This window comes from Strix aluco, chromosome 8 (assembly GCF_031877795.1).
Source record: "Strix aluco isolate bStrAlu1 chromosome 8, bStrAlu1.hap1, whole genome shotgun sequence".
Lineage (NCBI taxonomy): Eukaryota > Metazoa > Chordata > Aves > Strigiformes > Strigidae > Strix > Strix aluco.
Window position 1 is genome coordinate 17,868,312 of NC_133938.1, and position 255,366 is coordinate 18,123,677.

General features: G+C 39.9%; 5 protein-coding genes and 2 long non-coding RNA genes across 17 annotated transcripts; 4 read left to right on the forward strand and 3 right to left on the reverse strand.

Annotated features, from left to right (window-relative positions):
• Positions 1-7,366: 7,366 nt before the first annotated feature.
• On the reverse strand, positions 7,367-46,167 carry LOC141926837 (uncharacterized). The gene is made up of 3 exons (XR_012624219.1): positions 46,000-46,167; positions 8,870-8,946; positions 7,367-7,398 (listed from the first exon to the last, which is right to left on the reverse strand). It is a non-coding gene; the product is annotated as an uncharacterized LOC141926837 (long non-coding RNA).
• A 408-nt stretch (positions 46,168-46,575) lies between these two features.
• Positions 46,576-104,635, forward strand: PKN2 (protein kinase N2). 4 transcript variants are annotated; one of them, XR_012624141.1, is made up of 23 exons: positions 46,576-46,933; positions 71,003-71,303; positions 79,399-79,550; positions 84,131-84,248; positions 85,845-85,990; positions 86,079-86,292; positions 89,525-89,710; positions 89,996-90,105; positions 91,931-92,074; positions 92,215-92,290; positions 92,618-92,792; positions 93,066-93,195; positions 93,649-93,785; positions 93,875-93,950; positions 94,038-94,129; positions 95,170-95,346; positions 95,919-95,981; positions 96,084-96,160; positions 97,606-97,748; positions 99,055-99,162; positions 100,602-100,682; positions 100,763-101,324; positions 103,249-104,635. XR_012624141.1 is itself a non-coding variant. In XM_074832431.1 (22 exons), the coding sequence occupies exons 1-22, from the start codon at positions 46,886-46,888 to the stop codon at positions 100,964-100,966; spliced, it is 2,958 nt and encodes a 985-aa protein (XP_074688532.1). In that variant the 5' UTR covers positions 46,576-46,885; the 3' UTR covers positions 100,967-103,189. The 4 variants fall into 4 exon arrangements, 3 of the variants coding, with proteins under 3 accessions (XP_074688532.1, XP_074688533.1, XP_074688534.1); XM_074832431.1 differs by lacking the exon at positions 103,249-104,635 and having other exon boundaries at positions 100,763-103,189; XM_074832432.1 differs by lacking the exons at positions 100,763-101,324; positions 103,249-104,635 and having other exon boundaries at positions 100,563-100,661.
• Positions 104,636-105,809: 1,174 nt separating this feature from the next.
• GTF2B (general transcription factor IIB) lies at positions 105,810-129,544 on the reverse strand. The gene is made up of 7 exons (XM_074832434.1): positions 129,485-129,544; positions 126,834-126,940; positions 116,590-116,723; positions 109,070-109,216; positions 108,804-108,933; positions 107,907-108,188; positions 105,810-106,325 (listed from the first exon to the last, which is right to left on the reverse strand). The coding sequence occupies exons 1-7, from the start codon at positions 129,499-129,501 to the stop codon at positions 106,192-106,194; spliced, it is 951 nt and encodes a 316-aa protein (XP_074688535.1). The 5' UTR covers positions 129,502-129,544; the 3' UTR covers positions 105,810-106,191.
• Positions 129,545-133,455: 3,911 nt separating this feature from the next.
• KYAT3 (kynurenine aminotransferase 3) lies at positions 133,456-159,431 on the reverse strand. 6 transcript variants are annotated; one of them, XM_074832439.1, is made up of 15 exons: positions 159,074-159,431; positions 156,571-156,615; positions 154,511-154,629; positions 151,274-151,332; positions 149,887-150,031; positions 146,715-146,864; positions 145,882-145,968; positions 144,367-144,489; positions 144,160-144,280; positions 140,145-140,221; positions 139,166-139,255; positions 138,347-138,533; positions 137,266-137,339; positions 136,732-136,815; positions 133,456-135,331 (listed from the first exon to the last, which is right to left on the reverse strand). In XM_074832439.1, the coding sequence occupies exons 3-15, from the start codon at positions 154,607-154,609 to the stop codon at positions 135,269-135,271; spliced, it is 1,359 nt and encodes a 452-aa protein (XP_074688540.1). In that variant the 5' UTR covers positions 154,610-154,629; positions 156,571-156,615; positions 159,074-159,431; the 3' UTR covers positions 133,456-135,268. The 6 variants fall into 6 exon arrangements, with proteins under 6 accessions (XP_074688540.1, XP_074688536.1, XP_074688537.1 ...); XM_074832435.1 differs by having other exon boundaries at positions 136,732-136,818; positions 159,074-159,428; XM_074832436.1 differs by lacking the exon at positions 156,571-156,615 and having other exon boundaries at positions 136,732-136,818; positions 159,074-159,428.
• A 2,722-nt stretch (positions 159,432-162,153) lies between these two features.
• LOC141926839 (uncharacterized) lies at positions 162,154-171,152 on the forward strand. The gene is made up of 2 exons (XR_012624221.1): positions 162,154-162,188; positions 170,777-171,152. It is a non-coding gene; the product is annotated as an uncharacterized LOC141926839 (long non-coding RNA).
• Positions 171,153-171,589: 437 nt separating this feature from the next.
• LRRC8B (leucine rich repeat containing 8 VRAC subunit B) lies at positions 171,590-195,793 on the forward strand. 2 transcript variants are annotated; one of them, XM_074832442.1, is made up of 6 exons: positions 171,591-171,735; positions 181,051-181,170; positions 187,328-187,379; positions 188,732-188,831; positions 189,517-191,678; positions 192,694-195,793. In XM_074832442.1, exons 5-6 carry the CDS (start codon positions 189,543-189,545, stop codon positions 192,964-192,966), a joined length of 2,409 nt encoding a protein of 802 aa, XP_074688543.1. In that variant the 5' UTR covers positions 171,591-171,735; positions 181,051-181,170; positions 187,328-187,379; positions 188,732-188,831; positions 189,517-189,542; the 3' UTR covers positions 192,967-195,793. The 2 variants fall into 2 exon arrangements, with proteins under 2 accessions (XP_074688544.1, XP_074688543.1); XM_074832443.1 differs by lacking the exon at positions 181,051-181,170 and having other exon boundaries at positions 171,590-171,735.
• A 17,628-nt stretch (positions 195,794-213,421) lies between these two features.
• Positions 213,422-236,872, forward strand: LRRC8C (leucine rich repeat containing 8 VRAC subunit C). Of its 2 annotated transcripts, XM_074832445.1 has the most exons (4): positions 213,424-213,519; positions 216,842-217,052; positions 228,422-228,563; positions 230,725-236,872. In XM_074832445.1, exons 3-4 carry the CDS (start codon positions 228,426-228,428, stop codon positions 232,993-232,995), a joined length of 2,409 nt encoding a protein of 802 aa, XP_074688546.1. In that variant the 5' UTR covers positions 213,424-213,519; positions 216,842-217,052; positions 228,422-228,425; the 3' UTR covers positions 232,996-236,872. The 2 variants fall into 2 exon arrangements, with proteins under 2 accessions (XP_074688545.1, XP_074688546.1); XM_074832444.1 differs by lacking the exon at positions 216,842-217,052 and having other exon boundaries at positions 213,422-213,519.
• Positions 236,873-255,366: the final 18,494 nt, after the last annotated feature.

Genomic DNA, 255,366 nt, shown 5'->3' on the forward strand with positions numbered 1-255,366 from the left:
CTTTTTTTTTTTTAAAGAATCCATGATTTACTGGGTGGAAAAAACCACAGTCCTTCCAAATCTCTTTTTATAGTGGGATTTTTCCAGTTCCTCTTCTGCACCAGGATTTTTTTTGCCTAATCTGGAGAAAGTAGAAGCCACAAGTAATGAAAAATTATAGTTTACCTCCAGGTGACTGTGAGGTCTTCTTCCAAATTAAGAAGGGAGTTTGCCTATTATTTTTCCATAGTATGCAGAAATTTAGGTGGTTATCTGAAAAGTGGGTGTTACAGCATGGCTTTGACTCAGCTAAAACTGAGTAAGGGTTATTTCCTACAAGAGGAAAGAGGACCTGAGTTTGCCACTACACTTCTCTTGCCTGAGCGCTGTTGTTCAGTTCAACAGCATGTGATGAAGAAGCTGTGAGTGTTCCTGAAGCAGTCTGCCACTCTCCACTGGCAGCCAGTAGGTCCCAGCTAGTCCAGCTGTGGCTAATTTAAGAAGTCACAGGTGCAGCAATAATCTAGCAGCAGGAACTGAGTCATTGTGGATATTCTTTTGGATATAGAACTGCAGCTACAGGCTGAGATCTGTCTCTGGTATGAACTTCCATCAGATCCTGGAAGATAGTTAAAGTAAATCTTCAGCAGGGACATCAGAAGTTAGAGAGGGAGAGAAAATTTAGCTGTACTTTAATTTTTGGACATGTGTGGTATAGTGTATTATTCTGGAGTTCCCCTAGCCTAAAATGAGGTAAAAAATAAGAGTATTTGTAATGAAAAGCAGTGACAAATATTTCTGCTACTGGCATGTCTTTCCTATTGGGAAAAGCAGTATGTGAAATATTATTAGATAGTTTGCTGTAGCTGCATGATATCTGTTTATTAGAACCCATTGATGTAACTAGGAAGCATAAACATTACATTTGCCAATAAAACTATTGCTACAGAAAAGCACACATCATCACAGTTATTGTCTTCACAAGGGTATGTTCCAGAGAGACTTACATTGGGCCAATCAATAATTTGTGGGTTTTCTGTTTAAAAAAATCAGTGTCTCATGATATTCAAGCATAACTTTAATCTTCCTTTGGACAAGCATCTAAAAACAAAAGAAGAAATGATGCATTCGAATGTAAGAACCTTGCAGAAAAAAAGATTTTCTATTAATCCAAGTCAAGAGCAATAACTACGCACAGAAGAAATGCATCCAAAATGCAGTACGCTTAGTGGTAGGATCTCACTTATTCCAAAGCTATCAAAATCAGAAATCTCTTAATGAAGTATAACTGAGTAACTCAGATGCAAAAATGAAGAAAGTGTTCACTTTGTGAGAAAAGCAGCACAGAGACCCCATTAAAGGAGAGATTAGAGCTGGAGGATGCAAGTTAGGAAACCCATACAGATAAAATAGGAACAAAAAAGAACCAGCCCACATTTGATTTCTGAAAACTTTTGAAAAAGCCCTAGTCGAGAAAAACAAAGGAGAAGAAATCAAAACAAAGCTTGTTTTCTGACATTCCCCTGCCAACACCCGAAAAATGCAGATAGAAAAAAGAAAAGCAATATCTGAGGGTGATGTAAGCATGCTAACTGGCAGGCTGCAAAGTGAGTAACTGAAGGGACTTACAAGGTGAACAACATTCTGAGTGCCAGGAGAATTTACTTGTATGTTAATCATTCACAAGCTGGGAAAGAATTAAAACGCCTACCCACTTCTCAATTATCATAATTTTTGGGTTTATGGTGGTGGGAATATTATTTAAATGGAAAAACATGAAAAAGAGCTTAAAAAATTAATTTTCTGATTTGCAATACATTTCAGTGCAATCATTATTCAACTAACATTAAGTCCTAACTAGAAAAAGTCCTTTTATACCTGAATCTCCTGTTCCATTTCAAAATTCAGCTAGTCAATATATTTATTTCTAACTGTACATTTCAAAAAACATGTTTTGAATGAAAAATATCCTTAACGACAAATTTAATGCCATGTTTTCTAAGGCCTCTTTCCTCCCATCTCCAATCTTGTTAATTCTAGTTGCTTGTTACTGCGTAGCTGTAGTGCACATTCCGGGGTGGGGAGGGGGGGTGAAGGGGTTTGGAAAGGGCATCTAGTTCAAGGTTAAGCTGAGATAAAGCCATAACTTGCTTTAGACTTATCTATGTCTATCTCAGCTGTGCGATATGACCCTCTCTTCTTGCTGAGCTGCATTATCTGATTTTGATACTGTGTATCAGCTGACAGACTTCTTGTTGAGCTTTATTCTTGCCACTGTGGTTTCAAAAGATGGCTGCAATGAAGTATGGACAAATATTTAGCAAACCTAAGGAAATTTGGAAATAATTTTACTAGACAGTTTTATAGTAAACTATTTGACAACAATTAGTAGTTTTCAAATACAAGAGTCAGCTAAACTTGCTTTTTTGTAATAAGTGCAATTATTCTCAGTGAAATTAAGGTGTCATTAATTTCCAGTTCATTCTTAACAGTGTCTTGCTATTTTTATGTTATTCCAGACTATTTTAAATCGACTGTGCTGTTTGAAGTGCCCTGTGAAACATCTTCAAAAGTAACCAACCGGAGAAACAACAGGAGTGCAAGTTAAGGTAGGAAAAATCAGCAGCAGAAGAAGAAGCTTTAGGGCCTTTATTTAAGACAGCCAAACACTGTCTTAAGAGCAGGAGATAGCTAGAAAGTGTGGAGCATGTTTTGAGAAGATTTCAGCTGAATTCTGGAACTAACAGGTAATGATATTATCCAAGCCACCAAACTTCAAGAGGCTTTCAAAGGTTTCGGCTTTGGCCCGCTTCAGTGCAAAAGCAATTATGTTGATTCTAGAATACTTTCGACTTCCTGCATTACAGAAACAGCTAACAGTGCTCTACCACTAAAGACTGATTAGAGCTTCAAGCTTCAGCTGGAATGGGTCCAGAGATGCTTACATCTGGTTTTATGCTTCAGTGACCACTGAGTCTCAGTAAAGAAAGGTAACAGTTTGGATTTTGATCCTGTTCTACTCTTGTACCATAACTGTTGAAAGAAATCCTTGTCTTCTGTCTCCCACCAACCATTCTAAAATGTCATCTCCTAAGCACGTGTTTATTTATGAGAACAGCTTCAAAGGGTTTAAATTTTGTGTTCAGAACAAAGGACACTGAGTTTACCAGTAGATTCGACTTATGTTGCTTCTGCAGCACCCATACCTGACATGCTTTGTCAGAGCTTCTGATCTATAAAATGTAAAAGTTATACCAGAGAACAACCATGGGCCCAGAATACCTTAACTGTAAAATATTTGCTTCTGTCTGATTTGCTTTATTCAATTTCTTTGATTAAGCCTTATTAAAGGATAGTTAGGTCATCATTACAAATGTTATGCAATATGCAAAATCTGTAGGTTTTGTTATTCCACTACCTTTCTGATGGCAAAAATAAATTTTCCTAAAACAAGACTAAAAATTATAGACTACCCCTGCTCTGTTTTTCATTCAGCATCTAAATATTCAAGGTAATCCAAAGCTTAACTCCACACACTATGAAAACTACCATTTAAAATTAATTTATGTTTAAAATGACCTATAAAACCTTTCGTCTAAACCTCGGTTGAGATATCAGTTGCTTAAATATATTCAACACATTTAGCAGAGTCCTATCACCTCTCCTGTTCTTATTTAATTAAGAATTACTTTTGCCAGCCACAGGAGAATCACAAGAGCTTTCTTTTGAGTTATTCACAAAGTGGTAAAATAACACATGCAGATACAGCAGCTGACAACATAAGCAGGGTCAGTATTAGGACAAACTGGCCAAAAAGAGCAGCTTTTGGCATAATTTTAATCAGTCCTTGGGTGCATGAAATGTCATGGAGTTTCATATGAAATGAAATTATCCCTTTCTCTTAGCTTATTTCTGTTCCAACTAATCCTCTAACTCTTTATTAAACATTATCTTTACCATCTGCTCTGGGTGAATGTTCAACACCTTGCAGAAGAACTCTGGGCTGATTGGTTTTTATGGGCAACATGATCTGAGTTTTATGCACATATTTAGGATTATGTCAAGGACAAAGAGGATGAATAATCCATTAACTGTAATAAGCAAGAACCCGTATCAGTGCAGCTAGAACATGTGTTATGTCTCAAAAGCAAAAGATGAATTAGAGATATGTGGATCATAAAATACCCATAACCCAGGACCCTCTCTATACTAGGACATCATTTCCATACATACACACTCCACTAAGCAGCATTTCTGGAAGTGACGTTTCAGTCTTGATGAATCAGACTTTTAGTGCTGAAATGGCATTTCCAACCCTACAACATGCAAAGAAATAGCTCCGCTGAACTGGACATTGCCTCTAACACGGAACAGATGGCAGCAAAATATCTGCCCCATGCATATGTCTGTCAGCCACATCTATATGGTCAATAACAGAATGTTACTCTATTTTCATATTTTTTTGTAAGCCTCTAAAATAAATTATCAAGCAACTGCTACCATTTAAAATCACAGTCTAAAAATTTACATTTAAAAAAGTAATTGTCAAAGGTTAGTCAAATGTTGCTATCACTTAGATCCAGTTATTGCTTCCAATCTTTGATAACAACAAACATTAAAATAACATTATCACTATTAATCATAATATTTAGTGTAATGTGTATCATCCTACCAAGACCTCATTTGCCTCAAAACACATAATTCTAAGAGTTTGGTTCCTTGCTCACAACATTTCATGTAATTACTCACCTCTTTCACCTTTACGCATCTGTTGCAATAATTTGTCTTCCTTTGGCTAACCTTTCAGACCAAAGTATTTACCCTCTCTTCCACTATAAAGGTTTATGATCCCATAATGAACAACAATTATGATGGTATCTGATCACAGTGTGTATATTAATGGCAGAAAATATCTGACAATATGTCTTTACTCATCTCCTTGCAAAAGGTTTGCGCCAGGTATCCCTGCAGTATGCTCTAAGATATAATGACAGACTACTCTTCTAAACATTTTCAGCAATTTGCAGAGAATTATTTGACCCACAGTGAGCAGTATACTTCACTGCTATATCATTCTATACATAAAGGGAAGGATCGAGGTTTTTTACTGATGTAAGGATTCTGTTGATTTCAGCAGACCTAGCTTAATTTAAGTCAACAGTGTGGTCTATAGAATTGGTGCCACGGTAAGGACTCTGAGAGAGGTACACTTTACTGACTACTGGATATGCTGGTACAGACTATGAGGGTTGTCCACCTGAGAGCTTTGACTAGTAACAGAAGGTTGTATTAAATCCTGGTATTCAAACCTCAGTACTCTACATTCTTAGGCTGACCAGGGGCCTTGACTTCTTTACCTGCTCCTCTAGTACCCACTATGGGCAAAACAAGTAAGAAGAGAACCACTGAAACTTTCTGCCAGGTACTGTGCTTCAGACCACTGCCCTCATAGCTCATTGGATTAGAGGGAGATCAGATTGGACCCTAGCTCAATTATTTTATGGAAACCTGCTCAAGTTGCATACCCTAATCTAAATCTCAAGTGTGCTAGGCAGGAGATGAAAATCTACACAATAGTTGCATAGCTCAGGTTCTTGGTAAACTTATTTTTCTAAACTTCAAGACTGGTGACCCGCTTAGAAGTACAACCTGTTAATTAAAAAAGAATAATAGAGCTAAAAGAGCCCAAAACATCATTATATTAAATGGCAAACAATAAGCTAGTATCTTCCTCTCCAAGTCCTCCAGCTATAGGCAGCATTCAGTGGTAGTAATAGGTAGGCAAGGAAGGATCCAGATACCAGGTGCAACAACGCATATTTCTTTCCTCTCTCCCTTTTCCTCTGCAGGAGTCCTCCACCCAGGAATAAAACAAAAATTAACATTCCTACTTCATCTCAAACACAAGCACAGAAGCCCTGGGGCGTGAAGAAGGAAGTGAAGGGGAGTGGTATAGAGTCCTTCTACAAGCATTTCTAGCTGAGATCCCAGACTCTAACTGTCATCATATTTTTGCCCCTGTCAGAACCACACTTCAGTACTTTGGTTAGTTTAAACTTGCAGTCTCCCATATCAGATTTAAACAGCCAGTGCATTCTTCAGTTAAGTCTATTATAACTTGGAATCCTTCTGTTTAATGGGAATATGTATGTACCAGTGGAATAAATATAACATAATACGGCACATATTCTGAGTGTTGTCTACATTTCTGTAGTTAAGCATGTTTATGTCACAGAATTTCTCATGTAAATAATTGGTTGCTTAATACACACATAGAGTTCTTCATAGACTAACTAGTCTTTGTGAATCCCCCAATTCAGCACACAAACACTATTACTAAACGAAAATCTTCTGAATAAAGGTATACATAATATTCAGAGTAAATCCCATTTATGATAGGATACTTCTAGAGAGAGAAAAATGGGTTCCAAACACTGAAGTCTGGTCAGGGGTCTAGGCCACTCACCAGAAGGCCACTCCTATCAGCTCTCATCCTAACCACTCAACTTCAAAGACTCTTTGAAAGTACAACATGGAGTTACTTTTTTCCTGCTGTTACTTCCATTAAACCTATTCATATGAAAGAAATTAAAGTTACTTTTCAGGTATGCCTGTTGAAGAGTGCCAATTTTCAACCCAACGGGAATTTTAAAACAGAAGATAAACTTAGTATTTATTCTTATGTAGAAAGTGTCTCTCCCTTCCCCAAATCTTGTTTACATACATACATACATGCAGGATTTACCTGAGGTAGAAGGACAGTGGGAGAGGTAGAAGAACCATCTCCAAAATAAAAACCTTGAAAGTATAAAAAGAGGAAAGCAAGAGAGTTATGTAAAGTGTTAAAGGGAAATAAAGATTTTATACATACCTTAACTGTTAGCATGAGTAATACACAAAATGGATTTGGTTTAGGTTATCAGCTTTTATCCAGATTATCCAGACAATCAGCATCTGGTTTAAGTCCCCTATGTAACCATCTGTAGTAATGTCACATGAAGGATTAGCCTTATCTGACATTTGTAATGAATATATGGATAGAAGGAGAGGAAGGAGTGTGAAATGGAGTGCACTTGTTAAAACTTAAAATCAGGTGAAACCACATCTATTTGCTGATTCTGATAAAAACTGTGGGGTTTTTTAACTTTTCAAGCATTAGTGTATGTATTAAAAAAGCAACATATCCTCACTGTTTTTTTAAAGAAAAGCAGGCAAATTGAAAAAAAATAATATATTTTTATGTTTGACCTTTTAAACATAACTAGAACATTAAATAAAAATAAAGTCTAATTCTTCATGTTCAGTTATGACAGATGGGTGTGATCACAAAAACATCAAAGGCAGGCTTACCCTAATCCTGTATAGTGGTAAGTGCCTCCTGAAAGGTCCTGAGTGCCTTCTAATCCTACTGAGGATAGGCTGCAAGTGCATCAAGAGGTAATGGGAGTAAGTAACAACGGTAATAGTGGGCTTTCCTATCCATAGGAGGAACAATACATATCAAAAAGATCTGATGTTAGGAAATAACCAGATTTATCTAAACATAGAGATCAGAAAGTGAGAAGATGTGTGTTTATTTTCCACTCTTCATAAGCTATATATTGTATGTATAGTATGGCCTTAGGCACAGAGCATGTGGCTCTAATTCAGAAAATCTGGCTTCTCTTCCAGGCTCTGTTAGCTGCACAATATTGCACAGTGCCCCAGGCCAGTATCTTGGCATCAGTGTCTTCTTTCCACAAATGAGAATAAAGAGATCCTATGAATAAAATGAGAATAAAGGATCCTATAAACTTGAGGCAGGTAGCACTACCTTTGGAAGAACAACTGAGTTGGAATGACCGTCGATCAGGTCAAGTCCACCAAGAAAAATCTTTTCATCCTAAAATGGCCAGGTGAAAGGTCTAAATGAAGACTGGGCTGAGCGTTTTGAGGCTAGGTGATATGAGAACATAGTAAATAGTACTGCAGTGGAGTGTGGCAGCTAAACAAACAAGGTATATTGTGACAATGCCAACCACTCCTGCCCAGTTTAAAACAAGCCTGCTAAGTCAGGCAGCACAAGTACCTTACACAAAGTGACAGATGATATCTAGGGTAGCTTAAGAACTAAGCCTCAGCCAGTTTTATCTCATCTCAGTGAAAATCTAGGATGACTCCTATTGGTCATGTAAGACATGAATATCTCATTTCCTTTGGTGAAATGGCCACAATTAATAGCTGATATTAAAAAAATGCTTCTTTATATGTGTATTATTAGATGTCACATGTCCATGAGGTAGCTCAACGCTTTTTTTTTTTCAGATATCCAGATACTGCTGTTACCAGATAGAATGTCACTAATGACTACATTTTATAAATTTGTGTGAGACATTTTTATAGCACATGCTGTATTGGCACCATTGCCCAGTACTGCATGCAATTACTTTGTTGTTGCTGTTGTTGCTGAGGGCCAAGCTCTAACAAATTAAATTTAGAGAAGGGAAATAGGCTTATATGCAAATGGAATTAAATGCTGACACAAGGATAAAACAGCACTGGATTTAGACAGGGCTCTCCCCCCGACTTTCTAACCAATCATTAGATTTAAATTGAGCAGACAGATTCATCTTTGATTTAACTCCACTATAATCAATGGAACTGCAGCAGGGATGAACCTGGAGCAATATGTTTTTGACAGTTTTTATGCAATGGCTATCCAGAATGAAGTAGATGAAACAGATTTTGCTTATAATTTATGAAATTATTTCCCCATCCCCAAATCCCTACATCAAGGAAATTAGTTAGTGCATAAAAATGGATAAAGTAGGCAGCTGCATGCCAAATACCAACTGCTGACCACAGGCTCTGTACCCATAAACCAAAAGCCAAAATATTTATCTTGACTTACCTGTGATCCAGAAAGAACTCCCTAATGGTGTAAGTAGAGCTGGATAATTGCATGGCTTCTTCTCTATATCACTTGCACTGTATAAAAACAATGAAGTACCTTTAGTGTTTCTATAATATTTGAATCACAATAATTGCTGAATTTAGAAAATTATGTTCTTTGGTGATCTATAGAAGACCTAAGAAGAATAATGACTGTTGGTCTGATCACTGAATTAGATGAGATCCATATTTCAGTAAACTTTTAGAACCCCTGTTTGCATTTTGTGCCTTTATTACATGACTGCTCCTATACATGGGTTCCTTTCTTACCTGTCTCCACTGGCACTTCTTGTGGAAAGAATAAATTGTTTATCAAAATACTTTGTAAGTTAATGTAGGACCAAAGGACTCTGGCAACATGCACTGTATATGGAACTAATGAGGAACCAGGGATCATTGCTTGTACCAATCTGACAGACCCTGATTTTTTTGGCACCTTGTTTTTGGCACCTAATCCTCTTTCATTTTTCTCTCTCTCTCTAGTTTTTCATTGCTTCTTTTCAGCTGACAGCTCATTGCTTATTCATTTATTCATGGGTCTTATTTTTTTGGTTTTGAGGAATCTTTATTCAATGGTAAATTCAGAGGAATTATAGTTTGTTATTCTGCACAGCCACTTCTCTGTATTAAAGCCATCAAATGATACAGAGAACTTCTGTACAGGCATGAATTTTCACCCTTATTGTGTCACAGTTTTCACTCTTACCTTACTTTCTCCCACATAAACAAAGTTCTAGCTTCTTTTTCACTGTAGAAATAGATATAATGCTATCTTAGGTAACTGCTAATGGTTAACCACCCACATTTGAGGGAAGCGTAACAGACTTCCTATTGGCTCCTATGACATAGTCACCATCAGCCAGAGTTTGCAGATGATCTGGCTGAAATGTTAGAGTAGTACGTGCTTTTTACTTTGAGGCCCATGGAGCCCCTGGGTCCACAGTAGGTAATTAAGAGAATATTGTCAAGAAATAAGTCCGTGCATTGAAAACATTTGTTAACTGCTACAGTAGAGTTATCCTCAGCTGGCAGAGTGGCCTTGGGACTACAGTTTCTCTAGGCAAAAACAGCAGAGCAGACAAATTTCAAAACACAAAACTTATTTCACAGCAAGACTCACTTCAGATCAAATAGCCTTAGCAAAGTATCAATTTCCTTTGTACACCTTGGCTTCCATATATAAAAACAAGAGGTAAGAATCAAACAAGACAAGTATCTAGCATTGCACTTAAATTGATGGGATTACTGATCTTTGTTTACATTTGCTGTTCTGTAGTAAATCACTAGGGACATAGCAAAACAGTGCTTCTCAGTAATATTATACTAAACAAAGGTGCTAGAATCAGGTCTGAAGCACACACAAACTTTTTTCCTTTCCTCAAACATATGTATTTCCTTCTTCCCAACCCATGAAGAAAGAAAAAACAAAAAAAGAGATATTTGCTACCAACGCATTTTGCTTACTGGAGATTTTTGAAAGCATAATCAGAATTACTTTGGCAACATGCAGTCCTATCAAAATATAAACAACTAAGAGAATTACTGTGGTATCATGTATTTTAATGAAAAGCTAGTTCCAAAAAAAAATTTAACTAAATTATGAGATAAGCCAACAAAAAGTGAGGAAACCAACTGATTTCATAATACACATCCAGCTTTAAAGAGAAAGATAAAATACTGCCTTTGCAAGTACATAACTGTATAACTTACAGGAAAATTAAGATTTTACAGTTCAGCTACTAGTATTTTCCAGAACATGAAGCATGAAAGCCTGAGTATTCCCCTTTTTTCAAGTTTTTACCCTGTTCATATTTGTTACCACCTTCCCATCATTTATGTTTCACTGATTTCAAAACACAGAAAATGGTCCATCAAAATAAAACATTTTCTAGATGTTACAAGCTGTATTACAATCCTTCTAAATTTTCACCATGGAAACTAGTCATTTTCAAGTAGTACAACTTTATGCTTACTTTCTGGAGTTCTAAACATTTTGTTCTAAACATTTAGTGATTCGGTATGGTCTGGTAGTAGCATACCCTAGAGTAGTCATTCTTATGTGAAGAAAGCAGAGTTAGAGATGGTAACTAATATTACCATGAATTCAGGGGTCCAAGCAAAACTAAGGTACAGTCTCTTACTTAAGAAGTCAAATCTGCATTAAACTGCCCCTTTGAATACTACTAATATTAGTATAAAAGTTTTCAACTCAAGCATTATAAGCATTTTTTTTTCTAATCTTTCAACAGATGAAAAACAAAGAGCATTTTAAGGAGTGAAACTTGCATCAGGTCTTACATCCAGGAAAAAAACTTGCTGGATTACTATCAGCCTCATAGAGTAACATTAACAGCTTGCCTTGAAACTTGAAAAGGTAAGTGGTCCATTAGTTTTTAGATCTTTCTTCTACTCTAGCTTTGAATTTCTCCTTTTTGCCTACCAAAATAAGCACACTGATTTCTCGTTGCAAGAATGTTATTCTCCATGTGTTTCTTATGTCTGTAAAGAATCAGTTTCAAAACCAGTTAGGGCGTTCAAACTGAAAAGAGGCTGTGCATATAATGAGTTAATCATTTCCCTGACATATTATAGGGGTTTACATTGAAATAATAAATAAAATTAATCTATTTAGTACTCTTTAAAATGCCTTTCAGTTCTGCGGAGTGACTGGCTGCTGTTCAGTGCAATCTCCCTGCGGCTCTGGAGCCCCCTGCCGTGATGTGAATATGTACCTGCCGATGCCAAGGCGACAGGGGCGGCTGCCTTTGCCTGGGCCCTTCATCGGGAAGAGCTGGCTAAACAAACCCACAGTTGCGAATGGTGCTCAGCGCTCAGATGGACATACCATCTTGTGCCCTGAATATTCCCTCTTCATTTTTCCCCAATGCTAGAATCTTCTCTCAGTCTCTCTCCCAAACTAAATGATGTTCCTAAAAAAAGTTTTATATGCCTTTGGTTAGAAAGTAGTAAAACAGAGAGTCAGAAAAGAGTCTTTTATACAAAACAAAAGAAAACAAAAAGGATCCAAAATATTCAAGTATGTAATCATCATAGTAATCAAATGAATATCCAAAATAAAAGTCGATAATGGGTGCATTGTGAGAAACTGCCCCATTAACTGGTGAGCAGCCACAACACAAACAGAAAAAACAAATACAAGGAATCATCCAAACACAGAATCTGAGAACTATTCAGTGAAAGCATTCTACCACCTCTAATATGATGAAACATCCAGCTTGCAAATACAGAGTCCAAACAGTGCAGGGAAAAAAGTTAGTTACATTTTTAACTCAAGTTAAAATGAACCATTGGATGGCACTGAACTGTGAAACAGGAGAATCTGGATTCTGTTTGCCGTGCTGTGTCTGACTTGTTATGAAATCTGAAGGGGTCGCTACATGACTCTCTGCCTCAGTATCCTTCATTCCTATTCTCAACTCCGGTCAGATACAGAAGGTATGGATCAGTTCTCACAGTGGGTATATCTATGCCAAAATCAGAAGAGTGACAGAGGAATGTGAGTGAAAACATTCCCAGGCTAGCTTTACTCTCACTGGCCCACTCAACTATCCTAGTGAGATTTTAGTTGCCTCAATAAGCACTCAGGATGTTTGGCAGATTTCTGCATCCTGTCCATGTTTCCTGTCAAAGTACCTTGATGAAGCTTCTTTCAGCTGTGCCTGCCAGTCCTTCCCTCTCTCCACTTAATTACAGTGTGCAATAGTCACTTCCTATAGGTGGCACCTGGATCTCAACTGGATCTTTAGGTACCACTTTACAACACATAAAATTAGGTGCTGCTGAAATACAAGCAACTTTCTTGCAGTGATGGTTTGTTGATGAACTAGCCCTGCCTTTCTTCAAATTTGGTGTTTAGAAGCATCTCCTGCAATTCTGAGTAATTCATGCCCCACCTGCCTAAAGTGCAGATCCCTGCACTCAGTGTCCTGAGCCTCAAAGAGCCAGTCCGTGCCCTCTACAGCCAGCTCTGCCCTGCAGCACAGACACATACCTGTAACATGCCAGGTGGCAGATGTACTGCCTCATTGACTCCTTGTGCAAGCACTCCAGCAGCCACTGCACAGGTGGTTGGTTAATGCCAACAATATGATGCATATTTCCTGTGCTGAGGGGAACTGCATCTTTCAGGAATTGTATCAGGCTCTGGCAAAAAATAATACAGCTAGGGAGAACATATTTCAATATGAGTGAGCTAATTATAATTTTGGCTCCTAAAGCTTTTTAACAGCCAAAATATAAAGTCCAGCTGGCATGTCCTTCCGCCTGCCTGAAGGAAATAATCCCAATTTATAGCATAATCAAAAAACATGTTTCCATATTTTTGGGGTTTTATAAGTTACTGCCAATACATCATCCTATGGAAAAGCCTCAGATTGCTTTCCAAGTGATGGAGTGCCAGGAAGAAAAAGTTTCAATGTATACACATTTTACTGCCTCTACACTGGTTTAAAAAGCACACAGGATTGCCTGGCTGGAAGTGAGGGGGAAAGACAGATCAGTCAAGTAAGGACTTTGTGAATCACATAGCCCTGTGCAATTAAGGGGCCATTGTTAATTTTCAGATTGTCATAAATCCATTGGAGAATTTGAGACAATTCAAAAACCAATTACAATAGAATGAAGAGGGGATTGGGCAATCAGCTGAAATGAAATCCAGCCCACAGAAACAAAATGTTGCAAGAAATCAACCCTGAAATATGCTGGGAGAATAAAAAGCATATGGAATTGAGCAACTGCGCACGTATAGTCTTTTAAAGATCAAGGTTATTTGGTATGAAGGCAGAGGGTGTTGCATACTCTGAACACTGTTTTGCTAAATACATTGGGTCTTACTTGTTTCAGTCAATTATATACTAAAAAATGTTGAAACTACCACAGATGTACAGGAAAGCAGCTGTATGGTTTTCACTCACTATACCTGTAGTAATAAATAAATAAATATGTTTCAGAAAAATACTATAGCACTACTTGCCCTGAAATAGTATTTTGAGCATGCACCTGCAAGGGCAGATAAATTTTTCTACATCTCATAACCAAAACACTGCACCACAAATAGCAGTTTGCAATGATCAAAACAGCATTCATATGTCTATTTTTAAGTGATGTTTCTTTAGAGATATAATTACGGTTTTGATTACTTGTGCACTGATGTAAACTAAATGAAACATTCTAGGTTTTATTGAAAAAATGTAAGGGACCAATCCTACAAACTTTATTAAAATGAGTAAGTCTTAAATAATCAACAACATAGACTTCAGCATGGTTCTTTATGTGTGTAAGAAGTTTATGTAGTACCCTACATGACTTAAAGCCTAGACATGTGATCTTGATTAGTAATCTGGCAAACCAAGGATAGGAAACCACATTTACTCTTCAGCTGACAGTCATCTTGTGGGATCCATAGTACTTGAAGTGTTGTAAAGCTTAATGTTGGTTCAAGTTCTGCAACTGGAAGTTGAATAGGGTATGCCTCCTGCCTTCTATGGTACATTATGACTTGAATGCAATTTTTTTTGCCAAACTCATCCACTCTATATTTGTATGCTTGGGTATTCAAATTCCTTCAGTTTAAGTCAACGCTTGCCCAAGCCATCCTGTCTAACACCAGAATCTACATGGAGAGGGCTTTGCTAGCTAAGTGTCTGAAGAAACTGCTAGTTTCAGCATTTCTGCAGTTGCAGAAATTCTGTAATATTTTTTTCAGTAGTTCAAAAATGTGCAAACTTAAAGCATGCTTTGGATGGCAATGAAGACCAAATGGAAGCCTGCCTCTACACACTGCCTGCTACTTCAGCCTTTGACCTTTATAACACCAAACCCTTCAACTGTTCCCTGTGCCTCTCCTCAGCATGCATTACACAATTACACTATAAAGGGTGTAGTTTGAAGTACAAGTGGTTTTTGACCTCCTAGTTCAATCTATTGCTACATTATCATGACATATATAGATCTGTTATAACAGTGAAGCACCTATCAGTCTCCCAGTACTAATACCTAGTTATTTACTAGCAACTACAGCCAGAACCCTGATTTTCTCTCAGGATCCCTGAGGGTTTTCTCTCTTATCAGTTAAATACAAAATTCCATACATCTTTAAACCTTTACTTTCCGGGTATCTTAACTACATGTCCTTTTGAGATAACATTTCCTTGGTAGGGATCAAGTTTGTGGCCAGCCAAAGCTGAAGAATAGCAAGCATTCAGGGACAGGAATCATATAGCAAATTTGCTGAAAAGATTATACAAGTGAGGGCTACTAGCACCATGTGGCAGTGAAAATAGCTTCCTGCATCCAGAAAAAGAAAATACCAGGCCACTGAGTCACATGTTATGGGGTAGTGGAGAGGACGGGGGAAGACAGAATACTCAAAAGCCATCACCGTGACATGGTAGGAAGGAATGGACTGGTTTCCATATGGACAACAGCACCAGCTGGAGCAACCACCCCTAGCACATCAGAGGTCTTAACTGAGGTGAGCTCCTGAGGGAGGATGCAGTTCTCAAGGTCTGGGGCTGCAGGGATTGCCAGGGTCCTCTCCCTGGAGCCGGGGCAGGTGGAGCTAAGTAGTGTGTCTGGCAGTGAAGACAGCCCACATCATCCTGGACTGTATTATCAGCATAATCAGCAGATTGAGGGAAGGGAATAGAGACTCATCACTTGTTACACCACATCTATAATTCTGTATTTGGGTTTGGGATCTCTGCAACTAGAAGGACACCAGTAAACTGGTGAACCACCAACATGGTCAGGGTCAGAATATATATAGGTTTTATATATATACACACATATATATATAAAAGAATTTCATGGATGGTAACTAACTGCAATAGAAACGGCCACAAGCATTTCTTGACTCACAAGAGGCTATAGGCTAGAAAAAAAAAAAATCTAGGTGATATATTTGATGTATATTTTCCTATTTTTCTCTAGTTGAGGTTTTTTTGGGGGGGGGGGTGGTGCTACTGTTAGAAATAGTATACTGGGCTATACAGACCTTTAATGTGATTCAATATGAAGCTTTTATAAAGATTATTTTAAACTGTTTCACTAACATGCCAAGTTTACTATCTCAAATAACCACATAGCATAACTGAAAAGAATCCCAATAATTTAGAGGGGTTTGGATTAGCTCCTGTTTTCCATAAGGAAAGTATGAGGTTCAGGAGACTGGAAGACAAGATGAGCCATAGGAGAATCAATCTGTCGACATGGTCCACAAAAGTCTGAGAACTACCAAATCACTAAGTACTCAAAATTGTGTGCAAAATATGAATAAAATATTGATTTCATTAAAAATGTTAAGGACTACTTAATTCAACAACATTTTATATGTTTGCATATTTATTTCCAAATTTGCATATCTGTTTGCATATATCTTGTAAAGCTGAATGTTAATTATACTTTAAAATCATGTATAAATTGTAACCAAGAATGTTGTATGAATTTTGGAAATAAGAGACACACTCAAGTACCATTAATTATAAACTGCCATTTAAAGCATACTGAAGCAGACCTCATATTGAAAAAATATTGAGCCCTTGACAAATAAAAAAGGCAGCAAGAGTTATTAACTGGTCTAGCTGATTAAATGGCATCTCCTAGTAGCATAGCACAGATTTCTTTTTTTTCTCTTTCTCCCTCCAGATCACGACTTACTTTTACTCAGAAGAGACACATGATAATTTGCTGGTCAAGACAAATATTGCTATATACTGCAAATATGATACACTGGTTTATAATTTCTGTTTAGGGCAATTCTCTTCTTGAAGTTTTCTTCATATATAAATGACAGTCAGTAAATATGTAACAACAGACAAATAAATCTACATGGGTTACTTTAATGGACTATTGTCAATTGAGGTGAGTTGAAGTGATTTTATCACATGCTAATTAGGTTTGTGAAATGATTCTGCGTAATTTAAAGAGCATTTACACAAGGTCAAATCTCAAGAAGCCTCCGAAAACCTAGACTCTCTAAATACACAAGACATGATGATCTGAGTATCACTTAAAGTGGCAATTAGAGACGGTCAGCTTTCTAATGTTTTAGATATAAATCCAAGGTCAGGTATCCCAGTAATCATTAAGAGCCAGGAGCTTCCTAAAAAACTGTTGCTTAAGAATACTGCAAAAGTATTATTTGCTCTTGTGGTTTTGAGATGTGTAGAAGATCCATTAATATTGAAAGAGCAAAATTCAAACTTAGAGCTCAGATAGAGAAGGTCTGGCAAGTTAGTGCAGATCAGTGTTGCCGTCCTTAACAGTTACCTATCTCCGCAAAAGGTTATCCCCTTAAGCAGGGACAGCAAAAAGGTAAAAATCCACACCTCTCTCTAGTCACTCCAAACCTGACATCTTAATTTACATGAACAATGAAGCTGAGTTTGCATTAATCCATCAGGTTGAAATGTATATAAGCAAAGATACAAACTCACATATCTTGTGCTAGCTTTGCCTCAGGGGTGGTAACCAGTGCAAGGAGCAGAATGACAGCCAAGAGCAGTGAAGTCTCAAACTTCTGCATGCTCTATGCAAATAGGACCACCTCCATCAGCTTTAGTGATGTTGCACATACAGATTAAATTTGGCCTGCATAGGTCTGGCCTAACATTGGCATGTTATCAACCATTCACACTCCTTGGTCAAGCAAGGGAACTTTCTTCAAATCTATGGAAACTTCTTTGTGTGATCTGTATTTCCCATTAGAACACTACAGCAAGAGGGAGAGCCAAGACATGCACCACAGAAATACAATTCTGTGGTTACCACTGTGTTAAAGTTTGATTACAGGAAAATAGCCAAAGAGCAGCCACCTTTTACACACAAAACTCCCATGTAATTCTGTGTTCTGTGACACCTATTCTCCCCACACATCCTTTCTTCTTCAGCCCACACTTGAGACTAAGCAAGTGGTTCCATTAGAGGACAGACATACTGTAGCACAGAGGACTATGGTTAACATTTAACCTTGCTTCTACTGCCAGGCAACCACTGTTGACATATGCAGAGTTGAGTTCACTAAATTTTAATAGCCGTGGATTCATGGCATAATATGTCAGTGGTAAAAAGTCAGGATGAATTTTCTTGCTCTCTGAAGGAAAATAATATGAAATCCTATGAGTTTTGACTTTCAGTTTTTCAAGATGTTCTAATTTTTCTTTCCCTTTTCACTAAATAGTCTGGGGAAGGAAAGAAATGCCCTAATTCCCATGACCTTTCATAAAATCACATGCCAACACTTCTAACAGTAACTGATTCTTGGCCTTGGTTCTTTCGCCTGTATCAATCATGTAAGTATTTAAAAACAAAAACAAAAAAACCCACCCGAAAGCACAAATGAACAAAGAGTACTTTTATCAACATGGCTCTGAGTTGTTAGTGAATATTAATTAAACTGTTTAGATCCTTCCTGAGGTCAGGTATATTTTTATATATGCATGTGTGCACAGTAAAGCAAGATAGTAAAGTGTAGAGCTTAGAGAACTTATTTCTTAAAATTAGCAAGCAGCACAGCATTAAGCATGGCTGTATAGAGCAAAAAACTTCCACCATGGTTAAAAATGTAACGACTAAGTTACCAGCCATGTGATGCTTTTCTTCCAATGCTCACGTCCTTCACCTACAACCATAGAACATTTATTTTGAAATAAGGGAAAGCTGTGCTTCTGCTTCTTGAAACTAAGACATCCCTACAGATAGGATAGAAGAGAGGAACCTGGAAGGATGCTGTAACTTTCACAGCTGTAATTTTCCATTCTAATGAGGATCTATAATGAATTACTACAGCACTGGACAGGCAACAAATAGTTCTTCCTCCTGATAGATTACACTCTACTAACAGCAACAGAATGTCATGGTTGAGGCACTAATGAGTATTAGATAACCCATCTGTTTGTAATAGGAGCATTCTGTAGTTCCTGTAATAGAAGGACATCATACTGATATTTTCTTACAGAAGGGTCTAGAACTAGATTTTTTGAAGAATCGGGATCCAAAGGCAGGTCTTTGTTGTAAAAGTGCCAATTGCAAGGACAAGCCAAAATCCTGACTCAATGCTATGCATTCCTCAAACTCTGGTATGACTTTAGATATCTCTGTATAGGATCCACTTCTTTCTCCGAGCTTTCACAATTATAGTTATCTATTTAGGAAAACATGGAAGTAATATGGCAGAATGATCTAAAAAGATTGCAACATATGCTGAACTAACATAGCTCAAACTTTAATTTCTTCTGCTCTTTTATTATGGTTTGCTACTTTGACAGAAAACAGCAACTGTATCAAATTTGGGACTCAGTAACTAATGAGTAGGTGGTAGTGGTATTGGTTAATAATGGTTCAGAAATATTAATAAAGCAATTCACAGTTTGTGTCATCTTTGTTTAATTTTAGTGTAGGTAGGTAATTCTTTAAGGTCTGATAATAATCATTGTAGTTTGGCATAACCAAGACTTGCAAGACAAACAGAGGTAAGCTAATGTCTAACTAAAATATTTTTCTTGATTTTTCAAGACTAATTATCCTCTAAAGTGTTTTAGCAGCAAATAAGCTTCTTAGCTGAATATATCACATCTGCAGCCAACACTTCTTCATTTATGCAAAAAGTACAAATACCAGTGTAGTCGGTGATTTTCGTATGCAGCATGCCTTAGGTGACTGCTTTACAGTATGAAGCAAAAAGTAGAAGACCTCATAAAGGTACTTACTCCTTACTATTTAGCAGTCTTAACTTTCAGTGTGATTCCCAATCAGTGAAAGAAATGGAGACAGAGGAGAAAGAAATGCAATTTTCTCCCTTTTCAAATTACAATAAAGAATAAATACAGAAAAAAAAATGCTGTGAGAAAGTGGAGGGAATTTTTTAGGATGATTGCCATACCTTGTCATTGTAGTCTTATCAATAGACCATATTCTGATGACATTTCGTGAAGAACTGTGCAAAAGTTTCAAATTTTACAGGACATTTTGGTCTCATTGATATTTGTAAAAAAAGGTCTTTACTTATTGCAAATACACCTTTAAATCATTAAAATGTTAGGTAGCTGTGGTTGGAAATGAGCTACTATCTTGTTTTTTCAGGTACTCTACAATGTGTGTCTCCTAGCCTTGGATCCTCTAAAGGTACAAAAAAGGCCACGGGCCTTAAAAGATAGTCCATCAACTTCTGGTCCAGTCTGCCGGCTGTGGTTGTAGCCATGATAAAGTGATCTCAGGCAGAGTCTTCTCTGAACATAACAGTGATCCACAAAGGAAAACATAAGGGTTGTGCTGGTTTTCTGGTTTTATATATTTTACAGGATGCCAAAATTATGTTGTTTTACAAAATGCTTAAAAGTTTATGTTTTGCTTTTTGAAATACAAGGGAGACAAGGTTTTGCTCAGCGCTAACTGGAGGGGGTGGAAGTGCTGAACCTTTGTCATTTTTTTTTTCTCTCACAACTGTTGTTGCTCAGCATTTGAGGCATACTGAATATACTTGTTATGCTTCTTATGAACTTGAAGACAGCATTTTATATAGTGTATTATCAATTACTCCTGCTGGCGGGGTAAGGTCAAGGGACCTGCATGGGAGATTCATTTTTTAGGAAAAAAATGGCAAGATGGACGTCATCAGATTTCAATGGATGTGATTAATAAAATAACAGCTATGTACCAACTGACCAATAAAAGGGAAATGCAAGCTTTCTTAGGCATTGTGGGTTTATGAGGAATGTATATTCCAAATTACAGTCAGATTCTCTATCAAGCGACCTGGAAAAAGAATGATTTTATATGGGGTCCTGAGCAACAACAAGCCTTTGAATAAATTAAAGAGGAAATAGTTCATACAGTAGCTCTTGGGCCGGTTCGGACAGGACAAGATGTTAAAAATGCGCTCTACATCACAGCCAGGGAGAATGGCCCTACCTGGAGTCGGCAGAGAGCACCAGGGGAGACTCAGGGTTGACCCCCAGGGTTTTGGAGTCGGGGATATAGAGGATCTGAAGCCCGTTATACTCCAACAGAAAAAGAGATCTTGGCAGCATATGAAGGGGTTCGAGCTGCTTTGGAAGTGGTTGGCACAGCTCCTCCTGGCACCCCGACTGCCGGTGCTGGGCTGGATGTTCAAAGGGAGGGTCCCCTCTACACACCATTCAACTGATGCCACATGGAGTAAATGGATTGCATTACTCACACAATGGGCTTGAACAGGGATCCCCAGCTGCCCAGGAATACTGGAAGTGATCAAAAATTGGCCTGAAGGCAAACATTGTGGAATGGTGCCAGAGGAAGAGGTTACACGTGCTGAAGAGTCCCCACCATATAATAAACTACCAGATAACGAGAAGCAATATGCCTTGTTTACCGAGGGGTCCTGTCGCATTGTAGAGAAACATCAAAGGTGGAAGGTGACTGTGTGGAGCCTCACACAACAGGTTGCAGAAGCTGCTGAAGGAGAAGGTGAATCAAGTCATTTTGCAGAGGTGAAAGCCATCCAGCTGGCCTTAGATATCACTGAGTGAGAAAAGTGGCCAGTGCTCTACCTTTATAGTGACTCATGGATGGTGGCAAATGCGCTGTGCAGGTGGTTACAGCAGTGGAAATAGAGCATTTGGCAGTGTAGAGGCAAACCCATCTGAATTATGGCAAGATATTGCTGCCCGGGTAGAGAACCTGGTTGTGAATGGTCAAGTAGATGTATGTCATGTAGATGCTCATGTACCCAAGAGCCGAGCCACTGAAGAACATCAAAACAATCAACAGGTGGATCAAGCTGCTAAGATTAAGGTGCCTCGAGTGGATTTGGACTGGCAACATAAGGCTTGCTGGGCCCATGACTCCTCAGGCCATCAGGGAATGGATGCAACATATAGATAGGCTCGTGACCGAGGGGTGGACAACCATGGACACTATTGCACAAGTTATCCATGAATGTGAGACATGTTGCAATCAAGCAAGCCAAATGGTTAAAATCCCTTTGGTATGGAGGACAATGGTTAAAATATAAATACAGAGAGGCCTGGCAGATTGATTATATTATGCTCCTACAAACTCGGCACAGCAAATGTTATGTGCTCACAATGGTGAAAGCAGCCACCGAATGGTTGGAACCATGCCGTGCCCCATGCCACAGCCCAGAACACTATTCTAGGCCTTGAGAAGCAAGTCTTGTGGCAGCATAGCACCCCAAAAAGAACTGAATCAGATAATGAGACTAATATCAGAAATAATCTCATAGACACTTGGTGCAAAGAACACAGCATTGAGTGGGTATATCACATCCCCTGTCATGCATCAGCCTTTGAGAAAATTGAGCAGTACAATGGCTAAAAACTACACTGAGAGCAATAGGTGCTGGAACTTTCAAACATCAGGACATGCATTTAGCAAAAGCCACCTGGTTAGTCAATACTAGAGGATCTGCCAATCACTTTGGCCCTGCTCAGTCAAACCTTCTATGTACTGTAGATGGGGATAAAGTCCCTGTAGTGTGCATTAAAATATGATGGGGAAGACAGTCTGGGTTATTCCTGCACTGGGTAAAGGTAAACCCATGCATGGAATTACTTTTGCCCAAGGATCTGGGTGCACTTGGTGGGTAATACAGAAGGGCAGGGAAGTCCAATGCGTGCCTCAAGGGGATTTGATTTTAGGTGAAAATAGCTGATGAATTGAACTGTATGATGTTAACTGTCAAATACCCCTGTTATTGCATAACGTCATCGCTACGGTTGATACATATTATATGAATGGCATCACATTAATAAAAAAAGATGAACTTTGGTAGAGTCAGGACTGATTTCAGCAATTGGTGCCCAGCAACATCCTCGAGATTGACATCTTTGGCCCACAGACTATGAGCATAGATCGCGCCAGACACATCACTATAAACTCCAATTGTAGCAGAGACTACACGCCATCCTCCTGCCGCAACCAGAGTCACCTGCTCCACTGACTGAGCCAACTCTGCCTCATCCCTCCTGCCTTAAAAGATTGTCATGACAAATGGAACCAGAAGTTATGGACTAAATGAACTCATTACACATTCTGGAGGGATGGCCCATAGACTAAGAGAATGATATCTGTGTATATACTTCTGAGACTAAGGAAAGGGATGGTGATTACTTAGAATGTATTGGGAACCCAAGCATAACATAAATGGTATGGAATAAGGGGTGGAGACTGTCCTGGTTTCATCTGGGATAGAGTTAATATTTCTTAAGCTGGGAGGGGGCACAGCCAGAGCATATAGCCAATGGAATATTCCATATCGTGTGATGTCATGCTCAGTATATAAAGGAGGGGCGGCCAGGAAGAAGGCAGGTTCCCTCTCGCTTCCGGGATTGCGATGGTGGGATCTTGGTTCTTTCAGGATCACTAGCCAGGAACAGGCTGGGTATCAGTCAGCAGGTGGTGAGCAGCCACATTGTGCATTACCCATTTGTACTTTCTATTATTGTTATTATTTTATTACAATTACTAAACTGTTTTTTACCTCAATCTGCAAGTCTCCCTTTATTCCTCCAATTTTCTTCCCTGTTCTCCCATGCAGAGGGAGGGTGAGAAAGTGGCTGCATGGTGTTTGAGCTCAGCCAGCAGTCAAACCACAATGAATATACAGACAGTTTGTGGTGGCAGTCCACCTCTTCATGCACTCTGACATGCACAGAAAGCACTAAAACAACAAAAACTCATTTGATAATGTCAGGATAGATAGTCTCTAATCTTCAGTAGCCTGATTTTTGCAACTACCAGGCTAATCTAAGTGTAATAATACTACTTCATCCTTGAACACCCTGTTCTATAACATGTAAGCAGTGATGTCAGCATTGCAAAGGAAGGGCTGTGTGGCCATTTGAACAATCCTATCACCCGCTTTCTAGCTAAGTGTCAATTTTTCAATGGGCATAGAAATTCTCACAGCAGAGCCTGTCCAAAACTCAGTAGCAATCACCTGACATGCTTAACTTTGTATAGCTCTGGCTTTTTTAGACTGACCATGTATTTCTTTCTAACATGAAATTAAAATGAGGCTTATGGAGAGAGAGAGAGAGAGAGCATGGACAATACAAACCATTCACTAGTCAGATACAACAAAACTTTTGCTGAATGCATACAGGGTTAGCAAACTCTGAGAAATTCCTGTGGACAGGTCTACTTGAAGCAGTCTGATCAAGGAACGGGCAGAATCAATGCCATTGTGTGTATATAATAGAACAAAGTCTTAAGTACATAGAAAGAGGTTTTCCTTCTTTTCTTTCCCAATATCAAAATGTCCAATTTGATGAAGATAAAACCAATGCTAGTGGCTTATTCAAGGATCAGTAAGTTGTACTAATAGAAAAGGCAGAGTTCTCTTGCTTTGAGAAGTGCCTGTGCAATATTTGACATCAGAGAAAGCACAGAGCTCAATTACACTTGCACTTGTAGGATTGCTTAATTTGGCTCTGAAATATGAATGCATTTATGGCTTTGTAATCTAGTTTTCAGATGAGTTTTGCAAGCTAACTGTACACACAGTCTCATATTTCCAAATGTTGTACCAACCTAATTAAAAGGAACAGAAAATGAAGATTGCTTCCTTAATGCAAGATACTTTTCTAAAAGGACCAGTATATGAACATAAATCTATCCATAGGTATACAGATATGCAAATGGATCCATCCTTAGAGTAACGGCTTGGCTGAGTTGAAACCAACAAAGGAGGAACTCTGAACGTGGGACTCCCCCCAGCTGTATACTGGAATCCCCTGGAAACCTTTGTCTTAGCCATGTTCTGAAAATCGTTTCGGCTAGGGGGCGTTCAACTAACATTTTTTACATGGCTGCACTTTTGACGTTAACCTGTTAACAGCAGACATGAAAGAAGCCTCCTGATGAGAACTATAAAGAGAAAAACCCTAATATTCTGTGCTGACTTTAAATTTCTCCGTTACTCTGTATTCAAGGGTCTCCAACTTCCCTGTGAAGTTATAGCAACACAAGTAAATAAGTATTAGTATCTCATACAGAAATACGCCTGCCGTTTGTTCATGCTATAGCCATAACTATAAGCACTCGAATACAGGGATACCCACAAAGTTCCCTTATGCTGAATGTGACAGTGATGTGCATTATACCAATACAACGAAGCCATAATCCACAGAACTGGTTACAGCAGCAACAATTTTGCCAGTATAACTTCATGTACACAAAACTTCTACTGGCATAAAACCGACAGCAATCATATACCTCATGTTACCTCAGCCTTCCTAACTGTTACAAGAGACAGCAGAAGCATGACTATAACCTTAAATATTTACCAATGCAACTATTTTAATTTGAGATATTACATTTGGGGTACTTATGGGGGCAAAAACTTCACATCAGTTAAACCTTGGCTTCCCTGACCACGTGTTACATGTGGCTCCAGGGCACCAGCACCTCCACCTTGCTGCTTAAGTTTCCTGGGTGGAAGGAAGTCAGAGGCAATTGCATCACATGTCCACCCACCAGGCTCTCTAAGAACAGAACATTTATTCCTGCCTCTCCAATGTAGGCAAGATGAGTGCATCAGCACCTTTTAACTGGCTGAAATAAGGGACCCAGAGTTCAAAGTGCTAGACCCTTTCTAAGCGTGTATAACCTGGGCAATCAACAAACAAGACAAATACAGGTCTATAAGCATGGGTTAGATAAGGGTAGCTAGGCACTGAGGTAAGGGTAGTTAAACACTGAAATTTGCCTACGGAAACTGTAAACTCTTCAATACTGATAATTCTCTGTCTGGCACATCATAGGCTTAGCTGACTCTGTGTTAGGGCCAGGGGTCTGGTTAAGAGAACGCTACGATACCCCTTCAGTCCATATTGTAAGAGATTTCTTTTGCTGCCACCTCCCCCTCTGCAGATGAAGAACATGGGAAAATACACATTGCAGCAGGTGACTCATTATAGTAGTAGATGCCCTGTATTAAATTTTATATATGAGAATTTCCATAATTTCATGGGTGCCACTTTAAGAAACAAAATACACTGAACTTTCATTGTGCTGTGGGAAGCAAAGCTGAACAGCACATCAGCAGTTATGGTATTACATATGGACTTTTGCTTCCTCCTGGGAGCTGTTTTCCTTAGAAACAGAGCTGATTCCTATTTTCCACTTTGCTGATAGCTCTGTTCCTGCATAGTTTGTACTATGGTAGGAACTATTGTGCACCCTTCCCTCTCCCTCCCACCCCTGCATACCCACACACTTCCTCTTTTCCAGAACAAAAGACTTTTCCAATTATTTAAGGAATTCCACAAAATTATATTCCCTATCCTTATATAGTGATAAAAATTATGAAGAATTAGTTCTAAAATATGCTTTCAATAGGGTAAGTGTAATTGTTACCCAGGAGCTATATCCCTAACAACTTTCTATTTAATCTTAAAACAGTCATGAGAGAAAAGCTTTTGAGAAGGATGGGCTTCCATACCCAGTTCTGGTTGCACTACCTGGGGTGAAAACAATTTGATTTCAGAGGAATACTTATACAAGGATTCCAGAATCAAAACTTGCTATAAATTCTGGTTACCTTCAGATATTTCCAGTTACTGTCTTATGGAACTATCATTTGGGATTTAGTTCACAGTCTACAAGCAGTAATGATAGAAAATCAAGACAGGACAGGTTACTACAGCTTAGCTATCAGACTTCTTGAAAACACACTATAACCTTTAGAAAAACAAGCTTCCAATAAACACAAGAAGCAGGCTCCAGTCTATGATCAAGAATTCTCTTATCTCTTAACCCTGGTTCACAGGCTAATGAGACTACTTTGAGAAAACTGTTTTTAAGTGTCTCCCCTTTATCCTTTCCAGAATTCTGCAGGCTGTATGGCTCATTACATGTTTCTCATAATACTGACTAGCCCCTGCCATAATCTGTCTCCTTGCTGCCCGAGTGCAGGAATTCTTCACATCAAATTAAAGGGCCAGAAGCACAGGACATTTCAAGAAGGACAAGGAGGTGGCAAAGGTCGCTGACTCTACAGGCAGCAATTGTTATACTTTCTGAAGGGAAGTATTTCATCTACTCAGGAAGTCTGGAAGATGTACTTCCTGGGAGAAGGTTGTTCAGTGCCAATAGAGGTGCTAATATAAACTGTATATAAGTCTACTGTTATCATTTTCAAATTAAGAAATATATGGCAAATCTTTCAGCCTTTCCCCTCTCCCAAAGTCAGTATTTTATCATTTTTAAAGCTTTGCATTGACACAGTGCCAACCAAAGGCAAACACTAAAAAATACAAGCACAGACCCAGCATGTCACTTTGCACAACAAAAATAGAATGGGGAAGAAGTGCTAAAATGCCATGCAAAACATTTCCAGGCCTAATTAAAAAAGAAAAAAAGACAGACTGAGTGAATTCTCCCCATCCTAGAAAAAGGAACTGAAAAAAAAAAACAGTGCCACACAGCATTACATGAAAAAAAATGCCTTAGCCAAACTCTGTAGCATTCTGTAAATGAAGACTGAATGAAGAATTGCAGGCACCGGAACACTGAAAATTACTGTCTTTTGTTGCAATCCCTAAGAAAATAGCACCTGAAACTGGAGGCGGAATTTTTTTGGAACACTTTATGAACTGTTAACTTGGGTTAAAACATCTAGCCACACACAGAGAACAGGAGTGCAGTACTTGAAAGGAGGAACTTGTGGGGCACTGTACTACAAAACACAGAGCCGCAAACTGGCCTGTGATTAGCACAAGGCAGTGGAACAGCCCTTGATAATCGAGCCTCAGAATAGGATCAGACTAAGAACAGAGCTCTTCTTGCCAGTAGCAACCTTATTAGGCAATCACCACCATTCCCCCCATATCTAAATTAAAAAAAAAAAAAACCCCAACCAAAACAAAACACATTTATTTTTATTGATTTTGCCTTTCTTTTTGAAGAATATGTTTCCAAACAGCATGCTGGAGCTTCATCAGTGCTCACTGTAAGCCTAGTTCAACTTTAAGTGAATTAAATGAACGGTTTTTCCTTTTACATCAATGGAGCTGTAGCAGGCCTCACTGGGCCAAGTTTACAGAGAGTACATCCCTGTAAATGTAGTCAAGTTGAAAACAATTGCACTGCTCGTACAAGTAATGATAACTTTGTGCAAGTAATGCTCATGGGAAGGAAGGTGTTCAGGACACAGACCTACTGATAGCTTTTGTGGCACAAAATCACCTCAGCAAAAAAGAATAAGGCTGCATACACTGAAGTTTAAAATAGAGGAAAATATACTTTGCCACATAACAGACAAACCTAGAGTGTCTCTGGACACTTCCTTATCACACAAACCCCAAAATATCATGGAAAAATTCACTCAGCAGTTTCAATCATCCATCCAGCATGAAAATAAGTGTTATTCATTTCATAACAATTTGTGATGGTTCTCAAACAATAAAGAAAACATGCAAATTACACCGATACAATAAAGACTTGATTATGCAACTGCTTTGCCTATTTCACTGCAGCAATAAGCAAGCAAATAGAGACTGAATGGAGCACAATTTAGCAATCTCATACTGCAAAAGAATATTCACTTGTGTTACTGCTTCAGCTACTTAAAATAAATAATTTTGGTAAATCATTATCATTAGGGGACCTTATGTAATGAATTTTCACAATGATCCTGAGACTAGTTTCATCGTGTTTGTGCTCCACTTCCAGATTTTCAAGACAGAATTGTTTTGCTCTCAAAAGACAGCAGAATACTTTTTATAAAACATGTTCAATTAATTTTTAAGGGGTCAGCATTCCATTTTTCAGAATATTTTGAAATAATCTTTCCTACTTTCTAATTAGAATTTACAAGTATATTTTAACCTCATTAGAGCCAATGGAAATTAAGTACAGGCTTAAATGTGTTCTTTTTTCCTGAACCAGGATATTCCATTGTGGTTTAGATTAAAAATAAGACAGAAAAGCGCTGATAATTATATTTCAGGCAGCTTTCAGAGTTTACATACAAGATATTCTATACAAAACATGGCAATATAATATGCTAATAAATTCAGTTATTTCTTTTTTTCTGCTGTAGCAAGAAAAGACACTAACAATGCTGTTTATGGGGGCAATAGGAGGAAAAAGGTACCTTCTATTCACCTACATGAAATCTAAATTTAAGAGAAGGTTTCTCTTCCCTGGTTTCTTCTCCAACACCACTGTGGGTGAGAATCCATGTTTAAAATTTGATTCATTAATGCTGCCTGAATCATCATTAACTCATCCTTCATGCCCTATGAGCTGCGTCAGAAGAGGTCACAGAGTACTGGTGCTGGCCAGCAGCCAGTGACGGCATGGAGAGCAGCCAGCCATTCTGCTATGGACTGGAGGGGGTTCCTGCAAGAATTTGAGAGTTCTGCCATATTTCCACCTCTATTACAGCCCAAGATCTCCTGCAGAGTTTGCATGTACAGCCTACGGATACAAAAGGCTATGCTCCTCTTGCTGTATTTTTATGTTGTTGACTAACAGTTATTTGTTCACTGAATTCTAAGTAACCAAATCAGCAGTAAGATTTTTATATAGTTTCATGCAGCTTAAGTGCATGAACTTCTCTTGGCCAAATCATATCTACACATGATGTTGCAGAATTGATAATTTCAGGTAATTCCTGCTTTTTTTTGCAAGCTGAGAAAAACAAATATAGGAATTAACAATACTATCTTGTCCAAGTTCCCTTTTTAGGAGGAAAATAATCTTCTTTGTTCCAGTTTCCTGTACTTTAACATTCTTACTAATGAATTACCGGATTTGATCCTGAACCATTCTGTAGCAAGATTTGGAAAATTTGTACATACATTATGAAATGAAACCAAGTTACACATGGCTTCCAAGAAAATAAATTAATCGGCGCTTGTATATAAGAGAAATAGGCAGTATGGGTTATGGAAGAAAAAAAAAAAAAAAAAAAGCACTTTGGCATGGTACAACAGAAGTAGGCAATATCACCAATACATCATTTTCTCATGCATATTTATAAAGATCCATATGTAAAAGCTCCCACCCACAAATGCACAACACACAAAAATGCATAGTTCTTTGGGAAATGGCTTTTGTATAATCTGATAGAAAAACTTTACTGCAGCATACTTGAAAATAGATTGAAAATTATTGCCCCACTTTGAACATTTCCTGAAATGCACTGTAATATCAGTACAAAGCTGACAGCATCAATCAGGAATCTTCAGAGATGCTTCATTTGATTTTTCAGAGAGATGAGAAAGCAACAAAGTGACTGGACCAAGCAATTCCAGATACTTACAGCACATTAATCAATTTGAAATGAACTCCTTTTGTCTGCAGCTGTAATGGTTTAGAAGACATTTCCTAAACAAATAGATAATATTTTCTTTTCTATTACAACTGATCAAACTCTGAGACTTATATAATTTTTTTTAAAAAAACACCAAACAATTGTAGTATTTTTTTTATTAAAGAGCATGCTTACAAATGTGAAATCATGGTTACAGAAGTTCAAATAAAGCTTATTTTTTAAATTCTATCTGACCTTGGATTTGACAAAATTGTATACGGGTCAAGATTATGAAAGGGCTTCCATTACGTGAAGTTATCTAAGTATTGTTCAGACTGGTTTTCAGGATGAAATACTAGCTGAAGTTTGTATTTACTTGATGCGCAATCACTTTAACCTTGCTATGTGCACAGCAGATGTCTTCTTCACAAGACTACAGAAGCTATTGACTATAAATCTTGATAAGATAAGCTGTTCATTCCTTGCTTGTCAGAGCGCTCTAAAAAGTCGCATAAAAGAAAACAATTACTGAACTGAGGCAAATACTAAATGCTGATCCTAGAGTTCTTATGGGGACTTCAATAGGACTTCTGCGCAAGTAAAACCAGCAGAATTAGAACCATTGTAAGAAAGTCATTATATAGAATTCAATTCACTTGTGAAATTTAATTCATATGAATGCCAAAACTGCAGTTGCAATTTATTCTAATCGGCACCATTTCTGAAATCTCAATAGTTAAAAAGAAGATGAAATGAGCATAGTAATTCAGCTATCTCCTTTATCCTTGCATCTACCCATTCAGTCTTCAGTGACACAATGTGTGGCTAAAGCAGGAGCCAAAAAGCTTGTATTCCCCATCCTATGGGGGAAGAGAGTGGCCAAGACTGTCAACTCAATAGTTTAAATTAACAAAAGCCTCCACTGAGTGCTTTCCACTATATCTGGAAATAGGTTTGGAAAGCAGGTTCCATCCATCTTTCTGCTTTGCTGAGTTGATTAAGGAAGTTTGTTCTACTTACAAAAATGACACCCAATCAACACAAGAAGAAGGACTGAGGGGTCAGAACTCTTGTTAAGAACAAAAAGGCATGAAAAATACACAGCAGATGGTATTTTAGGCACGTGTGTCTTCACAGTAATGGTTAAAAAAAACCCTAGATGAGGTGGACTACCCTGCAGAAATGGGAAGATTATTCCTTCATTTGGAGAGTTATTAACATGCTCAGGGCAAAGTTGCTAATTGATCCAAAAAAAGTTTGGCATTTTTGAATTTAAATTAGTTGTCTTCAGAGAACTCACTATAAGGAGAAAAGTCTTATCTTCTGAATCGCTGTCCACAAGGTGAAACAGAAAGCCACCACTCCTGTTATTTCAGTCATCTTCTACAAATGAACTTTCTAGAAACGCAAACCTTTTACTTATGAGATGCTAATGAGCTGCTGCTAAACTTTCTGAAGTTGATAAGCAGTCAGGCTATTTTCTAGGGCAAAACTGACTTTCTGTGGGATAGTAATTCACTAATGCTAAGCATCAAAAGATGCATTGTGATTGAAGTTCTTTTTTACAGGATCCTATGCTTTGGCTTACAACATTCTACAGCCTTTAGACATCTGGGAATCTCAGAACAAGCAGAAAAGTTATCTGCAACCCTACCTTAAAAGAAGACTTAATGGATAAAATAACCAAATAATTGGCCAATCACACAAGAATGCCATATGATAGTATCCCCTTTAAAGCATATATACATAGAGACAGGCCTCAAAAAACGTTAGAATTACTATACATATGCTGTTCAGATAATCTGCACATACTCAGTCCAATAAACTGGATTTATTCAATTCATACAGAGGATTCTGCACTGGCAAAACCACAGTCACCATCTGTGTGCTGCAGTTCAGTCTCCTTTGCCTTCATGTTCTTGGCAAAGCCTCTGAAAACCAGAGATTCCCTACTGAACTTTCTGAATTAAAAGAAACAGAAATTACACAAGTATGCAATCTCTGCTACATCCCCTTTAATATTTAATTAGCTATCCAATCAAAGAGTGAAACCAAGAAAAATGATATGACTGATTGAACTGATCCACTTGGAGAAGAACAATGTGATGATAAATAACAATCCAAGTGACCACAGAGGCTTAACACAAGTCAGGAAGAGAGCCATTTTTTGGTTTCTTAGAATCAAAATTTAACAGATCTGCTGGTGCTTTAATCAGAGGTTAAATACCATCTCTTGAATGTTGCAGGCACCATATATAGACTTTTTCCAGAAAGGTGTTATTAAATAGGATCTGTGTGCTTCAGAAACACATCCATTTGTTCTGTTGGAGGTTCAACTGACAAGGTTGATGACAAACCTTTATTTTTTTAAGCACGATCTTCTCCCCCCCTCTAGCACACACGCATACTTGTTCAAACATAAACAGCAAATTCTTTTCATGCAAGTTGGCCGGTACTTTTTTTCCAGAAATTTGGATAGTTTCTACAGCATATTCACTTGACTTAATTCAGATGTTAATGCTTCCAGATAATACTTCTCCAAACCAGACACACTTCCATGACCTTCATGCTTAGTGCATGCTTAGCTCACAAATTTCCTCTTTGAAAGAGCTTCCACAGAAAAAAATTCAGACTTCAACAAGCAGCAGAAGTTTCAGAGGAAAAAAATTTAAAACCCCAAATATTGCTACATTTCCTATGAAGCTTAATTCCCTCATGCATACTAGTACTCAAACACACCGCTACAGTCCACAAGGAGCCATCCAAAATGTCCAGTTCTACACTAACCCACAAATCTAATGTTAAACCTGGAAAATAGACTGAAATATGCTACTTCTAGTAGATGTTTGCCTACATTGCAATCCCTTGTTCTTTTTTATTCCAGATCAGCTTGCATATTGTAACCCACCTCCTACTCATGGGAGAGGAGAGAAAACTTAAAGCCCACATTTCTAGTTTGGGAGAATAATGGAACAAAATTCAGTTTAGAGAACAAAACAAAAAAAAAAAAAAAGGAGAAGCAATTGAAAAAGATAAGAGTCCTTAAACACCTAAATTTTTTCCTACTATGCCTGGTTCATATCTCCAGCTGCCAGTCTGTCAAGTCTGACAATAACTGCTGTGATAGAAATCTGCTAAAGAAAATCGGATGCTGCAACAGCCTGTTTAATGAAACAGTGGGAAGCTCACATTAGCAATAAACACAGGAAGTGTGAGAAGTCTTGGCAAAAGCCAAGTAAACTGCCACTTTTCTGCTCTGTACTTGAGCAGTCTTTTTTATTGCTTTTCTTTACAATAGAGCAGAGAAATTCAGGACTTCTACATGTGGATTCACAAGTATGTTAATGTAATACCATGTGATTCCACCTGTTTCAGAATAAGAATGCTTTCTTCTGATCCAGATATTCTGCTTCTAAAGCTTTGATTCATAATTTCATGGAAACATGAATGTGGACATGGAAAGCTTGCTGGACTGGAAATATGTCTTTCAGTGTGGACTTCTGCTTTGGTAGCTGTAAATCTGGAAAGGAGGACCAAAATAGTCCATGATCTGTTCTGCAGTCACAGAAGAGATGTAATGAAAATCATTTCAGATTAGCTACAATATTGGGACTGAAATTATTCCTGAAGACCATATGGTATCAGAGGTTAAAAAACAAAACAAAAAAACCCTGAGTAGAACAACTGAGTAGAATGTTTTTTATCTGTCAGTATGGAAATATGTATAAGACAAGAAGTCACATACTAGTTTTCTTTGTTCACAGTACACACCAGTGAAAAGGACATTGTTTATTTCTGATTAGAGGTGGATCTGAAAATCAGTCATTTTCAGTTAGCTTAGAGGAGGCCAACTATGGAAACACCACAGGAGTTGGAATATCATACTCAATAAGAAATACATGAAGTAAGGTTTGGGAGGGAGTTAAACCTGACTGAACTAGAAAAATGTATCTGTGGTAAGAATACACTGAAAACAAAAGAATCCCCAAAATGTTTGCATTTGTTTCTTTTGGGGAGATAGCATCTATGTGATGAAGAAAGCTCGAATGCTCAGTAAGATTAGATTTTACTCCAGTCCAAAATGAATACCTTTAGAGGTTAGCCATGCTTGGAGATCTGGAATCACTTTCTGATGAAGTAGTTAGAATCATAGTTATTTGCCCAATTAAGTCACACAATCCAGCATTAAGTTTATGAACTAAGCAACCTGATAGGGTAAAGAATTTAACATCCAAAATGCCACAGGACAGATTGACAGCATCAAAACTTAATGGCCTTGGTCTCATTAAGAAGGTGCATGAAACCAAAACCTTTAGAAATCTGGGAGAAAAGCAAGCTCTTCAAGTGCAGAATAAAGCTAAAAAGCCCCAACCACTCTGCAAGTCATGAACTGTCCTATGGCAGCCATTCAGAGAAAAGGCTCAGATGTCTGTGGATCAGCAGATAGGTACTCTCGGTAACTTGCAAAACAATAAAAATCCCACCACTTCTGTATACACTCATAACATTTTTAAAAAGGCATTTTCTGCCAGAAACCGAGGATGCATTACAAGATTGAGGATGAAGAATAAAGAGAAAGTGGTCCATACCAAATATTTATTTACACTGCCTGTAGGTAACAGCAAGGTTCTGATGAGTACATTTTGAAAAAAATAGAAGAGTATACATTAAATATCCATTCCCTCAATGCACACTTTGAGAGACTGTTTCCTGAGACTACTGTTGTTTGGCTTACACTCGAAACAAATATGTTTCATTGGAAAAATAAGGCATTCTGGATGGGATGAGGAGTACAACAGTTCAGACATTTTTCAAGATCAAAATCAGTACAAAAGCACAACAAAGCAACTATAGAGAAGAGCAAAATCACACCAGTACAAATCATCATAATGCATACTCTGACAATGTATCTGTCTCAGGAAACAAGAAAGAGCACAAAGATTCCATATATATGTATTTTTAATTCATCCAAAGGAAGTTTCTACTGTTTTAGGATAAAGCAATCTCAAAACTCTGGAGTGTTCAGTACCATAGTATACACTTAAAAAGTTGGCAGTCTAAATAATTAAAAAACTATTATAATTAATAATAATTTAAAAATATTATCTGCAGAAACCACACTCTTCAGAAAGAATAGCCCAAAATCCATCAGGCATTAGAAAAAGACAGAGATGGGGTACACTGGCTTTATTGCTTGAGAAGGCCTTAGCTATGTAAGAACCACAGAAGATGAAAAGCACCATTCCAATTCAGAGCAATGTTAATTATTTGTTCATGCACTATTATCAGGATGTGTTACCTCGTATTTCAAACACTGCAAGTTAAGCCAAAAGTGTAACAGCTGAGGTTAAAATGCATACTGCAAGGAAACTTTAGTTAGCATGTCGGGAAGTTATGCAATTGTGATATTTAATGGGTTCATTTGCCTGGGAAAGGAAGATAGGAACAGTGATCTGCAATTTTAAGTGACCAACCTAACTGGGGAGAGGAAGTCTGGAAAAGTGCACTACAAGGTTTATGTTCCATTATTCAATTGAATAATAATAACAACAGTCTTGGAATAAAATGCAACTCTTCTGGTGTCATAGAGCAGTTTCTTAATATAAAAGGAGTATTCAGATATGGACTGAGAAGAAGTGACAATTAATCTACCAGGAAATTAAAGGTGTATAAATTATTTATAACAGATTAGCCAAAACTGAAAAATGAATGACAAAAGTCAAGGACAGGGAGTCAGCAAGTCCAGTGCATCTGTTACATTCTCAGGAACAGCCGTCTTGTTTTTTTAACCTAATACTTAAAATTTGTTTTAAAACTATTTTAGTTCTTTTATTTTTTCTTGCTTTTAGTTTTTAAATATTTTTGGGTTTCTGCAGGACTTCAGCTGCTGCCTGCACAGTTTTGGACTCCACTCAGAAAAACAACAGCATGCAACCACCCTGAAATTGATTCATTGTTCTATGATCTTGCATTCTTAAGCGCCTGAGTTCCCCTTAAAGCCAGCTGCACAAGGCATCGTAGCAGCGGGCAGAGAGAAATATGCAAGCCTCCTCAAGATCTCCCTTCTTTTTTGTCAGTGTGTCTTTTTCAAGGTGTGCAAAGGAAGCAGGCGGATTAAACCTTTTCTTGAACTTTTTCCTTTTGAATTTTCTCCCTGTTTTCATGACTGGGAAACACAGGGGTTTTCACCTTGATTGGCATAAGAATTCTAATTGCTTACAAAGTATATGGACATTAACAAATCATTCAATTAGTTCATTATTATTACAAAAAATACAGTATTAGTGCCAGTTAAGGTGTGAATGAAACAATCTGCAATAGAAATTTATCTCATGCTAGAATGCAAGATGCATCTCATCATGCTGTACTCAATACATGATTCACTGTGTATTTTAACTCTTGCCAAAGAATCAGAGACTTCATCTTTATTGTATTAATTATTTACGCAATCCAGCTTCTCCATTTTCCCTCTCAGCCCCAAGGAGAACTCGAACCAAAGGTATTAAGACACTAAGACCAAGTTCTCAAAAGCAGTTCTGCCACTTGGGCACGCAAGGCTTGCTTCCAGTTAAGTAAACAGCAAAAATGCTCTGAAATAACTGGAAGGAAATCAAGGTTTGTACTTTGTCACATGTCGAGTTCCCTTGGCAGAGGACTTCCCATGGAAAAGAATAATTCAGTCTTAAATTCTTGAAAGGAATAATCATTACTAAAGAATAATAATCACAAAAGAAAAAATAGCAGTTTTAGCAGTTTGCCACTAGATGGAGCAATTTAATATTAAAACTTCTTTATATAGAAAACCCTCTTGACGTTTCAGATCTTTAACTAATGCACCTTCTCCATTACCAAATTTACATTTTTTTTTCCTTTTTATGCTAAGGACACTTATAAATACTGTGTCCTTGCAGATTATGCAAGTAAGAAGGAAGTTGCATATGAATAAACACAAATGTTTCTATACTTTACCTGTATTACAGCAAAGACTGGAAACTGTGGGGTAAACTGAAATTCTAAAGCACCTCAGTTAAAATACTGATTTCATTTATCCACCAATCTACACCACAAAATCTTCAGAAACATTAAGCATTAAGAAATACTAAGCAGTTTATCAGAGTATTATGTTCTCTATTCACCAGACACCAGAACTTTTTGTCAGCAAAGATGATTCCAAACTAGAAGGTTTAAGCCTATGCTCAACCTTAGCCTAACTATTATATATTTAGAATTTTTCTATATTAAAATATATATATTTTATATATATATATATATATTTTTCTATATTAAAATATCAAACCTGAGAATTAAGAAGATTTTGTACTGGCACATGAGAAAAGACTTAACCTCATTAGCCTGAGTCCCAATTTACACCAGTTGTACCTAAGCCTTTTGTCAGTGTAAGAGCAAAAGTTGCACCTATGACTACCTAAATTTGAAATATTAATTTCAAGCAAGAATTTACAGTTGTTGCTATCCAAAATACTTCCTGGTAACATCCATCTATACCTTGTACAGGTGAAGCATATGTTTAAAAAACAAAACAACAGTGTTGTTGCTAGACGCAGCTCTGAGGCACCAAAGGAAGTAAATCCTCAGTGATTACATGGGTCTTAAAATCCTTCTTAAATACTGGATTTGCTGGGAAAAGAGGAAGCAATAGAGTTAAGGACAGCCCACGAATGGCAACCCCCAACTGACCTCAGCTTCACCTTTTTCTTTTAAAATTACTTCTGTTGTATTATACTTATGAAATATTCCTATTTTTGAAGTATGATTTGATAATCTGAACATTATGAAAACAAGTTACTGTCTACTGTATCTAAAGGCTGCATGCCTCATAATACAGTATACAACTTTATTACCCTGCCTATTATTGCACTTTTCTAATGTTAAATCAACTTCTACCTGCATAGCAGGTGTAAATAACAACTGGATTTACTGTTGTGTTTAGGTCCATGGTGAAAAGACATGCTTTTAATGTCTAAATGTGGTGCTTTCTTCTAATATTTGATACTATTAGCTATCATGATTAATAAAAAAACCCAAACACTGGGCTGCTTATGCAACTCTTAAGGTAATTATGCACTTCTGTCCTACAGAATTCAGCCACGGTTCCAAAGATACTGAGGACATATCAGTGATAAGTCCCCATCATCATTATGACCACATTCAGCTCAGGTCCAATTAAGCTAAACTCTCCTACCGCAATCAAATAGTCTTTAAGGACACTGCAGTTCAAGACTGCCCTACTAGATAGATCTCAGGATGGAGAGAAAGAATATAGGACAGGAGGAGGGTAAACCTTATTATTTTATTTTTAGATTATTACACTTCATTTTCACGCTTTGCTCCATCACTGCACCTCTTCCAGTAAGGGGTGTGGGGGTGGAGTGTGTGTAGGGAACAGACAGAAGAAAGCAAAGAACTAGAGGAAAAGAATGAGAGCACACTGAATAAGGCATTCCACTACTTAAGAGTCATTGCTAACACTTGTGTAAAAGCTGACTTCATTAAACCTAACATGTCAACATTGTAGCAACCAAAGAGGTAAAGGAATTTAAAGAAAACCCAGGTGATCACGTTTCAAATATCAACCCAGTACACTTCAGCCTTCTCTTCCATTAACTCCACCTCAGTGTTTGCCTCTGGCTGAACGCTCCTTGACAGCATAGATACAGAAAACAGATCAAGTCTCCAAAACATTTTTCCACAAGTTCTTCAGTAACTTCTAGCCTCATTTTTCTTACAAAGAAGAAACAAGTTCACTAACTGCAAACTACCTGCCAGGCAGCAAACCATCTTGAAAGTGTTTTATATTTCTACTAGAATATTTCATTACATGATGATAATAAATGGTTCAAATCTGAGGCCATACTGACAATGTGGGATTTCAGTGAATGCATTTCAAGATACTTTGAAGCTACTTAATTGGTTCAGCTTAGTCCTTTAGACATCCAGTGTTTGCTCTATAACATAAAAACAGGCTAACTAGAAAATGCATTACACTTTGAAAAAAATCACTGGCATCTATGGATTTAAACAAATTAAGAGAAGCACAAGAATTTAATTGTTGTTGCCTTTCAGATACTCAATCATTTCACTTTTCAGTCAGAAGAGGCACTACACAATTAACTTAGCAACTAGTCTCCAGTATAGAAATCTCATTTAAGCCTTTCTACATTGTGTCTTTCCAGGCAACATGAGAACATCAACAGATTTATTCACACAAAAGAAAATGCCTTTGAAGATCCTAAAGATACGTGAAAGTTTCAGTTAGAGCTAATTAAAAAGGTATCCCAAACAGAATGTGTGTGATTAACTTCCCTGCTCACCCCTATCATGACCATCCCACTCCAAAGGGGGGGTGGGGGGAATAGAAAATAAAAAGAAAGGAAAAAAGAAGAAAAAAAAAAAAAGAAGGGGGGGGGAAGAGAGATACTATTCTTCCCTCCTCACTTGTAGTTTAACAATAGTTTACTAAGTGGAATACACTGTAACAAGCCATCTCTGAACCACAAGGTTCAAAAGCAGCAGAACACGAATCAAAGCAATGTGAAGCTGCACTGAATTACCCGAGAGCAAGTTTGTTTGCCATACCATGAGAACAGAAGAATTGGGGCTGGGGGAAGACAGGGAGCGAAGAGAAGAAAGAGCGAAGGGGAAGCAGCAACAACTTGGTATCAGCACTAACATTTTTTGGAGGTGTCTGTCTCTTGATATTGTTTGATGCAACTGTCATTTTCTCTGAAAGTTAAGCTCTCTTCTCTCCTGAGGATGTCAGTCCCAGCAGAGCAAGAGGAATGCAATTAGAGCTAGCTATAAACCTGCCTGGTAACTCTCTTGTTTTAAGTGTTCATTAGATGAAGATAGATCTGCCCTTTTAATTCAGTGACATTGCATACTAAGTACAAGTTAATAACTACTTAGGACTTCAATCCCTGACAGAGTTACATATGCAGGCTACTGTCTCTGAGAGGAGATAAAGACATGGAGAGAAAAAACAGCCATCAAGTTAATCATGACCAAAAATCATTACCATCTAAGACTGAGTGTCTGATGAAGTCTGTTTCAGAATCATTTGGTGTAGTTTATAATGTCCACAAACATTAGAGCTAAAGAAAACTTTGATGTATGGACACTGCATCACCAGATATGGCACTGCAGCTGTACATATTTTCAGGCAAAGGACTCAGTTACTGTTTCTGTCAGTCTTTACTGTAGATTTCAAAACAGCAAATTAAAATTGGTTGAGGACAACAAAAAGTTCATGAGTCACACACATCTACTTCCACAACATAGGGTGAGACCCGTCTGTCAGTACCATGATGCAGAGAGGAGAATGGACACTACCTTCTGCCTTTTGCACACCCTGCTCAGGGAGCTGCTAGCAAATCTGCAGTCTAGTATTGCTGGCAGCAACAGACTTTCCAAAGGCAGGTCAAATCCCACCTTAGAAGCATGCAAGAGACATCCCTGCAGCAGCCTTTCAGGCACCAATCTCCTACTTAGCAGGGATTTCTCTGGGGATGCCCATGTCTGACTCATCCTTTGCAATACATTTCCCTTTCCTCCAAATGCAGACGGGACTTCGGCTATGTTATGACTCTCAAATTCTTTGTTTGTTTTATATTGCAAAGCCTTTTTTAGGAATTTGATTTTTCTAGAATCATGGAAAATTACACACCTTAAAGCTGCATGTGAAAATCCTTCAATTATCTCCAGAGCCCCAATTTTCTAATGTCTATTCATAGCAACTTTAGGTCACAGCCATGTACATTTCTTCAGAAAGTCAGTGCTCTTCATAACAGGATAACAGATTTTGAATCACTCTTGAATGCATCTTGCCTTGTTTTTGTAATGAACTAAGGTACTTTAGATCAGCCACCATTTGAATCAGTGTGCTTGCAATTGACAGAAATAAAGCAATGAGACCAGGAAATATCTAAAGGTATAGTTACCTTGCTTTTACTGATCTCTTAACTACATTCTTAGAAAATAAGGCCTCGATATTACCAATGCTGCACCAGGCCCTATTCACTTCAGTGGATTCAATGGAAGCACAAGAGTCCATCTGTGCAGAGTTCATTGCAGAAACAACACCAAGTATGTTAAGCTTGATCCTATAATCAAGTTTAATTAGAATCACTGGGACTTAGCATAGGTGTAAAGATCTATCATGTATATCCACTTGTAGGATCATAGCCTTAATGTAAAGACATAAAGCATTTTGTTATTACTTCAAATAATCCAAGTTGATCTCCTTTAAAGACATGAGGTCTGATCTTACAGCTGGTTCTGCACAGGTAGGGCCCTTCCTCTCCACGGGGTTCCACTGACATTAACTGGCATAAGGCAGATTTTCCCTTGCAAGAGAAGGAGGGAAAAGAATAGGAGGCAGTAACAGGAATGAACCTCCTCCCCCTGGAGCACTCTTTTCTCACTAACTGCAAGTCTTCCCAGGGTCCAGAATTAATAAAACAGATAGTAAGATAAGGTTTGATGCACTCCACTCCTCATAGCATCTGCCTACTTGGCTGGGTGATATGCCTACATCTTGCCCTGGGTAATAGTATGTAAACACAGAAGACAAATTTTATCTAGAAAGTGTGCAGCAACTGCTAGCAGGGTTATGATTACATCACAGTAACCCACTCAAAAGTTGTAAGATTAGCTGTGTAATTAAAAGACTAATAAAGGGATAGTTTAAAAATATGCAAAATTTGCAAGTACCACAAGAGCTAAATAAACTTATATAGTCATTTTAGTTTTCTGTTTATGACACGTCATCATCTCATCCTCCTCACTATCAGTGGTACATCAGCAAGACTCTCAGAGAGCTCTCATGTTCTCTCTCAAGAGCCTTTTCTTACATGGAATTCTCTTCAAGAAATCTAAGTGAAAGGTGGGTAATTAACTTCCAAGAAATACTATGGAAGTGAATTTTCAAGAAAGGAAACAACATTCTCAAGCTAAACACATTAAAATTATCCACACCTTTGATTTTTTTCTTCTCCTGTTCGGCATTTGCTTAACACCAGCAAGTTGCTGGTCTAAGAAAGATTATTATATTAATTTCTTTATCTCAAAATTTAACCTGATCTAGACACATTGCTTTCTAAATCTATTGCAAGACTTAGTATTGGAAGCTCTTTAAAGCAAAGCTTTCTCCTATTCCCACAATGATTTGAGAAGCAAAACGGGAAGATGAAAAGTACTTCTTCATTAATATACAATTTTTTTCAACATCTCCAAGCTGAAATAAACAAAGAAGGCAAAAACGTATACATTCTCCCATCTCATTTTTCCCATGCCTCATAGCTCCAGAATTTCATAAGGTTTTCAGAGGATCCAACCTAGAAAGAGAACTATGGGAATGCAAGAGTAACACTGCTAGGTCTGGAAGTCAGGGAGAACAAATGGTTACATTATTAAAAATCTGTTGTGTTGTTTGGAGTTTTTTAAACTCATGTTGGGACTACATTTCTTTTACCTGATTTTCTTCATTCCCAAGGAAAATAAAGAAAATGCTACCCTAAAGTAGACTTGAACTGTGAATTTTAGCATTCCTACTTTGAGAGAGAGCAAGAGAAGGATTTCCCTTAACAGGTATCAATATTACTTGCAAAATTAAATAATCTTTACCCCGAAAAGGTCACTAATTCCTAGAGCTTGTTCTGTGCCTAAAAAGGTGGTGGACTGGCCTAGTATTGCTCTGCCCCCACTACTCACATACTAACACAGTGCATGTAGAATGGTATCTAATTTCTTCCCTCCCAAGAGTTTCATTTAGCCCATACCCAAGCACGTCTCTACATTGTTGTCCCTCTAGAATACATTACTAATTTAAACAAGCAAGATTAACCAGAAGCTTAAATAAAAGCTTACTTTTTCCTAGTAGAGTCTTGCCGGTAGTAAGTATAATAATATAATAATTAACACCTATCTGGTGTTCTTCACATGTCTTCAATTCTCTTTCTATATGCACCACCAAGTGAAGACAAGCTCTTCCTTAGGTAATACATAGGACTAGTTAGACCTATTCTAAAAAAACACCCTAGATTTTGTTTACAGTATCCTGGATATTTTTCTGAAGAGTTCTGTACTATGCTCAGGGGTTCACAAGGTGTGCTTTGCACCAACTGAAACACTGCAAGTCTCAGCTATTTACTTTTCCAGGTCTTTGGGACAAGACTTGTGTTATTATAACACAAGATGAAGAAAAGAAATAATTAAAGGCATTAGCCAATGGTACTGACATGTCTTTCTTCCAGTTTGCTTTTCTAGCATGTTATTTGAGTGTAGGGAATGAGCTAACAGAATAATGGCTGAAGAAATAGCATTCAGATATTTTAAGGCATGGGCTGAACTCAGGATTCCATATAATGCTAAGTTCTTGGACTTATGTACTTAACTGCCTTCTATTTTGGGACTCACTCGGAATGTTCTCTCTTGCTCAACAATTCACTGTCACAGTACTTAAATGTAGAGCTACAGTTGTCCAGCACTGCCTTGTGTTTTCCAGACTCTGGAGAAGAATAATTAAGTATCAGAGATCTAGGTTAAGCTAATGTTGTTTTTTCAAACCAGCTCCTCTTTTGATTCCTGTACCACTACACTTCTATCAAAGAATCTATGACTTTGTCCTTCCAAGTTGTGTAAATAACACTGGGAACACAAAATATTATAGGTTCTGTCTTGACAGGGTTAACAATATGTTTTAGGCTACACTCAACAGGCAGGCTAGGCTAAGCATGAACTTAAGTCAGCCGCCTGTTTCAGACAGAATCTCAAAGCTTCACTAACTTTGTTGACACCCACTCATATATCTATGAATATTCTTTGGGGCACAATCCGTGTTTCCCTCTGACCACATACTGCAAATCTTGTAAAATATACATGCTAGTACACTGACTCCTTTGCAATGGGAGCAGGCTAGTAGGTGAGCTGCAGTAATGGACCACACACACGATGACAAGTATATGAAGTCACTAAGTCACAGTCATCAAGTCAGTTCTGATTACTTCTATATATCCTTAAATATCTGTTCTCAAAAACAGTTCAAATGAATTTTAAATATAGTTTGGCATCATTCTATCATGCTCAGAATGAGAAATTATTGTCTTTCTTTGCCCCCCCCCACCTTCTTCTGCAATGTGCCCAAAGCTGCACCATGCTCCACAAGTAAAGCCAACTCATGACTTTGGACATGTGACTGCTAAACTAAAACTACTTCATACAACTGACAGCAAAGCTGTGCTAGCACAAATTTTACTGGACAACATGAAACTTTAGCTATGGGAAAAATTGAGCCATGAAGTCTCGTGAAGAATAACCCCCACAGAGCCTTTTTTACAATTGAATCATATGAATGATTTCTGAAATTCTCCTTCTTTATACCTAAGGTATGAGTTATGTATCTTGCGGCTCTTGAAGACATAAAGATGTTTACCTGATGCTCAGACAAGTGACCTACGTGCTCTGCCAAATTAGCATTCTTTGGGTACTTTAAAATGGCACAGTAGGGGGAAAAAAAAAAAAAAAAAATCACTCAAGAACCCAAACTGAATTTGAGGAATTTACATTCATCACTGAAGGTGTATGCTTCAAAAATTTTATCCAAGTGCTAAGCCAGTTCCTGATACAATTTAACACAATTTACAGTTTAGCCTCTGATGTTTTATATTCCTTTGTGATATGTAAGATGTTTTCCTTGCTGGTTGTTGTCATGTACCAATGCAGCAGCAGACAGTAATTAAAATCTTGCATTAAAACTCTGTTAACCCCAGATTTATGAACTTTTGATATTCTTTGTAAAATATGGACTGTTATACAACTGGCAGGTAAAATTTTCCTCCTCTTTACTTTCCCCTTTTCCTCCCAGCCTGTAATTGTCTGGCCACACAGAACAGAAATTAAGCCATTGGCTTCAAGTGGACTAAGTCTATATGTGAATTTGTGTATGTGAAAGATTATGAATCATATCAACAGTTACTTTGCTACAAATCAGTCAGAAAGTCTAATTTCTGTAAAGATGTGCATTGTTACTGTAGAACTATCTTAAAACTTATTTTATGTGAGATTAACTGTCTGCATATGTTAATAAATTTCTTCCGTACTGCATGACAGACAGTACTTGACTTGCCTGGTTTGTTTGGTGCTCAACAGTGGAAGTGTAAGAACACTTAAAATGTTACAAATTTGTTAGGAATAGTGGTGGTAACTTAATGTTTACTTCTTCCATTCCCTTTTTCCTCAAAAAAATCCCCAACCCAACCCTCCAAAATTTAACTTGCAGTTCTAGAGCAAACAGACTATTATTGGCCTGTAGCCATACAGAGATGCACTAGCATAAACAGAAGAAATGCTGATGCTTGGATGAAGATGAATCTATTAGAAATGCCTCAGTTTATACGAGTTTGACATGAACTGCACAGATTAAAAAAGTTTTAATTGCTTCCACACAGTGTTTTGCATGAGTTCCAATTAACCCAATGTAACATCCAATATTGAGGTGGAATGAGAATGCATGTGCGTATAGACTAGCCAACTGAAAGTACGTTTATGGACAGGTGAAAAAAAAACAACCGACACAGGCAGGAAACAGAATAAATGCTAGTGTCACATGCTGCCCAGAGGGAAGAGAAACCGTTTCCTCCCAGACCCTCAAACTGCCTTTGAAGCTCTCAGAAGCTTATTACTCTGCAGACTAACTGAACAGTGCCAACCCCCCCAGAACTCACCAAGCACCCCACGTACAGATGTTTAAGCCCTTTAAACTAATAAGAATGGTATTAACAGCCCCCACTCACCACAACCTCCTGGGCCACTGCTCCAGGTCCCCAGGGCGGCAGGTGGCTGCCCTCTCTCCGGGCGCTTGAGACAAGCATGACCTCTCCTTCCTGAGCTAGTTGCTTTTGCTAAAAAACGGCCAGAAGGTTCTACCTGTTTCCTAGGTCCGGCGGAGCCGAGCCCCAGCAACCCCCAACACCAGGGATGTGCCACACAGCCCACTCCCCCCGCCACCACAGGAGAAAAGGACAGGGCTCCAGCGCTGGAGCTTTACAGAAGGGGAAGCGCCGCCAAGGGGAGCGAGGCGAGGCGGGAGAGAGGCGGCGAGGGGTCTGAGGGGGCGCGAAGGGTCTGAGGGGGCGCGAGGGGGCTGAGGGGCGAGGCGCGCGCGCACCCTCCCTCCCGCCCAGCCCGCGCTCCGCGCCTCGCGCCGCTGTGCCCGCGGGGGGGCGGGGGCGGGCTGCCGGGCGCCTCAGGGGAGCCCGCGCTTCCTCCCCCACCAGCACACACGCTGTCACGTGCCCCGGGAGCCGCAAAGCAGCGACGCTTTTGCGACAGGGTGACAGCCAAATGGTGCGACATCCCCGGCGGCCGCAGGAGCAGCAGCCGCGGCGGCCGAGCGCTGCCAGGGCCGAGCGCCGCGCCTGGGCGGGGGAGCGCACCGCGGCCCGGCGGGGACAGCACCGCACCGCGCCCCAGCGCCCGGCGCGACCCCCATGAGAGAAGGGGGGGCGGTGGTGGCGGCCCCTCCCGCGTCCCCCTGCCTGCCCGAGCACGGAGCGCTCCCCCCGCCCCCGATGCGCCCTTAGTCCCGGCCCCGGACCCGCCTCCCTCGCTCCCCTCCCCGCCGGCGGCGGCGGCAGCAGCAGCAGCAGCGTCCAGGTGCGGACTTCAAACCCCAGCGCAATGGCGTCCAATGCGGCCGAGAGGGAGATCCTCTTCACCGAGCTCCAGGTAAGCGGCGACGGCGGCCCTCCGGGCGCCGCCGAGCCCCGCTCCGCTCCTTCGCGGGGAGGATGGAGAAGCCGCCGCCGCGCCCCGCCGCCCCCTGCCCGCCGCTCGGCGCGGGGCGCCCACCCCACCCTGCGGCCGGGCCGGGGAGGCGGCGGAAGCCCGTGCTCACCCCAGGCCTCTTCCCGCTGCTCTCCCCCGGGAGCGGAGGCGCCGCCGCCCGGTCACGGCCCCACCCCACTGCCGGCCACGACCCGCTTTTGTCTGCTGTCGGCTCCCTCTTTCCCCGCGCCGAGCGGCCGCGTCCCTCCGGCAGGGCCTGCCCCGGGCCGCGCCCCCCGCCCCGGCCGCGGCCCCGCTGGCTGGGGAGCGCCCTCCGCCAGCGCGGAAGCTGCGCGCTCCCGCCGGAGCGGCGGCCGGTAGCTCTCGTCCCCCGCCCCGGGCACGGCGCTCGTCAGGGCCCGGCCGGAGGGGCTCCCAGTAGCCCCCGCCTCCCCCCCTCCCCGCGTCAGGGTCAAGCAAAGAGCTTTTGCCCTCTCCATTGCACCGCGCAGGAGTTGGAGCGGCTTCCTTTACGTAGGCCTTGGACTCAGAGCTTGTGAAGAGGAGAAAATGGTGCGACCAAACGTTATGTGTCATACGGCAAGGGTTCTTGTCACTGAAAAAAAAAAAAAAAAAAATACTACCCCCAACAGTGTAAAAGGGCCTGAAGACTCAAGGGTTGGTTGTTTCTATCCCTGTAGTTTGACCACTTTCCGTTGCCTGTGCAACTGTTACTCTTCTGTGTGTCAGCTGCAGGGTTGGATGCAAGTTCGGGAGCTTCACTTTTGTGCTCTTATCTTTAAACGTCAGCTCAACTTGCTAGCTCTTCCGCTTCCTTGTCCAGAAGAAAGCTTGCTTTTTAAATTATTTTCTTTTAATATACACCACTAAATCTATGCAAGTTGCTATGGTTAACCAGGCAAAGAATGTGTCTCTGAATTTATTAGTTGGACAATTAGCCAAAGCAAGAAGTCCATAAATGGAAAGCATTGAATTTGATGCTCGAATAGAAATTAGAATGGCATGCTTGAAAAAGGAGAAATTTTGTTTCCTAAACACTGTTAAATTCTCCTGTAATTTTAAATGTTAGCAATGTGCTCACTCAAGTAACGAAGGAAAAGAGATGTAGCAGTCTACTTAATATTGCAGCGCATGAGATGGCTGAAGGCTAAGAATCCATGTAAAATTCTGAACTTTAATCAGTGGCTCATAAGTGTCTAGGAAGAATCGCTATGTTAATACAAACTTGATACAATGATATATAAGCTGGTAAACCTGTTTGAAGTGGTGAGCTGTGTGAATAAGTAACTATGGTAGTATTACAGGTAAGCTAAATGGAAGCAAAATTTCTGTAGAAGTACTGAGAGTGGGGTTCAGATTAATTTAAAAAGAAATGAGTGGTGTTTTTGTTTGGGGGGACTCTTTGTTGGGGGTGAGAAGGATTGGTTGCTTTTGGGTTTTTTTCTTGGAAGATGAGACTGACAGTGATGCTAATTTTAAAAAGTTACTAAAAAAACCCAAAAAACAAACCAGGATGGATTAGATCCTTTAGTTATGCTATCTCTTCCATTAACTTTTGGATCAGTAAATACAGTTCTTCGGGCAAGACAGAAAGGTTACAAACTTAATGTGGAAATCCCAGTAGGGTTTAAGCTTCATAAACAGCTAACTTTTAGGTATTTTTAAGAGGAACTTCCATATTAGGAAAAACTACTGTAATGGTGGTGTTTTGTTTGCAGTGGCGTATATTAACTGTGGAATGTGTAATTTTTCTTTGGAGTTCTTCAAAACAAATTACTCTTCATATACCTGTGCGTAAAAGCTGGTTTAGTGGCATGTTCCCAAAGTAAAGGGAACTACAGTGAAGTGTGAGATACGCCATTTCACTCATGTTTCTTCAGGAGGAAACTTCCTCAATCTAAAGAGCTCTAACTTAAAAAGTGCTTATATGTAAAATGGGCTTTTACTTGCATATTGCAATCTTGCGCAGAAAGATGAGGAAGTTGTAGAATGCATGGCTACAGTAAAGGTTGAAAGCATTGCGTAGTTGGGTGGATCTAGATCTGAACGATGTGTGGTTTAGATGTTTTGCTGATACTCGTGAAAACCTTCTGAAAACAATCTAAACCCAGTGTTAATCCCAAGCTTGATCCTGATATGGAATCTGAAGTGAGTATCGGTCGGTGATCAATATAACACCTTGTTTATTGATATTGTATGTTCTGCACTTGGTTATGATAGCCCTTTGTGCTCTGTTGTGCTGTAAGTAGTTAGCTGTTAGGTTTGGATGAAGTTAATAAAAGTGGATCAGTAGTCATGAATCAATTGAAGTCTCCTGATATAAAGATTGGCAAACTTTCACAGCTACTAACAGGATGTGAAGTGGGTTCTGAGAAAATATGAAAAACATAAGGGCAAAATAACTAACTGCTAAGAAGAAAGTGGTAAAACATAGATGCGGTATATGTACTTGTTTCAAAGTGTACTGGGTTTAATTAAACAGGCCTCGAATAGGCCTTAGATCACACTTTTCACAGTGACGGTTTCATGTGTTAAAAAAATGACTCCATATTTGATAGAGCAGTTTCTTAAAAACCTCTGCTAGCAAATATCCACTAGACCATCCATCCTGCTTTTTCTGCAAAATGTTTTCTCCATTCTTCTATATCTTACTTTAAACATTTCACAAACAGTTAATAGGATGTGGAAAGTATATATTGCTTCTAAGCAAGTTTTCACATAAATTTGTTTAAAGTGAAAAATGCAACACTTATTCCCCAGTGGTTAGCAAATGCATAGTACAAAATAAACTTGGCAGTAAACAAATCCTCTTTTTAGTTTGTTCTGTTTAGTAGCCTCACCAGCAAAATTACCTGATTACCAGACTTTGAAAGATTACATAAAGCTAGCTTACCTTTTTACCTGATTTTATCTCCAGTATAGGTTCTTTTGTAGATGGGGGAAGGAGCTTGGATAAGAACCAGTATTGCTGATGTTGCCTTCCCTTCCAAAATTCTGCTGTCCTTTTCTGGGTTTGCATCCTTTTAGAACTTTGTCCAGTAGGTAAACTAGCTTCTCTAGTGCTTGCTTCAGTTTAATTGCACAGCCTTTAACTATTTGCTTCCTGGTGGAAGTGGCAACTCTGTTTCCTCATAAAATTAAACTTTAATTTATGATGCTGTAGGCTGTTAAATAAGGCATCCATGAAATAAAAACTTCATAGTTTTATAAGAAAAAAGGTCTTTTTTGTTTTAATCATTATTAAAAAAAATAATTTTTTGTGAGGTACTGTGTATTTCCAAAGATGTGTGCTTTCTTGACAGTGATGATAGATCACAGCATAGTAAGTTGGTATGGCTGGAGTAACAAATTATTACTTAGAGTATTTAAATGAACCTATTGTATATGCAAAGTGATTGCACTTTTGTACTTCTAGGTGTTCCCTATCACTTCTTTTCTAGACAGTAATGTAAATGTTTTAAACTGTAGATTTTTTTCCTTGTTAATGTTACAGATTTTTATTTTAAGAAAACTTTTGGTTCACTCACAAATGTGCTTCCAAAACAATACCTTTTTAATGCCAGAAAAAAATAGTATATTACATGGGTTTATTTGCTAAAATGAAATTGCTTGGTCAAGATAGAGAACTTGGGCTACGCCCTAAAGTAAATAAGCATGTAACAAACCCTCATTTGCTTCAAATGGAAGTGTTAAAGGCTCTGCTTGGAATTAATTTTTTTTTTAAACTCAGCCATAATAAGTATTTCTAAAATTACAAAACATTGGCAAAAATGTCTTTATTTCTGTATTGGTCAGAATAAAGGGATTTTTTTAAAGGATATTTGTTTTAATGGAAGCCCTAGTCGTCTAACTTCCTAAGATGCTATACTCAGGGATCTCGAAACATAAATTTCATGACAGAATTGTGTTTAAAGGCCATTGGCAACTTTTTTTTTTTAAGTAGTGATGAACAGTACCACAACTGAAATATGTGTAAATTATGCTTACACGATGGCAGATCCGGTATAGTTTTTAATTTGTTTTAGTTTTCCAATTCGTATCTGGGACAACAATATTCATAAAATTAATATAATTCAAAATGTTCACTGTTAGTCTGAGTGATATAAATTGGACAGTCGAGACTTAGATTACACAACTATGTTTTGTGTATAAATGTATATCAAATTAGGCACTTGTACCTCTCCATGTTGAGTTAAACTACTAGATGGGACCCTGAAGACCTGCATTTCATTCCTGGCTGCTCTGATCTCATCTAGGTGACATTAGGCAGATGACTTTGCTTACTCATGTCTCAATTTCCTCATCTTTAGAATAGAGGTAATGATGCTTGCTTTTTTTTAGAGATAAAAAGTACTGAGTATTTATTATTAGCTGTGGTCAGGTGCCTAAGGACACCTTAAAAAGGTACAAGTAACCTAATTAATCTGTTTTGAACAGACATTGTAATTAGGCTCAACACTCAGCAGTAAGACTGCCTTCAAATACTGTTCAGCTAGGACAGATCAGCCTCAAATAATTTTGAATTACTCAAGTGAAAATATCCTGAACTAGTCTACTGCAGACATGAAAATGTGTGTACAGCTGCTTGGGACTTCTCAGGTCCCTACAAACACTTCCAGAACTGGTGAATTTAGGGAAGCACTTCAGTTTTTTTCCATTTGTGGATATATATTACTCTTTAAACAGTACTCTGTTCAAAACTTGTATTAGTAAAATATACATCCTGTTCTCAGTGGAACATAAACAGTCCTTAAAATACCTTTAGGTAGGTGCATGGGTGGGGGTTTTGGTTTTGTTTTGGTTTGGGGTTTTTTCCATCTTCTGAATTCTGTCAGTCTGCCTGTTAAATAGGAACTTGTAGATGATGTAGACTTGTATACATTTGACTGAATTTTCTTTATCAGAGCAGATGTCTTTCTAAGACCCAGATCTGTTATTCTAACTCAAGATAAATTATTAGTGATGGCTAGTCGAAAAGTATATTTAGTTACCTTATGTGTAATAGGTCTGCTGGAACAGTTTTATACATTGTGAATGCTCATTCATTACAATGTAGCCTAGAATCTGTAGTAGTATAACTAGATAAACACGTCCTTTACATTGGGAAACAGTGGTTTAAGGGCTTAATGATGGGATTAAGAATCTCTTCGTCAATGTCTCAGTGCTTTGCTGAATTAGAGACTAAGACATTACATGGCCCCTACTTAGATTCAGGGTAACAAAGCCTCATGGTGTGTTATATGCAGTGTGAGGCTCTCAGTCTGCTTTTTGGTTTTGCTTTTTCTAGAAATCACTTGTACGACTGGTACAAATTGGTTGATGATAGGCTTTTTGTTTGTTTTGTTTTCTCTACGTGGATCCAGTAAGTGAATGGGTTCAGGAATAGACTGAGATGAAACATCTCATGAGCTATTGCTCTGTAGCATGGGCAAGGCCTTTGTATGGTACTTTGAAGCTTTAATTATTAATGCTCGATCTGCAATTCCTGGCACAAGCAAAATAGCTTCTTTGCTGGTGTTGGGGGGGTGGGGTGGGTGTTTTGTTTTTAAAGAAGTGATATTTATGTTGTAGGATCTGATCCATGACTTCTGTTACTTTGAGATACAATTCAGAAGTACTACATTGAAACAGAAACTAGTAGTGCCGTTAACAAAATGCTTTGGGCCTGTCCTTACAGAAACATTATATCTGATTAGTTTGTTTATTTGAACTGCAGCAATATAATTATGTCACATTGACACAAGTCCATGCCATTTTTGTTACTGTCATTTTACAGTTAGTGATTATTTACTGTTTGACAGCTCACCAGTGAATTGGACTACTTGCATGGTAGTCTGGGCATGCATCCTGTGGAGCAAAGTTCTGCTCTGTGGGTTTTCTCATGAAGCTTTGTGAGGTGCTTTCCTGAACCTTCAGGAATTCTGTGACTGTGTGTCAAACTAATGCAGTTTTGTGGCATCCATTAACATTGCTGGTGCAACTTCTGGCAGCTGTTGAGGAGGATATGGCTGAGTTCTGCCATGAGCAGACACTAATATGAACAGGATAGTGGTGTGCAGTTGCAGGTTTATGTTCAGCTAAATGGACCAGCTTTGCTGGGAATTCTGCTGTTGTACTGTGGGTAATAGAAGAGGCTGAAATCAAGCTATTCAGGCTAACACATTTAACTTTACAAACAGGGTGAGTTGAGAGAGTTCTCGTAATCAGTTTCTATGGCTGTTGTGGGACCACCAACTGTGGGTAGTGGTGATCTGATTGTTTTTTAAGAGTAGGCCACACCTATTTTTCTTGATATTAGGTATAGATGCAGTTTCTTATACAGGGTATCAACATTATGCCCACTTTGTTGTAGTTCCTGTTTGCTGTGACAGCGTTGTACAGAGCACTTCTGGAGTGGATGCACCTTGATGGCAAAACTATGCTCTCATCAGTGTAATTTGTCACTTCTGCTGGGCAACCAGGGAAAAAACAGGAATGTTAGCAGAAGTGTATTTTGCTAGGACAGCTGCATCTATACTGAAGGTCTCTGTTACTTTATTATAGATGTATATACATAGCTATCAGGTACCAAATAAGAAATGATCGATGGGGAAGGACCGGCTAGGAGCGGTTAATATATGCAGATTTTTCCTGTTTTCTTTTTGTGCCATAAAGGTTGATATATTGCAGGACCCAGGGAGGGTTTGCTCTGTCCCATTATGCAAATCAAGGAAACTGGCTTATGTTGGTAAAAACCTTAATGTGGACATGACTAAATTAGTTAGCTGCTTCTGTCTACAATTCCTGTGGATTTTTTTTTTTTTTTTAAGCCTTATTTTCTTCACTGGAGATGTATTGGTTTTTAAATGACAGAGAATTTTTGACTTGTTCTCTAAATAAATACAGATCAGAGAGCTTGAATCAAAAGCCTGTCATATTTGTTTTGTATCTGTAGTGTTATGTATGGTAGTCCAGTGCAGAAGCAAACTGTTTTTTCTGCTGAGGTTTTTCAAACATCCGCTATCCTGCAACATGGTAGCAGGGCTCATATATTTTAACTTTCCATTAAACACAAGATGATGTTAACCTGAAAATGAAAGTAGCAGAACGAGTGCTATTTCTATTGAGAAGAACCAGGGGGACAGCTTTCCACTAACTTTCCACAGTTGTTATTAGAGGGTCACAAAGTACAATAGGCAGCAGATCTATAGCCAGGAGAAGGCATAATTAAGTCTGCAATACCAAGGTGCTAATAGATTGTATCAAAGTTCTGAGATAAATCACATGAATAATGTGAGGCTCTGTCTGTTAGTGTAATAGAAACACTTGCAAGCAGATCAGGTCGGAAAGGAGAACTTCTCATGTGGATTACTATAGCAGTAGTAGTTTTCTGAATTAGTGCTGGGTCTTAAACCCAGAGAATATTGCTCAACTCTTGGAATATAAGGGCTGATAGATCTTTTTTGTTACCTTGTAAAAGTTAATACTCAAAGCAGTTAATGAAATTGTACATGATAGTGATCTTTATGAAATTTAAAAATACATGTACGTGAACTTCATAAGTACATATGTAACATCCTTCTGTGTACTCATGTTTATTAGATTATTGAAATAAATAGGTTATTAAAAGGAATAAGAGCTAATAGTAAGTGTAATTGTTATTTACCTGATTTAGAAATAGTATTTGCAAGTAATTGTGCATAGCTGTTCTGAAATTATTTTTCTATCTATCTGTATGCATATATATAAATTTTTTCATATATAAACTTCATGTAACTGTTGAGGATAAATTGAGAGTTGATGATTAAAAGAAGCAGAAAAAAAGTCCTTTTTTTTTTTTTAAAGTTCCAAACACAAACTGGCTAATTAAACAGGAAATAATATTAATGATATGGTTTAGTCTATCACTGATGCTATAGTTTGCTTATGAACTTAGGAACTTTAACATATGTATTTTTGAAAACTGTCAAAAGGTATATTCACTTCATTTTTTTGTTACAGATCACTATGACACAAGACAGGTCTGTGATGTAAATGTAGGATGGAAAAGTTCAAGTTGGTTAATAGACCACACCGTGTGCTGGAACTGGAAGCTTTGCCCGTACAGACTTGAGGCTGTTCAAAGAAAGTGTCAGACTTTGTCAGCTGGTACTGCTGCTGAAAAGGAGCGTGTGCCATGTTGTGTTGCTTTAGGTTTGCACAGACAGCTATATGGTGAACAGATTTTGTTGTTAGTTTTGTTTTGGTGGTTGGTTTTTTTTTTTCTGCCCTAAATCAGTTTTCAGCCAGATCAGATTCACAGTCCAGTTCACTGTGTGGCCACGTAAAGGTTTGTACTGGCGTATAACAGCAAATGGTCTGGGGCAGGAACAAACTGTTAAGGGAGGATAGGACTGCTGGTTCTTTAGGGCGTGGGGTTTTTTTGCTTGCAATGCTGGTTTATGCAGTAAAATATTTATAAGATTACAGGCTGAGATTTACTCTCATGTATGTGGCTTGAGCTAGGGATTGTGAAGAGTCCAGTTCTGCTGCAGATGAATGTATAGATAACTAACAGTCCATGCACTGTCTATGGCAATGCTTTTCTAGCTTTGCATTCTTCAGGTGGAAGGTCTTACAATATGCTGCATGTGACAGTAAAAACGTGTTTGTCTGAAAATGCATGGATGGAAGATTTAGTTTCATTTAGTTTGATGTCGAAGGTTGAGAATAGTGTTAAGGTTTTGTAGCAGTACACTAGGAGAATGTGGGGATATGACCACAATTTTATTTGCTAAATTTCAGAAGTTGCTGTTAAACCTTTTACACACTCAAGGCAAGGAGTAGTTTTGAAAAATCTTGAGTCTTTTTGTTATTTCTCTAACTTAAGTAAAAGAAAAGTTTACAATTGAAACAGATGGGATCAAATTTTGGAGTAAAGACTTACTGTGCAAATAATACTGTAAATTACTGTCCATAAAGATAATGAAGAGTGTGAGGTATTACAGTTTGGTATGAATACGTTTGTCAGTTATTGAACAGTTCAGTAGCTGCAAGCCATTTGAACATTTAGTAGGAAAAACTCCAAATGGCGAGTTGAACGTTTGCAATAACCAAATGCAGCTTAATGGTCCCATGAGCATCAATTAAAGTACCACTTAGAGGACTTTGAACTACTGTGTACAAGTAGTGTGTGCTTCAGAGATCTAGCCAAATTTGGGGGGAATAAAGGCCTGAAAGTATGGTGCAGAAATAAAGAATATGAAGTTACAAAGTGATTACATGTTTTCAAAGTTCTCATGGTGTTGAATTCCTTTTCAGAATTATCAATTCTTTCTCCTCCTTGTACAGATTGGCAAATTCTGAGTGTGTTACCTTCATAACAGCTATGCCACTAGAATCTGGGACTTTTTTTTTAAAAAAAAAAAAAAAAAAGTGCTGTTGGGGGGAAGGATTATCTTTAGAATAAACAAGGAGAGTGGTTTTGGTGATTCCAGATGTTCCAAAGCTCTCTGCTAACAACTGGCTTATTTATGTAATGTGGGCATGAAACTTTATGCCAGTCCTTAGATAAATGGGAAAAACTTGCTTAGTTCTGTTCTGCATACCATTCTTATTTCTCTTCCCCAGGAAGAGGAACATAACCCCTTTTATGATAGATTTTTTTAAGACTTAAACTGTTTACATCACTTAGGTTATTAGATATAAGATTGAATTTGCTCTTTTATCATTGTGATGCATATTATCTTATCACTTCAATTTTTAAGTAACATAAGTCCAGAAGCCTCTAAAACTATTGTTGAGAATTTAGGAGGAATGCAAATTTACTGTGTGGCCTGTTGGTTTTTACAAGCATAATATGTAAAACCATCCACTGCTTTTCTACTTCATGTGTTTATTTATTCGGGAAGACTTTGCAAAACAATTAAGTGGAGTGTGTTTTAAGAGGATGTTCTCTCTATAGACAGATCTGCATATGACATGACTAGATTATTTCTTCCCTAATTCTCAAGTTGCGTAGGCTAAAATTATAAGACAAATGATGACAAGGAAGTGTCAGCTTTTCTTAAAACTAAAAGACAAAAGTACATTATTAACCTCTGAAGTTGTAAGCATGTATGCTGCTGACAACCTATCCGGAGCACATGGGGAACTACATTTGCATAATGGGGTGGGGAGCCAGAATACAGTAAATTAGATTCTAGCAAAAGATTATAGAAGACAGTCAGACTGAAGGCAGGGTTTCAAAGACTTGTGTTGAAAAGTACCAAAATAAGCATACTACAGAGCTACACAACATTTTAAAATCAGCAAGGCCTTTTTGTAGGACATGTTCTAAACTTAGAGGCAGCAGTAGAAAAGTAAAAGTACTGTAAATCGTACATGCCTGACTACTAGTGTAGCATTCTTGAACTGCTGCCCATTTAGGACTCTGCAATCTCCTTTAATGGAAGCATGTTTTCTTCAATATTTGAATTTGTTTGTTGTTTATTTATAAGCTCATATGAAGCTGGTGTTTTAGGCTGAGAATGACTAGATGTTAAAAGTTATCATTTGCAAATTATAATATCTGTATAATTAGAGATCCTTGGGAAGATTATTTAAATTTTGATCTTGAAACTTAACCCATTATTTAATGATTTTTCTTCAAGTTGCTAGGATTTGAGTCTTTGGTCTCTCATCTCCTGAAGAGATGGAAACATGACGCTTTGAAATCTAAAACAGATAGTGCTTTAACATTAGATCAAAATAATTTATTTCAGAGGTTTTTTAATTGTTGTTCTCTACTTCTTTATTCATATCATTTAGTCGTGAGTCAAACTAAATATTTGTCTGTTGGAGAAAAATTTAATCAGTTTTAACTATTCATCTTTATCAAGTTGATTCAAATTTGAACCTCATCACACAGGCCACTTCACAAAGTAATATCTAAATCTGACTTTTTTCCTTTTCATTTTGTATGTGCATTTTCAAATAAAATTAGTATCTATGGCAAGGTGCATGGCATTCAGCAGCAGCTAATTTTTGTTTTGGGGGTCAAGCTCCTTTCTTGAATTCTGTCTTTTGTTGTAACATAGTGCAAAATGCAGAAACTTTTTACAACTGTTAATTTAAATGCTTTAGAAACTGGGGTTCACCTGTATCAGGAATCTGTATAAGAGAATTAGTGAATACATTCTCAAGCTTTAATGGAACTAATTCTAACAGACTTTTAAAAAAAACCAACAAAGCCATTAGAAGTTTACCTGCAGGAGGAAAAGGAACATCAGTCTGCTGTAGAGTAGTATTCAGTATCATTGTCTGTTTTCCATGTTAGCATCCAGCATAATATTAAAGTGTTATTTTTTGAAGTGTTTCTTTTTGATGGGAATAACTCAGTGACACAGTCAGGGCAGCAGCTGCCATGCACGTGGGAATTGGTTTCTTTAACTCCAATTTGAATCTTGAACCAGATGACCTTGGGTATGGAAGAAAGGCAAGGGAGATGCAAGTGGTCTCCCATTTTTGTAACTCGTTCATTTCTATAATATACAATACTGTTTTATGGACTCAAAAGTAACATTTCATTTCTGTAGCATTTATCTGACTTCCCATCTGTTGCATTTACTTGAATTAATTTAAGGTTTATATAGTACTTCAAGAAAACAGATTTTTAAAACTTACCTACAGGCATCCATATTCTGAATTTATTCACATGCATTTTCTAAACTATGCAGTTGAGCTATTTTCTTCTTGATTTCCATCTAGCATATAATATTTTCTGCAGATTTCCTTCACTAATTTTTGTCTTGGACTTTACTAACCATATATATTGAAAATGTCTGAGGTTTCTAATTACTTGTATTAATTTTTCCACTGTTACAAAATGAGCTGTCTACTGTTCTGAACTATTTAAGTGTTTCTTTATTGCAATGAATATACTTGAAGCTTAGTACATAGTCAAGTATGTCTACTGGGAATTCCTGCAAATCTGAATTACAGCAGCAATGACTGGGAATGATCAGAGATGCCACTTCCTCCCTCAGAGTTAGCAAACAGAGAAGGGAAGGGCTGGCTGTTGTTCTGACATCTTCAGAAAATGGGGAGAACCTGTGTCTAGGCAGAAGCATTGACTGTACCCCAGAATGTTTATAATAATGCCAGTTCATTGCATTCTGGCTAGGTAAAACAGTAGGAAGGGTGTGAAAAAGAAACCAGTAGTGCTTAGAGAAGTCAGTGTACAGTTGAGAGGATTCTAGCCTGAGTTAACTATAGTATCTTATTTTGGAAGACGGTGTAGACAGATTGAGACTGTAATTTTGTGTAGTTTAATTTCTTTTTCTATTATAGAGACTGACTTTTATTTTTCTCCTGTGACTCTTGACATCTTTAATAGAATACTTGAGAGAACCTTAAAAAACACACCCACACCATCCCCCTTTTCAAATACATCTAGGAAATAGCCATGACCTCCTAAAATTTAAGTTTCTGTCAGAATATGCTAGTCTCTTTGATCAAGTAGAAGAAGTTTGCCTGCTGGTATTTTTCAGTCAAAAGTTAAGTTTGTATATTTTTGCCTCCTAAAGATGACATGCTTTAGATTAGATAGCTCATTATAGAGGAACACATAGTAGATACTCTTGGGAATGCAACAGGTTAAACTTCAACCATAAATAGCTTCTGACTGCAGTAATTTCTTTCTTTAGCTTAAAGGACTTCTTCATGAAGGTTTTGCTGAATGTCATATCTAGAGTATTTTTTCTAGCTCTTGGTTATTAATAAAGCAGAATATTCTACTTCTGTTTAACATAATTTTCATGCTACAGTTTTGATTACTAACAAAAGGTTCTTCTCAGCCTGCTAACTAAAATGCTTCTGAACTGGAATGATGTGGAAAACTTTTAGCCTTGAAGAAGAATGTCTTGAAAGTTCTGAGAATATCAAAATCAGTTACACTGGAATATTGGCAACAAATAATTTCTAGAATGTTTTTTAAAATTGTAAGTGTGTGTATGTGAAAACTGCTGTGTATATATGCCCTGTAAAATAGGGTGAGGCTTTTAACATTTAAAAAATGGATTGATTTGGGATAAACAGAGGTTAATACCACGTTCAAGATTCCATTCACATGATTGGTGCTGGAAAACTCATAGAATGCATGTGTAATCTTACCCACTCTGAGAAAGGAAGGGCATTGAAATCCCTAACAAGTATGCCTCATTGTGGGCTTTCTGAGTACTCAGCAGTATAAAAAGCAAAATACCATTCCCTTAGTTTAACATAGTTGTAAGGTGAGAACTTTTTGCCATTCTTATGTAAACTTGGGTTTATAGCATATCCTTTAAGATTTACTTTTATAGGCACACCTATACATGATGCATTGAAAAGCTGTTTTATGCTGCTTTATTTCTGTTACGTTACAGGTCTCATTGGTGCATTGGTTATTTGGAAACTGATGCTTCCCATTTTCAATTTAGCTGATAATGAAACTGTGCCAGTAACCAGAGCTAGATGGAAGAGAGTCCTACACAAGTATATATGCAAAACAGAAAACAGCTTACTTGGGAGGTGGTACTGAGACTGAACATAAAGAGTAAAACTTAAATGAGCATTAAGAAATCCTTCAGCTAAAATCCTAGACTTCATTCAACACTTCTCACTGTCAACTTCATCTAAATGTCAGAGGTTCGTTTTGGGTCATAAGAAGGTAGATTTGGATTACTGTACTGTGAGTCAGTGGGGGATCAGAGCTCCTAAAAACTTAAGAAAATGTAGAAAGTTTTTATAAACAAAACTTTAAGCAGATTTGTATTTTGAAATGTAAATGCATTAAGAATTTTTTGTAGTCCGCATAATCAGTAAGTGAAATCACCTGCCTCTTTTTCATTGCTGTTGCATATAAAGAGTTAAGTCAGGAAGTTTTATTTTTGCTTGTGTTGTAGGTTAGGACAGGCTTCTGTTTCTTCATGACTTCTCTAATACCTAGGGAATTCTTAAATAGAAAATGGACATTAAAAGCCAGTGAGAAATTTCCTACCATGTTCTAAGGGTCAGAGAAAGAAGGGTTGCCAAAAGCACTATTCAGATGTATCGTAGCATATATTAGTGATGCTCCCTAAAAGCCTCAGACAAATGGGGATGTGAAGTAATGCTTCTATAAATAACTCTGTGTTCATCCATAAACTTTTACTGGAAAGGCATGGAATGAGATGCCTGTATCTCTGCAAGTGGAATTTTAGGTGTGGCAACACTTATCCCCGATAGTGAAAAGTGATCTTTTCTACTGACCACCTGTAAAGATGAGGAAAGGATTTAAGGAACTTTTCTATCTTTCTTTTACTGCTGGAGATGAAAACAGGAACAGCATTCCCAGCTGGTTGGATTGTAGGGTGTGAACTTAAGTAACTTCAGATATAATAGCCCACAACTACTGTGAAAGAGTTCTCAATCCTAGAGCATAAAGACATAGTTCCCTGGTATATAATACAAACATACATCCATTTTCTGTATTAACAGATTCAGCCACCAAGCTGTGGTGAAGGCACTGTTGCACAGTCCTAGAAAGCAAAAAAAATTTGGTTCCTTCACCAAGATCTAGTACGTAGCCACTTGGCCTGTTGCCTCATAAAACAGATGTTAGTATTATCTCTGATATGTATTGCTGCATTTATAATGTACAAAATAGTTGGCTGCTAAAGATGATGTCTTAATTAGAGTGGAATGTAGACTCTCAACTCTTCCATTAGTTTTGCAATGGCTAAAAATAGCTCCTGTAAAATATAGTAAAGTTAAATGGACTAACATATCAGTTGTCTGTGCTGAAAGCCGGAATTGCCAGAACCAAAGAGATTGATTTTTTTTTTTTTTTTTTTTTTTTTTCAAATCATAATTATCCATCCCAGAAATGGAGATTCTCATATATGGAGCACTTTGATGTGCTTTTCAGGGTAAAGAATTAGTGTATTGTTCTTTAACAGTGTCCTGACACTTATAGAAATCCCTGTTTACTAGCTGAGGATTTCTTTTACATCATTTCAATGATTTAAGATTTTTAACCTGCACTGAAAGAACAGAGAAGTCCCAAATTGTACTGACTTGTTTTTGTATTAAGGCATTTTAGCATTCTTCTTCTGTAGTTTAGTTAGAATGTGTAACGCTTTAAGTACCACCACCTACAGATCTGGCAATAGCTGATACTGTAATTTGTGGATGAGCAGAATGGTCAATCCATTGCATTATCTGAGATAGATATTAATACCTCTTAATTAAGTAATAATAGCTATTATCTAATTCATTTTTATAATAGAAGTAAACCACCTTACAAATGGGAGTGGACCTTTTTGTCGTTAAGTATTAATAACTGCAGTTTGGGTTCCTTGGGGTTTTATTTTTATATTTCTGCATAGTGATTAAAACTTCTTCACAAGCAGAAATTTAACCACACATTTTTATCTTCATTTTAACATTATGGCTGTTGAAAATGTATAGTTGCAATGTTAACTTTACATTAAGGTAAGTATATTTTTTGGATACATGCCCAACAAACTTATCACCTTTGTACAGTGTGCATTGTGTTTGAGGAGGAGTTATCAAAGTCCTAAGGTATGATTGTGACTCATGTCTGTTGACTTGACCTTTCTACCTTTTGAAAATCTCTTCTACCAAATTAAACATCGTATCCTGTAGCTTGGATAATATAGCAGTATTATTTTTTCCAACATCTTAAGATATATGTGTAATATTATTCCACTCTGAATGTTAGACAAAATTACATAAATATTTTATATGAAAAAAAAAATAGAAGTATTTATATTGGGGTGACATAAAACAAAATTGTACTAACTTTCTGTAGCAGAACAACTGCTTTATTTTAGATGTTTGCTTTAACACACACTTCAACAGATACCTTACTAGTTATGTTTTATTTGGGGAAGGGGGAGAGTGTTTATCATGTTTATCTCTTGTGGACAGATTACTAGTTTCTATACTACTAGTACTTAGAGGCAAATTCTCCACACAACATTTGCGTGACCTTAGCTTTGTCTTAAATAATTCTGTTTCTTCAGTAAGTTATGTTGGACTTCAAGCATTTCAGAGCAGTAAAACAACTGCTTGCACCAAACATGAGCCTAATGTAACTACAGAGAAATCAGTCAAGTCAAACTGGGACAAGTCTAGTGATAAGAATTTCTCTCAAAAAGCCCTTGGTTTAGTCTCTAGCAGTAATTCAAATTAGTATTAATTTCTAAAAGAAACAGATACCATGCATACCCATGCGTAGTATTTGGCAAGAATATTAAAATATACACTTTATTTTAAAAGTACATACTGAAGTATATATTCAAGAAATAATTCTAGGCCATTAGGATGAAACTGTTTATATATTTACATGGTACAGAAAGTTACAGATGTTCCCATGAAGAAAACTAACTCCATGTTTATTTGAAAGTGTTTAAAATAACAAAGAAACAAAACCACCCCAAAACGTAAATCTTTCAGTGCCTATTTTTGCTATCGATTTTAAAATTTAAGGTTTTTTCAAAGCAGTCTCAAACTGTCAAACACACAAAAATAGTAATTTCTCTGCTATTTACAATTCTTCATAGTTTTATTTGTGTAATGGGACTTTAAGAATTTTTCCCCAAAGTATGTCTCAAAAGAAGACTAAATTTTCCAGATCAGATCTGGAAAATACAAAACAAGATTGTGCATGGAATTCCTGTGTTGGCAGTAGGAGATATGACACACATGCATGTCCATTATTGCTGCCTAGTCCAGTACGTTAAATGTACAGTTCCAGTTCAGAGGCTGTGAGTAAGGGACCTCTTTTCTTAAAATATGTTGTGCTGCTTTGAACTTGCTTCTCTTTCATTTATTGAACTGTCATTTAATCCACCATTTCCTCATCTTTTAGACAGGAGTGTATATATTTATCACATTATGAATACATGCTATGATAATATTGCATGAATTAGATGAGAATTTATCATTTCACTGCTTCTACTGCATGTATTTGGGTGAGGCTGCATTTTAGGGGGAATTACTTCAGTTGTCTTGGCACACTTCTATGATGCATCGTTACCAGAGATGCTTCCAGCATGCAGTATGGTATTAACAGTTCATAAAATCTTTTGCCCTTTTTCCCTGTACCTTGAAAGAACTCATTTATATTTTGGCATTTAATAGAGCTTCTGCTACTGTGTGTGGACTGCTTGAGACCATATTCATTAAGTAAAATGCAGTTTTCTTCTGTGTATGTATTCTGTTTCTTTATCATGTTATACTAACTCAGTTACTGTAGCACCACTGGTAATCATTGGTACTTCACATGCACTTAAAAATGACAAGCTAAATTAAGACACCAAGCTCTCAGGGAGTGGAGGACTGGCCTTGTTATAGGCATAATTTCATGTGCTGATCTTGTTCCTGGACACATGTAAATAAAATTGTGACAGCAGGCCCCATTCATCATAATGGAGATTTGTGCTGTTTCTTTCGCACATCTGAAAGAGGGTAAGGTTTGTTTCCACTGTGCTGGGCTCCATTGGAATTTTTTGGCTGGGAGTAAGAACTTGAAGTTACAGATAAAAGTTTGGAAACTGCTGAAGTGTCTGTACCATGCCTGTTGCCAGAATATCTAGTTGTGCTTTTTGGATACTGTAGCCATCTGGTGATCTTGGAGTCAGGTGCTCATTGCTTGTGCTCTGCCACAGTCTCTGTCAAGTTCTCATGACCATGAGAAAGGCGATTGTGAGGTTTTTCTTTTAACGTCATATTTCTTTGCAAGCTTCCTTACAGGTCCTTCTCCTAGCATAAAACCATCAGGAGCTGCTACAATGAGAAGCAGCTGAAAGCAGCATTTCTTAAAATGTTTGCCTTTCCTTCCATGGTGAGGAAATCTCTCTCTTTCTTATGCCCCTTTCTATAATCGATGTCGACAGAGCTGCATGGACACAACTTCCAGTTCTGTGAGCGAGTGCTGTTGGAGCACCTTTTCAGGAGTGTGCTCTTTACGTTAGTAAATGCTGGCAATCAGGGATTATTTGCGGCTAGAAGCCTACATGTTAGCAAGAAATCCCCAGGGAATTTTATTACCTGTTTAGGTGCAATGTTCTGGCTGAGGCAGGCCACACAGCTTTTCATACAGGTGCTGTAGGACTGAGTGATGTGGCCCAGCAGCTTTTGCATGATTAAAAGCAAATATTCCTCCTGAAGTGTTCATCAGGGCCACAGCTGAAACTGGGAGAGAGGGGCAAAGGGAACCACGTGATTGAGAAATGTAGGTTGGACATCCCTATTTTAAGGAATACTTTCTTTTGTATCTGTTCCATCTCTTATAGATGCAGCCAGGCACTCACTGTTTGCACACAGGAATTGAACCCCATTTAATTAGTATCCTACTTGAAATCATCCATGTATAATGCCATGCACTATGGACATTTGTGCCTTAAACAGCCTCTTGTTACAAAGCAGAGAGCTGTGACTTAGATTAAATTTAAATCCTGATTTGCGACATGTTAGCACAGCAAACTAATGCCAAAATCTATTAAGCCTGCAAGGGTTTTTTTTGTTCTTGACATTGGGTGAGTGCTGAGATCTTGACCACAATCACATTTGCTTCTGGGCAGGAGGAAATAGTCCATGTAGTTCCAGTAATCCAGACAAGCCGTCACATCTGGTTTTATGAATGACTTCAGGGGGGAAGGGAAGTTTGCAATTGATTAACATTGTTCTTAAAATCAAAGGCTACTGTAGTTTCAGGAATTACTATAGAGAGCTTCAGGGACCTTGGCAGTTAGCTCAGAAAAACAACTTTTTTTTTTAACCTTTTTTTGTTTCTAAAAGACTATTCAGAAAATTATACTAAGAGACCTAATAGTTCCAAATCTGTACTTCCAGCTCTTCAAAATGAAATGAAAAATTAATAAACATTTAGTCTTTCTGGATTAGGGTAACTTTTTAATCATACATAAGATGAAAATCCTATTTTTATATTTGAAATGAATATGCTTATATTAAATGGCCAAACAGGTTTTCTTACTGTTTAATTGTCTATTATCACCTATTGAAATGGCTGCTAAAATTCAGGAGCATTTAAAAATGAATGGTAATAGTTTTAGGAAAAAATATACATAGTTTTACTGTGAGTTTTGACATGGTCTTTTTTTTTTTTTCTCTCTCCAAAAGGCAGGTTGAGTGTGTGCTAGTAGCAAGTTAATGTGAAGTGTAAATAATATTGTGCATGAGTACTCATCAGCTGTTAAGCGTGCTGTAGTTTAAGGCTCCACTTCCCTTCTATAACAATTCCTACCAGGAGCTGAGTTCTTGCCCTATTTAGTATTCTCGATGGTGAATACATGGTATAAGGCAGTGCAGCTGTACTGTGCTTTTAGGAGCAAGTCTTTGGGAGTTATCAATGCCCAGGATTTTAGCATTATCTTTTTATTCTAAGAGATGGCAATTTGAGAATCTCATTTTGAATTGAAAATCATTCAGTTTACACAACTTAAGCAGCTTCTCTGATATGTTCAGATTCATGGTACTCTCTTCTATTCAGCAGTAGCATTTCCATCGTTCAGCAATTTAGACATTTTATTCTTAAATGGGAGTTTGGGTGGTAAGTGCAGTTTGGCAAGGTACCTGCTTCACCAATTATTTGGTTCAGAATTGACCTGAGGAAAAAGTGCAGGGCCCCCATGGGCTTTCATAAACATCACTACTGTCTTTCACCACATCAGCCAGAATAAATTCTGTGCATTATTAAAAGACATGCTCAGACCACTACCCATTATTTTCAGCAGCTATACTTAAAACATTTCCCAGGAGTACAGAAATTGAAGGGTGGCATCTTGAATTCATCTATGTAAATAGATAGTCTTTGAGCCAGCAATCAAAGTGAGGTTGAGTCATTAGGCCATTGCAGTAGGAAAGCTATATATGTGGATTCCTTTTCCTTTTTCTTTTTTTTTTTTTAAGCAGTAGTATCTAATTTGTGGTCTTTGATAGTTTATTGTTGTAAACATAGCTTCAGTTTCATTACATGCTGAAATGTTTCAGAAATCTCCAGTCTGGCTCATAAACATGTATTTTCCCATTGCAAAGAAGTATGCACCACTGCCTCTAATTGCTTTCCGTACAGCCCAGAGCAGGTTGTTAGCAGCAGCACCGGGTGCCTGCTGCCCTTTGCTGCTGCTGGGGCAAAGAACTAGGTCAGCAGCAGACTGCTGTGGCGCAGGGGCAAGAAGGGTGCTATGCGGAGTGGTCCAGTCCTGGGACCACCCAACAAAGATTGGCTCCTCTCTTTTAACCAGCAGTCAAAGCACTACCAGAATTAAAAAAGAAACTGAGAATCAATAACTGGCTGCCCATTCTTTTGTCTTGGGTTTTAAAGCAGTGAGGCCTGTTCTCCATTTTGCCAGCCGGAGTGGTTTAGTCATTATCTGCTTCAGAGCATTTCCACTCTTAAGATACTTTATGTTAAATGATTCTAGGAGGGAGACCAAAGGAAGTGGCTGTGCAAAATCCATTGATGGTTTCTTGGCATAGAGAACGTGAATGATTTCTTCTGTCTTTGCCTGCTTGAGCAGTGCAAAGGAAAGGACCTGGCCCCTGCCTCTAACTGTTGTTTCTTTTAAAACACTTAATTTTCAGGTTGAGGGGACAGAACACCTACATCCTAATGGATGTGAGGCTCAACCAGGGAGGGAGTTTATCCAAATGGGAAAAATAATTTTTTGAAAGAATATTCATCTCTAAGTAGAGACTTGTAATAGGTTGTCATCAAATAAAGCTGGAATATCCTGTGTTTTAACTCACTTCTCAGTTTAAAAGTAGTGTTTGAGTTTGGCATTTTGGGAGGTGCTTTTCTTGAAGAAAAAAATCTTACTTCACTTCTCTTACTCAACTATTAGACATTCTGCCCAGTTGTGGCCATCTTGACATTATCTCCATTTTAAAATGGAACTTTGCTGAGGCTGCTCATATCTACAGCATGAGGATCTGTCTCAAACCTTTGTTGCATCCCAGCAGCAAAACATGTCAGCACAGGAGCAGAGCATCTTTGATTGCAGAACACGCTCTTGCTCTGCCTTCACAGCGACCTTCGGGGTCACTGAGTGCACAGTTGCCTCCTTGGAAGACTGGTTATTTCACAGTGGCCTTTGTACCAGGTGACACGTCTAGGTGACAGGATACTTTTAGTTCAAAAGTATAATTAACTCAGATGACAAGAGAGACGGGAACATCATCTGTGGCTTTTGGGGGCTTTTAAAGATGAATGCTTAAATGCACAGGCAATGCAACCAGCTTTCAGTATTAGCATCCACACTGTTGAACTCTTAGCTGTGTCAGAAGCAGGTTGAAGAAGACTGTATCCTGAAACCCTTAAGTCCAGGGACAAAGATGCTGCTGAGACTGCTCAAGCTGAGCAGAACTTTAACTTAATTACTGGAAATTTGGAATGCAAATTACTAATGATCATGGAGATTTAATTTAATTGAAGACTTGTTAGAGACTCTATATCTGGAACAAGGGCTCCAAAAACCTGTTTATGGAAGAGCATAACATCCCTTTACCAGGTGGGATGTAGGGCCTGTAGAGGGATAAAAACCTCCCCTGTAACAAAATACGTTATTGTTCAATAGATAAACAATTAACTGAAGTCTCTTTGGGAAACCCTAGTCAAGAATATTTCTGAATTATTTATATGTTAATTACATTGTTCTGTTTGAGAAGTGTACATTCTTGGCATAATTTTAGCATACTTCAGGTGCTATTGGAATACAGAATAAAGGTTTTCTTTTGGTTTGGGGTTGTTTTTTTACATTTACTCTTTGTCTTCTGTAAACTGAAAAGTGTAATATGCTTTGAAGGAGGTAGATGATGAGATTATTGCTAAGAAGCTTGCAGAACAGATGCAAAGGCTTATGGTTTAAAAATACACACTTTTTTATTTACAAGCACTGTTTTGATCTCTGTTTTTAAAGGCTAAATAGTATACTAATCTTGAAGCTTTTTTTTACATCATAAATTTTTGTGTTAGAGGGAAATCAAAGATCTGAATCTAATCTGGAGGTACTTAAATCGTTTGCTATATAGTTGCTGTATGAATTTATTTTCAGTTTCAGTTGTTCCTCAAAATGAAACACTCAACACTTGGTGGTTGGTTTCCTTCATTATGGGTATGAACCTTTGTACTAGCTGCTCATCACTATTGATTATTTTTTTTTAAAAAGCTGATTCTTTTTATACGCCTATATATGGAAACAATATCATGTATTTCCCAGTACTACTATTAATAGCCTCTCTACATATTATTTTAATCTGCACTAACAGAAGTGTACTTACAGGAATCACAAGTGCCCTTTAAGTATAAATTTGCAAAAATTTTTTCCCCCTTTCATTCCTTACTCTGCAATTTTTAAATTGCTTATTTGTTGGTTTTTTTGCTGATAGACAAATTCTGTGGCAAGATGGTGATTCTGACTGCTTTTAATATTTAAGAATATTGTTAACTGCGTAGAAATGTTTTAATATGAGGAGTTTAAAGATGATTTAGTAAACTTGTAAAATTATAGTTGAGGACTAGTAGATTGGATCTTGCTTATGGAAGGCAGTATCATTGTAATGTGTACAGATTTAAATACTGTGACCAGCATTATCTATTGACTTGTATGGCCCAGGTGTAACCTTCATGATTCTAATTTCCCCAAATTGTTTCAAAAACATACAAGTCATTGTGAACTATATCTAGAGATCATATGTTCTGGGATATTCTTACAGTTTATTAGCCCAGTGCTGTACTACTTGAACTTCTTCCTGAATGTTTTCTTCTACTGTTTCCTCTGCTGTATTGTTGGTGTTTCCAACAGCAAATAGTGATGACAACTAATTTTACACCCAAAACTTTCAAATTCTGGATCATCCCTTCAAATACCTTACTGTCCACCCAAATATTTCAGAAGTCTAGGCAATTTCTTCATTGTGTTTAAGAAAATTTACTGAAATTTTGGTCTTTTGGGTAGTTATGTACAGATCAAGCCACACATTTACTAAATACACCCTGAATTATGACTGGATCAGATTCTAAGTACAGGAAGGCCCTTCTTTGATCTTCACTCGCTCTAGCTAAGACTTCTTGGGTAGGACCTAGTGTCTACTCATTGTACAGGGTCCCTGTATAAGACACACAGGAAGTGTTATTACATATGTAGTTAACAGTATTTGTACTTTATTGATGTAGGTTCCATAACATGTCCTTTGTACTCTTACTTCTTGATATGTAAACATATGCTAGGCACAAGTATTATGTCATAGGTACTGGTGGTCTGAAGGCTTTACATCTCCTGCTCCCTTACTACATCAACTCTTATTCATCACTGCAACATTTCAACATTTTTCTTTCTCTTTTTTTTTTTATTTCAGCCTAGCTTGCCTGCACAAGAAAGTAAGATTATTTTTTCATGTGAAAGGCTTTACTTAAGGGATTTTTTTTAAAAAAATCTACCAAATCTATTTTCCAGTAACATCTTGACAAATCTTTATAAAGATGCCAGTATTCCTTTAAACATTTGCAAACACCACCAAGGTTTTTTTAACTATTTTTTACAGTCTTTAAAAGGAATCTATTCTAACGAATGTACAAAAATTCATCATAGATAATAATTGTTAGAAGTTAGTCTTATTTCCTGTATCCATTTGGTCTATTAAAACACACAATTAAATCTAGAAAATTACAAATGTGAGTCATTAGCTCTGAGGCATATAACTGCCAGGCAGGCAGCCATGACAAATCCAGAAGTATTTAAATCTTTTGGTGTTAAAAATAGGCATAGTAAAGATGTCACTAAATTTAAAATAAATCTGTTGTAAAATGTAACTCTGGTTAACGTGTAATGTCTTGTGAGACTTGTTGCTTTAGGGCAACATGCCTGTAGACCCATGGTTAGTAAATGGTCTTACAAAGTGAGTGCTTAATATACAGAGGCCTAAAGCCTAGTCATTTTAAGTGTGCAGCATGCGTTGTCAAGAAACAGTGTTTTCTGGTAGTTATATTACTGTTTTTCTTTCTAGGGGGATGCCAAAAGTCTTGTAGCCTCTGAGAATGTGAGCACGGGCCAAAAATTGGACTTTTCAGATACAATGGTACAGCAGAAGCTGGATGAAATAAAGGACCAAATCAAGCGGGAAATAAGGAAGGAACTTAAAATCAAGGAGGGAGCAGAGAACCTCAGGAAGGTCACAACGGATAAAAAGAACTTGGCATATGTGGACAACATTTTGAAAAAATCGAATAAGAAGTTAGAAGACTTGCATCATAAGTTACAGGAGTTAAATGCACACATTGTTGTAACGGATCCAGAAGATGTTGCAGGTACCATACGTTATTGTGAGATCTGGTTTTCTTCTTAGTTTAGATAAGGTGTATCCCATTTCACTTGAAAAAATTGCTCTGGGAATGAGCAAATCCATAGGTGGTGAGTTTGTTACTTATGTATGCCTATTTGTTTTGATTCACAAATAAGTGTCCAGTCCCTTTGAGTTTTAAATAGTTTTCTGGGGAGCACAGACTGTTTGAAGATGCTCTAAAGATTAACCTAACATGTACCAGTTCTTCACTTTCAGTTATTACTGTATTAAAATATTTTCTCAATCACTATAGGATTTCCTAATAGTTTTTCCACTGTATAGAAGCAAATTTCAGTAGCCCACCCAGTGACTTTCTCCAAGTTACACTGTAGGCATAATTTTTATTCTATGGGGAAAAAAATTACATTTATACTTAAAAGTTTAGGGGGTTGTTTGGTTTTTTTAAACTTTAACTTTTATAAACTGTTTTTCTGTTATGCTATTTATCTGACTAACTTATCAAACATTTCTTACTGTGGCAACGATTTGTTAAGTCTTCAGGCTTTTCCACAATGAAGCTACCATTTTAAAGACAATTTGAAATTGTTTTCACAGAATCACAGAATGGTCGTAATTTATGGTTTTAATTAGTATTTTCTGTGGCATGGCAGTGAGTCAGTACTAATTTTGAATGTATTTTTTAAAAATACCAGGCCTGTATTTTAAGACGGAATTTTGTGAAATAAACAGATTTCACATTGCACAGACTCTTGGCAAAACAACTTATTAACAAGTTTATTAACTTGGCAAAAAGCTAATAAACGTGCACAAGCCATCGAAGGTGTTTGCGAAGTGAATGCCAAGCCTTAAGAAGCTTGGGCAGTAGAATAAAAGACTGCATCATCCTTGTGAAGAAAGCTTGGTTACAGTGAGAATTTAGGAAAATACTGGCAGGTGATGTCAGCAATTCATACTATCTGACCCTGTGACGTGCTGCAAAAGTGTTGCTGTGTCCGTGGTGGCCTGCACAGTATTCTCTGTATTCTCTGCATTTTTTGCCTTTGACCTTCATGAGATACAAGGGACAGAGGGATAGACAGCTGGAACTAGTGAGGCAAAGTAGTTGCTGCAGCATGGAATGGGAATGAATACAATAATGCATGCTTCATAGATACCCATTGGGGTTTTAGTAGGCATGAAGCATTCTGTTTCATATTGGCTAACATTTATGAAAATCCACTTGTGTTGACATAGTGTGGCTTTTAAAGGAATGGGAAGAGTGGAAGAGAAAGAAAAGTGTATACAAACTTTGTATAGACCGAATATGAAAATCTGTATGGACATAAATTTTTGTGAAGTTCATTTAGTAGTAGAACTTGAAAAGTAGATGAGCACAGAATGCTCTTGTTGGAATGCCCCCTTCCAGTGTAACATTTTAAAACTATCACAATGAGTTAATGAGCAATATTGTCCTTGTGCATGATTCAGGAAATGCAGTAGACCCTAAGAAAGCATTTACTAGTTCTAAAGAGATGGTTTGGGTACAAAGATCTAAATAATGTTGTTTAGATCCTTAGTACACTTCTGAAAAGGCCAGCAGTGCCCATTGCTTTAAGAATAACTGTTAGCAGCCAGGCTTATTTTGCCTTGTGTTCAAATATCAGAGACTACATAAAAGGCTCAAGGGATAAAAGATCAAGGTTGATAAACTTAAGTGCTTCTACCTGCTTTTGATGCATGCTAACCTTAATACTATGTTTTTAACTTTAATTCCATTCAAAGTGTTATGGGTAGATAGCTTTGAGTCTTACTTAATTATTGAAATATGCAAGAAAAAACTTACTAATTCTGTTAAGATCTTTATATTCTCTGTGTAGTGTAAGATCCATTTTAATAGACTATATTGCATAACCTTCTAAAAAAAAAAGTAGTCTTTTAAATTCTTTTAATACTGCTTTTTAGATCAAAGATCTACAAGCACTCATCCTCAGATTGAAATGCTTGAATTTTTCATACTGTTTGCCTTGTAATTTATTTGCCTGTCTCCTTCCTCATTCATGGTCACTAATTCATGGAGGGGGAGCGCTATCAGTAAGCATTCTGTCTGTCTTGAGACTAATGGGTGCAAGTCATCTAGGAGATACTCTGATTTTTAATACTGAAGTCTTAGGTTTAATTTAAGGTATTAGTGAGCTTGACCTTTGCAAAATAAGGTTAGTAATATAAAACACACCAACTGTGTGTGTGTGTATATATATATATATATATATATATATATATGTTCAGCAAATACATAGACACATAGCCCTAAAGATGACTGCCATCTGACGAAGATACCTCCATGGAGAGGTCACAGGTATCTCAGTTTGGCAATTCTTGATTTTACTTGTTAGCAACAGCGAGTTTAATAACTGTTTACTGATGAATATGGAAGCTTCCCAAAGAAGTGCATTGTTTCCAGAGATTAGCTTTATTTTAAATTACAACTTTTCACTTTAGCTCATGTTTGACCTTTTTCTGGTCAGTAGTGACAAATGATTTAAAAGGGAGAAGGAAATATATTGGAAATTTTTAGACTGTACAGAGCATGAATGCTGAAAATAAGGTAAAGAGTGTTCAAGAGCTGTGGGAGTCAAGGTCAATGTTCTCTTTATGTACTTTAATATTTTTCAGGGGTGGCCCTATGTTTTCCTTGTCTTCTAGAGTATATTGTGTAGGTATTTGCAGGTTCTAAGTAGTGAAGTCAGGACTGAGATACATTGAGAAGTAACACTGAGAGAATCATTGCCCACAAGCTGATGATCCCTTTGACCTGTCAGGCCTGATCCCTGAAAATTTTTTGGACTGTTTCTGTTGACTGATTGACAGGTCATTGTGGTAACTTGGAAAAGTCATTTAATCTTTCCTTGTTCCTGTATCTGAAAAGTGGGTGTGAACATGTATTTGTAAAGTGCTCCGGATTCAGAGCTGAAAAATGACATGCAAGCTGTTGTGACTCTTACTGTTGCTTATGGTATCAAGCAGTAACTTACATTACTTTTTTGACAAACCACTAACTTGTAGTGTAACTTCTTTGTAATCAGCACAGTATAATCAATACATATTAAAACCATTAAGTGTAGTGTTAATGAATCTACTGCAGAAAAATGTGGTTTAATAACATCCAATTTCAAGCAAGTTAAGATGTTTTGATGGTAGTTTACCTAGAGGTGAAAGTTATCTGTGTCCTAATGCCACAGGAAATTATTTTCTCAACTATTTGAAGAATTGGTATTAAACCTTAACCAAAAAGTGTAGTTTGCCAAAAAGCTATATTACTGACTGAGGGTAGATTTGGCAGTGGATGTATGATTCAGAAACAACTTTTAGTAAACATAGGTTTACTTTACATTATGGGGTTGCTGGTGAATCTAGATTTGTTTTAGAAGTGGGACTTTGTACCCAGGTCTGCCCTTATCGTGCCATGTATTAGTCATACTAGGATGCAGAGTTTTAAAATTTGTAGGTCAGCACTTAAAAGTGAAGCAGAATGCAGCAATACAAAATGAGTAGGACAAACCTAGTGACCATTACTGCTGAAAATCTGAGAATTTTACTTTAATGTGTAACATGGGGATGATTACTTCAGTCTTAGAGATGAAGAAATTTTGTATCTTGAAAACATACTTCTATACAGATTGATATTCTTTGTGTGTGTCTAAAAAGTAGCAGTAGAGCTTGTGGGGTTTTTTTATATGACTCAGCGAGGTATAAGATGGAAGTAGCTTACCTATAGCAAGTCACTGATTTAATTAGGCGTATAGTTGATACATGGGATATATATAAATTGATAAATTAATCTGTTCCATAGAGCTGCATTAAAAGTGGATAGGGAGGCGAGACAATAGGAAAACCTTTGAGGGAATCCTCAAGACTGGATAAAACATGGAGAACATGAAATCAGAAAGTCAAGTTCATGCCTCTTCTTCCATTCTCCTCAGTAACTTCTAAGCTCTCCACTTTATATCAAATTTGGCTGTAGGAGTCACAAAGAAAATAAATTATTTTGTTTAAGAATATGACTAGCTAACAGGGGAATAAGAGAGACTGTTTGGGGGATTTCTTTGTCCCTAAAAATGACTAGGTTAATCTGTTAGACACCAAAGTGTCCATAGAAGACCAATTACTGGAAACTGGTAGAGGTAGCAACCAAACTGGTAGAGGTAGTGACTTTTTAGACAGCAGACTCCACCTACCAGGCTCATATCCATAGGAATTTCATGGTAACTTTGGGGAACTTTAACATAGAATAACATTATTGAAGCAATTTGAAACAATCTGCTGTCACTAGTTTAGTAGTTAAAATTAGCCAATACTGAATTGAAATTCAATGGATCTTGAAAAGTTTCCAGAAAGTCAGTGCTAGATGCTCTCTGAGTGCAGAATGTACACTGCTGCCTTGGACTTACTGATGGCTTAGTTCAAGTGCTGATACAACCATCTAACTCCCTGAAAAAAGCCTGATGATGCATCTTTCTTCCCTCCTCTAGCAATGCCTAAACACGCATCACAGGTATTTCTGTTGGGTATGACACTGATGAGGCTAACTGCAATTAAATATCCTCAAATAAGATTAAAATTAACTATTTACCAAAGGGCACTTGCTGCTAATTGAGTAGCTTAGCAGCATGCTGCAGTACCATCTGGGAACCCAAATTCAGAAAGTTACATGGGATCCTGGATTTCACACTGAGCTTATTGAAGAAATAGCCTGCCTAGCATCTGGGGAGGAGTCCCCAGAGGAATGAGCATCAATCTCAGAATAGTAGAGTTGTCACTACTCTAATAAATATAATTTAAATGGGAGTGCTGGTAAAAGGCAATTTAAAAGCAAGAAGTTTTTGCTGGTGAGCACTGTGTAAAGACTCAAACTGAAAAGGTTTTCAGAAGAGCAAAGATCATGGTTAAGATAAATGTTTTGGACTGAAAACTGCCACTGTCCTGATGCAATCCAGACATTTAAAAAGAATAAATCAGTTAAACTATCACTGTTAACTTATTCTTTTTCATGAAAATATAAGACTTAAAATATCGCAGGTGCTGGAGAAGCAGTACTTCAGCTTTTCCAGCAGCTTGGGTGTTCGGTAACAAGCCGCACAAAACTGCTTAGTGCTAAGCAACAACATTCATAGTTGTTCAGCAAAAATAACATGCTAGTTACTTGAAATGAAGTCAAGTTCACTTGAAATAACATCTGTTACTTCACTTGATATTCATTGTCAAGAAGAAAATGCCTAGGGGCATTAATCCATACCCCAGCAAAACTCTTGTTGTCCTGTGCGAAGTTGGACTTGAATGCATCCAAAATGGCAAGTCTTGGACTGTCCTTATTGACCAACAAACATGGCAAACTGAAGAATCTCTTTATTTTACCCAGTACCTATCAATTTGATATAAGTATATTTAACTCTTATTTAACTTTAAGCATATACATAAATCCCATTGATTGTAATTATCTGGATGAATTTATTACTTATTTGTATTATGAAGATGACCAATGTCTCCAGATGAGATTTGAGCCCCTCTGTATAGTGCTTTACACAAACAGATCAGAGATAACTAGCCATACCAAAGTGATTACAACCTTAGTGGACATTACAAAGAGGGAGGGAAACAGCTAATACAGATGTAGCTTGTAGTGCTACTGCTAAGATTGTCAGCACTTTCCATAATAGGACCAGTTTGTCTGCCTGATGTAAAACTTTAATCTGAATTCTTCTATAAGAAGCTGCCTCAGGCTGCTTACTGAATTGTAATGGAGTCAGAGGGGAGGAGGAGTCACTTGGAAGCCATTTCTGAAAAGCTGTTGGTAAATTTTTTTTTTCCTTAAAAAAAAAATAAATCTTTGTTAAGAAACCATATTGTTCCATGTTTGAGAGTTTAGTGAGGAGCTATTATGCCTGAAGGCAAAACATGATTTCTTCCTAGTAATTAGTCCATACTGCAGAAAAGTTTCCTGTGTTGCTGGTTACTAACAAAGCATATAGTAGAACCATTTAAACTAAACTAGTTTAGGTCCACAAGTGCAGACCAACTCTTGAGATGACCCAGGTAAGTGATGTGGTTACACCTTCACAGTGCAGACACGCAAAGGGAGATAATAACAGCTGCCTGGGCAACCTGAACTGTGGTATCTCTAATTAGTCCTTGTCTTGCAACTTGAGTGTTGTTCTAATGCAAAGGAAGACTGCTTGTGTGCATCTTTAAAAGTTGTGAAAACAGACTTCAGGAGCCCCACAGTCTTCCCAGGGATTATCAGAGGGATCTTTAAAGTGGTAGAGGCCTACACCATAAATCTAAAGTTGGTAAATATTCATTTATACAATTAATCTACTTTACAAGGAGACTTGACACTGTGACTTTCAAGCTTCACATTTGTTCTAATTTTGAATGGATTATTAGGTGAGGGTTAGTTGAATGTGAAGACGTAAGTGAGAGGAAAGCATGTTGTTAATCTTTGTTTTATTAATAACAGATTTAAGGTAAAGCTAGTTCGAGTGCAGTTTCACGGAGAAACCAAGCCAAAACATTGAAGAGGTGAACAACAAAACAGATGAGGAATAATGCAGATTTTAAACTTTTTTTAAGAAGAAAAAACCTGGTATTTTCTGTACTGCCTTTAAGTAGTGAGGATGCAGTAAAAGTCTTGAAATGGCTTGAAGTGAAGAGTGAATTAGCAGCAGAGGAACTTAAAACTTCTCCTTACGTGAAATCTGTATGTAGCCTCAGCAAAGATTGCAATTTAGGAGGAAATTACACAGCAAACTTCAAAGTAAAATGTATTAAATCTCTAAAACTAGTTATCAGAAGCTTCTACAGAAGAAATATGTAATGGCAGATAAGACATCTGCTCCTCATAACACTTCATAATTAATAATTTGTAAGTTACTGGTGCAATGCCTGTGTTTTCTAATAATTGAGGACTTCAGGAACTTGATCCATCATCCTGGTTTTAATTCAAATAAAATTAATTAAAATTGGAAAAAAAGACTGTACTGTTGGTATCGGGTAAATATTATCTTCCAGGAGACCAACTGATGTCATTTGCCCATAGAGAAGGCATTATCTCATTGTTAGGGTAGAAGAAATCAACAACAAAAAAAAACATTACAGTGGACATAATTTATCCTCTTTTACAAAAAGTTTGAAAGAGAAGCCTTTGGGCTGTTAGAGAAGATAATTAGCTAAAAGGACAGTCATGTTGGAAATAGTTAAGTACTAGGAAATAGTCCAGTGGCCACTTATTTTCAGTTCACTAACAGTTCATGTTGCAGAAGCTGAAATGTGAACCAGTGATTAATAGACTTTTCTGGAGGAGGGTAGAAAAGTTAGAGTTTGACTATATAATTTGATTGATAAAACTAACTTGCATTCCATTAAATTAATCCAGCAAGATAGAGATCTAAACACAGTAATATTGTCAAACAAAAAAGCTTTATCCTTCCCACAGATCACAGTTTTTCAATAACCTGTCTGCCTATATATCCAGTTATCCCAGGATTCTGTTATAATCTCAGAGCAAAAATCGTTCAGCTTTACAACTATGGAAAACACTCATTTTATCTAGTCTTAATTTTGACATAAACTGTCTCTGCAGTGTTCACTGTAGAATTGATGAGGATCTACTTAATATCTGTATTTAGACTATGTTCATTAGTATTGAATATTCTTGCCCAAGTTTGCTTTTAAAACACTTAGATTTAAAATCAGCAGTGTAAGAAAGCTTAATGGAAAACTGCATTTTTAATTGACTCAAGACAGTCCAGAATAAATAAATTTCCTTTGAAACAAAAACAGACCTAGCTGCAAACCTGCCTGTTCTACCACTCCTGGAAGTGATTCATGTGAATTAGGACATGTGTAGGAGTCACTAGGCTTTCGTGAGGCTTTTCATGTTAAGGCGCATTTGCAGTTACAAAGTAGCTCTGGATAGGAGAGTCAGTCTTAGTACTTAAGTATGATGTTCCAGCTTTGTTTAATCTATAACTTAATAGAATAGACTTTAGGGTGGGTTGGGGGGAGGGGTTTGGTTTTTTCTTCTTTTTTTTCTGCACACGTTACATCTTACTTTTAATTCACAGATTGTCCTAGGACTCCTGATACTCCAAATAGCGATCCTCGTTTTTCTACTAACAACAGATTGATGGCCTTAAAGAAGCAATTGGATATAGAACTGAAGGTAAAACAGGGAGCAGAAAATATGATTCAGATGTACTCAAATGGCTCTTCAAAGGTAAGGCTTTGGAATGCTTAAAAGAACACGAAATGACTGTGGATTTTCATATTGCTGTGGTGGGAACCTATAATGTATGAACAGTATCCAATTTCAGTATTTTTAGTTCGGAGTATATTTTGATTAAACAGTTATGTCAAATCTGCTACAAATTACCATTTTTTGTTGTGGTTTGATACCAACTCAAGTGATTGTTTTATCAATTTGTCCACCTGCAATTCAACCTAACTAAGAAACCCTGCTTACTAAATTTAGTACATCTAGTAATCTTTGATCACCTGTGATTCTTTAGCAGCAAAGCTTAGTATGACACTGGTATCTGATGCTTTTCTGACCTTCGCTAAAAAAAAAAAATCCCTTAGTTTAAAGTGGTAAAATGCGTGATAATTACACAGAAGGTGGCATTTCCAAATATGCTTCTGAACTGGCCATCTAGTTGTAGTTGGAAGTAAAAAAATTTGTACCAAATATTTGTTTTAATAAGATGTGTGTAGTATTCTGATAGAGTTGTTAGAATCTGCATTAGTACACATACACATAAAATACTTTTTTTTACAGAAGTGTGGTATTCTAGGGGTAACATCTGATAGCATCAACCTGAAATTAAAAATAAAGGCACACTTACTTCTAGATCTGAATTTTAAACATATGCTTGCTTGCACTCACTCTCTTTTGATAGCAACAGAAATTCTCCAAGGAGGCGGGAGGGGAAGTGTTTGCTAACTGCTTAAATCAGTTTGACTTATTACATAGTCCGAACTATGAAATAAAATTCATCATACTCTAAGAATCCCTTAACTCAACTGAAAGACAAGCCAAACCTTTTAAATGAAACAAACAAACAAACAAACAAAAGGCAAAAACAAAACCCAACAAACTTCCCTCCCCACCCCCCTGCTCATATTTTATAAGGGAGTAATAGTTCTCAAATGAGAAAAAAGGGAGGGGGAGGGATCCTCTACTTACCTGCCCCTTCACGCATTAGTTACTCATTACCTGTTCTTTCCATTTACTTTTACTAAATCATTAAGGAGATGAATTTCCAAACTAAGGGGAAACATAAATGTAGATCTAACAAGCAGTATATAGTACCTTGGTTAGATGTTTCTGTGTCCAGACAATAGTAAATAAAATTGAAATGTTTTAAGTTCTTAACTGACTGAGCCAACACCTCGTTAGGTCAGTGAACTTACTAAAAAGAAGTGTTTGACTTGAAGAGTAGACATCTGTGACTTGTGTTGCTACCCCTTATAATTGATACTAACCAGAAAGTGTTGGAAGGGAGCTTCATGCTTCTGAGTGAATTACTGCTAGGGACTGGTGGAGAGGCAGATTACTTTGTATCTGCCTACTGTATGACTTTCTTGTACCTCGAAGAAATTACAGAGAATGTTGTGCACTCCCAGAAAAATTAGTTTAGACTAGATGGACTCTAGATGCCATCAAGCTTATTCTGTCCCAGCAGCACTTCTGTTGAACCAGCTGGTACTTTGGTAGCCTTATTTGAAAGTGGCCTGTAACCTGCTAGCCTGGGGCAGGTGGAGTGCACCTTATGACTAAGAGCCTGGGAATGCTGTCCATGCACCACAGTCCCTCAGCTCCTGGAAACCCTGGAGTCTACATCCTCTGGGGCCATGTACTTAACATCAGGTACACTTAAAAATAATAATCAGCTGACCCAAATGGATCAAAAGACATACATGAATTATGTTCCTAGTAATCCCTCAGTAAGTAACCTTATAACAGCCTGAAAAGCTTAACTAAACACTCAGGCTATAATATTAGACACTGTTAGCAGGCTTTGATCAGACTAGGTAGAAAGGATAAATTCTGGCTTGCTTTATGACTGAGGCATGTAATTAAAATTGATGATTGAATCTTGTATTTGCAATTGGTAAATGCTTTAATCAGCCTGCCAGATTGTATATATAGTAACTGGGCTGGGGAGAGCAAGCTGGAAAACACAAAAAGCGTTGCCAGCTTCTTCACTAAACAGGATGGAAATGGTGCGTATTCATTCTCTCATGTTCTTAATACTCACTACTGAGTTAATTTGGCGGGTTTAAACTGTAGGCTTGATCATGGTGATTACGTTATAAAAAGCAGAGCTTAAAACAACTCAAGTGTCTGGATGAGGTGGGCAAAAGGGGCAGAAAATGCCCAGTTTGAATCCAACCCCAGTAATCCAGTAGTTCTTTAAAAAGCAGTTGCAGGACCCTCTTTAAAAACATATTAAACTCTTTTGTGACCTTTATTCAGGTGTGCTATGTGATATAATTTCAAATTTGTTGTATTATTTTCAGACCTAAATTTAATGGAGGGAGGTCATAATTTGTTTCTTAAAAATGAAAAAGCAGTCTGTTAATAAACCCATCATCTCATGGGAAGGTCTTCCTTTTGTCCTTACTCTACTTGCTTCAGTAACATTCAGCTTAACCTATTCAGACTTAAGTGTTTCTGAGATACTGATCATCTTTACTTGGACTTGTGTGGATTCTCTAAGATCCCACAACAGCTTTGCAGATCAGTTTTACAGGCGCTGTCAGTTCTTCTATACTCAGGAGATGCCTTGAAATACTTTGTATTCAGCCTCCAACACTAAAAGAGCTGCTGAGTATAACACATCCATTTTGATTCTGAAGATGGGATTTTCTGTCTCTTGAAAGCATAAGGATATCTCTATAATCCTGAATTACCTCCATTCTACACACTGAAGGGCTGATGTTGCCCCTGAGCAAGCAAATCCGTTGCGGTAAGAGAATATGAGGAACAATCAAGAGCAGCAAGATCAAAAATAAGATAAAAGTGAAGATACAGACAAAGAAACACTTGCAGCGTATTTATACATCAGAATGATGCATGGATAAGGTTTAATACAGAATTCTATGGCTGTTTCTAATCTGTTTCTTAGATCATAGTCTGCTGTAGACAGTGGTTATTTCAAAAGTTGACATTTGTATTTGAGAAGGCATTTATTTAGGAAGTTCAGTGCACTCATTAAATAATTGGATAGCTAACATGGAATCTTAAAATACGAAAACTAGTGACATCTCTCTGACGTGTTGATTAATACTAAAACTTAAAACCAAGAGTTCTGAGACTATGGTGTGCAGAGGGGGCACAATTTCTCCACATGCAGCCAAAGCCTTTTTATGTGTACTTCTTGGTGTATCTACTCTGCAGAACATAGGGCAGCATTAAAATATCTGAGTAATACATTAGGCACAAGGTCATAGAGAAGCTCTATGAATGTAAATTTTTCTTAGAATACTGATATTTCTCTCAGTATACTTCATGGTGCCAGTATTTCTAGCTCAGGGTATCTGCGCTACACTGCAGTTCTTTGTCTTGGTTGTGATAAGGGGAAGAATTGAATTTCTTTAACTTCTTAAATAATTTATAACTTCATTATAAAATTAAAAATATAAGTATAAACCATGTCTATGGGAAAGTAACTTATTAATGAGGTTATAGAGTGGCTACAAAATGAGTTAACCAAAATACCTTTTGGGCTATAACAAGTGAGATATTCATCTACACTGACTTCTATTAATTACTGTGATTGATTGGTACTGCACAGACAGGACAAATAGACTGCCTTAAACTTTCTTATATGCCTTTTTTGTTCTTACTGCAAGTCGGATCACCTTTAAGTTGTCTGGTAATTCCCAGAACATGTAAAGAGCGCCGTGCAGCAGCCATAGAAGCACATGCACAGTTCCACATCCAAGAACCATTTGATAATCCATTCTAAGTCAGTACATTGTAAGTCAGTTCTCTAGTAACTGGAGGACAAAAAATGATGTACCTGAGAAATGTGTGGATGGCTGGCTGTGCTCCTGACAAGGAAATGGTATCATCAGTTAGTCTGAAAATTCATCTTCAGAAATGTCCTCTCCTAAACTGCTTCTTGTGTTACTGCTTTTGAAAACAAAAATTGGTTAGCTTAGTTTATTTAGATTAAAAGTACTGTACTTTAAGTTGCTGATGAAATAGCTAATGAAGTAACCCTTGTATATTATGTATCTATCTACGCAAGAAAATATTTAGCTTTGATTTGCTCAGAAGAACAGTGTGGACTTATAATGTGCTATGTAAGCTAACTTCATATTTCTAATTTCAAGGTATAAAATGAACTCAAATGTATAATGTACAATAATTTTTATATGGATTTAGTCTAGAAAATTTGTCTATTAGAAGAGTTCTCATCATACAATAAACGCGAGTCATTCTACATAGGGTGGAGGTATTTTGCACTTAATATCTTGTCCTTTCTTTAGCATCAGCTTACAAAACATTAATCTACACATGTAATATTGCTAGATCATGCCTCCTTTATTCAGCTTTAAACAGATACAGTTTCCATGCCTTACAGCCTTTAATCAACCAGAATATGCCCCTGTCCTAACTTATTTCCACTAGTATCCTTTTGTGGTTAGTTGAATTGGTCTGCTATACCAAATGAACTACAGAAATTTAGTTCTTGTTCTGAAAGCATGTGGGTTTTGAAGATTTCAATGTGTTTTGTTTCATGAAATGTTTACAACTTTAACTTTTTGTTTGTTTGTTTGTTTTAATAGGATCGAAAACTACTTGCCACAGCTCAGCAGATGCTCCAGGACAGCAAGACAAAAATAGAAGTTATAAGGATGCAGATTCTTCAGGCAGTCCAGACGAATGAATTGGCTTTTGATAATGGTGATGGAGTAGAAAGGAAATATGAATCATTAATGTCGGAATGCCATGTAGATATGTACCCATATGCACACAGAGTTATCATAAATTTCCAATAAAAATGTTAGACAAAGCTTGCATGAACCAAAAGTAATCAGAGACTAGGCATACCATTGTGTGTGATAGGATGCCAGATACATCTAACTTCAAGCAAAATACCTTAAGCTTAATGAAGAGAAATATAATCTCTCTTCATCATCCTTTTTATATCTTACGCAGTTCATTTTTGCTTTGTGGCCTTCATTCTCCCTTCATGCATGCTTTCTTTTGTCTTAACAATAACTAGTTAAACTAGTTATTTTCTTTAAAGCGTGTAATCTTTTCACTATCCTAAAAACAAAAAATTCAAAGCAGGTACAAAGCCTGCTGTCATACTTAAATAGATTGACCTTATTATGACTAATGGGAGCACAGATGGAGGTGAAGTTTTGCTGTCTTTATGGGTATCTAGGCTAGATTGGGTAGTAAACGACTATTTTTAAAATGACAAAAGAATCAGTGTTTTAAAAATGACCTGACTTGAAATACTTGTGCTGCATTTCAGAAGTAGTTTTAAACTTGCATTTCTTTGGAAATCTTTAAATAAATTTAAAAATTACTCCTGAGCTACAATAGCATGAGTGTACTATAAAATTGTGGGCATATCGGTACATCTCTAAGTCTTGAACTTTATTCATATTCATTTCTGAATATTGAAGTTGTATGACAATGCTCATAATCAGGGCCTGGATATATCCTAGATAATGAAAAACCTCTGTGCGTGTGTGTGTTGTTTTGTGTGGGGAGGGGGTTGGTTTTCTTTGTTTTTACACTTACGGCACTTCTGGCACTTTATTAACACATGGATTATGTATATCATTTGTTTAAAAGAAAAAGAAAGGTATTCAAGCTAGAAAGGGCTTTCAAATGCTTTTTGTGTTCCTACTACTCTTAGAGCTTTAAACAGGAAGGAATATATCCAGGAAACTTCCTAATTCTGCTTAGGAAATCTAAACACTGCAAGAAGCGGACATCAGAACGGTTAACCCAACCCTTTTGGGGAAGGCAGTGTATGGGACCTCTTACATTCTCTGTGCTGGCAAAAGCCAGAGTCCCTGGGATTTCATGTGAAGCAGGAGAATTATCAGAAACCGATCAGGGATCTACTTAGCTACAGAGTAGTTTGAAAGATAAATCAGAGCATGGTTCAGAAATGTGGAAGTCTCAAAACCTCCTTCTTGCCAGCTAAATGATGTTTGGGACATTTGGCTTTTGTCCCTGAAGCCCTCTGAAGACATGTTCTTTTTCCTACAACAATTATAGCTCATCAAGGAGTAGGACCTGTTTATTGGATTGAGGCCCTGATCAGCTATATTTTCCTTCAAATGCAGATGCCTAAAATTTCACTGTTTCTTTTATGACATACTTCAAGCTTTTCTTTGGACTACCAAATCTGCATCTCTCACTTTTCTTTTTTTCTTTTTTTCTCCCCTCTGTTTATATGGGGGAAGGGTTAATATTAAAGAAATTAAACATCAGCATCGTCTTCAATGAAGGTTGTTTGTTTATATCTCTTTGCAGCAAAACCTGTGATAAGCCCTCTTGAACTCCGAATGGAAGAATTACGGCATCATTTTAGGATAGAGTATGCTGTAGCAGAAGGTGCAAAAAATGTGATGAAATTACTTGGATCTGGGAAAGTTACCGACAGAAAGGCACTTTCAGAAGTAATTTATGTCATTACAATTTCTGATACTTTATTTTAAATGCTCTTTCAAGAAAAAAAAATTATTTATTTTTTTTAATTTTAAAAAGGCGCAAGCAAGATTTAATGAATCAAGCCAGAAGTTGGACCTCTTGAAGTATTCACTGGAACAGAGATTGAATGAACTTCCTAAAAACCATCCCAAAAGCAGTATTATTATAGAGGAGCTTTCATTGGTCTCTTCACCCACATTAAGTCCTCGTCAAAGTGTAATATCTACTCAGAACCAGTATAGTACACTGTCCAAACCAGCAGCTTTAACAGGTATGATTTATAGAGCTTTTTTTTTAATTTTATTAAACGGTTTAAAATAAGTCTTTAGTGCCAAGTTTATTTCTTTCTGGACATATTTCACTGTCGTTCTTTTCCTAAACAAAGGCATTTAGAATTTCCAAGTGTCTGTGCACCAAAAAAATGCAGATCAAGTTTCTTTTATTGACTTTTTGTAATCCTATTGAAAAGGTGAAGCTCTGGCCTTCAGTTAAGTCACTGTGGAACAATATTACTAACGTTTACCTAACACCTTTCATCTTTAGATTATCAAGCACTTTAAAAGGTGGGTATCATTATCCCCATTTTACAGATGGGGAAACTGAGGTGCAGAAGGGTTAAGTGACTTGCCTGTGTCATACAACAAGTCTGTGGCAGACCTGGAGATAGGCACTCAGCTTTTCTCCCAGTCCCTATTTTACCCACTGGACCACACTGGCTTCCTAGAAGGTGAGATTTATGCTACCAGAACATGCATTATATTTCTAAACCAAAGAGGGAGATCCTAACAAACAAGCATGGAACTGTTGAAGCCTCTATTTATTGGTGTGAATTATTTTCCTTGCAATTAAACCTGGAGATTTTAATTTTTTTTTTTTGAGACTTAGCCAACAGTGAGGGAACAGTGCATTTATATATAAATGCAAGACTTAGGAACTACTACTATGTTGGGTTCAGCTGGAATTACTGTCCTTCATTTGGAACTAAACTGTTTCAAGAGATGAGCCATACTTTAACAAAGCTCTTGAACATTTGCCTCCCAGTGTTCTTAAAGAAAAGCAAATACTTTTGACTACTTGGGGGTATGCCACGAAGATGATCAGGGGGCTGGAGCACCTCCCTTATGAGGACAGGCTGAGAGAGTTGGGGAAGCCTGGAGAAGAGAAGGCTCCAGGGAGACCTTAGAGTGGCCTCCCAGTGCTTAAAAGGGGGCCTGCAGGAAAGGTGGGGAGGGGCTCTTTATTAGGCACTGTAGTGATAGGACAAGGGATAACAGTTTTAAACTAAAGGAGGGTAGATCTAGATTAGATCTAAGGAAGAAATTCTTTACTGTGAGGGTGGTGAGACACTGGCACAGGTTGCCCAGAGAAGCTGTGGCTGCCCCCTCCCTGGGAGTGTTCAAGACCAGGCTGGACGGGGCTTTGAGCAACCTGGTCTAGTGGAAGGTGTCCCTGACCATGGCAGGGAGAATGGAACTAGATGGGCTTTAAGGTCCCTTCCAACCCAAACCATTCTGTGATTCTATGTTGCTTTACTAAATTTATGTAATAAGTGGTCGTATAAGAATTACTAATACAGATAGGTTTGGGGTTGGTGTTGTTTCCTAAAACATTTTACATGTAACTATTAAACCAACTATTAACAGAGTGAGTTTATTACAAAAACAACCTGTAATTCAAATGTTGCTGTAATTATATATGTGTAACTGCAATCAGAATTTAGTTTTGAAGTACTGTGTAGTTATATTTTAAAACAAAAAGAGGAACTGTTCTGCTGAGCTGTGATGATAATAAAATGGAGCGAGTCTACTTGTCTTCCATTTTGCTTCAGTGAGACAAGTAGCAAAGGGTAAAAAGCATTAGGACCTCAGCCGAGGGTCCTTGTAAAGTTGCAGAGTGGTGAGGGCAACTTTATTTAGTCATATGAAATCTCAAATGATCGGTGACCATGGGCAGGAAGTATCATGCCTTGGTTTTAATACAGCTTGGTTTTTTATTCTTTTCCTGTAATACATAATCATGGGTCAGATACATTATAGTGACAAATAATTCCTCTTAAACATGATTTACTGATACATATGAACAGTTTCTAATAGGAATTATCAAAACAGAGCTACATGCTTGTGAAGTTCTTAATAGTTTCACTTTCATATTGGCTACATAAAGAGCTTCTGTATTGAACTAGATTTAAATGAATGCTGTCTTTGTGTTTTGCCTCTAACACTTTGTGAAAAATAGATCAGAGCTACTGTCATACTTTGAGTGCATCAACAGAACTTTGATACACATCCAGTTCTTATACAAGATTAGCGTCATTCTGCTGATTAATTTCTTCCTCACACCACACACACACACACACACACACACACACACCGAGTTTGGGAATGAAGTATTCTTTTACCTTTTAACCTTTTTTGGGAGCCAATAGCATCTCTTTGTCTTCATAGCCTAATGCTTAGCTGTCACCTATGGCTGTTAGTTCCCTACAGGACAGGATTTCTTCTCAGACTGGTTTCTTGGTGTCTGTTCTGTGGGCTATAATGCTGCCAGACCATTTTTAGGTCAAGTCTGACTTAAGTTTCTGTTACAAAAGAGTACTTTTAAGTTTCATAGTTAAGTACTGCTGTCAAAAGAACACTGCATTTAGGAGCTGCATTTCTATATGACAGTATGATTATGAACTGGCTAATTTTACCACTTCTGTGAACTTCTAATAGTTAATTTTGTTAGTGTCAGTGATGTCACAGTTTTACAGATGCTATCTTGTACAGGATGAGGTAAGCCTACTGTTGTAACCATCTGTGGTATTCAGATGTTTCTGTGCTGCTGGAGGAAACTCTCTTAAATTAGAACAGCAGCCTCTATGCTTCATTTGGTTAAAGATATAGAAGATTTTGAGGAGTAGCTTCTTGTCTCAGCTCTTATAAATCCAAATTCAGTCAAGATGGAGCAATTCAATGATTTTAAATTAAGTACTAACTCGGATTTGAATTTAGCATGCAGCAGGCAAATATGATTTCTGAATGTATCAAATTTGTAGTCTCCGTAGTCAGTGTGTTCAATTACCAAAGTGATGTATCCAATATTAATTGGTTATATAAAACTTGTGAAAAAAGGTTATTGTCCCATCTGCAACTTCCATCATTTTAATAAAAAACTTAAAATTTGTTATCTTAAAAAATGAAATTGCTTACAACTTGAAACCAAGTCAGTTTGGTTCTCAAGTGAAGAAAACAAAGATACTTCTGAAACACGGAACAAAAACTTATTTTCTGTTAATTTGGTGAACTGTTGCTCCTAGAAGGTTGAGTCCCCATATTTGACTTTTAATACTTATTTTCAGTGTATTTGTCTGTCTTAGATCTGTCTTTTGATTTCAGCTTGTATTTCTGTTATACCCTGCGGGGGTCAGAATGTGAGCTATTGCCATAAATCAATCATTAGTCATTCACTTTGTTTTCTTAATAACAGAAATCTTTCATAAATCGTTGTCTATCTTGTTCTAGGTACTCTGGAAGTTAGGCTAATGGGCTGCCAAGATATTTTGGAAAATGTCCCCGGTCGATCAAAAGCCACATCGATTACGCTACCTGGTTGGAGTCCAAATGAAGCCAGATCATCTTTCATGAGCAGAACCAGTAAAAGTAAAAGTGGCAGTAGTAGAAACCTTCTGAAAACTGATGACTTGTCCAGTTCAGTATACTCTTATTTTTATGCATATCTTTTGTTTACATTTTAATGTGCATGCCATGTTCTGTAATTTAAAATACTAAATTGATTTGAAGCTTTAAACTTACCTGTTTCTTCATCTGTCAAGTTTTTTTAAAATAAAAAAAAAAAAAACCACAACCACACTATTATGCCCCATAAGAACCAATTAAATTTGAGATTACATTTTTAAGGGAAACTAACTGGAGTTTTTGTTTGTGGAAAATCCTCTTAAAGATTTAAGCTGAGTTTGTGTGCTTTACTTACAGATGAAGTCTGTGCTGTACTGAAGCTGGATAACACTGTGGTTGGTCAAACTAGCTGGAAACCTATTTCCAATCAGTCATGGGATCAGAAATTTACACTGGAACTAGACAGGGTAAAAATGTGGTTTTACTTCATTGAGAGCTTTAGATTAATTTCATGTTGCTTTATTTTATTTTTTTTTCTGTTGTTGTGATTATGTTCAACTTTCATATGTGTAAGTATTCCCATCCTTTACAGAATGAGCTCCCTGGGGTTAGGCTGTTATGCTGGGCTGCCATTCTCGAAATTTTACCTTTTCTGGCCTATAAACTGACATAATATTTTTATCCAAGATCTAACAGCATCTTTTTAGCCTGTGATAAATGGTTCTTAAATTTTTATGAGGATCGTCAACTTCTCATTATTTATCAGTAAATTATAATATCAGATACAGTTTGGTATTTTGGTAAAGCTATGTCATAGAATTTTTACAGTGCTTCTGTAAAAGTGTTCTCATGTGAAGCTGATCAATTCTTCAGGGATAATAAATAAATTCACTAATATTTCATTCCTAGACCTTTAAATGTTATTTGCAGAACACAACTATCTAAATTATACTTGATGTTTCTTTCCCACACCTTTTAAAGATAATTTATGTCTTATAGGTTTAATCAAGAATTTGTTTTTTAGATACCTGATAGTCATAGTATTGTAAGGTACAAGGAGTTGTTTTTTTTTTTATCAGTGTTTAAAATAGATTTAAAATTAAACAATATTTGAGGAGCCTAAATGTCATCTCCAGTATATATTTAAAACAAATTGTGGAGGGGAAGCCATCTTCCTGGTTTTGCTCTCTCCTCACTGAGCCCCACCCCTCCAAGCCCCAAACCAGATTCCTTCCATCTAGGAAGGAAGCAGTTTTAGACCTGCCAGTAGAGAAATTCAGGTTCTGGTTAGTAGTGCAGGACAAAACTAGCAGCTGTGGAGTCCTGAAGCCTTGATTATTCTCGGATTAAGGCTAGAACTAGTCAAAGGTGAGTAGCTGCTCCTACCGGCCTAGTATGTGTCATGTTCACTATTTAAGAACAAAGTATTTGATGCTTTTTGGTGCCAGAAAAGGACCTTGCTTCTGCTGGCCATGACCATGCATCCTTCTGTATTTGAAATGCACATTCCAAACCCCATTATTTTTTTTTGTCTGTTGCTTCTTCTTAACTTTTGTTTCTTAAAACCTACAGCTATCATATAAAGACAGTAAACTGATGCATCATGATGGAATTAAACTATGCGAACTGAACTTGGTAACATACATGCTGCTGTTACTTTGTATTGCAGGACTCTTCACATTTTGTGACAAGCTTTTGTAACAAGCATGTAAGATACCCTATAAGAACATATAAATCCTACTGGCAAGATATAGTAGTAGTTCTTGTTAGTTTAAAGTTTTTTGTCCCCCTTCATTACCATGTTACAAAGACTGTCAGTATTTCTAGAGATACTGTATAAAGTCTCGCATCATGATGCGTATGCTGATACTACAATGTCACTATGCAGCCATGAAATGCAACTGATATTTGCAGACAACATGGAAAACTAGTAAAGTTGAGCTTTCTAAACACAGATAAAAATTTTTTGTCAGAGCTTGAGCTAAAATATCTTGAACTAGCACTGTTGTTAGACTGACTCAAGAAGTCTGGTGACTGTGACTTTCTCCTACTCTTAGGGGAATTTGTTACACTTATACTTTTATTTGGACACTGGCAATCACATCTGAACTGACATGCTATGATCATCCTAGTGAGAGCTTGCTTAGTATGGCTAGTTAGCCCTGGCACTCCTTTAAAGCAACAGCTCTGCATCTGGATCCTTGAGTTGCTAGATCTTGTGATTGTACAGAGGTAACTCTTGCAGAACAATTACTAATAAGTAATTTCCTGTGTGTACATTTCCTGTCTTAGTCACGTGAATTAGAAATCTCAGTTTATTGGCGTGACTGGAGATCTTTGTGTGCAGTAAAGTTTCTGAGGTTGGAAGATTTCCTGGATAACCAACGGCATGGCATGTGTCTCTATCTTGAACCCCAGGGCACTCTGTTTGCAGAGGTAAGAGTGTTTCTTTGAAGTACTTGAGCATACTTGCAAGTATTATATTGCAAAATAGTTTAAAAAGTTTTTTCCTGAAACTTTTAAGAATGCATTTTGTTCTGAAACTTGAATTATAACACACATTATTTGAACTGCAGGTTACGTTTTTTAATCCAGTTATTGAAAGAAGACCAAAACTCCAGAGGCAGAAGAAAATTTTTTCAAAACAGCAAGGTGATTGTTTAATATAAACATGTAAAGATTAAAAATTGTACAGATCTGTAATATTTTTTTATACACAGACCTTATATTTGCCTGTGAATAAAGCTGTTGATAATGAAGGATTTGGTATTGCATTTAGAAATGTTTTGTTTTAGAATTCCTTATTATGCATTAGCATTTAATAGTGAATAATTAGAAATAGCTAAGGAATATGACAAATTCAGTTTGTTCTTCATAAATTATAAACTGATTAATATGAAAATTTTTTTTAATTATAGCTTTTGGTAATAAGTAAGGAAATTACTTACACTTTATTGTCTTTTTTCACAATATCCACAGGCAAAACATTTCTCAGAGCTCCTCAAATGAATATTAATATTGCCACTTGGGGAAGGCTGGTAAGAAGAGCTATTCCTACAGTAAATCACTCTGGCACCTTCAGCCCTCAAGCACCAGTGCCTGCTACTGGGCCAGTGATTGATGCACACATTCCTGAACTAACACTGCCAGCCAGGTAGGTGATACCTACAATTCTGAAGTACTTTTAAGAGCAAGAGTAACAGTGAGATGCTTATACCCTCATGTGTGTAGTGTATGTCAAATCTACAGTCTTGCAGAATAAACAGACCTTTCAGTGTTTTAATTTCGGACATCCATTTTATAGACAGATCTACACAGACAAGATTTGCTTTAGGAGAAGTCTACATAATGTGCAGTTTTAAGTTGGTTTTCATACTATTAAAACAGTCTCTGCTATACACTGAGGAGTCATTTATTTTCTTGCCAGTGACTCTCCTGTAGCCAAATTGGACTTTGAACTTGAGCCTGAGCCTCCACCTGCTCCACCCCGTGCATCTTCCCTTGGGGAAATATGTGAATCTTCCTCTGAGATAAAGGCTTCTGATGTGCCATCTCAGGCAAGTAACTTTAAGAATTTTGGGCTATACAGTTTAACAGGGTTGTAATATTGGCATCTTTATGATGGATTTCTTTCCTTCTATTTCAACATATGCTCCCTTAACTTACATATACAGAATTGTCTTGACAGAACACTGCAATTATTCTTGGTGGCAAACTGTTTCCATGGTTGGTGTGTTTAACTCTGTGTCATTGGTTCCACCACAGAAAAAAACAAAAGCCCAAAATCATTACACTATTCAGGAAAAAATGGTTTTATTGACAAAGCAGAATGACTGGAGCAGTAGGTTTCATCAGTCTGTTAAAAACTTGCTTATCTGTATCATCATAAAGTATACCATTTTAGCTTAGATAATTCTTACATGAAGAATTTCATATGCTTATAGTAAAATTTCTGCATTCGTCTATCTTCACAATCAGTTTCAAATTTTCAGACTTCTTTTTCTTCACAGGATGAAGTAACAACTTTTGATTTTGAAAATGGCAGAAATAGTATTGTCCCAAAACTCCAGCCTGAAATAATCTGTCAGCCTGATGTTCCCCATTCAGACATAAAATACACCAACACCCGAGAGCCTGAAGATAGAAGGTAAAAATGCAGTAGTTTTGCTCTTGATCTGAATAATATTTCTTAAAGTTAACAGACTAGAAGATTTTTGACTTTTTTTATTTACACAGATCACAACAAAGATTTCAATTCAGTCTGAAGGATTTCAGATGTTGTGCTGTACTGGGCAGAGGACATTTTGGAAAGGTAAATGTCAAAAGGCTGTATCAAATGTCAAGACTGTATCAAAAACTAGATATAGCTCTTAAATGAATCGCTTATCTTCTGTTTTAGGTGCTGTTGGCAGAGTACAAAAACACAAACGAGATGTTTGCTATTAAAGCCTTAAAGAAAGGAGATATTGTTGCTCGTGATGAAGTAGACAGGTCAGTTTGTAAAATATATTATATCGATTCTATAAATCGTGTTTTCTTCCTGCATGCAACACAACTGTAAGCTCTATCAAACAGTAGTTAAATTCAGTGAAAGAGCAAAACCAGTTGTCATCTCCCTGCTAACTGCAGATGTGTGGTCTTCCTTCCGGGGCAAGGAAGGAGCAGTGTAGCCCAGGAATACAGATTCATTTTAGTGCCTCTCTTACCATGCCTGTACTACAGCTCTGACTTGAAGCTGATCCTGTTTTTCATTTAGGATCTCTTGCAATTATTTATTCTAATTACTTGTTCTGCAGACTTCTATCACATTTCAGGAGGACAGTGATAATGTTTTCTTTACTGGCAGAAACACCTATGGTGGTATATCTCAACCTGTGACATACTGTCATACTTTGTCCATCATGTTTTCCCTTAAGCTCTATGTATACTCCACTGTTGTTTTTTTAATCTGAGCCCCAAAACTCGTATTTTTCTTTGCTTGGAAGTGAAGTGGCAGTTACAAAACTACCTAGTTTTAGTGCAAGAAGGTGCTTTTACAACTGTTTAATAGTGATGATATTGATTTGACTTGCCAGAAGAAAGATAACTGTATTAATAAGCTACAAATTGACCAGTTGTCTGAAGGAGAAATAATCTGGAATTACTACAGATAGATGTCTATAATATTGTTACTGTTTTTCCGCTTTATGTATTGTATACGATTAGCTTCAATCCATTTTAATTTTAATGTCACATGATATCAATGCACATTTAATGTAAGTCTGAGTATTTGGAATGAAAATTGGCAGGGTACAACTTTCATGGACTGCTAGGTTTCCTTTTTCGTTTGTGAAAGCGAAATGTAACTTCGTGGAAATCCTGGCATCGACTTCATGTGTGTGCAAGTATTAAAACATCTCTCTTGACACAAAAAATGATCTTATGTTATCCTGAGGAAAAAACGTTAGGTATAAATTACCAGTAGTTTTTGAAAGTTGAAAAATTGTGGTTCAGGATTCAGCTTTAAATTTTTACTGATTTTCTGTTTTCAGCTTGATGTGTGAAAAGCGAATATTTGAAACTGTGAATAGCGTAAGACATCCCTTCTTGGTGAACCTTTTTGCTTGTTTCCAAACCAAAGACCACGTTTGCTTTGTAATGGAATATGCTGCTGGTGGGGATCTGATGATGCACATTCATACTGATGTCTTTTCTGAACCAAGAGCAGTGTGAGTATCCATCTCTTTTTGTGGCATTAAGCGAAGGGCATTTTTTTCAGTGGATAAGAGCTAAGATCTTTATCACCACATGCCTCTCCATTATGTCACTTCAGTAAATACGGAAGTTTTTAAAAGGGTCAGAGATTCTAACTGGTTTTGTTAGAAAAAGACACGTGCAGGTTTAATGTGCCTGAATCTACACTCAATTTAAAAATTGCATATAAATATTTAATATTTATAATATTTTCTTTAAAAAAAAAAAACTAAATGAAAAATTAAAATAGCAGACAAGGCTAAAGAGTAAGCCAAATTAAAAATCCTTCAATGCCACAGCAGTGGACACTACAGAAAATTTATCCTCCAGGCCAAGCAAACATACTACAGCTCGAAAGCTGCAAGTTTAAGCATTTTTGCCACCTGGCTTTAAAACTCTGACCTTGTATAAAGCTAATCTGTACCTGAAAAAAACAATCAGTAATCTTCAGAGGATGGTTACTAAAAAAGATCAATAATAACGGATTTGACATTCTGAAAAGCAAGACTAAAAACCATTGAAATTTTAACTTAATCTTTTTCAACAGATTCTATGCTGCATGTGTGGTTCTCGGACTTCAGTATTTGCATGAACACAAAATAGTATATAGGTAAGTAGTCATTGACCCATTTCCAACAGATTAATTTCAGCTGTTCTGAATAGTACTGAAGAAACATCAGTGATGCAATCTTGTTCTCAAATGTTCATTTAGAGATTTGAAGCTGGATAACTTATTGCTGGACACAGAAGGCTTTGTGAAAATCGCTGACTTCGGTCTTTGCAAAGAAGGTAATGGCCTTTAAATTTTATTTCTAGGGGAATTCCATAGTCCATCTTACTCTTGATTGTTCCTTGAGACTTTTGGTCTGCCAAATGTGTATAGTGTATACTTACCCTGTATCATTTGAAGGAAAAAGTACATTTCTGATTGTACAAATGGGGAGTTAGGAGGAAGTTCCTTAGTAGGGAAATATCAGGAGCATCTGAGCAGAGCCCTGTTTTTTTAATTTTTTTTTTTTTTCAGTTGTGAACATCACCTATTCTGGTTCTTACTTCATCATAAGTCTGTTTATTAATTTATATTTATTGAATTAATTAAAATAATATTTGTGAAACATCTTTGCTTATTCATAAGGCATACTGCTGCATTTTACAAGGTAGCAGAAAGAGCATTAGGCATTTTTCTTCATTCTAAACATGTTGACACTACAATGAAATCAAATACCATTATAATCCACATCTCGCTTTTTTACAAATTCATTATCTATGATAGAGTCACAACTCTAAGTATATGGAAATGATATGAAAAGTATACTATGGCTAAAATAGAGAAATTTATCCCAAAAGGGAAGCTTAGATGCTAGAAAGTTACTTTCAAACATTCCACTACTGGCAACTACCTTCCAAATAAGCCATGAAATAGAGGTAGCAACAGAAATTGCAGTGTCTTTCTTAAACCTCATTGTGGGGAAAAGATCTGGAAAGGTCCATTTCTTTCTCCAATTTGTATAGCCTGTCCTCCATATCTTTTCCTTTTAGATAGCCAAAGAGGGAATTTAGTAAATTTGGTAGGTGTTCAAACATTACTGTTGTCCTCAATATCCTAGGGCAAGTCCTGTGACTTACAAACAAGTTCCATAAATGACAAAAGGCAATGAGGACAAGGAAAGCTCTTTGGTTCACTGGCTACTACAATAAATGGTTTTCTTTGGTTTCTCTGGAGCACCTCTATCTGTAGTGTCACATCAGTCCTTGTGGGGCTGATGTCCCCAACTGTGCCCCTCTTGAAAATATACAGGGCTTATTTTGCTCGAAGTTGTTTCACTACACTCCATGTTTTACTTTGCTTCTCTAGTGGGAAAATACATACAGTATCCATAGTAGGCATGTTTGACTGGTGTACCACATTTTCTTCTACTAGCTAGTGGAAATATAGCATAACATTGTTTGATGTTTTCAAGCAAAGATAACTGGGTGACAAAGGTGTAACTGGAAGCTTAATTTTGCTCATTGCATATAGTTAGGGATAGAAAAACATAAGACTGAAGCACATATGGAACAAGGGTGTGGGAGGGAGGAATGGGGGAATGTTTCACCTCATTGGCCTGAGCCCTCAGGACAGGCCCTGGAACTACAGTATTGGCTGAAGTTGCTCTAGAGAGGTTTTACTCGCTGGAGTAAAGTGTAAAGTGGCAGAAAATACTGCTTGCTTTTCATTAACTGTAACTTTTCAGGAATGGGATTTGGAGACAGAACAAGCACATTCTGTGGCACACCGGAATTTCTTGCTCCAGAGGTGCTGACAGAAACTTCTTATACAAGAGCTGTAGACTGGTGGGGTCTTGGTGTACTTATCTATGAGATGCTAGTGGGTGAGGTAAGTTCTAGTAAGATACAATGGAGTCATAAAATTAATATATGTTAACAAGGTTACAAAACTCAAGATACCAGCCTGTCAACATTTTAATATGCCCTACCTGTCACAGTGGTATCAATACAGTATGTATAGGCATACCTAGTTTTACAGTGAGCATCTTAATGTGCTTCATTAAGAAAAAGAAGTATTAAGTGCTGAGCAGCTACTTACCTGATACTAGCTGCTAGGAGTTGATGAGTCATGTCATGAGCTTGAATTATCAGCAATTGTGGAAGTGAATGAGTTGTAGCTGGTCCAAGATTTAACCTATACATTTTTGGTTTATTTTTAATTACATCATTATGCCTTAAATCAAATTACAGTAATGGCACATTAATATCAGTGTCTCTAAGCACGAACACAGCACATCTGGTTTTGGGGAGCTCAGTTTCCAGCACACATCTGTTAGCATCAAATTTAGACGTGTACAGCTATAGCAGTCTTCTGCTTTCAAATGCTTCTGGGGAGAAAATAAACTCCTTAACTGCCGTAACTTGAATGGAGGTGAACTTTAATGCATAAAACTGGATAGTAGTGAAAGATTATGCCAACTTTACCATTTGAATTACACAAGCACTGAAATAGAATGCCCCAGTTCCATGTAAATGAGCTGGTATAAAGAAATTACTATTGAATAGTTATTTACTATTGCAAATATTGCTTTACCTTCTGGTCCATTTTGTTAAGGTTTCTCCCAAGTAGCACAGTGATGGCTTACATGCTAAAAATCAGAGAAAAACTACAGATTTACTCATAATTTTGTTCTTTTTCAAAAAAGATGATCATTCAACTTCCTCTCAGGTAAAAAGGGACAAAAAGCTTGTATGGTGTTGCCTACATCTGTCAGGCCACTTCAAAACAGCTTGGAAACTCTTGAGCTGTAACATGCTAAAGATACTACAGAAACACGTGACTCCTGACCATGTTACTTGTGAATGGCAGCTGTCCCAAAGCTAAGCTGAAACATCTTTTCCACATTCCCTGTATATCTTGTGTCAGAGTTCAAAGCAGATCCCAGTTTTAGGAGTTTCTACTTCTAAAAGCACGTTTTTAAAGCATAGCCCTTCACTAAGAAGTAAGGGGATAATACCAACTTGCCTTATTTTTCCATCTTCCTTATGGAAAACTACAGTATCTGTTTCGGGGAGAAGGAAGACTTCATTTCAGGGTGTCTAATTCCAAACTGTCAGCTGAATATATGTTATTTTCAATTATAAGAGATTTTTAAGCCTATTTAATAGTAATTTTTTTATTACTTTCATTATAGTCTCCCTTCCCTGGAGATGATGAAGAAGAGGTGTTTGACAGTATTGTAAATGATGAAGTAAGATATCCACGATTTCTGTCTACAGAAGCCATCTCTATAATGAGACGGGTAAGAACATAAGAATATTACAGTATTCTCCTCTTACCCTGTTTCCTCTCCAACATTAAGGAAAGAAAGTATTTTGTTCTTCACAAGAGTAATTAAAGAACCTATGCTTGGAATTTTTTTTTCTACAATTAAATTTTTACTTGCTTCATTTATGCTGTGCTATGCTGCCTATCACCTTAAATGAAAATTGTCAGTGACATTCCACTTTTTTTCAGGAGAGAGCTTTTCTTTTTAAAAAGTAAAACACTAGAGGCTCTATTTTCTCCCTGAACTATGTTTCCTAGTTGTATCTAACTAGAGAAGTTCAGCTCTCTTCCTAGCAGAACACTGCTGCATTGACCAATTTGGTAGATTAACATTGTCACATGAATATTTTAATTCAAAGACTTCTAAATCTTTTTGGTTTCATTCCAACTGGGGCAGGGAACACCATACACATGGCATCTGCAGTCCCATTCTTGGCAAAGAACAGCTGGTTTTGTTCATGACTTATTAGTGCTATTCCTTAGTGTAATGCATTTACTTATCTAAAGATGCTTGAACCTGTCTAAGTTAGAAGCGTATCCCAGTTGGTAGAAGGGCGTCTACTGGAGGCGATTCACAGCCTTTGGAAGCAGCCTCTCCACTTAAACGCCTGACATAAAGTATCAGTCTAGCACCCGATTCAGCAACGTGCTGCAGCATGTCACAGTAACTACTCTGACATAAATAATAAGTAACAGCATCAATATTCTATAGCTTAAAATGATTGATACTCCCAGGGAGAGAGTAGAGAAAGAAGGAAGAATACAGTATTTGATGGCTGCATGATGAATAGATCAACCCACCCTGATGCTGAGCACTCTGCCTGCACCAGGGGTCTGCTCACAGCAGAGTGATTCACAGGTGGGTGCCATCTAACTTTGGTGTTAACTAGAAAACCTTGTATTTGCTGGGTGTGTGGAGCAGCATTCAACCCTCTCCTGGTAAACCAACTGCTGTGAAATTGCTGGGCACAAGAGACAGCAGTGTAGTCTCTCTTCTGAGCCAAGCTAGAAATACAAGCTTATGTAAATCCTGTATCCTCTCCAGCACAAAGCACCTTTTTCAGATCTCAGTGCTGAACACTCGCCCCACCGATCACCTCAGGTACTGACACTTGGTGCCACAGACCTGCAGTGGGGCAGATGAGTCTGCTTTCCCTCCGTCCAGAGCTTGGCTGCTGGTGGAACTGTGCTAACAAACAGGTTCAGGTACCTCTGGAGCACCACTATCCCGAGTTATGTACATCTAAATTTCTTTCCCTTTCTTTGAGGACCAAGACTTTTCTATAGGTCAGGCAGCCTGAATTCCACTGTCCATCTAATCTTGGTGTTGGTTCTTATACAGCAGCACTCCTCCTCCCTCCTTCCTCCCCCCAGCCCTGAATTTTTGCACTGAAATCTTGCATGTTTTGTCAGCTGCTACGAAGAAATCCAGAGCGACGTCTTGGAGCTGGAGAGAAGGATGCTGAGGATGTGAAAAAGCATCACTTCTTCAGGGTGAGTATAAACTAATACTATTTCTAAGGACACTAAGGAGTAGAGACAGGAAACTAAACAGCAGTTGGTTTATTTTACAGCTAATAGATTGGAATGCTTTACTGGCCAAGAAAGTGAAGCCTCCTTTTGTACCCACCATTAGAGGACGAGAAGATGTTAGTAATTTTGATGATGAATTTACCTCTGAAGCACCTATCCTCACTCCACCTCGGGAACCAAGGATACTTTCTGAAGAAGAGCAGGAAATGTTCAGAGATTTTGATTACATAGCTGACTGGTGTTAACTTCTACACACTGTGAAACCCCAGCTGACTGGCTCACAAGAATGCCTCTCTCAGAAGAATACCAACCCTTCAATTGCTCTCTGTGCCACCTGTAGCTTCTTTTTTTAAATCACATGAAGATCCTTTTAAGTACTGTTTTAACACTCTTGTGAAGAGTGGCCTCTTTGTATATTGTTTTTTTATCTGAGCACTGGAAAGCAGGTCTATGGAGTTCTTAAGCTGAGTTGGTGAACCCAGGCTGTACTCAGCCTCCCACACACGGGCACACGTGGAGCTGTACTGTCTCTCTCACTCTCTTACAGCAGATAACATCACTTTAAGTGTCTGCCTTAAGTGGGAAAAGCAGACTTTGAGCTAGGTAATCACTTATCTCTACTCAGCCACATTGAAATAGAAGTTTGGGATACTGATGACACTCACACAGAACATGGTTCTAGCTGGAGAAGGCAAATTATTTCAGTTAAATATCTTGTGCAGTCTATAAAACTACACATTTCTGTGTACACCTTTATCTTGTGTTCTTAAAATAATGGTATTGAGAACAGATATGCCTTGTTTTGTAAATTTTCTATGGTATTTATTAGGAAAAATGTTAAATGCCTTGCCTTTGAGATAACAACAGCGTAAGTGCTTCCATTACAAAGAAAAATCCAGAAAAATCCAGAAAGTTTACCAAAGCCACTTGCCAAACAGTTTTGCCTTCAAGCTTCTTAAGCATGGCTTAAAACCCTGGTTGATATGAAGAATGTAACAAAGGTGTTGCTCAGTCTAACCACAAAGAGCAAAGCATATGCATTTCCCAAGCCCATCCACTTCTCTACTCAAACTCATGCCTTTCCCACTCACCGAGTGGACAGATAAGTTAACCAGTCTGTATCTAACCACCTAGATCATCCTGTATCTGCTGTACAATATCATATCACTTTTAGAAAACATAAGGATTTTCAATGTATACATGCTGTGAACATGTATATTTGGAAGTTGTAATGTATTATGTCCAGGCAAGTAATTTAATTGTACCACTTCATTAATTTTGCACAGTGGCCAAGTGAACAACATAAAACTCGAGTGAAAAAAAATATTCGTATATATATAGGCCACTGAACTCCCAAACATAGATTGGCAGTTACTGAGGGTAAAAGCAATATGTTATAACAGAATGTATAAATATTTTTTATAAAATCAGTGTATATTTTATAAACCCCTTAACACTAAAAGCTGTACCTCAAAAGTTGAAAAATAATTTAGACCGGACACTGTGCATACTTGTAAACCAAGACCTATTTTTGGCATCTGGTGTTCTGTGGGCAAACATTAATTCTTGGAAAATAAGTTTCCCACATGGTCTTTGGCTCTAGCCCCATTCAGAGCTGATTGCATCGGTGATCTCAACAGGTTCATCCTAGCCAGGAGTTTGCTGTTCATGGGCTAAGACAGGGAGAATCAGCACTCCAATGAATTCAAAACTTGTAATTTTATTCATTCAAAGAAATGCATTACCACTTGAGTGTGCAGCGCTAAGGTGGTTGTTTAAAATCATGATGCTGGACAGACCTGCAGGGTGAGGCAGGGGAGAGGCTTAGGGAGAAAAAAAAAAAAGATGGTCTAAGTCAGGCATCCCCCCAGCCCCCACAGAAACAAGGCAGGCATCTTCACCAGCGCTACAAATCGTGTTTGGCAGAGTGAGTCAACTTCTCAGCATTACTTGTCTCCAGATTCTAATTAATAAGAAACAAATTATGTTCCTCTATCTAGCTGAAACCAATACTTTTGAGGTACAGTCAGCTCACCCTTTTTGGTTCCCAAATATATATATGAGCATCTAACAGGGTGCTTAATACTTATGAAAGTATCCTCAAAAATACCTTTTTGTAACTACATCTTGTACAGAAATCTTTTTTTTTAATCTAAGTAAATCACTAAAAAAAAAAAAATTAGAGGGCAGGGTATGTTCACCCAGTTAAGCTGAAAGAAAGCACTAATTTTATCTCTGTAGTTTTTTAAATATTTTTAGGCAGATTAAGATTTTAAACCCTAGATTGTAAATATATTTTGCTATACTTTATCTGTATGTGGCTGCTCAAGCACTTTGTAAGGAAATTAGGATATTTTAGAATGGTACACTATGCATTAAAATGAAATGTGCCTTTAACAAATGTCATTTTAAGTGTTTTGCAGTCATTAATATCACAAATTAAAGTTTTAAATAGAGTAATTTGTAAATTGTGTCCCAAACATGATTTTGCTGTTTCTTGAAGTGACTTGTCATGTTTTCTCCACAGGTAACATCAGAAAAGAACTTGCAATCAGGAGGGGACTTACAGAACCCCAGTCTCTTAGTGGTAGCTCAGTGTACTTCCATTCATTTTTAAAAAAAAAACAAAGTGATTACCTCTGAGCACACCTTCTTTCTGAAGCTGAAAGTTGCCTCCTCTTGCCTGGGTGAGCAGTCCTTCTGCAGGGAGCTGGAGAAGACCATGTCTCTATTGCAGCCCAGCCACCTTGGATCAGCATTCTCCCTTCACAGCCTTCCGTCCAGGGCAGGGGGAGACAACACTCCCCCCCCCCCCCCGCCTATTTCTTTATTGTAGTCTCTCCCCCCCCACCACCATATAGGAAAGCTCTGGAAGCAAACAAAAACCTATACCCAACCCACAAGGAGCTTGTTATTGAAGCAGAGAATGAAGCTTTCTTTACTGAGTGCATTTAGGAAATAAATCTTTACTCTTAGGAACAAACTGAAATTTCACCTGAGGCCAGTGCCTAGAGCCACTTAACTTCAATTATTCCAGAAAGGGCTGGCTCTAGGAGAGGACACAGACAGGTTCAAAGACCTACTCTAACCTACAGCTGAATTCGCATGGGAAGTGCCTGTAGATACTGCTTGCACTCTAAGCTCTGCTTGTCATACAGCCCTTGCTACCACTTAGCTAAGTAAACACAAGAAGGTAATTAGCTAAAACAGGCTGCAGAGCTGCAGCCTCCTCCTCTCCAGCTCCCCAGCTCGCCCTGCAAGCCCAAGAACTGCTGGTGCCCCACACACCCAGTGCCAAGCAGCGCTCCAGCCAGGAACAGGGACTGCTCATTTCTGAATGACAGGCTTCTGTAAGAGAAGCCAAATTCCTTAGCTTCATCAAAGTAGCTTGCTAAAGGGGTTGTAACTGCCTAAAAATGAATTCAGAGTTATGCTATTTTTTTTCCTGAAATGCTTCACATTAACCATCGTCTACTGGGACCAGTAGTAACTGGTTTTTAGAATATACAGACCCTTCAAGGATAGTCCTGGTTCTGTCTCTTGGGGCTGCGCAGTTACTACCCTCTTGGCACCAGGGGAGGTACCGGAACTGCTTGTGGAATCGCAGGAAGAGGCAGGTTCAAGCCAGGATAGTATGTCCCTGCCTCCTGCTGCTGCCCTCCAGAGCTTTGCACAGAGGTAGTGAAATGTTAGCCCAGCTTTGCTGTATGTAACAATTTCAACCACAACCACCACTCACATGTCAAGTGCTCACACATAATGCCTGAAAGCATTTAAGAGAGCAGCATTATTGTAAACATAAGTTTCAGCCATTTTTAACCCACATGTAGTAGATTTAACATACAGATCAATGCTGGAAAGTACATTCACAGCAAAAGAACTTTTACCTCTGCATTTCCAAACTGTAACTACATTAAGGGTCAGGCCCTGCCTATTCAAAGCATCACACTTTCTCCCACAGAGGAGGTAGAGAGCTCAGAGCAAGACAGGGAAAGCCTAAGTAATAGAAAGTGTTGCAGCAAAGTTTAAGGAAATATATTAGACATTAGAATACAAGCCCTCCAAACTACCAAGAACACCACTTTTAACATCTACAGCCAACAGCTTCAGTGGTGTAAGAGAACTGTACAGCCTTTGTTATTTGTTTACAGAAAAAAAAATATTGAGCTGCCACCTTTCAGTAGTCTCAACTGGCAGAAGAGGATTAAAACTAAACAAGCAAGAGAAGAGTGAGGGCTACTGACAATTAGTGCTATTAGCATTGGACAGACAGCCTGCCCTCAGGATGGCTTCAGACCAGATGTGTAGCAAGCTGACCTCTCAGCTGTTCATTTTGCTAATTAAAATGAATTTGCACCTGTGATACAAAATTAACTCAGGAACCAGAAGACTCTCAGTTAAGCACATTTGTTGCTTTGCACACAAAGGGACACTGTCAGGAGGAAACTAGTTTTCAAAGCTGTTCATTTGGGGAGGGCTGAATAACTTCTGGCCTTTGCTCCTCCACACCTGGTGCATCATTTCAGACAAGCAAGTGCTCATTCAGAACATAACCACGAGCCAGCCAGACTACAGGCTGGACTCAGGTCAGAACATTTAACAGGAACTTTTACCAGAAACATTTTTTACCTTCCTTTGTACAATACCGAGCATCAAGTTGTAGAAATTCGACTAAAGTAGAAGTCCTTATGTTTCTCTTTAGCTGCTTTGTCATTATGTCAAATTCCCAGAAGCAAAGCGGAGACACATCAGTGAAAATCAGGGAGACTGTGCCAAGGATGTGACTAATCCTTTCACAACAAATTTGGAAATCTTCAGCAGCAGTTGTGCAAATGGTCAAACTGCTTTTCAGCAACTGCTTGCATCCTGGGTTAAGTCCTCCACATTCTACTGTACAGTTTACTTACTACAAATACTAAAGCCACACTAGAGATTAAAAATGGTCAAGAAAGTGAGTATTTAAGCAGCCTTGTGACCCAGCCCATAAGTGTAAAGCTAACTCTACCATCCTATGGACTGCATTCCAGTTCTCAGCATGTGGAACAGTATGTGCATGTCAAGTTGCAGTCATAGCCACAAGATGGTAAGTGTTTTTGGAAAACAGTTTATTTGGGAATTACATAATATTTTAAATTTTCCAAAATACATCTTACTAGATCCCTACAAAAGAAATCTAAATAAGTACAACAATATGAAATTAGGTTTGTTGCAAGAGTCATTAAATATTTACTTCCACTAATATATACATACAAAATGCCACACAATGAGCTTGTTTACCCTTGGAATGTGTGCTGTGTTCCAGCAGTTACGCTCCATCTCCATATCCTCCAGTTCCACAACATGAAGACTCAATATTAACACTTTGTACATCCTTTATTATAGGCAAAAATCAAAAGTTTGTTGTTGTTGGGTTTGGTTGGGGTTTTTGTTTTTTTTTTTTAAGAGAAATTAAAAGTAACCCTCTGCAATTTCACAGCTGTGGTAGTTTGTCTACTGGTGTATCAAACTTGAAGTCTGCTGGGAAGAGATCTGGAGCTCGAGGATAGATCAGCCTGTATGATTGTCTAATCGTAACATCAGCCACACCAGCAATATCACCAATTTCTAAGACAAAATGCAGATAAGTGATTAGTTTTTACTTTTGCCATTTGCATTGAAGAAACCAGCAAGCATAATTTATCAGGTAGTGCTATAAACTTCGCTTAATTCATAACTCTCCCAAAAGCATGGTAAAAGTGGTTTTAACCATGGTGACTAATATTTTGCATACATAAGTCTGTCTTCTCACATGCCATCAATCTTGAAATAATATCAGTTTCAAATTGGCAGAGGGCCAAGAGCACAAAAGTCATTAGAAACATCTACTGCAAACTCTACATGTGCCCAGCAATATTCTAATAAATCATCATCAACATCAGGATCTTCATTTTTATGCTTTAATTAAATATAAGCAAAAACAGCAAACTCAGGCATAGACAAAAAGCAATACCTTCAGCTAAACATGAAATACATTCACCTTAAAATGCACAGAGAAAATAGCCAGATGCACAGAGCACTGTTTAACAAGCAAAGGAAACACTTGTTTGAGATGCGCAGAAACTTAAAATTTATGGAATTTAAACCTTGAACTGCATGAAAGCCTTCAGCATTGTCTGAGGGCACTGAAGGAGTATGGAGTCATGTCTGTATCCATGGCAGGCAGCTGTATTTTGTTTTAACAATCACTCTTAAGAGACATAATCCAATAGCTCAAGGCAAGCAAGGATGAAGGCACCGTACTGCTTGGGCTCTAGATCACTCACATGCCCAGGAAACTGCCAACATGATGAAAGCTCCAGGGACAGAATAAGCAGTGATTAATGTAGAACAGAGCACTGCCACCTGACAAATAACGGTTATTCTTTACCTAAGAGCAGCTCACCACTAAGAAATTGTTAGACTTTTAGTATTTCTGATCTGGACTAGACACATCAAGAGAGCTTCCACAGCCAGCTCCCAGCACTCAGATCCTTTTGTCACACCAAGTGCTAACCACCCCAGCCTTAGCTCCCTTCCTTCCCCAGGCACTATCCCCACATAGGCCTGACTCTCTTGAGCCCCAGAGCCTGCTCCATGCTGCTCTGAAGCTCAAGAACAGCCCTGAACTCTTTGCTGGCTTCTTAAGGGCTACCCTGCCAGAAGAGAGTAATGCCAAAGGTGATCTGTGGCCAAGCCTGCTGTCCCACCGCTTTCAATCTTTATCACAGGCTCACAAGCAGTCAAGGAATGTGTTCTAACTTAGGTGAACACTAGAACGATTAAAGACTCTGTGATCTAAAGCTGTAACGCTACCTGCAACTGGCCCAAGTTTGCATTTGGAGTATTTTAGAGTAGCAGAACACACAAATGCAAATACTAGCATGGATAAAGTTAAAATTATGCTCATTTGAATGCACTAGTCTATTGCATTCAAGAATCCAACTCCTAGTGCCAGAAGGAAGTAAACACAGTTTACACTGAGCACAGTCAGTTACTCAGTTTTCATTTTGGAGAGTGGGAGATCCTGGTTTGGTCCTTGCCATATGCAATTAGAATGGCAGCTTACCACTACTCGCACAGACCTCATCCAAGTTTTACAATAACACTGAATTCTCTTTCAAGCAGCAAAAGATGGAGGAAAAAAGAAAAGAAAGAATGAAGTTTTACCTTTTTGTGTCCTTTTCTCAGCAGAAGCTTGTGATGCCATGTAAATAGCTGCAGCTGCTACAGAGATAGGGCTTCTCCCAGGAACCAAATCTAACTCCACAGCTTTACGGGCAATATGTGTTGCTGCCATCTGTACTTGTTTGGGAAGACCCAGATTAGAACAGAATCTTGACATGAAGTCTCCAGTTGTAATCAGATCAACACTGGTTTCAAGTGCTTTCAAAATAAGTTTAAAACACCGGCCTATTTCCTTCTTTGAAATCCTGGACACTGCACATATTTCTAAACAAAGAGTAAAAATTAAAACTTCAGGCTTGACAGCATTTGCTCCCCCAAAATAATCAAATTTGATTCTCAAAATATTAAGACCCATAAAGAAGGCTAATGTCATGAAGGCCACCATCACTGAATAAGCTTTGCACATTTGTGAAACTTCCAAATCGCTTCAGTCAGCGCACATTTTTTGTAAGGAGATAATTAATACAGCTTGCTTAGTAAAGGAAATTTGGTACTCAATGCCAAAAAAAGTTGTACCCGTGTCAGGGAAAAGCTGCACATATTTACTGCAGAACTGTTGGTTCAAATTCAGTTACAACAGTCTTCATCATCCTCTGATCAAAGCACTACCTTCTAAGTTTCACCAACACTCAGAATGAGTTTCAAATGCTAAATTCTTTTCAGTGGATTATGACAAAAAAATCCCATGCCTGAAAGCCTACTCACTTCAGGAATATAACAAATTTCCAGATTCCCTCCTATCCTCCCCCTGAAATGTGAGCTGTAGCTGAGAACAACCGATCCAGCAAAGTCCAGGGATGACAAAGCCAACCTCCTACAGTGACAGTAACTAGACCTTTACTTCATAGCAAAACTGAATCTGTATCACTGAAAACTTACCTTTAAATGTTCTTGGAACACCCTCTTGCCTACAGGCTATGTAGAGACAAGCAGAAGCAATAGCATCATTACTCCTTCCCTTCAGGCTCTTTTGCTCGTACACTTGCTTGAATAAATTATTTGTTCGATCCTTCAAAGCAAGAAGACTAAATTTAATTAACTCTAGGCCATTTAATTAGCAGCAATATCAAAAATTCATGTGCTCATTATATTATGCTAACTAAGTCAATGCCAGAACAATTTAAGGAAGGGAGACATGAACTTACAACTATATTTCTAGGGAGGTTGATTCTGTCTGCCATGTTCGTAATTTCTTTAAAAGCATTCATCATTGCACGATCAGAGCTGCTCATAGTTCTGCGATTTTGGTACTTTGAATTCCCAAATTCATCAAAACTTGCTGCACCTGTGCCCTGAAAAGAAAAATTTTTATTGTCAATAAAACACAAACAAATTTCTCCTCATTTCAAAAGCAAACATCTTTCAGCTTTATACATCTTAATTCAAGGCGTTCAGTTCAAACAGTTGTACAAATAAACATCACTGAAGTAAATCATACAATCGAGTGCTGTTCCAAACATCGGGTTCTATACTTTGCACAAGTCTCAAATCGTGATCTGATTTCTAAGGACCACAGATTACGCAGAGATTTTTCTTTCTAACGTAACAATAGTTTAAAGAATAAAATTAATAACATGTAGCCAATGTGTGCATCTCAGTGCTCCTGTCACCAATGCGGAGGTCCAAGATTAGATTTTATGAAACCCATATGTCATCTGGGCTACATCTGCACTGTGGCAGACTGGCGAGTCAGAAAAACAAAATTTTATGGCCAACTGGAGACCAGTTGTTACACTGATAACTCAAATATGAAAATGAAGGCATCAAAGAGAACATCCAAACCAATGACCTATTCAAAACCAATTTGATACTGTGCCTGCTAGCAGGTGCAAGCCTTAATTGTGGCAAAATGTAAATATCCATATATTCTGTCTTCACAGGAAAACCACAGACCTCCTAAAAGAAAAGCCTGAGGTATTAGAAGAAGAGCCACTAACTCAACCTGGCAACTTCAAAACAAGCTTCTAACGTGCACTTTTTTTGTACCTTACAACTGATAGTGCAAATTGCATACTTCTATTACATATGCAATCAATTTTGCCCAGCTAAGAGGGCCTAAAATGTTTTGGGTCTTCAATTAGCCATCAGTCTGAAACATGTCTTTAACAAATAATGCCACGTCAGATTAGTAATAGCTGATGACAACAACATGGCCTGTAAGTTCAGAAGAGCAATGTCTGTAATTTATATCGTCTACTTATGTGTTTGCTGTCACAGTGTGTGGGGCCATGAGTTCTTTCAAGCAGCAAACGCTTCTTCACAACAATTCCACATCATGAGTAGAAACCTGGATTCCCTGAATCAGCAAGCCCTTAATCCTTGCTGGCACCTTCAAACAATTTAGCAGGGCAGGTGCATCCAACTTCCATTGCAGACAGATTTGGTCATTTAAACAAACTGATACTGTGGCTGCTGCAGACACAGACTACTATTTTGCCAAAAACATTAAGCATAAAGCAGATCTTGATCTATGACTGACTGCTAATCTGGCTATTCACATCCAGCACTTGCACATAGAGTTCTCAAGTTGAGGACTCAGCAATGTATCAGGATGCCCACGTGGTACAAAGTGGGGACAGGACACAGCAAACAAAGGGCAGACCATATCCTGGCACCACCTTATTCCTCTGAGCTGCCCAGGAGGAGTCAGAGCTTGTTTCCTCTTTCCCAATATATGTTCTTGGCAATTCCCCTTCTATTTCTAATTCTATAATCTCTCCCAGGTGCACATCTGCATTTAATACATGTTCTCTGGCTGACACTAATAGCACTCACTCTTGACCATTCACTTACACTGTTTCACTTCCCTACACCCAAGGACTCCAGTTACACCCCATTTCCAACAAGCTCAGTGGATACCTCTAGTGTTGAGACCTGTATCTGTGGAGCACACACACTTTCGATACTGCTGCGGAGAGCGAGGAATCCAGCATAGAACCCTCTCCTGCAAGCTTATCTAGCCCCTTGAATAGGCTCTATGACAGATGCTAGATTGCAAGATCATTCTTGGTTTTTTTTTCTACTCCTTCAAAAATCCTTTCAGATGAAAGAACCACCCAGAAATGATCTTGACAGCAACATAGTGCAGGGCTGCTCCAAAGACAATCCTGCTTCCTTGACTAGATGAATACCTCCAACTGTCCAAAGGTTCCCAATAAGGTTTAAAGGTAAGCAAAGAGCAAGAATCAAGTACATAAAACTTCAGGCCACAAAGAGCACTACAAACATATCTGCAACATTAGTCCTTCCTTTCAGAAATTATGCCAGAACAACTTCCCTTGGCCCAAAATATACACAAGTCTCAGGTCAAAAGGCTCCTTCCCAGCCATCACTCATACCCCTGTTCCTTGCAACACATTACAACATTCATGGGCATCATGGCCTCCTAGACTAACACTATGCACAAACACTTACCGCAACTGCATGTGCTCAGAACCTTGTAGATGCCAGAAGAGTGACCACAGACAAAGGCCTATCAACCGTGACAGCAAGTCCCTGGTCCTTGTCTTCTCAGGCTTCATGCCAGATAGTCCTTCACCAGGAAACTCTGCTCTGTCCTGTGGCCATCAAGCATTCCCCTTCACCACAGGTATTTTCCCTGTTCCACTATACAGCACCTAAAAGATTTTTTTTTTAATGGTTCTCCTTAACCTCTCATTTTTTTACTTTCTTGCCAGTACTTATGGTTACCTTTTCCTTTGAACATTTGCTTATGTATATTGAAACTACCAATGCAGCTATAGGCAAGTACTCCATCAATATGAGCACTCGAACAGCTCATGGGTCATGTGGTCAGTTCATCACACATTGTCTCTGCTGTTCCTTCCTCCTCAGGGGGAGGACTCCTCACACTCTTCCCTTGCTCCATTATGGGGCCCCTCCCATGGGAGACCATCCTCCACCAACTTCTCCAACATGAGTCCTTCCTGTGGGCTGCAGTTCTTCAGGAACTGCTCCAGCATGGGTCCCCCACGAGGTTACAAGTCCTGCCAGCAAACCTGCTCCAGCATGGGCTCCTCTCTCCACAGGGCCACAGGTCCTGCCAGGAGCCTGCCCCAGCACGGGCTTCCCACAGGGTCACAACCTCCTTCGGGTGCATCCACCTGCTCCAGCATGGGCTCCTCCCCGGGCTGCAGGTGGAGAACTGCTCCTCCATGAACCTCCATGGGTGCAGGACACAGCTGCCTCACCGTGGGCTGCAGGGGAATCTCTGCTCTGGCACCTGAAGCACCTCCTCCCCCTCCTTCTGCACTGACCTTGGGGTCTGCAGAGTTGTTCCTCTCACATATTCCCACTCCTCCCTCTGGCTGCAATTACTGTTGCACAGTTGGCTTTTTTTATCTTCTTAAATATGTTATCCCAGAGGCACTACCACTGTCAGTGATGGTCTTGGCCTCGGCCAGCAGCAGATCCATCTTGGAGCCGGCTGGCATTGGCTCTGTCAGACATAGGGGAAGCTTCTAGCAGCTTCTCACAGAAGCCACCCGTCACCCCCCCTGCTACCAAAACCTTGCTACGCAAACCCAATACAAGCTCATAACTATAAAAGGGTTGGAAAATACTCTTCCATTTCAACCGCTTAAACCACAGCAATTCTCCCTGCATTTGCTATTTAAATGCACCATCTACTTTCCTTCTGGAGCCTTCAATTGACAGACAATGCTTTACTGCTTCTGCCCTTGACAACCATGTTAGGAGTTCCTTTCCCCCTTCATGGAAAAAACAGAAGTCATACAGTTTTAACCGAAATCAAATAGATTTTAAGAATTGCGTGTTTTACTGTTGTAGCCTTTATGAGACATCTACTCGTATCTTTACCACCCCAGCAAGAAAGTACCTGTCAAAGTCAGGAGTTCTACCTGTTTAGCTTTCAAACAGAGCAGAAAACTCAATGATACAATCCTGTAAACAGCCTCAAAGATAACTAGAGTGAGAAAACAGTCCAGTAAACACTGGTAATCTCTGAAAGGGCTCAGTGGAGGTTAGGTTTACAGTGCTGGCAGACAACAACTTTGTACCCCAGTATAGCCCCTTTAATAGCAGGAAGTAAAAGTATCACCAACATCATTTGCATCATTGACTTGAGGTTATCCACAGTACCAAGCAATGCCCCCAAATCCAGCAGTCTGCTTGCTCACTATAACCAGCTCACTATAGTCTGATGGATCCTTTCTTCTTTTTCAATCATCAGCCCTTGGTATCTAGACACTGCTTATCAATATAGTACTTCTGGATGCAGGCCAGGCAGTCTGACAAGAGCCAGCTTCCTTTCAGAGGCATCTGATCAAAGGATAGGAATTCTATACTAAAAGACTGCATTATTTTCTTGTTTGACCAACTTAAATTCTCTTGAAGTTGCAGTCACTACAAAAAGGAATAGATTAACTACAAAGGGTGACAGAAGACAACTTTTCCACAAGACAGGTAGCAAAACTTAAGTTTTCTTTTAGATTCACAGACAAGAGTTCATTATATGAAGGCAGATCTAGAAGCTGCTTGTTTAGTTATTTTTCTTGAATTTTACATGAGAATTTTAGAAATAACTATAATATTCTGGTAATGAAGTCACAACTAATGCCAGACTTCTCACATCTCCAATTGATCTGCATTGTCATCAGATCAACTGCAGCACACAGTATTTACTTTCAGAGAGATATAGTTGTGCCAGTATCCTAAAGATCTGCCTGAAGAATGCAAACCACTTCCACCGCAGCCAGCTATGCTATTCATTCTCCTCTGCACAGACAAATTAATCTTTCTTCCAAAGCAGGCTGTTGCTGCCTCAGACAGATGGGTCCCTTAAGTACTAAAACCAATTAGGAACTAATCCCTTTGCATGGGCAAAGCGGCCTCTTTTTTGCTGCTAGCAGATACAGATGACATACTCCCCAGCAGAAAGGAGTCCCAAAGCAGCACCTCCTGGTTTCAAAAAGGAAAGAGTGACAAACAATTCTGTGAAACAGAACTGGCCCCCTTCCTTTACCATTTCAAGGCAACAGCAAGTCACCAGAACTTTATTGTTGTAACTGACAAGTGGGTCAGACTCCATTTCCACCTACATTCCCCAGGAGTTCACAATAAATCTCTAATATGATGTGCCATGACAATTAGCAATGTCCTTCTCTCTTGGATTTTCCATGACACAGGTTGTCATTCGGACTTTTTTTTTGGGGGGGGGGCGGGCAGTGGGGGATGGAGGTGGTGGTGTGGTGTGTTTGTTTTAAAGATTCTATTATCTGCAGCTCTACCTCAAGCAGAAAGGAATACCTCTCTGTTCTCTGTCCCACGCAAAAGGCTAAAGCAACCTCTGGCACACAAATCTGGGGTCCGCTTCAGGCCATTCTAAAAATTGTTGTTAACTGAGATAACACTACCTTACCCTGCTTCATTCTCTGGAATTCATGAAGGCCACTCTGCACTCTGTTGGATACTACTTATCTTCATGACTACACCAATTTCATCCTTGTTCAACCAGTGTGCATATCTAGGTGAATCCTCATCTCAGCCTACTGCTGGCAGGGACTTCAGAAGACTGCTTGAGAAATGTACTAAATCCTTGGTTTAGTTATTCTTGCTGCAAAATTCATGCCTTTTCTGCACCAATAGGTAATTTCTTCAGCATCTTCTGGTATAAGCCATTCTCTTCCTTTCAAATGACTTGAGGAAAAATGCAGCTCCTGATACAGAGTTCACATCAATGAGCTGACATCCCAGAGCCCCTGCTCACGGGCAAGACAAACAGAGGAACTCTTGTACAGAACACATCCTGGTTTGTCAAAGAGATTCCCTACTTCCTGTAGAAAATAATGCATCTCTTTTGTGATTCCTCCCCATGCAAATAAAACATCCACAGTAGCCCCCTCTACACTCTCCAATATGATCCTGGCAGTTCCAGTACTTGGACATTTTTACTCAGAGTTCTCAGGTTAAATCATGCCACACTGACATTCCTGCATCTTGCCTTCACTGAACAGCACTCTTTGGTACAGCAAGTTGGGTCATGCCTATTCTAGGATGTGCTGGTTAACAGCAAAATTGTTTCATTAGATGAATGTCCATCTCTGAAAATTTTTAGTTTTCATTGAAAAACAAACCTTTCACAGATGTTTCTCTAGGTCTTTAATTCTCTCACTGAGGTTGCTACCCCTCTTATTCTAAATGAGGCCCAGAACCTCCAGAAAGAAGAGGGTTAACAGCAAAAGTCCCTGTTCACCTGGACACATATTCTACCTTCAGCTGAAATATCTTTTGTCTTTTCCAACATGCAGATTCTAGAAGAGCTCAGGGTCATCCTACCTACTGAATCAAACTGAGCTCCCAGAAACAAACCTTGTATGTACAGTCCCAAAAGGAGACAACAGTGTGAACCTGGAGCAAACAGTCCATTTCTCCATTTGTCTATAAAGGTTATTTCTGATCTTTATCACAGCCGACTAAATCAGCAACAGAAATCCAAGCCCTGAGAACTACAATCTTTCTGGATGTATACAGGTGAGATTAGAACTCCATTGCCTTCTACAGCACTGTGTCATGGAGCTACTTAGCAATGCCAACATTTTGATGGAGCAGTGTAGAAATTTGTTTGCCTGAACGAATTCCAAAAGCTACCATACAGCATCCGAAAAACTGGTGGGCAGCAGCACTTGGAGTTATCCAAAACACAAGCGTCTACTTGGACAATCCTTTGAACAGAAGGTTTCTTTTTCACCAATAGTGAAAGATTAGCTGTCCACATCAGTATTCACTAGTCAACTTCATCTCTTTGAACAATTCTTGGTATGGTGCACACTCCCCTATACACATCCATACATATTTAGGTATGTCGACTTGTTCATGCTAGCAACATTACTGGAAGAAAAACTTCAGAGAAATCCTGGTGTGCATGTACCACAACACACAAAGCAGCAAAACATGTTTTAATAGTTATTTATCAGCAACTGGACCACCCTTCATGAAGCATCCAAGAAATCCACAAGAATCAGTTTAGATCTTGCAGTAAAAAAAAGGTAACACAAAGTACAACAATTAAAACTTACCTGGGTCACTACTTCATTAAAGGGAGTGCATTTATGCAATTAATCTTGCTTGCTCTCTCATGGGAAAAAGCAGGATATGGCTGTACCACTAAATTTCAACTCAGATATACATTCAATACTTTCTTCTGGAGCATTCACACCATGAAAGAATTCTACATTCAGTGCTTTAACATTAACTGGAAAAACATGTACAACATGCATGTAGATCTCCAAGTCTCCAATACGAATCCGATATAGATTTCCTTACAATAACTGACAGTTCAAGTTGGGCAGTACTAGCTATTGAGACCTCAAAACTAAGTATCTGTTATTGCAGAATCATCTCAGATACGCATGCTAAATAAAAGTGTTTCTTTAAAGACTGCAACATCAGCTTTTCTATTTATAGCAGCATACCAAAGAGTGGCAAGTAACCCCACAGCACTACAAACTCTACTTTTGTTGAAGGTCAGCCCTTTCCTGCTACCCCCAGGAAAAAGCCACATTTTACACATCATTGAAATGTAAGAGTTCAGTTTAGACAAAATCTCTTTGTAAATACTCTCTGCATAGTTTCCCTACAGACATACAAACATGTACTTGACATAAAAACACTCAAACTTAGTAAAATTTAGCATTTTAAGTGTTACCTTGCCAATCATTGTACTCAAGTCGCCATCACTCAACAAAGGATTCTGGGTATCCCCGACTCGAGATGGATCTTTTGTAGCTTTGTCATTGCTGAAAGTTCTCCACTCTGACCCTACGTCTATGACCCGGTCACCTGAGTTCACAGAAAGCAACAGTCTGCATTAATGTAACGTTTTGATATTTTCATGAAACAGCAAGTTACACATCTAAGGATTATAAAGTGGCAGTCTGTTGGCATTCCCAAACAGAACAGTAACTTGCAAGACAATGTATCAAATGTTTAGGATTCACAAGTTAACTTGAAGGCAATTGAAAAAAATGCAACTAGAGAAATACATCCAGAACACAGAGTTACAATTATCCTTAAAGAATATCCTGGGATCTTCAATGTTCAAAAGGAATCAAGACCTTAATTTCAAGTTGGAGGTCACGGTTGTCTACAGCTGTTCTCATCGCTTAGACAAATTAGTAAATTATTGTAACTTAGAAAGTTCTCTCACATTTGCCATGTGTTCAAAGTGCACATGTGAATTATCTATCATACACAATCTCATTAAGGTGTAGTAAATCACTTCTATGCATGAGCTCCAATCCTTGGTACTCTGAAATATGTCACCCACCAACCCACCATAATGACATTTTGCAGCTCAATTCTTGTTCTTGAAGGGACATCTGACCCTCAACTCCATTTATGATGCTTGACAGTATCAACACACAATACATATACACACAACTATTTCTTCTTAAACTCTACCTACCTTGTTATATCTGGAAGAGTTTAAATACAGATTCAGAGAAAGCAGAAAAAGCACTAAACCCACATTCTCTGAATCAAACAACTTTCCTTGTAGTCCTCTATTCATCTCATGTTCATCTAAACCTCTTCTACAGCAACTTTTCAGATTGAGAAATAACTCTAACCAACATTCTGATGCAAGCAAAAGCCCTACAGTAGTCACAACGGTACAATCTTAGGGGGGAAAAAAAACCCACAACAAACAAAAAAATCCCAAATACACCCCCACCCCCCCCCCCCGCTGTCAGCAGTACAGTTCATTCTATTCACAGGTCTGGTAAAAGCTGCATCTGAAAGGTGTCTCCAGAGTAATACTATTTTTAAGAATACACATACAGAAGAGTACAAAAAGAACACTTTTCTTAGTGTGCAGCAAAGCAGATTACAGCTCTGTGTAAGATATCAGAAGAAACTTCAATATAATTGTCACCCTGTTTTGTTGAACCTGAGGAAAAATTCACTACCTTTATCAGTGTTTAAGTGTGTTGTGAAAGAAATGTCTGCAAAACATAAGTAGCATTGGCTGCAAGAAAAATTTCCGGTATGGAAGCCTTAGTATGAAACCACAGAGGCTGGTTTAACCCAGTGAAAACATAAGCAGACAAACAAAAAGCACTCCACAAACAATGGTAATACAAGATACAAAACTGGAGAAAATACAGAAGCAATGGACTGAGTGGTGCAACTGCACAATTACTTGGGGCAGTGTGGGGGGGAAGATGTATTCTGAATGAGGGATTTTTAATATTATCCAAGGAATATACTCGAACTTGAAAGCTGTGAACGAACCATAAGAAATGACCACAACCAACAAGAATAAATTCAGGTTAGAGGTGTTCTCATCAATATTTGCCAGACATGCTCACAGCTGTGCTCCACCTTTATTTACTGCTCTAATGAAAACCAAGAGGGGGAGAAAAAAAAAAAAATCATCAAAACCAAGAAGGCTAAGTATATAGCAGAGTAAAAGAAGGCACAAATCCATTCTTTCTGCTACAAAGGTCTCCCCTTCTTGCAAGCTTAAATTAGCAGACAGAGTGCTCCTCTAGCTCCTGGACTCTCTGTAAATACTTGATTCAGTAATGCTCCTTCTATGGCCTAGCAGTAACTTTAAGACAACCCCCCAATACTGTTTACAGCATCTAAAAAAAGCAAAATGTACTTAAAATTCTGGCATGGTATAAATAGAACACTGAGTACAGGGCAATGATGTAATATTTTTTCCACACAAGTGGGAATGACCTAAATGACTCACTCAGGGATCTGCCTCTTGTGAGTTATGAACCATTCCTGCTCTAACAAAAAAGTGTTATATCACTGCCTGCTTTGGCAAACGTATTACAAACAGAGGATTGAGACTACTATTTCAGAGTGAGAAAAGATTAAGTAGAACAAATCACTGAATATAAAGTATTTGTGCAATTAAGACGCAGTATGCAAGCATTTTTACTTTGCCAAGAGATCTGCTATTGCAGAAAACAAGTTTTTCTGTATACTCTGTCTTAAAATACACACAGGTCCTAGCAAGTACAGTCCACCTTTCAAAAGGCTTCTATAGAAGTGTGACAAGCTAGAAATATTAACAAAAATGGAACAAATAGGCCAAGAGGTTTCCATAGATGGAAAATATATCCCATTCGACACATAAAAGTGGGGCATTTATTATTTTCAACTCTTTAAAACATAAAAACTACTCTGGAACTGTAATGTTAGTACAGATGCAAATAAGCCCCACCCTAAGTGATCAAAACAAAACCTTAAAATACCAAAGTCAGTCTTACAAAAAGCAGTGTATGGAATCAGTCTTGAAGACTGGTCCTGAGTTAACATTTCAAGTCCTAAACTGAATTTGCTGGGTCATACACTACTGATTTGCTTTCCTGAAGCACCTGGAAAATAAGGCTGACAGTCAAACACCAGAGTAAAAAAAAAGCTCCCAATAAGTGCCTTATAAAATTGTCTCTACTTTCTCACATCATTATTATATTGGTTTTGGCAATGGTATCAAGCTGCGATAAATATGGGAGTGGCTGCATATTCCCTTCATTACTTCCTTTTGATGAAATCCTTTTGAACAAAAATAAGCTTCACTAGATATGGTTACATTAGACACTCCTTTATTTAATTTTCATCAAACAGACGAGTTCACCTCCTCAGCTTCCTCCTCTGAAGTACATACGAAAAATGCAGTTTACAGGACCAAATCTTTGTGGAACCCATCTCCAGACCGGTATCCTGAAGCATCTTTCTGACCATACAAGTTTTTCTTCATTGCCCCATTTCATTTACCATTCTTCCAGTATTCAGTTACTCTTTAAAATACAGTCTAATAGACTAATACATAGGCCCTAGTGGAAATACACACTGCAAACTTCACTGACTCAGGTTACCTACCATCTGAAAAGCTCATTTAGTAAAATGCAGAACTGTTATTCAGAACGGAAAACCTCAAACCAAGGTTACTTTTCTTCACAACTGCCAAATGCAAAGAGCATGCACTACGGAAATGCAAGAGTAAACTCGGGTCAGTATCAAAAACTTTGAACAGCTTTTAAAAGGTAGCTTAAAACATCTACACATCATCAATTATGTATGTTTACTCCTCCCCAAGAATAGAAAGTGATTTCTCAAAGGAAAATATTTTCATTCAACAAGACCTGAATTTGCACTTACATATTTATAGAGAAATAATACCAGCTATTTTAATGTTGCACTCCAATTGCAATTAACTCATAATACATGTGTACTTTATACTCTTTTCACATTTTGTATTATCTGTTATATGAAGACAATATAGCTTCAAATTGAAGATGTTTAATCAAAACAAGAAATAGGATGAAATTCAAGCCTCAAGTAATGTTATCCAGTCTTGAAACACTTCTGAGAAGGTACGTTCTTAAGTCTTTTTCAGAGGAGCTCTAACGTTAGCTGTACATTGCACGAAGTTCTCTGTATTGTTAACTAATATTTTAAACCTTAACATAAATATGGTAAAGTTTATTTGAAGTACCAAAATACCTATTGTTTCTACAGAATGTTTTTCTCACAGTTAAGGAATCTGCTGCCATCTAGTGAGCAAATATATTATACTTTTAACTAAAAGCATTTTACAACGCCAAATTCTTTAAAAAAATATATAGAATTACAATTAATTTCAGTCAACTCCTTATTAACCAGAGTAATGAGGTGCTGAGACAAACTACAATGAAAAACCTAGGTAGTAGAACACAAGCTGAGGAGAATCATGGGGACATGTAACTGCACAAAGCCAGGTTGAACAGAGCCTTCTCTCTTCCAGGCTAACAGTCTTAGCTCTCAGCTTCTCCTCGTATGGAAGATGCTCCAGTCCCTAAATCACTTTTGCAGCCTTCTGCTGGGCTTGTTCCACCAAATCTCTATCTTTCTGGTACCGAGGAGCCCAGAGTTAGACACATTACTCCAGGTATCTACTCCTCCACATTCTATTCATTACCTTATGCACTGCCCCATACAGTAGTACTCAACTTTATAGCTTCTAAAATATAAACTCAACTTTTTTTTCAGTTTTCAGCTTTAGAACTTCTATTTAAGACCAGATATATTAAATGTTATCAAAAAATAAACTCTTGGGGGGAAAAAAGAAAAAACAAAACACAATTTTACAGTTACAGCTTTTTCTACAAAATTTCCAGCCTTTGGTAAGATAGCAATATTATTTGCAAGAAGCTATCTTGTTTTCAATAAATTGTCAACACCACAAATGCATCACCAACAGCAACACGAGCCTATTCACAAGGCTCAGCTTAAACAACAGACAGAACCAGAGCAGGCTTTGAGATGTTAACCAAACAAAAACGAACAAACAAAATCCACAGAAGACTTTGACTAGTTTCCAGACATCAACAGTATCATACCAGTACCAGCAGGCAACTATGGATTGAAACAGACAGTATAGCACTGCAGGCAAATGACTGTTACAAGAACAAAGGCTTAGCAGCTCCTGCATATCAAAATGATTACAAATATAAAAGTATTTCCAAGCTTCTTAAACCATCGGCTTGCAATAATTTTGGAGGAAACAAATGAGCAGAAATGTTAAACAATCTGGTGAACAAGTCTGGTTGAAGTTAGACCTCTCCAGGACTTGCGGTCTTTAAAAAACAAACAGCTCAAGTACTTGCGAAGGATGCTTCAAACGACAGAATCTCGGTGAAAAATGTGTCTGATCTACACTACATCACAAAAATAAGAGGCTTTGGACTCTTCTTCCATCAGGAGTTCGGATCATTTCTAGCTCTTATTTGCCCTAAATCACTTTGCCAATCTGATAAGGAAGCAAGTAAAAAAAAAATATTCCCTGAACAGGATGATTCAAAAATGTTAGTTATTCCACTAAATAAATTTAGTACTTCAACTAATGGAAGCATTCTTCATAGTGGCTCTCAAACACCTCTGGCTCCCAGCCTAGAACCCACTAACTAGAAAATCTCCTCCACCCTCCAAGAAATCTCATGTTAAGAGCAGTGCTTATTACAAAGCCTGACAAAAGATGTCACCTTTGACATCTAAAGTCTAAGTTTCCACTGATCTAAAGTCTAAGTTTCCACTGTTACAAGCATTACTGCTGAAACAGCTAGAACCATCACCCTCATCTTTAAAGCTGTGTGGTGGTTTAAACCTGGCCAACAGCCAAACACCACGCAGCTGCTCGCTCACCCTCCCCCACCCCCAGGGAATGGGGGATATTGTTGGAGGGGTAAGGTTAAGGACACAGGCTGAGATAAAAACAATCTAATAATTGAAATTAAATAAAATTAAAATAATTATAATAATCATAGTAATAATAGAAAATATAAATGAGTAATGCACAATGATTGCTCACCACCCACCAACCAATGCCCAGCCCATTCCCAGACAGCGATCCCAGAGAAGAGAGAATCCTGAAACCACAATCCCAGAAGCCAGAGCAAGCTTCCCAATCGACCCTTATCAATATATTGAGCATAATGTTATACGACATGGAATATTCCATTGGCCAATTTGGGTCTGTTGCTCTGGCTCTGCTCCCTCCCAGCTTCTTGTGTACCTGTGCACTAGCAGGACACACGTTTCTTAGCAACAACTGAAAACATCAGTGTATTATCAACATTCTTCTCATATCAAATCCCATACTAAATCCAAAACACAGCACTATTTTAGCTACTAAGAAGGAAGGAAGGAAAAAAAAAAAAGTTTTATCCCAGCCAAAATCAGGACAAGCTGAAATGGGTTAGACTTACAACACAGACTATTTGAAATGCTGACTGAAAAAGGCTAGCAAATCACTTCATATTACAAACTCCCTGTGCAAATCAAGCATCAGTGAATGCTCATGCAAGCATCAACTATTCAGAATTTCTTTAATTATTAGCATCCTTTATAATTAGCTTTCCCGTGGATGCAAAGAGTTTTGTTTGCAAGGACTAACTCATCAGACACTTTCTAGTGCTCTGGACACCAAGCACAGAAGCAGTAATCAGATATAAGGTGCCAATACACATCCGTATCTAAAGATTTTTGCCTATTTAAGCAATACTTTAAATTGAGATTTCACATTTTAGTTTTAAATGTTGATAATACTCACAGAAAGAAGTAACCATAAACATACACCCAAATATGAAAAGATTTTTCAACATTTGAAGGTATGAAGATACTAGAATAGACATAACTGCGTAACTGCCCTCTACTGGATCCAAGTCAGTACTTAAGCACCTTCTCCACTTACAGGATACTACCAACAGCTGGAAAAAAAAAGGTTTCTTTGGTTTTCAGAAAACAAGCATCTATGTACAGATGCAATCAATCTTATCCCTAATGACAGACATCCTGAGTAATGGACTGGCCAGCAGAGAGGCAATCATGAAACCCCTTCCTACATGTTTCTTGCATTGTAGAGAAAAAAATATCTGTGGTGTAGTTAAAACTTACCTGTTCTTCATAGATCAAAGCTGAATTTAAGATGCACTATTTAGATCTTAAACTGTTCAGAAGCATTACCCAACCGAATAGTCTGACAGAATTTTGTAACAGCCTTACTGCTGACCACAAGCTATTGAACATTTTTCAAAAAAATTCTTTAACTGAACACTCAGGTAGATGCAGAACATGGAATAAACATCTGAATATAGGTCACCATCTGATTCAAAGCTTTAACAAGTTGATACACGTCCAAGGATTCTCACTAACTGAAGACAGACCTCTGCTTTTTTATTTAAGGCTACCCAAAAGACTCCATACAAGAACATGTTCTTCTCTAAGCCATATCTGCCTACTGAAACAGACAGAGCTAACCAGTTAGAGAAAATCACTTACTAAATACTGAAAACAAACTTCTCACTGCCCCAACTCCTGCACACTAAGATAACATTTAATGAAACTATACAGGAGTTTAAGGAAAGTCTTTGACTAGAAAGGTATTCCTACCTGAGATGCTACACAGCTGTACATGCCACTAGACTCATTCTTATCCCCCTCTGAAATTCAGCTCACCACCTTGCTACATCAAGAAAATTCAGTGCTGTGTATTCCACTACGATTTTGCTTTCTTCAGCCCCTTCTGGCATATCAGCTGACTTCCAGCCTTTTTTACTGCCTAGAAGGTAGCAAGCAAAATATTTACCTGTCAAAAAAAAGGATTTACTAGCCTTGTGTTCTTGAACAAAATGCTTCTCCCTCCACCAAGTCTGTCTGAAGAATGAGATATAGTCAATGTTTTCAATGAACTCAGAACTAACTACTTCTCCAAACCCTAAAAACTCTGTTCATGAATCCTCAAGCCAGCACACAAACACTTACTGTACCACTTATCTTAGAATGATTTGAGAAAAATATGTATAATAAAACACAAGACTTATGACAGCAGATAAACTTGGACATAGGCTTGTAAAGTTTCAGATGCATGTCAATCCAGATTAGTATCAGAATTCCATGGATAATTTCATTTTAGGTCTCTAACTGCCTTTCATGCAAAAGGCAATTAGCAAGGAGGAAAAGTTAACAAGTTGGAAAGAGTTATCATGAAAAGACGGAGCACAAGCCAACCCAGGAAAGATAACAGTGAAAAGGCAGATCAGAGTGTTTAGTGGACTAAAGCTGTATTTTGAAGCAATAATAGAAGTCACCAGCTTCAGTCATACTGACATCAGAAGATTTAATTGTTTCAATACTGCACAGCAAAACAGCACAGTTTACTTGAAACAAGTGAAAAATACTGTGCAAAGAGAAAGCAGCATACTGGATTTAACTTCAAATTTCAATCTTATTGAGACACTATTGGTTCAGAAGAGACCAGAGAGTAAATCTCTAAAGCAAGAATATATTGTAACTAGGTAACAGAAAGTACATGAAGTGAGATTTCTGATAAACTCCCAGATTAGGGAGTGTATTCTTAAAAATGACACATACCAAACAAAACCTTTCCCTCTTCTTCTAAAGCCATAATTATCTTAAGAAGTTATGAACTGATCAAGGTGGGCTTTTCTAAACTTTGGTTCAACTTCCATGGCAGCCACACAAAGAGCTGAACATAGACAAAACTATTTTTAAGCAATAACTTATAAGCCTGTTGCCATTATTTCAGTAGAAAATATTGCTGTGGACATTTGAATTTTTAATCAGCAAATTTATTACAATTCATTTATCTTTATCAGAATTTATGCAATTTAAACCGGCCCTTCTTTTAACAAAGCAAGTAACAATCCTCCCCCCGGCCTTTTAAATGGTTTAATAGTCTTAAAGGAAACAGGTACTCAAATTTCAGTATTTTAACATTTCTTTTAATAAGCTTTGTGGAAGTTTGCTGTTTGTAGAAACAAAAGACACGTATTTTAGTCACCTGGCTAAATGAGTACTACTTTTGCTGTAACTTATTAAACCATTTGCTTTATTCTAACAGCAGTACAAAAATTTTTAATTCAGCGCAAGACAAGAGCCAAAACAAAATCACCACAGTCTAGAAGAGAGGGATATAAAACCATCTGAAATATTTAACATCACAGAATGAATCACTTGAACATGCACCCTCAAAACAGAGGATTTTCTTTTGGTCATGGCATGTTGTCACAGTTTAACCCCAGCCAGCAACTAAGCACCACGCAGCCGCTTGCTCACTCCTCCCCCTCTCCCAGTGGGATGGGGAAAAGAATCAGCACAAAAAAGGTGAAACTCACAGGTTGAGATAAGAACAGTTTAATAACAGAAATGAAATAAAATGGTAACAATAATAATAGTAATGAAAATGAATATAACAAAAAGATAGAGAGAAATAAAACCCAAGAAAAGACAAGCGATGCACAATGCAATTGCTCGCCACCCGCTGACCGATGCCCGAGCAGCGATCCGCCCCTCCCAGCCAACTCCCCCCAGTTCATATACTGAGCATGGTGCCCTATGGTATGGAATAACCCTTTGGCTAGTTCAGGTCAGCTGTCCTGGCCGTGCTCCCTCCCAGCTTCTTGTGCACCTGCTTGCTGGCAGAGCATGGGAAACTGAAAAATCCTTAACTCGGGATAAGTGCTACTTAGCAACAACTAAAACATCAGTGTGTTATCAACATTATTCTCACACTAAATCCAAAACACAGCATTGTACCAGCTACTAGGAAGAAAACCAGGACATATGTCTACAAAAACTTAACAGAAATGAGAAACAGAAATTAAAGAATGATCATAACACAAGCATAAAAATCTTCCCATGTAAAAGGAATAAAGACAGTAAGATGCACAATAAGATGCTCATCTTAGAGAAGATACACAAAAATGAATAAGGAGCATGTTCTATGACAACATGTTTCTTTCTTCCTCTCTCTCATTTCAACAAAGACAATGCCTAAAAGGCCTTTCATACTAAGTATTCCATTATACTTAAAAATAAAGTTTAGCCTGTGGAAGTTGCTGCCACATGAACAGAGTAAAAGAGCTCAGCAAAATTCCAGAGGAAAAACTGGGTATTTACTTTGGATAGTATTAAAAGCCTTAGGACAAGTAATTAATAAAAACAGGTGCTGGCAAGGATACAAAGAGAAATCCTTCAGGACAGAAGATAACCTCTAATGGGAAACTTGAGATTTTTTTTTTGTTAGCAAGTTACTTGACAAAGAGCTTTTATTACATTTCTTACACTTTCCCAACTGAAACAAGAGTCATGATTAAAGACAGAACACTGGACTAGACAGCACAATATTCTAATTCAATATTACACCATATTTTGAATTTTCAATCTTTAAAGAGCGTTTGATTCTTTTAATAATGTAAGAAGTTACCAGAAGACAGACTATTCAAAACCTTTTAGCCAACAGAAAAGAAAACATTTAGGCATCAAATCAAAACCTTTTAATACTTGAATTATTATACACCAGTTTTGTGGGAAAACAAATCTACATATAGAGTTTAAGTTATATGGTAATTCATAAAAATATGGATAGTTACTTACCTACTACTAGCCCACACTCAGAACAAATCATATCACCAGCTCTGTAATCCTCTACTAAAATGGAATCTGGATGATTTGGGCAAGTCACTCTTGGAAGTACATCCAAACTAAGGAGAAAAGTTACAAGTATTAATTACTTTAAATCAAACAGGCTGCATATCCAAAAGTTCCTTGCTGAAAAGAACACTTTAATAATACAGAATTTACAGTGATTTGAGTGATAGAATATTAACCTCGAGTTCACCTTTTATTTAAATGCTGTGACAATCAAGACTTCAGTTCACCTTAAATGCCAAATTTTTGTGATGTATCTTGTACCAAAACCACTTCAAATTAAAACATTAAAAAAAAAAAATCTAAATAACAGACTTAAGCATAGTCTAACTCGCAGCCTATCAGTAAATGAAGTTCCCCAGGAAGTTAGTGGCAATTACTTCATTCCAAATAAGCATTTTTTTCTCACTCATTCTAATCAGATCAATATTATTTACCAGATCCTTAATTCACAAATGAGTGCATACACACGTTTCTAGAAAACAGCTGATTCTACCACTGTTTTATTATTTTCATGTATTCGAAGAAAAAGTCCCATTTTAAATTAAGCAACTCATTAATTGTGAGATCGTAACAAAAAACAATCAGCTCATGAAGGAGATTATGTGACAACTGCTTCTGATAACAGGGATCTATCTCTTTCACACCCATGCACCTCTTCAAGGGCTACAGCAGATATAAAAAACTTCCTATAAAGCACTAGCACTATTTAATACAACTGCTTTTAGTTACTGACTAGAGTAATAACCAATTGCTTCTAACCAAACGTCTTAAAAGTAAACACCTCATTCAAGCTACTAGTGACCGTTCAGTAACTGATCATTTCAGAAGTGGAGTAATAAAAATTTATAATTGGGGTCCATATATTCAACAAAGCCATTTGTTTTAGCTAAAAAGTAGATGGTACAGAAGTTGATCGCAAAAAAACTGTTACGAGTACTCACCAACCTCAATCTGATTGTGCCAAAAAATAACTTCTAATCCTTTCAATTGTAGAAAACATCCTATTAAAAGTTAAATTAATCCAAGTTTCACCCTTTCACACTAGTCCATTATTTCAGCCTAATCTATACATCCCATCTTAATTTTACTTTTTAGGTATTTCTGATGAGTCAAAAGAACAAAAAAAAAAAAAAAACCAATCCCAAACATTTTAATCCAATGACTGCTCAGAAAAATATCTAAGACTTAAAGCCAAAATTGAAAATCAACATCTCTATTAATATTAAAGCCTCCAGAAAGAACATGTACACACAAGACTGTCAGATGTAAATTATGTTCAAAACACTACATAAAAGCTCTTTAAACTACTTTTCTTTTCACTATTCCCAGCCAGCAGTTTCATATGACAAGACAAAACTGTTGACAAAGCACGTACAGTCATCTGACATTTGGCATTACGCAAAAGGGTAGCGACACACTAAGCAAAAGGAAAAAAAATAAAATCCAGAAACCTGAAAGAATACTAGGTGTTTTGTTTCAGACTTTACCTTCACAAAACACTGTAAAAAATAAGTCTTCCTATCTCAATTTTAACTCATTTATCTAGACATATAGGCGGTACTCCTATGCTAAGCCAACTACACTGAAGGAAAATGCACGGCACGTGTGTAAGGGCCATCCCAGCAAATAGCTCCCGAGTTGCAACGAGACTACTAAGAAGCACTCCCCAGATTCTAGGACAGGTTTAGCAGGAGCACTAGAGTCACTCCACTGTCCGCTCCATGGGCCTGCCTTCATTCCCGACTTGAAAGAAAACCTCCACACGTCTCCAAGGAAAAAAAGACTAATTCAGAGCCCGAGACCCGTTTGGCCACTGCCTAGAGCCAGTTCGGATTTAGGGTGGGAACCTAAAAGCTTGTTTTCAGGCCCCGATAACCTGGAGCCCAGCCAGGGAGCCGCCACCTCGGCTGCGAGGCGGCGCTGAGCGGGAGCGGCGGCCGGCCCCACGCTGCCCGGCGCCGGGCTGAGCGGCACCGGGGGCTGCGCGCCCGGGCGGGACCCGCCCACGGGCCCGGGAAGAAGGCGCCCGGCACCCGCCCGACGGCCCTACGGCACCGCGACACCCCGCACCGAGCGCGGCCCTCCCTCCGCCAGAGCCGCGCTCGGCGGCACCACGGCAAAGCTCTGCCGAGGCGGGAGCTCGGCCCGACAGGAAAACGGAATCAAGTCACAAATCGCCACGAAATCCCCTAAAACGCTCACTTCCTCTCGGAGCGCCACCGATTAACAGCGACACGAAGAAGCGAGGCGGCGAGCTCAACCCCCCGCCGCTCCCGACCTCCAGCGGCCCCTCGGAGGCCGCTCGCCCGGGGGCCGCCCGGCCCGGCGCACACGGAGAAGCCTAGAGAGGCCCGGCCCCCCGCGGCCCTCCCCGGCCTCCTGCCACCCCGGGAGCCGCACACAGGCGGCCCTAAGACACGGGAAACCGGAGAGGGGCCGGCTGCGCCGGGGACACTGGTTCCTCCCCGGCTGGCAGCAGGGGCAACGCGGCCATTTTCCCTCCTGTGCCGCGGACAGGGAGCGATGGCGGAGCCCCTCCCGCATCCACCTCCTCCGCACGGGCCCCTCCGAGCGCCCAGGCCGGCCTCCCGTACCGGCTCGTGGACGCCATCTTGCCGCCCTCCTGCCGCAGCGCTCGTGGGAAGTCAGGCGGCGCCGCGACGCTCCGCTTATATAGCGGCAGCGGTGGGCGGGGCCCGCCGAGCGCTCGCTACGGGTCGCGGCGAGGGGACAAACAGAGGCGCAGCGGCAGGGCCCGCCCTTCCGCCACGGCCGCGCGTGTGTCCCGTTGCTCCCCCCCGTGCCGCGGGAGGCCGAGGGCCCGGCTTGCTTACGGGCAGGCCTCGGCCACCCGAGGGAGGGGTGAGCAGGGGGGGCAGCCTGTGGCCGGGGCCCCCGGCACCGGGGTCTATTTAAGGACCAAAATCCCGCCCTAATAAATCGAAGGGTGCCGGTTACTCCGGGGCTGTGGCCTCGGAAAGCCCCTGGCACTTCAACCGCCAGCACCGTGGGAGGCTGGGCTGGGGCCGCCCCCTCGGGCGAGCGCGGCCCGAGGCGCAGGCAGGAGCGGGAGCAGCACGGCCACTGCTGCCGCCAGACCCCCTGCGGACACCCCGCCGGGCGGCTCTCGCCGTGCTGCCCCGCGCCGCCACAGCAGGGCTCCCCGCCGGCGTGCTCTGGGCCAGCCCTGTCTGGGCTCACCCCAGCAGCTCGGTGGAATACCGCAGGAAACGAGCCGAAGCAAAACTGCCGGAGTTTGCACAGAAGTGTCTGGGGCACAGCGCGTTCTTGGCTCTGGAACTGAGACCAAGCAGAGACCAATTTCCAGAAAAGGGAGGAAAAGACAAGTTTAGTTCCCCCCCCCTCACTGGCATCATCTGCTACAGCTGTTCTGATTTGCCCCTCGGCTGATTCGACCATGAGAAAAACCTGGCGCTCCTGCAGGACCCGCAGGTGTGACTCAGGGAAGCCCCTGGCAAAGGGGCCACGCACAGACGCTCAGCCTGACTCGAGCAGCCACACACACACACGCCCGCTGGTCACCCTGCCCGGCGGGATCCGCTCCCCTTCTGCCTCTCCCCCTCACACCCGCCTTGGCACCAAACATCAGGCCACGGAGAAGGAGAAACCCACAAGAACTGTGCAAAACCAAAGCCCTCCAGCACTGACTCCAGTCCAGACTAATTCCTCAAGAAATTATCCATATGCAAAATTAGTCTGTATATTGAGCAACCACAGGTTTTCAAGCCCACGCTGTCAAACAGTGGGGGAAAAAAACTATTCCTTTGTTTTGAGCCTCTCCTCACTGATAAAGAGAGGGATGAATAGGACAGGAGGGTCTACAGATTTTGGAAAGTACCATTATTTCAGTGCTTTAAAGGGATCAGTATTGACGTCTCTGAACAGTTGTAAATTGGCTATCTATTAATCAGATACAAAGGACTGTTCACACCACTTAAGACCATGTCTCCACTATATAACAAGAATATTTTTCAATTTGCTAGTTCAAAGAAGGAAATTCATGGGGCTTGAAAAGTTCTCTTAATACTTGCTAATATTGAGCCAAATTCATTCATCACACAACTTCTAAACACTCTTCTGCTGACTGAAATGCTGTGCGCTGGTTGAAAACGAGCTAGTTTGAACTTGCCAACACATTCCTCAGATTTAAAATATATATACACCTTTTGGAATAAAAGAAAGCTGAACTATTAGAAGATACAGATGCCAAGATACAAACTTAAAGCTTCTCTTTTTCCTTTTGCAATGCCCTTTTTCACAAATAGCTCAATAAACCACAAATAGCTCAAAAGATGAAACAGTAACCAAAAAAAAAAAAAATCACTGTAACTGTCACTGTGAATACAGCATGCGATATTAAGTGAAATGTGTATGTAGCAGTGTCTGCAACAGATGTGCCCCATCAGCACTATCAGTCCCATCAAGCTTTCCAGGTTTGTCCTGGTTTCTCATATAATCTGTTTTATGAAAGAGATCTTCTGCTGGCAATCACTGTCAATAGTGGGTCCCTCCTGACCCTATTCTCATTAACTAGAATTGAAAGAGTTTAATTTCCACCACAGAAAGACAATCATTTTCAGAAATGTTGCAAAAAATATGATAGATCCTATCTCAGCATTTCTTTATTCCCTGTCTGCCGCAATTTTTCCAAGCGCTTTGTCCACAAGCAGCAGAAAAGTGGTTGATGTGGCAGATGGGAATACCACTATTAGCAGTCTCTGTCAACAACAGATCATTTTAACAACTTACAGAAAGTTCACCTTGCTGTCCCCAGCTGTATCTGTTCTTTCTGTGTAGTTACAACAGTAATCCTATTTTAAAACTTACTTAACTGGTCATTCTGGCGTTTCTTAAAATTTCACCCGAAGTATTTCATGCTAGCTAGTCAGTAATAAAAATCTGTAATTAAATTGCAATTCTTACATTGCTAATGTTACCAGCATCATTTCAACAATAATGCAAGGGGATATTCAGATGCCTTTGCAAACACAATGAATAGTACATTAATGAAAACAAGTCAGTGGTTCTTACTTGTATGTCTAAAGGTCCTTTGTAATGGTTTGTTGATTTAGCCAACAGTCATTTTGTTAAAATAGCAGATGTCAGTCAAATGCCTTAAAGGAGCAAATGAAGGAAACAGTAAATAGCCAGGGCAGCTGAATTATGCTTGGTACGTTTATTCATCTCTGTGCTGCATCTTATGTGTTCAGACATTTGATGAAATAAAAAGATTATCACACTGCAGCACCTGGACAAAATAGGAAAAAAATACATTTAAACTACTCAAGTCTAATACAAAGGGTCCTATAATGTGAGGGTCGTGGTTTAACCCCAGACGGCAACTAAGCACCACACAGCCGCTCACTCACTTCCCCACCACCACCCCAGTGGATGGGGGGTGAATTGGAAGGGTAAAAGTGAGAAAGAAACTTGTGGGTTGAAATAAAAACAGTTTAATAATTAAAGAAGAAATAATAACTTTTAAAGTTGTAAGGAAAAAAGAAAAAAATATCAAAAGAGAGATGAAAATAAAACCCAAGAGAGACAAGTGATGCAAATAAAAACAATTGCTCGCCACCAGCCGCCCACTGCTCAGCCAGTCCCTGAGCAACGGCCCCCCTTTCAACCTCCCCCCGTTTTATTGCTGAGCATGATATCACACAGTATGGAATATTCCTCTGCTCAGTGGGGGTCAGCTGTCCCAGCTGTGTCCCCTCCCAACTTTTTGTTCACCTCCAACCTACTCGCTGTCTGAGCAGTCTGAGGGGCAGAAAAGGCCCTGACACTGTAAGCACTGCTCAGCAGTCACAAAAACATGGGTGTTATCAACACTGTTTCCAGCACAAACCCAAACCATAGCTCCATACTAGCTACTATGAAGAAAATTAACTCTATCCCAGCCAAAACCAGTACACACGAGTAAGGCTCTGCACCTATACAAAATGCAGAGCTACCTTTAAACATTGGCCACCTGTGTGTCCCAGATCAAATTTGGTGCTTTAGTGGGTGAGTTATTAGCATACTAATGAGATATTTGAAAGAGTCAAACATAACGATGGAAAAAATATTTTGCTGTAGTTTTCTTAACTTCCTCTTCAGCCCTGCATATCATTTTTCTTTCATGCACACTCTAGACTGATTTCACACAGGGTGTCCCATTTACCAATGAGAGCAATAGAAGCGTGTTACATCAAGTCTTTTGGAAGCACTGAGGTGCTTTTTTTAAAAAAAAAAAGAGCATGAAAACATTGTAAAGAGAGGTGGATAGAAGAACCCTTAATACCTTATTACTGTTGTGAGATCCCATAACCCAATTATGTATGTGCTCACCTGCTAACAACCCAGCTATCTCTGGGAAATCTTAGACTGTAGAAAGAGGGTTTTAAAAAAAATACTTAGAGAATTGTACTCTGTAGCTGTTATCTCCCAGAGAAGCATGATGCAATGATCTTTAAAAACCTTTTATATATAACACTGATGAAAATAATATTACTTGCGCAAGGTTTAATTGCATTAAGAAGGACCTGTTCCAAGGACAAGAAACGAAAATTCAAATATTTTATTTTGTATCATTTCAGAGGCTTAAGAAATTAGAAAATTTTGATTCATATAAATCACACAAACATTTCATAGAAACCTATGTTTTTACCATGTATTTATGCTAGAAAAATTTGCTTAATTTTATAAAATTCACTTTTCAATTAAAGCAGCAGACTACTTTACATTTTCCTTTCCCTCTTAGCTCCTGCAACAGCACAGCTCCTGAGTGCAACTTACATAAACAGATTTTAAACTCCTTGTAAAATAGAGTGTAGATTTCACAGAAATTTAGTATCTTTAAAAAATAGTTCCTCTTGGAATTTAATGTAGGAATTCCCACATGAAATTCATGCTGAAATTTCAGGTAAGTCATTTTAATTACTAAATTGATTTCTCTACACGAAGACTGCACACCACCTTAAAAATACCAGGCAACCATCTTCTGGCAAGATGCGGGGAATAGCAGTGCAAGACAGCTACAAAGACTATGGAAGTCCCAGCTACTGGACTCCCAAAAGCCCATGACCAAGTACTAATGAAAAAGCCTAGCAGCTGTTCTCACAGTCTAGTTTCTATGCTTTTTTTTAGGCCCTGGCCATGGCCAGTCTGATGGAATTCAGTTAAGATTCCAGCTGTGTGATCACAGAATGAGTAAAACACCTGCAAAACTAGTTACTGAATTTGTTCAGGCTTTCCACTATAAGGCCTGTGAGAAGAATACAGAAACAACATGGAGAACATAACACACAGCCTTAAAAGGTTACCTACCTGGATAGCTTCTGATAGTGGGAAACCCACCCACAGATGAAAAGATCTCAGAGAAAACTGATATAGGAAGCAACTAGAAAGGAATTTTCCATACTGATCTCTTTTGAAACAGCCCTTTATCAACTGAGCTTGAAACAAAGTTAGTTGAGCTCTGTAGCACAGTATTAGGCCCATCTCTGTGGTGCCCCTAAGTCTAACGAGTTTGAAATAAGTTTGGTGTGAAGTTACCAAAGTTGTGAACATGGTAAGAAAAAGGATGACAGGATTAATTATGTCACAGTACATCTGATTGTGAAGGACCCTCTAAAGTAAAGTCTTCTATTTTGCTTTGTAGATTCATCCATGTAATAAATAAATAAATAGGTAGATGTGATCAAATAGAATTCCTATTCTAGATGCCACTGTTATAATTTTATTGAGGACTGAATACTTTCAGAACAGCACACATGACTATTGTGGGAAAATAAAATAGTAATTATGCAACTTAGCACTTTTCAATCTTGCCTATAGTATAAACACTGTACTGATTTCATTCAATCATTTATTTAAACTGATGCAATTTGTGCATGGACATGGTAGGCAGGTATGTATGTAGAAATTCACTGCAATTATCTAATATAAGGCATATCTTAATTTTCCTCCACTGCAGGCTATTGGGTTTCATAAACCACGATGTTTAAGTCTCGCCCCTAGTTCTTATACTATCTCATACCAAAAACTTCCTCCCACGTCTTTCTTGTAAGTTTTAAAATACCTATATCATCTATTTATTTTACAGAGAGTCCTACAAATCTTGTCTTTCAGTAAAACAAGTGAATCCAATAGATCTTTTTTAGGAAAAAAGTAAATTATTTTGAAAAGACTGAAAATAACCTGAGTAGCATTACACATATTTCAGTAAATCACTGTTTTAACCTCAGCAGGTGGCAGCACAAAGTTATTTACCATATCATATTAATTCTGTACTGTATTAAGTAATTTGTTCTCAAATTCGCAATTAAAAAACCTACTATTAGATAATTATACTGGATGGAAAGTTAATAAGAAAATCAGGCTGTCTGTTTATTCCAGTTCTTCAGGATCACTTCAGCTGCATCTAGTGTGCTGTCCTTCTGCAAAACAAGGCATATCACTATTACTGCAAGTATGGAGTTCTTGAAAAGAGAGTAGCAGTCATGATTATATCATCCCAAATCAATATTTTGCAGTTTCACTTGCACCCTGTAAATATCTGCTGGCAGTTTTTCATGAACAGTTATAGCTACAAATCTAGACTACACAAAAAATTCAATGCTGATTCCTTGCAAATATTAGGTATATTTAAAAGATAACATATTTTCTCAGCTTTCATACTATCAAATGTAATGAAAGCAATATTTCTTATACAAATGCCTGGCATTTATGCCATGAAGTACTTGGCAGCTCTATATTGGAGAAGTGCAAGCAGTTTCCTAATCTTTATGTGTACAGTTGGGATTTTTAAATCTCCATGCAACAAAGTTATGCTGTGGACTACTTAAACATAATCCCTCTAAATATGGGTAATCTATCCACTGTCCAGTTGTGTGGCTTGGCTACAACCTGGTGAGTCACACAAGTAGTCTTTAACTTGACATAAGTGCTGTTTATCCTGGGCAAGCCACATGTACAACCAGCAAGTTTCATCCTGGTTGTTACTGGCTCAGTTTATATCACAGTCTTTACATCTCATCAAAAGAGCTAAGGAACACAAGCAGAAACTCCCCTTCATTACCGGTTCAGGCTAAGGCTCCTATCTTTATACTCAACAGTTAAGGAGTTGCACATGTTCTATTATGCTGACTCCATTACAGAACAATCGGGAAACATCTTAGGGCTGCGGGCTTATCAAAGCCCATGTACCTGTCCTCAAAGTCTTTCAGTCTTTTCAAGAACAGATTCAAAAGGAGGAAGAATATACGAAAAGGAGGTGCTCACAAAATGGCAGACAGTCAATTCACAAAAAAACAGGTAAGGTAACTTCCTGTGTCTTTGTTTTCTTTTGTAGTTTGGAACTTGAGTGAAACCCTACATATTTTCAGGTAAGTGGGCTAAACTTGAAGGTGACCTCTTCACTGGTTTTGCTGTTGGAAACTGTATGGGCATGGGGTATACCACCCTGCTATACAATTATTCTCTGCTCTGGATTATAGAAGTCACCTTAATTGATAGCATACCTGTGTCATTCATTTTCACTGTCACCACTGGTCAAGGATGTTTTCAAAAATCAATAGAATAAGCTAAAAAGGCCTACCCACCCAGTTGTTTTCTGCCAGTTGCTCTTCTTAGCCATGCCACCCACATTTATGGTTTAAAGTCCCTCAGCAAAAGGATGGTTAAAGTTACTTCATGCTGAATTTTACATCAAGCTAACTTTCTGTTTCCTAGAACCATCCAACTCAGGAGAACCTGGGCAAAATGTATCATTCTCTTGCAGACTTCCATACTGCATTGGTTTTTAGGAGTCTTAAGTCTACCCAGGACACAAATTTACCTTAATGAAGCAAAAACGTATGTATTTTTCAAACTGCCTTTTTGTCTCAGGACCACAGAATGCTGAAAGAGGAATTGCTGACAGCTTCTGAAACATAAAACAGAAATATTATTTACTTTATATATGTATAAAAAAAAAAAAATCTGTTTTAAGCATGATGATTTTACTATTCCATTTCTAGAACTCTCCCTCCCAACATGTGAGAGAAAGACAAGATTTGGTTTTGTATGCCCTAGCTAGGCTTAACTAAATTCAAATTACTTTCCTTAGGTAAAACATTTCAAAGGTACTTCTGAACAGCTAGCATTTAAGCATCCTGAAAGAAAAGTGCTGGGCCCTAACACAAATCTACAGGATACCTTCTCAGCATATTTAGCAGTATTTTAGCCACATCATTATCAGCAGTTACTATAAACACCAATAATTTTTTTTAACGGAATATCTCTACTACATTATTTAATAAGTATGGTTGCACTGCTCTTGATTTCAACAGAAAAGCATTTCTAAAACTGGAGTATGACTAAGCCACCTTACCTTAGATGTTATCATCCATTTGACAAATTTATAATCATATGGTTGTTTCTCATCTACATCAGAGAGATCCACATCTAAAAAAATAAATTTAAATCAAACATGTTGTAGGATTTCCTAGACTCCATTGGGAAGGCATTCATTAACAGCACTTTATTATAGTTAATATTTAAGAATAAATGTGTACACCTTTATTTTAAAATATAATTAAAACATTATACTATAAGAACTAAAATAGGCCAACAGATTGAAACTTTCCATTCTGACCTAAGCACTTTCTTTCCATTCAAAGCAAATGTAGCTTGAAAGAAAGCCACGCAGTACTCCCGAGTCCTCAAGTCTGGGTTATTAAGGGATCAGGACTGTGGAGGGTACTAAAGAGTGCATTTACTGCATGGACAGCAATTATCACTGCAACTGCAGTTTTCTCATCTCTGAAACTGTGGTATCTAAAACTTTCTGAAACACAGTAGCACTGTGAGGTCCAGCTGTGTTTAAACGTTTCTGTGTGAATGACAAGTGCCATTAGGACCAGTCAGTGAAAAATGTGGAACCACAAAATATTCCCACATGGGAATTCTTCCTCCAAAGTTACCACAACCTGAATTTCCAAAAGGTTTGGTAAATCTTTGTAGCTTTTTACAGTGTTTAGAAATCAGAATGCCTCAAAGAGCCTTCAGGATATGACTTCAGATTAAAAAAAAACCAAACAAACAAAATAGAAAGGGGAAAGTACAAATGTATAAACTCAGGATATTAAGCCAGGTGCTTGGTTCTCAAACTTTTTCATAATCATAGACCTTTTGAAAATAGAAAATTTTATTCACCTCCTTTATCCTCCCTAAAACCTTGCCAAAGCTTTGTAAAACATGGACAGTAGTTAGGATCACAAACAAAGGCTTTGCTGAAGCTTATAAGATCTACCTCCCAGGCTAAGGTCAAACAGAAAATTTCAGCCCCAATTAGTACTTCTGACAACGTTATGCAAACATGAAACGAGAATATCTTTTAAAATGGAAGTTGCATTTTCAGATTAACTGTAATATTTGCTTTCCACACCCTTTTAAATAAACTTTATACTAACTTAATGTAGAAACATCAACAATCATAAAGTATCCTCCATCTGGAATGACAGGCTTCAGTCCAGCTTCTTGAAGTAGCTGAGCCATCCGATTACGCTTGCTTTCCAGCTCTCGAGACAGCGAGTAAAAATAGCAGTCTGGGTCATCCATGCGTTTATAGTCTATCCAAAATGCTTGTGCCAAAGCCTCCTGGAAACATAATCAATGTTCAAAGTACTCACGGACACTCAGCAAACTCACAGACACTCACACACTTCCTACTGAAATCACATGGATTTTTCTTCGATTCTGGCCTTTATTAAGCAAATCAGCATACACAAATTACACAAGGTACGTCCAAGTGTGTAATCTGTTTGTTACTTTGTGCTGTGACAACAACCAAAGCACCCAATCATTTGCTAGGCACTAATCATATACAGAAGTCACAGTCCTTGACACAACTGTTTACAATCTGAATTGAAGCTAAGTTTAAGTTATTGATAATAACGTATCATAAATATTATAAACTAGTAGACAGAGATAATGCTCAGTAAAACAAGACCTTATTGCAGCAACCTTTATTTGTATTTGCTAGAAACCACTAAGATTGCCATATTTTATACAAGAAACAGCAGTTTGTAGATGAAAGAAGAAAGAATCTGCAAGACTGATTTTTGGGGTTTTTTTAAATACCTGGTGAGCTGATCAAACCTGTCTCCTTGCACCCCAGAATATATATTTTGACAACAAAAAATTCATTGTTGTGATTATTGTTTTATTACAGTGAGGCCTACAGTTCTCCTACACCAGAAAATAACTTCCTCTGCTCCATCTATACCTACCTGTAATGGAGTTGGGCAAGTGTACAGTGTATTTTGGTGAACAACTTGCAAATGCTTAATCAGGTTCTGGGGGCCAATAGACCAACCAAGCTAAGGGAAGAAAGCATGCATATGTTATACTTACAGCAGCAGTGTTACTAAAAATTACCAAAGAATTAAAATTAGCCAATGTCTCAAGTTTTCTATTTTAAGAATTGGTAGAGAATTTCTAGTGAATTGATAAAGAATTAAGAAAAGAGCTGGTTTACACAAAGTTTGCTGAATGATGCCATTAAAAAAAGTCTAGATTTGAGACAGTTATAGTTTCACTTATCCCTATCTCTCATAGGGTACTGAGCAAACTTTTAACTCTTCATATAACCAAGTTTAGAAATCAAACTAAGCATTTATTAGGAATGTTATTTCTAACTATTTTAGAATCTATCCATCTCATAAGTTTCTGTGTCAAAGGTGGTTTGAGCATAAAACAAAAGCTCACTACTGAATCATATGTGTCATGGTTCAGTTTGAACACAGGTGATGAAGAAGAAAGAATTTCATTGACAAATGGTTAAATATTTTTGTTTACTTTCTGACAGGTATTTTAAAGCCAAGCAAAATATTGTCATTAAATATTTTACAGAAATATAAGCCATTCCAAAACATACCATTATCACAATCTGAAAATATCACCACAAAACTGGAAAGTTAAAGTACGATAATATCCATATTTTCTCCAAAATCTTGACTGGTTTCAAACAAATCAAACTGTGTTTATTTTTTTAGTATTGTTTTCTCACATGAGCTTATTAATCAAGAGCAAGAAGATAATTAAAACATGGGTGTTCGAGACAGGTAGTTGCTTGAACTGAATGCTATTTTCATGTTTTGGAGACACTGAGATTTGCCAGAAGACAGGTCCTAAAAACAGAGACTTTTTCAGTATAATAAATGCATTGTTATATAAATAACTGCACTCTTTTATATTGATTCTTCTTACCTTCCAGCCAGTTACACTATATGTTTTTCCAGCACTTCCTATAGTTACTGTTCTTTCCCACATACCTGGCAACGTAGCTGTATATAAAATAAAATTAATTGAGTACAGGTGCGCTCACATATTCCATGCAGTTAGAACAATTGTACTGCCCCTAGTTCAAAGCTATATGTTGATATATCATTGCAGCATATTAAGCAAGCAACGAGAATATTCTAAAATCATGACAATTGTAACAAATGAGAAGGGATATATGGGCCAATGCTTTTTGGCATGAAAAGAACGTAAGGATTAATAAAAGGAGAACGAAGAGGCAGAAAATGAGAGGCATAGTTTGTGAAAACTACGTGTTAGCTATCCTCAGCTAAAATGCATAATTATTCATAAGAAAGATACAATCTAAGAAGTGGCTACCCATTCATCTCAAGACAGCATTATTTCTGATGCCTGATAATAGCACCATATACAACATTAACTGAGGCACTGCAAGCCATTTTAATAGAATTGTCTGGTTCAGTGTCACTGGCCATCTGAGACATCAGAAAAAGGAAAGAATTACTAAGACTTCTAACCCAGGCCCAAACACCATAAGAATCAGAAAACTAGCAGAGTGAGTAAATAAATGATGTTTTGTTATATCTTGAACAGGCCTGGGACTGACTGACAATAGCAGCTAGCTAAGGATGTCTCCAGGGATTAAGGGATGCATGGAGGCCTATCTCTGTCTCTGTATCTGGTAGGAAACCAAAATTCTTTGTTTCCTTTCCAAGGAGAGACAGAGCAAAGGTCTCTTCCTATAGTTTGCAAATTTTTTTCTGTACACCGCTTCAGGGGAGCTCTATTTAGACTCTTTAACTTAATTCCTTTTCAACATAAACAGATAAATTAAGACACACTTAAGTCTGAGACACAAAGTAAGACAAGGTGATACCACTACTGCAATTGCAGTGGTCAACAACATCCGGCTCTACCTCATTTGTACACGAGAACCACTACCAATGAATCTGTCAATTGTTAAATCCCCTCTCTAGGGAAATCAAACAAAGATTTTTCCAAATAAAACCACTGAATTTCATAAGGAAGTTTTTGCAGCAGTTATCTGCATTAGATATGGTATAAGTCTCTGCAGTTACTTGAAAACATGTATTATATTTTTTTGAGCACACTTGCCAAGAAAAGAAACTCGTATTCCTATTAGCCCACCCATATTCACTCAACTGCTGTGACCTTGAAAACAAAAAGGCAGCTGAACAGATGCATCTTGTAGCTAGCTAGGTCAAGAGTATAGATCACTTCCTAAAGGCAACCAAACTAGCTCTCACAGACTGCAAAAAGAATTGAATTTCAAAGCTAATGGCCTCTAGAGAGACTGTTTTGCCACATAGTCATAGGAATTCGACCTTGGAGATGGAATGTAACAGCATTTCAAACAATAGCAGCAGCAAAAGGGCACAGGGGAAGAAGCAGCTCCACTGCTTTTACAAGCAGGAAGTTTTAAATAGGGAAAATCCACTGTGCCATATGGCAACATCATTATATGACACCATAACCAAGTCTGACTACAATTTAAAAACTAATGAAGTGCAAACTAACACATATAATAAGCCTCTTACCTGGGATGGCACTCAGCTTGTTGAGAGGCTCATTCAGAATTCTCAGTTATGAGATGCAATCTCTAAATCTGCCAGTGCAACCCTAATCGTTACTTGGAGGAGGTCCACGGTTTTAAGGAAGCCAGATAATGATGAGAAACATGATGAAGTGCTCTACACTACAGAAAACTGCTTCAGTGACAGCACAAAAACTGTACTAGTTTTATGATCTGTGGCTAGAAACCCCTGTTAAATTGTTTCAAGGAACCACCATCAGACCCTGTAAATTGATGCAATATCCATTTTGCATCTCTCAAAAAGTATCATTGCATTTGATGGAATATGTAGAGGTTAATATGGAAACACAAGAAGTTTTAAATAGTAAAATAACATTCTTTTTTTCTTCTTGTATTATCTTTTGTATACTTAAGTAATCTAAGAAACTTAAGTTAAAAAGAGCAGAGCTGGTTTCTTTTACTGAAATAATGTCATTACTTATAGTGTTACCCTGAAGGTTTTATAGTCATTTTAACACTAAAGGTGATATTATGGGATCTGTTAGAGAATATATGCCTAAACCTAGCTAACTGCCCAAGCTTTAACTTGCATTATCATTACACAGTATTTTTACATTTTAGGCTAGACTAGAGAATGCTTTTTGTTCAGCTGGAAATATTTTGGTTTGAGGCATTAAAATGACAATACTGATACTAACAAACAATAGTTACTGTGTCTTAAGAATTCACCACCTGTCCACTAAGACAAAATGTAACTGACAACGTGAGTGTTTGGACCTGCTGCCATTGCAAAGGACAGTGGATTACCTTACACCACCCACAGAGATTTTCATTCTGAGGATGGCTATTTGCATGAACCACCTGCTAAGCCATGAAGAAGGCATTAATTTAACTCATTTTACTTTGCAATTGGGACACGATAAACCACACATGATCAGTTACTGTGGTAACTTGTTAAGATGCACTAACTCAGATTACTATCACATGAATGTATCCAAAATGTTCCCCTTCTTCTATGTCTTCTATGTCTGAAGGTCTCTGAGAAGGTGTCACTATCAAGGCACCACAACAGCCATGAAATTAGGCCACTTTCAAAACAGACTCATAGCCTATGCGTGGCCAATACAACCAATGTACTGCACCTGTATGATCAGCAACTGTGTAGCTGAGCTAGTAAGTATTGCAAGGTCATTTAGATATAGTTTCCTTTTTATTATTTATAAGATTCAGTTTTTACTATGATGTAGCCCCCACTAATGGAAAGTTTCTTTTATTGCCACTCTACATATATGGAATTGAAGCACAGAAGCAAAGTTATTCTTTATTTTCCTGGTAAAACCAGGAAAAAAAAATAGGCTTTTTCATGTCTGTGTATTTATGTCTCTTGATTTCACTGTTTAATCTCAATTGCACACAACTGAAATGTACATTCATTACGACAATAAGTCATAAAGAAGTCATTATGACAACAGATAGTTCATGAGAGATGAACAAGCATCAGAAACAAAACATCTGTACATGTAAGGAGGAAGTTTTGGACTTTATCCAGCTCAAATACATCAGCAGATCCAAATCAAGACCACCATACTAGAAACTTTTACATAAATGCTTAGCTGCAGCATTATAGGATTGGGGAAGGAGTTCAGTAACCTGCATTAGATTCACTTGTTCTAAGACAGTGGGAGTGATTCCAACTTGGATGAAGTAGTAAAACAAGAGGGACAGGGACATAACATCCCATTTGGTTTTCTGGTTTGTTCTTGTAATGGTGCTTTACCCCTGTAGCAATACTGCCTGAAGACTTGAGCATGCTTTCTCACTGCGCATGCAGTGACTTCACTGAATTCAACACCCATTATTTAACACTGTCTCTGCACTTTGGAGGGACAGTGTTCATGCACTATCTCCACACCAACCTTTACACTTTTTTGTTTTCTTTTTATAAGTAGTGGAGCAAAATTAACTGTGTTCCTCGTTATGCATTTCCTTCATTGATTATCTCTACAATGCTTTGAGAAGGAAGTTTTAATCCATGTTTCTTCTATTAGTTCTTCATTAAAGCACAGTCCCATATACATACATGAACAGCAGTTATACTTGTCATGGCCAACAAAGTAACTGAATAAGGACGGGATATTCAGGTGAACATAACTGATCTATGAGCATCAGTCCCACTGTTTTCTATGGATATCTACTCCAAAGTCACTTAAGAGATTTTGGCAACTCTATTTGGAAATTACTCTTTAAAATATTTTTCATAAGAGGGAGGGGCTCTCCTCCTTAGAGTCTAAACATTGTAAAATAGTCAAATCTTGACATCTGAGCTCCTTCCAGCAACCGTTATCTCTGAGAGGCATGTTTACAACATCATTTCACAACTGCTTCTAAGATGCCACAAAAAATCAGTACCTATTTTAATGTGTTTATTTCCTTTATACACCAGCCATTCATACACCTCATCACTGATGCACAGGGTATCATGTTTAATACAGAGATCAGCTATTACTTGGAGCTCTTCTCTGGTAAATACCTGGGATACAAGTAAGGGACAATGCATTAATCATAGTATTTAAGGCATACTCTGAAATTACAGTAGTGTTAAAGCAGGACTCTTACCTTGCCTATAGGGTTGTGCGGGGTATTCAGAATAATTGCTTTTGTTTTGGAATTAAATTTATTTGCAAGTTCAACAGGATCTAAGACCCAATCAGCACTAGATGCAGAGTTTCCATCTTTTTTCTAAAAATCAACACAACAAATTTATGCATTACTTGAATACAACATATTACAGCCTAAACAGAGATGCACAACGTATCACCCTCAGACACTTTCATAACCATACTTGACAACCTATCCAATCCGTCCTGCTCTCCTGGGAGAAGGCACTTCTAGGAACAGGCAGGGAGGCTAAGAGCAAGTTAAATTATTATGACAGTGGCTGTCCTTTCCTGGCCACTGTCTATCTTAAAGCCTCCCCAGGAACTGGTTTCCAGGATCTGGTTACACACATGCTGATTATAACTGTGTAATGCAGGAAGCCCAATCACATGACAGGAGAGTTTATGGCTTCTCAGGCACTACAACAAGTGTGTGCATGCATGGCTGGAAAGATTGATCACCACTGGAGAGATTCAAGTTCTTTTCCTCCTCCTTGTTAATATGAAAATGGTCAAACAGTTAAAAATCTGCACCACTGAGGCTCTGGAATTGCTGTGGTTATTACACACCACCAACAGAAGTTTGGGCCAGTTGCTACAAAGAACAAAGGGCATGGCCACACTAACTTTCTGACACCTGCACATTATGGGGAGAGTGACAGACCAAAAACAAGGGTATGAAATAGAAAATACTTGAAGAAATCCATCACTGAAAACATCCCTAGAAGAAGGGCACCCAGAGGAACAGTCTCACCTACTCCCACTGCAGTCCTGGAGGTTTTGTCACTCTGTTTTTCTGATTTCATGATGTTCGTGCAACAGTCCTGCCTAAAGAGCCCCTCAGCCCTCCCCATGCAAGGCTGCCAGCCACCCAAGACAACGGTAACAGGATCAATTGCATCCAGAACAATCCTTGCAAGCTGCCAGCACAATGCCAGCAGTACCAATCTGAAAATTACCCCATAACAAAATTATTCTTTTTTACCAATAAAGGAAACAGTATTTCTCATATGTATAGCAAATATGTCTACTGCCTGATAGCTCCTTATTTAGTAATCAGTTTTAGGAAAAGAAAATGTATTCTGTCATTGTAGGAGTTGCTGAAGGGATCAGAAACCAAATCTTTTGAAAACCAGCAGATACAGAAATTGCACTGATATGTGATTCTCATTTCCTTACTTGCACTGAAAACATTCTCCGATAACATCCAAAAAAGAAATTTTGATCATCTTTCAGAACGCACAAATGAAAGTAAATGAGAAACACTGTCTGACCTTCTCCAACACTAATAAAATATTCTATCTGCTCTGGATTATCATTATCTTAGACTTATACTATAGCAATCTATCTCATTTTTATATAATTGGATACTATGAAAAACTGTACAGAAGAGCATTGCCTAGAAGGTGTTCAAACTGTATTGAGAATGGATGAGAAATTTTATGAGATAAATAATTTTTTAAAAGCTACTCACATATCTCAGTGGGATAAAAACAGGCTTTGCACCCGCCATCTTTACCATTGGTTCATAACAGTCATAAAATGGCTCTATTATTATTACCTGAAATTACAATCATCAGTATCAGAAGCAGAGAATTTACCGTGCAAGATACCATCATATTTCCAGATTTACTTTGGTGGTATAACTTCATAATATTTCTGGCACTCCATCCTGATCTAACATTGCAGAATATTCTTCTTTTTAGAGCATCATATAACAATGCCCTCAGTATGATAAGCACTACTCATTTTTGACAACACACACTGGCTGTTCTTCTACAGTTACACATTACAACTATTAAGATATAATATTAGAATGTTTGGGTCCTGCACACAGATTTGAAAGTGCAAGGCAAAGATACAAAGATAGGAGATAGCAACAGCAAATTGTTGAACCACAGTACAGCTACCCTAATTCTGTCCATGAAATTTCAGGATTTCCAAGTATCTAGAAATCTCAGAAGAACAACTTAAGTCCTCAAATTTTATCAGAAGAAAATTTTCAGGTAGAAAAAAAGGACAAATTCAAGAAAAATTGCATAGAGGCTAGACAATAGGAAAAAAAAAAAAAAAAATCACAAAAACCAAATCCAAAGGCTAATAGCAGAGAATTGTTACAAAAAGAGAGAAGTGAATATCGGAGCAACAGAAAAGGAAGAAAAGATACAGATGAGAATACATTATACAAGCAAAACCAACAAAACACTGAAAGCAAAATGCATGACAACACAAAAAGTTCTTGTCTACTACAGACACAGATATCCCCCCAAATATTTCAGTATTTGAATATTTCAAATAAAATCTTACTTCATCTCCCTCTTCAATTAATGCCTGTATTGTACTAAAGAGAGACCCATAAGCTCCCACCGTCACCAGGATATCTGTGAAAGGATCAATCTTTCTTCCACAAACTCTCTCATACACTTGAGACAAGGCTTTCACCAGCGACGGATGTCCCTGTTCAAAGCAAACAAATGCAACTGATTGGTGTGTTCCTGACAACCTACAATGCCTATGTTTGGGTTTTTTTTCCACATATATCAATATAATACATTTTGAAATAGAAAAATACAAGATGAGCCCTCAGTGTTTTTGCACGTTAGGGAAGAAAAGCGGTTTCAATTTATTCATATCTACTTGGAAATTATTTTTGTGTATCTGATGCTTTTTTAATTTCTATCTCATTACCACATCTCAGAATAGCTCCAGGTAGCTTATAGGAGAGCAAGCACAAGAGACAGGGAGAAAGGAATACTCTGATAGCAATTCATCCTCACTTCCTTTAGAGTCTCTTTCCCACCTGCCCATATTTCTGTCTGAAGCTCCCTCTGTTTCCTTCCTTATCTTTCAACTAAAAATTATTTGGTGCAAGGGTAATCCTTTTATTCTGTTTATATACTTCTGATAAACAGCACTTGTGACCAGAATGATGATTCATATAGTCATATCTCAAATCTCAGAGCATCATTCACCATTTGTGTCCCCTACAGGGACATGGTGGTTAATGTACTCTTCTCAAAATGTACAAAGAACATGAAAACAAACATGCAACAAAAATCATATACAATATGGAAATAAGAAGGCACAATTCTGTTTACTTGGGTAGACTACATGTTTCCTGCTGTGAAAATCTTTTTTCGCTTTGGATACTTGGTAGAAATAGAGAACAGCTCCTTGAGAAACGCAACTATGTAACAAAAATCCTTCTCTAAAATATCAAACATTGTACCTCTACGCACAAGGCATAAAAATAATGAACCCTTCTGTAAACAAAAACATTAATGTAAATTAAGGCTTACAAGTCATTGTTGATTCAAATGACAGCCATTTCTTGCCATGAGTGCGTCAGCTACCCAGGAATGCTGCACCACCCAAGTCACGTTAGGCCACTCTAGAGGCCATAGCCCTACAGTCAGTGAGAAGCCCAAGCACCGCAGAGAGCCGAGACGACGTCTCAATTATTAGATGGAGGTGCATCACTCAGACTCGTCCCTCCCATATTTACTACCACAAGTACTTGTGCTCAAAAACCTTAGAAGTGCAGAAGTTTGTAGAGGAAGTGCGAAGGCTGAAGATGGGAATATTGGTAAAAATTCCTCTTTAGTTACTACCTATAGTAGAATATATCTGCAAACATTCATAACTATCATGGGAATTATCAAACTATTTGGAAATAAAGAACAAAGTGACAGAAGTAAATACTGAATAATTGCATGCATTGCAAAAATTATATTTATGCTGGATTTGCAAATTGTTTTAGAGAATCAGTCTGTGAGTGTGAGTATCTGCCAGAAGGTAGACTGTAGCCCATTCTCTCCATAACCTTTCCCCCTGTGCCAAGGCTCCTCCAAAACCTCATCTGACTGGTGAGCAAAGACTTTTCAGGTACCTTATCATGGGTGATGAACATGCTAATGCTTAGCTAAGAACTTCACTAAATCCTAGCCATCTTTTGTGTGTGTCTGACAAAATAATTGCTTTATACTTTCAAGTTAATATATATTATTGAGAGAGGTTTTTATGTATTTATACATATATAATCTCATACTTGCAGAGTCTTTGCACACAGCTAAAAGTGATTAAAGAAAATGACCCAAAGAGGGATGGAATGAGACTACAGTCATTGGGGACTTTTTTTTTTTTTCTCTTTCTGTTCTTGTCAGGGCCCTGAGTGCCCTAATAGGCCTTAATGGCCCTGACCAGCCTCACCTGGGGCCTCTACCCGGAGCTCTGCCTCTGGTCCAGGGGCTCCATTTAAGTGCTATGTAGTAGGGTTGCTGGTCTATAATTCAGTTACAGCCATGCCTGAACCTGGCCATAGACCCTATTGAACGTGGCCCCTACCTGTAGATTGATTTTATGGCTTGACCTTAGACCTGCTGTGTCACCCTGGACCTGCCCAGTGATCACTGGGTTATGTCTAACTGTGGTTAGCATTGCCAGGCCTGACCTATGCACTGACTTCCTGGCTTGACTTCAGGCCCAGCTCACGCCCACGAACTTGCCTGGGGATGTGGGCTGCCCTCAGCCACCATGTCTGGGCCTGCCTTGCTCAGGTACTGTGGGACTGGGTCCAGGCTGCTGAGGCCTCCACCCTGCTTGCTGTGATAGCTTGTCCTTTAGGGAGCTGCAGCCCACTGCTGTTCCCCGATAGTTCTAATGCACACAGATTCTCAGAGAATAGGCAAAAAGTTATGTTGGAATGTATACACAATGATGTCACAACTACCAACACAATTGCTGGCCTACCAGTCTGTCTATACAATGCTTTTCTATCACTATTGCCTAATGTGGTCATCTAAAAAAATATTAGATAGACTCCTTGGGGTCTTGTAGCAATCCTGACACATGATTCTTGGTTGGGCAATATGGTTTATCTTTACCACAAAATAAAAGAAAGACAAACCAAACAAGGAAGTGGTCATACTAAAACAGTAATACTCCACTTGAATATCCTGCCTTGGGCAATGGTAAATGCCACACACTCACACCCAACTCAGGACAAACTCTACAAGCCAACTTACAGAATGGGTAGTGACTATCTTCTAGGGGCAAAAAATCATAATCTCCACTGAAATCTGCTAAATGTTATGGGTGAATCTTTTCTTGATCCTAGAAGCACTGTCTCAAGTGGTGTCAAGTATTTCTTTCTCATTTTACCATTATCATGTCTGGTTCACGTTTACACTGACCAAAATCAGAGGTACATGCATAATTTACACTCTTTAAACTATGACTTGAGTCTTCAAAGATAATCTATCCCAGATGTGCTCTACCATTTTGCTCTTGCTAAAGGAGTCTGCCTTGAAGAAGCCTACACAGAGGATGATCACTAGTAACAGATAAGGCTACAGATCAACTTAATTTGGGACATAACAGTATGACCTACAGATAAAACCAATTGAAAGCAAAGTCAATTTTTTTCCCCCTGTGGCATGTTCTCCACTGAACTTGGGTCCTCAAGTTCCACAGTACTTACAAAGCCTCGTGTGTACTGGTTCAGTCTGTCAACTGCTGCTGCCTTTGCCAGCTCTTCTTTAACGTAGTCGGGAGGGGATATATCAGGAAGGCCTTGACCAAGATTAACAATTGAGGGATCTGCTGCCACCTTTGTAAATTCAACCCTAAAGGGAAAAAAACACCATAAAGTTAACATACCAGATAAAATTATCTTTTCCTTCATTAGCATTAAAAGGCAAAAAAGAGTATTTTACTTTGCCAAATTCATAGCAGCGGAAACAGGTTTAAGTAGAGCGCTCACATGGAGAGGTGAGGCTGAGACAATGGTAAGTAACCACAGGAGTCAGAGGGAACCCAGTAACAGGCTGACTTTCTGCACACACAGAATAACTTTTCTGCCAGCAGAACTGTGCTCAGATGTACACACAGTAACTCTGGATATGGGCAGAAATGGAACACTACTCTCTTTGCAAAATGAAGTAGACCTAATTAGAACAGGCACACTGAATGATTTAAAGGCTAGATTCTGTCAAGTGAAGGTGTCATTTAAACTATCCAGTCACCTCAGAGTGCTATATTTTTTTTTGTCATTTTAGGCAACAGACAGCTGTTTCAGGCTGTTCATTAACTGTTCCTAGTAGCCTGCCAGATACAAACGTTAGGATTCTTGAACAACCTTTTTTTCTCCCTTCACAGGTAAGCTTTGCACTTTACCCTTTCCTCCCTATCCAAATGTTAACAAGATTAAAAAACAAACCCCAAAACAAAACATCAAACAAAAAAACCCCACATAGCATCACAGTTCTGTCAAAAATGAATACAAATTGCTAAAAATGAGTTTGAAGCTGGATGACCAAAACACCTTGTGCATATATATACACACACATATATACATAAAACTAATTCAAGCCCAAAATAGTGTTTTTACCAACCAAAAAAATCCCATATTTACCACTGATACTATTGCTTTAAGACCAATTTAATACCTAGAAAGAAGTATATTAAAAATAATGAGCTAAATTATAAAGACAAGTATAATGGCTTTAAAAAGAAATCTGACTGATCTGGTAAACACAAATCAAGTGTAACTGAAATACATTATTCAACAAAAATAACATTTAAATTTGAAAGTCAGCTATACTACCATGCCCAAGAGTTATACTTGTCTTACATGGTTTACTAGACAAAGACAAGCCCCAAACCTAACATTTAAAGCTCAAGAATAAGAATTAATTCACACCTTTAACAGAATTTGATTCACTGCTTCTCAGCAGGTGCCAAATAGATTTCAGCAAAGACAGAAATTGCTATGTACCTTCTTATTGGCAATAACTATCAATCTGGAAAGAAAATACATCAAGCCAAAGACATTTTCTGAAATTTGCAGATATTTTCCTTGTACTTACCACACATTGCTATCAAGGCCTTCAATTCGTCTTGTGTTTTTGTGTCTGAAGGTCATTGTCTGCAAGATCCAAATACACAGACAGAAGGTTTTTGTTAAGAAAGACAAAGTACTATATTGTTGGATTCTGCATGACAAACCCTCCTTCGTGCTTTCTCAAATATACCATTGCCAGCTGAATTCAGTAGTTACACAAAATTATAGACATGTTCTTTCATTAAAGCTTCTATAATAGCTTGAATTCAGACTAACAAGAAAATATACAAAAATGTCCTAAATTCTCATTCACCATTATCTAAAGCCACTGAACTTTCAGCAAGGATGGAGCAGAGGCATAATTTAGCTCAATAGCTTTAAAAGATGACCTAAAAAGAAAAAATAGGGTACATACATTCTTTTTCTTTTCTATGATACACTAACAACTTAAGGACTGTGTTATTTCTAGCTCAGTTCGTGCTCAAACCAGTTTGGAAAGAGTGCATTTTTGATGTAATTTTATTTGTTAAATTGATGGGTAAGAGGAAAATAGAAAAGACATTTCCTATTTCATTCAGACTTTTAAAACTTTAAAGTATTTACTTACAGCACAGCAAAACCACATTAGAACATGTTTTTGCTGTATATTCAGACCTTCAATTAAGGTCTTGGAAAACTGCTTTAGAATAGACTTTCAATGAGTACTCTCTATACAGGCAGAGAAAAACTTATTGATAGTTGTGGTGGTTTTAAGCTAAAAAGAGAAAAGAAAGTTGGGGGAAAAAAAAAAAAAAAACACAAAACCGGATTTATTTCTATGTGCAAACAAAAAAAGTGCAAGCCCATTTCTATCTTTGTAAACCAGCTTGATACTGGAAAAAATTACATTGGAATTACATAGTTCGTCAGTACTTCAGCCACTCTGTTTCCTTAAGTCAGACTATTGATTTTAGTGACTTTTACCACTGCTAACTATTGTTATTGTCTGACAGATTCAAAAACCATTGTCTAGCTACCATACTCTGAAAAGAACATGTCTACATTACCATTAAACTCCAAGTTTCAACTTTGAATCAATAGGAATAACTCATAGGAGAAATATTATACAGGCATGTTTGCACTCAAGCTGTTTACAGTAATGAAGCTACCATATACAGAGTGATTTGAAGAATAGGAAGCTATAAAATTAAACAGCTACTTCTCCGCTCATATGTCTTCTCTACAGATCTGATTCTGACCTCATCTATGAAACACAAACACAAGAGGAATCAAGCACAGGACACCTTTTATTTGTCCTAAGGAAGAAAACCATTAAGATAACTAGACAGGTGAAGTGGTACTTCTTGACACAGAACAAGAGGGAGTTAAGAGGGAGTACCGACTAGGTAATATGTACTATATCTATTTAAAAACCTACATACAGTTTAGATTAATCCAATTTAAGTGTACGTCTTAGTAAATATCATTCATGTTTGCTGTACTATATAAATACAATAACAGAGATACTACTTAGACTGAGCCCCCCACACACATCTTTTTTCACGTACTAGCATACTTCTCGTACTACAAGGAACAAGAAGTCTCACCTTGAATCTTTCCAGTTAATAATGAGAATTCTGTATGCTGCCATAGGTAAATTTGTTCCATTGACCAGCTCTTCCTGAAATTGTTTCAATTTGCTAAAACTGAAACGCTTTATCAGCTACAGGACTTTTATAATTAACTATAATGTAAATCTTAACTGCATTACATAATTTTCCCTAGCTAAAAATTTATTGACAAGTAAAATAAAACTTCACCTTACAGTGCTCGTACTATTTTAAGCTTAAATATTTAATGATTCAAGTCTTCCTATTTATTTTTCCTTGTGCCTTGAAATTAGTTTTAAAAGAGAATAGCTGGACCTGGATTAGTCTTCAGATTCAGCTTACAGTGAGGTTCAGGTCCACCTCATTACTTTGAGACAGCCAACCAATCAGCTGACATTTTAAAATGATACCTTAAGAAGCATTCTTTCTTCAAGAAGGTCATAAGAATTCTTAAGACTCTTTTCTTTTAGCCTAGTTATATCATCACTTGATAATCTTCAAGCCATTTCTAGGTGTAGGGCTAGGATTTCCATGAGTTTAAGATCAGTGTTAAGCAGGAGAGGTATGTCCTCATCTAACTCTGACCTCCTGCATTCCCTAACACTTTCTATCAGGGAAAGCACCTGACAGAAACAGGTGCTGCTCATATTTATCTTTCTTCCTAATACAAAGAAACTTCTGATTAAATTGAATGGCAATATATTTAACAATGATAGAAGCAAATACTTTTACATGATGCACAATTAAATTGTGGAATTCAATGTCAAAAGCTACAACTGAAGCCAAGATCTTAAGAAAATGCAAAAAAAAAACAGGATTAGATTTCAGCACTTTTAGTGAGATCATCTGACTCCATTAAATAGAATACAAATACTTACAGCATATGAAAAACTGACTCAAGCGAAAGCTGACCTTCAAAGTGGCTCACATGCTAAAAGAAACTTCTCATATGGGCAAAATATGCTACAACTGTCCAGTATAATGGTTTGAACATCTGTTTTGAAGGATCTGACATGTGCCTTGGTTGACCCAAGTTGCTGACTAGATGAACTGTTCTGACCTGGGAACACAATTTACATTCCAGTGTTATATATGCAATGCAGAGTGTGACCTCTAACTACCTACCATGTTGCAAAGCTCTGTTTTCTCTCAGCAAAACTGGAAGACTTAAAATGAAGTTACACAATCTTATAAGCAGTTAAACTGGGAAATTGAGAAAATTCTGTATAAAATTCCGTTTCAGGCACTTTATATACTCTTTGGTTTTGCAGCATCAAGAAGCACCACTACTTTCATTTCATTAAAAGAAAACTGAGATACAAAGAAATTATCTTACCAAAAGTCTGTGATAAAGCTGAGACTGAACCTGCATCTCAGGCTCTAGTGCCCTAACAACTGGACAATCCTTCTGGCCTGATACGTGCTAGATGTGACTTTAAAGACTGGAAAGGCTACACAAAGCAATAATTGCCAAATTCTGTTATGCTAGTGTGGTTAAATATTTGACTGATTCAAATATCTTGCTGTATTCTTGATATTAAATGTTTGGATCAATGTAACAAGAAATAAAAAAAACGCAGCTCATGCATATATATTGGCAACATTGCAAAATTAGTGCCTCTCTAAAATATGGCATGAAATAGTTTTATCTATGAAGTTGAAAGAATACTTACTGCAGAGGCTGAAAGTTTGATGGATCTGGAAAGCAAATCTGTTCGTAGTTGGTATGTTCTAATACCAAGGCAACAGAAGCTTCGTGAAGCAAAAAGCATGCCTGCATAATAAATGTGACCTGAAAAAAACTTACAGATTCCAGGAATGAGTTTCTACACATCACTAAGCAATTTTAAAAGATAAGATCCCTTTCTCTTCCCTTCAGTGATTTTGTTTCATTGAAATAAGTTCTAGTAAATTATTACCTTTTCACATCTGTAAGCATAGAGGATGAAACTTTTTAACTAACAGTGCTGTAAAATGTTTCTGAATATCATCGAGAAGGAAGGTTTCCTCTATTTGACAGCACTGATCTTTTTTTCCTTGAATGACAGCTAAGACTAAATGCAATTCAAGGTTCAAAGTCTCTCTTAGAATTGTTGTGAAAATGTGTTTGTGTAATAAAAATTGCTATTACAATTAGACATAATAGAAAAAGAGCCCAATTTTTAAAAAGTCACACAGCTGTAAAACTGGTGCCCTTTTTCAATTGTTTCAAATCAGGTATTCTGAAACTAGGATAATTAAGATTACCAGTCACACTGGAGAAGCAGGCCTACGCACTTTATATAATTATACTAAGTTCTGCCACAGTGACTTGGCAAACATCAAATATCTACCATGGCAGAAAACAGATAGCTAGAAATGACGTTCTGTATGGAGCAACAGATCATTCGCTGACTAGAGAAAATGTGCCCTGTTAATCAATAACTATAAAAAAGAAGAACCGTACTTCAGACAACTACTTCCAGAAAGTATTTTTAAACATATATACTGGATGACATTCTCAAAATGACTGGAATGTGTAAGAGAAAAACCCATAGACCTATGTCAGATACACTAGCCACAGCAGTATAATTATTAACTTTGTTTTCCATAGTTTACTCATTAAAGAACAGATAACCCCTACTTCCCCCCAGACTTTGCAACCTGAAAGGGGAAAGAAAACAAAAACAAAAGAGAACAATTTATTATTTGTATTAGAAACAAAGGAATGCTATTGCCTGTTAAAACAATACCATGCAAGCCTTGCAGGTAGAAGTAGAGAAGGTAATTCAAAATCAAAGTAAAATATGATTTTTTCATTAAGAAAAATGGATTTAGTCCAACAAGAATGTATTCTTGACACTTTCAATGTAAACTAGTAGAAAAGGTTAACCGATGCTCCCTTTTAAGGATGCCTCATTGAATGAGTTAAGTTTTAAAAGTGTGTTGATTTCACCTTTCTCTTATTCCAATGCTACAAAGTCAGTCTCAGTTCTGAAATTAGGGTCTTTCTCACACAGTGCTGAGTTATAGCTAACTCAGTGAGACCCTCAATAATGCCCATGTAATTCCATTGCATTTAGCAATCTGCAAGTATACAACTCATCGATGTTTCCTTTACAAAAAGAAACACTGTCAATTTCCTCAATTCTGCAGGCCTGAGGACTAGCAAAAGTAAGCAGCAATTAAATCTTTGACACTAGTCAGCAGATTAAAAAAGACACAAAAGAAATGTATCTGTTTAAAAAGACCTCTAAATACATTTTAAGTTACTTTTGATAACAGCACTTAGCATATTTGACATAATCTTTGATAAGAGCTACATGAAATCACGTAGACTGTGAAGGCCTCTATTTCTCTCCTTGTTTTTACTTACAAAAACTACTTATGTAACATACTGATACTATCTTAAAATGTGACTATAACAACAGCACTATTCTCTCGGAGTCAGACCAGAGACAGGATTACTCTTGCAGCACACTGCAAACACTTGCAGTAGTTAGCACAGAGGGGCAAACATGCATATCTTTGCCTGTTTCATTTTGTATTGAAGAGTAGCAAAATAAAGTAAAAAACTTGCAAACCTTACATGCAAAACTAACGCGCAACTTTTATAAGAAAAATTATTAACAGTTGTAAATATTTCTAGCATTAGTGCTATGCTGCACTGAAAGACAGTGTGGTATTTGGCAAACCATTATCTGCCACAAGGCAAATCATACAAAACCACAACATAGCATGAGGAGCAGTAGACCTGTATCGCTGTGGCGTGGTCGATCTCTGCGAGTACCTGAAATAGCTGAAGTGAAAAAATGATATCCACTCTTTAACACCACAGAAATGTAGAAATTGTGAAAACTTTATGAGGAACATAATGGAAACAATACTTTATTGAACAGCCTCAGTAAGTAAAGTCAAAGCACTAGCATGTAACATTTGTCCCACTACATTTCAATCTTTGTGACACTCTTCCAGAGAATGCTGAACAGCATTTGTTCAGACTCAAGAGCACTCAGAAACAACACTCCTGGCCACTAAATGGGAAAGCCTCCTATAAAATACTTTTATGACTTTTTTTTCTTTCTAAAAATACCTCCTCTCTCTTCTGCAACACTGAATACTTCCATTTAAGCTACTCTAGGAAGTAAAGGCAAAGGCCTTCTTAATATAGACAGATACCCTACCACACTGATCTCAAAAAAAGCAAGCTTTTTTTTTTCAAACACACAAATTCCCACTATAATTGTATATGACATATTAATACATATCATAGACTCAAGAGAATTATTTTCTGTTACTTTTAGGATAAGTACACAATTATTACCTCTGGTTTTTGGCAATGGCCAAGTATGTATAAGACATCTGTGAAATGTTTTATAATGTCCTAAGGTAAAGTTTTTTTATCAAGATAGAAAGTTTCTTCCAGCTCAGGAAAGTTACACAGTGCTAGGCAGCTACAGAGGTACTGCAAAGCCTGTTTCAAATCTCTTAAAAATTTGTAAGGTTCTTCAAACACAGAAAATGCACTGGTCTTTGTGGGGGAATGAAAAGGTATTATTTTTTTCTTTCTTAGTCTTATTAATGTCTCTTTTTTCAATCTTGGAGCCAGGCACCGGCTTCTTGGCCAAGAGTCATGTCTGTTAAACTCAGAAATTAACAGGAATACTTTTCATCCCATTCTAAATTTTCAGTTCTCTGAAGCACTCATGCTTTAACTCGTAGTCAGTCCTCCTGGAATTCAGGCTTGCATACTCATAGAGAAAACAGGAAAATGAAGATGTTCCGGAAAAAAGGTTAACAAATGACTACTCCTGCAGCTTCCTATTCTTTTTAGGGGAGTAAGAAACAAGGATAGCTACCAGAAAGGTCAACACAGCAAAAGTTTTTTAGTGGGGCTGGGAGGAAGACACATTCTGGTTGCTAATCTGATTTACACTCAGATTTGGTGATTTAAACCAGACTGGAAGATATAGTTAGACTTTGTCATGTGAACTCTATGAACACATCTGTGTGCTAACAATCATTTAGCTCATGCTGTGCTTTAGAACCACTCCAGCACAGATACAACCTCTGAGTTGCAGGCTCTTCTGCTCCCCCCACAGCTGCCCAGCCTCCTGGTCATAGAGTACCCTGACCTCAGATGCTGCTGTACCACTGGGGCATTTTATGAAAAATTATATGTTTGTAATGAATTTTTTTTTTTCTGTTTGAAACTAAAGGCCAGACGCTGCTGTCCCTTCATTTTTGAGCTTCAGTTATACCACCTCTATAAAAACAATGCCTTTGAGTTTGAAAGACTTATGGTCAGATCCCTTAAGATGCTGCATTTTTTCCATGTAACAAGTAGTCTTATTTTACTGTGCATTCTTGGCAACGAACATTACTAGAAACACTGCAAGCCCATCAGCCACCACAATGATGTAAATACAGTCCCTGTTATATTTGTGCTGTGTTTAATGTTTGTTGGATATGCAAACCTGGAAAATGTTACATCTCAGCCAAACTTTGTGAAGCCTTTGAAAGACTGTCTCTTCATATGTCTAGTGGATGAAAGCTTTAGAGAAAGGGTACCATCTTACTGAGGCCTCTCCAAAACCTTTTTTTCTACCATCTAAAAGTAATAAATGACATGTCAAGCCAAACGAACTGTTGCTAAAATTGCTGTACTCGGGGATGTTGGGTATCCTTATTGAGGGCACTGAACTTCAAAACTGCTGTATGTGAAGGATTTGTCATAGTAGTCAACATTCTGTCATTTCTTTTTCCGTAATCTACATGGAACGGAGAAAACCGAGTGTGGAGAAATAAATTTTATGATCTGGAATGAGGAAAAGGATGAGGTTGTGGGGTTTTTTTTCTTTTTACTTGTTTCCCCCCATATAGCAGCTCTGCCATTCAGCCACTTCCTATTGCAGTGTATTTCACGGACGTCCTCTACCCACGCGGATTTTCAACCTGAAGCACTCCGCGGGTGCAGCACCACGTCTGAAAGGCCGGCGCTGCCGGGCACTAGCAAACCCCCCTCCACCACCGACAGGCCCCGCATTCAGCAGCGAGGAGGCGGCCGGCCGCTCCGCGTTCACCGGGCCCACGGCACCGGCTCCCGGCCGCTCTGAGGGCCAACGACCGCGGCCACCCGCCCCCCAGCTCAGGCCGTGGGCCAGCGAGGCCCAGCCCGCCCCGGGGTGCTGCCCCCGCCAGCCCTCGGCAGAGGGCGGCCCTGAAGCGGCGTCTCGACCCGCGCCACCACAACTCACCGCCCCAGCGCCGCCTCCACCGGCCGCCGCGCTCCCGCCCGCGAAAGCAGGCGCGGAGCCACCGGGGCGGAGCTAGGCGTCCGCCGGACCCGCCACCGCCCGGAGGGGGCCGGGGCGCCCGTCTTCCCGCCGCCCGCGGGCGCTCCCTCGGGGCGTCTCAGGGGAAGGGACGGGAGGGCCCTGAGGGAAATGGCGGCCCCGGGGGGCAAAGAGGGCCTTTCCCTCACCGCCCGCCTGGGGCAGGACCCCGTGTGGGCCGTGAGCGGCCGAAGAGAGCGTAAACCTGCATGGCCCGAGATAGGGGAAGTCCCGCCCCGCGTCCGGAGCGGGGTGTGCAGGCAGGTTTCCGGCGGGCGCCTCCTCGCAGGTGGCCCGGAGCCGCCGGGGGAGTGAGGAGCGGGGCGGGGGGACTGGTGGGTGCGGCCGGGAATATGCGGCGGGAAGGCGGCAGGCGCTGCCGCGGGCTGCCGGGCCTCACTCCCGGGGGACAGGTGACCCGCCAGCGCCCAACGGCGGCGGTTGCGCTGAGGCCGGCGGCTGAGTAGGCCGTGGGGGCGAAAGGCTGCTGCTAGGAGGGAGGTCTGCTCACAGAGTGAGGCAGAGCGACTTGGCTGAACGTTTTAGAAGTGTTTCCCATTTCCAAGTTCTGGTGGATTCTTTGCCAGAATTTGAATTACGATTTTTCTGATCGCTTCATACTCAGATACTTCTTGATGTAAGGCTATACACACAGAGATGTAGCGTCTCCTGAGCAACATAAAAATTGCTGCTCAGTTGGAGTGAACTGGGCTAATTAATTACCTTCTTTGGGCTGTCTTTCTGGAAGGAGTAAAGTGTCAAAATCATTAAAAATAATCTCATACTTAACCCCATATCAGGAAAATAATGGGGTTTTCCAGATTTCTTAAAGTATTCCACAAAGTCACAGGATTTGCATTTCTAAGGTTCCCTTTCACAACCAAGACAGACACTTACTTCATTTGTAAATGAAGAAGTTCCCTTTAATCAGCACCTTATCATTAAATTTGACTACTCAGAAATATATATATATTTGAAATGTCTTCGCAATTTGTTGCTTTTTCAAATCTTTACAAAATGGATTTGCCTTAATGTCAGCATCACTGTACAGAACTTTGAGACACCTGCAGAGCTGAAAGAACCTCACAAATCAGTTTTTTACAGGGGCCTGGCATGACATTACGTATCAAATGTATTTCTTGTTCTAAAATGTCTAGTAATACAGATAAATATTTTTAAAAGAATTGTACAAGCCAAGAAGAAAACACTTTATATAGCAAGTCTTCATATAAAATTGTCCTGGTTTCAGCTGGAATGGAGCTAATTTTTCTTCCTAGTAGCTACAATAGAGCTGTGTTTTGGATTCAGTATGGGATTTGGTATGAGAAGAATGTTGATAATACACTGATGCTTTCAGTTGTTGCTATGAAATCGAGGACTTTTCAACTTCACATGTCCTGCTACTGCGTGGGTACACGAGAAGCTGGGAGGGAGCAGAGCCAGAGCAACAGACCCAAACTGGCCAAATGAAATATTCCATATCATATAACATTGTGTTCAGTATATAGATTGGGGTGGGCTGAGAAGCTCATGCTTTTCCAGCACTGCAGTTTCAGGATTTTCTCCCCTCTGGGATCGCTATCTGGGAATGGACTGGGCATCAGTCAGCAGGTGGTGAGCAATCATGTTGTGCATCACTTGTTTGTATATTCTATTAATACCATTATTATTTTAACTTTATTTCAATTATTAAATTGTTTTTATCTCAAGCTACAAGTCTTCTTACCTTTACCCCTCCAATTCTCTTCCCCATCCCCTGGGTGGAGAGGGTGGGTGAGCAGCTGCGTGGTGTTTGGCTGCCAGCCAGAGCTGATTGAAGAGAACCAGTTTCATAGAAGGAACTAGAACAACTCTACTTGGATATAGTAATACTCTGACAAAGCCAGAGCAAAATAGCAAAATTAAGAAATTAGTCCCAACTGTTATTTTTGATCCTAAATAAGGTGCGCAAAGAACTTACTTTATTCCTTTTTTCTGTCATGATTTTTGAGAATTCTCATAGTCTCAAATGCGGTGCTCCTGCTAGCAGTGAAGACCTTTCCAAGCATCCACTGGAGGGCAGCAGACCCCAAACCTTGCCACGTCACGAGGCGGTTCAAAAAGAGAAAAGAAAAGAAAAAAAAAACCTTAGCCTTCCATTGGCCGTTCGTCACATTGGTGCCCCATTTTTTCACAGAAAAGTGTGTACAAAACGGACAGCACGGGCAAACCCGGACAATGCTATATTTTCTGGGCTTCTGCATGACACCAATACTCTAGGTCCACAGATAGCCGAAGGGATGCTGTTAAGGTGCTGCTGATTCACCATTGGGTGATGAAACAAGCACTGAGTCCTTACCCTCTTAAGTGATGCTCAGTGTTTACCAGATCAGCTGAGATAGTGAAAAATAAAGTAATTTTTAAAGTCTCGTCTGCTCCAGCTGGCTCAGATATTTAATCTCTTGCAAGATAACCTGATTATGTGACTCCTGTTGGTAAAGCAGAATCTTACAAGCATATGAGTTAATAGGATCCACTGCAGTTTAACTAACACGGTAAAGGCAATATTGTCTGCTCTTTTAGTTACAGTTCTGTAGCATCCCGTACAACAGTTTTGGTCTAAATTTCAACTGAAGTAATATGAAAAACATATAAGAGGTCCAACTTACACAACAATCAAAGTCTGCTTAGTGATGGACCACTATGAAAATTCTAGTTGCTACCTATGCTCAGTAGTGTGAGAGTGTCAACTCTGTGCAGCTGTGGGAGATTCAGTATGTTAAGAGTCAAATCATGTGTTACTGGTAAATGATTAAGAGGCAAGTTGGCATTGGCCTGTCAGCCCTGCACAGCTGTGGGAGATTCAATACTTAACAGCCAAATCAACATTAACTGGGGAGCTCTGTTTGGGGAGCTTGGTGAAGGTGGAGAGCTCTGCTCAGGTGCTGGCTTGGAGAAGCACCAGCTCTGCTCTGGCCTGGCCTGGCCTGGCCTGGAGAAGCAGCAAGGCTTGGAGGAGAAGCAGGCCTTGGAAGAAAGATAAGTCAGCTCAGGGAAAGTATGGAATTGTTTTTGGGAGAGAGGGTTGATGACTGCCTAGTGGCTGATTTGTTTATTGTGAAGTAAGAGCTTAGGCAAGAGCATAAGTATGTATTAATGTAAGAAGAGAAAAAGAGATATTAAAGAAGATAAACAGCCCCTGCCCTGCAGAAAGAAAAAATATTGTGAAGTGTGACTTACTTTGGCTGCTACAGCTTATTACAACTTACTAAAACTTAATACACAGTAGCATTTTTTGAGTTGTCCCCCAAAGCTGACAATTTAATTTCTTTAATAGCATTTTGTGCTTTAGGCAGGAAAGGCTCACTCTGTATATCAGTCAGAAGGTCTTGAAGGAGGCATGTCTCACCAGTGTTAGAGAAACTGATTGAGCACTCAGTTCAGCCTTGCCACACTTTCAGCAGTGCGAAGGGACAAAACTTCTCTTTCAAAGATTGCTAACTTAAAAGGATTTTCCAAGTTCTGGCACAGCAGGGAAAACAGGAACACTGACATCTGAGCTGAATGATTAAATACATTAAGTCAAGCCTTCTGAGTTTGGGATTCAATGGTTTTCATAAAATTAAATCAGTCCTGAATCCCAGAACTCAGCTAAAGTAATAAATTTAGGTATGGTGATGTATTTGCTTTTTCAAATTTATCTTTTATACTTAGAAGTAATATTTATTTCCTTATTTAAAACAAGCAATTTTCTCAGCACCTGCATTAAACTTTTCTGTCTTTTTTTTAAGCACCCCAAGTATCTCATACTTTCAGTTTAGAAGCATCTCGCTCATTTTGTAAGTGCACAGTAATGCATCCTGAATTTTTGATAAAAGTTTTGCATGGCTGGCCTAACTGCTTAATGCATTCTCATTCAAGAATTAGTGCATTTTTAGGCTAATTTATTTTCATATAACCCAGCTCCATCGTATTTGTGAAGTAGGAATGGTAGGAATTTCTACACTTCAAAACAGATTAGTGAGAGGCAGCTCCGTTGAAGAGGAGAAAATTATTTGGCAGAACTTGGATGCACAAATCATACTATTAACAGTCCATAGAAAATCAGCTGACTTCAGCTCCGTTTTGTCCTTTGGAGTTTTCTACCCTACCTGCAGTTGGTAAGACTCTAATGAACCTGTGTCTTAGTCAAATCAAAGTAGAGATGAAAAATATCAAATTTAGATCAGCTTTCCCTTAGGATAGAGCCAGCACTTTCCAAAGTGGAATTATGCAAGTTATAAAACTAAAGCCTTACACCTGGCAGTTCAAAATGGCATATATGTGTTGTAATTTCCTTTTTATATGAATTTAGGGCCCCAAGGATTTTTTTGTCAAGAGGAAAAAATATTAAATTACTAATGGGACATAGAAGTCTTTGACACAATCTTGTTTACTAACAAGAAATGGATCAAAGCCTGTTTTTCTGGTCACAAAAGCAACTAGCCAGCAGATGGGAGAATATCTTTGCTCACAATTCCTTTTCCTAGTATCTTCTTCTGTTCCTTTTCTTCCTCAGAACTGCACAACTATGCTGTGCTAACAGTCTTTTCAAGCAAAAGTGTGGGAAGACATGCTGATGTCGGCAGCAGTTCAGCATCCAGTCCTCACACCTGTGTGCTAGGCTAGGCAGGACACCCCCACACCTCTTAGCCAATTTGGAGTCTCTTGGGTGGGAGGTACCACCCTTACCCCCAGCTCATCATCATGCTGCCACTTCACAGTCTGCCATGTTGTGGCTGTAAGCCCTGTTCAAGAAAAATAGTATGAATCTTGTCTTTTGCAAATATTTATTAAAGAGATATTCAAAAAAATCAGTGTGCCATCATAAATATAATGTATGATAATACAGATGAAGAAACACAGCCCAAATATCTCGCGGGCCTGACTTTATTCCTAAAGGCTGAGTCCAGCTAGCATCTGAATTGGGGAAGAGGATGTCACTATCTGACTGCTCCCACACTGCGTGACTAACACTGGAATGCATCAGGGTAGTCGAGGAAGCTGGAAATACAACAGTGAGAATTTCCTATATTACTCACAGTATGCAGTATTAAACAAATGCATAAGACTTTTCAGTCATTTGGGGTGAGCTGTATGACTCGTGTCTAACTACATTTTTTTATGATTAAACATCCCAAATATGTGCCAAGGAACACCTCATATCAGGCTCTGCTGTATGCATTATTTACTTTGATTCTCATTCAAAAATAATGACTTTGTCTTTTCTTTGCTTGGTAGGCTGCACTGTAACAATTTACTTACCAGATAGTAGCTACTGTATATGCTTGGACCTATTTTAAAAAAGGCATCATAGCCAGTTAGTTTTTCCTGGAGTTCAGATTATACTGGCTTTATTGCCTCTAAAGATCTAATCTTAGCAGGTGCTGACAGCACTCAAATTTTAAATGACCTCATACATTTTGTATATCTCAAAGAAAATTGAATGCAGCTGTAGAGTGAAGCAGGTGGTGGGTAACTCCAGCATTTCTTAGCAGTATCCATAAACAAATAAATATTCCTTTAAGTGGATATTGTTCCTACTGCTAAGGCTGAGTTTAAACTGTGTCTCTGTATCTTTGACTTCTTTATAAAATTATATATTTTTATGTTGTGAAGGTTTGTGGACAAAATTGGCTTTTTTCCACTGTGGAATCAAGCCGTTAATAATGAAAATAGTATGACAGTGGAAGTATTTTCTGACAGATTCCAGAGGAGCCTTCTTTGTATTTAAATTTGGGTAGAGATACTTTGGTATAACAGACCTTTTTGTCTTATTTTTCCCATGTTCTCTAGAAAACAGAAGGCAAATTTCTGCTTGAGATGTAGCAGCAGCATGTTTTATTATGGATTCCTCAAGCTACCAGGAAGCAATTCTGTAACATTTTTGCTGTCAGGGGCTACAAATAGTACAGAACTGATGTTTTCACCTTCTGGAGGCATATTGGAAATACATTTTTCAGATAAATCACTGGCCAACCTCAAACTACATGTTAGGAAAGAAGACTGAAGAGAGTGAGAAAAAAAGGTCCAGAATGAAAGTGTGCTGAAAGACAAATAAATTGCCTCAGGTCTTTTGATCTAGTAACTTCCCTGAGGATCTGGGTCTGCAAGGTGCAGGGCAGATCCTGCTTTATTGTAAGGGCAAATTAAATGGGAAAGAGCTTATACTGATCCCAAATTGGGTCTTTCAAAATGATGCAGAATAAAGAAACCCTATAACCAGGTTAATTTTGGTAGCACCAAACTGGGGAGCAACATCACACATAAACCAGACTGTGGTTTTGAGGGAGCAGCAACTTCTGGTGAAAAATTAGCTGGGGGCTATAATCAGCAACAGGAGGTTATTTGAAGGGGGTGACCCTCTTGAGCTGTCTCTGTTGAAATCAGGTCTGCATGTCCACGGCCTAACAAGTAAAGCAACAGTGATTACATAAAACAACATGATAAGTAGTTTCCTGCTGGAGGACTTCTGATTTCTACTGTGTTAACCTCCATAGCAAACATAAAGTTGTCTCCTTGTGCTGAATTGACTAGAAATGCAAGACTTTGCAAGAGTGCTGAGCAGACAGAAGCTGGCATTAATGAAATATTTACTAGGTGTAAAATTCTTTCACCTCTGTGCAAGGTGAGTGAAATGCAGAAAATTAAGATAGCATAAATGAAAGAAAGACTTAGGACACTTGTGAGAAACCAGGATCTGTGGAAGGATACACTGAAGTGTATCTCCTGTGTTTTCTGCAGAAAATTATGTGATGTAGAGTTTCAAGTGCTGGATTCTCAATTGCATTTTTATGACCTGCAGTTGCAATACTAGAACTGTACAGTGAAGTCACAGCATTTGTAAACAACAGGAGCGAATGGCACCCAAAGCACTAATATTTCTTTTTTGTTAGTAGCATTCTAGCAGACCCGCATCAATTATTAGTAATGCAGTATTAAGTGTCATGTGTGAGCTCTTAATGCCTGTAGGGCTACAAGAACCAACAAACATTTATTCTGTGTTGAAAGCTCAAATACTCATCTTTAGTTGTTCTGTCTACTTAGAGTCCACCTTAGAAGTTTTCTTGGAAAGTCTCAGACAAAGACTTCACAATTAGTCAATAAAAATAAGATGCAAGGATCACTAGGAGGCAAGAATGCAATACCATCTAAACGAAGCAGAGAGTAATCCTTATTCTTCAGCATTTAAAAAACAGGTGACGACTGGAAAACATCCTGCTTAGAAAAGCATTGCTTATGCCACCTTATGCTGTATATATTTTTTTTATTTCCTTCTCTATTTCTGTTACTCAGGATGCCTCCTTGATCCTGACATTCTGGTTTCTTTATTCAAGCCTTTTATTTCTTCTTCAAACTCTTTGAAAACATTTTTTTTTATGAGAAATATTTCTAGTATCATCTTTTCTAACTAGACCTTCAGTGTGCTTAGCACAGGCTTTGTTCTGAACACAAATCAGGAACCACCTACTGTGTAATCACCTGTTTCCTGTCTTCTAATGAAGGCTTATTCCGGTTAACCTCAGTATGCCTTTCAGAACTGTTACCTGTTCTACCTTTGAACCAATCTTTTGACAGTTTTTCTGTGGAACATCTCTGTCTCCCTTTTCAAAGTAAATTTCTCTGACTGGGAATATTGTTTCAGGACTGTATCTGTATTTCCTACTCCCCTTCCCCCATCTTTAGCTTATTCATCATTTTCCTGTGTTTTGAAGTCCACCAAAAGCCTTCATTCAGCTGAGTATGTGAACGGAATCTTTGTTCAGCAAAATGCTTGATTATGTTTTTCAGTCCTGTTGGTACAAGTGAGTTAGGAGCACATGTAGTACTGCACTGGGACCAGTTCCTGTCCTTGTGGAGCGCAAGAATTAAGCACAGTGATCCTCATTTATCTCTGCAATTCTCTCTCCCCTTCCTCTTAACACTCCCCCTCCCTCAGTTGTGGACAGTATTCCAACTGTATGACTTGAATGCAAGACAGTTCTATCTGAATATGGTAGTTTCCATCAAACCCCCCTGTAAAATGTCATACTCTGGTTATTGATAGCAGTTTGGAACAGATGGCCAGATAGGAAGTGTAGCACACAATTAAAATTCACTGTAGCACTATTCTTGGTTTCCATTAGAGTCACAAAAAACGTAGCCAGTGTTTCCATCTCTTAAAAAAATAATCTTTTTTCTGTGGTGCCCTGTATACATACTCTACAAAGACATGCCTGTTGGTCTGGGTAAAAGGTATTTTTAAATATTGACTTAATTTTATCTGCATGAGGGTCCAGTTGACACTTAAGAGTTGTCAATTAAAATCAGTATAGGCTGTGTAGAGAAGGTCTTTGCAGACAATAGATCTATATATATCCATTGCTGCAAGCTGAGGTTCATGCTAACAACCCTATATCCTGAACATTTCTGGGGTTTTTAGGCTGCCTGCACTCTAATGGGCCAAAAAAAAAAAATGATATTAATGTGCTGCTGTCACTTTGTCTGCACTCACTTCCTCACAGGTAAACACAGAGAATAGGTAGCAGCACAGAACAGAGAAAGACAAAGAACATGCTGTCTTCTCAAATGTCCTGTGTTTTGCAGGATGGCCTATGTATGGTGGTGTTCTTGGGATACTCTGTGATCCTGATGCTTTTTCACAGAAGTACATGCAGCCAAGGATGCCTATCCTACTCTGAACTACTGTAGTACAACCCAAGAGATAAAGTGTCAGGTTTTGGTGTGAATATGAAATGGCAGACCCTAAGACTCCCAATCTGAACAATATCTACAGCTTGGAGAGACTCCTCTCTTGAGCAGAAACTAAATGGATATTCCTGTCCAGTTGACACTGAATTAAACTTGTATGATTATCAGATTAATTTGATAAATTAAGAAGACCTTTGCTAGTTTCTTACTGTTCAAAGCTGTCTGGAAGGAGCAGGGGTATTGCCTGAGGTAGAGGCAGAGGATTTGGGCAGGTCCCTCCAGCGCAGGCAGAGCTGTGGCTGCCCACAGATCCAGCAGAGGGAAGCGTTGTTCTAAAATACCCACCCCTGCAGTGAGAACCTTTTTTGTTAACTGCAAGCCACATTATTGCACCAGGAAATCAATGATCTGGAGTGTAACACATGATTTGTAAATTCTCAGAAGGAGACAACCTTTAGCAAATGCCGGAAAGAGCAAGTGTGATAATAATCAGGATGTGCCAGGGACTGAAATTAAATTATATGGGGAGCTATGAAGCTTACATGGTTTTTATTCTCTTTAGGAGAATAAATGGTAATATAGCATTTTAGAGGTTAAAGAGTTGTGATCTGCTGGTTCAGGCTTCAGCTAACTATAAAGCTCATATCAAAAAATGGGATCTTGAGAAACAGGCGGTCAGCAATGCACTTGGTGATCACAAGGCAAGTTGTCATAGGGTGCTTTATTCAAAGAACTGGCTCAGCTTCAGATAACTGCTGCCAGCACAATTGCCAATCAAGATGATGTTGCTCCTGCAAGTCCAAGCACTACTGGAGGGTAAAAGACAATATCATTTCTCTGATTTTAAAAAGAATGTTCAATAGGAAATATTTTAAAGTAAAATTTTGACTATAAATATTACCCTCTTAAATATACAGGACTCTGCTATATAGCTTTCCATTCCTTACCACATGAGATTTCTCAAAATCATACAAGTGAAGGGATTGAAGTAGATGCTCATGACACTCATTAGTCACACTGAGCATAACATTTGAAACTGTTATATCTTCTGAGATTCAGAGCTGATTTTGTAACATCTAAATATCAAGTTAAAAAAGATCAGAAGATGGCATGATGTGTGAAATGAAACTCAACTTTCCCTGGATTGTCAAGCTGTTGTTTTTCAGTATCTTATAAATGGCTGTGACAAACAATTAGAAGGGGTGTCAGAGCTTGAAGAACATTTTCCAGATAATGTTGCTTGAAAAAGATTGGAAGAAATTAATCCTAAAATAATTGCACTAAGATAACCCCAAAGAGCTTGATCTGCTAGGTATACAGTCAGGAGCTGCACAGCTAAAAACAGCGTTGTTTTTGAGTAGGCGGTTAACAAAATATTCCCTTTGCTCAGATATCATTGCTTGGAGATTTGTGGGGTGTGACTGATGAGTCGAGTGCTACCCTTGTGCCTCCCCAGGAGCTGCTCAGTAGCAGAGTAAAAACCTAGAAAGCTGTGTTGCAATCTTTTGCTCAAGCAATTATGAACCTTATGACAATAAACTTCAGTGTTCTGACTTAATACTTTTCCTTTCATTTTTATCACAAATAGTTCTTGGTTTTACAATTTAGAACAAATAGTCCTTGGTTTTATAATTTAATTAAACATTAATTTGTCATCCTAGCTTATTGCTGACAAAAAGAAAATACGGCAGATCCTGGAGACAGACTTTTCATTTTTGAGTGAGTAGAAAGATTATAGAATAAGATGTACTTTTATTTATTTTGCTCACAGAAAGGGGAAATAGTTCCAATAAGGTAAAATGGATCAAATCATTCCTCAGGGAAACCCTAATAGAGCAGAAGATTTGTCCTGATGATGGAAGTCCAGATACAGCCAGCTAAGGAGGTGACAGGTGATGAGACAAAAGGGAACCCATCTTCTGGGAAGGTTGCTGGCCTGCTCTCTGCTGTTCACCAGACCTTACCAACGACTCCTGGAGCAGTAATTGCAGACAGTGCCACGCTGTTGTCATCTTTGGGATGACAATAGCAGCTTCTCTGAGGTTAGATTACTATCAAAGTACAGCACCTTAAGTAGAATCTATCAGCCTAAAAACAAATACAAACCAAATACATTCTCTGCTAGGCTACCAATATGACTCTGAACTAGTGAAACAAGTGTGCGCTTTTTTTTTTTTTTTTACAACATACATGTTTGTATTAGTATTTCTATGTGTTTGGATTTAAAAGCAAGTTTCACTTTTACTTGTAATTAGTTTCACTTTTGGCTCAACTGCAATGCTTGTGTTTCAAAACAAGCACATACTTTTATGTATATTTTAATGGCTCTTTTAAGTTGAAGTTAATCATAATAGCTAAATGTGTACTAAATACAATTTGTAAATTGTAATCTTTGCAAAACTTAGTGTCTGTGATGTTTAAATGAAGGGGGTTTTGTACACCTGTGAAGAAAAGGATTTTTGTATTTTATGGAGAAAAACAATGTTTTGAAAATAGACCCTTTTCCAATGAAACTGATGACTAGACAAACAATAAACATTACTTCAGCAGAGCAAGTGCAAGGAGTAAAATTATATTGTAAACAGAATTTTGAACAGATTCTTGCAATGGAGTTGCTAATAATGAAAATATGGCAGGGAAATTACTTGAGTAGATTGAGCTCTTTGTATGACTGAGAGGGGGCCAACACAGCTCATTTGTCCCAGTTATTTGCAGAAATCTAGGTAGGAATCAAAATTTTCTTTCAGGCTTTCGTGCATTTCCCCCCCAGAAGCAGCCTCCTCAGACGTTCGGAGGAGGGAGCTGCACCGTCCGCGGGAGAAAGAGGAAGTGAAGTAGGAAAGTCAAATGAATCCACGATTGATTTTTTTATTAAAACATTGTGTATGTTTGTGAACTTTTTTATTCTCTTACCAGGTTTTCACTGGAACTGGAGAGTCACAGAAGGGTCTCGCCGTGCGGACTTTTGCCTGCCCCCTGCAAAAAGGGGGGTGTGCGCTGGGTGTACCTGCCCGCGGTAACGGGAGGACCGCTGCTGCAGCCCAGATCCAGCGGTAGCGCCTCTGTGCTCTGCTACCCCCGCCGGGCTCCCCTCGCCTGGGCGAGCACTCGGGGGGGGTTGGCGGGGGGGGTGGTTGTTCATCCTCCCCCGCTGCCCGCGCCGCCGCCCCCGGGGCCGTCTCCGGGACCGGGACCCGCACCCCTTCCCCCGGCCCAGCGCCCGGACTCAGCCGAGGCCTCCGGTGCGCACAAAACCGCTCGCTCTCTGTCAGATTAAACTGCCTCTTCGCAAGCGTCACCTCCTCTCATTTTTATTTTTCAAGCGCCGGCGATAATTGCTTTCTCACTTCTTCCACCTCCTCCTGCTTCGAGCTGCTCCATTTGTTTAAATGCCGGCACCGAGGGGGCGGCGGCTGCCGGCGGACGCCGGGGGGCTCTCAGCCTGACGGGGCTCCCCGCCGCGGGCCCAGCCGCGGTGCCAGGACCGCCCCCTGCCCCCGGCGGCGGCCCAGGAGGGGCCGTCAGGTGGCTCCGCAGGTGAGCGCCGAGGGGCGGGCAGGGCAGGGCAGAGCAGAGGAGGGGGCCAGGCGCGGCGGGGCGCTTTTGTCCGCCGCAGCCCCCGCCCCCGCCCCGCGGCCTGTCAGCGGTTCCGCCGGCCGCACCCCATTGGCTGGCGCGGCCGGTAACGTGACAACGGCCGCGGGGCGGGGGCGGGGCCGGATCCGAGAAGTGCCGGTTGGAGCCGGTGCCTCGCGCCGCGCTGCCGGCTGCCTCGCGGACGGGGCGCGCGGGCGGTACGCCATACCACGCCGTTGCGCGGCAGCGCGCGCGGGCCGGTCGGTGGCGGCGGGAGGGGAGGCGGCGCGAGCGGCCAGGTAAGCGCGGGGCGGTCACTGCTGACAGGTGCCCTGCTCCCCCGGCACGGGAGGGAGGGGCGGAAGACGGGGGAGCCGGCGGGGGCAGGACGGAGCGGGGCTTTCCCGAGGGCAGCGCGCGGCTGGCCCTCTCCGCCGCCGAGAGGCCGCCCTCGCTTCTCCCGCCTCCCTGAGGGGCCGGTGTGTCCGCTCCGCCCGCAGAAGCGGAGGGGGTTGCCGGCCCGCGGGGCGCCCGGCGCTGCCCGCCTGCCTGCCGGGCGGTCCGGTGAGCCTGTGCGGCGGCAACCCCTTCCCTTGGTGGGGCCGCTCACCTGCCCGCCTCCCCGCAGGCCGGCCGGGGCGGGGGGAGGGACCGGGCGCGGGGTGCCGGAGCGAGTCGGTACCTGCCCCGGGGCCTGGCGGCCGCCCCGCTCCCGTGTGGGTGGGGCTCGGAGGAAAACCGTTTTCTGATTTGCGTAACCGGCACTTACACGTGTCCTCAAGTGACCCGGGGCGCCACAGGTCGCCTGGGGCTCCCTTCCTCTCCCCCGGGCTCGGCGCGGCCGGGCGGCAGCTGCTACCCCTCGGCCCTAGGTGTGGCGGCGGCACCTGCCCTCGGGCAAACGGCCGGCGGGTGCCAAGTCCCCAGTCCCCCAGAAGGGACTTAAACTCAGCGCTGAGGCCTGAAAGTACTGCGTGTGGAACGAGGAGCGTCCTCCTCTTTGTTGTTCTCTTCCTTTCCTCTGTCTTGCCAGTGCATTTCCCATCCCCAGCAAGACTGTGATCTTGCAGCAAGGGGGTTCTTGCACGGTAGCTTCTACTTGCGCCCGAGCTGAGTTGTTTTAGTGACATAAGGGTTACTTTGTGCTGCTGCGTTCTGTGGTGAAATTGAGGCAGCTTCCTGGCTTCAACTAAGAATTTGTCTGCGGTGAATTCTGCAATTAACCAGTTCTGTAGGAGAGATTAAAGTGAACTTCCCTAAAGCTTAATTTTATATGAAGATTGTAATTAATTATGCTGATCAGGTAAACTGTGTTTGAATTGGCACCTAGTGTGGTCTTTTAAAACAATACCTTTAAGGTAATGCTAGAATAAGTTAGGAGTTATGTGGCCACTTGCAGTTTTGAGTATCTAAGTTACATATTCTGCAGACTCCCAGCTTTCCTTGTCTGTTTGCTAAAATGGTAAGGTAAAACATCAATTATTTCCTGGTGTCTCCACATTCTTCCTTATGTATGTCCCTAGCAGAGGGCAACAGATCAGGGCTTATTGATCTACCTTGTTTGAGTTCTTAAACTTTCAAGGGGGGGGGGAGGGGAGCCCACAAGGCTTATGAATTGAAGTTTTATAGTATGTCACTCATAGAATTTGTTATGTATCGTCTAAGTATATTGTCTGTGTTTTACTTACCCTGTGTAACTTGGCTGACTGTGGGGGGAATAGAAGAGTTACCCTAAGTACTTCTTTTCTTCTGTGTCTGCAGTGCTGAGCAGGACAAGGGACCCAAAGTGAGAGCAGAAAGGAGAATGACTGTAGTAGAGAACCAACAGTTAGGATAGGGCACAAGTTTTCTTAAGGGTTTTCCCATGTTTAAAACCCTTTTGTTGTAGCTAGATAACAAAATGTTTATCACAGAGTTTATATTAGCATATATTTCTACATTCTACTGAATTTTGCATTAGTGTAATGTAAATGAGTTTCAACTTCAGTAGGTTTCATGAAACTTTTATAAATTTGCAGTATTAATATGCTTGTTCCCTCGCACTCTTGAGAGAAAAGAGTTGCTGGTCTATTTTTTTTTCCTTTTCCAGGAAAATACGATTCTCATGGGGAGAAAATAAAATTGCCTTTTGTTTCTTGCAAGATACCAGTACAGCTGCTTTTTGAAATTGATGAAAGCATGTTGAGTAAATTTTAGAGAGCGACCAACAATGCTAAAGGAACATCCACCAGTATTCCATTATTGTAAAATGAACTTTGTAGAGCGATATGTCACTGCCAGAGAAGTATTTTTATAATGGATTTGTGGAGAGGAAGATCTTGTGTTCCTTTAGCTTCTACTGTGCCTGACATGCTACAGGTAGCGAAAGAGACTGTGACACTAGTAATACTACTTCAGCTTACAATACCTACTGTTAAAGCCATAAAGCTTTGCTCAGCTAGGATTAGAAATGGGTGTTTTATGTGACTAAGGGGATAAGGTGTGGTTTATGCTGGTGTCTATGTTGCCTATCTAAATGTTTCACACAGCTGTCTGTGTTCTGTGCACTGACCTGTGGGCTGTATTTATCCTTTCTGTAGGCATCCTTGTAACAGCTGCTCAGCTGTTGTCTTACAAATAATGTTATAGTGCCAGCTGCTCTTGCAGTTACTCTTTTTAAAGATAAGGTAGAAGTCTGTGCTGTGGTTATGAAGATATTTGGTTCAGATACCATGGGTAACAATGTAGAAGGGTGAGGAATGTAAGGTGGAATTAATCTAATATTTAAATATGCTGTCATTTTAATGTTTAAGTGGTATAGATTATATGTTAGTTTAGCAACATATATCTATTATTAATTTGCTAATAATTAACTAATAAATAGTATGGTTTATTATTCTTAACTGATGACAAGCTGTGGTATGCCTTGTCTCATACATGTTTGTATCCTGTATGGAGTGAGTTCAGAGCCACACATCAGACTTGTGACTGTGCTTTGTGGTAGCTAGTAAATGTAGCTGAGAGGCTGTGGCCTGCATTTTATTAACCCTATCATGTGGGCAGTCAGCCTCATTAATGTCAGAAAGCTTGTTATGAGTCATGTGGTCTTAAGTTATTAATAACTAAACCGCTGATTTGTATGAACTATCTTGTGTACGCATTCCAATTAGAGTTTTACTGGACTTGGTAAGTGGGCTTCAGTTTATTGTAGTTACACTTAAGTAACTTTTCCCCAAGAATTAGTGTGCTACAAACTAGTTCTGGAATTAATTTCTAGCTAGTTGAAATCAAATTGTAGTTCAATATTGAACTAAAGTTTTATAATACTTAGAAATAGTTTCCCCAGTTACTTGTTTTAAACTTACTGATACGAAAAGGCTGTATTTTCTAGCGGTATAGTACATTGGAAAAAAGGCAGATGATGCAGCTCTCGAAAGCTGTTGCGAATGTGGTTTGGGGTATAGTCCTGGTGCACCCTCCTCTGACGTACACCCGAGAGGATTCTAGGGCCTTCAAAGGGAATTGTGGAGAAAACTCATAATGGAATATCTTCAATTTAATTTTCATTGCTGCCATTCTGTTTCAAAATAGCGTCTTCACACACCTTGAGTTAAATTATGTGAGTGCATTTCCATCAGAAGTGCTCAGCTTCTCAATATGTTCTGATACTGTAAACTGGAATGCAATTTCTTGTACTGAAATTGAAAATTTAGTTGATTGTGAGGAATTGAAGGAATTAAAAATGCCAGTAAGGGATCCAGTGATACCCATAAATATGGTAGTAACACAATCTAGTTTTGTTGCTGCTAATTGTTAGTGGGCTTACGACATTGTCATAAACACTTTATTTCTTTAGGAGATACTATTTTGAATTGTGGTTTTAGTTTAATATAGAAACAAAGTTTCTGTTTTGTGGCGTAGGAGCTACAAAACTATGGTCATGTAGTTTACTTAGGCTTAATTAAAGTGACACTGATTTTGAAGTTCTTACTTAAAACCCCAGGAAATGTAACCCCTGATTTCCCAGACAGTATTGCCTTAGTTGTCAGGGGAAAATATTGGTATTCTATGATTAGTTCAGGTTGTCAAATATTTATTCAAATATTTTCTGGTAGCTAAAGTTTATCTGCATACAAATGTAAAGGTCTGGAATTTAAGAACTGCAAACTTAGACTCTAATGCTAAAGTATTTATCCTTTAAACTAATTTTTCCATTGGAATGAAACCAAAATCTTGATACGCATTTGTTGTGTAATCCAAAATATTTGAAGAGGGAGGGCATTTGGAAATTTTAACTAAAAACTGTCTGTTTCTAAGTTATGTTTTAATTATTAACAAGATACACTATTACTTCCAACCCATGCCAGTGGAAGTGTGAAAATTATTATTACTTTGCCAGTGCCTTTGCAGTGCAGGAAAACTGTGTTTTAAGTAAGTGTTTTTATTAAACATTAACGCTGTTTAAATACTAACTTTGCAATGACACTGACTCAAAGTCAGGAAAGCACCAAAACATTGCTTAATTGAAGTGAGACGGGGTATGTCAATAATCAAGCGCCTTACTGAACTGGAGTTGTTAAAAGTAGTGTCTGCTTTGCTTCAAACTATTATTCAGCTTCTTACAAATATGGGGATAGAGGTTTTTTACTTCAAAGTTCTTAATTGATTCAGGTGATGATAAAACCTTGACTCTTGTTTTTGAAGTTATTAAGCTTGGCTTCATACCAAAAAGTGTTTTTCTTGTAGTACTACTATCTGAAGAAACTTGCCAGTTAGACCTCAGACAGCCTGCTCAAAAAAGAGATTTTATGCCATAGAAGACTCTTGCACAGCATACTTGGGCTTGATGGAAGTATAAAGCATCAACATAACTGCTAAGCTAACTGTGTTTCTTCAGGAAACAAAGTGGGATTACTGTAGGTTTACTGTAGCATTCGAGGCTGATCACTTGTATATGGTTCTGAAACTTAACATTGTTCTAGGAGATGCTTCTGATAAGCATAACACCACTTTCAGCTCTCGTGATCCCATGCATATGTGCAGTTCTCAAACTGTAGAGTTGTGTTTAGGCTTTGGTATGTAATTTGTACATATGCTATTACACAGGGTATGCAAGGTGAAATTTGTACTTCAGTCCCTTCGTTTTATTAAAAGAAAAGATGATGTAGCTCATTGCTTTGTCCAGTTAATAAATACATAATGTAGAGTAATATGAACAGGAAGATACTTAAGAGATTGAGGCCATTGTGCAGACTGCATGGTCCCTGCCAGAGGATTAGTAAAACTTATTCTGTTCCAGGTGAGTTTGTATTTGACTGCAGCGTTTCACAAGTTTTTCTTTTTTTTGCTTTGGGGTGGGGTGATTCTTTAAAAAGACGACAAGATGGGTTTCAGGAGAGTGCATATGAAAAGAGTGCCTGAGTTTGAATCAGATTGGAAACTGATCTATTCTCATTATTTGATTTTTGGATGTTTAGACTGAACATCTAGAATCAAGTGCTTCAACGTGTCAGACTCGCTTTCAAGAGTAACTGTCTTTCATGTTAAACAAGGTGAAAAGCTGCTGCTTCTGAGAAGAGATGAGCCATTGCTGAAAATCTGAATCAGCTTTCCAATGTTAGAACTAATAGAGTAAAATCAGATGTGTTTCTGTATTACTGCCCTGATAATTATATTTTCCTAGATGCAGTTGAATTCTTGTCTGTGGAAGTAGTAATATTCCTTTCTGGAAAGCTCTCCATTAAACTTAGGCAGCATCAGCAAAACTTAAAACCAAAACACTGGTTTTTGACTGTTCTTAGATCTTGTAGCTATATTGGTGCATGGTAATAAATACCTTGCAGAGACAGAATATATTTGGCATATATTTTTGATTTGTGATCTTGCTTGATGTTTTTGTTGGTTCTTAACATCTGTTATCCTGATAGAACAGTTTGGTCTTGGCAGTCTATAAATATTGAAAAAACATCAGTTTCCTTTTTAGGCTGAATGTTGGAATTTTAACCTATTGTACTAGATAGTTCATATTTTAGAAACATCAAAACGATTCAAGCTAGAATAAGGAATATAAATACAAATTCATATTTCTGAGCTTAGGCAAAAGTGATAATAGTCTGACCACTATTAGGAACATAAATAACATGTGTGCTTCTGGCTCTTGGAACCTAACAGAACCTGTAGTACCATTCAGAATAGCCTCTATGATTATCTAGTAAGAAGTTCAGTGTTATTACTGTATAACAGTCCTAATTTAAATGCTTTATGAAGAATAGGAGAAACATTACCATGATTCTACAGTTGAGGAATTTGAGGTAGAGAGAAATAAAATTACTTGCATAGAGCTATTCAGCTGTTAGAGGTAAACATCCCTATTAACTGGGTTGGGTATGGTTATTGTATTGGCAAGCAGTGTTAGAATGAAGGTTCTGAGTATCTAAATCTATTGGATTTCAGTACTCTGCTCTCTGCAAAACTAGCAGGACTTTCTATGGTATGAAGAATGTTGGCCCCTTCCATCTTTGTCTAAATGCAGTGCTATTGAATTCCTTATAGGACCTTTATCTCAAAGAATCAAATCAGAATATGAACATGCTTTAGTTAATACATCAGTACATATGATATTATGTTACCATATAATGAATTATGTTGATAGCCAAGTTATAGCAGCATGATATCCTGTGGACTACAAAACTGACCCAAATGCTACCTGACTTCTTAAGTAGGATTTGTAGTCCGCTTTGTTCTGCTGTGACAGCAGTACTCCTGGTGGTACTAGAGAAATTAATTAATATATGAACATACTCCAAGGCTCCTCCTTCTGAGAATGTTTTCCTATTTCAGACTTGTTTCCAGTGAGGTCACAGGAGTTGTCTTGGCTATTTCAAGGGTCTCTGGCCATTTATGACTTCATTGAAAAGTACACTGAAAATGGAAGAGCATGTATGAGCAATTCTCTTCCTTTTCCCAATGAAAGAGGGTCTTTTGTTAAATAATCATAACTGTTTTACGCTGCTGGCTGTCTTGTACTTTTACTGCTCTTTGAAGACTGAAGATAAACCATACTGTTTAATATACTCTATTAAAGAGCCTGCTAGTGGAGAAACCTTGTAGTATTTAAGTTGTGAATATTCTCCAGTGTTATCTTTCTCTGCTTTGCTTTCTGATGTCCTGAGCATACCAGCACAATGAATGGACATTGTGAGTATCTGTCTGACTTCTGGAAACTAAATGGATAAAAATTAATTTTCTATTGTAGTACTTATCTTGGTATGCAGAATTAAACAGATACCATTGAGGCTTCCTTTAGAATGCTGGAGGGATACTGCTGATACCATTGTCTTATGGTTATGTATTCATATTTCTTAGCATGAGAAAGACCAAGAATGTGGTTATGAGAATAGAGAGGCGTTAAATGAGCTTGAAAATCTAATTTCGTGCAGTTGGAAGGTTAGCTATGTTAGTACTGGGATGAAGGACTTGATGTACTGTTGTGTAAGATGGTTTCTGGGAGAGCTATAAAAGGTACAGCATGCCACAGATATCAATTGCAGCCTAGACCTTTTGAGACTGCTTTTGGTGTAATATTCCTTGCTTACAAGAGAATAGGTGAAGAACCAGGGAGACTTTTCATACTAAATGCTCCAAACTTGCTCTAAGATTTCTTTGGAACTTGGAAGTAAGGACTGTTTGTAGTATTGGTATACTATTTCTGTCCTCAGTGTTGCTGTACTGATTTTAAAACCCAGTTGGGGGATGGGGGAACAGCAAAGGATGCCTGTTCTTTTAGGTATCATTTAAGAGTGTAATATGTGCCACTTTACTGATAACTTCCATGATACCTTTGGGCTGGAATGTTTGTCAGCATGGTATGCCTGCAGTCCTCTCTGGAGAGAGTTGTCTCCTCTTCTCACAGGTGATTAGTGACAGAACAAGGGGGAATGGTTTTAAACTCCAGCAGGGGAGGTTTAGACTGGACATTAGGAAAAAATTTTTCACAGAAAGAGTGGTTAGACAGTGGAATAGGCTGCCCAGGGAGGTGGTGGAGTCACCATCCCTGGATGTGTTTAAGGGTTGTTTAGATGAGATGCTGGGGGATGTGGTGTAGGGGAGAACTTTGTAGAGTAGGGCTGATGGTTGGACTCGATGATCCAAAAGGTCTTTTCCAACCTGAATGATTCTATGATTCCTCCCACACTGGTTTAAATAAGCATTAACTGAGCACAGATGGACTATGTACTTCTGTCCTGAGAAGGCAGATGCATTTCCCATGCTGTTCTATCACCTCCTCTCCACCCCCAGTATATTCTCATTCTTCTTTTTCTTGAAAGCCCACTTCCTTTAGTCTACTTTCTTAAGAGTCACCATTCCTCTGAGCATTATTAATCTCACAGTTTTGATTCTGGTTTTCTTGACTTTTTCTAAATGGGATGATAATGCTCTTTAGGCATCCAGATTAGGTTTGTACAGGGATGGTGCCCCTGTCTTCTACAAGTATTTTCTTGGCTGTTAGTGGAGGACAGTTTTTGCTGCTCTTAGGGCTACATCAGTGGTGGCACAGTCCTCCTACAAAGGATTAGTCCAGGTAGTTTTCCCTCTTTTAGTTGCTTCCAATAAATAACTCAAAAGTTAGAGCAAAAAGCCTGTTGTTTGCACTTTGAACATTTTTTTACATGTTCCTATAGCTGTAGTCCATGTAAGTGTTAAATCTTATTTTTATCTAGTCTACCTTTTCTTTGTTCAGTAGGCCTGTGGCCTGAAATATATCAGTATTTTCTGTGAATTGCTTGTAATTTTTGTGAATTTACTAGCTTTGTCTTAGCTAATATAGTATGGAGTCACTCAAAGTTGTTTTTTTTTTTTTTTGTAACCTAGATTCAATCTCTTACACTTGGTTTGTTTAGAAAACAATTTACTTTATCAAAGAAATGGACCTACTTCTGGCAAGCTTTGTTTAATTTTTACTTCTATAACTTGAGTGCCAGATTTTTTGAAAGGAAAAAACTAATGGATTTGTAACTGGACTTGTTTATTTCTTTAAATATATATGAAGTTCATGACTGTATGTTTGTGGGGTCTGTGATAGCATAAGCCACTCTAGGGTGATGTTGATGATTAAGTACAGTGCTCTCGCAATCCTATTTCTCAAGTCCATTAACATATCATAAAAAAAGGTAGGTTTGTCTACAAGATGATAGCCGGTACATGATTTGAACATGTTTGGCTTCAAATTTAGTTGTAAAGAAAGTCTCTTATAGTGGTTGGATGCTGATTCTGCTTGTGTACCTGTGTCTCCTTTTTTGAGACTTAATGAGAACTGACTTTCTGTTGCATTAGATTGCATACTTCATTATGGGCTATGTAACACCAACTTAAAAATACAAATCTTTGGGCTTTTAGAAGTTTATAGATACTTTAGAAGTATCTCTACTTTTATTTACTCTCCTACTTTTTATTCACTACTGAGTGTTTTGTTTTCCTAAAAGCATTATGGGGCAAAAAAAAGGGGGGGGAAAGGAAGCTGGCAGAAGATAGTGCTTCATCTTAAATACTAACCTTTTTGTGTTGCAAATGAATGCGAAGTGATCAGACTGTATGGTGCCATGTAACAGATATTTGGGACTTGTTCTTCGTTTCAGTTTTTTGGGGCCCCCGTTTTTACTTCACGAGAATTTCAGAAGTGACCTTCTGGAAGACAATCTGTATGGTTTGTGCTTTGCACCAAGAGGTGCTGCTCCATGATGATCTCAGTAAGAAAGGTACTCAGACTCTCTACAGTATCATTTAAAATGCTTTTTATTGCATTTGACACTATAAAAAAAGAAAATAGTATAGATACTCTTACATCCCTTTAGAAGCTGGGAAAACAAGTGGTGCAGCATCAAATGAGCCTTCAATCCTTGGGCAGCATACTGTGCAGACCCTGCCTATAGAAAGGTTTAACCTCATTTTGATCATTCAAGCTATTACAGAATTTTCTTACAAGAAAACAATTCTGTGCATCATTTCTACTGTTAACCAGGAAAAGTGTTCACAGGAAAACTTTTTGCTGCACTTCTTGATAAAGACAAGGACATGCAGGTGGTGTAATCATTGATACCAAGTGGGAGCTGCCTGCAGACTCCTCTGTTATGAGCTTGCTAAATTTATCCTGTGGCCAAGGGATCTGCACAGCACAGGCCTGGGCCTGTTACCTAGCCAGAGTGGTTCATGAACACCTCAGTGCGCCATGGTCTTCCAGTCAGAACTGCTACAGTTTGTTATACTCTTCTTTTTTAAAAGCCTTATGGAACTCTTTCCAATTTTTTTATCTGTTAATAGGTTTTGCTATGCTTCTTTAGGAATTGCTAAGCAGACTTGTGATAGCAGAACTATCTTTTAGTGCATAATACCAGTGTGGAGTTTTGGCAGTCCTTTTCTATCTATAATTTCCTTTTTAAAGTGGAATATGTGAAATGTACAACTGTCTGAAGAAATATAAGTTCATGAAGCAAATAAAAAAATCTGCGTTCTAGAAAGAGTGCTAGAGTTTCCAGTGAAAAAACAAATAAGTTAAATTCTTAGTTAAATATTAGGATGAAACAAAATACATCTCTAAGTGAATTTACTCTTTGGATTCTTTGTATAACGAATACAAAGCACTCTCCTCCAAACAGGTGCTTGTTTTGATATTTATTGTAATCAGTATTTAAGGTGCTAATATATCTCTTAAGTTTAAGTTAATATATTTGTAGATAAAAAGAATTAGAGGGATGAGAACACAAGCTGAAAATAAATCCATGGTCTGACAAACCTACTACAGCTTGGATGCAGGTTTATCTTAATGTGTCTTCAAGGAAAGAGCAGATCACAGCACTATGATATTTGTCTGTGTAGTTAAAGTCCTTCCTCTGTCATACTTCTATCATCACTTGATATAACCTAGTTTATATCTAAAAAAAATAAAGCATATCTGAGTTTGAAAACAGTGCTGGGACACTAAAGCTGTACCAATTATTGCTTACTAGAAATGTTGAGATTTGATTCAGTCTAGATTCTGCTTGATTTGGTAAGGATCTCAGAAAGCACCATGATTATGAATGAAGTGATATTTGCTCAGATTGTAGACAGCTTGCTTTCAGAGATCAGTCCCATTGATGCAGTTATGTGCAAAACAAAGCTGGTCTACCTTTTGTTTTACTTTGTTTTTTTCACCATTAGATTGCTTGCCTGTTTTAACTCTGAAACATACTTGTTCAGAAATCTACGTTTGTACCTACTTATCAGTTTTTCTTAATTTTGTTTTGCGGTGTTTTTTGTGTAAACTGATTGTCTCACCTACTGTCTATTTGGTCTTAAACTTGGGTTTAAACTGAATATTTTTCTTGCTAGTACAGGCCTTCCTGGGAGCATAGGTTGTAACCTATTTTATCTAGAACACAGTCCTTAGCACTTTGAACTTAACTTGAGCAGAGGGCTGGAGAAATTGCTTTTAGTATGTATGTCTGAATATGAATTTGTATTTAAAATTTCTCTCCAGGCTAGACTAGTATGAAATAAAAAGCACATTTAACATACCTTTTAAATACATATCTTGTAACACAACTTCATTACAGAGTCTAACCCCCAAAATAGTTGACTTGATTTCTCCCTCCCATCCATTATTGAGACTTAGACTCAAGTAACTTCATGCACTTGGGCAGACATTGCTGATGTGATTGTTTATCATGTGGCTCACAATATGTAATTTTAATTACCTGTGCAACTAGAATGTTTGAAGATGATCCATCTCCTTAGTGAGTGTTTGACCAGTGACATATTTTACTACCAGAGTTTAATTCTTTACTAGCCTTCCCTGAATAGAGAAAAGGCTTAATACTTGCATATGATGGCATTTAATGAGAAGTTAACTTAATATGGCTCAAGGAAGACACTGGTCTTTTCTGAAGTGCTTCAGGCATAGGTTGGAAATGCATAATGTAGAATACCTAATCCTGCACACTCAGATTTCAAGAGTAAGTCTTGTGTTTGTAAAGCAAATCAAATTGGAGTAAAGCTTATTTTCAATTTAGATTAGACTGCAAGATAAAGTATTTCTCTGCATTAAGTGTGCCAGAGAAAGGAAGTAATAGAATAAAGGTGAGTATTCTAAGTTTAAGTGAAGCTGCCTTTAAGATTATTTTTTTTCACCTACTCTAAGGCCTTTTGTGTTGAACCTAGAAATGTTCAAGAATTTGGGTAGTTGAGGAAACTGTTTAAAATACTCTTGCTATGTTGTACTCTATTTTTCTCAGCTTGCTGAAGGTATGGTAGTAGTTACTTAATTTTGCAAGAGTTTTTACCAGCTTATGTGCTATGCAGATAGCTCCAAAGCAATAACAGAGTAACCCATGTAAAGTAAAAATGCAAGTGCAACCTAACTTATTAAATTCTAAACTAAAAATATGTTTACAGATTTTTTTTTTTTTCCCAGAAATTATTGGGCTACATAGTCTTGTGTAAGCAGCCTTCTCCAGAGAGCAAGGACTCTTAAACAGCGTAAGACTTTGCTGTCGCTGTTCCACATCTTATGTTCAGTGCTACTGTCTTGAGGGCAGGAGTGTTTAAGAAAGGCAAGGCCTCTGGTTAATCCAGGCACGGATGGTTGAGATGGTAGTTATCATTATGGTCTTTGTCTGAAAGGTTGATATGGAAAACTTGTAGCAATATTAGTGTAGTCTTGAACATCCTGTGCTTGAGGAATATGCTGATTTTTGTAGCATGTGGAAATGTCTTAGGGTTTATTTTAAATACAAAAGGATAATCACTTATAGATGTTTAATTATCACCTGTGACCTTCTTCAGAAGGAACTGGAAAGAAGCTTTCTCTAATCTTGTTTATATGTTGTTCTGCATTCTGTGGAATAAAGATCCAAAAATACAGTCTGCATCAGAAAGATCCTACAACTGAATCTGCATGTGCACACAAGTGGTCAAAGTACAGATTCTGAAAGACCATATATCAAATGTAGTGCTTGAATTGAGTAGTCTGTTACTTGTCGATAGGAAGCTTAAAGGGAGAGGCAGTCATCTGAATGCATCTGCTAAGTGTATGTATGACAGCATCATTCTCTATGAAGTCAGATCTGCCCCAGAACTCTTGCAGTACCTGGCTTTTTGTTGTTTAGGGAACACTTGAAAAAGGAAATGGTAGCATGCCAATAGAACGGGGAGTTTTAGCCAGGAAAGATGTGTTTTGGGTGATGAGTGTGTGTGTAGGTAAAGTTTACTTTTTTCCTTTGGGAATATTCATGAGGGTTTATTTGCAAGTGGAGGTTCAGGCTGTGCATGTGAGACCATAAGCGGGTACTAGCAATCCCATAGGAGAGTCTCAAAATTGCCTATTAAGCAAAATTGATTGCATGTTTATGCAATCCAAAACTTTGGAAGAAAGTGATACACTTAAACTAACTAGAAGCTAAGTTGGTACTGTAGTTCAGGAATCACTTTTGATAGAAAATTGATAAAACAGATAAGGAGATGCTGACATTCTAAGTAAATTTATCTCAGTTGAGAAAGCACATCATGCTGTTGGAATAACAGCATGAGTCTAGGGAGATTGGCTCCTTGATGGCTGTGTTTGTCTGAGGGGGAGAGGGAAAAAAGCAAGATAGAGGGGCCACTGGAATACCTGTCAAGATATGCTTTAGTTATATAAATCTATTTTCATTAACTTAGCGTGTCAGAAACATCAGTAGAATACTTAATCAAGAAGAACAGCGTAGCCTTAAAAATAAAACAAAGCCTTCTGCCAATATTGTTTTTTTGTAGTTCATTATCCTTTGGGGAGGACAAGCAAGGCACTTACCTTGCTGCAGAGCTGTCCCTAACTAAATGTGCCTAAAATTATGTAAGTGGTGACCAGATGACAGAGTAATGCAATGTTAAGTAACCTTTTGGCAGCAGGGGAGAGCGAGGAGGGATGGCTAGTTCTTATAGATAACACTTTTCAAAAGTTAGCCTTTCATATTCTGGATATGTTTCTGTTATCAGACTTCTAAGTCTTGAAGTAACTAAAAATTGCCTAGATGTTAGTGATCATTTTTACTTTTTCTGGCCAGTGTCCCAATACTGGTCTGGGGTAACTCTCCTGAAGTCATCACTTATCCTGGGGCTAAACTTCTGTCTCTCATCTTCTAAGAAAGATTGCCAATTAAATTAGGTCACTTTGAAAAGCTTTTATGGCTTTGATATGGGTTGAAAGCTGTTGGAGATGAGATTCAGCAAACCCATTACAGTTCAGCATTATTCCATTTGATTAGTCACTCTTGGCATATAGATAGGATTTGAAAGAAAACTGTCTTTAGCAAAATTATAATTAATAATTCACATTTATATTACACATATATACTGTGTACTTCTCTGATGGGAACCTTTATTTCATATACATAGAATTGTAATGAATATGCATGCTTTATTGGAAGGTTTCAAAAAGTAGTCATTAACAAGACCAGAGTTAAAGTATTTAAATAGTTAATGTTGACACTTGCTTCCTGCTAGAAAGGGCTCTAAAACCGCAGCAAGAATGTAGCCTTTTTTCTGGGATATGTGATAGGGACTAACAACTTGCCAGTTCAAGGCAGGGAGGTGACAAAGAAAGCATTTTATAGAAACAGACCTTACAAAATTACGTGGGTCAGTCTCACTTTGAGATGTCAATCTGTATAAAAACAAACCACTTTTTGAGTGTTATGACACTGCTTGAAGAAGGTGTATTGGGCTATGCATATTCTCAAGTATACCAATGTTTTTAATAGAATTGACTTAAGTTCCATTCTCTGTTTTTCTTTCCATAACTTTTAGAGAAAATACTTTATCGAACAGTGCTAACTGTTTTATTGTACTTTGAATTCTGTCCCTTATATTCAACAAGAGCCTTGCTTATTTCCCAAAATAGATCTGTTGCCAGGAGAGTGGTGCTCTTTGTATAAAAGTGCAAAGTATGCATGTGCATTATTAAACTGTTACTTGTAACTTTCTGTAATAAACATGGTTATATAAAACATCTTCTTAAAATGTTAGTATCTGCCCAAGTCCCTGACAAGATTTACGTGTTTGTCAGGAAAATAATTGTTTCCATCCTTGTGCGAATTAGACCTTTCATGCTATTTTAAACTCTCAGCTATCATTTTGACTTTTCAAATGTTTTCCTTTGTTAAAAATATGCTATTTATACCTTTTGCTCTTACTCTGAATCACTCAATGTGTTTATCTCTTAGTGTGTTCTTTACAACTTTAACAGTGGTCCCAAGTCTTTCATTTTTGTAACAAAGTTCAAGTGAGAAGAACTGACTGGTTTTAATTCTAGCCTGGAAATAAAAAAAATACTTTTGATTTTTCTGTCTACATTCAAATCAAGCATGTTTAGCTTGCGTTGAGATGTGATCCAGATATTCTTTGCAGAATGAAAGCCTTGGTTGGGATGGGTTTAGTACCTTTTTGTGCTTTTACACCTACAAATTTATAGTCAAACCCTGAAGAATTATACCAAAATAACTAATTTTAAAGGTATTTACAGGTATGTTTTTTGCAAGTTGAGCTGGAGTGATTGAAGAAATTGCTCTTACCTATCGTTAGAGCATCTCAACTGCAGGACTAGTAACTTTATGTAAATACAAAAATTGCTGAGTTTAAATGACTTTTAGAGCTTAAAAGGGGGAAAGTGACAGGGGCCATTACTTTAGGAAAAGCATCTTTCAGATGGTGGCCAAATAAATAATTGGGGGGGGGCATCTTAAATTATTCTAACTAGATCTTGTAGATCTAATTAGATCTCTTGCTCATTAAATGTTGGATCTTTAAAACTGCTGTGGAAGGAGTAATGAGTGGCTGTTCAAATACTCAGTTATTAGATTCCAAGTATTTAATGATCTGATGACTATTTATTTTTCTCTTCAGGAGTGTATTGTAACCATCCTGTCCTTCAACTGCTTTCCCTTGAGTGGGCCTGGTAAGTTTCTATGTTCTATTAAAAGTAGCCTTGTCAATCAAGAAGGGCAAAATTATTTTCAGCCATTCTTCTCCATTCATATGTGAATGTGGATTAAGAATTAGGTTCTGCCTTAGTTCAGCTGTTGTTTGTCTTTTTATAACAGCTTGTCAGCTCTGCTTGAAATTGGAATGTCCATACCAATATAGTATGAATAAGCCAGCAGTGTGCCCAGGTGGCCAAGAAGGCCAGTAGCATGTTGGCTTGTATCAGAAATAGTGTGGCTGGCAGGACTAGGGAGGTGATTATTCCCCTGTACTCGGCACTGGTGAGGCCACACCTCGAATACTGTGTTCAGTTTTGGGCCCCTCACTACAAGAAAGACATTGAGGTGCTGGAGTATGTCCAAACAAGGGCAACGAAGCTGGTGAAGGTCTACAGCATGAGTCTTAGGAGGAGCAGCTGAGGGATTCTTTAGCCTGGAGAAAAGGAGGCTCAGGGGACACCTTATCCCTCTCTACAGCTGCCTGAAAGGAGGTTGTATTGAGGTGGGTGTCAGTCTCTTTTCCCTGGTAACAAGTGACAGGACAAGAGGAAAGGGCCTCAAGTTGTGCCAGGGGAGGTTTAGATTGGATATTAGGAAGAATTTCTTCACTGAAAGTGTTGTCAAGCACTGGAACAGGCTGCCCAGGGAAGTGGTGGAGTCACCATCCCTGGAGGTATTTAAAAGATGTGTAGATGTGGTGCTTAGGGACACAGTTTAGTGGTAGACTGGGCAGTGCTAGGTTAATGGTTGGACTCTATCTTAAAGGTCTTTTCCAACCTAAATGATTCTATGATTAAGAAAAATACAGAACATCCCCATTGCTTCACATCTGTACTGCCTAACAATTTATAGTAAGTTTTCTCCAAAGCTGGCAGTGTCTTTGGTATTGCTATTGATGCTGGATAGTTTATTAATTTGTTTCAGGATGTGAAATATGGGCCACTGTTTCTGAGAAACGTGCCTTTCTGCCAAACCTTGGTATATCAAAATTATGAATGAATTCTACTACTTGAAGTATTGCATGTTGCATATTGTTTTCACACAGTTATTTGGAAAAAAAAAAAAATTACTTCCCAGTTGAAATAGGGCTAGCTCTAAGTGGTTTCCTGTTTTTTTGTTGATGTGACTGTGCAAAACTTTGACTTCATATTCTACATGATCGTGTCTAAGTATGTTCTCTTCCATTTCATGTAGCTGTAGCAATGCAGAGCTTGATGGATTTTGATGTCTGAAATAAGGCAGCAGTTCTAAAGAAAGCTGAAATGTGTGCTCTTTGTTTAGGTGAAGCCATTAAAAATAAAGTATATTTAATGTTCTCTCCATCCAGAATGAAGACAAATGTAAAGATGGCATGTCCAAGGAATTTTAAAAGGTGTAGACCTCCTGACTGAGCAGTGCTGTGTATTTTATTCTCTTTAATTGGTAAAGTAAGTATGAATCAACCTATGCTGCTGGGGGTTAATTGTGCCATTTTTATATATATATGACAATATTGGACAATAACAAGTTCTGTTAGCTTCACTTTCATTCTGTCAGTATGCTTAATTCTCTTGATAGGAGAAGATGGGAAATTATGCAAGAATATGTAATGCAAAGCTGTTCTTGAGATTTTTTTTTGTGTATTCTTTAATTGGGTGGAATGATTTAATCTAGTAGAAAATTTTAAATTACAAGAGCCATCATGTTAATATATTGCTTTTTTTTGAATTCTTCATAAATGAGAAATCACTTCTGCTATGGAAGTTTAAGACAGTGGTGAAGGACTGCTAGTAATACATCAGACACTTCTTTAACTTGTACCTGCTTGTTGCTTCTACTAGAATAGTACCCAAATGTTTGGTCAAAATACACTTTCTCCTGACCTCTGATGCTAGTTTCACTCTTCATTTAAATTTTTGCATTCCAAGTAACTTTCCTTAAAATAATTAAATAAGATGACAGCTAAGGTTAGGTCCCAGGAGTTCTTGGATCCTTTTGCTATGCTCTGGATGCTAGGCCAAATGTTACACGTATTTAAAACTGAAACCAGTAATAAGCTTCAAGTGTTTAATGGTGAGATAAATTGTCTTTAACAATTCTCTAAGGATGTCTTTTTCTTTTTTCTTCTACCAGCTGCTGTTCTCTCACAGGTGAAAGTCATGATCACGCTAACAGAACTCAAATACTTAGCAGATGCCCAGTCATCCTACCACATACTAAAACCATGGTGGGATGTCTTCTGGTATTACCTCACCATGATAATGCTGCTAGTTGCCGTGCTCGCTGGGGCTCTCCAGCTTACTCAAACCAGAGTATTGTGTTGTCTTCCTTGCAAGCTAGAATTTGACAATCATTGTGCCGTGCCTTGGGATTTAGTTAAAGCCAACCTTAACATGTCGGCTAGCTCTACAGCACAGATAATCATCCCGCTTAAAATCCAGAACGATCTCCATCGGCAGCAGTATTCCTATATCGATGCAGTATGTTACGAGAGACAGCTACACTGGTTTGCCAAATTTTTTCCATACCTAGTGCTTCTGCATACCTTTATTTTTGCAGCTTGCAGTAATTTCTGGCTTTACTATCCCAGCACAAGTTCCAGGCTTGAGCACTTTGTAGCCATTCTTCAGAAGTGTTTTGATTCTCCATGGACAACGCGTGCCCTCTCAGAAACAGTTGCCGAGCAGTCTGTGAGGAAGTTGCCAATAGCCAAATCAAAAGCAGTGATTACATCACCTGGGAGTTCAGTAGACATAAGGGCCAGCAGACAGTCCCTGCCATATTCACAACCTGGTTTGGAAACAACTGGAAGAGAAAATTCCTCAAGTGTTCTTGACAAAAAAGAAGGGGAACAAGCTAAAGCTATATTTGAAAAAGTGAAGAAATTCAGAGTACATGTTGAAGAGAAGGATGTCATATATACAGTGTATATGAAACAGATTATAGTGAAAGTCATTGTATTTGTAATAATAATAATTTATGTCCCTTACTATTTATCATTTATTACACTTGAAATTGATTGTGTAGTTAATGTTCAAGCCTTTACAGGCTACAAAAGGTACCAGTGTGTTTATTCGCTAGCAGAAATTTTTAAAGTTTTGGCTTCATTTTATGTTGTTTTAGTGATCTTCTATGGCTTAACTTGTACTTACAGTTTGTGGTGGATGTTAAGAAGTTCACTTAAGCAATATTCTTTTGAGAAGTTGAGAGAGAAAAGTAATTACAGTGATATACCTGATGTAAAGAATGACTTTGCATTTATTCTCCACTTGGCAGATCAGTATGATCCTCTTTATTCCCAACGATTCTCAATATTCCTGTCTGATTTGAGTGAAAACAAACTGAAACAGATAAATCTTAACAATGAATGGTCAGTGGAAAAACTGAAAAATAAACTAGTAAGAAATTCCCAAGACAAGATTGAACTTCACCTTTTCATGTTAAATGGTCTTCCAGACAGTGTCTTTGAACTGACAGAGATAGAAGTCCTAAGCCTGGAACTTATTCCTGAAGCCAAACTTCCTTCAGCTGTGACCCAGCTAGTCAATCTCAAAGAACTCAATGTTTACCATTCATCACTAACTATGGATTATCCAGCAGTCAGCTTTTTAGAAGAAAATCTGAAAACTTTGCGCCTGAAATCTAGTGAGATGGGAAGAATTCCATTTTGGGTGTTTCATCTAAAAAACCTACAAGAATTGTGCTTAACAGGATATTTCATGCTAGATCACCACAGCTCCATATACAACGAAAGCTTTCAGGGGCTAAAAAATCTGAGATCAATTCACTTAAAAAACAACCTTTCCCGTATACCTCAGGTGGTTACAGATCTTTTGCCTTCCTTACAACACTTGTCTATCAACAATGAGGGAAATAAACTGATAGTACTAAATAACCTGAAGAAGCTAGTAAACCTGAGAACCTTGGAATTAATCTGCTGTGATTTAGAGCGCATTCCCCATTCCATTTTTACCTTAAACAATTTGCATGAAATTGACTTAAAAGAAAATAATCTCAGAACAGTGGAAGAAATAATTAGTTTTCAACATCTTAAGAACCTTTCTTGCTTAAAATTGTGGCACAACAGTATTTCATATGTCCCAGTGCAGATTGGTGCATTATCAAACCTGGAACAATTGTATCTAAATTATAATAATATTAAAAATGTTCCATTGCAGCTATTTCTTTGTAAAAAATTACACTATTTGGATCTTAGCTATAATAAGCTAACCTCCATCCCTGAAGAAATCGGTTATCTGACCAATCTGCAGTACTTGGCTTTGACAAAAAACCATGTAAGTAAAACTTTGAATTATTATTTAAATAATCAAATATTGACTTAACCTGCCCTTTCTTCTGGAACAGCCTCTAGTTCAACATGCTTTTGTGGTATTCATGATTAAAGTAAACCCAGTAAAGGTGAAAAAAGGGGTGTTTAAGTTGTTTAATTACTAAAACTTTGGTGTCATCAAAGCTTGCATAATACTGAGTACTATCCTGGTCTGTAGCAGCTTAAGGGCTCTGATCCAGAGACAGTATAGGTTAGGATGGCTGCAGAAATGTATCTTCCCTTTCCTTGCAGCTGTCTATCCTATGTAGTATTTTAATGGAAGTGAACAACGTTAAATTTTTACCTTAAAATGTCAAACTGAAAGCTGTAGTGAATCAACCGCTAGTTGATGAGCAGCTCAGCTGTCTACCTGGGTGGAGGGAAATAGTTATAGCTGGTAACCTCATCAGCAGTGCTAAACTGTCTGGCTCATTAGTTTGGCGTCTGCATTTGTGACATACAACTTCTTCTGAGCTTTATAATTGTTTTCACTGGTGAGGTTGGTTTTGGATGTTATATGTCAGTGTGAACCAAAACTCAGTTACTATACTGCACAGATAACTGCTTGTTACAGGTTTCATAACACAGGAGCTGCTAATGTCTCTCTACAATCTGTGTGTGTTCTTCATTAAGTGATTCTTAGGAGATAGTAGCCTATTTATCTCCCTTGCCACCTGCACGTGCACACATTTGTACACACTTCTGTGCATGCGTGCATGTATATGCTCCCCTTGCCATGCTTATGTCTTGACTTCTGCCAGTAGCCAAGCATCTTCATAACAAAACACGTATATAAAACCATTGTAGTTTTCTCAAGCACTTTATTGCATAATGATAGAAGTATTACAATCTTCCCTTTCCTTATCCTTCTGTAAACTAAGGGTTTTTTTACCCTAAAAGAAATGTCAAAACATGCAGCTGCATGTAGGCTAACAACTTCTAATGTACAGTATTTTTGTTCTTTTCTTTCCTCTTTCTAGATTGAAATGCTGCCTGATGGATTATTTCAGTGCAAAAAGCTGCAATTTCTTCTTCTGGGAAATAACAGTCTGATGAATTTGTCCCCTTGTGTGGGCCAGCTACTGAATCTTGTTCAGTTAGAGCTCATTGGAAACTATCTTGAATCACTTCCTGCTGAGCTGGAAGAATGTCAGTTCTTAAAGCGGAATAGTCTAATTGTAGAAGAAAGGTTGTTAAAAACACTTCCATCTTGTGTAAGAGAGCGTTTGCAGACATGTTCAGATAAGTGCTAAGTTTAAAATGAAACTCTGCATCATTGCATTCTACAAGCCTTTTGCTTAATATCTCTTTAAAGATCTGTATAGGTGGAGAGAAATGAAGGAGGAATAACAGTTTACAAATCAGTCTTAAATTTAAATGTGTTGAACTGAGTTGATTATATTGGAAAAGAAATATTTAGATTTGAACAAAAAATCAGCTTTTGATGGGTAATCATACATTTGAAAAATCTGAAATACGAATTGTTGGTTGGGCTCCACTGGTTGAAATAATTCAATTAAATGTTTATGGTAGTATTGAAATGGAGAAGTTGATTGCCTGGCTATAGTGAGTGTATATACTTTTTTTCCTATGGGAATTTTTTTTGTTGATAGTGATAATTTTAAACAGTTTCATCTCCTGCCATATGAGGTTTAAGAACTGCCTGGAATTAGTTTCTAGATATGAATGCTTCACTAACTTAGAATATGATAAATTAAGAGTTTAAACTATTTGAGCAGTTCAGTTGCATGGGGTATACTGAAAGTAATTTTTCAACGTACCTTAATATTTAAACCTGTTGACAAGTACTGAGCATTAATTCTATAATTGTGGAAGATGCTGTTTGAATCTTGCTATTAAAACAAGTTGGACAGTAATACCTGAAACCAGTTTCAGTATTTTGTCTTTAAAAAAAGTAAATACAAAATGAATTATTGCCTAGAAATTAGGAGAGATCAGAAGAATCTGGAGTAACTGTTGTGTGCATGTACTAGACAACGAATCTTACAGTACTGATCTTCATAGATAATGATGGCAAACGGAATGTGCTATAGTTGCAAAGTTGTCGTCTATATGTTGTGAGCATCCTAGGTGTTAGTGTAGTTATGTCGCTGTTTAACATTTTTATAACTTCTCATTACTGACTGCCTCAGTGCTGCTTCTCCACACCCAGTTACTGTATTTTGGTGGCTGGGGAGAGGGTGAAGGGGGTTTGTATTAGATAGGGACAGAAAGACACAGTTAAACCAAATAATCACACAGCTTATAAGCACTTGGGAGGGAAAAACAGGAAGCATTACAAGCTTTGCCTCGTCTAGGGATGTAATAACTTCATAAATTATAGTGGTGGAATGAGTTCTTATGCCATCCTTAATACTTGCAAAACTGGATGGAAATAAAATGGTTCCTGACTTCATTCTTCTGCTGTGTGCTGTTTTATTGTATTTGAAGTCTTAACTCTCATGATGTTTATCATGTTCACTAAAAACATCAATTACGCCCCTGGGGGAAAAAAGAGCATGCTTTCCAAAAACTTATTTGAAAACTTTTTGTATTATATTAAAGTTTTCAAAGCCAATCTCAATTATGGGTTAAATAGATGAGGTAAACTGTGCTCTTAATGACTTTGTGTTCGAGTGTGCTAACTATGCATTCCAGTTTGTAATAACAAATCATCACAGATAAACCAGTTTTATACTATACAACTTTTAGTCATCTCTTGCTCCCATTCTAGTGCCACTTTTGTGGAGATTAAGGTTTATTTTGAATGAAAATGCCAAAACCAAGTCTAATCAACATGGAAGTAGAAGATGTCTCTGCAGCAGCAGTGCAAGAGGTGGATGTTTAACCACTGTACTGATGGCATTCCAAAGACCTTTGTAGTTGGAGCACTTTTCTTCTCAGGGAACCAAAATGTGATAAAACTATTACTTTTTATGTAGTTCTATAAATGTTTAGCATAAACTGATTAGTTGTGTTTAGGTGCAGACCAGCGCTGCTGGAACAGTCTTTTGTAATGTCCATATATAGCTCTTCCAAACTCTACTTTCAACTAATTTTGAGTAGTATAACAGTTCCATAGGAATTGACATGGTTCACAAACCGATCTAGTTTTGGTATATGTGATTAAATCAGAGTACATTGATTTGGACCCCTGTGGCGAGAGTTTTGTTAATAATTGCAATAGGTACGTCTGGACTTTAACTTAACATTGAAGAACACTTCATGGCAGAATTTGGCACACAAGACTTGCAGTCTAGTAATTTTTAAAAGATTAAGCAAGCATTTTCTTTAAAGCTTTTTTCTAAATTGGAAAGCTGTGTTGAAAAAGTTAAATAAGCAAATAAATGTTTTGGCCAGTAACTTCAACATCTTAGCAGTGCATCTGTCCTTTTGCATAATCAATGAAACTGATGGAGGTGAAAAATCATCTTAAATGTGCATTTTATACTAGTTCTTTCAGAGTGAAATAACAGAAGTAACTTGGAGAAAGGTAATTCATTTCTAAAATGTGTAATGTCAAAGGATTTGAGGAAACACTAGGAAATGCATAAGAATATAAATACTGTTTTATAGGTTAAATGGGTTACATTTTTCACAGATGAATATTTTTTCAGTATGCACCCCCTCAAGAGGGTTGGATTTTCTTTGCTGCATGTTTGACAGTTTATAAAACACCCAGATAAAAGCCAGAAAGTTTAAAGGTTAGAATCTCTAGCCTTGCTTTCAAACCACAGTGTGCCTTTGTTATCCATTTTGTATCATGAAACCCAATTCTAGTGCTTAGAATCGAGGGTGGAGACAAATGTAACTCTGAATTTCTTGAATTCATTTCAGCCATGATCTTAATATTCAATATTTCTTCTAAATGAGGGCATTTTTAGGGAATCAATAAATGAATCCACTGTCATAAACTTTGTACAATAAGCATTGTTTGCATCTAGTCTTTGTATTAATCACTTCCAATCAAAAAAAGGCTTTTCAACTTGTTTCAGTGTTGTATTGTGTTTAAGAACTTTGTATTGTGACCTTCCGTATCGTGAACATTTTTTGAAAAATTAAATTTTTTTTGCATTACAATTCTATGAACTGTTCTTTATTTTTTCCCTATGAGATGTTGCATTTAATGCAAAGCTGAGAAGTCTGCTTCCAGCTATCTATACCAATGTGTTAGCAAGTATATCTTCCACAGGAAAGTGTGAAGATAACAGCAGCTGGAAAAGAACACTATGCTCCTTATCAAAGCAGTTCTCATGTTCTGGGCTAGGAGACAAGCTCCTGTGTTGATTAGAATGAAGCTTCCATCTTAATTGTTGTTACAGAACCTTTTCCAAGTCTCTCGCTTTAATTTTTGCGAGCTGGGTAAATATCAAATGCAGCCTGGAATTGCACTGGGAGAGCAAGAAGGCAATGATTCTCTTCCCAGCTTGGCACATACAGCTGTCATGCAGCTACACTGCCAAAAATCATGCTGCTTGTAGTAAATCATGAATGCATTTAAAGTATTGCACATTGTGTTAGCTCAAAGATCTCATTTCTCTTGAAATGCAAGATGATACCTGGTGGCTTTCTGTAGGAACTTGAGTTTGTCTCCTTGTTTTGAAAAGAAGGGGATTAAAAAAAAAAGCATACATGCAGGTAACGTTATATATGCAAGTGCTAGCTGCTTATCTTTCAAAATAGGAACCTTCCTTGCAAGTTTTACAGAACTATGACTCTTTCTTCCCGGAAATGAAATGAAATAACTAATAAAAAATGACTTGCGATTTACCTGTTTTGAGGTGGTACTGTTAGTAAAATAAGGGAGATAATTCTTCTTAAAGCTGTTGTTCCATGCTTGTACAGATACATATATTTTATTTTCATGTCAATTTATGTAGTTCTAATGATTTATTTTTTTAACCAGTAGATTTGCATCATGCTAACAAACTTCCTTGGTATGTAGACTTTCCACCTTCAAGAATGTGACCTGAAGTTCACTCTGTAATCACTTCTGATAAGTGACTTGTTCCCTCTTCCCTTTCCACCCCAATAAATGCTGGGATTATAGAGAACAGTGTAGGAGCAACTGAAGAATTCTACTAGCAAATACATGGCTGCAAATCCTGAAAGCAGGAGGCAGTGCATGTCATCCTATGGATTGTTTATATCAAGGATTTTACAGAACTTTGAGTATTTCTGGAGATCAAGAGTTGATAACGCTCTCATGCTTTATTTGGCCTTGTTAGGTAGGTGAGTCCCTCAAATGTACAAGCAGGGTAATGCATTTCCCAGAGAGAATGCAGAGACCGTGCAGTTTATTTGCTGTCATGATAGAGTTGACAACTAATGTAGGCTGTGGCAACAGAGGAGGAATTGTAGTTAATTGATAGGAAGAAGCAAGCAGTGATACTACAGTCCTATATGCTTGTGGGATACAGCAATGTCTCAAGAATTACTGTGTCTGGAGAAGTCACCATCCTGGCATTACATAAAGAGTTTACCCAGTGCTCCATTGCTAGGACATGTAGGTGACAGGGCACTAGCAACCCGCTCTGGGGCTGGACTGGCATCTGAAAGGGTTTAGGCATTAACTCAGTCTAGAGTGTTTACTAAATGAACTGTTACATCTTTTCCTGTTGCTTCCTTATGTTCTTCCATTTATGTGAATATCTGTTCTATCTTTGTCCAACTATTAATAACTTACAATTCATTTTTTATTATTTTGTACAAGTGTGCGCTCTGCTTGGCAGGAGCTGGCTAAAAGACTTTCAGGTGGTATGGAGATGTATGCCATATGCATTTAACACTTGGAGCAGTCAAGAAGAGAGGATGAAAATTGGTCTTCCTGCAGAGAGAGGGGAAAGGGATAATTGCTCAAAGTAACAGGGGAGATGTCTGAGACCTCATTATTATGACTTAGCCCTGTGAAGCTATTGGGAAGCATTACTTGCCAGTAGACAGTTATGACAGCACGGTGCTTAACACAGTGAGGTATTAGTCTGTAGTGCTTGTGGGCATGCTGTTAAATGGGTAAATTTATTACTTGCTATTGCTTTTTTCTTCTTATAAAAATGCTATTAAGTCTACTGCTACTATTTATAAAACTTATAAAACTCTGAACAAAACTTATTTTCTTTCCTCTCCCTTATAATTGCATATCTATGTATTGCAGAACCAATACTCTTGTCAAAAGACATTGCAAAGCAACTAATGTGATTAGTATTTGAAAAGTGTGCAAGGATGAAAACTAATGAGAGGTATGTAGAAATGCCAGTCACTGCAGTCTCACTGGCAACGCAATTTGGAAATCTCTTAAGTCAGAGTTAAGGCTTAGTATATGGATAGTAAGGGAAAAAGGAGGAACATAGCTCACTACTCTTCATTGAAAACATAGTTAACCTGCAAGTAAATAGTGAATTGACTGGTTATTTTAAATCAGCCTTGTTCAGTAGCAAAACTGCATGAAATTGTGCATGAAACACTTTGGTGGTTTTTTTTCGAGTGAAGTTGCTCATTATAGCTACAGGTGTCTAACCCTTACGTATCAGCATAGGGGAGGTCCCAATCCTCTGGTCCCTGTGCTTTGGCCCTGTGGTCTGAGTGCACCATTGTTTTGGCTTTTGATGGACCTTATGCTGAGCTGATTCAGTGCAAAAGCCTGGCAAAACACTGCTTGTACTAGTTTTCTGCTGTTTTAACAAGCTGAATTTGTTTTGGTACAGTCTGTCAAGTGCCAGAGTCAGTAGAAGAACAGGACAGAGATCAGTACCTCCCCTTATGATGATTGCTTAGGGTTCTACTTTACATTTGCTTGCAAAGTAATTATCTTCGGTTGCCTCTTCTTTTTTTTCATAGTACATTATTACAACCAAATGGTCATGACTTCTTTACATGGGCTATAATATATAGCTACATATATGCGCATATGTAGGTATTGAATCCAGATCTGGTATTAAACAGGTCTAGAATACAGCAATATGCTAAATATGTTTATGCAAAATAAGGTATTAATGAAGTGAAAAGTGTAAGAATAGAAAGATTTAAAAAACCTTCAAGAGTTCATAAATAGCATGTCTTGAACTGATCTTATTGGGTAACAAATACACTTTGCTGCAATGGTTGCCTGAAAAATAAGAAGTAGGAGGGAAACAAATCAGGCTTTCAAGATGTGTAACCCATGATAATTGGGTGACTATGTGGGCTCATTAATCCCTAACACTGTCAGCTTTCCTCAGATTACCTATGTTTTATCTAGGTTAGTGCTCTGGTTATGGAGCAGTGATAGTGGTTTCTGTGCTGCTTTGAGAGTTTTCTGCTACTTAGGGATGATTCAGGTTCTCCAGCAGAGAGAATTTTAGTCTGGGTTGTTAAGGTAACCCAAAGTTGGCATCACTTTTTGTGAGGTAGACAAAGGTTAAGCAGCTATGTAAAAGCAACAGAGCTACTCCTGTAGTGGAGATGGAAAACTGAAGAGAGGAAAAAAACTAGGTCAGGAGTTAGTCCAACTGTTGTAGAGCAAGCCTTTTTCACTCCTGAATTAGTTCCTCAATCTGGTTGATGAGAGATACTGCTAGTTTTTCTTCAAAGTAGTCTGTCTCATTTTAGAAAACACATGAAGTAATTTGAGGGCTGTGCATGGACTGATTCTGTAAGGTGCTGAGTTTTTGAGTAACTGCTTAGTGAATGTGCTTGACTCCCACCCAAAGCCAGTGGGGGTTCAGGATATTCATACCATTCCAAATAACCCTTTTTATTCTTAAAGATGTCTTGGTAAAAGGAGCTTGTAAAACAATGATTTGTTTTCTTTCTGTTCTGTGGATATAAATTATAACACATGCATGAAAAGGAAGTGGATAACACTTTTCTGTTTTAAAAAATGGTTAGAAACAAGCAACAATGTCAAAGGCAAGGACATATGAATCTTATTTGATTTAAAACTGTTTTTATGCCAAGTGTGTGTGGTTTTGCTAGCTTGAGAAATAAATCCATTGGATGGTCTTAACTGATAACATATTCTTTCTTGCATTGGTTGAGAGAAAAATAATAAACTTTAGGTACAGGTTTTAAATTTACTGAGTCTTGCTTTTAGCTATAGCTGCCTGTTTTTCTGGATTTAATAATGCTATCAGTTTATAAAGAGGGATTGGTTTTCATTGCCATAGATTTATACAGATCCACCAAGAGTATAAACAAAGCCTCATATTCCATAGCAAAGGAGTCTGAAATTCTACATAAAGTTTTTAGTGGCAGTAGGCTACAGTACATAGTCACATTATTTATTATGTTAAAATGGAGGCTTTTAATAAGTTAAGCTTACAAATAAAGATTAATAGTCAATAGAGTAGTACTTCTGATACTTTGATGAAAAGCTCTGTGTGTTTTATGCTGCCCTGCACTTAGTTCTTAATATATCAGAGATGTTTGTGCTGGCAATGTGCAACTGTCAGTGAGAAGCAGAAGTAGTGGGCAGATGGGAAAGTGGAATATGCACATGAGCTGAATGTTCTTGAGTCAGCAGTGAAGTAGCAAATAGTGCATGACAAGCTGTCTTTTAAGACTTCAGGTTTAATCAGTTCAGATCTCTGTCACTTGCTTCCCTTGGTCTATTGCTCCAGGACCTTGCAGACTCAAGAAAACAACTGGAGCAGAGGACAAGTCAAGGTTTAGGGATTTTTCTTCCCTGAAGAAAGCTGCTCTTTGGGTTTTTTTAAAGGAAAATAACAGAGCCATGCTGCAGAAGTCTAGTATGGTTAATAAGGCTTTGAACTCCATTAAGTTGCAATCTTTCTTGCATTTTTCAGAAGTTTCTTTAAGGGTGGCCTGTGTGCCAGTGGATTTCATCTCTGCCTTTTCTCATTAACAGCCTACCTTAAGTGAGTTTTAATCATAGTAATAATTGCATAGGGCAAAGGAGTCCCCTACAGCTGCTGGATGATAGTGAAAGTTACCTTCCTTATATCTAGGTAAACATTCCTTTGGTTTTCTGTATTGAGGGCAGGGAGATGCTAAATCACTGTGGCTGCTGCCTACCCCTTAGAGTCCAGCTGTTGATAAAATTACAGCCTGGTATGTAGGAGAATTCATGCTTGTGCTGGCATGAGAAAAAGAGCTGGGAGGGACACAACAGGGCTGATTATTTCAGTGGCTTTGCCAGTTTTGATTCTTCATAGATAGAAATGTGACATAAATAGTGGCCATATCCAAGTGTAGAACATGGATAAGAAACACACAGATTAGGAGGCAAACTCAGTAATTCCCTAGAGGCTGTCCCTGCTATATGTTGAAGGAACTAGGCTGGTAAAAAGAGTATTAGGAAAAAAAAGTACCATTTGGAAGGGAAAGCTTTGGTTTTAGGTCTGAGTCTCTCCAAATGTCAGCATTTCTGTTTGCATCCTTAGCATGCATTTAGCCAACAGCTGTATTTCTGCCATCTTCACAAGGTTAAGCCAGTGGCTTCTTTGATAGTTGTGTAAGTCCATAGGTCAGTGGGATGGGAGTAGCATTTACCTTAATTATTAGTCAAAGTAATATGCTAAAAAATCAGAGCACTCTTTTAGTGTAAGCTGAACATACTGATATTGAATCAGATTGCCAGTGAAGCATGGGAAATGCATCCTGTGCAGCTAGGGACCTGACACATTTGGATATGCCAAGTAATGTCTTTGCCTTTCCTTCGCAAAACAATACATGTTCTGAGAACATCTCCAGTTGAGAGAGAGAATATATGCTGAGGAACACTAACAAAAGGATTGCAGTCATTTGTGAACAGTTACACAAATGTATAAGGTATGTGTGTATGATTATTAAAGATTCAAAAATTAAACTACTAGGTAAGTGTTCAGAAATAATCAGCTGTATCCAGAAAACTAATCCAAGCATTTGTAGAGAGTATTTACCTTGTGCTCTTGATCCTTAGTATTTTGGGTTGAATTTGTTTTATTTTTTAAATCTCCTATTTAAATGACAGTTTATTTCTGCTTTTCCATGCTCCAAGACCCCTGTGTAAGGCATTCATACTGTAAAATTTCTCTTCTATCCATGCTTCATGCACCTTCAGGCGTATTTTACTCTTCATCTCCCCCTGCCGGCGTTATTGCATGACTAAATGGGTACTGTTACATGATTTCAGGTATGGACAATTTATTTGAAAAGATGGGTTTAAAAATATTTTAATGAATGAAATAAAAATCACAATTTCAGCTCTCTGAGGTTTGACTGTAAACACACCTCGATTTCCAGTCACTGCAGTACGGAGCAAAGCCCTGGAAACCACGAATGGAACTCTTATGGGGGACAGCAGTACCAGTTCATCTTCACGCTGCCAGTTAGCCACTGTGTGCAAAGCAAACGCACTATCTAAACAGAAAAAAACTAAGCCACTTCCTTAATTTATGTATTTGCGTGGCAAAATGTGCATTTTCAGGGGTTTTTTTGCTGCCATGGTTTCTTTGCCCAGTTTTGATGCTAATCAGTCCAAGCTGAGAAGTAAACAGTGATATTACAATGGATGTTAAGCTCTATTAGAAAAGCTGTATTAAATGGGAAAATTCTTAACAAATAGGAAAAGTCCTTTTCTATTGAGAAACAGATACCATTACTTAGTTCTGGAGGGACTAAAAATTATGTTTATTTTCTCCCCACTTCAAATCCATGTTAGAATAGTTACCTGGGAGCATGCTCTGCTCACCTAATTTCCCTTTTGCTGGTACCTCTCTCTACATGGGGCAGTATAGTCACTACATCACTTAGGCTGTGTCACTAGTTTGGAATGTACTTTTCTTTCCAATTGTCAAGTCGTTTCTCTTCTTTAATCTTGTCCTGAATATCTGTTGTTTTCTTCATGTGTCTTGAGAGGCTCTGCTAGGAAGAGGGTTTTTCTCTTCATTTCTTTTGAGTAAGTGGGGAAATAAAACACTTGTTATTTTGAAACTGTGGATAAGATCTGAGTAAATTCCTAAGGCACTGTGTATTGTCTTCTGGTGTATTCTGTGAATGTGCAGCATAACATACTTTACATGATTTTCAAACGTAATTGAATAAATAGTTTCATTATGTAGAATGGATGAGATTTAAAAATCAAAAGTATAACTTGCCGATTGCCAGTATTTAAATGTCTAACAATATTTTCCATTACCAATAATCTGGCAAAACATTGTGTCTAATGGTTTATGCCAGCTAAGAAATAGACAGTGGGTTGGGGTGTTGCTCTGCTATTTTGCTTTTTACAATGAATCACAATTGTTTCCTCTTCCTTCATTTCTGTGTTTTGAGAAATTGATTTGATTCATTGCTTCCAGCTCAGGTTCTTTCCTAACTGACTCCTCACCCTCTGGTTTTCTCCTGGGGTTATACCACAATCCCTGCCTCTGTGGGCTGCTTTGTCCAGTCCTTTCACTGAGTCTGGATGCATTTTCTCTCTTGAGGTTGCAGCCACTGTACAGCTCAAGGCATCTATGTACAATCATCCTTTATTTAAATCTCCCTGCATACATAATTGAGGCTATATAGCAGCCTTTCTGGGGGCTTTGTTTCAGATGAGGGTTTCTGTTCCATGAAAGGGATGTGTAATTACTCACCTCCATGAGGAGGGTGACTGTTCCTGTGTGCCAGCTTCAGTGACATTTTTGGCTAGCTGTTCACAGAAATGTTTCTCTGTGATCATGCCACCAGGTATCCCCAGACTAGTCACTAGAGGTCAACATCATCATCTCCTAATAGAGCACTAACTACCACGCAATTAAAGGACTGTCTATTGCTTGTAGCAGTTCATTTCTCTAAATGCTTTAAATGTTCATGATGGTGTGTTACCGATCTTGCCACAGTCCAAGGTTAGGAGGACAGATGTAAGAGGAGAATTAGTATACTCTTTCTCACAGTAGGGGCTTTTTAAAGGTACCAGGAGCAAGAAAAAAATAAATCTGAAGGCCTTTGCCTTTCTGTGCATGAGGTTGCTTATGGCAAGTGCCTTGGGGAACAGTGGCAAAGCCAACACGGTAGAGCAATAAAGAAAACTTTACTGGAGCCATTGCTGTGTCAGAGTTGTGGGTCTTCCAGCTAATGTGTGTGTAGCCAGGGATTCCTTTCAGCACAACATGCACTTCATCAGCATCATAACTCTTGGGGATCCCTAGGATTTTCCAGATGCAGAAGTGTTATCTCCTACTTGGAGATGCTTTTTACTTGGACAACCCTACAGTGTATCTGAAATCTCTAACAAACTGTTCCATAACTGGATGGAAGTGAAGAAAATTGAAACCAGGAAGGAAGCGCCTAACACTGCATCATTTCATAAGCAGCTGAAGGAACGATGCCTGGCCTACAGATCAGTGTCCCTGAAGATTTACTCATAGTTGGGGTATTTAAAAGTGACCTCCCTCTTGCAGATTTTCTGGTGTGCTGACTTAATCTTGCAGGCTTTCTCTTGGCTGGAACATTTTCAAGATCTTCTTCCCCTAGGTAGCCAGTTGCCCGTTTTCATGCAACTTGAAGGAACTCGGTTTATCTGAGACATCTATTCTTCTGTTAAATTTGTTTGAAATCAACCCACACATTCAGTATTTATTAGAGGGATGACAGACTGCATCATTACTTTAATATTTATTCCTTACCTAATTTCCTGTGGGAATATGACGTAAATAGTCTTCATCCTAAGAAATCTGCAGAAACTATATTTGTTACTACGAATGCATTATCCTCTGGGCTAAGTCATCCACTCTCCATTTAATGAACTTTGAAAGAGGTGAAGAAAACAACACTTTTAGGGAGAGCATGGATCAGAGTTTCAAGTGTGCATCTATATATACCAAATCTTTTAGCGTATAACTTTATCTGCTAGGTCTAAGAGAAGCACTGAGGATGAGGCAGAGGAAGGGAAGATGGATCTATCCGAAGGCACAGATTAAGATTGCCTTGGGTGATCCTGGGTGTAATTATCAAGGCTTTAACTAGTCAGGATTTTCATTGTTGCTTCTGTTGACAAGTTGCTCATAATTTCCTATTTTTTCATAAAAACATAGTGTTCATTTGAAATGTATACAACCTGAGCCAGTAATATCTTTTTATTTGTTAGACTGGAAGGAAAAAGAACAGAAACAGTACGTTTAAAACTCTTCCTCCCCCCCCCCGCCCCGTAGGAGTTGTCTTTTCATTTGCTGTCAAGAGACTTGCCAGGAGAGGGAATGCAGGCTGCCCTCCTTTCTGGCTGGGCTGCTGTGCATTGCTGTCTCCTTTTTAGCTAATGCAGCTTGACTGCTGCTGGGCTGTAAGCTAGGCCCAGGGGCTGCGCCAGGCAGCTCTCCCACCTCATCTGGACTAGCTCAGGATCTCTGCACAGTGGTGCCTTGTGTGGGCGAGTCATACTGTGATGCAGAGACTAAAGATGCTGTGGAGGTAATAGCAAAATATAGGTGCAGGGTGAAAAAGTTCTGTTCCTTTTTTCTGTGCAGAGCTAGCACATCTCCTTTTGGTAGACTGCTGTATGTGTTCCCAATGTAAGTCTGGAGGGGGACTATCTATCTGGCATACAGTGCTGTTGTCAGGGCTAAGCAGAAATTCCATGAATAGTGTGAGCTGGCATGAACTGATGGTACTGCTGAGGAGATGGCTCTGCTGCCCTCTCCTCCCTCCTTCCCTCCCTGTGTGTGCAAACGTTTCTGCAGCTGTGCAGACAATGTCCACATGGGTAAGCTAAACAGGCCTGGGGCAGAGGCCCAAGCACCAGCATGCTCTCTATTCATACTGCAAATTGTGGTATAGTCTATGGCACAGCTCTGGGCAAGTCAGCACCCTTCCCAGCAATACTCTGGGTGGCACAGGCCAGCGACTGCTTCCAGCTGGCAGTCCGGATGTAGCCCTGTTGGTGGCAATAAGGGAATTTAGCTGTATGGACACAGGCTGTTCTTTGCAATAAGTAGATGCAGAAAGTAACTATAATATCATTGTTCTTTAAACCTTGATAAACTGTCTACTTGCATCCTTGGACGCATATGTAGGGTTTTCATATTTCTGCCTCTCTGCTGGACCAAAAATAAATGAGTAACAGAAATATGAGAGCATTTGAAAACCTGTTTCATGAAATACTATACCTGTTTTTTATGTTCCATCCAAGAATCTTTGTATATGGTGGAAAGACTACCTGAAATTGGAATACAAATACTGAACAGCAACCATGGTGTCATCTGGGTTTGACACCTGATGTCTTATTAGAAGTTGCTGTCTTTACTCACTAATAGGCAGTGTCAGGACCTGAGCTGTGCTTGATCAATCTGGGAAGCAAACACTTCCAGGGTTGAAACTATACTAGATTTTGCACCTCTAAGAGTCAACTTATTTAAAAGTAAGATTTCCTCCTGCCTGTTGGAGCAGAGGTTCCCTGAAAGAAGAGAGCAGAAGGCTCTACTGGGTGGACTGCTTTCATTATAACCAGAGGCCACACTTTTGCACATGCTGTGTGGCACTTCCCTTTGAAACTGTTCTTAACCACTGCTTCAGAGCAGGTTCTAGTCAGCAGAACTGGTTTCTTAACCTGAATGGACAGGTTTCCTATTGCTTTGAACCCCAAAATGCACTGCTCTCCTTTCCCCTCAGAACTGCCCAGTTCACCTGTTTCTATGTAATTATCATCTTTTTAGCTAGTCATTCCAATGTTATTGCTAGACGGAAGCAGGGACATAGAGCTCTTAGCCTCTCCATTAGCATTGCATTCAAGCTAAAAGTATATATGGTTTCATATGATAAAATCATGGAGATGTTATATTTTATGCTGAGAATTCTGTACTGCTTTGTTTCAGGGTTTGCTCTTGACATACAGGCTTCCTGTTAGCCTAACAAAGGTCTTCTAACATGTCTGTTTTCTTCATTCTTCTTTTCACAAACTAAAATAGCCTAGTGGTGCAGACTGTCAGCATTACCTTTGTTCCCTCTTTATACTTGTATTTTACACAATAATCTCCGGGAAACAATCCTATTCCTGGAAATTCATCACATTCCACACAGTTGTGTGGCCTCACTGATGGTGTTCTTCAGCTGCTTCAAGTGATTCAGTGGAACTTCCATTTGTGTTTGGGATTCCTGGAAGGTTTGTCATATACAGTGCTCTAAAAATGCAATACAACACATGAAGCCAAGCATAGAAAAATGCACAGTTCAGTCTCTTAAATTATTATTAGCCATCTTAAAGGGGAGGTTGTCTATTCCATAGTCTGAGTCTTAAAGGTCTCAAGTGTAAGTGTATAATCTTTAGCCTTTTGCTGAACGAAGAGTCATTGCACCATATACAGTCCAACCAACAGCTAGACCAAAACAGCTTGCATGGATGTTTCATCCCTTTACATTTGTGTGGTAGTAAACAATCTTGTCTCATCTTGGGTGCATGCAGGCTTGTTTTAGTATGTAAGCATATGTGTATGTATATGCAAATACACACAGCCTTAATTCTAAATACTTTAGTGTGGTAGTTGTTCATATAGATAGCAACTTCTGGCAATTCAGCCTGGACTGCTTGGACAACTCTGCAAATCATATCCACCAGAAACACCTACAGCTGAGAGAGGGAAGAACGAAGCCCTTGGACTATGATCTTTCAACTGTGTGAATGGCTCACAGCCAGAGTTTGGAGGATATCAAAGCACTTCTAGAAGTAACAACAAAGAGACTTTTACATGTGGAGTCACTGGCCTGGCTGAATTGGGTATAATCCCAGCGGAGAGCCAACTGTTGACAACATAGGAAAGCGGAAAGTAAAAATGAAAGTGTCAGGTGCACGCTGTGTGTATGATGTCTGAATAGTTGGACTTGCAATTAGTGTAGGCCACAGATTGCTGTTGTTTATGCCCTCTCACCACAAAAGGCCGTTCTGAACAGTCTTCACAAACACTGCTTGCTCTCCTGTGAGGTTACTGGCTTCAGAGGCTATGCCCACCACGGCCTTTGTGCCAAAGGAGTCCTGGAGCAGTGAAGTACATTGTCCTTTGGTTGTTCCCCTGATGAAGCAGATGAAGTAGCCAGAGTTGAAATCATAAACTATCCCTAAGTTTTTTGGTGGTGTTCTTTTATTTCAATAGTTGGATTCAAATCTATTCCTAGTGAAGTCCAAGGCTCAAATATATGATTGAAAAACAATGGAGGAAAAAACCCCTTTTAACTGCATGTGTTGAAATGGGAGCAAGTCTGAACATAGCAGGCATAATTGCAGCGGGGTCAGATGCATTCCACATAAGCGACTGTCGGCTGATGAATAAGCGTGAAGCACAGTGCAGGACGTATGCCGACTGCCGCTGTCGGAAGTAGTGTTGGCCTGGACTTGTGTTGTGTATAAACAGCAAAATGTGTATCCATTCATCCTCTTGTGGGCCTAGTCTAATGATGTGGGAAAATGTTGGGAGTGGTCTTCTGCCATTCCACTAGTGATTTAAAGAATCACACTGGTACCAAACTAGAATGACGATGTGGAGATTATCATTCTGTTGTACCTCCACTGATGGCAGCAGTATGGCCTATGAACTGCACTGCCACACTGGGCACGAAAACTTACACCAGAATATACTTTTACTGCTGAATAGCTCAGTGATGCTTAGCACTATAAATCCAAAAATATGATTACTTTTATCTGACTGGACTCTTCTGTGTTAGGAATCCCATGACTCTTAAAGCTACTGACCTCGTACAGAAGCCACCAAACAACACCTTTTGCTCCTTACCAGCTATGTGTATCAGATAAACCCCTTTGCAGGTAAATTCCTGACTAGCTCATCCCCAGTCCCCTAAAACTGCCTCCCTCCTGCCAGGCACCATATTTCAGAGAGTCATTTAGAAGTGTGGTTCTGTTTAGATGTGTTGATCTGTTCCAGCAATTAACACAAAACATTGTTTATTTTAAGTTTAGGCAGCCAAGACTGCTGTTATATTTTAGTGCTTTCTAATTTCAAGAAGCTATTCTAATCCTGACCCTTTCCCAGCTAACAAGCATACCATATGTCTGATTACTCAGGTTCCCATGCAAAATAGGAAATTAAAAATTCCAGATGATTAACAAATATTTCTTTTTGAGATGACTGTCTTAAAATACCATAAAAAATTTAGGGACCTGTTTCTCAAACATTTGCTTTATCATTTAGATGTGTAAAAGGATATTTTCATTAAGAATGTGCTCTTTGTGTTTTTAAATTATGATTTATTAATGCAGGTTTGCTAGCAGTAAAAGATCTACAAACAACTGCTTAAAGTCAGTGGACAAAAAGGTGGGTAATTCAGTGGTGGAATTTCATGGCAGAAGGGAACTAGAGAACAACATTCCAAGCCGAGGTCTAATGACAGTGAAATACTTGAATCCTCCTTGAAACATCCAAGCTCAAAGCATGACGCAAAGTGGACCACCACGGACAGTCTGTTATCTCTTAGCAGGATGTCAGCTGGGGGAACATGCCATGTAACTAGTGACTCGGTCCAATACAGCATCAGAGCCAAGGTACCGGTCAAGATAGGTCACTGCTCTAGCAGGTAGAGATTTCCCTAGAAGTAGAGCTGCTTTGTACTAATTTATAGGTTCTGCGCATAAATTTGGTTACAAACAGACTGACTCTGTGAGCATATCACAGTCTGGCTCGTATGAGGGGCAGAAAGCTGTTGCAAAAACCAGGTATGAGAGAACACCAAACACTTGAATTAAGCCATCTCTCTGTGAGTGCTTGAATGAGGGCATGAGATGGTGCCCATGTAGAAAAAAGCATGTACGCGTGTCAGACCAGCTGCAGCATTTCACTAGAGAACATCAGAGGGGGCAAAGAGTTGAGGGAGAAGGCTGGGAGGCAGGACTTGGGTGGGACAGCCTCAGCTACCCCCTAAGGATGTCAAGCCTGGTGATTGGCTCTTGTCCTCCCCCAGAAGTGTTGGTCCTTGCTACCACTTATTTATTCAATCACACCCCTGAAGGTGCGTTGGTAGTAATAAAAGCCCCTGTTATTCTGAAAGTAGCATTTAGTAATTACAAAGTGCTTGTTCTGAGCTCTGGCTGCTGGGCTCCATCCCTTCTGCCTCATGTGAGCTACCCCCACTCATTGCATCACATCTAAAATTAGATAAAATGCTGTATGCCGTGAAGCACACGGCTCAGTGGCTCAGAGCTGTGATAGCCATGCCAAGTGTAGCTGTGTAGCTCCCCAGTTAGGAAGATGTTTTCAGATGGATTACTGAAGAAAACCTGATGATGATCAGAAGTGTAACAGAGGTAAAGCATCATTCAAATCCAGGAGCTCTGGTTCAGCCAAAGGTCAGAAAATGGGACTTAGTTCTATTTCTTTTGGCATGTCATTAGCTCTCCATTTTCTCAACAATATGAGGTAAGTGGGGACAGCTGTCAATAGCTTCTCTACAGAGAACTAGTTGGGCCAAATTCTTCCCTGATGTAAATGAACTCCTTTCATTGTAATCATACCAGTGATGAATGTGGCTCCTCTTTACTTAGAAACAACAAAAGAGCTCACAAGATTAAACATCCTTTCAGTGTTTTCCTTCTGATTAAAGCAGGTTTTAGTACACAGAAAATGCTGCAGGCTTAAGAAATGATAGCATATTCTTCACCTTGCTCTGAAGCTTTAAGTCTCCTGCCCAGAGTCGGCCCATAGCATCCATGCAATTTATTTTGAAAGTTTGTATTTCCAGTGTGCTGCAATTATTTACACATCTGGTGCACTTAAAATTCATATTTCAAAAACACTAATCTGGGGGGAAAGGGGTTAAAATGTAAAACTAGGGAAAAGCAAACTAAGGGAAAAGATAAACTTTGACAGAAACTTCAAGCAGCTAAGAAGCGCTAGAACTGTCAAATCACGCGTTTTGGATTTGAGCTGAATCAAGTCATAGAAGCAGTTTTTCAGTACTTTGTCTGAAAGCAATTTAGCTTTTCTGTGTTAGCAGATTATGCAGTTTTCAACAGTTGTTAGAGAGATGACTGATGAAAAGCATTCTCATTGTGGGTGTGTTTCCAAGTATAGACAAAGCCCTTGCACTCAAACCCCTGTTTTCTTGCACTGATCTCTCCTAAAGCTGAGAGGGGATGTGGTCTGTCAAGCTTTGCACAGCACCATCCCTTCAGCTTCAGGGTTGCTCTTGGGACTCCAGACTTTTGGGTATGGGATGGCTTTGAGTTTTTTCAGGATGCTTCCTCAAATTATCAAGGGATTGGAGAGAAAAAGAAACAAGCAAAAACCCTGAGCAGGAATCAGTAGAAGGTGGGGGGTGTATCCTGGTAGGTGCTATGCTGGTGCTCAGCAAGTAGTTCAGGATTGGGCATCCTGAACCTGGATCACACTCAGGAATTGGCCCATGGGTACATGAACGGAGGATAACTGTCACGTAAGCACTGACGGTGAGACCTGTCCCTACATCCAACTGTGTTTGGAGGCTGGTCTGTGGTAGTTTTAACTCAGGTGCAAACCAGCATTGCTCTTGGTTCTGTTGTAGTGTGAGTACTGCAAGGTAGCACTCAGTAGTGACAGCAACACTTCTGGAATTTGGAATTATGAATGACAGAATAGCACAGTCAACAGTAAAGGCAAATGCACGCTTTGCAGTAATGGTGTTTCTTAGGTGACCCGTCCCACATTCCTCTGGAGTCAATGAAAAGCAAAGAGGCAACCTGAAATCAGAGGATGTGAAAAACTTGCAGTCATACAGATGGTTGAATCCTGTTTCTGTTGCATATCATTTTGGTAGAAACAATACTTTTAGTAAAATAAATACTCCCAGATTGCTTCAGATTTCACCTGCCTAGATGGTCTTAAAGAAAATAATGCAGGAATTCACAAATAAATTACAGTTTTCTGCAGGCAGCAAAATCTTTCCAGTGGAGCAAAGGTATCTGGAGCCCCAATTGTGTGTTTGATATCAGACGTGAATTTTTGGGTCTTCTTCCACCAGAAGTTCACATGCCAGAACCGCATTAAGCCTCCATCCCCAAACCCATCAGCTATAATTATCCATGGACCATGTTTTCTATTGCAGTATCGCTGACCTTGCCTGTAATTATTCTTCACAGGGGAAGCTTAGCTCAGTCCTCCAAGTACTGCAGCAACTCTGAACAAAAATAACCCAAAAGTCCACAACAGGAAACGTTAACAATGGCAGGATTACTGGCCACTGTGTCACCGTAAAATAAACGAGCAACTGGGAGTTCCGGGAAAAGCAGCACCATGATTAGGTAACGGGAGGGACTGGCTTATGAGAAAAGATTAAATGAGCTAAGTGATGACGAAAGGGTGAACAGAACAACTGCCTGCAAATGTTTGAAAGAAGAAACCATCCAGGACAGGGAGGGATTCTCTAAGCTGCTGCCAGGAGTTAAGAGTAATGGAAAGAAACCAATAAAAAGAAAATGAATGCAGCAGTCACCATAAGTGTTTCTTTAGTTCAGAAAAGAAACCCAGTGCTTTTGTCCATATGGAAACCTTGCTCATTTGTCCTGTTTTATTCCTCAGCCATATCCCACAAAGCATGGGGCTAACGCTTAAAATTACGTAATGGTGCAATATTGCTGAAATCTTTTAGGCTGGCGGCTCTGAAGGCCTGTGAAGGAGCTATGCCAGCAACCTCTTCCAGCTCCTGCCAGATTCAGGCCCTCATTTCTTGAGGTGCCTCAGAAAGCCTTGAGGCTTCAGCTGAAGAAAGCAGCTCTGCAGAGTGAAGCACTTAAGCCAACACTTCAGTCAAACGATGAGCTGAACTCCCACAGCTATAAACCACATCAGTGGGTGCCAAATGAGGAACCTGAGGAGTCTGCCCTCAGCAGTCCCTGAAGCTGATGGGTCAGAAAGTACACCGATTACCCACAGCTATCCTTCAGTCCACATCCCAATCCAGAATGTTTTTGCAGTAAAACAGCTGTGATGCCTTACGTTGTATTTGTTTCCATTAACTCCCCCCCCCCCAGTGGGCTTATATATTTGTGTTTCTTTGTGTTTGTATCTCTACTGTCCCCAAGGGGATACACACGCTATCCCTAAGGTTAGGGGCAAGTCACCAGAGGGCAAGTATCTCCCTCTGATGCAGAATTTGTCCCATCTCTTCGTTCTGCCAGAGATTGAAATCTTTCTTGGAAGTGTTGGACGAAAAGTCCCTTCAAATGTGTGGTTTCTTTCAGCAGCAGTTTTCAGTCTGCGCTTTTTGAACTGCTGGGCCAGAAGTTTGTGTTTCCAATTGTCACTCTTTGAGAGGCTTTTCTATTGTTAATGCACTCCCAGGCGCTTTCCAGCCTGGTCTCTTTACAGCCTTTCCAGGGCGCTGCGCGCCGAGGTCGAGGTCTCTCCGTGGCAGTTTCTGCGGTCAGCCCCCCGCCGCGGCGCGGGGACGGCCACTCGCGGCTCCCCTCCGCCCCGATCGCTGCCCGCCGCACCGACTGGCGCTGATGCCGCCGTTGTTCAGGCGGCCCCCGCCTCGCAGTTCTGCCTGACGGCCCCCCCGCGGGCCGCGGCTGCCGGTTACCGTTAGCGGCCTGCCGGGCGGGGGGGCGGGGGCGGGCGGAGCGCGGCTGTCTCTCTCGCCCGCTCGGAGCGCCGCCGCCAGCGGGGGCTGCCCGCCCCGGCCCCACCGGCGCCCCCCCGGCCGCCGCCGCCTGCGTCAGACCGGAGACGTGGCCCCGCGGCGGCGGGGGGGCGGAGCGACGGCGGGCGGAGCGCGGCTGCAGGCGGCCCCGCCCCGCCCCGCCCGGCGCGGCCCGGCCCGGCCCGGCCCTGCCCGCCGCGCTCAGCCCCGCACAGCACCGCGGCATGATCGCGCTCCCGCCCGGCCGCCGCCGCCCGTGACCCCGCGACCCCCGCCCGGACGCGCACCAGGTAGGTGCTGCCGCGCCCGGGCCGCCCCTCCCCGGGCCCGCCGCTGCCCGCGCCGCGGTCGGGGCATCACCGCGGGGAGGGGGCTCCGGGGGGGCCGCGCGGGGACGGAGCCGCCGCGGGGCCCGGCGCCGCGCCCCCGCGGAGGGGAGAGACCCGGCCCGGCCCGGCCCGGCCCGCTGGCGGCATCGGCGGTGCCGCCCCCGTCCCTGGGCAGCGCCGGGGGAGCCAAACTTTATCCGGGATCGCCGCCGTCTGCTCCCCCGCGGAGGGGCGCGGGAAGCGGCTGCGGGAGTCCCCCCCCCCCGCCCCATCCCACCTCACCCCATCCCCTGCCGCGCTGGGCGCTCCCCCCCCCCGCCCTCCCCGGTGCCGGGCCGCGGCGCTCGGGCGGCCCCGAGGGTACCCCGCGGGGCGGCGGCCCGGAGCCAAGCGGGGCTTCCCAGGAGCGAGGTCGGCGGGGAGCGGGGGGAGGCGGAACAGTCACCGCAGTCACCGTGGAGACGGGCGGCTCGAGGGAAGCCCTTGGCGGTGTTTTCCCCGAAAAAAGGGACCCCAAACCGACCCGCATGACGGGGAGGCGGCGGTTCAGCCGCGCTCCCACCGCGCCCGCCGGCGGGCAGAGAGGGTGCGGGGAGCGCGGAGCCTCCGCGGGGCTGCGCGGCGCCTCCGGCCCCAGCGGGTCCTGGCGGGTCCCTACCGCCGGGTCGCGGGGGGAGCGCAGCCCCACCGGAGGCGTTGATGGCTCTGTTTTCGAAGAGATTTAAAAAAACCGAAACCAAACCAAAAAACCCCAATCCTGATTTGAAATCGGTTTAAAACCAGCTCTGCCTTGTCGCAGTGTGATGGGCGGTTTTGTTCATTATTCACGAAATGCAGTTTGTCCAGTTCACTGGAAAGAGTTGACCAAGCAAAATGAGAGGCTTATGAAAGACTGCTGAATGTATCGTACTAGAATTCGATTAGGATGAAAATGTTTAAAAGTCAGGAATTCTATTGCACAGTTAAGTATGTGAGTTATGGCTTGCCTTTTAAAAATTTTTTACTTTTGGAATAAGTACTTCCTGTGAGGAAAGACTCAGTATTATGAACTGCACTGTTTGAAGACACACATGTACATGTTTGCTCCCATAGAGCACTGTAGACTTAATGATGCTGTAAAAAACTGGACAGGCAGAAAGGTGCTTTGCAAGATAGTGGAGAAAAAGATGGCAACGCTGGAAATAAATAATAAACCAAAAATATCTCCCTTCCTAATTCAACCAAGTAGCAGATTTCCCCTCCCCCCGCTGTATTAGACCTGCTTTTACTTTTCTTTTTGGCACTATGCAAGCAGTCAGGAGGGTAGCACTCACTCCCCTGGGCTCACTCTCCTGGAAATGCCTGTTTGCCCCTGTGGTGGTGCAGATCAGCACCAAGAGTTGGGCTGAGCACAGTTCCGAGCTGATCCTTAATTTTAACCTGGCCTTGGATTCCCGCTGTCTCACAAGTGCCTGTGCCCAGGGGCTGCCAGCGAGGCACAGCAGCCTGGTGCTGAGCACCTGTGGTTTCTGAATCATTTCCTTTTCCAGTTGCATTCTGAATTTGCTAAATGTGTGGCAGCCGTGATGCTGTTTTCTTCCAGTCTCAATACTAACAGGCCCCACCAGAGGTTTTACTGTAATATAACTTTCTGTGAGGTTTTTGTTATTGTTTACTCTTGTAAGCAGTTTTAGAAAGAAACTTTCTGATGGAAAGCCTAAAAATCTAGCTACTTTGTATGCCCGGTGTTGAGAAAAGCCAGTACTGGTTGTCAGTGAAGAACAAAATCAGAAACTGCTGAATTCTTCACACAAGTTCTTTGGCTCAGAGCTTGGTGCTATCTTGCAATCAGTTCCTGTACCAGTTCAAGTTGATTTCCTGAGGCAGCCGCATCCCACCTCAGTATCTGTCTTTTGAGGCCCACAATAAGGGGCTCTGACTGGGAGGGGGGCAGCATCCGGGCTGGGCAATAGAGAGGGTTAAACAATATTCAGGTGGCCTTAGCACCAGAGTGAGGACACAGTAAGACCCAACATAATGAATTGGGTCAGAGTGCTGGGAGGAGCAGTTCCCCTGATTGTCCATTGACCTCTGTTGCAACTGGTTGAAGTGGCCCGTATTCACCACCAGAAAGGCACTTCCCAGCCCAAGCCTTTTTGAATGCTGCGGGAAGTAAAAAAAAAATTTCAATTATTGTCCAAACAATTCACAATAACAGGAGCTAGAGTTTAATTTTACATGATTTTTCCCTCTTTGAGAAAATTTAGTGAAAATATACTCTCTGCATTGTCACAGAGCTGTGAAGGGCAGGGGAGGGGCTATATATTAAAGAAAACCCTGAAAGTGAAACAATTTACCTCAGAAAAAACAAAAAGAGAACCCCAAAACGCTTCTCTTAAAACCTTACTTAGTAAAGCAAAGAAGCCATTCTCCTTCCAGAATGATTTGACAGAAGAATGTTAACAAGTGTTGGATTTCACATGCTCAACATACTGGAAACTTTACTCTCTTCTTCATCCTTTAGCTGTTTGCCCAGGAATCTTGTGCGACAAAACTCTGATGCAATTTCAAGCTATAGTGCAATGACTTTTGTTGGGGTTTGTGTTTCGAAGATCTCTTTCCCTTCTAGGAAGATACTAGGTTTGATTCACCTTCTTGGGCGTGTGTGACTATGCCATTTGCTCCATTGCTTTCACTCATAACACAAGAGAGGCATCACTGTCTTCCCATCCCCAGGCAGGCAAAGCGTCTTAGACCCGTCTTTAAACCTGATAGACCCTGGATCAGCTTTCCTGCACTGTATTCATTTTACATTTTAGTGCCTGACACACACAGCTAATCAGACACACCATAAACTTTACAACTGTATCATCCAGAGAGTCGTAGGCTTGGACCAGGATGATTTTTTTTGGCATTTGTCCCAGTACGGAGGTTGTGTCCGGTCTGTTTCTATCTCCCATAGAGCACTGATAAACAATCTAGTGTTTGATCAGGTCAGATTTTTAAAAGGTAGGATAGTGCTGTGTATGTGCTTTGCACATTTTCCATTTGTTTGGGAGAATTCTGCATTAAGATACAGTGCATGTTTTTTCTTGGTTTTAAAAGTAAAACAAAGGCCTCCCCTGAAGCACAGAATGGCACCGTTCTCCATGGAAAGTTGCTAATGCCGCTGTCACGGCAAGTGTACAAAGTTCCACTGAATTTGAACCAGCATAGGTGAAAACACTTGGTCCTGTAGAGTAGCATTAAAAAATCCATTTCTCTTTCTGTCAGAGTAAACTTAAACTTTTCCATTGGCTTTCAGATGAGCAGCATCCAGCCTTTTATACCAACTTAAAATCCTGGGCTCAACTACGATCTGCTGAAAATGGAGACGCTAGCTCACGTCTCCCTTCAGTGGCAATAGGACATACTGATTTTGTATTGATGGGAATCCAAAATTCAACAAGATAGCAATAAGACTGCTGAAGTGCTTAGAACATCTCCGATTTTATTTACTCATCACTGAAACCAAGGTGAGAGCTTGGATTAATTGCTTGCTCTGGAGCATATGGTGAAGTAGAGCACAGGTCAAGCCCTGCCCTGAGTGTGCAGTGGTGGAAGATCCTGATATACGTGTGATTTAGCAGAATGCAACAGCTCAGAAGTGGAGGTTGCTGTCAGAAAGCAGGTTTGGTGTTCTCAGCGAGCGCTGTTAGAGATCTCCTTTTCCAGTTGATGCGAGTCCTTGATGAGCTCTCTCAGGGGTAGGTAGTTTTCATGCAAGCTTACAGAGCAAGATGGGTGTTCACAGACAATACTATTGGAAAAGTCCTTTGTTAAGTATAATGTGATTAAAGAGAGTATTTGCTCTTGCCATCATTTACCCATGACAACATAATTTCAAAGACCTGCACACCTGCTATAGTGTGGTCAGACCACCCCCACCCAGCAACTGCTTTGATCTCACAAAGTTTAGGCTTGATGGAAACACCTTTTCTTTTTGTTTGATGCAGGAACAGAATTTTTGGTGGAACAAGTTTAGAGCTAATCCAGCTTTGGTGGGCCATGGGATGGACACTGCGCTGAAAAAGTCCAATAGAGAATTTAGGCAGATAGTTCTGGTTTTCCACATCTCTGAAGTTTATGATATTTAAAAGTCATGTGAATAGCAATTCTGATTCTGCAGCTGTTCGTGTTTATCTTCGAGTATGTATAGATCACATCTATTTTATGTGCTTGAATCTCTGTTAGTCTTTCTTATCCTTTCAAGAGTATGGATGAGACTATAAGCTTTATTTTTATTGCTGGGTATTTTTGTCACAAAGGATGGTCTGGGGGAAGAAAATTCATCAGCTGTGTTTCAGAATACCTGTATGTTTATCCAGGCATTTTGAGATCCATGTTTTATGAGACTATCGCAAAGTTTAGAAAGCTCTCTTGTGTAGCATGCAAGTGGGAGCAGAAAAGATCCTTTCACAAATTGTGAAAACAGGCATTTCTTTAATGTTTTTGGCTCAATCACTGCATAAAAACTTTTTAACTAACTTTTCAGATGGTTGAGCTGCTTAAGACTCAGAATGGACTCTTTGTGGTTCCTGTCCCAATTAGGAATTAATTTTTAATTATATCAGCTGAACATTTTTTATTATGAGCACTTGTATTAGCCTGAGGCCCCTGACTGTTCCTTTGACAATGAATGGCACTGGTTTGTGTAATATTGTCTGTCCTATGACATTCTACAGCATTGTTTCTGTCTTCATATCTGAGTATGTTAAATAAGTGATTGTGGAAAACCTGCTATAACTTTGATTAAAACTTGATATGAGTTTACTTTTCTCAATTATTTAGACATTTCAGGAGTACTAAAATACCACTTACTAGATAGTTTCTTGCTCAGTGCTTTGCTTTGCTTTGCTGTTAGAGGTTTTCACTCGCATTAAGAACATTTTGCAGCTCTGGAAAGAGGACTGGCAGCTTGAGTGATAGCCCTGATAAACTAAGAATGTTACTCCCAGAGCTGAGAAATGGTCAGTATTGCCTTTGAAGTAGTCTTTGACATGGAAATGCGTAGAGTGTACTTCTCTTTAGATTTGAACAAATAGCTCAGCAAAGCCAAATCTCCACACAGGCCTATGTGCTTGGTACAGAAAGAACTCCTGTTGATTTCACTGAGACTTTATCTGGCAGAATCTGGCCCTGAACATTTTTTTTGTCTCCAGTTCAACCAAGTCAAAGTCAAAGAGCTGCTGACAATAGGAAGTCTTTTTGGTGTGTAATACATGAAAAAGTACTATGACTCAGTTGAAACAAACAACAAGGTTATTGTCTGGGATCCATCGCCAAAGCAGTAGTTACTGTATGTGTAGGTGGAAATTGCAACATATATTTTGAAATGCAGTTTACTAAAGTTACTTCCTGTTTGCATCCTTCATGTGTCCTCTTTACGTCCCTTATGTCTTCTCTAAATTCTGGATTCAGGCCTTTGAGCTTCTGCTGCCGCAGTGGATGGTACTGACAGTCCCCGCAGCAGAGCAGGGGATTCACTGCCGCCTCTGAATCTGCCACGCTCCCTCCTGGCTGTTAGGCAGAGAGGCAGCTGAAACCTAAATGTACACTGGATGCTTCCAGTGCGGGCCTCAGTAACTCAGAGGGAAAAGAATGAAAAAGGTCTAGGTGTTCAGCAAGTTTATGGAAGTTCCACCCTTTTCAATTTTCTTGAGCAACTAAATCCCCAGTGATTTACTGGAGTCTTGGCCACAGTCATGTACCTGCAGAGCTGGGGCACTGGGGAAGCTCGGTTGTGGCAGTTGGCATAATGGAGGGCAGTTTTCTAGTACTTGGGTTGTGACTGTGCGGGAGTTCAGGTGGCACAGCCTAGCCTTCTCCGGTCAGCACATCTGGAAATGAAACCCCGTTTCTACGCTGAATGGCTGTCACGCAGGGGACAGCCCAGTCATGGCCAGCCTGCTTCCATCCGCATCAATGCTGGGGTAGCCCCTGTGAAAACTGCATGGGTCTTGTAGGACCACCAAATTGTTGGCGCTGGAGTAATGTCTTCTGTGGGCTGATTGTGTTTTTTCTGCTCCCAAGATTGCAAACCAGTACCAACTGTGACACGTAATTTTGGTAATGTGGAGTGTGAAATCAAATTAACTCCAGTGGCTTTGCAGGAAGGTTTTGACATGCTATCAATTTAGACTCTACCATTGCAGAGAACTGGAAAAAGCAGTATGTTATGATTTTGTAGTACTATTCATTCATATTTCTCACCAAAGGTAGCAAAGAATTATCTTTCTGTTTTGCAGCTGGGGAAGCAGCAGCGTGGTGGGTCGATATGGCATGCCCAAAGCAGGAGCACAGGGAGCCCGTGGCCAGGTCCCACTGGGGACTCCTGACTCATGCTCTGTTGTCCCTCCCGGCCACATTTCCTCGCCAGCCTCAGCCCCAAGAACATGAATTTGTTTGAAAATACAGTAAACACATGGACTTTTAAAAGTAACTGTTTGGATGCAAATGGTTTGTTTTCAATGGCCTTCCAGTTCTTTAGCGTGGGATTTATGTTTAAGCAACAGCATCATTTGTTTGTATTTCTTACTTCAGAATGATGGCATTTCTTCCTATGAAAATCTCCCCTACAGTCAATGGAGCAAAAAGTAACCTGTCATGTTTCAAAAAGTGGCAACATGTGATACTTTTTTGCTATACTCCCAAACAGCCAGCATTCAAAGTAGTTTTTTCCAACTAAAAATTCTTGACAGATTTATTTATTTATTAAATTTTATATTACAGGAAACACCAATGTCTGTAAGCTTAGCAGGGAAACTGGTCTCCTGAAATGCCTCAAATACAGGGAGAAGTTAGTAGCGGAGGTATTATTGTATGTTGCATAGGAACTGACCAAGCACCTACACTTACTAAAATGCTGGCGGTTTTGGTCAGTGAAACACAGAGCAAGATAATTAACAAAACTGAATGTCAGGGTAGTTCAGACATGATTTCACTGTGTGTACAATGTGTGAGAGAATACACAGATAAGGATGGAACACCAACCTCTCGGGAATTAGGAGCTTCTAATTCTAGCCCTTATCATCTTATTTCCCCCTTAGTCTAATCTCACTTTTCCAGACTTGGTGCCTTGTCCCTGGGTTCACTTTTAGTCCTCTCCTGGTTAGGTGATGAAGTGAAGCAAGTTTGTTATCTGTGATCTGTGGTGCCAGCATGGGCAGTGCCAGGAGCTGTGAGGGGCTCCTGGACACGTGCTGGAGATGAAATGTTCAGCTGCTGAGATCAAAGGACACATGCAAACCCACAGTTTCCAAAGGTTTCTAAATTAGCCAGCTGTGGGCAGCTGTTCACACTTCAGTAAAAACTGCATCCCTGATACACAGGCCAAGTTTTGGGGCATGGGGGATCTAGAATGTTTAAAATAAGAAGAACATAAGTTTTGTAGTATGCATAGTTCAATGTTGTTCCCCTAACATTGCTTGTTTCTAGCAATGGTTTGAACAATTCCTGGCTAGATCATAATTTAAATTTTGTTTTAAATTAGACAGGTTTTTCCTTATGGTCATTTTGGGACCCAATCCCACCCAAAAATACAAGTTTGACAAAGTTATAATCAACAGAAAATATGACTGATGATGGTAGTACCAAGCCATTTTCATGCCAGGCTGTGCCTATCGGTCCCGGCTAGAGAAGACTGTGGCCCTAAGTCCTTGGGGCTCTGCACAGGCCAGTGATTTTGTTTAAATTGGGTATTTTAAGAACACCATGAACCTGACTGCAAAACTCCCTTATCTCTGCATATTTAACTGCCTCGGTGTGCAGTTCTCAGTCAGGCAAAATAAGGATGCAAAATTCTGCTTTTCAGTGCAGCCTCAGGCCCTTTGCTGAGGAACACTTTAGCTGAACTTCAGCTCCTGGCCCAAGGTGTCCAAGGGCAGACAGCAGGGAACCACCTGAAAAGCAACTTTGTGGTATTTATGCAGTGTAACAAATGTTTACAACCAAGAGCAGCAGGCTGTGGTGTTCAGGGTGAGCAGTGCCATGTCCTGTGTAAAGCAAAACCCACTGGAGTGCAGCCCATGCACACGTGGCCTGCAGCACTTGGGCTCTGCTGAGTCCCTGCTATCAGGTCACAAGCTCGTTGTGTGTTAAATATGTGCTGTGCTCTGTTCCTTTAATGAATATGCAATAAATCAAGTATGGGAACCAACCCAGAGACCTACTTGCAGCACTATTCCCAAAAGGCATTTCATAATTTATCCTACCACATGCAGTATGTTTAAAACAGCCAGGAAGGCGGGTTTTGCCTTGCCCAGTACTTTCTCCTTTCAGTAGATCTCTGATGTGAAAGACCAGGCAGTCCCAGTCTGAATTGTCCCTTGAGGACATCTCAACCTTGACCCTTCCCAGCGTACTCAGCTGGGCTGCAGTTGTGGCCCTGCGGCCACCAGCCCAAGGTCCCCCACACCAAGGGGAAGGCTCCTTCCCTTGGGGAGGGGGTCAGGGCCATGTCCATAGCATCTGGGACTTGCTTGGACGCTGTGCCTCTGTCAGGAGGTGGTGGTGCTGATCCTGCATCTGAAGAAGGTTGATGAGATGTCAGGGAAATGTGGATAAATGTCAGCTGGCTAATCGTTTAAACATCTTTTTTAGTCAGTTTAAGAAACCTCACCAACATTTTATGGTTCCTAGTTGTAAACGTCACTATTTCTGCAACATTGTCCCTCCCTTCCTGCTACATTCCTCCTCCTTTTTCCCTCTGGTGTGTTTTTCATACCCTGCCACTACCAAACCAATAAATTCTGGATGTTAATTGCCTGTCTGGCACCCAGGGGGCCTGATTCTGCTCTGCAGCTGTGGTAGTTCCCCTAAAACAAGCGGTGAATGACAGCAGTTGCTTCAATGCATGACAAGATGATTGAGTAACCACTACTGGAAGAATAAAATAACAGAGAGCTTGACTTCTGGTGAGTAACACCTGTAGCTCGGCAAACACAGCTCTGGCAAGTCCTGGTCTCCCGCCTACAGCACATGAAGCATCAGTGACGCCGCTTCTCTGTTGCATGAGGGTCAGCAAAGCGTGGGGACAGGCCTTTGGGCTTTGCTGAGCAAGGAGGCCATAGCGGGGGCAAGGCTGGCTGATGTCAACGGGTAACATCGAGCATTGCCTGTGGAAGGGCACAGACCAGTTGGCAGCTTTCCCAACAGCATGGTGCAGGCAGCCTGGTGGCCGTCTTACACGGAGGGGGGCAGTGGTGAGAGCTGCTGGGGGTCTGCCTCAGTCAGGAATGCGCGCTAGTGGACCTGCCAACAGGTGAGATAAGGGCAGGGCCTCCCAGTTATTTCTTTCTGTTTCACTCAGTGTGCTTTTTTTAATTGCAGTGTCTGTATGATCTGTGCCTTGAAAGCTGAGGTGGGGCAGAGTGGGAGCGGCATGGCAGTTTTCATCGGTAACAGAGCACTCTCCAGCAGCATACCCTCTGGTTCTGCTGAGGGCTGGTGTCAAGCCACACAGTTACACTCCGTAAAATGAATGAAGTACTCTGTGAGAACCTGCTTAAAAATAGCAACCGTCACCTAGCAATAACTGGAGCGTGGGACCTGGCAGCTGCTAGAAGCCAAAAGCAGTTTTGTTTGGGGTTATACCAGAGGGGCACTTCTCTGAGTATTAATATGCTTTTTCTTTATAAAGCATCTCTCAAGGTGCAAGATGAATACAGCTTGATGAGGGGCTATATCACACACATCTCAGACAGGTCGAGTGTACAAGCTTTTATGTCCCCAAGTGTCTGCCCATCTGGCATGGTGGGGCCTGTCTCTGACTGGGGTCCCTCGTGCGCTGCTGCAAGGCAGGTCACAGAAGTTCAGTGGACATGAAGCCGCGGGGAGCAGCTCACAGTGCCTACTTGCGAAGCATTCAGCTGAGGTCGGGGCTTGCTCCTGGGGCTTTGCTGGCCGTGCTGTGACAGATAGCACCAGAAGAGCCCTGGCAGTGGGCAGTGCCAGCCTGGGCACACTGTGCCATGGCTGGGGAGGTCTGGTCCATTGGGGTGCTGTTGCTGGTGGAGGTAGGGTAGCTGCAGCTACAGCAGGAAACTGTGCTCGTCAGCATCTGTGCCTGTTCACACAGGGGCCCTGCTGACACAGAGCTGGTGGCAGAGGTTCTGCCGCTCAGCCCCCGGGGCATCAGTGCTGCAAAGGCGGTCCCTGCCCAGAAACCCCCCGGGCTGCCCGCCTGAGCATCTTCTGAGCCGCCAGTGGACAGGAAGTTAATTAATTAAGTTCCTTTATATTCTGCAGTACACGGTCATGTGGATTGCCTGATTTGTAAAACATACTCGTTTTTCTCTTTAGCTGCACTGGCAAGAGCCGTCATTACTTCCGAACTGTCCCCACTGCTTTCCTTTATTCCCTCTGATGAAGGCCAATTGCTGAGAAGCTGGTTTGCTCCATGGTGTGGCCATTTCACAATCATCCTTTGATTCAATCTCTTGATTTATTAAGTCTAATTTGTTTCCAATACTTTCCTCTCTGACTTGGATCTATTTATTCTCCTTAGCTCTTTTAGGTCACATTAAGTCGTTGTGTCTCACTCCTAATCTCCCATACATTAGCTGATTCCTGTAGTTAGTTTTTCTTCCTTGTACCTGGATTCCAGTATTTCATCTTATTATCACATATTCATTTTCATTCATCAAGTTTTCTATACTTCCTAGAAATTTTAAAATAATGATAGAAAACCCTACTAATTTCTCTCCCCTTAGTTTTAGTAAGTTTTTGTTTTTATTTGTGGGGGTGTAGTTTTTTGGTTTTTATTTAATCTGGCAAACCCTCAGCTCTTTTCTGCAGCACTGCTTAACAGCCAGTATGGTTTTTTTAATCCAAGTTCCTCTTTTATTTCCTTCTGGTAGCTGAATACCAGATGATTTATCTCATATATTGTTTTCTTTTCTCTAGAAAATAAGGATTATTAGAAATGCAAGAGAGAAAAAATTATAATTGAAAAAATTATCCAATATTTAGAATTCAGTATTTCCTAAAGAAAGTTAGAATAGTATTTAACATAAGTCAGACTCCACATTTCAGCTACGATGTATTGTGCCATTAAATAGCATTTTGAATGTGAGTGACCTGAAATTAGTAATGCTGTCTTAGTTTTCACCAGCTGAAATGTTGAACTCCTTTTCTTCTATCTCCTTGTTATAAGAAGAGATAAGAATCTACAGTAGGCAGTGTGCTGTCCCAGAGATTGCTGTGATTTGGGCTGCAGTGTGACTTTTTAGCATCCCTGTTCTTATTTGTTTAAATTCATAATTGACTGAATCAGTTTATTTTGTACAGACCTGGTTTGTGCGTGGTTATAAATGAGTCTGGCAGCAGTGCGGCTTTGGGTGTAGCAATGGGGAAGAGCCGGACTCTGGCCATGGCCAGGAGGGGCTTTTCAGGATTGCTCTGAGCCACGTGAACCTGCTGTGTCTTTTTTGAGGCCTCAGAGCCACTGCTAATAGATGTCCTTTCAGTCACTGGATAGGCCAGAATGGAAAAGAAGCTAGAGGGAAGAGGGAGACAAATAAAAAGCAGTTTCCTGTCATTCTGTTCTGCGTGCAGATATCAGCAGTGCGGGTAAGCCTAAGCTTCTCTGCACTTCTTTCTAGCATTTTCTCTTTATTGCTAGTGCAACACAGTGAGAAGCAGTAGGGTTTCTCCAGAGGATGTTAGAAAACGGTTATCCCACTTCTTCATGTACAATCTCCATTTAAAACTTCTTGTGATTGTCTTTTCCTGAAGTTAAAAAATATTGTCTGTCATTATTTATTGTTGGTTTATTTACCATTATTATGGGCAGTACTATTGCCATCATTCACTAACATTTGTTTTCCTTTTTTAACAATTAAAAAAACCCATAAGTGGCAGACAGATTTTGATGTCTGGTGTTGGACTGCAACCTTCCCTTCTGAGAGATGGCTTTTCTAGCATGGCTCAGATAGGCTTTCTGTATGCAGGTCTCCCTCTGCTTGGCCCATTAACCAGAGTAACAGTATGTGCACTCTACTAATGAGGAGTCACACTATGCAAACAGCAGCCTCTAAAGGGAACAAGGGATCAGAGCAGCATGTATTGGTGGTGCCAGAAACTGTCTGCCTTCATCTAAATTCCCCACACATCACTTAGAAGAAATAAAGCAAATATATAACACAACAAAGACCCCTAAAATACAGAATGAAACCTATCGAATGCAACTGCCAAATTAATTTCTGGTCTTGAAAGCTGTCCCCACACAGTAATTTGCAAGATAGTTTCCCATCCCATCTGCTGTCAGGCGCTGCCCCTGTTTCAGTACTGCCAACTTTCATAATGCCATGGCTCAGATCCACAGCATTGCTTAGACGTATAACCGGTGAGAATTGGGTCTCCACATGTTTTGGTGCATGTGAGCATTCATGTTTTCTCAAGAGTCTCCACTGTAGGAAACATGATTCTGGCTTACCTGACACTCAAATCATCTATACTTTTGGAAAAACCTTACAAAAAGGACCTCTAGAGGTTGTGGCATCAGAGTGTGAAAAAGCACTCATAAGCCATTATTAAAGCGGGGGGAGGGGGAGAAGAAAATGTCATGATTTTAAAGCAATCTGTTGATATGTATTCTTGGGTGTACTGATAGCATTCCAGTCAGCTAACTGGCCTCAAAACCTGAGGCGACAGCAGTGTATGTGTTACAAAGCTTTGAGCAGGACTGTTGCATGGCAACCAATTAGCTAACATTTGTATTAGTGTATTCCTTTAAGAATTTTCTGTGTTTTTCAATGCTTGATAGAAAAATTACTTTTTTAAGCTTACCAGCAGCTACTGCCAGTCACCTACATTTTATGTAGCAATAAAAAAGATGAGGGTAATTCCTTACCTATGGCGGTGAAATGCACGTGCATATGAAAGAGAGATCAGTGCGTGATATTCTTCAGCTCAGGCGCCACTGGGAGCTGCCAGTGGAGGGTTTCCTCTCCCCGGGTTCACCCGAAGGAGTGCTGGGCATGTACTTAAAGCTACATGGGGCACCTCTAATTTATGAGATCCATTTTTTCCACCAGTATTCCTAAAAGAAAAGTGAAAGGCAACAAAGGTTTGTCCCAGCAATTACCTGATCTTTTCTCTGCTGTAGAGGTGTATCTTCCCTGACACGTCTTCTGAGCATTTGCAAGACAGGCACACAAAAATCAGAATTGTGGCTCCTGGCTGCCTGCAATTTGATAATGGATGCTGCATTCCTTCGCCACCACTGCAGCAATTCAGGCCTGTTGGCATGGTCACTGCTGAGCCTCCAACCGGGCTGTGTGAAGTCAGGCTTGCATTGCCATCGTTTTCACTGATGGTCTATTAATTTGCAAGTGCTGCAGAGGGCAGCCTGCCTTCCTCTTGGGGATCACCAGCCATGTGAGAGGTGTGTGCCATTTCATCTGGCATTGTAGTGTGCATCCTGGAGACAGCTTTTAGAAAGACGAGAGAGAGGGCTGGGAGAAAGATTCTCCTGCCTGGTCAAGTAGTGCTTAAAGCAACACGGAAGGGTTGCAAGAGGACAGGGTAGCAGGGAACAAGGGTTAAGTTTTATGCTACTCACTCAGAAAGCTGCAAAACACTAGCCTAGCTACTAACCCAGGTTCATTTACAGACATCACCTTGTGCCTTTGGGGACTGCAGTACCTCCTGAGGATCAGCTGGGCAAGCAGAGGCACAGCAGTCCCTGAGAAGATGTCAAAGTGAGCATCTTTCCATGCGAGTGTGGCCACTGTAGAGGGAGTCAGTTATAAATTTGTGGGATGGCTGTATGCTTGCGATGAATTGCAGCTGTTAGGGCCTGAATCCTTCCCGGCTGGATCCCCAGCTCTGAATAAATGGAATCCCTTAAGTCCCTGGGCAGTGTATTTGCAAGTGTGTGCTTATTGCTAAGCCTGTGCACAGCTGGATGGCACCAAACCCACACTAATGGGTCCCAGTGCGCAGCTGAATCAGGATTATAAGCCCTTCCAATATTACTGTGATATAAAGTGACTGTGGTGAGCATTTATGACATTAGTTAAAGGACGAATTTGCCTCCCAATTGCCCTTGGGAGTATTTTTGTTACATTCCCATGTGAATTTATCTTTCCATCGTAACTTACTGGGGAGTTTCAATACTGGTTTGATCCCAGGGTTTCAGTTACACAATATGCTGTAGGCTTTAAAATCAGTTGCTTTGCCTGTACATGCTCATGTGTTGGCTGATTTTTCAGAGGAAGTGATGATGTAAGCCTAGACAATCTGAGGTGAAGATAAAGCCCTTGATCTGCCTGTAGTTTTGGTTAGGTAAAGCACTTTAGCAAGTTGCACTCAAGACAGAGTAGATTTAAAACTGCAGTGAGTATGCACACAAATATTCCAAAGCATCCCTGAAACCACTGTGAACAAAATGGAAGTGAGTCAAACATGATAGCTAAAAGAGCCTGTGAAATATGAGCGCAGGACAAGCATTTTAGCCCAGACCTTTGAGATCAAGGCTAATGTGTATAAAGCCAAATGTCTCTACCTACAGAACGGGGTGATTTTCAGGGATTCAGAAGGCCTTGTTGACCCATCAGATACGGCTGGAGTCAGTGCAGAGAGGGATTTGCCTGCCTGCATTGACAGGACCCTGGTCCTGCTTTCCCTTCCTCACAGGAGCTGCAGGGGGGCAGCATGAGCATCCCTTTTGTGTGGTGGGGTGCCAGAGAGACTGCTTGGGTGGTAGCTGGGAACTTTTATGCTACATTCTGGGAGTTTCATTTCCAGAGCAGTTTTTTTCAAACCTCACAGAAGTACTTGCTCGCACAGATGGATGGATATGTGCTGCAGGAGACTGAGCGCTGGCCTTGCTCTTTTGCAGGACGATGATTCCCGTGACTGAGTTTCGCCAGTTTTCGGAGCAGCAGCCGGCATTCAGGGTGCTGAAGCCATGGTGGGATGTGTTCACGGACTATCTTTCCGTCGCCATGCTGATGATTGGTGTGTTTGGGTGCACATTACAGGTAAATCAAATGGGACAGAAGGGAGGCAGGTGCTCTCAGGGGTGCTGAAAAAACACCACAAATGAGGAAGGTCCTTGGAAGGATGGTGTCATGTCTTGTTTTATCTCTTGGGTTCACCATGAACCAAGCAAAAATTTTCTGGTGCCAGGATTATAACTGTTTAGGTAGCAACATCAAATAACACAGACCAGACTTAGAGCAGCTGTAAATCAGCAGAGTTGCGCTAGAGTCGATGGGGCAGTGCCAGCTAAGATAAGAGCTGTTGGTTTGGCTTGTGCCTGAATGCCTGTTTTCACCACAGTTTGGCATAACAAAACTTCAACTTAAGTTATTTGTTACTATTTTTCTGTTTAAAAGTTTGAAAAATGTAATTTTGTAATTTATGGTTTTCTTTGGCAAATGTTAATATTCTTTCTGTCATTATGCTTCAAACAGATTTGAAATGAATGTGCTTATTTTATTAACACGACCCACAACTGATATTATGCCTCTTCCATTCCAAAACATCTCTGAGGATGCTTACACATAAACAATTGACATTACTGTCAATCACTGTAAGTTACATTTTGCTAAAGAGCCAAAATCTGAAAGGAAATGGGAAGTACTGTTTGGGATGGACTCCACAAAAATAGAAAGTTAAAGTACTAGTTCAAACATGGATCTCATGTTTCTTGGCATGACTTAGAAATGTAGCTAAAGAGACACATTGACAGAGCTCATATTTCAGGGGAATTTGCTCACTCACATGGCCCAAGATTTTCACATACTGTGCCCCAATTTTCACATGAAATCAACTGTAGTTTTGCCTGTATTCTCTGTTTTCAAGTATTTTTAGTTGAAAAGAAATTATGTCCATGTTTAAAAATATCTTCATATGGAGTTGAATTTTTCGTTAGTAACTAAGTGTTTGCTTAAGCACACGAAGTAGAACATCTGTTATTTTTAAGTTTACCTGCTTGATTGGATGAAGCACACTGGAAGACAATATGTGGAAACACTGCAAAAAATAGATGACTTTTTTTAATTCCAACTTATTACCAGAGGCATGAATCCAGGGTGTAAGTAAGAGTGTATATCAGAACAGACAAAGATTAACTGCAGGAGTTTTTGACATGTCAACAGTTATGGCACTGATATTTTCAAAACACATGTGGTCTCATGTCAGCATCTCCCTGCACCAGGGTGGATCATCAAGGAGGATCTGATTTTGGTAGTTCTTGTTGTAGACCCTATATTTAGTGCTTTCAACAACCATGATGTCAAAGAATACATCTACACTACAGACACATTCTTAGTTTGAGCTAATTGCAGTTAGTTGTTCAGGGCAAATAATAAGAGCTCCTTGGTTTATCACATGGATTAGCATTTTAAATTCAGACCTATAGGGAGCCTTGCACCGAACTCAAACTGCTATCCCAAGTTAAACCAAAGGTGATTGGTCCCTAAAGGTGCTCTGACCTCAGTTTGTCAACATGGATGGTCAGCCCAAATTAAGAAAGTTGCTTTTTTTTGCATTATAGACAGACTCAAGGACAGAAAGACAGAGCTAGTTCTTTCCCCCAGGTGTATGGTATAAGGACTCTACGCATATGTATGAGAAACTGAATAAAAACTATGTCCCTGTGCACACGCACATAAATGCCATCCATTCTGTATTATTCCTATCTGTCTTTATTAAGACTGAAGATTAATAATGTCCTGGCATAGATATGCCCATGTTAGGCCTTTGTCAGCCATTTTCAGTGTGATAAGACATCACAGTGTAAACGTACATCCACATCAATGCAGTTATGCTGCTTTCAACCCTTAGCTATCTCTGAACATCGTCTAGCCAAGGTGAATACATCTGACAAGAAGAGTCTGTCTCTGGGGAGAGCAATGCAGGAGATCCCTGGTCTTTTCTGGAAGCATTACCCACACTTTTCCTCTTACTCAAATTATGGAAAGCTAACCATAGATCAAACGGGGTGACCTAGTTCTTGGCATATAGAACAAGTGTCTTGTTGGGAATAATAATAATAATAGCACAGCCTGTGGGGCCAAGTGCCAGGTTGTGGGGAGGAATGCCTGACAGCTGGAGGAACTCCAAGGACAGCTACCCATTGGTACTGCCTCCATTGTTTGTACATCAGTTTAAAAGATATCTTTTTGTGTGTTTCAGGTCATGCAAGACAAGATAATATGCCTTCCAAAGCGTGTACAGCCTTGCCAGAACCAATCTAATAGTTCAAATGTGTTTAACACAATCCCAGATACAACCCCCCTTCCTCCACCCAAGCCATCTACCCCTCCAGCTACAGTTGAAATGAAAGGACTGAAGACTGATTTGGACCTTCAGCAATACAGCTTTATAAATCAGGTGTGCTATGAACGTGCTCTGCACTGGTATGCCAAGTATTTCCCATACCTTGTCCTTATACACACACTGGTCTTCATGCTGTGTAGCAACTTTTGGTTCAAATTCCCTGGATCAAGCTCCAAAATTGAACACTTCATTTCAATACTTGGGAAGTGTTTTGATTCTCCCTGGACAACAAGAGCCTTATCCGAAGTGTCAGGGGAAGACTCTGAAGAGAAAGATAACAGGAAGAACAACATAAACAAGTCTAATACTATCCAGCCAAGCACTGAAGGCACTTTGGTCAAGACACAGTCTTTAAAATCCATCCCTGAGAAGTTAGTTGTGGATAAGGGAACACCTGGGGCATTAGATAAGAAAGAAGGTGAACAGGCCAAAGCACTGTTTGAAAAGGTGAAGAAATTTAGATTGCATGTTGAGGAGGGTGATATACTCTATGTCATGTACGTTCGCCAGACTGTACTTAAGGTAATTAAATTCCTTATTATTATTGCTTACAACACAGCACTTGTCTCAGAAGTTAATTTTACAGTTGTCTGTAACGTTGATATTGAAGACATGACAGGATATAAGAATTTTTGCTGTAATCACACGATGGCACATCTGTTCTCTAAACTTTCTTACTGCTACCTGTGCTTTGTAAGCATCTATGGCCTCACATGCCTTTATACACTATACTGGTTGTTCTACCGTTCACTGAAAGAATATTCTTTTGAATATGTTCGGCAAGAGACAGGAATTGATGATATTCCAGATGTCAAGAATGACTTTGCTTTTATGCTTCATATGATTGATCAGTATGATCCTCTCTATTCCAAGCGGTTTGCTGTCTTCCTGTCTGAAGTCAGTGAAAATAAGCTGAAACAGCTGAACCTAAACAATGAGTGGACTGCAGATAAACTGCGACAGAGGCTACAGACGAACTCCCATAGCCATCTGGAGCTACAGCTTTTCATGCTCTCTGGGTTACCAGACACAGTTTTTGAAATTACTGAGCTGCAGTCATTAAAACTTGAAATAATTAATAACGTAATGATACCAGCAACCATTGCACAGTTGGACAATCTCCAGGAGCTCTCATTGCACCAGTGCTCTGTGAAGATCCACAGCGCCGCCTTGGCGTTTCTGAAGGAGAATCTCAAGATCTTGAGTGTCAAGTTTGATGACATCAGAGAACTTCCACACTGGATGTATGGCCTCAGAAATTTGGAAGAGCTCTATTTAATTGGCTCCCTCAGTCATGATATTTCCAAAAACATTACACTGGAGTCTTTTCGGGAACTTAAAAGCCTTAAAGTTCTTTACATAAAAAGTAATTTGTCCAAAATCCCACAATCTGCAGTCGATGTTTCAAGTCACCTGCAAAAATTGTGCATCCATAATGATGGCACTAAGTTAGTGATGCTCAACAACCTGAAGAAGATGGTCAACCTGACACAGCTGGAATTGGTTCATTGTGATTTGGAGCGCATACCTCATGCAGTCTTCAGCCTTCTCAGTCTTCAGGAATTGGATCTAAAGGAAAACAACCTCAAATCCATTGAAGAAATAGTAAGTTTTCAACACCTGCGAAAACTGACAATCCTAAAGCTATGGTACAACAGTATAACGTACATCCCAGAGCATATAAAGAAACTCACTAGTCTCGAGCGGCTTTCCTTCAGCCATAACAAAATAGAGGTTCTTCCATCCCACCTATTCCTATGCAACAAAATCAGATATTTGGATTTGTCTTACAATGACATTCGCTTTATCCCACCTGAAATAGGAGTTCTTCAGAGTTTACAATACTTTTCCATTACTTGCAACAAAGTGGAGAGCGTGCCAGATGAACTATACTTTTGCAAAAAGCTCAAGACTCTGAAAATTGGGAAAAATAACTTGTCAGTCCTTTCACCTAAAATTGGTAATTTGGTATTCCTCTCCTACTTGGATATTAAAGGCAATCACTTTGAAATCCTTCCACCTGAGCTCGGTGAATGTAGAGCTCTGAAGCGGACTGGCTTCACTGTAGAGGACACCTTGTTTGAAACGTTGCCTTCTGATGTCAGGGAACAAATGAAAGCTGAATAACTAACTTCTCACTCAGTTTTACAGAAATAACGCTTCTACCAAATATGCTGTAGAAAGTGCATACTCCGAATATGCATTTGATTTGTGATTATTTTTTTCTTTTTCAAACAAATCCTTTCTGTACAAACAAATTTGGAGTAAGGAGTACATATATTTTTAAATAAAATTTTCTCGTATTTTTTCACTGTTTTAAGATATTTTTTAAGTTTGTTTTGCCCTGTGGACAAGGGTGTCTGTAACTTAATTTTTACTGGTGAAAGTAAATGGTTTTATCTGCTGATTTTTTTCTTTTTCCCTTTGCCTAATTCCAACAGGGGAACTGTGTTTAAGCTGGATGCTTTGGGTTGCATATTTGTAATAGATGATTATATTGTCTTCCTGGTTATTGTTAATCCCTTAGGACATGGTCTTCAACAGGTGGTGCTGCAAGTGTTGAATGCCTTGTTTCCTCTTTTCTTCAGTGGCAGTAGAAGGCATTCAACATCTAACAAGATCAGATCTGGGTTGACCATCCTTTTTTATTTATGACATGGTTTTCTCAGATGGTCAAAGCAAGTAGAAAAGGTTCTTTATGTATTTTAACGGGTCTAAGGAAGCATGCAGAACTCCTTCAGGGCCTTCTGGCAAGTTCAGTCTAGCTGTCCATGCCAGGCAAGAGGCACTGACTGCCATTTCCTCTCTAGTGCAGGAAGTGTAGGGTCAGTTCACAGAGGAGTCAGGATCAAAGTGACTCATGGTGAAGATTTTCCAAACAGTGCAAAGGGATGTGGCTGCCCATTTCCTGCTAACTTGAATGGAAGGGGTGCAATGAACTCACTGTGTTGGAAACGTCAACCCAGTGAGATGAAACACTATCTTGAAAAATCCCCATCCTCCACTAAACACCCCTTCCTGCAAGGGAAGAAGTGCTCTCTGCCCCAGTCAGTTCACTTCCCCACCGGGATGCTTGGCACCTTGCAGAAATGGGACCCAGAAAAAGTGCAATCATGTTTAGTTTGTAAAGCTTCTGACAAGGAAATAGCATCAAATATGCTCCTTAATTGAGCTTGGGTATCATATCACCAAGCTCAGTACACGAACATTTGCAGATTTGCAAAAATGAGATTAAATGAATATATTAACTTCTCAAAAGTCTCAACGTACCAGAGTACGGTGATGAAGGCTATGTTTTCATCTCCCAGCTAGTAATTAAATCAGAAATCGTACAGTTGGAAGTCTGCTTTTTAAAATAGTGTAACAATCTGTAATGATGATGCATCAAGTTGGGACCTTTATACTCTGAAGACATGTTCAGTTGTTTATTTAATCCAGCCATTTGCTTTCTTTTAGGCAAGTTTGGCAGGTATATGATAACTCATGTGCTGCTCAAAAGCTAATTTAAGCTAATCAAAAATAACCATATGATAGTAAAATATTTTGCTGCGAGGAGATCATCCTACCCAACAACACATATTTGAGTCAGATGCAGGCACTGGATAAATGCTTCGCTAGAATATCTAGGAATAAGTATTTCTCTCTCTAGGAGGCAACGCTGTTCATAAATTGCAGAGGTTGAGTTGCTGACTGTTTAAAATTATGTAAAATAATTGTTTGATGATTGTCAGGTTGGTTGCTCTTAAATGTTGCTTGTCTGGAGCTACAGTTAATCTGAGTTCTTGAGCTTGGTACAAAAGCATACTGTTGTTTTAAGAGTCTGACTTATGAAGGTGGGGAGACAAACTAAGATGAGAATTTCCTCATTAATCCAGGGTGTGCTATGCAATCTGGTATGTGGGCTTGCCACAGTACCAAGTCAGACTTATTTTTTGCGCTTGGCTATGTTCTGGAGAAGATCCATGTGATTAATCAAAAATGGGTCAGGCATGAAGGAATCAAAGCAAGCTTTTTTAAAGGGGTTTGATTTAGTTCTATTAAAGACCTATAACTGATGTAGCTATTGTGAGAGCTACTCTTACTCGTGTATGGAATGCACTTATTGGAACAGCTTGGCAGTATATATATTCTAAATGTGTTTCACTTTGATGTAATGTGAGGGAGAGGAATGTTTCATTTCTTATATTAACCTAATTATGTAAACCAAAGTGCTGTTGTCCCTGATGAATGTAAACTGTTTAAAGTGTCCAAGTAATTGGTGGAGCTGTATAGTTCTCTTACTTAGATTTGAAATATGGGATTACATTTAAAGTTTTTTAAAAGAATCTTTATATTCCTAGATGTAGCATTTTACATCCCTAATTTATTTTGTGTCTAATGTTGTTTCATGTGTAGTTTGTGGCTGTTTTCTGAACAGAAGTTATGCACACCTCATAACTGAAGGTTGGAGACTTGTTCTATGCCATTTTTGTAAATACATCACTTAAGGGGATGTGGGGGTTTTGTTTGTTACGGATTGTACTTATACTAGTGCAACCCCTCATGTGGACACAGTTACATGAGTATAAAGTGCCTTGTGCTGGCATATCTTTATTACATTGATAGGAATAAACTATACCAGTCTAAGCACTTTCACGCTAATAACTGTATCTTCTCCAAGGGTTTGGTCTGCTGAGACAGCTTAGTCAACAGCTCACTGCCACCAAAAAGGGGCAGTTCCCTCCTCCTCCCATGCTCCCTATTCCTGCCGACACGTTCCAGCTGCTTCTCTTGTACCTTTACTGGTCTGGTGCTGGTCTGATCCCTCCACAGGACAAATCAACCTTTTTAAGCCAGCAGAAAACTAAGCCAGTTAAAAAAAGGGACTCATTTTCTGCTGCATCAGCTCTCCAAAGGATAGGATGAACACTAGGGTGGGAGTAACAAGGAAACAGGATTCTGCAGCCAGAGTCCGGGCAAGGAGAAGGTGGGACAAGTCACTTTGGAGCTGCTGAGCTGCTAGGTCAGTTCACCATCTTGCCAAGCCATGTGCTTGGAGAGCTGTGCTGTTTTATCTATAGCAGGGTTAGGCGGCATGGCTTTTGTGAGTAGACAACCCTCAGGCTCTCAGTGAATGATAAAACATCACATTACTGTTAATTGCTTAATCTTAATGAAACAAACTCAGGTAGCTGCACTGTTGACTTTTCTAAACTTCTTACTGTGTAGTCTGTGGGGTGTATTTTCCAAAACCATATTACAGTATTTTAGAAATGCGTCAGCTAAGAGAAGATTGTTTCCTAATTCTGTACAACATCCAGGAAAATATGTAAAAGTGCCATATTTACTCAGTGATTCATGTACTGCTCATATGTATATTCACATGCAATGCATACTAGACTTTTCTGTGACCTATAGTATTTGACTTAGAATGGATGGACATTTTGTGGATAATACTTTAGGCCTGGTTTGTATATATACAAAGAGTTTATGTAACTACTTAGATTAATCAGGTGCCTAACAAGTATGACAATTCCAGAATATAAGCAAGGCATTTTACATTACTGCTCAAAAATAATACAAATCTTCCTTGGTAACAGAAGCAGAGATGACAAAGAGTGCAGCAAAAATAAGAAGACAACCTTAATAGTACATTAAGCCTGAAAAGCAAATCTACTTTGGGATCAAAATCTGGAGATGTGCATCTCCCCCTTTGTCACAATTAGGATGGGTTTTTGTGCTGACCTCTTGCATCTAGCCCACCCAACAACTTTTGCAAATTCTGGTTGGAAAGCGCCTGCTCCAAGTCTCATACCACATCTCTGGCACTGCCAATAATTCATGTGCTTAAGTGTTGACGAGTCCTGTAAGAATGCCAAGGAAAAACTTTGAAATTTGACCAAATGGACAAACTTCTTAATTCTGTAGCAAGAATCTTAATATGATAATAGACCTGCGTAGTGTTACGTTGCAATATAGTACACCCAGAAAAAATGGAAATAAAATGCTCTTTTGTAAGAATGAACATTGTCAGACTGCAATGTAATTATTTGTTTGGAAAACATTTTGTTTCTGGGTTACCTAAAGATCAAACATAACCATCTTTTGGGTTTGATCCCTTGGGAGGGAAGTCAGGAAAATATGCTTGAAAAAACATCATTAGACTTGACAGGATTTATAGCTACATGGTCTCGCTTCCTGTGCACCTCCTTCCATCCCTTCACCCTGTCAGCCAGCTCAATGGCCAGCCGGCAGAGGAACCGTCCCTGCAGGAGCATCTCCCCCACTCCGATCCCTGTGCTCTGCCAGGGCTCGTGGGGGATGCCGGGGCGCTGCCAGCCCAGGCTCCTGCACCGGCCCCGCGCAGCCAGCAGCCAGGGCCGTGAGGGCTCCTGCCTCCCCCAGTCGCGTGCCTGCACTGCTAAGGGAAATGATGCCGTTCGCCCTTGCATCTGACGTAACTCCCTATAAATCTCCTGACCAAAGGCGATGGGCTCATGCTGCCTGTGTTTGGCATGGAACATTTTCCTTCTTTCTCTGTATCTTTAAGTTGGAAGCAATGACGTGTTTCAGTTTTGGTTTTTTTATACCAAGACAATGTTGGCCTGCCAAGATGGAGCAAGAAATGCTCCTCTCTGGTTCTTGTGGTCCCAGGGAGAGGAGGGGAGTGGCAAGCACAGCAGCCCGAATCAGCTTTGCCTCTCGATAAGCCCTGTCAGGGATCTGGCACTGGGGACACACTGCCCCTGGGGCATGGCAGGCCTTGCGGAGGAGTAGAGGAAGCCTTGCTGACGGCGCCTGCTTTTAAGCTCTGGGCTGTTCCCTGCAAAGATGCGGAGGGCTGGGAAAGCTGGTCCGCTCCTCACTGCCCTGCTCCTTCCCACCAGCCCCACAGGAGATACCATCTCGAGGCCGCACCCAGCGGGATGGGAACAACAGGCGAAACCAATGCGGGGATCCCTGGGGCAATGAGATCACGCTGCTGGAGCAGATGTCACCCTCTTTATTAAGTGTGCTGGTGGCAGGAGAAGTTCACGGCCCAAGTTAGCTGAGCCCCAACAAACCTCTTCTGTTTTCCTGGGGAGCAGGAGTTAACCGGAGCAGATACTCTGCCCTGAGAAACCCCCACCCCACAGCCTGGGGGGCTCCCAGGGCACAATCCTACCAGTGGCTATGTCATCTGCTCGCCAGCAAGCAGCAACACTAGGGCCAGTTTGTCCTTCACTTCACACCAAATAGCTACTGGGAATTCCCAATAACCATGATGGTTTGCTTGTATGTCTTCATATACTGCATTCAATAGTGTGGGCAGTGGTAAGAAAACTGCATGTCTGTCCTCTCTTCTGCTTTGGAGTGTACATGAAGCCCTGAAGATTCAGATGAAGAAGAAGCAGTTTCTGTTTCTCTCTTTTTTTTTTTCTGTGACTGCCTCAGGAATACCCTTCATGCCAAGGGTGCAGGTCTTTCACACTGCCGCCTCTGTCCCCGTGAGCAGCGGGTGCATGGGACCAGTGGCCCACGGGTGAAGGCCGGGGCTGCTGCAGGAGCATGGAGGCAGGAGCAGGTCTGCAGGGAGGGCAAGGACGAGCACCTCGGCCTCCTCCGCACTGGGGCAGAGCCAGGGCAGGGCCGGGCAGGCAGTGTCCCGCCGGCGGGGCGGCTCGGCATGGCAGGTCTCTGCAGATCCACCTCCACCCATGGGCGCTTGCACACCTCAGGCTCAGCTCCCAGTTTCCCATCACGTGTCCTGCCCTTCATCATGCTCTTGTCTGTAGCGCTGGGTGCAGAGGACCTGACTGAGAAATCTGGGCTGGACGTGTATCGTCCCCACTGTCATCAGAGAGGGCTGGCGTGCCGCAGGGGGATGTGAGGTTTGGCAGACGTGAGATGGATGGCAGTGGCCCTAGAGGTTCCACATAAGGAAGACCAGACCAGCATGAGGACCTCACTCCAGTCCTCTGGCTCCAGGCACACGTTTGAAGGAGGTTGTACTGGCAGAGAAGTTGTGTTTTTATTGCTGTCTCGATAGGAAATAGGCCGCGTTGTGACTGGGCTGTGACTGACAGCTTTGGCTCTGACAAGTAAACTGAGGCTGCTTGTGGTGGTTGGCAGGGCCATGCTGTGTCCTTACATGTGGGCTGTCTGCAGGTGACCAGGCCCGAAATGGAGCTGGGCCTCTGAGCAGGGCTTCCTCCACCTGTCCCAGGCCAGGGAGGGACTAAGTGTGCCCAGAGGTTTTGCTTCCAATGAGAAAACAAATACAATCACCTCAAGGAGTGCAACCATCATGGCCAGTGGGGTTTAATGGCTTTTGGCCAGGGCCAGATTCCCCAGTACTACCATGGGCAGCACTGGCAAGGTGTGCAATCCCAGGGTGTGAAGTAAAACACCTATATTGCAGGCAAGCTTGAACCATTCTGCTATCAAGCATGGTTTTATCAGCCCATCCTCTCCTCTGCTGCCAAGGCTTATGAAGTTGCACCTAAACTGTGGGGTCTGGGTAGCACATCCAGCAGCATCCTTGATGTGGCAAGGTGGCAGTAGCATGGGTGTTGAAAACAGTAATGGCAAGATGGTGCTTCCTTCAAAACCAATGTCAACGGACCAAATGGGACATGTGTGACCATGTCCCTTTACAAAGCTGCAATGTATAGGTTATACTAAAGGTGGATCCTTAGCTACTTCAGACAACTGGAAGGTCCCCCAGGAACAAGAGAGAAGGTGGCAAATGAATTTAGGACTGCCAGATGCACTGAGAGCCCCAGAGCACTCAGAGATTTCGGCAAGGAGTCACTTGCTAGTGCCTGTGTTGCTGCCAGTCTGCTGTGATACTGCAGAACATGTGCTGACTTGATTTGTTGTGCTTTCACATGGCTAGAGTAAGAGGGCTACGAAGCTGTCTGTCGGAGGTATTTTGTCACATGAATTTTATGGACTGTGGTAAATAAGTGTTGATGTTTTGCTGAATTAAAATTGAATTTAAATGTAACCCTTGTCTCTTGCCAGCTGGGGTCATGAGGCACTGTTAGACTGGCTTGTGGAGACTGCCTGCAGTTCTATTTATTTAGTAAAATATTTTGGCAAAGCTGTGGCATCCTGTTTCCTTGCTGTAAGCAGAGAGAAGAAAGTAGTTAAAGAAGCACAGAACTTCAGTACAGTCGCAAGGTTACCCTTAGGAACAAGCTAAATGAGATTTTTATAAATCCAGAACAAGTTGCAAACTAAACCACAAAACAAAATAATCCCGTCAGCAAAGAGTAACTTTAGGAAGCTGAAGTGATCTGCAACCTCATTTACCCCTGTATGTCCCTCTTCCGAGGCACATGATGCTCTGCAGTGCAGGAGTGAGAGGGACAGAGCTGCACCTCTCACCTGTGTTTTGAAGGTGATGCTACCCATGAGGCAGTTTCTTTGCCCACTTGACTGCAGCATCTCTGCTCTGGGTCTGCTGAGTAGGTAACTGCCAGGCTCAAAGGGACAGAATTTATTATTTTCTTTAAATATAAGAAAACCATTGCTACATCCTCACTGCAAGGTCTCAGTGTGCAACCTGTGGCATTTTGGGAACACTGACCCTTCTTACTGTCACCACAAGCTCATCAGAACCCATATGTGGACTTTGAGCAGAGTAAGACATGGTAAATAAATACCATTACAGCTGTGCTCCCAGCTGGTGGCTACAATGCCCCTTAAAAACACAGCCTAACCCTGGGGGAATTTTCCCCCCTTGCTTCAATGAGCTGAAAAGCTTCTATGAAGCCAAGGACTTGGGCATTTTTTTCAAACTTGACAGCTTATCAGGGGCATGAATTGGTTGGATAGAAGAGAAAAGTAACTTTCTTAGATGGTGGAAATGGCTTTGCAAAGCCTGGAACTTGCCCAGTGGAAGAACAACCTGTCAGGCCAGGGCTGGATTGGCTGAGCAGGCTGTGCCGGCTCCTCCTGCCCAAGCAGCCCTTCCCAGGAGCTTGGCATGGATGCCCTGATAAACTGCTGGAGGAACTGCCGAGCACACATTTTGCCTTCGCCAGCAGTTATTTCTGCAGAAGTTGTGAAAGTGGAGAGGATCTGCTTCCACACTGCTGATTGTGCCCAACGTCAGAAACCACTGCACAAGGGGCTTGGCCCAGCCAGAGCCAGCATCCAGGCACCTTGGGGATCAATGGTCCAGCTCTGCTGCAGGAGCTGAGCTGTTCACAGCTCCTCCAGAGGTGTGGGACCCCTTTCTTAGCACCATAATCCACACTCTCCTGCGAACACCCAAGGATTTATGGGTGTTTTCTTTAGGGAAGTGAGGCTGGAACTTGGTGAGTGAACAACTGGTGCATCAATAGGAGCTTGAGCTTGCATCTACTCATCAGTGGAGTTTTGCCATAAAACTCCCAAAGCAAAAGACCTTTCATGGGAAACCTGTGAAAAGGGCCTGAAAGGAAAACTCAGAGCTCATCAAGCCTCTGAAGGGAGCAAATATAAGCTTGCAGGACTGGGAAAAAGTAAGGTGATGAGGCAGGGGGCTGCTGTGTCCTGTGGGGTGTGATGATACCTGTGCAGGGAAGAGTGCTGCTTGTCCCCGATACTGCAAGGGCACCTGAGTGCTTGGGGGTTATGTGGCTTTTTCATGAACAGGGCAGCAGCAGCAAGGCAAACTCTGTGGGACAGTAAAGGTTTCTGCAGTCATGGAAGAGAGGGCTGAGGTCTGGGAAGCAAGGGACCAGTGAAAAGGTGTTTTGTTGGAACTTGGACTTCTTCTGGGCTCATATTGACGCCGGCAGGGCTGGAGCTCTCCCTTGGCAGGGAGCAGGGAAATGGAGGAAGCAGATGTGTTGCCATGGCGATGCAGGGAGCAGCCACCACTGGCACAAGCCACCTTTTCTGCTGCTTTTCAGCTCTCGCTGAGAGCCAGCAACAGGGACTCTCTGCCCCAGGTGTCCTGGAAGGCCCACAGCCACCCATGGCCAAGCAGGCACCACCCACCCTGGGCAAGGTGGTGAGACGGGGTGACTACAGCACCCATACCAATGGCCAGACTGCAGTACGGGGCTCCCACTACTGCCCCCCAGCACCAGACTTGCCACTAGGACACTTGGACCTTTCATCAAAAAAAAAAAAAAAAAAGGAAAAAGCCTGTGTTTACTTAAACTTTTTTTTTTTTCCAACTTTGCAGCTCTGATTCCCATTCAGTAGGCTTCAAGAATCCTCATTCATAAGGGCACAGGAGGCTGTCATGCTCTCTGAGGGAAGTTACACCTAAATGTGAAAAATGTGGCTGCCCAAAACTTGCAGATTTCAGACCTGTTTGTTTCTGTGTCCCAGGTCTTGCAAAGTGTTTCTTGATTTTATTTATTTATTGATTTATTTATTTCAGAAAAAAATCAGGTTCCTTTAGAGAGCCAGTGGATGACTGAAGTGGTGAGTTTCCCAAAGCCGGTCTTCCCCTTGTGCTCCTGACACCCCAAGGCTGGATCACAGGGCAACAAGGATCTCCATGCATCATCTCACCAGAGGGCAACAAGCCTTAAAACACCAGGATAAAGGGTCCTGTGGCAGAGGACAGGGGAGGACAGCTGATGTGCTCCCAGTGTCACTGATAGCTCTCCGCTCCACCGCTTCAGGTGTGCTCAGTCCTGCCAGGAACCAACCCTGACAGTCTTAGTCTTTGGCTCAGGATATTTTAAACAGGGATTAGAGCATGAAGAATAATTGCCAACTGAACTAATTGGTAGGCTCCAGGGATAGGATGTTCAGTGGTACAGTTAGGTCCCTCTGCCTCAGAGCCCTCATGTGGCACAGGCTGCTTCCTCTTCCTTCAGCTCCTTTCTGCCTCCTTTGGCTGAAGGTGGAAGGTGAAGAGTAACAACGATGTGATGCTCAATCCCAAGCAGCCAAAAAGAGGGGGGAAGATCCCTACCTAAATGACTTAGAATTGGATACGGCTGCTTCTAGGTGTTCAAGGGTGCTTGATCCCAGCAGTTGGGTGTAACCGTCTATACAGCACAGGCCAGTTGAAAAATTGTAGCCAGGATTTTGTTATGGACTGAGAAACTATCCAAACAAAAGTGAGCAATGTCCCCCCAAGTCAATTGTTAATAAAGTGTGTGTTCTCCCTTGACAACAGCACAGTCGAGCCTTAGGCTTATCTAAATCTCATTTAACCAGCTTTCCAAGAAAGTTTTAAAAAGTGACTGGAAACTGCATTGAAATCCATCCATTTGAGCTGTAATTTCATCCAGTACTTGTTTAGAAGAAGTTATGCCCGAGAGATCTGCCTAATGTATGAGCGTATTTTCCTTACACATTGCCTGCCTTGACATTTTTCCATTGGCGATCACTCAGCTGTTGGGGATCTGTGATAATGCTGATTTAGAAACAAAGCCAGCAAGGAATTCAGAGTACAAACAAATGGCCCAAATCTGCCTCCACCCCAAGCATATTTCCATTTTTCACACCCTTTTTCTCTACACTGTAGAAGGCTCATAACACTCTGTAAGTACATGTTTACAGTTGCTTCAGGCCTCCAAGGACATCCTGCATTAAACCATCTCTCATTATATAAGAAATGTTTCCAGTTTTAGGAGCTTTTAAAGTGAATTCCATTAATGTTGTGCTTCTACTAGTCTTGGAGCTCTCTCACTGGGTTTTGATCCCATTATTACATGTGCCTTGGACGCTTTGGTTGTCTTCCAAGATAGCAAGACTGATTCCCCGTTTTTTAATAACATGATGTCCCTGAGCACTTTGTTTTCATGTCTTTAATGTATTATTTGCCATGGGTGCACAGATAAGGCAATAGATGCCAGATTTATTACACCTTATGGAGATTCTGTGAATTTTTTCCCTATTGCAGTCCACATGAAGAAGTTTGTTTATTCTGCAAAACTTCAAAGCATTCAATTTTAAACATTCTGCTTTCCTTTTTATGGCTGTGGAAAAGAGAGGTGAGACCTCAGGGTGTGGGCCTCTTCCACAGTGTCACTGATGGGCAGCAGATATTATGGAGGTTGGGGGAAACCAGGGACACACCAAGCAACATCTTATAAGGGTAAAAGGCAGGGGCCGAGGTGAGGAGCGTGCTGAGCAGTGCTGCTGAGCAGGGGACAGGTCATGGTCCCTCTCCGGATTATGTCCCCTTCTGGGGTGAAAAAAACAGAATTCACTAAAGATGCTGGGGGCAGGGTTGGAGAATCCTCTCTCCTTTCCTTTCTGATTAATTCACTGGGCACACACCGAGCATGATGCTGGCCATTGGCCTGGGAGGAGAGGTGTTTCTGGTCCCACACGTGGGAGACCTGTACCGGGAGGGCTCCCTAGGACATCCCCTGCCAGGACTCGAGCTACACAGGGAAGTCAGAGCCTGGTACCCAGCATCTCACTCACTGCCCTGCAAACAGCCACCCTGTGACTCTCTGCCATCTCCATCCCCACCTTTGGCATGGGGGAGCATTTAAAGTAGTTTGCCAAACTGACAAGAGGTGATGTAAAATACTCCAAGATCCTCAGGTAAAATCCACTGATAAAATAACCTGTTATAGCTTTGTGTGTCAGCAGACTTCCCTGAAAATCTCTCTTACAACTCCATGTGCAGTAATGCAGGGGCATATGCATTGTTGGTAAGGGGGTCTTTCCACTTTCCATGTGTAACAGATCCTGATTTGATCCAGGTGACAGCTGCATATACACAAGATAGTAATTGATCTGACATGCCATGGTAGGAAATGTAGTTCCATCCCTGGTGTAAAGATAACCTCTGGTCCTTCTCTACTGCTTTATACATTACCACCAGCACACATCCCCAGATGTGTCCACACTATCTTAGTGACGTGAGACAGGCTCCCCCCAGCTCCCCAGGCTGGGCAGGGGCTGGGCAGGGGCTGGGCTCACCTGTCAAGTCCCTCCAGAGGTTTTGCAGCTGAGTGAAGTTCCCAAGCAGCCGGGCTGCAAAGGGGCTGGCAGAGGCTGCGTAAAGCCCATAGGTGACACAGCACTGCAGGAGCCCTTGGCAGCGTAGATGTACCTTGTGTCAGCAACTCACCAGCTCAGTTTACTCGATTTTGGGTTCACCTCCTCTTCCCTCAGTTACTGGTGTTGAAATGCTGGCTGTGTCCATGCCCTGGACTCGCTGTGCCCAGCTCTGCACTGGCCCACAGAGCTGTGGGTTTGTGGCCAGGTCCCATGGGGTGGGAGGGCAGCAGCCAGTGGGGTCACAGAAATCAGAGCAGGGCGTTGAACGGGTTCTGAGGTGGCAGGGCTGTGTGGTTTTCTGGGGGCAGGGAGCCCAGACTCTCACCCCTTAGGGTGTCCCTGCCTGGCTGCGGGGAGCACAGCAACCCCAGCCCCGGGGTGTGTGCCAGGGAGGGCAACAGGCACCCAGCTGCAAATGGCAGTGCTGAAAGCCTGGGTAGAAGAGGAAGGAGGTTTTTCCTGCTGTTCTCAGTTTCTGTTCTTTCTTCACAACTAAAATCTTTTAAGTATCTAGGGGACGCTCTTATTCTTGATATAATTCCTCTTAAATCCTTCTCTTTTTTGCCTCTGCTTGCTTTAAAAGGTTTTTTTATTCCCTTGCCTGTTTCCCAAAGCTTCTCCCTTTTCTTGTTGTCCTATCATTGAGGGGAAAAAAAAGTCCCTAAACCAAAAACAACAACAACGAATTAAATAAATAACCCAGACTTACAGGAAAAGCTCGGCTATTTTTGAACTTCCTCTCCCTAACTTTATTTCTGGCTCCTTCAATGCCTAGTGTCTTCTGCCACTCACCTCCGGGATTGGTTGTGTTCACAGGCGAAGCCAGAGGGTTGTAGAGGGGGGGCTCACCAGGACCCTCCCAGGACACACTCATCTCGCTACCTCCTCAACTGGTCAAGGTATTTCCCCCAGGGAATGGGGAAAGGGATATTTCTGATGTTGTTAAAAAGCAAAGGAAGTACCTCAGCTAGCTAGGAAATTCTTGTATAAGCAGGGTACGTAAGCAGTAGCTCAAATGCTCACCAAATCAGAGTACCTAAAAAACTATGCCATAAAAGCACCCCCAAATCACATCACCTTAATGGGTGTGCTGAATTCACAGGCTAATAACATAAAAATGAGCAACTATCAGGTCAGATAAGGAAATACTGTATTTCTCTGACTGTTTCTCAGTGCTTGCCCACATGGTTCTTTTTCCCGCTTTTGGCTTCTTTTTCCTGCAGAACCAGTTTTTTAGGCAGGATTATCATGGCTCATTCGGTGAATGCCTCACTCTCATTTGCCTTCTGTAGCTCTCTTGCATTTGGATCCTCTGTTAATAAACAATCGCTTCCTTTTACCTCCCTCTGGGACTATGAGAGAGCCTGCGGGCAAAGGGGATTGACAGCATCATCTTTCCTCCACTGTTGAGCTAAAAAGGAAAAACTCATGCAAAGCCCACAGGACACAGTGCTTGTAGGAAACTCAGCTCAGATGAGGCCAGGGATAGCACAGTGATGAAATGATGCAGAGGGACAAGGGACACAGGTGGCTGCTGGAGGAGGTGAGTGCCGGAGGAGGGGTTAGCCAGGGGAACAGCTTCTCCTCCAAAAGATGCTGGAGACATCTCATGCAACTCTCCCCCCTCATGCACAGAGAGGAAGAAATCTCTATCAGCTGCCAGAAGTGACTCACGTAGAAGGAAGAAGGTGGATCTAAAAAGCAAACTACAAATCAGGACTAAAGGGTTGTACCTTCCTCCTGCTTTACTATGCAGGAAGAACATCAGAATTGAAAGGCAGTTTATTTTTCATGAAACAAATTGCAAATAACTGGAGGCTTCAAGTGCCTGATCTATTTATAACAAAACCAGTGGGAGGTTTAATTTGCTTATTTTCCTAACACTTAATAAAATATCTGGCAAACAGAAGTGATAAAACCACTTATGTTAAAAAATTTTGTGTTTTCACTTCTTCAACAAGCCTTTAACTGTAGGCTCCACTCACCCTGGGAGAGGATTAAGGAAGACTGGAAATTTGGGGAGTTGAAAAATAAACAGACAAACAAAAACTCTGTGAACAAATCTTTCATGCCTTATTTCTTGTCATTAAAAGGCAATACCCCTAGTTCTTCCAAGATAATTTCATATCACTTTAACAAAGATTCAAAGAAGTAAGGAAAGGGAGAGGTCTCTAAAAAGTGCAAATCCTCTTCCACTTCAGTCAGCTGAGCTGTTGCCAGCAGAGATATTCACTGGGGGGAATTTCTGTGAGGAAGCCCTGAAATAAACTGAAACCCTGTTTGGGGAAGGAGGCATTTTCGATGAACATCTACATTCACAGAAACCTATGAACCATTTCATAGTGTCTTTGAACAAGGCTGGATGCAGAGAATGAGGGCTGGTATGTTCCTCTTGACATTTATTGTCCAAGGGCTTCGTAATAATTTAAAAATGCAGTTGAAGGTATCTGAGATATCCAGTCAGGCTAGTGGCCTGGCAGTACAAGACCCAAAGGACAGGGGCTTGGTTTGCAGGCAGTGGGCAGACAGTGGGATAGCTTGTCCTTCGGCAGCCCCAGGTCCCCCTCCAGGCAGCACAAGGGCAGCACTAAGGGAGATGTGCCCACCCAAGTGCTTGCTGCAGCACATAGCTCAGGGAAAATGGGACCTGGGAGAAAAAGACATGCATTTATTTATTTGCATATTTACATATATTTGAAATGTATGCAGGACTTCAAGTCTTAGAAGCAAGAAAGAAGATGAGAAGAATTTGAAGAGCTGTGTTTCTACCACACACATGAGTTGTGCACAGAAATTCCTTCCCATACGCTCTACAATAAGGCTTATAAAGAACAAGGGACTTTGCACCAATAGTGCTGATGGCCATGGTATTGCTTACTCTGCACTGTAGTGAATTGTAGGACCAGCTGTGTTGGTGCAGGTTAAATCAGGAAGTCAAAGTGGCAGGTGTAGGGCATTGGCCTAGGATCAGTGCTGTGCTCAAATGGCTTCACTACAGCTGGGTACCAGCTCTCTGTCCTGCATGGCACAGTGTGGCCCATGCAAATGGAACCCTTTGTGCCTGGTGAGTGTTTTTGTGGAGAAAGTAGCTGTGGCCTCAGGATGAGCTCTGCGTCTCTATCCTGCTCTGGAGTAGGGTGTCCCATATCCCTGCTGCTGGACACTCTCTTCCTCCATCTGTGGGTCCCACCTCCCAGTCACAGGCTCCTTGCCACAGCCTTGCATTGCTCCCTGCAGCTCCTGAGTCCCTGCCACTGGCTGCCTTGAATATAAGAGTTTTAATCTTCATTTGATTTTCTATGGGAAGCTAGAGCAGAAAATGGAGGATACAGTTATAAGCTTGTGGTGCTGTTGATGGGGAGAGTTAATGCTTCCTGAGCACTGAATGCTTTGTGTGTGTGTGTGTTGCAGCACTGATAGACACTCATTAATGAAGGTGCATATAACTGAGAATGAGCAGTCTCAAAGATGGTCAGAGTATCCTACTGAGGAGGTGAAGGGAGACTGATTGCGTGTATGAGGTTTTTTGGTTGTTTTGTTGTTGTTGTTCATGTGTTGTGCTCCCTTAAGATGGTCTTTTCTGTTGGTCTTCCCTCAACCATTAGTTCCCACACTACTCAACGCTTTTCTAATGCAAATGAGCTCCTTCTCAATGTCTTCCTTGAACTGCATAATACTTGGGAAGCTCAGAGAAATGTTGATGCCCTGAGGGCAGGGCATTTTCAAAACCCCTGTGTAAGAAGCTGATGATCAAATCCTGGCAAGTTGTTTATCTATGTCCTGGTTTCTCTCATTCACCTAACATTTACCCACACTCTCTATTGGTGTTGCGGTGGCTGAAAGAGGCATCTGGTCTGTGTCAGCTTTTATCTGCCTTTTTTCTTCCTACTGTGCCTCATTACGTATGCTCACTAATTCAATTCAGATTTGAAAGGAAATATATGAGAAATTAACTGGCAAGACAGCAGCAGCTGCAGGAACTCCATGGGAGAAGAAATCCATGAACTAATGGAGATAGTGGCAATGCAAAACCTAGACATGACTGCAAATTATTTCAGCACATGTGAGTCTGAAAACAGAGAGAGGACCCAAGAAACTGGAAAGAAGTCGGGAGAAAAATATCTGACAGTCAAGTGGCATTTTCCTTGCTCATCTCAAGGATGTAGATAGATTCAGAGCAGAGTAAGGCACTGGCAGGAAGACACAGTGGTTGCAATACTCAGCAATGCGATGGCAAAGCACATCGAATTCATTCATGGTAGCATGGGAGTTGCCACCAGGACCCAGGCCATGGTGCCAGCAATGTTCCCGATCTCTGGGAGCACCTGGGGCTGCATCCCAGGTGCCTGCACTCCCCAGGACCAACCTGCCTGTGCTGTGGAGGAGGGATATCAGCAGCTGTGAGGAGCTTGCCATGGCCATCCTCTGCTTGGCTCCCGTGGGACAGTTGGGTCCAAGTAATTACATACTTTGAGCAGCCTTACTACAGATATAGAGAGAGTTCCAAAAGAGCACTCTGCCTAATTGCAGATTTGGGTGGTTGATGTCAGGATTAAAACCATAGCCTCTTCCCCTGGAAGATCTGAGGTGGCTGTGATGCCTCCCACAGTTTGTAAGAGTCCACCCCAGCCCTGGAGCACCAGGGTGTTAGGGGCACTGCACACATTGTGTTGAAGCTGAGGGTTTCCACTGCCTTTCTTCTTTTTTTTTTTTTTTTTGAAACAAGTGATATAAATATTCCCTCACACTGGGGAGCCACATCTGTTTTTTAAGACTAGACATCTCTTACCTGAATGCTTAGGGCAGTTTCCCAAGAGAGCTGTGCTTACACAGACCTCTTGTTGGTAGCTGGTTCTACCAGCTGGGATGCCCCGGGCTGTCCTCAAGCCAGGGGATGGACTGGGGACATCCCACAGAGGGGTGCTAGGGAGGGGGGATGCCAGGCATAGCCCCAGTGACAACTGCCAGCACACAGAAAGCCTGCAGCTTTATCAGGCTGCTCAAGGCTACACTGGTGCTGCAGCTCTGCACAAAATGGGGACAGTGCTTCAGCCAGGAGAAATGCTGCTCTCCTCAGCTGAGATTTGTGTTTGGCCAAAATGGAAACACCAGGTACCTGCAGGCTATCGGATATGGTTAAGCTGCCCAGAACCACTGTACAAAGCACTGGCAGTGTGAGGTAAAGAGATTCTTTAAATAATTTGGCTGAAGAGTAGTCATGGATCAGCAATTCTTACAGTAGCCCTGCACTGTAATGCCATTGCGAATTGTTCTTTTTATCTTGCTGATTATAAAAGCAACAGCAAAGTTTTTCTTGGTGTGTTGTGTTTGGATTTTTTTCTTAGAAAAAACCCCGATGGACCAGCGCTCTGCAGGCACTGTGGAGGTAAGTGGATGTCCTTGGCCACAACATGAAATCTCTCCTGTTTTCCTTCTGGTCCCTTTTCCCGGGGCACTTGGCCAGCTCAGCTGGTGAGGCTCAGTGTGATGACCTCGAGTACTACGTGTTAGACTTGCTGGGAGGCGAGACAGTGAGGGCTGAGCACTGGGAAGCCTCTTTCCTGAGCAACCCTTCCTGACTGACTTACTGAAACAGGTGTCCTGATATGGAAGCTACCATGGCTTGAGGATTACAGCTCCTGAAAATCAGCTGACCTCCAGAGCTGGGGTGTAAAGCCACCAGCCCCACAGGGTATACCCGGGTGTAAGTGTGGTCCAGGGCAGCCCTGCAGTTCTCTCCTCTTGCTGCAGATTCGTGGCGAGTGCCTTGGGATGATGGCAAGCATGGAGGCAGCCAGGGCTCAGCCAGGGGCTGCTTTATTGACCCAAGTGTCCCAGGCATTCCCAGACCATGCCAGCTGCTCTGTCTCACACTGAGAACCAGAATAAAGGAAGCTGCAGAGATTTTTAGACCTATATTGCCATCCTCACCCTTCTCGTCACCCTGTGTACTGGTTTTGCTGATGGTGCAGTGAAGGGTGCCCAGGACCCCCCTTGCCACAGCCCTGTGGTGACTGGGTGCTGTATCATCAGGGTTGGCTTAGGGCTGCTCAGGGACAACGTGCAACTCCAAAGCAACAGGCTGGCCCCTTCCTGGGCTCTGGGAAGGAGCATTTGGAATGAGGAAGTCACAGGACATCATGGGCTTTGGGCAACCACTGGGAAGTAAAGATCATCAGGAATGACCCGGCTCAGGGGGCTGGACTCCTGCAGGCAGGAGTGAAATAGGTTTGGTGGCAGGGGCCAGCTCAAGTTATTTCAGTGAGTTGCTCCATTTATGGATTTGTTTTGCTTTATGAATGTCAAATGTGGGTTTGGTTTTTTTTTTCCTTTGCCCTGTTGCTGTTGGACATTGCCTCTTAGAATTACTTTCTTCAGACCTGTTGAGATGCCCTGCTGTAAGGAGAGCAAGCACAGAGAAGTCCTTATAATTAAATTTTCCAGGATACTAAAAAATTTATTTACTTCTGCTTGCAGAAAATGACCAAGCAGAAGCATGCTCTTATGTAAGAGGGGGGAAAAAAGAGGCTAATAGGAATTGTCTGTAAATGCCAGGAAATGAGGTCTAGTGGAGAGTGTTCTTTTTCAGGTGCACTACTGCAAATACTTAGTAGACAAAGTATAGGAAAAAGGGATTGCTAGGATCATCAGCACTATATAGTTATCTACATCTGTTAAAAAAGGTCAAATACCTTTAATGTGATTAAAGAAGAGAGGTCAGACCTGTTTTACAGAGACTTTGGACTATCCAGAGAGAGAGAGACTTCAACTCCAGGCATCAATAAGGGGATACAGATAATGCAGCAGGAGCAAGAGAGAGATGTCCAGGACTCTTTAAAGAATACAAAAAGGAATTTAAAACAGACTCCTTGGAATGTAACTTGAAAAACAGGCAAGTAGGAAAAAAGGAAACAGAAATGCAAATATTTCAAGGTTTCCAGTTCTTTAAAAATGATGATGGTTCAGGTGTGTGATGAACAGCTACTTCCTCTGAAAAGCAAGCAAAATATTAAATCAAAGAAAAAGGAGAATGTATGTACATATATATGCACTTTGAAAGCCTCCTGCTGAATTATAAATACCTTTGAATCATAAAATATAGAGCCTGTCAGTGGTTTCTATCGAAGTTTGAACATGTAGTTTTGCTTGTTCACAGCACACCCTGTGTGTGCTATCACGTTAAAACCACAGAAAAGTAAGAAAGACACAGAAACATCCTGTAGGTAAAAAAACCCCACAAACCTGACTGACAGGCTGAGTAATTATTAATGGGATTGTCAACGTGGATAGGCGAGTAGAGCAGACTCCTCTAGGAATCAGCTTTTATCACACAGCAGTCAATAGATGAATTGCAAGAAGTAAGGTTCTTCCTTCCCTTGGAAATGTGTGGAGGTTAAAAATGTGAAGGCTCGTCTGTAAGAGCCAGCAGCTGCCCCAGTGCAGTGCAGATGCTATGATGGGACACTGCTGCTGTGCTTGCAGCAGCAGTGGCTTTCAAGTCTCTCCCATGGGCACCACCAAAAGGAGGACTGGTGGAAATACTTGAAGCTGTTGTGGGGTGGGGGGCACCTGACCCTGAGGAATGGTGTGTTGGGGTCCGGCAAAGCACCCAAAAGCTGCCGGTCTGGTAGCAGGCAGCCCTTCCCTGTCACACACCCGGGCTACTGCCTGTAGCTGGAGAAAGGATGCGCCAGGATGGGCTGTCACAGCTGTGGAGTGGGGGAGGCCTATGGGGCTGAAAGATGTGGGCCTTGCGAGCAGCTGGGGAGCCACAGGCAGTGGGGCAAGCAGGGCTGTGGGTGCCATGACACTGGCAGTGTACAGCCAGGCTGGCAGCGGGCAGGGCTGGTGGCAGCAGTAGGCTCTGTCCACCCTTGCTCCAGGTCAGCGAGCTGGGACTGGTGGGGGACAAGCCTGGACGCACTCCCACCTGCAGCAGGGTCATGCCAGACCTGGGGGCTCCCCAAAATGGAGCTGCTGGGCCACAGGCAGGGGCGCAGGTCTTGGGGAGGGCAGTGGGACAGCAAGGTATCACAATCATCAGGAGGGAGGATGTAAAGTCTTGGTCTGTTGTGTGGAATGTGCGTGAATGAATTAGATGTGTTGGATGGTTTTCCCATCCATAGATAGACAGAGCTTGTCAGCAACTGTTGTTACTTTAGGGACCCAGGAAGGGTGTCGAGGTTCCTGAAGATCTCCTGCCATGGTGGAGGATGCAGGATGGGGGGTGGTCCCACTGGGCTACAAAGCCTCCACTTATGGTCGCAGTGATAGCCCATGTGCGGGCTGATGTCCTGGCCCAGCCCCATCCCCAAGAAGGTGCCTGGGGCTGGGGCTGCCCCCGGTGCCTCCTGGCCTGCCCTGCTCCCTGGCTGGGATAGTGGGACAGGTTCTGCTTGCTGGGTCCTGCCCTGCCGCCCCAGGGAGCCCCCATGGCTCCCACCTCCCAGGCAGCCCCTGGCCCCAGTGACCTGGAGAGCCAGGCAAACATGGACTATTGTCTCATGAACTGTGGGCAGCAAAGAAAAATTTCTGGCAGGAATTGTATGACTGAACCTCAGAGCATGACTGTTGTCTGTAATTCAGGGAGGAAAACCATGACAGGAGCTGGAGACAGGGTGTACAGAGCAGGAGGGAGGTACCACATCTGCAGGCACAGCCCAAGGAGCACAGAGGTCTGCCCAGGAAGGAAGAAGAGCTGCAAGCAGCTCAGCGAAGGTGGAGGAGGAAGCAGCTCTGACGGAAATGGTGACCTGGATTCTCAGATCACTGAATTCCAGGAAGACTTGGAGTCTAATTGAGCAGTCAGCAAAGAAAAAACAGTAGCAACTCTGATTAGAGCCTGATGAGAAACTGGAAGTCCTTCACCCAGCAGCAAAGCTTTCTGGAAGGAGAAAAAGATGGCATTGTCTGAGAAAACAACTTTGAGGTCAAGCTGGACAACAGCAGAGGCTTTCCAAAGCACTGGGAAAGGAATCTACTTGAACCAGCAGAAAGTTTCTCAGCTGGACAATATAAAAGAGCAGATCCAGGAGGCAAACCTCAACACATGGCCAAGGCAGGCGGCGACAGTTACACTGCCCTGGAAATACAAGGGACAAAGCAATTGTCCCCTAACTCTTTGGACACTCTTCCTACATTACTAAGGCTGTGCAGCTTCAGTAAGTGGCAACTGGGTCATTCAGGAATTATATATCATTATTACATGTAATCATATCATATGGGCATCTTCTATTGATTTTCATTGCTGCTAAAAAGGAAGTAGAGTGAGATGAAGCCATTAATACAGGGGAGATGTATGGATTTCTAGCAGCAACGCACAGAAATCTGAATAGAACTCTACAAACAAAAAACCTTCCTGCTCTGGAGAGTGTGTATGTTCATGACATCCAGAAAGGCCTTGAGACAAAGCAACTGAATGACTGGAAGGTCCACAGGAGAGGCTCACGCTGCAGCACACCTTTGGATCTCTACAGTTGACTGGTGTAAACCCTGCACTTGGATTGACTAAGGAAATTTCCAGCAGTTTAGCTTGTCTTCATGGATGTAAAGAGCAAGTTAAACCCAGTTAATATTATCTGGAAGCAATACACATCAAGTACAGAATCAGCTGGTTTGAAGCAGTACCTTAAGGACAGATTTCTTGCCTCTCCTGCTAGCAGGATGTGCCCTTTGATGTAGCTGTGTTGCCACTGGCCCCTTGGTGTGTTAACCTGCAAGCTGCCTTCTTTGTACCACCCCCATTTCTTGCAGGGAGGTAACTCCTGTTACCAGGTCCTCTGCCCAGGGCAGGCTGTGCTTTCAAACCACTGCAGCCTGCCTGGCACCCACTGTGCATGGTGGTCACCTTCCTGCCCCATCCCTGCTCAGCGTGGTTCCTTCCACACCTGCCTATGCACAGCTGACAAGCTGATAGGAGTTTGGGGGGATCTGGGGTTCATTTCCCCAGGCTGGGTGACAAGAGTAGCAGGTGGCAGTGCTGGGGGAAGGTCTCCTGGTTATGTGTGTCTAGTGTCGTGCTGTTCCCTTTATAGAGAGCACCTGGAGATACTGAAGCTGGAGCCTTGTGCAACCCCAAGGAAGATGTCCAGAAATACTGAGTGATCCACCAGCTGTCATCATGAGACAGACATAGCTGAGGTGGGTGACTGGCACAGGCAGAGTAATGCACTTGGGGAGACCTGGCCAGCAGCGGAGAATGCTATTAATAAACCACCATAGTAGGAAGCTGCAGGTAGATAGCACTTCATCATGTAATGCTCTGGCTAAGCAGGTGAGTGCTGTCTCTCAGATACCTCATGCAGCACCAGAGGGTGCAATGCTGCTCGGTTCAGTCACAGCAAACTTGCCTTTGATAGCATGGAGTAACACCCAGTTTTCACCTGTCGCTTTGGAAGGCATCAGTATGGAGATCCTAAAGAGAGAAGAGAGGATCTAGGAGCTGTAGCTCACTAGGAGAGAATCACAGCACTTGCTCGCTTTTTTACTCTCCTTCCTGCTGGCTCTCTGAATTAACCATCTCTTGTTTTCCACTCTCATCTCTAGGACTGCAGGTCTCCA

Coding starts and splice junctions, on each gene's coding strand:
- PKN2 (XM_074832431.1), top strand. CDS start 46,886: ATGGCGTCCAATGCGGCCGAGAGGGAGATCCTCTTCACCGAGCTCCAG. Junction 92,075..92,214: donor AGGGCACTCTGTTTGCAGAG/GTAAGAGTGTTT, acceptor TTTGAACTGCAG/GTTACGTTTTTTAATCCAGT. Junction 92,793..93,065: donor GAACTAACACTGCCAGCCAG/GTAGGTGATACC, acceptor TTTTCTTGCCAG/TGACTCTCCTGTAGCCAAAT.
- LRRC8C (XM_074832444.1), top strand. CDS start 228,426: ATGATTCCCGTGACTGAGTTTCGCCAGTTTTCGGAGCAGCAGCCGGCA. Junction 228,564..230,724: donor TGTTTGGGTGCACATTACAG/GTAAATCAAATG, acceptor TGTGTGTTTCAG/GTCATGCAAGACAAGATAAT.
- KYAT3 (XM_074832436.1), bottom strand. CDS start 154,609: ATGCTTTTTGCTTCACGAAGCTTCTGTTGCCTTGGTATTAGAACATAC. Junction 146,865..149,886: donor ACCAGTACACACGAGGCTTT/GTAAGTACTGTG, acceptor TGCTTTGAACAG/GGACATCCGTCGCTGGTGAA. Junction 144,281..144,366: donor CGCACAACCCTATAGGCAAG/GTAAGAGTCCTG, acceptor CTTGTATCCCAG/GTATTTACCAGAGAAGAGCT.
- LRRC8B (XM_074832443.1), top strand. CDS start 189,543: ATGATCACGCTAACAGAACTCAAATACTTAGCAGATGCCCAGTCATCC. Junction 191,679..192,693: donor TGGCTTTGACAAAAAACCAT/GTAAGTAAAACT, acceptor TCCTCTTTCTAG/ATTGAAATGCTGCCTGATGG.
- GTF2B (XM_074832434.1), bottom strand. Junction 116,724..126,833: donor TGAGTGTGGGCTAGTAGTAG/GTAAGTAACTAT, acceptor CTGTGAACTCAG/GTGACCGGGTCATAGACGTA. Junction 109,217..116,589: donor TGAGTACAATGATTGGCAAG/GTAACACTTAAA, acceptor TTTTCTTTTCAG/GGCACAGGTGCAGCAAGTTT.